At 38.1% G+C, this 223240-nt stretch overlaps 4 protein-coding genes across 6 annotated transcripts in view; 2 read left to right on the top strand and 2 right to left on the bottom strand.

Annotated features, from left to right (window-relative positions):
* Positions 1-17232: 17232 nt before the first annotated feature.
* Positions 17233-157942, top strand: LOC137242495 (neuronal acetylcholine receptor subunit alpha-10-like). Its single transcript, XM_067769782.1, has 5 exons — positions 17233-17431; positions 45369-45547; positions 73344-73442; positions 131459-132017; positions 157564-157942. Exons 1-5 carry the CDS (start codon positions 17344-17346, stop codon positions 157917-157919), a joined length of 1281 nt encoding a protein of 426 aa, XP_067625883.1. The 5' UTR covers positions 17233-17343; the 3' UTR covers positions 157920-157942.
* A 28281-nt stretch (positions 157943-186223) lies between these two features.
* On the bottom strand, positions 186224-187885 carry LOC137242494 (uncharacterized). 2 transcript variants are annotated; one of them, XM_067769781.1, is made up of 4 exons: positions 187746-187885; positions 187502-187688; positions 186954-187133; positions 186224-186776 (listed from the first exon to the last, which is right to left on the bottom strand). In XM_067769781.1, exons 2-4 carry the CDS (start codon positions 187571-187573, stop codon positions 186444-186446), a joined length of 585 nt encoding a protein of 194 aa, XP_067625882.1. In that variant the 5' UTR covers positions 187574-187688; positions 187746-187885; the 3' UTR covers positions 186224-186443. The 2 variants fall into 2 exon arrangements, with proteins under 2 accessions (XP_067625882.1, XP_067625881.1); XM_067769780.1 differs by lacking the exon at positions 187746-187885 and having other exon boundaries at positions 187502-187714.
* A 33879-nt stretch (positions 187886-221764) lies between these two features.
* Positions 221765-222676, top strand: Tsen2 (tRNA splicing endonuclease subunit 2). Its single transcript, XM_067766612.1, has 2 exons — positions 221765-222333; positions 222386-222676. The coding sequence occupies exons 1-2, from the start codon at positions 221886-221888 to the stop codon at positions 222658-222660; spliced, it is 723 nt and encodes a 240-aa protein (XP_067622713.1). The 5' UTR covers positions 221765-221885; the 3' UTR covers positions 222661-222676.
* Positions 222556-223240, bottom strand: part of LOC137240399 (COX assembly mitochondrial protein homolog) — a 1243-nt gene continuing 558 nt past the window's right edge. The window contains exon 2 of one of the 2 annotated variants that reach the window (XM_067766614.1): positions 222556-223240. This exon is cut by the window's right edge and continues 342 nt beyond it. The gene's annotated coding sequence lies outside the window, so the exon portion shown is untranslated. The other variant, XM_067766615.1, reaches the window with a different exon arrangement.

The following is a 223240-nucleotide window of genomic DNA, read 5'->3' as shown; positions in this document are numbered from 1 at the left end:
ATTTATGTATTATATTAGACATTTGCGGGATCCGGCAGGATCGGACCATTATAACGTCAGATAAGACGATTTTGGTCATTCCTGCCGCAATTTAGAAAGTATAAACGTGAAACTCGGTGATATATATTATAAAATATCACTGAAGATATCCTGAAAAAATCACTTTGATAGGAGCTATATCCCATACAACCGATCGTTCAGATAGAAAGATTTTTTGGCCATTTCTCCCTTAATTTAGAAAGTATAAACGTGAAACTCGGTGATATATATTTTAATATATCATAGAAGATTTTCTGAGAAAATCACTTTGATCGGATCTACATATAGTATATATCCCATACAACCGATCGTTCAGATAGAAAGATTTTTGGCAATTTCTCCCTTAATTTCCAATATAAAAACGTTAAACTTGGTGATATTTATTCCAATATATTATAGAAAATTTCCTGTAAAAATCATTTCGATCGTGTCTCTATATAGTATATATCCCATACAAGCAATAGTTCAGATAAGGGGGTTTTTTGCCATTTTTTATTTTATATTTATCTTAAAAATCCTTTAGGTATGTACATCTGTTCACTATATATTTCCTATCTTATATATCCGATTATTTGGAGATTACGAACGGGATAAGATTATTGTTCAGCCCCATTCATGAAAGGTATGAAGTCTTCGGCACAGCCGAAGACAGTCCTGTCCTTACTTGTTTTGTATTGAAATCAGTTTTTAAATAATGAAAACCTTGAGAACTGACTTTTACCCAAAAGCACACATTGAATTTTTGACCAATGAAAGTGGTAATTGGGAATATAAACAAAAAAAAAAACTTACAAATAAGAAAGTCTAAGTTCAGGTAGAACCGAACATTATACTCAGCTGTGGGCTTTTATCGACCAGTTCATTTAGTTTTATTTCTTTGACACTTAGTGTTATCAAATTGAGGCAAGTTTACTTACTGATTTTTCTCACATTCATTACAAATATTTATGTGGATACACTTCAAAAGTTCAGAAGTCCATCGATGAACTATAGATGGATTAAAATAAAAAGATTTACATAAATAATGTCAATAAGTTTTTTAAAAGGCGCACTTATTCTTCGCTATTTTACGGCAAAGATTATGAAAACCTTCTAACTTCATGTATTTCAATGCATTCAGAAATCTTAACGTGTCCATTCAACTGATTTTGTTCATCCTTTTACTGTGAAATTTTTGTGGGATTAGTTAGCAGTTCTTACGATATATTGGTATTGCAAATGGTCGAAACCAGATTAAAAGCACTGCCACTTTCAATTTCGTAAAATGCAAAAAATGGACAATGCAATAATAAATACTGATAGCGTGTTGAAACAGTTGGATTAACTTTATAACGCAAAATAGGAATTAACTACAATTTTGCAACTTGACGGAAGTATGTTCCTTAGTACGATATCTGATCTGAGCAATATCTTTTGATAACCACGCCCACTATTTACAAAAAGGGTGCTAAACAACACTGTCATTAAACTGCAAAGTTTAAAGGTTTAAAGAAATTTTAAATCGTCCTGTAGTGCGATTCACTAACTTTTTAACAACATTCGGCAGCGGTAACTTCGCTTAGCAATAATTTTCACAATTCTGCTATTCACTTACTTATGTCAACCTCAAAACTCGACAAAATAGCCTAGTTGACAATTGGCATTTATCGTGGTCCTTGTTGATGTATATAGTTAAGCTGTCGTGAAAGTTTCTAAAATTCATTAATAATGTACATACATACATACATACTTGAGAGCACACAGCTGGAAATATAACGTCCGGTTTCGCCCGACTTGAACTTCCTTATTTGTTTTCTACTAAAAAATACAAAGTCTTTTCATGATTAGTAAAAGTTCCGAGGACTCACTGGGATCGATTATACTCGATACATTCAGGGCCGGCTCTACCGTATACGCGAACTACGCGACCGCCCAGGGCACCAAGTTCTAGGGGGCACCAAATTCGATAAACACTTTTGTACTAAAAATCCTTTTTGCAAAAAAAAAAAAACAGAAATTTTGTATATTTAGTTTCATTAAAAAAATTAATTTTCACCTTAGTTATATTTTACAACACAACTTGTCTGGTCTCATGCCCAATTTAGTATTTTGTTGACGATACCAATGTCGGTTGCGAGTGGCGAGCGTAGCTTTTCGAAACTGAAATTAATCAAAAAAAACTTGCGTTCGGCCATGACTCAAGAAAGGCTTGTCGGTTTAAGCATTGCTATCAATAGAGCAGGAAATTGCGCAAAAATTAGATTTAAGTAAAATTATATCGACTTTCTCTGAGTTGAAGGCGCGGAAAATGAATTTTTAGTAAACTCTAAGATAATAAAAAATACTTTCGTGTGTTACATTTTCTTTTTTTGTTGAAAAAAAAATATATTTAATATGCAAAAGAAATATTTTTTTGTTTTATTGACACTAAGTTCGAATTTAATATTTCTGATCTCTAATTTTCTGATATCCAATTTCTTTCTATAAATACAGGAGAAAGGGGCCGCAAATAATAACTCGCCTAGGGCCCCAAATTCTCTTGAGACGGCCCTGGATACATTTTACTAAGTATGAGTACTAACATCGACAACTTGATGCATATTTTAAATGAGTAAAAGTATCTATACTTTTTGTAAAAGTCCTATCACTACCTGGTGTATATGTAGAAAGTACATTCAAGCGGATTGCACACTGCTACTGCAAATTTGTTGGAATTTCCAAATCGAAAGGTCAACTGGTGCAACTTCCAACAGAAAAAGGGGATGCGACTTCTGAAAGAAAAATCTGATATCTTTAAGCAAACCTGACTAAGGCCCGGTTTTTCAGTGCGACTTCGAACTCCCGTTAAAGTTGGCTACAGTTTGCCCGATAACATTCAGTATTGCTGCTGATCTCAGCCGAAGTGGCAGGGATAAACACTTGTCAACTTTAACCGGAGTTTAAACTTGCTCTGAAAATCCAGACCCTAGTCTAGGATGTCTAAGTCGAGCATAAAAACAGTTTTATTGCAAAAATGGTTTAATTTTTGAATATTTTTTCTTTTCAAAGTTGTATTTTGCGATCATCCTTACCCACAAAACAAATGTGCAGCAGTTTTGCCTGCAGCGCTGCTAGTTTTGCTGCTGCTTGATTATTTTGTAGACACATATGCAGCTATATTTACCTGGCAGCTCCATGCAGCTACAAATGACAGTTTCCACCAACTCAGACCCCTCTGAGCTAATAAGTAAATTGCATCCTTCACAATCCAAAAACAACCCCATTATAATTTAATAGTTATTTGAATTTGGATATTGTGTCGAAGTAATAAGATCGGTTTAAAGTTGATAACAAGATAATTTAAAAAACCTTTTAAATCGAAGTTGTAGCTGCAAAGAATTTTTATAAAGTTGTTCTATTTTCACGCTATACGCAGACATCAGCACAGTCTAGCGAATTATAACGCAGCGGCTGCGATGGCTAGGCCATGTTATGCGAATGAAAGATGATGCTCCGGCCAAGAAAGTGTTTCTATCGGAACCCGTCTATGGAAGTAGAGGTAGAGGGCAGCCCCCACTCCGCTGGAAGGACCAGGTGGAAAACGATTTAAACTCCCTTGGTGTGACCAATTGGCGCCTGTTGGCAGAGAGAAGGAGCGACTGATGCACCTTGTTGGACGACCTTAACCGTTTAAACGGATAAGCGCCAATTAAGTAAGTAAGTAAGTTCTATTTTCATACCCACAAAATTATTCTTTCTCTATGTACCGCTCACAGTAAATATTTAAACTTTAAAAGAAATTGTGTCGCGACCGTAACAGGAAAAGGGGAAAAGTTTAATAACATGAGAACTGTAATTTAATTATTTACATAATTATCAAACAACATCTAAATACAATATTACCATCACTAATTTTATAAACCGTGATTTTTTTTGAATCAAGCGGGAATGGTTTTGCAAAGGCATCGAAGATATATTAATATACATTGGTTATGATTAAGTTCGACGATTTTGATACGTATCGACTTATTTCTCGTTATAATGAAAATAAGTTAACGGATTTTTTTCACGATAGATAAACTCTTCGTCGAGTTTGACTCCCAAAACGCTGGAAATCGGTTTTTAAAGAGAAATTAACCACGCCCAATTTTAAATATAGTAACTTTTCCGCATTTACTGTTAGCGTAACATTTAAACATAGTACAGGTTTACAAGTATGATATGTATGAGAAGGAAATAATTCCTTTCTCTTTCTTACACACTGCAGTTTGACATTTCGGTCAGTGTCAAATTAGCGTGGAACCCAGTGGAACCTGCGTCGAACATGAGTTTGACACTGAACGAAGTGTCAAAATTACCGGGGTTGCTGCCGTAAAAGCGACGCAGGGAAACAAAAAAAGGAGTGGAATATCAGATATGGGTTGCTGTGATGGTAAATTTTTTTGAACGAATTTAGTATGAAAATGTAGTCCCTATATGGATCCTACAGAAAATTATTTAAAAGTCTTGAATTGGGGTATCTGAGGACGCGTAGTTATTCCAGCATTAAGAATACCAACACGGGTGCTAAATTTTTCTACCCGTTCTAAAGTTCTCCACGAAAAACCGTTTGAAACCGGGGTCGACTTCAACAACCCGTCCAAAAATGTGGAAAGAGATATGAAAAGACGCGTTTTGTCATGTTATCAATAGTCCAAAGGCGAAAAAGTATTCGAATTATTGGAAGCGAGGCAAAAATGTGTCTATTAATACATCCCCCGACGGTTTTGGTCTTGTTTTAGCAATTGTCCCCGGTAATAAGGTATCACAATTTATCAATTAAAATTGTCCAAAACGTATGGATTTTAAAGAGAGATGTAATTAAGTGCTCGTTTGAAAGTAAATAAGGATATTTCTTTGTAATTTTACAATAAAAAATTTACGCAGTTTTCGTTAGCAGCTACTACACTTTTCTTGGACCTAAGAAGTACAACAGTGCCAAACAGAATCCACAAAAGGAACGAACAAGAACAAGCATTTTATCAGGTGAGCGTGGCTGTGTATGTGCGCGCTGCTACATATCCTACTTGTAGACCTGTACTATGACATTTAAAGGCCAAAATACATGTGCAGCAGTTTTGCCTGCAAATTTTCAAAAATATTTTTCAAACTCACTAAATATTGAATTTGTTAACTTAAAATCAATTTTATAATCCAAAAAAATTGTTTTGAATATAAATTTTTGTTTTTAAATGAAGAGAAAACTGCAATTACGAATTTTTTTTATTTGGCATTTTGCTTTGTGCTTGTTCGTGATATTTTGGGTTTTTCATTACCCAACACTGATTTTATTCAGGTAATGCAGCGCGCTACTTAGCATGCAGCGACGCAATTGTTTTGCGTAGTGTAAACCAGTGTGTTTAAACTTTAAATTCTAGCGGCGCAGCAATTATGTACTTATGTTTTGGGCATAAAAGCCCGTCACATAAGCAGTTTTTCATATAGATGTGTTTAACTCAACCTTATGCATTAAGCGGGAGTCATTGGTGCCGTATGTCGTATCGCTGTAGTCGTATCCCTAACGTAATCAGCTGTTTATCGTTACGACGGTAAACCAAAAACCAATTGGTTGGCTACGATACGGTTACGACCTTAGCGGCACCAATAATCGATTGCATTGATTCCCATAAGGTTGGTCGAATCAGCTGTTATAAGGTTACCGATAAAGCACCAATGTCTGCAGGTTTATGAGCAGACTGCATGCATTTTTATGCAGAACGGCAAATTGAGCGACATTGGCGCCATCTGACATGAAAAAGTAGCCAACTCCCAACTTTTGTTGCAATCAAAGCCTAAGAAGAAGAATTTGACATTTGCTTTTGCTAATGGTGCTTTCAGACTTTTCAGGTGAAATTATTTTTCCCACTCGTTGATACTTTTCTAAGATTTTTCACAGTTAAAAACTGCAATTTAACAAATGAATACGACACAAAATATGTAAGCAAGTATTTTTCTTGTATAGTGAGAATGTTTATAACAGTGCGTCACGAAATTTTGTATGTGAATGGGCAATGCGAAAGAAACTTGAATTGCCAAGTCTGAAGTGCCCTTATATTTACAAACGCAACATCTTGGTTAACTGTGGCGATGTTACTGGAATGCATATGATTGCCTTGAACTCATCTATATGAAAATTTCGTTGTGGGGCTGAGCCACAGTCAAACATCATTGCTAGGAAGCGTAGGTACTTGCTGTTCTTTTTGGATGCTTTATTTTTTAATTTTATCTAAAAGTGGGCGACGTCGTCCATTTTCAACAGGGGGACCCATTAAACCTTATAAAGTGTGTAAACGTATACATTTTTATAGTGCGTAAATGAACTTTCAAATTTGGATAAAAAATCATTAACAGAATTTATATAAATTTGCGCGAACATTTCATAGTGTAAACGCTGGTAACTCAAAGGAATGCAACCTCGTATAACAGCCGTCAATATCAGTAAGTCATTTACAATAATATTTTTGTAAAGACGTTCTTGTTTTGATTTTTCACTGGGCAACGTTTCTGGATTACTTTCACATGTAATCTTCTACCGATACTCTCTAAAGTATTACTTTGAAAAAGTACTCTCACTTAAGGAGTTCCCTGGATTACTCAAAATATGGAATAGGTGATCCTGCCCTAGGACATCATAATCTAAATTGTTCCGCCTTTTTTATATGTATTAAAACTAGTTTTGGGACACAAACCCTCTGTCGAAATAGAGAGAGAGGGTGGTTCCCTTTTCAATAGAGGGGAAAAGTACACACGGATCTTCCATCCCTTGGAATCCCGAATTAGTGCCATGTGGAAAAAATAGAAATTACTGGGGCGATTTGTTTTAAGGGCAATATCGTATAAACAGTTAAGCGTAAAAAATGTAAGTAAGGAAGTGTTATCAGAAAGTGACAGCGGTAGACGGAAAAATTCAGAATATTCATTTCCAGAAAAGGACTAAGCCTGTACCTGGAACATGTAAATTTCGCGTAATACAAGAATTCGTTAGTAAATATCCATATAAAATTAAAGACTAATGTCCTCCATTTTTGAGTAATTTCCCTAAGAGCTAGAGACCTGACACTTGGAACACACATCGGAACCCGGTAATAGTTTATCGTGAGGGAAAAAATTTTGCTAGGTGTTCAGCGATCATGAAAGTTCTAAAAAAGTCCAAACTGGCTAATTTTGCTTTTGAGCTTTGAGGAATTTCCCAATAACTCAGAGATTTGAAACTTTGAACGAAGATTTGCTCCTTTTAAGGTTTTAATATTTAGGATAAAATAGTTTTCTAAATGGGTCAGGGGACGAGATATTTAGAAAGCCCACTTACAAAATGTGGAACATTGCTAGTTTCTTGAAACTAAAAACTTACTTCAGAGCTCGATGACAATGCCACATGAGGCATTAGGGCTTAGAAATTTCGTTTTCGAGTTCTAAATTCCCGATAACCAACTGACCTAAAACTTTGAACATAGCTTTGGACTTGACTACGTTGTAATGGTTGGGATAAACAAGTTTTCTCAATAGGGCAGGGATGGAGATATTTAGAGATATTAAAAGTCCATTTACTACATAAGGAATCTTGCAAATAAGTTTTCATAGAGCTAGATTCTCGAAAGTAAGAGCATATTTGATGTGTATTGGAACATATTTCATTACATTATGACCATGCAACATGAGGAAAAAAATTCACTAGGTGGTCCACGGATCGTGAAAATTCAAAATTGGAATTTTTTCTTTCGACCTCCAAGAAACTTCCCGATAACCCAGTGACCTGGAACTTTAAGCTTTGGGTTCTACCAGATTGTAATATTTAAGATAAAAAAAGTTTTCAATATGGGACAGGGATCCAGATATTCAGAGATATTTATAAAGTCTATTTACCACATGTGGAATATAAAGGCCGCTATTTGAGTAATATAGCGTTGAGCGAAAACTAAGAACATAATATAGAACCCTATGACCTTGGAACATGGGTGAAAAATTGTCGCCATGTAGACCCAGCATTATGGAAATTAAAGTAAAATCGTCCGAACTTTGAAATTTTTCTTTCGAGCTTTCAGGAACTTCCCGATAATCCACTGACCTGGAATTTTAAATATAGCTTTGGATTTGGAAAGTCCATTTACAACAAATGTAATCTTCCTACCGCTATTTCAGTAGCTTCCCGTAGAGCTAGATTCTTGAAACTAAGAACATATTTCTGGACCCTGTGACAGTGCAACATGAGGGGAAAACCCGTCCAAAATTTGAACTTTTCTTTCGAGCTCTCAGGAACTTCCCGTTAATCCAGTGACCTGGAACTTAGCTTTGGACTTTATATGGTTATAATGTTAAGGATAAAAGAGTTTTCTAGATGGGACAGGGATCGATATATTTATAAAGTCCATTTACAACATGTGGCATTTTGTTACCAATATTTGAGTAACTTCCCGTAGAGATATATTCTTGAAACTAAGAACTTAATTCAGAGCCCCATGACAAAGTTTGTGCTAGGTGATCCAGGAACCGTGAAAATTCACAAAAATCGTCCCAGCATGGAAATTTCGCTTTCGAGTTTTCCCAATAAGACAGAGACCTGAAACTTCGAGCAAAACTTCGGGCTTTATAAGGTTGTAGGATTTAGGATTAGAGTTTCCTAGATGGCTAAAGGATCAAAATATAAAAAAAGTCTATTTCGAATTCTGAATCTTGCGATCGATTTTTAAATTACTGAGCTACAAACATAAAACCTATTTGCTCAGGCCCTCTTGACAATGCAACAAAAGGAGAAAATAAAAAGAAGATAAAAAATGTTTAAGTACTTCCTTTATATAATTGGACTAGAAGAATCGAAAAATGTCTCTTTTAACAAAGACATAATCTTGTTGAGCTTTGTTATTCAAATTTTAACATAACCACTGTATAATTTTTTATGAGGAACAAAAATAGAAAGGTTGAGAGCTGTTGAAACTAATTAACATAATACAGATCTGGCATCACCATGTGATATAGACAAAATTGTCTCCACTCTATACTGTATCTATTTTCCCCTTCTTCTTCCGGTGAATTATAATAAAAGAGAACACATTGAATTTAGACTCTGCGTTTAATTGCGACTTATATGGAATCCATCACAGGTTATGGGCCCAGCACGCTTCCACTGCGCCTAGGAAGTGCACATAAAGTCGCAACCGCAAAATTGAGTCTCTAAGTGTAATTCATAAAGCAGAATCAAAAAGCTCACTCATTCGCAAGAACAAAATCAATCGCTAAAAACACAGAGCAAATTGAAAGCAAATAGAAGTATACAGAAAAGTAGCACAGTTGTACGACCGACAGCCAACGAAAAGTAAAACAGAAGAAACAAAGATAACTACAAAGACATCATAGCAATCACAAAGTGAAGGTAAAAATATAGAAATAAAATAGAAGAAAAATATGAAAAACTTGGTGAAAAACTAAGCAAATGAAGAGTGAAGAAAACGAGGAACCAAAACAAAACAGCCAAGCAGAAGAAGCAAATCGTGAACAAATCGAATCCCAGCAAATATCAGTGTCAAATTCAACGCCGGTGCTGAAATCCAAAATGATCTTTACGACAGTGAAAATTGAACCACTTTGCAAAGATAACTTTGACACCTGGAAAATACAGGTACAGGCTATTTTGACAAAAAAGGATGCGTGGAAGTACGTGAATGGTAGCTGTGTCAAACCAGCGTCACCACCCGCAGCAGTTAGTGAATGGGAAGACAACGATGCCAAAGCAAAGTCTGACTTGGTGCTATCAATGAGCCCACCCGAATTGCAGCAAATAAAGCACTGTCACACATCAAAAGACATTTGGGACAAACTGCATTCTGTTTATCAATCGCGCGGGCCAGCGCGAAAAGCTATGTTACTTAAGTCACTCATACTGCACAAAATGTGTCCTAATGATGACATTCGGGAACATCTACGAAAATTCTCCGATATAGTCGACAAGCTAGTAGAAATGGATCTAGTTGTCATAGAGGAGCTTCTGACTGTCCTGCTCCTGTACAGCATTCCAAACGAATTTGAAACCTTTAGAATCGCCATCGAGTCCCAGGAAAAGCTACCGAAATTAGAAATCCTGAAAGTGAAATTGCTTGAAGAGTTTGCGGCACGCAACAGAAATGGCACGGCAACGCATGATGATGTCTTATACGCGAATAGAAGCAGCGGAAGCAAGAAACCCAGCAACTATCAGCATTCAAACAATTCAGACCAAAAAAGGGTCACCTTTAAGTACGCATGCCATACTTGAGTAAAGATTGGGCACAAGGCTAGGGAGTGCAAATCTAAGGCATTTAAAAACAAAGGTCAGGACGAAACCAGAACGATTCAACGTGTAATGCAGAAGAGGTGGTTTTAGGCGCAAGCAACGTTCACGCAAGTGACAAATGGTGCCTCGATTCGGGTGCATCGTCCCACATGTGCTCGTCTAACGCGAAATTCCAATCCCTTGAAGAATCGACCGGAAAGACATTAGCTTTAGCCAAAAATAGTCTCACGAAAATAGCAGGTCACGGAATAGTAAAGGTCACGTCAAATACAGGCTGCAACGTTACACTTAAGGATACTCTATACGTACCGGACCTGCGTACAAATTTATTGTCAGTGTCAAAAATGACTCAGCACGGTCTCGACGTAAAATTTACGGGAACAAAAGCCATCGTACAAATAAATCGGCAGGCGCAAAAGTTTTCATAGCAGAGCGTGAAAACAACTTATACTACGTCGAAGAACAAGCTGAATCGGCAGCGATAGCCAGCACTAAAATAACGACGCTCCAGGATTGGCACGAAGCATTCGGCCACCTAAACGAAAAAGACCTCAAAGCAATCATCGAAATAGGAAAAGTTCTCGGTGTTAACGCAAATACGAAAACGAGTTTAACAACATGTACTACCTGCATTCAGGGAAAGCAAGCTCAGCAACCATTTCAAAAATCGAACCGCACTACCAAAGGCATTCTAGAGTTAGTGCACAGCGACGTATGCGGGCCCATGAAAACATAATCATTCGCAGGGTCGCGATACTTCGTCACGTTTACCGATGCCAAGAGCAAATGGTGTACAATATATTTTTTGAAACATAAAAGCGAAGTCATAGATAAATTCAAAGAGTACAAAAGTTTGGTCGAAACCCAGTCAGGCAAAAGAATAAAATGTTTGCGCAGCGACAATGGTACCGAGTACACATGTAACACTATGAGAGATTTCTTGAAAGCCGAAGGCATACGGCAAGAGTTTACTATTGAGTATACGCCACAGCAGAACGGAGTAGCCGAGCGCAAAAACAGAACCATTTTAGAAATGGCTAGTTGCATGTTAATCCAATCTGGCCTCCCGCCGGCTTATTGGGCAGAAGCTGTCAATACGGCGAATTATTTGCGCAATCGTTGCCCATCGCAAAGTTTAAATGGTGAAGTACCATACAAAATATGGACTGGGAAGGCCCCACATGGTGGTTACTTACAAAAATTTGGCTGCATTGCATACATGCTAGACAAAACGACGAACAAATGTAAATTTAAATCAAAGTCGATAAAATGCATATTCGTAAGCTATTCTGAAACGTCGAAAGGTTACCGCCTGTGGGATCCCAACTCTAGAAGGATACGTCGCAGCAGGGACGTCGTATTTACTTCGCAGAATAAGCCAGATACGTACGAGGAATTTTACACAAACGATATCGAAATGCAATTGCAACCGAAACCGAATAAAACAAATACACAGATCGACGTATGTCCAACAGAGCAGCCACAATCAAACAAAGAAATAAAGGGTTCTCCTGCAATAAACGATATCCGAGCAATGAAACGAGGGAGAGGTCGCCGAAAGAAAAGACGGACCAAGTCGCGTGGCAGACCACGGTTAGAGCACAACATGGTACCGGTCATCGAAATACCCTCGAGTGACGAAAGTTCGACAAATGATGAAAATGCACAAATCGAAGATAGTCCTTATAGCACAGCATTGATACAAAGTACAGATCCAGGAAACCACGCAGAGCACTCGCTAGTCCCGAAGCAAACGAATGGAAAAAGGCCATGCTAAAAGAATATCGCACACTTCTCGCAAACAACACATGGGAAATAGTAGATCGTCCTGTTGGGAAGAAGGTCGTAGAATCAAAATGGGCGCTACGCACCAAGCGAAAGGCTTCACCCAGAGAGCCGGTATTGACTGCAGCGAGACCTTCGCACCTGTAGCCAGGCCTAACACTATCCGCTCAGTTATGGCCACATCTGCAGAAATGGGTTTGGAAGTCCACCAACTCGATTTTGTAAGTGCGTACCTTAATGGAACCATTGAAACCGAAATTTATATGACCCTGCCCGACGAATTGCATAAGGTAGTAGGTCACACGGAAAGCGCCAGATATGCTGAAAATAAAGTTTGTTTACTGAGAAAGGCAATTTATGGCTTGAAACAGTCAGGCTGACTGTGGTACCAAAAGCTGGACAATAAATTACAGAGCATGCACAAGACGGCGTCAAAAAGCGATCCATGCCTGTACATACATCGCGAAAACGGCACCACTGCCCTAATCGCCACATACGTTGACGACCTGATCGTAGCCTCGAACAGTAGGCAAAAGTTAACACAAATAAAAGCTGAACTCGCCTCCACGTTTGAAATGAAAGATTTAGGTCCGATAAAGTTTTGCCTCGGAATCGAATTCAACCAATGCCTAAAATCGAACACTATTACAATGAGCCAATCGAAATATGTTGCACACTTACTAAAAAGGTTTGAGATGAACGACTGCAAACCAGTCAGTACGCCCGCTAACTCGAACATAAAACTGTCTAAAGAAATTTCGCCAAAGACAGAAGAAGATGTTCTTTCTGCAATTAAGTTGCCATATCAGAACCTAGTGGGATCACTTATGTATCTCGCCGTATCAACAAGACCAGACATCGCCCATGCAGTCAGCGTGTTAAGACAATTTAATACCAGCTACGGAACAGCACACTGGGTGGCAGAAAAACGCGTATTGCGCTATTTAAAGGGCACACAAAATCACGGGATCTGTTATACTCGAACCACTGGTCCTTCATTAACGGGATTTGCTGACGCTTATTGGGGATCCAACGTAGACGACAGACGGTCATACACCGGCTTTGCATTCACATTAGCCGGCGCAGCTATTAGCTGGGAATCCAGAAAGCAACGAACCGTGGCCGTCTCGAGCACCGAGGCTGAGTACATGGCCATCTCCGACTCAATAAAAGAAGCCATACACCTGAAACGTTTGCTGAATGAAATATTGGGCAAAGACCAACCAGTAGTTATCTTCAATGACAACCAGAGTGCCGGCAAGTTAAGGAAAAATCCGATATTCCACAATCGCACGAAACACGTCGACATCCGTCACCATTTCGTCCGAGAAGCTGTCGAAAGAAAATACATTACCATAAAATACATGAGCACAGAGGAAATGCCTGCAGATGTCCTGACAAAAACCTTGACTTCAAGCAAGCACCTCAATTGCGTTAAAAACCTAGGCATAAAACCAATCATTTAGAAACTTTGGAATTTGATGATTTATATACATATGTTTGTACAAACTGAATTAGTAAGCATAATGCAAGGTAAAAAGTAACTTGTATGCATATGTACGTTTATCTATTTTAAATCAACTCATTAATGACGTCAGATCTGAGGGAAAGTGTTGAAACTAATTAACATAATACAGATCTGGCATCACCATGTGATATAGAAAAAATTGTATCCACTCTATACTGTATCTATTTTCCCCTTCTTCTTCCGGTGAATTATAATAAAAGAGAACACATTGAATTTAGACTCTGCGTTTAATTGCGACTTATATGGAATCCATCACAAGAGCATTAAATAGACTTTCGATATAATCTTTATTTAGTCCGATAATGTGCGCTCCACCTATATATGTTTTTGTTCTTCATACAATTTTTTACAGTGGTTATCTTAAAATATGAACATCAAAGTTCAACAAGATTTAAAAAGACATTTTTTGTTCTTCTGGTAAATTTATATAAAGGAGTACTTAAAAAATGTGTATCTTCATTTTTCTAATACATATAAAAAATGAGAAAATCAAAATTGAAAAACTGAATTTCGTACGTGTCCCGTACAAAAAATTTGATTTTTACGCTATAGGTAGGGTTGCCAGATTTTTATTTCGGGTTCCCGGGACAAATCTCAAATTAGAGCCAAATCCCCGGGATTTTTAAAAATTTCCCGGGACATTTGAAAAATATGAAACACCTACATATATATTTGTATTAGAGATATACGTCGCCGATAAACGCCGCCGATTTTGGTCGTTTTTCGCACGCCGCCGCCGAATGTCAAAAATATCGGCGCGGCGGCGCGTCGTCCGGCACGTTACTATATTTTCTACTCGTTTAAGACTGTTTAGGCCATTTATTGTTCATGTCGAAAATTGGTCGAAAGTGGTATCAACGGATGCGTATCTTACTTAATTGGCGCTTAACCGTTTAAACGGTTATGGCCGTCCAACAAGGCGCGCCAGTCGCTCCTTCGCTCCGCCAACCGGCGCCGATTGGTCACACCAAGGGATGCGTATCACTGCCATTTATAAGAAACTACTTGCGGGCGGCCACCGTGGTGTGATGGTAGCGTGCTCCGCCAACCACACCGTATGCCCCGGGTTCAACCCCCGGGCAAAGCAACATCAAAATTTTAGAAATAAGGTTTTTCAATTAGAAGAAAATTTTTCTAAGCGGGGTCGCCCCTCGGCAGTGTCTGGCAAGCGCTCCGAGTGTATTTCTGCCATGGAAAACTCTCAGTGAAAACTCATCTGCCTTGCAGATGCCGTTCGGAGTCGGCATAAAACATGTAGGTCCCGTCCGGCCAATTTGTAGGGAAAATCAAGAGGAGCACGACGCAAATTGGAAGAGAAGCTCGGCCTTAGATCTCTTCGGAGGTTATCGCGCCTTACATTTATTTTTTTTTTTTACTTGCGAAATTTAACTCTTTCTAACTGTTTAAAAGTTATTTAAAATAACAGGCGCTTTCGATGTCAGCTTAACACGGACTTTGCATCACCCAATTCAGCAAGTTATTAAAACAAAACACTAAAAGAAAAGTTATATAATAAATTTATATGCTCACTTTGCATTTTTGAAAAAATAATAATGAACAATTAATTCAAATAAAATGACCCAAGGCGAACAGGTTTTTAAATTGTCCTCTAGAATAAGCGAAATCAGTGATGCAAAATCCTTTAGTAGGTTCTAGGGGCATAAACACTCCTTTGAAATTATTCTTACCTCATACTTAAGTTGAGGATATATGTGCTTGTGAGAACGGTTTGAAAAATCACTAAGTCTAGCATTCAAACATCTGTTGTTTATTTGCGAAACTATACAATAGCGTCTGAAATTTTAATTTTGATCTTCATGATCTTCATCTTAAACACCCAAGTCTCCCGATTTGACATTTCCTAAAGTTGGCGGTCCTATCCAAAACTAGTCCCTTGGAGTGAATTACATTGATTATAGCCTATCAACCAAGTTTAAATATCAACTACACGTTACGGATCCTTTTACAAATGTGGATACGTAGGCACATATATTTACCAGGTGAGGCTTTTTCCTTCGCAACAACACTCAAAGTGGTGAGGCAAAAGCTTTCCGAAGACAGTCGAACTAATGACCGTGTGTGCTACTACCCTAACGTAGTGGACATTCGAGCTTGTCTGAAAACTGAAGCTACGCGGTCATCCATAATGAGCTCCTATATCGTAAAGCCGGAAAACAGGAGTTAACAACTTTCAACTTAAAATCCGTCGACTTTCATTCTAAATTTGATTTAACGAAGACTATTGAAATCAATGTTGTGAATACAAATGTCTGCAATCTTTGGTCTACATTTTAAAAATTTTATCCAGGGTCCTTGTAAAATTTTAATTATGTAGATGCGCCGAGGATTATACGATTTTCACCCATGACGCAATGACATCCACTTAGACTGCTTGTGATTTCGAGGGCGCATCCTTGGCCGAATAGTCACTCCCTAACGTTTCAAGGTGTTTCTCTTGTGTAGCTCGGCAGCATAGCACGACAAAAGCATCCGTTGGAAAGTCTTCGGAGCTACACCTAGAGCCCTTGGTGAAACTACGCTTTGCACGAGATATACAAGCAAAAGTGTGACTATTTTATGTATATCTATTTCTTTTCAGCAGACGTAGCAGTACCAATTCCAAAGACCGGGGTTAGGTCCGAAGCCTCTCTGGAGCAAGCGAACGAGGGACAATCCCTTCGCAAGGAGCTACTCCTGAATATTTTTGAACGGTCTGCGAGATTTTGATGGAAACACTCCGGATCTTTCCGAAATTTCCAACACGTTGATTTCCTTAAATACATATAAACAAAACCTTTCCTAAATATTATTTTTTTAAATAGAAAAATCAAGCTTTTAAAGTATTAACACCGGCGTACGCCGGCGCGCCGCCTACGCCGCCGCCGCCTATAAAGTGATCGGCGTAAACCTCTAATTTGTATGGGTTGCTCATTCGACGAAATAATTTTTAGATAGAATTAAACTTTTTAAACTCATTTATTTATAACAAATATTTTTATGAAACATGCTAACAATTAATACGTTTACCTACTGCGTTTAATGCGAATTCAATATTCTATGGATTCATTTTCCAAAAGTTATTTTAAAACACAACAGAGTTGCATACAGAGTTGCATGCAATATGCTAATGAGCTGAATACAATCACAGCCGCTAATATGGACATGTTTCGTAGCAGATTGTAATTTATTAATTTTGATATTGTGAAAATGCCGGGACATACCATTTCCCGGCGGGACACTTTGTGAAAAATACGGGATGTCCCGGCCAATACGGGACATTTGGCAACGCTAGCTATAGGTCTTATTTCGAATAAAATTATTACAATTTTTATGTTTTTCTTTTTTTACAAACCTTGATACATATAAGTATTACCAAATGTACTCCTTGGTTTTTTCGTTATTAGTTTCCTCGATACAATGTAACCACGAAATTTGGAAAAATGACAGGAGACAGATTTTCCTCAAGCAACCTTTTATTCCGAAATTTACGCCCTCTTAATTTTCGTTCTGGCTACGCCTGTTGATGTAAGCAACGATTTATATTTAGCATCAATTTAGCATTACTTGAGCAAATTAAATCACAGACAAATTATCCAACGTGTCAAGTGTACGGCAAAAGATTGAGCACAGAAACGGATCGGTCTCTCAATGTGTTCATGATTAACTTCGTATCAGTCGAATACGGCGCACTGTGAAGAAATATCAAACATAACAGCGCCTAAGTAATAAAATGAAAAATTCAAAACTAATTCCGTGGTATTCGTTACAAATCGTTTTTCTAGTGATATTTTCAATGGAAATCGCTGTTGATTCAAAGTGTAAGTAAACTTTTTCTCATGTAAAAAACAAAAAAAAAAGGTGTATTATCCATAGCTTTTGGCATGTGCTTAAACTGTCTTTTGTCGAGTGATAGGCAAAATTAGTGAGTAAGTAACAACAACTTTATGACAAAAAGCAATAATAACCATAGTATATGTAGTTTTTCAGGAGAGCGTTTTAAAACTTAAAATTGTTTGGCAAAATCATTAGTTCAGTGCGTGGTTTTAGGGCTGCCTAAGATGTCTTCATTTTTTAAGCGGGTTTTATAAGCGTTTATTTACTTTCACCTGGCTGTTGTTTGTAGTCAAATCTTGCTAGTTAAATTTGATACACTTCCCGGTGTCCGATTGAGCTGAAATTTTGCACACATGTATAACTCCGATGACAATGCAAAATTACTTTGCGAGAATTCGTTAAATTAATGGATAACAGAGTTATCGGTAAAGATTTGTGTTCACAAGGGAATAAAAGCCTAAGTCCTTTGTTTAGAGGGATGTGGAATAACCTACAGCGGCTCAAGAACGAGATAACTTCGCTTTGTTTGTGTATACAACGAACGTAGAATTTAGGCTGTTATTCCTCAATGTTGCATACTTTTCTGCGCACTTGATTTTGTTTTACAGATTTAACCCACAGAGCAGAGATATGCAATAAGTAGTTGTAAACTGAACGCGATATAGGCAAAGTCACAATAAAATATCATTTTATGTTAGTTAGCACTGTTTGACACAATTTTATATGTGCTCTCTGTCAAAAATGCTTCAACTAACTTAGTCACATTTTATTTCGATTATGAATAGGTATGCCCCAATATATTCACATCTTGATATAAAAAATCGTGTACTCATACTCAGTCAGGGTTATTTAAACGTAGCGATTCGTATCAGTAATTTGGTTGAGAGTCTTTTTCATCCTGACACCGCGTTAGCGTTGAACGCGAAAGATCTGACAACCGAAGATGCTGATATCCGAAGTGAAGCCACTTTTGGCAAACACATACGATATATTTTTTCGAAAATCTGTATATTCATATGTATGTATGTATGTATGTATTTAACGTTTTGTTGTTGCAAGAAGACGTGAACATGTGTATGCACATACATATATACAAATTCATTTGAATGAGTTGAACAAAGCATGGGGCGCATTCCAAAAGCACAACTGCTGGCGAAGTTGATTAGTGATAACTTCTTGGAACGCACAGTTGCAACTTTACGACAAATTAGTGAGCATAAAAATTGTCCGCTCTATTCACTCAACGTTTTTATCGATTGGTTGTTGACAGTTGCTTCAAAGTATCGATTCAAAAGCACAATTTCTTTCACTCAGCCCCACTATTCGCTAACTGTGAGTTTTAAAATGTACACAAGAAATTGTGTAAACTTTGAAATTCTGATTCTGTAAAGCAAAACTGTGAACAAAAAAACTCACTGATAAAAACTTCGAGAGTTTTCTTGGCAGCCAGTGTACACTATTCTGACATTCAAAACTCATACGCACTTTTGCAAAATGACTTTTTTGTTTTCATGGCGTTTGATGAATATTTTCTCACTGACATAAGACTTTTACATTCAGCGCTCAGCAAAACAATGTACACAATAATTCACAGAATCGCATGAAAATTTAAAGTGTAAATTGTGTGTGCAAATGAGTTTTCAATGAATGTACATTTTTCAGTTTTTCACAGTTACGGCATTGACCCCCTGATAACTGATTATTAGCAAGATCAATTAATTGATGGAACAAACAACAATGATCAGCTTGGTGTTAATAATATAATACACTCAGACATTGACAAACCAGGTGGTCATCCAAAAGAACTAGAAATATTTCTTGGTGCTAGTTATGTTGAGATCTAACGTTGACGTTGCTAAGGGACTTGTAAATGGAGCAATAGGTCACATCACTGAAATTGTATGACCATATTACAGGCGTGCCCAACTACACCATTACGTTATACCATCGGTTCGCGTAGACTTTGGTAACGATGGCGTTCACATAATACAGCCTAAATCAGTTCAATTTCCTTCTAAATTTAATCACGGCACAGCTGAAAGAAGAATGCTCCCGATTATCTTGTCGTGGGCTTCAACTGTGCGCAAAATGCAGGGAACTACTGTAGATCATGCTGTTATTTATATAGGCTGAAAATTATTTGCTGCTGGTCAAGCTTAAAACGAACGTACGTAGAAAACCCGTGTCAGCTGACACGACCTAACGTATGAGTATGAAATGTAAACGAAAACTCACCGACGTTCAACGCACCAACGTACTTAGCCCTGAACGTAGAAATCAAACCAATTTTAATTTTTTCCGTAAGAACGTGTCAGCTAATTGCTCTCTCACTAGACAGAGATGCCTACTAAACTTTTTTGCGCTAATTTTTGACCGTTTGCAGTTATTATACAAAAAGGCCTAAATATTGTTTAAAGCTTTGTTGAAATATCCCAAAATTATTATATAAAATTGGAGGTCACAAATAAATGAACTAGAAAATCTTATTCAGTATTTGTTTCTACCATTTGCACCCTGAAAAATTGTACATAATTCCAAAAGTTGATGTTTGCATAAGCATGCATGCAAACAGGGCAATGGCAACAGTGCTTTACTGTAAACAAAACACACAAATATGTTATCTACATGTACACAGACGCACACATTGATTCCTACTGGCTTGAGGGTGTTTCGTATGACAAACGTCCGAACGTACGACACACGTCGCACAATGGCGCCTCTGCCGTTAAAGCATGGCAAAAATCAAAAAAGTCATGAAAGCGTTCGCTAAATGTAATACATGTTTCTAATAGAGAAAATTCCAGGGATCAAGAATATATAACTTTTTTTCACATAAAATTATAGTTTACCAGGTAGAGCCGCTCAAAGTTGACCAATTTTCAACATTGGGAAAAATTTTAAATTTTTCTTCTTTTTCGTTGTATTTAAAATGGTTTTGTGAGTAAATAAGGCGGCCGGTTGTCGTTTTCTTGTATAGCAATTAAAAATAATTTAATTTATGAATGAAACGAAAAAAAAATTGTTTTTTGTTTTTGTTAAAATTGGCGGATATACCTGTTTTTCGAAATGCCTATTTTTAGGCCCTTTTTAAAACTTTGATGGAAAAGAAAAAAATGTTAAAATATGTGCTCCGTCAAATAAACAGTAGTTATTTGTGAAATATTCACTTACCTAAATTCATAAAGTCTACCTGCGTCCAGCTGCAACTTCACTTTTTACATCAAATAAAGTTAAATAATCTTGGGCATAAATACGCACCTGAGCAGGTATATATAATTCAGTACGGCCGTAAGGTCGTTTTTGTTATTGGAACTTGTTAACAACATACATTTTTTTAGTTACGAATTTTATACCTGAAATTCATTTTAATAATTTGAGTAGGTATATAAAGCTATCCATCATACAATGCACATTATCATTCGTCTTTTGGAGATTAAGGAACTAAGAATTCTGTTTACTTAAATAAAGTGAATAGTATTTTTAAATATAGTTCACAGTTTAATATTTATTCAGATACACTCGAAGCCAATTCTAATATGTATCTAGAAAACTTGAAACTATTTGCGGTGTTTAAATCTACAAAGTCAAGACGGGACTTCGTTGAGGCTATTATGAGAGAATTAGCGGGTGAAACATTAAGAAAATTAAAGAAAAGGAAGGCCTGGAAGAAAAAATTGGTTTACAATACATTATGATAGAAAGAAAATGGAAGGACGTCTATCGTAACAATTCAAAATTTCTAAGTAAGCATGAAAAGTGGCTAGCTGACAAAACTTTTTTGCACGAAGAAACGCCTAGCACGTTAACCAATCCAACTAGAGGGAGACCAACAAAATCCATAGAAGAATGTTCTACCTACACAAGGAAAAGGAATCTGTCTGGTACCACAAAATCTATGGCCACGACTCATCTTTCAGAAGCACTGGCTATTAAATATAAAAAAGACGAAGAAAACGTGAAGTCTCATATAACAGAAGCTGTTGCGGTAGCAAGTCCAGTGCGACTGATGAGGATCAAAAACAGCATTCCCACGCTGTTTATAGATCTCGGTTTAACGAAGGAAAAATATATTATATTGCGTAAGGCATTATTGCAACGTAATGCCGATATTTTACCTGGATAAAAAAAAATTATTCAAGCCAAGAAAGAAGCAGTTCCGCTAAGTCCCAAAATAACCGAAGTATCAGCTGAAATTGAGCTACAAAACCTAATGGATCATACGTCTACACGAATGCTTCAAAGTTTTACAGAAGAAAAGTTGAAATCACTGCCAAAGGAGCTAGCATTGATAAGTGGGGCTGTGATGGATCTTTTAGTTATTAATAAAATACATATTTGCCTTGTAAATTAAAAAAAAAAATGTAAAATTTTACGATGAATTTTGAAGCACCTTGTTATTGTGGCACCAAAAACGGACATGTGAGTTTTATAACAGTATTGCCATTTAAAAGAAACAATACGTCTATCGATTTTGGTAGTTATTGATTACGGGACTACTTAGATACAACTTTTTATCATAAGTGGCCAGTGCCACGCTATCTTATCAAAATCATTAGTCTATCTTATTTAATGCTTAAATACGTCATTATAAGACAAATCTCATTTTATTTTTTTTTATTTTTTACTAAAAACATTTTGTTTTTGCATTTTTCTAAAAATTTTCGATTTTTTTGAAGCACCCCGTTTCTGTGACATTCTGAGCTTTCACACAATAAAACTTCAAATAACTAGCTTTCATTTGCATTTTAAATTTTTAAAATATCTTTATTGGTTCAAAAGTTATGATTTTTGCAAAGAAAAAACTCAAAAGGCGCCACTGTGCGTCGGTGCATACTTGGAGCTTTAGGTCTTTAGCAGGTCTTCGAATCTAAGAACTTGACTGTTCAAAGTTAACTTCAAAGAAACTTGTAATGTTGATGCATTAAAAGAAATGGATAGGATGAGAAACGTTACAAATAACTAAGTAAAGATTACATAAATAATTTAAGCAATATTTTACCCTACTAAAAATTAAAAATTGATATTTAAATTAAATTTAAGAAAAAAGCTTTTCTAAGGACAAGCTTTTATTACCTGTTACTAAACGAACTAAAAAGTAAAAAATAAAAATAAAGAAAAAAACTTTTTTAAAAATAAGCTTTTATTATTGGTTAATAAAACTAACTAAAAAGTAAAAAATAAAATTAAAGAAAAAAACTTTTTTAAAAATAAGCTTTTATTATTGGTTAATAAAATTAACTAAAAAGTAAAAAATAAATTGACTGTAAAGAAATATAACACTTTATAAGTTCATTGTAACCTTTAACGATAATTAGGCTTCTTCGTCTGCGACAAAAAAATTCCATATTGTACATAATTATATATTTTTAACATTAAACCTTTACACCTAAATTATTAAATCTTACAGTTTATATCACAGTCCCAATTGGTCTAATAAAAAGCGTGTTATATTTTGATGGTATAATTAAGAACATTTAGGACCTTCTTTTCTTGCTATCACAATGTAACACGCTTTTATTAGAACAATTAGGACTGTGATATAAACTTTAAGATTTGATAATTCTCTCAGGGAGAGAAATGAGAAGCTGACCAAACAGTTTCTGTTGAATACCCAGAAACCTGGGCATCCCAACAGACATCTGATTGACGAACTAGCACCGCCTAGGGGCCTAAGCATTTTGACGAAATACTGCACCTGAGAACCCAGCCGTATGAAGCGAAAAAACACAAGCAGGTCCTTGGTGAACTCCATAGACAGGCGTCGGACCTTTATGTCGGGAATTGCCCGGTGAATCCAGTACTTGAAGAAAAATATCCAGAACTCGCAGAAGAGGAACGCATACTCCCCAGGGAAACGCGTGTCACTCTTGCTCAACTTCGCTCTGGATACTGTAACAGGTTAAACCCTTACCTATCCAGAATCAACCCCGACATACAAAATGTATGCCCCGCTTGCAATGTGTCCCCACATGACACCAACCATCTTTTTAATTGTAATGTGGAACCAACGCCTCTAACACCCCTTTCCTTATGGTCCACCCCTGTTGAAACGGCAAGTTTCCTTGGACTCCCGTTAGAGGATATTGAGAACAATTTGTGATCGGTCGCGGCTATTAGGTGGGGCGAGCATTGCTACAACAACAACAACATAATTTAGGTGTAAAGTTTTAATATTAAAAATATATAATTATGGACAATATGGAATTTTTTTGTCGCAGACGAAGAAGCCTAAAGGTTACAATGAACTTATAAAGTGTTATTTATATTTCTTTACAGCCAATTTATTTTTTACTTTTTAGTTAATTTTACTAACCAATAAGAAAAGCTTATTTTTAAAAAAGTTTTTTTTCTTTAATTTTATATTCAGGTTGACTTGACAGTTTGGACAGCCCTTTTTTATACTCAGCGTGCTTTGTACACAGAGTATATTAACTATGATTGGATAACGGTTGGTTGTACAGGTATAAAGGAATCGAGATAGATATGGACTTCCATATATCAAAATCATCAGTATCGAAAAAAAATTTGATTGAGCCATGTCCGTCCATCCGTCCGTCCGTCTGCCCGTTAACACGATAAATTGAGTAAATTTTGAGGTATCTTGATGAAATTTGGTATATGGGTTCCTGGGCACTCATCTCAGATTGTTATTTAAAATGAACGAAATTGGACTACAACCACGCCCACTTTTTCGATATCGAAAATTTCGAAAAACCGGGAAGGTGTGATAATTCATTACCAAAGACGGATAAAGCGATGAAACTTGGTAGGTGAGTTCAGCTTATGACACAAAATAGAAAATTAGTAAAATTTTGGACAATGGTCGTGGCACCGCCCACTTTTATAAGAAGGTAATTTAAAAGGTCATATGTATTTAATTAGCGAGCTTTGCTCATATTGCTTTATACAATGGTTTTTGTAATTGATATTAGAGAAAAATTTAAAAGGGTTGCAAGTTGTAATTTGGCAATCGTTGAAGATATCATGATGGAATTTGGCAGGTTACTCCTATTACTATATGTGAGCCAAATAAAAATTTGCAAAATCGGTTGATGAACACGCACTTTTTAAAAAAAAAAATTTTTTAAAGTCAAAAAATTTAATATCTTTACATTATATAAGTAAATTATGTCAACATTCAACTCCAATAATGATATGGTGCAACAAAATACAAAAAAAGGAAATTTTCAAAATGGGCGTGGCTCCGCCCTTTTTCATTTAATTTGTCTAGAATACCTTTAATGCCATAAGTCGAACAAACATTTACCAATTCTTGTGAAATTTGGTAGGGGCATTGATCCTATGACGATAACTGTTTTCTGTGAAAATGGGTGAAATCGGTTGAAGCCACGTCCAGTTTTTATAAACAACCGTCTGTCCTTCCGTTCGGCCGTTAACACGATAAGTTGAGCAAAAATCGATATATCTTTACTAAAGTTAGTTCAGGTACTTATCTGAATTCACTTTATCTTGGTATAAAAAATGGCCGACTATGACCCCGCCCACTACCATATTAAGTAGAAGAAAATGAAAATTATGCAGGGCGGAATCAAAAGCCCTTGGAATCATGGGAGGAATACTGTTCGTGGTATTACATATATAAATAAATTAGCGGTACTCGACAGGTGTTGTTCTGGGTCACCTGGTCTACATTTTGGTTTGATATCTCGAAAACGCATGCACATATACAACTAAGGGTAACTCCCTTTTAAAACCCTCATTAATACCTTTAATTTGATACCCATATCGTACAAACACATTATTGAGTCACCCCTGGTCCACCTTTATGGCGATATCCCATAATGGCGTCCACCTATAGAACTAAGGCCCACTCCCTTTTAAAATACTCATTAACACCTTTCATTTGATACGCATGTCGTACAAACGCATTTCTTAATTGAGTCACCCCTGGTCTACCTTAATGGCGATATCCGGAAATGGCGTGCACCCATAGAACTATGCCCCACATCCTTTTAAAATACTCTTTAATACCTTCCATTTGATACCCATGTCATACAAACACATTCCAGGGTTACCCTAGGTTAATTTTCCTACAGGGTGATTTTCCCTTATTTTGCCTCCAAAGCACTCATCTGAGTATATAATGTTCGTTAGCACCCGATCTTAGCCTTCCTTACTTGTTGTAGTTGAAATTTAAGTAACTTCCCGAGAAGCTACAAGCTTGAAACTTGGAATATAGTTCAGAACCCGATGACAATGCAAGGATCGAGATATTCACAAAATCGTATTTGTGGTCCGATTTGGCTCATATTTGGAACACATAATACATACAAAAATAGAAAGCGACCTATGATGTCCGATTCGGCTCATATTTGGAACAAATATTACATACAGTCCGGTAGAAGTGACATCAAAATATTTTGGAGTTGGAGGAGGGACAAGCATGCGTGGCGCAGAGTCGAGTAAAGTCTTTGGAAGGATTATGTTTTGAAGACTTAGATTGTAACAAATTGTCAGGAACGAGTCCTTGTAATAATGAGTCACTAAATGAACTAAATAGAATGAGAAATAATAGGGAATTAAATAAAGCCAAAAAAATTGAAAATAATATAATTTAAAAAAAATGTTGAATTTAAACGGTTTTATTGAAAACAATACTTACATGAATTAATAATAATACTAAAAGCCCAAAATAATTAGGTAGGTCCTAGGTACTAGTCATCATAATTCTCATCAATCTAGGGCGTTGATCAGACAATTAAATAAAAGCGTTGGACGCGTCAAATTTCTGTTGATAGTCATATATTTGTAAGACCAACTGAACCTTAATCAGCTTATGCTATGCCTCACATTTTATAGCTTTTAGTATTATTATCAATTCATGTAAGTATTGTTTTCAATAAAACCGTTTAACAATTTTTGTTGTTATATCGGCCTACTGGTTTGTAATATCGCGGGTTTGAATCGAGCTCAAGGCCTAACAATAATTATTTTATCATTATTATTGTTATGATAAATGTTTTCTTAATTGAAAAAATTTCTTTCTTCTATTCTAATTTAAAATTTTTTTTAATTAAGAAATATAAATATTGTATAAATATTTTACTGCAAATCCTCTTATTTGCAATCCTCTGCAGAGTTCGTATCACTAAACTGTTGAATAAATAACTCCAATATTGAATAATGGAAAAATGGCCTTTATTAAAGTACTTCACAATAACACTCAAACTGTGCAACGAATAGCTTGTTTAATAACCACACTGATTGATAGCTCAATGAAACTCTACTATTCAAAATAATTCTGCTATAGCTCGCTAGATAGCGCTTAATCGAAATCTCAAATCAAACTGAATTCCAGCGCCTCTACATCTGTTGCCTTTTATACCCCCTTTGGTTTCCTCGTTCGCATTTTTCCAGAATCTACTAGTATTGTCCATGAGCTCTCAAACTTCTCAGCTATATGCATGTGTTTGCGCATTGACTCTCCGCTGCGCGTATTCGTACATGGTACATATGTGTAGACGCAATTATGTAGGTACATAAAGATTGAAATTTTGATGTGAATGTTTGTAGTTTACAGTCTCTCAAGTACACATAGGCGTATAAGTAAATGCATCTGTGTGTGACATCTCTCTGGGCTGCCTTATATATGTGTATACTTGATTTGATTATTGACGTAAATACTGCTTGGCATGGCCTTAGCATCGCCTTAGTGATGGTATAGCTTAGTGATGCTAATATCCGTGACACTGCCCTCCACCTAAGTCTGATCGTCCCGATCAGACAAATCTCTCGATCTAAACGCTGCTAGCATCGCCAAATGTACCACTCTTCTACTCCGTGGTTTCTCAATGCTTTGTATGCGGTAGATGGTATCACTGATCTTCTTTACAACCTTGTACGGGCCTTCCCAACTGCACCGAAATTTGGATGGAACACCTTTCCGCCGGTGAGGGTTGTATAACAGTACCAAATCTCCCGCCAAGAAACCTTTCGAATTATTGTTCTCATGGTACCTGTGTTTCATCGTACCACTCAATACCCTGGTTCGCTCCTTCACACTCTGTTGTTTGGCCAATGAACTACTTCGTAGAGCTTGCGCTTGACGGATTGGCTTCGCATAATCAGTATCGTTCCCACATTTCACAACAGTAGTGCGCTCTGGCTTGAAACTACCCTCGCATTCTTTCTCGGAAATTCGTTGCTTCGTTTTTCTGCGTCGTTTAGGTTTTTTCCAGGGATGCACCTTAACGTTAAGCTAATCGTTTATCAAAAAATTTCCACCGTTTCCGTTGAAACACTTCGAAATATTATCGATAAAGAAATTATCAAAATAAATTGTATCTCGTTTTTAACCGAAACGAAAAGCTTTCGTTAACGTTAAAAACGTTAACAAAAACGTGATACTTTATGTTTGAATTGTGCTGGCAATGCTACAGCCATGGTGAAGCCGTAAGGTGGCAACAACGAGCGCACATACACACACAAGCTCTATGTAATTTGTTTGTGTAATTCGTTGGTGGTAATGTCAAAAATACTCTGAGAAATGTTCGTACTGTCAAAATTCAAGAGAAAAGTTGCAATCAGCTTGGCTAATGCTTTCACCTTTAATGACTCCGCCATCAATCAGCTTTGCCAGCATAGTTTGAAATTAATAATCAACATAAACGATTTGATTTCGTTTTGATATGGCAGAAAACGAAACGAAATCATTTCGTTAATTTGACGATCTTAACGTTAATAAACGAAACGAAATGAGTTCGTTTCGCTTATTAACGTTGATTATCGTAACGAAATGATATCGTTTCGTTGGTTAAGCATGCCTGGTTTTTTCAATGCCAGTGTTTCTCTCGCAGGTACTTTTGATTTTGATTTATTTGGCCCATTCGATCTATCAACCTTTGCCTTTGACTTTCGTGGTCTTTTTCGAGTCTTTTCCACCAGTACCCGATTACTGCTGAACCCTTTTTCCAAACTAAAGTTAATTGGTATGTCCTGGTTCTTATAGCACATAATTTTTCTCCGCATATCGATCCTGATGTCATGGTCAACCAAGAAGTTCACTCCCAATATGACTTCATCAACGATTTCCGCCACAACGAATTTGTGTAGAACCATGACTTTCCCAATTAATACCTCACATACCACTTCGCCTTGGACTTGATTATACTCGCCTGTGACCGTACGCAACCTTGCTCCAGGTAATGACTTTACTCTCCTGTAGACCAAATCAGATCGAATCAAGGAATGAGATGCCCCCGTATCTACAGTCAGTACACGCTCTTTACCATTCACATTCCCTCTAATGGTAAGACTGCTTGATTTCCTTCCAATCTGCGACACAGATATCACAGGACATTCAATAGCCGGCGCAAGTTTTCGTTCTTTACATCCGACACGCTCTTGCTCATTTCCGCCAGCTTTGCGTTTACGGCCACCCACATTGTTGGAACTGTTAGGGTTGGTGTTGCAATAACGCGCAATATGCCCTGGCTTTCCACACTTAAAGCATTTTACTGCATCATTATTCTTCTGCTGCGTACCCTTCAATGCTTCCAAAATTGCGTCTACCCAGTCTGGCTTTTCCACTTCCACGCGATGAGCTTTGTACTCTGGCTTACTCAAAAGTGAGGCTGTTTCCTGAGACAGTGCATGCGATACCGTTTCAGCAAACGTTAGTTTTGGATTCGCATATGTAGCCCGCTTCCTTTCCACATCTCGTAGGCCATTTATGAAGCTCTGGATTTTCCCCCTTTCAGTGTATTCCACGCGTGCGTCTGCATTTGCAAGATGAGCCAATCTTTCAATATCTGAAGCAAACTCCTGCAATGTCTCATTTGCTTTTTGGTAGCGGTTTTGCAACTCAATTTGGAATATCTGTTTCCTATGCTCGCTTCCGTAACGTCTCTCTAAAGCGCTCATCAATGTTTCGTAGCGGTTCCGCTCGTACTCTGGGATGGTCTGTAAGATTTCCGCGGCAGGCCTTTTCAGTGCCACGAACAGATCTGCAACTTTATCTTCAGCATTCTATTGGTTCACTGCTGCGGTCTTCTCAAACTGTAGCTTAAAGACCTGAAAAGGAACAGAACCGTCAAAGGATGGTGTTTTTACCTTTTGATTACTCGTTGAAACTGCTGGGCGATTTAGTTGCAACTGCTCGATACGTCCTCTCAAAGCATCCACCTCGGCCTCGATTTTTTCTTCAAACTGTAAAATTTTTGTATCTTGCGCCTCCAACTTCGAGGAAATACGTTCTTCTTGCTCTCCCAGTTGCGCAGAGATCTGCGATGATATCTGCGCTGAAATTTGCGCCGACATTTCGGATATCCGTGCCTCTTGTGCTTCAATCTTTGCTGTTATACGGTTCTCCTGCGATTTCAGCTGAGATTACATTTGCGACGACATTTCGGATATACGTGTTTCTTGTGCTTCAATCTTTGATGACAGTTGAGATGTTATCTCTGCCTTTTGCGATTCCAGTTGGGATGCCATATTTGTGATGACATTTCTGTTATACGTGCCTCTTGCGCTTCCATCTTGGATGTTACTGTCGATGTTTGAGCAGTTATTGCAGCCAATATCATGTTCAAGTCTGTGCTGGTAATTGTCTGCGATGTTTCGTTTTGCTCTTCAATTTTTGTTGTCTCTTCGCCATCAAGATGAAAGACATACTCTTCCACATCAATTCCTTCTGCTTCCATTGCCTCTCGTAGCCGTGCCTGAAGTTCAAGTTTAACGCCGCTTGTATTCAATCCACGGCTATCCAACTCCTTCTTTAGTTGCTGGATCTTCAATTCACTGAACTTCGCCATTTCCTTGTTGTCCTCTAGAATTTATTCAACAATTCCTCTTCTGACACCAATTGTAACGATTTTACTGCAAATCCTCTTATTTGCAATCCTCTGCTGAGTTCGTATCACTAAACTGTTGAATAAATAACTCCAATATTGAATAATGGAAAAATGGCCTTTATTAAAGTACTTCACAATAACACTCAAACTTTGCAACGAATAGCTTGCTTAATAACCACACTGATTGATAGCTCAATGAAACTCTACTATTCAAAATAATTCTGCTATAGCTCGCTAGATAGCGCTTAATCGAAATCTCAAATCAAACTGAATTCCAGCGCCTCTACATCTGTTGCCTTTTATACCCTTTGGTTTCCTCGTTCGCATTTTTCCAGAATCTACTAGTATTGTCCATGAGCTCTCAAACTTCTCAGCTATATGCATGTGTTTGCGCATTGACTCTCCGCTGCTCGTATTCGTACATGGTACATATGTGTAGACGCAATTATTTATTCGTTTATGTAGATACATAAAGATTGAATTATTAATGTGAATGTTTGTAGTTTACAGTCTCTCAAGTACACATAGGCGTATAAGTAAATGCATCTGTGTGTGACATCTCTCTGGGCTGCCTTATATATGTGTATACTTGATTTGATTATTGACGTAAATACTGCTTGGCATGGCCTTAGCATCGCCTTAGCGATGGTATAGCTTAGTGATGCTAATATCCGTGACAATATCATAACAATAATAATGATAAAATAATTATTGTTAGGCCTTGAGCTCAATTCAAGCCCGCGATATTAAAACCGTTTAACTTGAAAATTTTTTTTAAATTATTTTATTTAGCAATAACCATCAAAATTTGTGTACAAGAAAAAAATGATGGTAATAACTTAATTTCGTGCCAACTAGGCTTTGGCTCACGGTTAAAAGTTCGAAACACAATATCTTTGAGGTTAAACATTTAGAAGCAGTAAAAATTAAAAAAACCAAAATTATTGAAATAATTTTTCATTGCTATAGTTAGATTATCTTACCATTGTATATGCCTGTAACGGGCAGAGCACAAAATTGCATACTTATCAATATATCGCTAAAAGTAATGCAAAAAATAATGCAATTAATACTCGAAATGTTTTTTGATTCTTTCGAAAAGGTTACAGTTTTTAGAAATTACCGGAAATTGTGGAAAATATTCGGACATTAAAATAAAGTATTAAATTTTAGTTGTTTTGTGATGCTAACAGTGCTTCGGTCCATTCAATGGGCGCGAACATTCACAAATTGTCATCAGAGTCCTCTAAAGGAAGTCCAAGGATACTGGCAGTTTCAACAGGGGCGGACCATGGGAAGATTGGTGTTAGGAGCGTAGGTTCCACATTACAATTGAAAAGATTGTTGGTGTTATATGGGGACACATCGCCGGCAGGACATACAGTACTTATGTCGGGGTTGATTCTTGACAAGAAAGAGTTTAACCTGATGCAGTATCCAGAATGAAGCTGGGCCAGAGTGAATCACGTTGTTTTTTTTTTTTTTTGTTGTTGTAGCGATAAGGTCACTCCCCGAAGGCCTTGTGGACTGTTAACGAATTTCATTGTCCTTTGCCGGAGGCAGATCCGGCACGTTCCGGTAACAAGCGCCTTTAAAGTACTAGCCCGATTGAGCACGACCACATAAAACCTTCTAGGCCATACCGCCCTCCCAACCCCTAGATCCATGAAAAAGCTTGGGTTGTCAGAGCCTCGGCTGTTAAAGAAACATGATTCGCCACGGGTAGATAAGGTTGACGAGTGTCTCCCTTTATTAGGTTAGGTTGAACTGGCCGCTCAATAAAGACCTCACATAGACTGAATGTGTCCATAGTGTTGCCAGAATGTGTTTGAAGACCAAACGGAAAACCCCAATCAGGTGCCAGGACATATGTTACAAAATAAGTTCATCCTCTTGGCAAATACTACAAGTTTTCTTAGACTCAGCTTAATTGCTGCCTCAAGATCTGGCAACTCTGCCTCCCCTAATAGTTAGAGCCTTGACCTGGAGAGCGCAGGACATGAACACAGAACTTTCCTAACCGTTTCTTCCTGCAGCTCATACTTCGCACACTTGCTCTTACTGAGGAGGCTTAACTTATAAGCATGTGACGCCAGAAGCCAGTGTCCAGTTAATATGCCCATCGTGAGCCTTAAGTATTCTCTCTTCAGAGATAAGAGCCACTTTGTGAGTCTAATATCGCAGGCTTTGCACATGATCTTAGAAATTTTGCAGAACCGCGCAGCTCCACGCCTTTCCTGCTTGATGGATCTTATGCAACTCATGTCGCCTTTTGATTTCTCTCAAACGGATTGGGGCGTCTATCGTCGACTCAGCGAGTGTTGCACCCTCCTTTGCCAACTCATCGGCCCTTTCGTTACCTTCTATCCCTTTATGACCGGGAACCCAGTAAAGATGTATGGTCCGGACTGAGCGAAGTTTTTCCAATGCTTTTTTGCATTCCAGAACACTTCTTGATGAAGTACTGTGTGAGATTATTGCCTTAAACGCAGCCTGACTATCAATATATAAATTGACGCGACTGCAGCTTAAGCACGCTTCCTTAAGAATTTCTGCTGCTTTCTTCACTGCTATAATTTCCGCTTGAAAATCGCTGCAGTAATCTGGCAGCCTGTAGGATCTACTTTTTTCTGGGTCTGTCTCTCTTGGTAGTGTGCTTGCTTCTTCTGCAAGAGTGGGATATTGTATATTGATAACAGGGTCCACCGGCCGCAAAGGCTTTTACCGATTCTGTGCGGATTTTGCCTAGGCCTCCTTATGCTTGTTTGGATCAAACGGCTGTGGAGATGTTCCCTTCACCATCTTGGAGGCGAGGCTAGTTCAAGCAGTTGTTTGCAAGGGTTTCCCGGTTTGTGATAATTTGGCAAAAACTGTCTGTTCAGCACTTCGTTGTGCTCTACAAATTTGAGCTCTTTGGCTTCACTATGTATGTAGATGATGTTCAGGGGTTATAAGGAGACAACCTCTCGCAGTTCTGATTGCATAGTTTTGACAGGCGTGCAGCCTTTTCCAGTATGTGTCGAACCCCCGGTTTTTACCCGTAACTCACCATTTTGGAGGGGTTCTACAAGAAAAATGGCATCACTTCCTAGGCATTTTCACTTTTGTCATTGTTGTTATAGTTGAATAAAAACACCCCAAAAAAATTAAAAATTTTTAAAACACAATTTTGTTTAGTTGGCACTTCTTTTTCAGCATTTGACAAATTGTATTTCTGACAATTAACATATAGTGTTTTCTTTTCTACACGAAAATGTCGCCTTCACGCCAACTCTTCAAAAAGTTGTGTTCTGTGGTAAAATCAGCGTAGCCTCAATAGAGGGCATCATTATCTTTTCTCAACAACCTACCCCTAAAAATGGCCAAAAATGAAACATTACTTGCCCTCGCTGCCATTGACGGTGCAGAGAACGGCCCTGTCAATCAGCTGAATCACATTGACAATAAACACAGTATACTATCTGTCACTTTCTAGCAAACATAAATCACCTACGATAAAGCAGCTCCAATCAAGCACGTAAAATTTTGACAATTCATTTTGACATTTTTTGTTCTTTTCAAGTCATGCAGGCTGGCACTGAACATTTTAAGTGAGCTACAATTTCACATGGCAAAGTGAGAATCTTAAAAATGTTTGCTCCTGAAAGTGGCGACATTTTCCTTTAAAAAAGAAAACACTAATATTTATGTCAAGTACATGAAAGTGGAACTACCTAGTTTTCTTTTATTATGGACTTGCCTCTAAATTTTTGCATAATTTTGTTGCTAATAGAAAATTTTCAATATCGTCAGGATTAAAAATAATACGTACATGCAAAAGTATATATATATTTTTTTTTGACATTTGTTTTGCTGCCAATTTGAAAATTTAGTTATCACATACCTACTCAGTTAATATTGAAATTTATAATTTCAAAATCAAACCGAACAGTTTAAACCATGGTATAAATATTACAAGGTAAAACCGGTGGGAGCCGAAATGACGTTTAAAAAAATTCTAAAATTCTCACTGCTCTCACATTTTTATACCTTTCATGAAAATGAAATGGTATATTAATTTCGTCACGAAACCGAAAATTGTAAGTCCTTAAAGGAAAATAGATAGACCCACCATTAAGTATACCGAAATAATCAGGTTGAAGAGCTGAGTTGATTTAGCCATGTCCGTCTGTCCGTCTGTCTGTTTGTATGCAAACTAGTCCCTCAATTTTTGAGATATCTTGATAAAATTTGGTGAGCGGGTGTATTTGGGTGTCCGATTAGACATTTGTCGGAACCGACCGGATCGGACCACTATAGCATATATCCTCCAAACAACCGATTTTTCAGAAAAAGAGGATTTTTGTAATATCTTACCCAATTTAACAGCTTGAAGCTTCAAACTTCACCATATACTTTCGTATATTGCACGTATTGTTGCTTGAAAAAATTGATGTGATCGGTTGTATATATAGTATATATCCCCCACAACCGATTGTTCAGATAAGGAACTTTTCGTAATTACTACCCTATTTTAAGAGCTAGAGGCTTAAAATTTCAACGAATGCTTACGTATATAGCATATATTGTTGTCTGAAAAAATCATAAAGATCGGTGGTATATATAGTATATATATGGTGGTATATATAGTATATATATATATATATATTTTCGCAAATTTTAGCCCCATTTTAACAGCTAGAAGCTTCAAATTTCCCAGAATACTTACGTATATAGCATATATTGTTGTCTGAAAAAATCATAGAGATCGGTTGTATATATAGTATATATCTCATACAACCGATTGTTCAGATAAGAAACTTTTCGCAATTTCTACCCCATTTTAACAGCTATAAGCTTCAAATTTCACCGATTGCTTACGTATATAGCATATATTGTTGTCTGAAAAAATCATAGAGATCGTTTGTATATATAGTATATATCTCATACAACCGATTGTTCAGATAAGAAACTTTTCGCAATTTCTACCCCATTTTAACAGCTATAAGCTTCAAATTTCACCGATTGCTTACGTATATAGTATGTATTGTTGTGTCAAAAAATCATAAAATCATAGAGATCGGTGATATATATAATATATATATGATGGTATATATAGTATATATATATTTTTTTTTGCGATTTCGGCCTCATTTTAACAGCTATAAGCTTCAAATTTCACCAAATGCTTACGTGTATAGCATATATTGATGTCTGAAAAAATCATTGAGATCGGTGGTATACATAGTATATATCTCATACAACCGATTGTTCAGATAAGAAACTTTGCGTAATTTCTGCCCCGTTTTAACAGCTAGAAGCTTCAAATTTCACAAAATGCTTACGTATATAGCATATATTGTTGTCTGAAAAAATCATAAAGATCGGTGGTATATATATTATATACTTCATATAAACTGTCATTTTTGCCCCTTTTTTACGGCTAGAAGCTTCAAAATTCATCAAATAGTTACGTTTACGTCATATATTTTTGAAAGACGTGATTCGTAGTCATAGTTTTTACATGCAGACCACAAAAAACGTGAAGCTTTGCATCCTCACACAGATTACCTACCTATTTTTTATTTTATATTTATCTTAAAAATCGTTTAGATATGTTCAAATTTCACCAAATGCTTACGTGTATAGCATATATTGTTGTCTGAGAAAATCATAGATACCGGTGGTATATATAGTATATATCTCATACAACCGATTGTTCAGATAAGAAACTTTTCGCAATTTCTACCCCATTTTAACAGCTATAAGCTTCAAATTTCACCGATTGCTTACGTATATAGTATGTATTGTTGTGTCAAAAAATCATAAAATCATAGAGATCGGTGATATATATAATATATATATGATGGTATATATAGTATATATATATTTTTTTTTGCGATTTCGGCCTCATTTTAACAGCTATAAGCTTCAAATTTCACCAAATGCTTACGTGTATAGCATATATTGATGTCTGAAAAAATCATTGAGATCGGTGGTATACATAGTATATATCTCATACAACCGATTGTTCAGATAAGAAACTTTGCGTAATTTCTGCCCCGTTTTAACAGCTAGAAGCTTCAAATTTCACAAAATGCTTACGTATATAGCATATGTTGTTGTCTGAAAAAATCATAGAGATCGGTGGTATATATATTATATACCCCATATAAACTCTAATTTTTGCCCCTTTTTACGGCTAGAAGCTTCAAAATTCATCAAATTTCATCAAATAATTACGTTTACGTCATATATTGTTGAAATACGTGATTCGTAGTCATAGTTTTTACACGCAGACCACAAAAAACCTGAAACTTTGCATCCTCACACAAAGTACCTAGCTGTTTTTTATTTTATATTTATCTTAAAAATCGTTAGGGTATGTAGATCTGTTCACTATATATTTCTTATCTTATACATCCGATTATTCGGAGATTACGAGCGGGATAAGATTATTGTTCAGCCCCATTCATGAAAGGTATGAAGTCTTCGGCACAGCCGAAGACAGTCCCGTTTTTACTTGTTATTTTTATACTCAGTTGAGCAGAGCTCACAGAGTATATTAAGTTTGATTGGATAACGGTTGGTTGTACATATATAAAGGAATCGAGATAGATATAGACTTCCATATATCAAAATAATCAGGATCGAAAAAAAATTTGATTGAGCCATGTCCGTCCGTCCGTCCGTCCGTTAACACGATAACTCGAGTAAATTTTAAGGTATCTTGATGAAATTTGGTATGTAGGTTCCTGAGTACTCATCTCAGATCGCTATTTAAAATGAACGATATCGGACCATAACCACGCCCACTTTTTCGATATCGAAAATTTCGAAAAACCGAAAAAGTGCGATAATTCATTACAAAAGACAGCTAAAGCGACGAAACTTGGTAGATGAGTTGAACTTATGACGCAGAATAGAAAATTAGTAAAATTTTGGACAATGGGCGTGGCACCGCCCACTTTTAAAAGAAGGTAATTTAACAATTTTGCAAGCTGTAATTTGGCAGTCGTTGAAGATATCATGATGAAATTTGGCAGGAACGTTACTCCTATTACTATATGTACGCTTAATAAAAATTAGCAAAATCGGAGAAGGACCACGCCCACTTTAAAAAAAAATTTTTTTTTAAAGTAAAATTTTAACAAAAAATTTTATATCTTTACAGTATATAAGTAAATTATGTCAACATTCAACTCCAGTAATGATATGGTGCAACAAAATACAAAAATAAAAGAAAATTTTAAAATGGGCGTGGCTCCGCCCTTTTTCATTTAATTTGTCTAGGATACTTTTAACGCCATAAGTCGAACAAAAATTAACCGATCCTTTTGAAATTTGGTAGGGGCATAGATTTTATGACGTTAACTGTTTTCTGTGAAAATGGGCGAAATCGGTTGATGCCACGCCCAGTTTTTATACACAGTCGTCCGCCTGTCCTTCCGCATGGCCGTTAACACGATAACTTGAGTAAAAATCGACATATCTTTAATGAACTTAGTTCACGTGCTTACTTGAACTCACTTTATCTTGGTATGAAAAATGAACGAAATCCGACTATGACCACGCCCACTTTTTCGATATCGAAAATTATGAAAAATGAAAAAATGCCATAATTCTATACCAAATACAAAAAAGGGATGAAACATGGTAAGGTAATTGGATTGTTTTATTGACGCGAAATATAACTTTAGAAAAAACTTTATAAAATGGTTGTGACGCCTACCATATTAAGTAGAAGAAAATGAAAAAGTTCTGCAGGGCGAAATAAAAAACCCTTAAAATCTTGGCAGGTATTACTTATATAAATAAATTAGCGGTATCCAACAGATGATGTTCTGGGTCACCCTGGTCCACATTTTGTTTGATATCTGGAAAACGCCTTCACACCACTCCCTTTTAAAACTCTCATTAGTACCTTTAATTTGATAGCCATATCGTACAAACTCATTCTAGAGTCACCCCTGGTCCACCTTTATGGCGATATCTCGAAAAGGTTTCCACCTATAGAACTAAGCCCCACGCCCTTTTAAAATGCTCCTTAACACCTTTCATTTGATACCCATATCGTACAAACATATTCTAAAGTCACCCCTGGTCCACCTTTATGGCGATATCTCGAAACGGCGTCCAGCTATGGAACTAAGGATTACTCCCTTTTAAAATACTCATTAACACCTTTCATTTGATACCCATATTGTACAAACAAATTATAGAGTCACCCCTGGCCCACCTTTATGGCGATATCTAGAAACAGCGTCCACCTATGGAACTAAGGATTACTCCCTTTTAAAAATACTCATTAACTCCTTTCATTTGATACCCATATCGTACAAACAAAGTCTAGAGTCACCCCTGGTCCACCTTTACTGCGATACCTCGAAAAGGCGTCCACCTATAGAACTAAGGCCCACTCCCTTTTAAAATACTCATTAACTCCTTTCGTTTGATACCCATATTGTACAAACAAATTCTAGGGTCACCCCTGCTCCACCTTTATGGCGATATATCGAAACGGCGTCCACCTATGGAACTAAGGATTACTCCCTTTTAAAATACTCATTGACACCTTTCTTTTGATACCCATATTGTACAAACAAATTCTAGGGTCACCCCTGGTCCACCTTTATGGCGATATCTAGAAACAGCGTCCACCTATGGAACTAAGGATTACTCCCTTTTAAAATACTCATTAACACCTTTCTTTTGATACCCATATTGTACAAACAAATTCTAGGGTCACCCCTGCTCCACCTTTATGGCTATATCTCGAAACGGCGTCCACCTATGGAACTAAGGATTACTCCCTTTTAAAATACTCATTAACACCTTTCTTTTGATACCCATATTGTACAAACAAATTCAAGGGTCACCCCTGGTCCACCTTTATGGCGATATCTTGAAACTGCGACCACCTATGGAACTAAGGATTACTCCCTTTTAAAATACTCATTAACACCTTTCATTTGATACCCATATTGTACAAACAAATTATAGAGTCACCCCTGGCCCACCTTTATGGCGATATCTAGAAACAGCGTCCACCTATGGAACTAAGGATTACTCCCTTTTAAAATACTCATTAACACCTTTCTTTTGATACCCATATTGTACAAACAAATTCTAGGGTCACCCCTGCTCCACCTTTATGGCTATATCTCGAAACGGCGTCCACCTATGGAACTAAGGATTACTCCCTTTTAAAATACTCATTAACACCTTTCTTTTGATACCCATATTGTACAAACAAATTCAAGGGTCACCCCTGGTCCACCTTTATGGCGATATCTTGAAACTGCGACCACCTATGGAACTAAGGATTACTCCCTTTTAAAATACTCATTAACACCTTTCTTTTGATACCCATATTGTATAAACAAATTCTAAGGTCACCCCTGCTCCACCTTTATGGCGATATCTCGAAACGGCGGCCACCTAAGGAACTAAGGATTACTTCCTTTTAAAATACTCATTAACACCTTTCATTTGATACCCATATTGTACAAACAAATTATAGAGTCACCCCTGAACCACCTTTATGGCGATATCTAGAAACGGCGTCCACCTATGGAACTAAGGATTACTCGCTTTTAAAATACTCATTAACACCTTTCTTTTGATACCCATATTGTACAAACACATTCTAGAGTCACCCCTGGTCCACCTTTATGGCGATATTTCGAAAAGGCGTCCACCTATGGAACTAAGGATTACTCCCTTTTAAAATACGCATTAACACCTTTCTTTTGATGCCCATATTGTACAAACAAATTCTAGGGTCACCTCTGGTCCACCTTAATGGCGATATCTCGAAACGGCGTCCACCTATGGAACTAGGGATAACTCCCTTTTAAAATACTCATTAACACCTTTCATTTGATACCCATATCGTACAAACGCATTCTAGAGTCACCCCTGGTCCACCTTTATGGCGATATCTCAAAAAGGCGACCACCTATACAACAACCACCACTCCCTTTTAAAACCCTCATTAATACCTTTAATTTGATACCCATATCGTACAAACACATAGAGTCTCTCCTGGTCCACCATTATGGCGATATTTCGAAACGGCATCCACCTATAGAACTAAGGCCCACTCCCTTTTAAAATGCTCATTAGCACCTTTCGTTTGATGCCCATATTGTACAAACAAATTCTAGGGTCACCCCTGGTCCACCTTAATGGCGATATCTCGAAACGGCGTCCACCTATGGAACTAAGGATTACTCCCTTTTAAAATACTCATTAACACCTTTCTTTTGATACCCATATTGTACAAACAAATTCTAGGGTCACCCCTGGTCCACCTTTATGGCGATATCTCGAAACGGCGTCCACCTATGGAACTAGGGATTACTCCTTTTTAAAATACTCATTAACACCTTTCATTTGATACCCATATCGTACAAACGTATTCTAGAGTCACCCCTGGTCCACCTTTATGGCGATATCTCAAAAAGGCGACCACCTATACAACAACCACCACTCCCTTTTAAAACCCTCATTAATACCTTTAATTTGATACCCATATAGTACAAACACATTCTAGAGTCACCCCTGGTCCACCATTATGGCGATATTTCGAAACGGCATCCACCTATAGAACTAAGGCCCACTCACTTTTAAAATACTCATTAACACCACTCGTTTGATGCCCATATTGTACAAACAAATTCTAGGGTCACCCCTGGTCCACCTTTGGGCGATATCTCGAAACGGCGTCCACCTATGGAACTAAGAATTACTCCCTTTTAAAATACTCATTAACACCTTTCATTTGATACCCATATCGTACAAAGGCGTTCTAGAGTCAACCCTGATCCACCTTTATGGCTATATCCCTAAATGACGTCCACCTATAGAACTATGGCCCACTCCCTCATAAAATACTCTTTAATGCCTTTCATTTGATACACATTTCAGGGTTTCCCTCGGTTCATTTTCCTACATGGTTATTTTCCCTTATGTTGTCATCATAGTTCTCAACTGAGTATGTAATGTTCGGTTACACTCGAACTTAACCTTCCTTACTTGTTTTATTTTGGTGTTGTTTCATAACAAAAATATAACGAACTGTAATATATTTAGTAGTTCTATACGACAGCATGACACTCTTAATACACGTCCAAAAATATCAAGAGGGGTATCAAAAGACGCGTTTTGGATCCAGGATCGCGAATACGAAAGCAGAGTCTGTCAAGAGATATTTGCAAAAGAATTTTGCAAATTTTCATGTGGTTATTGTAATTTTAATGATTTTGTGGTACCCACAAAAAAATTGTGAACATAAGTGTTTTCCGCGGATATAGTTTTGGTCTCCAAACCGGTGTTCGACCCACCCAAGGTAATTTTTTATAAGCGCGGCCAAAGGCCGCCAATGCAGAAAGGTATTCTGCGAAAAAATACTATGGATCCCACCCTCGGTTTCGGAGCACTCTGGGGTCATTTTTCGGTTTTTCGTTAATATCTTTTGAACGATCTAAAATTTTTATTTTCCGCCTTCGAATTATTGTTGTCGAGGTCAATTCGAGTCTTTTGGCACCTCTCTCGGTATTTATGGATGTCATGCTGTCGTATAGAATTACCATATATTTTTGCGTTTTAACATTAATATTATGATATTTTATCCAAAACTGAATTTTTTATTGGTGGAAATAACCAGAAAATAAGAAATCTCAACGGTCAACCGCATTCCAGAATTTTCAATTCAAGAATTGTATTGTGGTTTCCCGCAAAAGGAAGCATCAGGCCACGATCCTCTTCTGAGGAATGTTCTTCAACAAATTGTTTAGAAACCTATCAGCATCTGCGCGACGAGAAGAAAAACCCGACTTACCGCCAAGGTGTACGGAAGAGATACATATCTTCTTACAATAACAATTTGGTATGATATATATCTGAGGAGATTACGGTCTAGCTTTCCATCCAACTCGAAGGCTACTTATCGTGTATTCGTTTTTCTATGAACTGGCTCACATAAATACATGTTTTGTGCCGACCGACCCAAATCTTTATCTGCTAATTCGGACGAACTTTTGGTGCCAAGGTAATGCCGAGGGACAATCAATACCATTTATACAAATTTTCGTAAATAGTTTTGATGGATAGGCCAACACACTTGCTCTACACCACGGCGGCAGACTTTGACCGTTCAGCCGGTAAATTCAGCCTCCACGAACTATCATACTCCAACTGGACGATGATGTTTAGCTAAGCTGCGAAGAGCTACAGCGTTTTTGATAGTGTGGGCAAGTTACTGCGTTCGGAGAAGCAGGTTGGGGAAGACTTTGATCTCTCTTGGTGCCCCTGTTGGCGTCAGTTATCAAGAAACAGGGTTAGCTGGAGTGACTTGTTACACAACGACCAACATCTCTTAAACGGTTAAGCGCCAATTAAAAAATGTATCTTCCAACCGCGAGGAAAAGGACCAAAATAAACCAAAGAATTTCTCCAAGATCATTTTTGTCCACAGTAGCGAGGACACTTGAGACTGCTGATCTCTATGAAGTGAAGTTCCGGCATATTTACGGGTTAAAGACGTATCAACCAAGTGAAGAAAGATGAATAAAAAATCAATAGGGGTGGTCTCCAACACTCGCTTCTTAATTAGAAGAGGTTAAGAAGCAAGGCCTTTTCTTTCATCTCTTTGCAAAAATAGCACGTGTTGATGCATTCATTATATTGGTAACACATTTTTTGCCATATGTATACATAAAAACCGATTACAAAACTTTTCGAATTATTTTTCACTTATTTCATAAGCATTTTGTTTTTTGGCATTAAAAAAAAATGAAAATGTCAAACCAACAATTTTTTTGTGTTTACTTTGGTTTGACATTTCCACAAAGTTTAAGAGACTGATTTTAATTTTTTTTTAAAAATCAAAAAACCATTATGGCCGCCAAGACGAGTAAATGGCTTTACCTAGTAATATTTATACCATGGTTTAAACCATATGGCTTTGTTTTTAAATGATTTCTGGGCCTAAACCTTTTCTTTGCATTATTTTCTCCAATCGGGTTTAAATTAGAATTGAACTTCATAAAAAAAGTTTAAAAAAGGGGGTAGTCTGACGACAAGTTTAAAATTTAGGCTCAAATTTCTAGCCGTGCTGTTATTGTTAATTTTAAAAATTGCTGGATCCTACAGCATTAACATCGACTCCGAATTCCATCTTTCAAAGTAATTGAATATTTGCTAAGTAAGTATTTTAGATAGGGTTTTGAAAAACTTTCTCGGAGGTATTTTCTTGCTGGATGTTACTCGCGCCGTAATATTAAATTGTGACCTTTAAAGTAGACAAGCACAGTACCTCCTTACTAAGGCGTTAAGATTTAAGCTTTTTTAAATTTTTGTGTCGTGGTGAAGTAGTCTTCGTTGGTTTAGAAATTTTTCGAACATAATCTTATTTCGAAACTTTTTGGACTTGTATAAGTTCTAGTAACCACTGTTTGTAATTCGATAACTTGTGAAAAATATGATGTACCTGGTAAGAGTACAAACTATTTAGTCAACAGTTCCGCCTTTGTTTAAATGTTCGAGAAACAACAATGGCTATTGGATAAGTCGGACAACACTAAAGGGCCCATTACTGATACTTAGCATAGACTTGACTTGACTTGAGAACTGTCACTTACAGTTCTGTTAAATGAACTTTGCATGTTACTGATTACTCAAAACTTAAGCAACACTTAACTTGACTTAGAAGTCTGTTGAATTTTGATGTTCTATGTAAGTTCTAAGTGACGTTTGTATTTTGAAATACCATTTGTTTGTTTCCATTTCATTTTGACATTGTGTCATGCAAATTGACATTTATTGATTATGATACCAGATTGTGTGCGATAAGTGGAGTATAATCGTGGCTAAGTTGCCAAGTTTACGCCAAGTCAAGTCAAGTCTATGCTAAGTATCAGTAATGAGCCCTTTAGAAGTCTGTTGAATTTTGATTTTCTATGTAAGTTCTAAGTGACGTTTACATTTTAAGATGCCATTTGTTTGTTTCCATTTCATTTTTACATTTTGTCATACAAATTGACATTTATTGATTATGATACCAGATTGTATGCGCTAACTGGAGTATAACCGTGGCTAAGTTGCCAAGTTTACGCCAAGTCAAGTCAAGTATATGCTAAGTATCAGTAATGGGGCCTTAATGATCGGCAACAAATACAAAAGCTATCCAATTAACAAACCAGTGGATACCACCAATTACAGTACTGAAAACCAAACGGTAGTAGCCATCGACCGGAATAACTAGAAGTTACCCACTCTGGCATCATACTACATAGGTCATAATGAGAAGTTCCCTTTAGTGGAGTAGGGCAGAGAGGGACAAAGCCTTTAGAAGCCCTAGGTCAACAAACTGTACAAATTTCAAACATTTTCGGATGGGAAACTGGTTCAACCTAGAAGGCTACCTATTCAGAAGGCTTGGAGGAGTATAACAGTAGAATAAGTTTGCAAATGTGATCGATACCACACGGAAAAGAGAGTAGCGTGGAGATATAGAAATATCCCACGAGGCAGCAAAGTTTCCGGTGTGAAATAGTGTACGAATTGGTAAAAAATAAACTGGGCGTATGATGGCCTGGAAGGTTCAATGTGGTCTTATTAAATCGTTCCCGCGTTGCTCGGGTTTGTAACTTAATGGTGCTTGTTACCGTACTGGATCCGGAAAAGGATCATCAACATCGATAACACTTCCCAAAACCTTCGGGGAGTTTCTTTATCGCTATAACAACAACAACAAATACCTACTGATACCATTCCGACTGTCGCGGTAACGATTTTTTTTTTTATCTTACGAAGCTTAGGATCCGTGACTTTGGTCGCGTTTGGCCACAGGTATATTCTAAGCCACTTAACCAGCTTACTTATCTTTAGCTTTACCGGGGTTATCAGGAATTAAACTTTTATCTTCCCTGGGAGTGTGACACCACCCTCTTTGGTCAATAGTTCAAATTTAAACTGTTCTATCATTTCATTGTTTTAAACGATCACGCCTCTAGCCACCCTACAACCCGTATTCTCCGGTCGAAAACCGAAGGCATCCCTAATTGCACAACGACATTTTTATATGCATACATAAGATTTACTTTTTTAAATTACTTTATGCCAGTTTACTCTGCGTCGGTTGCACGTCGATCACTCATTACTGACTTGTTTGTAAACTACGATGCTGCCACAAAGCCTGCACCGAAGGGCGAACGTATTGATTTGCATGCGAACTTGGTACTGCAACATTTCGACTTTCAGGAATCGGATGGAAGTTTTCACTTCGTGGGACTTCTCGATGTGGTGAGATAACAATAAAAGTTACCTTAATATTTATATTTATTTATGCATATTTTATACTTTTTATAAGATGCCGTTCTAATTTAAAGCCTGAATGAAAGTTTTTCTTATTGAAATATCTTTAAAAAAAATGCTTGCGAAACGTGGGTAGGACATCTCGGTGCCACTCAAATACGCTTCAGCGAAGGTAGCTTTCTACGATGCTATTACTTTAAAATGATAATGGATAATTATTTATAAAACCTACATCTACGGACGCCTGCTCATGATGTTGACATCATTGGCATTAGCAAACGGACCGTGTATTCTTTCTTCCTGGACCTTGATAAAGTGTCGAAAAGGTGGATCTTGCAATAAATAAGAGCAGGACGAAGTACTTGTTGTCAACCAAGAGAGAATGCGCTTTGACACCCGCCTCACTGTTGACAGATGTAAATTAAAAAATGTGAAAGACTTCGAATATCTGGGAACGACCAATTACTGCGAAGCCTAGAAAACCAAAAAGTTTTACTTCACGCTGAGTAGGAAATTGAGAAGTAATGTCTACTTTCGACGAACAATAACCATGGCGGAACCATACAAGGTGTCAGCAAGATGGCATACATACAAACATAAATAAAAACACCGTATATTTTTTTTTTTTTTGTAAAAAGATGGACTAATGTCAAAATCGTACTGCACCGGAACGTAAACTGCCAAATTATATAAAAAAAGTACCAATCAGCTGATTTGCGGCGGTCCCCTGTTCCTTGTTCCGTCATGACAATAACCACGCAGTATACGTCTCTCATGATATCTGTCCCAACGAACGACTCAGAATCATGGATGGTTACGACAGAAGATATAATGACGCTTAAAATATTCCAGAGAAAAGTTCTTCGGACAATTTATGGTAATTTCGGTGGTGAGAAAAGTTCTCCAGAAAGTGTATGGTCTTTGACGTGTTGCCAAAGGCGGCTATCGAAGGAAGTTTAATTAAGAGCTGCTTGAGCCTTTCGCCCCTTAGAAATTCCTTAGTGTGAGATACCTTTTGCTAGTTAATGGAATTTACAAGGCGGAAAACTGTGAGGCCAAAGTTTATGCCATTTGGAGATCAGTAGTCTGTCATATATTTAATGGTGTAACGAATTCTGGGAAATTCTGCTTATTCCAAACCTTCTGCTAACGTTCGAATCGCTAAACTGTTGAATGAATCACTCCAGTATTCATTAATTCCATATGGTCTTTATTTAGTCTACTTAGCAGTAGTACAATTACACTTAAATAACACGTACTTCACAACAGCGTGTTTAAATCAAGCTGATTAGATATTCCTCAGCTTGCGCTGCTTTTATACTCTCTGTTGCTATGTCCGCATATTTCTCCAAAGGTCTAGACGTTTCACCTTCTCGAATATTCTGCTTGGTTACCAGCTATATACATGTATATTTGTAGTTTATGCGCTTCTCATAGTCATATGCGTGTGTATGTGTGAGCAACTACTTCGACTGATGACCACAATTGTGTGCGTGAAATATCTCTTCGTTGCCTTCTATATATGTGTGTAAATGATGATTGATGTGTTAATGTACACATGTGTGGCTCAATTTAATGTTTTTGTTGTTGCGTGATTATTTACTAACAGCCGAGTGATGCTAAAATTCGCCACATTGCCCTCCACCTAAGTCGGATCGTCCCGATCAGACAAATTTTCTGATCTAAACGCTGCCAGCCTTTCCAAATTAACCACTTTCATTTTGTTTCGTGGTTTGAAAGTGATTTGTATGCGGTAAACTACATCGTTGATTCGTTTTATAACTTTGTATGGGCCTTCCCAATTACACTGCAATTTCGGTGACAAACCTTTTCTTCGTTTTGGGTTGTATAGCAGCACCAAATCTCCTTCCCGAAAATCTTTCGAATTAATTGCTTTATCATATCTGGCTTTCATCTTGTCACTCATAATCTTGGTTCGTTTTCTTACAAGATCGTGTATTTCCCTCAACTCTTCCTCCAAGACACCAGTGAATTTCTTGGCATTTCTCTCCGCATTGGCATTTATCCCAAACTTCAAGTCAGCTGGCAGTCGAAGGTTATTGCTAAATTACCTTTGCTGGGGTTTGGCCTGTTGTCTCATGCACTGCTGATCGGTAAGCCATCAAGAATAATGATATGTGTGTATCCCACTCTTTATGGAACTTGTCCACTACTTTCCTTAAGTGCTCCTCCAAGGTTCTATTAAAACGTTCCACCATACCATCGGACTGAGGATGCAATGCAGTTGTCCGTGTTTTTCGAATACCCAATGATTTACACATTTCCTGGAACACAGCTGATTCGAAATTACTGTCTTGGTCAGAATGTAACTCCATTGGTAAACCATACCTTGCAACCCAATTGTTTGTAAACACTTCTGCTACTGTTTCCGCTTCTTGATTTGGGATTGAGTATACCTCTGGCCACTTGCTGAAATAATCCATAACCACCAGTACATATTTGTTTCCGCAGTTGCTCGGTGACCGACTGACGACAACCAACCCAATAGAATATTTGTTTAATTTTCTCGAGCGTCTTCGTAATTCTAAGATGACCTCCACTTGGACCGTTATGTAGCTCTCTGAGAACGTCAGGAATTCTTTTCCTGGGAACAACTATCAGTTTCTTCTTGCATTTACCATCCTCACTCTCCCATATTCGATGCAGGTAACCGGATATCAATTCTAAACTGTTCCACTGCGCCCAGTATGACTTCGCAATGTGACTCTATGCTGTCATCTCCTCTCTTTTTGGTCTTTCGTTTTGTTCGAGCCCTCGCATAACATGTGACAGATCTGTATCTTCTAGCTGACACTTCCTTAGTTGTTCCATGTCCCATTCATCCGAACACATTATAGTCAAAAGCCGGACATCTATGATGTCTTCCTTAACCTCAGCTTTCGAACAATGTTTGCATTCCAAATTACATGGTCATCGGCATTCCCATGGGCACTACCTTTCCGATGTTCAATGGAAAAGTCATAGCTTTGAAGTCGCTCGATCCACCGTGCCAATTGACCTTCTGGGTTACGAAACTGCAGGAGCCATTTCAACGCTGCGGATCTGTCCTGACGCGGAATCGCTGCCCGTAGAGATACTTGTGAAAATGTTTGATGCACTCTACCAATGCCAACAGCTCTCTCCGTATAACGCAATAATTCCTCTCCGGTTTTCCAATTGATCGGCTGTAATATGCAACTACCTTCTCCTGGTCATCGACCAGTTGTGATAAAATGCCTCCTATAGCATATCCGCTCTCATCTGTATCTAGAATAAACGTTGCTCCTGGAATCGGATATGCCAACATTGGGGCAGTTCACAAACGCTCTTTTAATGTTTGGAAAGCGAATTCTTGCTCTTCTTCCATTCAAAAGCTTTATTTTTCCATGTTAGGTCGTGGAGGCTATGGGCTACGCTGGCAAAGTTTGGTAAAAATCGGCAGTAATATGTGCACAGCCCAAGGAAACTTCTTAATTCATGCAGGTTCTGTGGTCTTGGCCAATCCTTTACAGTTTCTATCTTTTCATTCGCCGTACAGATACCCTCTGTCGTTGCCTTGTGACCCAAATAACTTACTTCCCTTTTAAACAGCGAACACTTTTTGGGACTTAGTTTCAGACAAGCGCCAGCTATTCTCTGGAAACTTCCTCCAAGTTATTAAGATGTTCATCAAAGTTCTTGCCCAATACGATGATGTCGTCTAGGTACACCAAGCATGTTTTCCAATGTAGTCCTTTCAGTACCTGATCCATGCTGGTGCATTACAAAGTCCAAAAGGCATCACTCTAAATTGCCAAAGATCATCTCCAACACTGAAGGCTGTTTTCTCTTTGTCTTCCTCCTTCACCTCCACTTGCCAGTAGCCGCCTTTCCAGTCCAGTGTGGAAAACCATCTCGTACCACATAGCGAGTCCAGAGTATCGTCAATTCTTGGCAATGGGTAGCTATCCTTTTTCGTGACGTCATTCAGCTTGCGGTAGTCCACGCAAAACCTCATATTTCCATCCTTCTTCTTCACAAGTACCACCGGTGAGCTCCATGGACTAGCTGATGGTTCGATAACAGCACTGTCGCTCATTTGACTAACAATTTCCCGCTTGGCCAATGGAACACTACGAGGAGCTTGACGGATCGGCCTTGCATCTCCAGTGCCAATTTGGTGTTTCACAACGTTGGTGCGGCCTGGTTTGGAACCATCCTGGTCAAATATGTTTGCGTACTTTAGGAGAAGTTGTTTTGCCTTACTCTGATAGTATTCTTCCTTTGCTGATTCTCCACCGCCAGCACTCGTTTACTGATGTAGTCTTTCTCGTAGCCCAAATTAAGTGGCACATCCATGTTCTTATATTGCATCGTCTTGCTTTGCATGTCGATTTTGGCGCCTTGGCCGATCAAGAAGTCCACTCCAATTATTATTTCATCAACAATCTCTGCCACTATAAAATTGTGTAATACCTTGACGTTCCCAATTGCGACTTCACATGCTACTTCCCCCATAACGTGGGTATCCTCCCCAGTGACTGTACGCAATCTTGCTCCATGAAATGGTCTTATATTTTTGTTGACTAAATCCGATCGAATTATGGAATGCGATGCGCCCGTATCTACAGTCAGTAAACGTTCCTTTCCATCCACATGTCCTCCGACAGTAAGATTGCTCTACTTCTTCCAATCTGCGAGATAGAGATTATGGGGCATTCAATTGCGGGAGTTAGCTGTCGCCCCTTACGACTGACCTGCTTTAGTTTAACGATTGAGTGGTCTTGGAGATTTGCTCATCTCCTTCAGCTTTGCGTTTACGACCACCCACATTGCTGGAACTATTAGGGTTGGTGTTGCAATAACGTGCAATGCGCCCTGGCTTTCCACACTTAAAGCATTTGACTGCATCATTATTCCTCTGCTGCGTACCCTTCAATGCTTCCAAAATTGTATCTACCCAGTCTGGCCTTTCTACGTCCACACGATGACCTTTGTATGCTGGTTTACTCAATAGTGAGGCAGTTTCCTGTGTCAATGCATGTGATACCGTTTCTGCGAATGTAGGTTTTGGGTTTGCGTATGTAGCTCGCTTCGTTTACACGTCCCGTATGCCATTTATAAAGCTCTGGATTTTTACCCTCTCGGTGTATTCAATGGATGCGTCCGCATTTGCCAGATGCGCTAGCCTTTCGACATCTGACGCAAACTCCTACAAAGTCTCATTCGTTTTTTGGTAGCGGTTTTGCAACTCAATTTGGTATATCTGTTTCAAATGCTCGCTTCCGTAACGTCTCTCGACAGCGGCCATCAATGCTTCATAACTGTTCCGCTCGTACACTGGAATAGTTGTAAGACTTCACCAGCAGATCCTTTCAATGCCACGAATAGTGTAGCAACTTTATCTTCAGTATTCCAGTTGTTCACTGTTGCGGTCTTCTCAAACTGAAGCTTAAACACCTGGAAAGGAACAGAACCGTCAAAGGATGGTCTTTTTACACTTGGATTACTCGCTGAAGCTGCTGGGCGATTTAGTTGCAACTCCTGTATACGACTTCTCAATGTTTCAATGTCGGCGTCCATTTAGTCCTCGAGTTGTAAATATTTGTATCCTGCGCCTCCTTGAGGAAATACGTCCTTCTTGCTCTTCCAGTTGTGCAGAGATCTGCGATGATATCTGTTTGATTTGCGCCGACATTTCGGATATTCGTGCCTCTTTTGCTTCAATCTTGGATGTAATCTGTGTCGACATTTCTGAAATACGCGTTTCCTGCGCTACAATCTTGGATGTTATATGGTTCCCCTACGATTCCAGTTGGGATACTATACTTGTCTTCTGATCTTCCAGTTGGGATGCCATATATGTCTTCTGGGATTCCAGTTGAGATGCCACTGTCGATGTTTGAGCAGATATCGCAGCCAATATCATGTTCAAGTCTGTGCTCGTAACTGTCTGCGATGTTTCGTTTTCCCTTCCATTTTTGTTGTTGTCTCGTCCCCATCAGGATGAAAGACATACTCGTCCACATTAAGTCCTTCCGACTCCATTACCTCTCGTAGTCGTGCTTGAAGTTCGATCTTATTTCCGGTTGTATTCAATCTACGGTTCTCCAACTCCTTTTTCAGTTGCCGGATCTTTAATTCACTTAACTTTGCCATGTCCAAGTTGTATTCGAAATCTTCGAAATTTTTTCAACAATTCGTCTTCTGGCACCAATTGTAACGAATTCTGGGGAAATTCCGCTTATTCCAAACCTTCTGCTAACGTTCGAATCGCTAAACTGTTGAATAAATCACTCCAATATTCAGTATTGCAATATGGTGTTTATTTAGTCTATTTGGGAGTACAATTACACTTCAATATCACGTACTTAACAACAGCGTGTTTAAATCAAACTGATTAGTCATTCCTCAGCTTGCGCTGCTTTTATACGCTCAGTTGCCATGTCCGCATATTTCTGCAAAGGTCTACCCGTTTCACCTTCTAGAATCTTCTGCTTGGTTACCACCTACATATTGTAACGAATTTACTTGCAAATACTCTTATTTGCCCTTTTGCTAAGTTCGTATCACTAAACTGTTGAATAAATAACTCCAATATTGAATAATGGAAAAATGGCCTTTATTAAAGTACTTCACAATAACACTTATACTTTGCAACTAGCTGGCTTAATAACCAAACTGATAGCTTAAATGAAACTGACATTCAAAATAATACTGCTATGGCTCGCTAGATAGCGTCTTAATCGAAACTGCTTGATAGCTCAAATCAAACTGAATTCCAGCGCCTCTACATTTGCTGCCTTTTATACTCTCTGATTTCAACGTTCGCATCTTCTAGGCACTTCCAGAATCTACTAGTTGCCATCAGCTCTCAAACTTCTCAGCTGTAACTACAATTGCACGATTTTATAGCTTCTCTCATTGCATACTTTCAGGAGTATCTCAGATATATGCATGTGTTTGTGCATTGATTCTCCGCTGCTCGTATATGTACATGGTACATATGTGTAGACGCAATTATTGTTTCGTTTATGTAGATACATAATGATTGATCTATGGATGTGCATGATATCACTGTTTAGCATCGGCTTAGAGATAGCAGCACCCCTTAGTTTTGCTAATATTCGTAACAATATAAAGCTCTTTTTTGCAAGGATATAGCTTATTTTATTCGTCCACGACCCTTTTAAAAATCTTTTATATAAAAGTGGGCGTGGTCCTTAACCGATTTCATAAATTTTTCTTCAAAGCAATCCTTATAGTAAAAGCAACCTCTCTGCTGAATTTTGTTACGATAGGTTAAACGTTTTTTGATTTATGATTAATAATATTTGTAAAATTGATTTTGTTACAAGTGGGCGGTGCCACTCCCATTTTAAAAGATTTTTTCAAATTTTTATCAAGAGTCTCAATATCAGTCCGCGCGTCAAATTTCAACATTCTAGATGTATTATTTACTGAATAATAAGGTTTTTTGTGTTTTCAAAAATGTTATATATATAAAGAGTAGGTGTGGTTTTCATCCGATTTCGTTAATTTTCAATACCAAAATTTTCTGGGCAAAGGTAAGCTCGTGTACCTAATTTGGTGAAGATATCTCAGTATTTACTCTAGTTATCGTGCTTACGGACAGACGGGCAGACGGACGGACGGACGGACATGGCTCAATCAAATTTTTTTTCGATACTGATGATTTTGATATATGGAACTCTGTATCTATCTCGATTCCATTATACCTGTACAACCAACCGTTATCCAATCAAGGTCAATATACTCTGTGCAAAGCACGCTCGTTTTCACTAAGAGACTTATTATTTGTGAAATATGTTGTATGAATCTTTTGCGTTTTCTTCATTTTAATGGAAATTTTAAGATTTTTAGGTTAAGGCACCAATAACTGATGCCAATTGATATGGATAAGTAAAAATATGATCATGACTATGGCGTTATGACTATGTTAACTTTGCCAGGCCTTTAATTACTTCATTATTGCTTGGACAAATACAACAGCTAAGTTGGTTATGTTTATTTGAATGGTTACTGCCAGAGTGGCAACGTATCATCTAGCAACTGAAAGGATTTAACGTTAAATCTTGCAAGTTTTTCATACAAAATTAAATCTCGAAACGAAGAACATTTCAGTTAAATCTTCAGTAAACCTTCAATCATAACAATATTTGTGGTATGGCAACCTAAAATTCATATGTCATGTAATGTTTTCATAGGAAAATATTTTAAGGCAGCAGCAGTTTTTGAATTCATTTGTCATTTGTAACGCCACCTTCCCTATGACCAACCCTTCATTCTTCTTCCACTAAGCTTGTGAACTCCACTAAAGGAAACTCCTCATTATGAGCTATATATTAGGATGCCAGAGTGAGTAGCTTCTAGTTGTTCTGATCGATGGCTACTAAGATTTGGTTTTCAGTACTGTAATTGGTGGTGTTCGCTGGTTCGTTAATTGGCCAGCTTTTGTATTTGTTGCCGATCATTAGTGTCGTCTGACTTATGCAACAACTATTGTTGTTTCTCGAACATTTAAACAAAAAAAATTAACTCATACAAACAGACAACATTTGGTTAATTCGTTGTAGTTCTATAAATAGAACAAAAACAGCAACAATACCAAGTTTCTCTGAAACCGCCTTACCAACATGCATAACTTCAACACATAATTACATACGAAGTATATGATGTGTAGAAGAATAATATATGCAAAAGAAGACAATTGGGAAAAACTTTACAACAACTAAAGCATGACGTAGGTGAATGCGTTTGTAACCATTTCAACTATCGTAGGAGTGCGGGTTCGAATCCCACTCCAGGGAGAAAAGGCTTTGAAGAGATTTACGTTGATGTCACGTTGTTTAAAATTTTCCCAAATTATTAAATAAAGAAGCGGAACTTTTGACTAAATAGTCTGCACTCTTATCAGGTACACCAGAATTTTTCACAAGTTATCAAATTACACACAGTGGTTACTAGAACATATACAAGTCCAAAAAGTTTCGATAGAAATTTTTTTAAGATTTCAAAGTTGACATTTGTATTGCCAGACTTGAGTAAAATAAAAATTGTATCAGAGTAGAATATTCAAATATGTTTTTGCATTGTAAAATATATGAAAATATATGTTTTTCATTCGAAAACGTTTATTCTTTTTTGGCTGAAAACCTTTACAAATATTGAAACTGTGGCCCCACTTTATAGTTTATTCAATATGAAAAACTTAAACGACAAATAGAACTACAGTGGAGACAGTACAGGTTACAATATGAGTTTTAATAAATCTTATCAGTTAAGCCTCTACGTGGAGATGCGCTATTATTACTACTTTTTGCCGTCTGTGAAAATATGGCGTTGAATGTTAAGCCATGTTATTAGTTGAAAAATCGTTATTATTTTAATAATAGAATCCACTTTTGAAATACGTCAGCTACGTGGCGTATGTATGTTGCACTTTATTTTTTGCCGTTAATAGTACTCGTTTGTGAAAAAGTGGTGTTTTAGATAGTGGCGTAGTGAGGTTTTCTTGCGCCCGGGCAAACTATTTTTTTCAATCATCAAAATATATCTAGCCCGATTCTAAACGAAAATTCCGTGCGAGTTTTTTCCCTTCTCCCATTCTTCGTATTCTAAATAAAAATTCCTTGTGAGTTTTTTCACTCCTCCCTCTCCTCCTATTCTGAACAATGTTCGAAAAAGCGGAAACCGGTTATGGGAGAAAAGTAGGTATTATGAATGTGAGGGAGAGGGAGATTTCTCTGCCATTTCGTAGGAGTTTTTTCACTTGATAAATCATAGGGAATGCATCAAAATAGTTAAAGGAAATTGGTTCTTTTAAGAAAGAACACTTATTTGTACAAATTTGTGCTAAAATATGAATGTACATTGTACCACAATATTCTCACTGTTAATACAACAACAACAACAACCACAATATTCTTTATTTTAAGTAGAAAAGTATATCATAAGCAACAGAAGAGCTCTTGGTATATTTGATGCAGCCATCCAGAAATTGCGCAAGGATTTTTAAGAAGGCTTAAACAGATTTTGGCATATGGCGAAAGGCGAACTCAAACCGACTTGGCCGCCAGAAAATTGCTTTGCTGAATGAAAGCAGGCAACTCGAGCGGATTTGTTATCCCGCCGTCTTCTTCTTCTTATGCTCCTCTGTTGATGTTGCAGTGGCATAAAATCATTACTCATTTCAGTGAATAACACATGAAATGCAATACTGTGCATTGTTTATATTTTATTTCTTAATTTCAAACAAATTTGCAACAATAATTAAACTTTTCAATTTTTTAAACGAAATAAGAAATGCGCAACGATATTTCAGTTCACAAAACAGCTGAGTTCGAAAATTCGAAATTCCTATTCCCCAATTATTCTTCTCCCTAGGAGAAAAGAATTGGAAGAATTTTTCCGCGGGAATAAAAAAATCCGCGAGAATATTTAGAATTGGTCTGATCATTTTAAATTTTTATTTTTCCACACTTAATAATGTTAGGCCACTTAGGCGACCTTGTTATTAGTGAAACGTTGGGTTAGAAAAGTGGAATAATGTAATTTTATTTTGCACTTTAAAAAAAACTTAGACCGGAAAAGCCTAATAGTATACCTTCAGACCTTGTCCCATCGTTGATCATAAATATGTCAAAATTAGTTTTACTGTGCTGAATGAACGTTCGCAGCTAGCAATTGATACTGAGATAGTCAAGAGTATTTGAAGTGCCACTCGCAAGTTTGGAAAAACATCTTCTCCATACGAGATTATAAAAATAAGTAATTCTAACAGAGTTTTATGTTCAATTTCTTTTCTACTACGAAGAAATATTTTGCAGTCACATATTTTGGTAAAAAGTTATATTCCATCGAAAGCTGTGTTATAAAATTTACCCAAGTTCTTACAATTTCTTGTAAGTTGTTATTATCCTTGTTTAACAAATTTCCAACACCTAAGTGAAATCAAAATTTATAATTAAAGTCATTTAGTCGTGCAAATCTTTTACGCACTTTTTGTTGGAGATGATCGAAAACATTTTCCGTAACGCCAGAAATTTCACAACATCTCTAGCCGATTCTCCGGGCATTTTGCGACGCTTTTACACATTTTACTATTCAATATACCATTTTTCACAAAGTGACTTCGCTTTTTCTATTGGTTCCTCACAGAGAGTGGCTCAAATTTCGGATAGTTTAGTCGTTAATGATTTAAGATCATGACACGCTTCTCTAAAATTCATCCCCGGAACTTGTAATGTGAACAGCACACTATCAATCCTCCTTAAAATTTCATACCAGAAATGAACTAATGTTATGAAACTAAATTTTAGTATATTTTGCAACAGAATTGTAGCCTCGCTTCTGGTGTCACTTGTGGTGTTAGTGTACTCTCCTATCTGTTCTAAGTGTTCTACTATATTCTCTAGCCCATCAACGATAACGCTAACCGCTTGTATTCTGGCCCTCCATTTTGTTTTTGATTTACGTTTGACAGTTTTTGTTAAAGCATTTTTTAACAATTCCCATGTTAACGTTTTTCGTGGGAAAAAGAGATATGTATATGCTTTCAATTATTCCACAACCTGTCGCAAGTGTTCCGGATATATGCATGCATTTTTTAGTATATAAAATTTTTTCCAGAAATCAGTTACAATAAAATACAAATTATCCAGGAAGTTCTGCTTTGCGGACCATTTGGCACCCCCTGTGTGTAGCTCGCAGGGCAAGATGCTCCCCCCACCCCCCTCACTACGCCACTGGTTTTGAATTAAGCAATGCTATTAGCTAACAAATTATTATTATTTTGACAATGTAATCTACATTTTAATACCAAAATAAATGTAACGTCAGTTGTCATGTGTCACAATTTACTTCAAGTATCTGCTGTCAGTGGAAATTTGCAGATGTAGTGACGGTAATGGAATGTATCCGCTGAGCCCATAAGCACAGCAGCAATGTTGAGATCGAGGGTGATCCTTGCAAAACTTCACAGTTCAATTGTGTAGTACACGACGATGCACACTACCAAACTACCAAACACAAAATAATAAAATACTTGGCGATGCTCAAATTCGTTTTGTGTATTGTTTTTGTGCGGCACAATAATACACAAAACTCTTAGTCCGCATTGAAATAAAAAATTAGTGTGCATGCATTTGTGCTCTCTAGGAACGAGTTTTGTGTTTACAAATCTCATTTCTTTTGCGATTTGGTTGAAATTTGGTATATAGGTAGCTTTAGGGGCCGACCTATTCCATACAAATGTATTTATTGGGCAAATTGCTTGCAGTCTGACACATAGGAAGATAATAAGGGCTAATGAGATATAAAAGGGAGGAAACGAAAAAGATACTGCTACTACAACAACAAGAACAGGAGAGAATGCGTTATGAAACATCTTGAAATTCTTTTTAAATTATGTAAGTAAACCAAAGTTCGGACCTGCTAGTGAATGTATGGAGATTCTGTATTACCATGCTTATAGATACAGCAAAGAGCAAAGTGTTTGTATCAACGTACCTGGTAAACCTTTTGCTTAGCTGATAAGAGAATAATTAAAAATCTCACATTCAGATATGTTTTTACATTACAGAGCTCTCAAAATATAAGAATGTTTTTAATAAGAAGATATCATTCATTTTCAATTTAAAATGGCATACGTATATGTCTAAGTTCGTTCCCTTCAATGCCGCTGTTACCAGAGAACCAGGGAGGTGACCTATAGAAGCCAGAGAGGCTCTACACCTCCGCACGATGTCTGATTTTATCATGTGTTTGGCTGTCAGCAAAGATTGTTACGTCGATGTTGGAGACCGCAATATCTTGGAGCAGCTTTGCCGCTCTGTCTGTGGCATAGACCTCGGCTTGGAATACACTGCATGAGCCAAGAAGTCGGAATGATTGGCTTAACTGTAGATGTATTGAGTACATCCCACCTCTAGTTCACCTGCCCATTTTCGAGCCGTTGGTGAATATTGTGATGCCCCTGCTGTTGTTTAGGTCTACTTCCCATTCCTCCCTTGAAGGAAGTCCAAACCCCCTGTGATGTGGTCTGTTTTGGATGTTAGGTCGGTTATTATTCCGTTTAATTGCCCCTTCGTCATATCGTCCAGAATAGTCGCGTGTCCGTGCTTAGGGGTTTTCCACATACTGGATTCTCTTAGTCGTAGAGCTCCTCTAGCGGCTAATCTCTGCAGGACACTTGTAAAGGCGTCTAGGGAAAGATTACATTTAGCGCTTCCTGGGTTGCGTGCTCACGGCGCCTGACATTCCCGGGCATGCCAGCCTTTGTACCTTCCCAATCCTTTGTTGATTTCTCTTTTTATCTAGTGCCTTCCACCAGACCAGAGCTCCATTTGTTAGTATCGGTGAAGCCCATTTGCAGACGTAGTATGCTGCTAGAGCTTTCTATGATCTCATATCAATGTTCCTTCTCGAGCTTAATTTGGAATCGAGTGTAATTCCAAGATATTTCGCTTCCGAAGATAGGTTTAACGTTGTGCCGTTTAGCCTCGGTAAGTTGAAGGAGGGTATCTTTGTCTTTGTCGTGAACAGGACAAGTTCGGTTTTTGTGGGGTTTACCCCCAGCCTATTTTGCCCTGCTCATCGCGAAATGTCGCAAAGTGCCGTTTCCATGAGCTCGCTGATAGTTGGCAAGAAGTTGCCTGTGATCAGAATCACTAAGCCATCGGCGTACGCAACTACCTTTCTTCCTTTTCTCCTACAGATTACAAGAATTTCGTTGACCACCAGTTCCCAGAGGAGAGGCGATAGCACCCCGCCTTGGGGTGCCTCTGGAGGTCATTTTGCCAATAGAACCAGTCCCTAAAGTCGCGTTGACAACTCTACACCTAAGCATAGAATCGATCCATGCAACTATAGAGCTTTGGATTACATATCGTGTAAGAGCCATTCCTCACCTTTACCTTAAACACGAGTGGAAAGAAAACTTTATAATTATAAATTGTACTATTGATAAAAGTTTGAAAAACTTTTAGTTTTAAACAACAACTTTTCTGAAAATGCGTGTTGCGAGTTTTATTACACGGGTCAACAAAAAATTTTACTTTGACTTCAAAGCATTAAATTTCAATTCTTTAGGTCGTAATTTGACGAAAAAAATATATGGCATGAAAAAGTTTGCTTTCCTATTTAGGAAACCGCTTGAACGAGTTTTAATATCGAAATAACTTACAAAAAAGTGGAAAATGATTTAAAAGTGTACACTTTAGTTTTTCTTTTATGTTCATAGGTACTATCCCCCAATAAACCCCAAATATAGTCTCCCATCATGTTTTCATTATATTGGCCTTGATAACGTTGTTCGAAGAAGAGCCTAAAAGCTCTGCTTTACTTTTTGGTAAATTAAAATCTCTAATAAAATCATTAAAATCTTCAGTAGTGACGAAATGATGTTTTGGTTGTTCTGCTGTCGGTAAAAACTCCTTATCGGCATTACATTTATAAGAAGTAAGAGATGATCCACTTCTCTGCGATAATTTTTTCGGTTGCTCTAGTACTGGTCGTGTCAGATCTTGTGCGACTGGAGCAGAAGAAGATTCAAGATCAGGATATTCTATAGGTTTTGCATTTTTACCTCTACGTCTTTTACTCGGATTCACAATGCAAAAGTAGCAGTCTTTAACGTGGTCTTCCCTCACTAGGGTAGGCACCTTGTCGTTGGTGTGAGGGCTTAGCCGAACTCCATGGCGCCCGACTATGAGGCGGAGCTGTTTAGGACTGACATCTACGCCGTTTCGCCTCATAGGAGGGCGGCGGGATGTCGGTGACCAAGAATTGCCAACCCCCTAATCTAGGGTGTTCTGCGGACCGTGCCTATTGGACGATAAATTCGGCTGTATTCGAACGGAGCCTTCCCGATACCGGGCCACCTCGGTAAGTATTTATGGCCTTACCACAGTAAGGGGCGCTGCTGTGGCGGACGGTTCTTCCCCGTATATAAAATTGGACCGCTGAGCCCGCCTTGTCGGGCAGGTGGTCGTACGACCAAGGTGAACGACTCATTACCTGATTGTAATAAGGACGATGTAAAGAGGAGGACTGAGTCGCAATCAAAGGGCGACAAATACGAATTAAGCGATGCGTCGGGCTCGGGGAGCGAGAGTAGTGCTGATTCAATGAACTCCATGTTGGAGAAGCACACGAATGAAAACGGAGTAGAATAGTGGAGAAGGGTACGGAGCAGAGGAAGTAAAAGAGCTCTCTCGCAGTACCGTGCAGCACTAAGAATTGTACAACGCTTGGGAGCAGTGGTCGACCCAACAGGAGTGGAGATGGAGCGCTTGGAATGGGCCCATGAAGCGGTAAAATTAGGTCGAAGACAGTTCAAAAGGTTTGCTGCGAGAAACCCTCGGTTCTGCCACCTGTACGAGGAGGAAGAAGCGTCGAATGGCAGAATGAAGAGGCAACGTTTGGCGGAAGGTGACAAGCCTGCTTTCAAGAGGCAGAAAGGACCCAGTCCTAGAGCAGCGAGGGAGGGCATTCGCATAGACAAGACAAGTATGCCCAAAGCTGTAAGGCAGATGGGCTCCAATAGCGAGGTAGCAACTACCTCGAAAGCTGCGAGTCAGAGGGAAGTTCCATCTACGGAAGTAGGAGATAAGCCAAAGGGAGATAACGCTAAGACTCCGGCTTTCTCGGAGGCGCTAAAGGGAGTTAACGCTAAGACTCCGGTTTTCTCGGAGGTGCCAAAGGGAGAAAACACTAAGACTCCTGCTTTTCCCGAGAAGATGATTGATGTGGCAAAGCAGTCACTGACTGTGGCGCTGGTCGGACAAATGACTACTGAAAGGTGGAGATCTGTGGAAAGGGAGCTTATTAGCTAATCCTAAGATGATGCGGGAACAACCAAGTAAGCCTCTTCCAACCTTTGATTCGGGGGGATGGTATAATGGTGTGAAGATGTTAGCGTGCGACAACATCGCGAGCTTGCGGTGGCTGGAGGAAGTGGTTCCAAAACTCCAAAGGCTAGGCACGAACGCGCGGTTTAAGGTGGTGGATAAAGCGCAAATCCCCATGGTACCAAAAGTTAAGGTATGGATACCATGCGTGATGAAGTCGGAGGATACACTGCGACTTCTGCAGAATCAGAATCCGAACATACCGACACAGGATTGGAAGGTACTTACTGTATCTCGGCCTACCGAGGATGGTCAGTTCTACATCTTCCAAATAAACAAGCTGGCGGAGGATATTTTGTACACGCAGCTTGGTAAAATTTCCTTTGGTACTGGCAAAATTTACATGCGACTCAGGAAAAGAAGTCCCGAGGATAAAAACCCTAACACGCTAGAGGTGGGCGAAGTCTAAAAGGACCTCAAAAGCCTAAGGGAAAAAAGACAGGTGGAGGTCCCCGACGTCACCTCGAACGTGCTAGAAGAGGACCAACCGCTAAATGGTGTTGTGACTCGCACAGAGGAATACCCGGCACAACAGTCATGAGAGGCTGAAGGGGGCCTCGAATACGCTAAACCAAAAGGGCAAGGGGAGGACGACGACGTCAAGACGAAGGTGTTGGAGGGGGACAAACAGCTCAATGGTGCTGCAAGTCCTACAGATAAACCTCCAACACAGTAAAGTGGCGTCGAGCGAACTCCTGCTAACCCTTGAGGACGGTTCGTTTGACGTGGCGCTGATCCAGGAGCCGGGACTCTCATCGGGAGGAAAGGTTTCTGGACTTAGCGCGCGCGAGTTTGGCGTTTACTACGCGCAAACGGAAGGACGTGTGCGAGCTGTAGTAATGGTAAGGAAACAGCTGCATTCATATATGCTGCCTAACTACACCACTGAGGATCTCGTAGCGGTGGCCGTTGAGCAAAAGCATAAGCAGGCATTTATTGTGGCGTCCTTCTACATGGCCCATGCTGCGGAGGTTCCACCGATGGAGTGCAAAAGGCTAGTACAGGAGGAAGGGCGCAAAGGGCGGTTGGTCATACGCGCAGATGCAAATGCGCACCACAATGCGTGGGGAGGAGCAGATACGAACGAGAGAGGAGAATCTATATTTTGTTACATCCTGCAAACCAATTTGCAGATAATCAACAGGGGAAATGTCCCTACATACATTGGTCCAACATCCAGGAATGTTTTGGATATTACATTGAGTTCCGAGCGTTATATATCTAGGTATGAGTGGATGGTTCTTGGTAGACCATCCTTCTCCGACCATGCGTATATCAGCTTCAGCATCCCCTTAAAGAGGGTAGAGAAGGGAGGAACCTTTAGAAACCCAAGGTCAACGAACTGGACTAAATTCCAGAAACATGTAGAAAAAAAAACTGGGACAACCCAAAGATGTTGCTAATGTAGAGGAACTGGATGAGTCTAATGAATTCCTAACTAGGACGCTTATGACTCTGTAAGAAGATTGAGAGGAAAATCAAAGCCGCCATGGTGGAGCAATGAGCTGAGTCTTCTAAGAAGACAGCTAAAAGAAATGTTTAAGCTCGCAAATACCGCGGAAAGCGAAGCATGTCAGGACGAGTACAGGGATCTACTGAGGATCCGCAAGCATGAAATTACCAGGGCGAAGAGAAACTCATGGAAAAGTTTCTGTATGGACATAGAGTGCTCCAGCGAAACAGCACGGATGAAAAAAGTCCTAGCAGAGGGAAACATAGTCCAGGGACTAATAAAGAAAAAGAACGGGGGATGGTCACGTAATAGTGAGGAATCCCTTGAGGTGCTTCTCGATACACATTTCCCATCGGGAGACGGTTTAGAAGAGCCAGCAGACATCACTCACACTTCGATAACGGAACTAGTAGTGCCGGGTTTGGTGACCGATATCAAGATCGAGTGGGCAGTGAAGACGTTTTCTAAGTTTAAATCGCCGGGGCCAGATGGTATATTCCCGGCCATGCTACAAGTCTCAAGTAGGGCGGTCGTGGAATGGCTTAAAATAATATTCGATGGGTACATAAGACTGAATCATGTACCGCACTCTTGGAGAACTGCTCCTGTAGCTTTTCTACCAAAGGCAGGGAAGATCGGTCACGTGTATCTCAAAGACTATAGACCCATTAGCTTAACAGAATTTCTGCTCAAAACCTTTGAGAGGCTGATAGATGTGTACATAAAGTCCAACGTGGATGAAAAGCTGCTCTCCACAACACAGCATGCGTACACCAAAGGCAAGTCGGTAGACACCGCATTGCATAGGGTGGTAATAAGCATAGAGAAATCCCTGGAATATAAGGACTATGCTCTAGGAGTCTTCTTGGACATTGCCGGGGCTTTCAATAATGTTGCAAATGGGCGATCGGCTGCATGTTAAATTGCAGAAAGATTGCATCACAATGGGAATTGTACGAGGCCACGAAATCAGTGGTCAGGGGCACGCCGCAGGGAGGGGTGCTATCGCCTCTGCTGTGCGGCAATTCGATGTGGGGCCCGTAAAACTTACGGCTTACGCAGATGACGTTGCAATTGTCATAAGTGGAAAGTACCTTCCAACGATTTTTCTTTGATGGATCGGGCGCTTCGGGATATTAATACCTGGGCATCTAATGTCGGGTTGAAAGTCAATGCGGAGAAGACGGATATGGTCTTGTTTACAAAGAGGTGCAAGGTCCCAAATTGGACCAGGCCTAAGTTAGGAGGGGTGACCTTACAGGAGAAACCTTGCACAAAATATCTAGGAATCATCCTAGACAGTAAGCTGTCATGGAAGCTCAACGTGGAGGAGAGGGTCAAGAAGGCCTCAACGCCACTCTATGCATGTAAAAGAATGCTGGGGTGTACGTGGGGCCTATCGCCCTCTCTTTCTCATTTGGTTTTTACAGCGATTGTAAGCCCTATTCTATACTATGGAGTTCTTGCTTGGTGGAAAGCCAAACTAAAAACAACATACCTCAACAAATTAGAGGGGGTATGCAGACTATCGATGCTTAGCATTACGGGAGCCCTGAAAACAACCCCGACGGCTGCACTGTATGCCATTCTGCACATTACACCTGTAGACCTGGTAGCAAAGAACGAGGCATTAACGACCGCAGCCAGGCTCGGTGCTTCGGGGCAGCTTGAGCGCCGACCATATGGCCACAGTAGTATAGCGTCATCAATCACAAGACGAACAGACTACCTGATTCCCTATCTGCACTTCGAGGGAGATCTTAAGGGCACAATAGAGGTGGACGGTTGGCTCAAGGGTGCGCAAATGGCGGACGAGGCGATACATGTGTACACCGATGGTTCCAAAGTAGTGGAAGGAGTAGGGTCTGCGGTATACTGCGCTGATCCGGAAATAAGCAGATCCTACAGGCTGCCGGATTACTGTAGCGTTTTCTAAGCGGAATTATTAGCCGTAACCAAAGCAGAAGAAACCCTGGAAGAGAATAGCTTAAGCTGCAACCGTGTTAACTTTTATATTGACAGCCAAGCAGTAATTAAGGCAATAATCTCGCATAGCACAGCATCTAAATGCGTGTTAGAGTGTAAGCAGTATCTGGAGAGAATCGGGACAGGGAGAAGCATACATCTATATTGGGTCCCAGTGCAAATGGGAATAGATGGGAATGAAAAAGCGGACGAACTAGCTAAAAAGGGCGCATCCCTTGAAGCTTGCTCCGTAGACGTCCCAATTAGATTGGGCGAGATTAAGCGAAGGCGAGTGGTGCACATGATCGACCAAGCGGGAAAGGCGTGGGTTCAAGCGCGGGGCTGTAAATTGTCGAAGATTATGTATAGGTCTTACAACCTTAGACTAACATAGTTGCTTCTATCATTAAAAAGAGAGGAATGTAGACTCATGACGGGTATTCTGACTGGACACTGCCTTCTGGCGTCACATGCCTTTAAATTAGGCTTGTTCAGTGATAGCAGATGTAGGAAGTGCGGGTTCCCACGTTCTGTGCTCGTGCCCTGCACTTGCCAGGCTAAGACTCCAGCTATTAGGAGTGATACAGCTGTCAGATATAGAAGCAGCAAGTGGCTTAAGTCCTAGGAATCTTCTAGTATTTTCCAAGAGGACGGAGTTATTTTATAACATAGGTCTTGGTTTTTGATAGGGTTTTTCAGTTTGGTCGTTAAAACAAACTTCTGGTAACACTACGGACTCAATCAGTCTATATGAGGTCCTCATGGACCGGCCAGTTCAACCTAACCTAACCCAACGTTAGATGCTTGGTGTTGCAAATTTCATAGATCTTTTCTCACCTCGATACCAACCTAAAATATAGAAAGAGAAATGAATATGTCTACTTTATTTAATTTACTATTTAAATAAAATTTGCCTACCTTCCAAACATCTTTTACAATAACTAAAAGCAATATGTGGAGCCCATGTCTTGTCTTGATTCCAAACAGGACATCCAAAATATGCTTCGTGTGCTTCACAGAGTATGAGAGATTTATTTAATTCATATTTTATATCTCGAACTTTAATAAATTGCCCACATATATATGTAACGAAAGCAAACTTTAAACCGAAAAAACCTATTTTCTTTTCGTTTTTGTTTATAATACACCAGAAAATCATGAAATAAACTTTAGGACAAAAGAACAACTTTTTTTTGCTGAGTCGTGTTATCTGTCGTTATTCGACAATTTTCTCATTATACTAAATCAATTCCTACTTTGTTCTATTCATTTAAATACCCCACTATCTAGTTCCAAGCTACAATGAGAATATAAATAAATAATGATAATAATAAGAACCCCCTATTTCTTTCGCCAATGTTAGCGATGTTACCTTCCTAATGTTGGCTGAGTTGTATTTAAGAAACACACTTGCAAAGTGTGCCAGCATCCTTAGCCAAAGCAAATGTCAAATTCTTCTTCTTATGATTTGTGTAGACAAAAATGCCCACAAAGAAAACTAACCAAATAAAAAGTTATTGATCAATTTATTCAATTTGATTTCCGTGTGCGTGTTAAAGAAATTTGATGTTCTCTTCTATGAAATTTTTCCGCGAATGGACATTTCGTTTCATAGAATGTTCGTTTCAGTTGATACATATGTATAATTTGAATTTCATTTATGTGTTGGTACATGTATTGTAAGTATATAAAGATTAATTGCAAGTATTGGAAGTTGACATATAAATTGAGAGGATTTGAACATACATTTTATTATTTGATCAAATAGAAAATTCGAATAAGAATACTCAAATTTGTGCAGGGTTGTATTTCATTTTTACATTTGGGGATTAATAGTATTGCGACAACATTCCACCTCCAGGTGAATCATTATGGAGATTCACAAACGTTTAAAGCGGCTAGCTTGCTGGCTGGTCTTCGTAACTCACCGTGACCAGTTTTGACTACTGCAGATCGCACTTGTCCATCTTTTGCTGTTATTACTTCTTTGATTCGCCCTTTTATCCATTGACTACGAGGTAGACTAGCGTCGCATATTATTACTAAATCGCCACACTTCAATGGCTCGACTGGTTCCCTCCATTTGGAACGACACAATAATGTTGGCAAATATTCGCAGGTCCATCTTTTCCAAAGGCGGTCTTTTAGTGCTTGCGCTATTCGATATTGTTTTCTCAAACAAACGTTTTCTTCGTCATTAGTCGGCGTTTGGGTTGAATTTAGGCAACCAAATAAAAAGTGGTTTGGTGTTATGGGCTCTTCATCCGTGGGTGAAATTGGGACGTCTGTGAGTGGTCGACTGTTAATTATGTTTTCGGCCTCAATCAATGTGCTTCTAAAGGTTTCGAGACGTGGAGCTTCCTCTTTTAAGACTCTCTGCAAAAGCCGTTTCACACACTGGACCAATCTTTCCCAGCACCCTCCAGTGGACGGATGTGCAGGACAATTAAAAATCCATTCGATGCCACGTTTTGCACATTCTTTCTCAAACTGGGTAAAGTCCCATAAACGTTCTTCATCTTTTAACATTTTCTGCGCACCAATAAAGTTTGTCCCATTGTCGCTACGTAGTCGAATTGGTATACCTCGGCGGTTGACGAAATTTCGTAGGCAAATTAAAAACGCATCTGTTGATAAGTCTTCTGCCACCTCCAGATGAACGGCTCTGACTGTTAAACACGTGAAAAGTGCGACCCAACGTTTTTCACGACGACGACCAATTGTTATTTGAAATGGACCACAATAGTCGACACCTACGTAGCTAAACGGACGGACGAAAGGCGTCAAACGATCAGCTGGCAGCTGACCCATCATTGGCGTGTTTGGCTTGGCGACATTGGCTTGGCATATAAGGCACGATCGCTTGACGGAACTCAATACTGAACGAACATGTGGTACCCAGAACTTTTGGCGAACTTCATTTATCGTAAGACTTTCATTTTGATGGTGAAATTTCTCATGCAAATATGTGACGACTAAACGTGTAAAATAGTGATGTTGTGGCAAAATGATGGGGCGACGTGCTGAAACAGGAAGGCAGTATGCTGCGTCGATTCTACCATTAACCTTTAGAAGACCATCATCATCGACGAAAGGCGTTAATGCATATATGTGACTGGACTTAGATACGTTTTGTTTTGAGCGTAGTTCGGCGAATTCGCTGGCGAAGCATTCCTCCTGTACGCGGCGACACAGTGTTTTTTCTGCTTCTGCTATTTCTGAGGCTTTGAGTTCTCCGATACGTCGGCACCGGTGTCTGCCGTTGGAAATGAAGCGTTGTACCCAGCTCATGACTCTGAGAACCTTCAAATAAGAAGAAAATTTTTTAAAATTAATTATATACTCATCCTTTGGCGATGTCAGGACTAGGCAGGTCCTCTTCTCCTCTGCGGCACAATCATTTGGTACGAAATCTGCTAGTTCTTGTGGCCATTCTTCTTCTTCCAATTGTAGAAACGCTGGACCCTTTAGCCATCTGTGATTTGGATCAACTGTGGTACTAGTTTACCTCGAGTAGCATCATCTGCTACATTAAGCGCTGTTGACAACCACCTCCATTGAGACGACATAGTGGTGGACAAAATCTCTGCTATTCTGCTGGCGACGAACTGTTTATACTCTCTAGTGGTGGACTTAATCCAGAGTAAAACAGTTTTGGAATCACTCCAGAAAACAACACGATCAATGTTTACGTCATGGCATTCAATTATGGATTTATGCAAACGGCCTCCAAGAACTGCCGCCTGTAATTCCAAACGAGGGACTGTCATACCCTTTACAGGAGCGCATCTTGACTTAGCTGCGACGAAGACGACATCCACATTGCTACCTGTTTTTATTCGCCAATATGCTACAGCTGCGTAGGCGCTGAAACTCGCGTCGACAAACACATGCAGTTGAATCTCATTGGCTGACATTAATCTTTCAGAATAGCAGCGTGGGACAGAGAAACTCGATACCTTTTGGAAAAACTCCCACCATGACGTCCATTTAATGTTAAGTTGTTGTGGCAGTGGCTCATCCCATTCGATTTGATATCTCCAGAGTGACTGTTGCAAAAGTTTGATGTATATTGTTATATTTGCGAGAAATCCAAACGGATCGTAAATGGCCATAACAATACCGAGAAGTTCTCTTTTCGTAGGCGGTCGTTTGCAATTTAGTACATCACGTGAAATTTTGTGAAATTTAACGTGGAATTCGAAGGTATCGTTAAGGGTATTCCAAAACATGCCCAAAACTTTATCGGCAGCTGATTTATGTTCCATATCAACATATGTTACGGATGTGTCACCTTCTCTCCCCAGTTTGATTTGTAAAGATTTGTCATTTGACACGAAGTTCCGCAATTTGAAACCTGCTGCTGAGTTGATGTATATAACTTCTCTTACGACTGCCTCAGCTTCGACTGAGTTCGCAAAACTGACTACCAAATCGTCGACATACATATTATTAACAACGACGGTGGCTCCTCGTGGCATAACAGACTCATATTTCTTGGCGTTTAAATTTTTAATATATTCTGCACAGCATGGCGAGCACACGGCTCCGAAAATCATGGATTGCATTACGTATACTCGAACGGGCTCTGACGAATCCCCATCACGCCACAAAAATCGCTGTGAGTTCTGATCGACATCCCTTATGGCTACTTGGGAAAACATCTCTTGTATATCGGCCGCTACTGCTACAGAGCCTTGACGGAATTTGTATATTACGGCGATAAGTGACTGTGCATGTTCCGGCCCTTTGAGCAAAGCCGAATTAAGTGAAACATTGGATGTGGCAGCGGCTGCGTCAAACACAATTCGAAGCTTGTTGGGCTTATGTGGATTTACTACCCCAAAATGTGGCAAATACCATGTGGTTGGACTTGTTTGTGCAACCTCATCTCGCGACAATAACCTAGCATACCCTTTTTGAACATACTTCTCAATTTCGCTTCTATATCTTGTGTTGAAATTACTATCTTTTGACATACGCGACTCTAGGTTTCTCAAGCGCTGATATGCCATGTCAAAACTAAATGGAAGTGTTGTGTGATCACTGCGCCACAACAATCCAACTTCGTATTTTTGATCCAACTCTTTCGTTGTTTCTTCTAAAATCACTCTGGCACGTCGATTGTCATCGGACTCCAATATAATGTTAGTGCTACGTACACCAAAACTATCAACTGAGTAGTACTCACTCACCAGTTTATGCAACTCTTGTAATGACTGTTTCTTGTGGACATGCAACACGCGTGGATGCATTTCTTGGCTTTGCTTGAGTGGTCCATATACTACCCACCCCAACTGAGTTGCTATTGCGATAGGCTTGTTTGGTCCTGCATCGACCGTTTTATTGGAAATACCCAAATAACTATTGTCGAGACCCAGTAAAACTACAGGTTTGGCATTATAATAGCTTGTTACGGGCAACGACTGAAGGTGAGCAAACTTTTCTTTTTCAAACGACTGGATTGGTAAATTAAGCGACCTTACCGTGTGAACATTTTTAATATTATATTTGGCATAACTACCCTTGATTGTGACTGAAACCTTTCTAGAATTTTCTTTAACCTGACTCTCACCATACCATTGCAAAGTCAGAGGTATGGTTTGACCACGTAGACCTAATGTGTTAGCGACGTTCTCTTCTAAAAGAGTGATAGATGAACCCTCATCAAACATTGCATATACAGATATACTTCCGTTTGGCCCAGACAATGTTATTGGCAATATCTTAAAAAGCGTTGATTGTTTATCATCATGACAATTTAATACACGTTGCACTTCTTCAGGGGTTGGAGCTAATTGAGATGCATCCAAATGCAACAACTTATGATGCATCCGTTTACAACCATTATATGAACATTCTTTACGTTGGCGACAATTACCCAGACTATGCCCTTTACGAAGACACCCAAAGCATAATCTGTTGTTTTTGACAAAACTCCATTTTGTTGGTATATCACCCGATAGAAACTGACGACAATCTTCTAGTTTGTGTGACTGTCCACACTTTATGCATGTACCCTTCGTTTCAGACTGTACCTCGTTATTATACAGGACTCTGCATGTAGAATTTGTAGCAGATCCATTGTGACGTGTTACTGTGCGTGACTGCGCAGTCGACGTTGACTGCGATACGTTAGCTTGAATAGTCCGAAGCGAGACATCTGACACTCCTGGCAATAAAGAAACGACTTTAGCTATTTCACTTAACCACTCACCAAAGTTTTCCACTGTTGGAAAAGGTACAATAGTTGCTGCTCTTTGGCTCCATTCATACTGCTTGGATGGCGGTAACTTCCCAACTAAACATTCGAGTAGCGTAGGGTTCATTAAATGATGTGAACACCTAGCTGATTTAAAAAACGCAATAATATTTCTGACGCGATTCGAGAAATCCAATATTTGATCTAAGTGATTCTCGTTTATAGGCTGAAATCGTTGTACTTTTTGCAGTTGTGCTTTAATTAGTAATTCCGGACGACCGAAGTTGAATTCCAACTCCTGAATGACCCGTGGAACATCTTCGGGGTAGATAAGCAACGACGTGACGGCTCTCTTAGCAGCACCTTGCAGCGCTTTGTGAAGGCGCATTAGGTTCTGCCTGTTGCTATAATGGAATTAATTTGTTGTATCATTATAATTGGCCAAAAACAAAGGCCAATCTTCTGGATTGCCATCGAAATTTGGCAATGGAAATAGCTTGACGGCAGAATTATCCATGAAAGTTAAGGCGGCGCTGTTCAAGGTAGGCGTTTGCGTTGGCGTTAGCGGCATATGTGTTGATGATGGTGTCGGCTGAATTCTTTCTTGTTGTTGTATTGACGGCTGATTTTGCGATAATAAATGCGCATGACTTGACGTTGACATTTGCGATTGATTTTGCGCTGACTGCGCTTGCATAGACGCTAGCATTTGTGACTGATTTTGCGCTGACTGCGCTTGCATATACGCTGGCATTTGTGACTGATTTTGCGCTGACTGCGCTTGTATATACGCTGGCATTTGTGACTGATTTTGCGCTGACTGCGCTTGCATATACGCTGGCATTTGTGACTGATTTTGCGCTGACTGCGCTTGCATATACGCTGGCATTTGTGACTGATTTTGCGCTGACTGCGCTTGCATATACGCTGGCATTTGTGACTGATTTTGCGCTGACTGCGCTTGCATATATGCTGGCATTTGTGATTGATTTTGCGCTGACTGCGCTTGCATATACGTTGACGTTTGCGTTGGCGACTTCATGGTTTCGGGAGTTGCAGCGTTGACAAAGCTGACTCCGATTTCTTGCCTGTTACCAATTGCATCACTTCGCAGCGCTTCTACACATGCTTGCAATGACGCAATGCTAGAAACCAACAATGCGATTTGGTCACTGGCAATGGCAACGACTGAAGCACCCGCTAAATTCTCCGCACCTCCTGACTGGTCAGCTTGCTGTTCTTCCATCTCGCTTGATGAATCGTACTGCGACTTGTCACTCAATGACTCCTGGCTTTTTGTAATTTTCCTTTTTTGTAATCTCGTAAACATTTAAACTTTAGTACGCGATATAGAGAACAAATTTCTTTAAACAAATGTAGACAAAAATGCCCACAAAGAAAACTAACCAAATAAAAAGTTATTGATCAATTTATTCAATTTGATTTCCGTGTGCGTGTTAAAGAAATTTGATGTTCTCTTCTATGAAATTTTTCCGCGAATGGACATTTCGTTTCATAGAATGTTCGTTTCAGTTGATACATATGTATAATTTGAATTTCATTTATGTGTTGGTACATGTATTGTAAGTATATAAAGATTAATTGCAAGTATTGGAAGTTGACATATAAATTGAGAGGATTTGAACATACATTTTATTATTTGATCAAATAGAAAATTCGAATAAGAATACTCAAATTTGTGCAGGGTTGTATTTCATTTTTACATTTGGGGATTAATAGTATTGCGACAACAATTTGCTTGCAACAAAATTTGGGAGTTGGCTACTTTTCCATATCAGATGGCGCCAGTGTCGCTCATTCTACCGTTCTCCATAAAAATACGTGCAATCTACATAATCCATAAGATTGAGTAAAACGCATCTATATGAAAAACTGCTTTTGTGACGGGGCTTTAAAACACAAAGCACCTTCGTAGCGTGCGAATACACACTAAGCTGCTGTGCCGCACAAATACAATACACAAAACCACTTCGTGCTTCGTATGTCTGCCATCCATATTGCGATATCTTTTACTCTTTATATCTTGTGATTCGCTATTTATAATAGGATAGCCTATCAAAATTTGAATCAGCTATCCAGACGGCACTTTAAATTTATATAAATTAAAACTGGTTTTATTAATTTTGTGTCATCTACTGTAGATTTATATTTTAGTCGCTTAAGTCCATTTATTCCAATCAAAATGTGTTCGAACATAAATTGCATAACATATGTTTTTTTTTATTATAATAGGCATGGCGAGATCCGAAACTGGCCTGGAACCCAATCGATTACAACAATTTAACTCGAATACCTGTGCGACAAAAATTAATTTGGGTGCCCGACTTAGAGGTGTGTATAAATTAATTTTGAAGTGTACATATGTAAAATAACAAAGTTGTCTTAAGCTTTATCAAGGCTCGCATCACGTTTCCACGATTTTCACTCAAACCATAAATATGAAACCGTCAACCTTTTATGAAAAAAACAATAAATTATAGATCGAATTAGTGCGCGTTGTCACTAGTTCCCACATTTTATTCCATCCGTTTCAGTTTTCCTGAGCTATTGTTATTTGAAATATCGTCTTCGATCACGGATCGTAATACGCGATTGCGGCCTTTATTACATTTTCGTATAAACATCCGCTCATAAGAGCCTATTATAGTGGATAAATAAATGGCTACGATAGGTTAGGTAAGGTTAGGTTCCGGGGGCTGCCGTCCACATTGAAGCGGCACACTTAGGCCTTTATAGGCCCATTGTGAAACCACGCGGGTTTGTTCCTCCTCTCCTAATCAAACCACTTCGTTGAGTTTGTGAAGCTAACTAAGCATCGTGTATTGACCTCAGCTATATCAGTCAGATCTACGAGAAACATCTTGCCCATAAAACGTTGCCTTCTTCTACCGAGCGCTGGACATTCACAGAGTAGATGCCTAACAGTTTCAGGTTCTTCTTCATTGCCGCAGCTTCTACAATAATCATTAAATGGAACGCCAATCCTTTCCGCATGCGGTCCAATACAAACATGACCCGTGCCGTGAGCCGTTGATTTCACTTTGCAATTTAGCAGAAATATGGATTATGGTATTATATATAGATCCGGTCAAAATCGGATAAGGACCACGCCTACTTTCAAAAAAAGAGGCTTACAATTTCAGTCTTAACAAAATTTACAATATACATATGTATATACATATGGTACGCCAGTAGAGATATGGTAGAGCAAAGTACAAAAGTTTGGAAAAAAGGAAAATCGTTCTGATCCCCTTCTATTTAGTTAATGTCTCCACAAAACGTTTAATGCCATACAAAATACTTGACGATTGTGCCATTTTTACATATTTTATGCCGATTCCGAGAGGTAGATGAACTTTCACTAGGAAACTTTTCATTGGATAAATACACCCGAAGTGCTTGCGAAAATACTGCCAATTTAGACAATCTATCAAAAATCTTTTATATAATTAAATGTTCGTAACGTTTCTCTTTAAACGTATATGTGCAAATTAGCAATTAATTCACTTCACAGTTTCCGTTTCGTAAAGCGCCTTTATTATAGATATTTTTCTTACCCTAACCCCTAACTATCGTATGCCACACATGCATGTACATTATCTATGTTACACACATATGCCTTTTTATACTCAGTTGAGCAGAGCTCACAGAGTATATTAACTTTGATTGGATAACGGTTGGTTTTACAGGTATAAAGGAATCGAGATAGATATAGACTTCCATATATCAAAATCATCAGTATCGAAATAAATTCGATTGAGCCATGTCCGTCCGTCCGTCTGTCCGTTAACACGATAACTTGAGTAAATTTTGAGGTATCTTGATGAAATTTGGTATGTAGGTTCCTGGGCACTCATCTCAGATCGTTATTTAAAATGAACGATATCGGACAATAACCACGCCCACTTTTTCGATATCGAAAATTTCGAAAAATCGAAAAAGTGCGATAATTCATTACGAAATACGGATTAAGCGATGAAACTTGGTAGGTGAGTTGAACTTATGACGCAGAACTGCCACCGCCCACTTTTAAAAGAAGGTAATTTAGAAGTTTTGCAAGCTGTAATTTGGCAGTCGTTGAAGATATCATGATGAAATTTGGCAGGAACGTTACTTGTATTACTATATGTCTGCTTATTAAAAATAAGCAAAATCGGAGAACGACCACGCCCACTTTTTAAAAAAAAAATTTTTAAATTCAAATTTTAAAAGAAAAGTTAATATCTTTACAGTATATAAGTAAATTATGTCAACATTCAACTCCAGTAATGATATGGTGCAACAAAATACAAAAATAAAAGAAAATTTCAAAATGGGCGTGGCTCCGCCCTTTTTCATTTAATTTGTCTAGGATACTTTTAATGCCATAAGTCGAACAAAAATTTACCAATCCTTGTGAAATTTGGTAGAGGCTTAGATTCTAGGACGATAACTGTTGAAAAAGGGCGAAATCGGTTGAAGCCACGCCCAGTTTTTATACACAGTCGACCGTCTGTCCTTCCGCTCGGCCGTTAACACGATAACTTGAGCAAAAATCGATATATCTTTACTAAACTCAGTTCACGTACTTATCTGAACTCACTTTGTATTGGTGTAAAAAATGGCCGGAATCCGACTAAGACCACGCCCACTTTTTCGATATCGAAAATTACGAAAAATGAAAAAAATTCCATAATTCTATACCAAATACGAAAAAAGGGATGAAACATGGTAATTGTATTGGTCTATTGACGCAAAATATAACTTTAGAAAAAAACTTGGTAAAATGGGTGTGACACCTACCATATTAAGTAGAAGAAAATGAAAAAGTTTTGCAGGGCGAAATCAAAAACCCTTGGAATCTTGGAAGGAAAACTGTTCGTTGTATTACATCTATAAATAAATTAGCGATACCCGACAGATGATGTTCTGAATCACCCTGGTCCCCATTTTGGTCGATATCTCGGAAACGCCTTCACATATACAACTATGGGCCACTCCCTTTTAAAACCCTCATTAATATCTTTAATTTGATACTCATATCGTACAAACACATTCTAGAGTCACCCCTGGTCCACGTTTATGGCGATATCTCGAAAAGGCGTCCACATATAGAACAAGGGCCCACTCCTTTTTAAAATACTCATTAACACCTTTCATTTGATACCCATATCGTACAAAAAATTCTAGAGTCACCCCTGGCCCACCTTTATGGCGATATCTCGAAAAGGCATCCACCTATAGAACTAAGACTCCCTTTTAAAATACTCATTATCACCTTTCATTTGATACCCATATCGTACAACCAAATTCTAGAGTCACCCCTGGTCCACTGTTACCGCCACATAATACATTTAGCTTCTAGTAGTTATTCAACACTGAAATTATCTATTGTTATTATTCTTTAGTACATACGATCTTCGTCGATTTCCGTACTCACACGGACTTATACACATTTTTCGAAACTAAACTATCACATGTGAAATTTGAATACCTCGCAGTAAGTACAAAATGAGCCATTCTAGTTTACAGGGTCAATCATCCAGCCACCCAAAACCACATCCTCCCGAAGACCAGCAAAAGCAGCAACTTAACACAATGGCGACGAACAAATGTCCATTAAGCTTCGCCTCGTGTGCCTCTGCAAATACTCAAGCGCGTCGAAGGTCACTGGAGTTACGAAGTCTCGCTGAGGAAGAACAAATAAAACTAGACTTCGTTGACAGGAAGTATAAGCTATTAGAAAATGACGTAGATGAATCGAGTAACGATTCGGGTTCAATGAAAGCAAGTGCAGTTCAAGAATGGATAAATTCGGTGAATGCTGCACCAAAGGAATCTACAACGCTTGGTGTTGCGAATGCTCCAGCAGCCGCTGAAGATGCACTAAATTCTGTAAATGCGCCAACAGCCAATGGAAATAACATCGCACGTAATCACATAAACTCACAAACTGCTAATTATAGAAGAGCAAACGTCACTAGCAATACTCGGAATTACAATACACAGGCTACGTACATTCCAAACGCGACCATGAATTACAACCGGCACGCGGAACCTATTATAGGCGATCAAACATGCCCTAACACTTACCCTATGCGGGCGGAATGCACAATGTTCCAACAAGGTAGAACACAAGAAAATGCAGCGACAACAAACGGCCGCGCAAATTTTGCCTTCAACACTTCTCGATATAACTCGACGACGTTACATATTCCCTCTTCGTTAATAGGGCCACAGAATTTTGCACCTCCACCACGTGTGTCAAACATGACGTTCCCACAACTTACAGAAACTGCACCGATTAATAATAATAACCGTAACAACTTGACTTTGCAACAAATAAACGCACGTCACTCAGTTCCACGCGAATTGCCCACATTCTCTGGACGACCGGAAGAGTGGCCAATTTTCAGTGCCACGTATGACTGGTCTACAACGGTCTGTGGGCTAAATGATGCTGAAAACTTAATCCGACTTCAAAAATCTCTAAAAGGAGACGCGTACAATGCTGTTCAACATATCTTAATACACCCGGCATGTGTGCCTGATGCTATATCAACACTAAAAATGCTATACGGTCAACCAGAGAAAATCATCAACTCTATTAAAAACAAAATAAAAGCAATGCCACCAATTAATCAAAATAAGTTGGAAACTTTCACTTCTTTTGCTGTGAATGTTAAAGGCTTAAGAGCTACTATAGAAGCATCCGGCTTATATAATGAATTAGAAAACTCGTCTCTATTGCAAGAGCTTATAGAGAAATTGCCCCCAACTCTCCAGCTGAAGTGGGGCACCTTTAAATTAGGTTTATTAAAAGAAAACAAATACGTAAATCTTGCTACATTTTCAGATTGGATATTTGACGTCGGAATTTCTGCTAGCAGTGTAAATGTAAATCAAGTTATGCAAACGTCAGACAGTAAAAACAACAAAGCTTTTGTTTACTCTCACGCTACTCAGCGAAGGAAATGTTGCGTTTGCAAACTGAATTGCAACAATGTTGCGAAGTGTCAAAAATTTCTTAGCATGGATCGAGCAATGCGTTGGAATATTGTGAGACAACATAACCTCTGTAAACAATGCCTCGGGCAACATGTTGATAGAGCAAAATGTCAAAAAGGTTGCGAAGTGAATGGGTGCGTTTATAAACATCACTCTCTTTTGCATCGTTTTTTCAGTACACGAAATGAGGGCCAACAACAAAAGCAACCACAACTGCAGCCAATTGAAGAGCAATTAGCAAATGTCAAAACAAATGCAAACAGCTGTAATGCGCATTGCAATAAAAATCAAAACGTTTTATTTAGAATTTTGCCTATCACAATATTTGGTAAAGACAATAAGTCTGTTAAAACTTTTGCATTTATTGACGAAGGATCGTCAATAACGTTAATGGACCAATCAATTGCTGAAGAATTAAATCTAAGTGGAAAAAGCGAGCCACTATGCCTGAAGTGGACAGGTGACGTGCGGAGAACCGAAAATGAATCGAAGGCAGTAAATATTCAAATTGCTGGACCAAATCAGCGAAAAATAAATATTAAAGCACACACGGTGAACAAATTATCTCTTCCAATGCAGAGTCTGGATTATGGAAAAATCAGTGAGGAATACAAGCACATAAGAAACCTACCCATATCGAGCTACACCAACGCTATTCCTACACTTTTAATTGGTATCGATCACTTTAAATTGGGACTAGCGCAAGACATAAGGGAGGGTCAGACAAACGAGCCAGTGGCAATAAAAACAGTGTTAGGGTGGCACATTTACGGAACAGCTGGAGATAAATCAGCGGCACATGAACAGTGGAATTGCTGCGTATGCGAATGTTCAAAAGAAAACGATGATGAACTGCATGCTGCGATTAAGAAGTTTTACGCATTTGAAAGTCTAGGCATTGTTGCTACGCAGAAGTCGTTACCTAGTAAAGAAGATGAGCGTGCTTTAAATCTGTTGCACGAATATACTCGCCAAGCTCCTAATGGCCACTACGAAAGTTGCCTTCTGTGGCGCTTCGGTGAATTTAAATTGCCGGAGAGCTACATTATGGCAAAAAATAGATTTATCTGTTTGGAGAAAAAGCTCCAACGTGAACCAAATCTTAAAGCCATACCACTATAGCTGATTATTTAAGAAAAGGATATATTCATAAACTAACGAGCAGCGAGATCAACGAAAACGAACAACGGCGTATATGGTATTTACCAATATTTGCGGTGTTCAACAAAAATAAGCCAGGCAAATCGCGTGTAGTATGGGACGCTGCCGCTTAATCACACGGCGTTTCCCTTAACACTTTTCTGTTGAAGGGACCCGATCTAATCGTATCCCTGCCCGCAGTTTTATACAGGTTTAGGCAAAAATCTATTGCTATATCAGCCGACATTCAAGAAATGTTTCATCAAGTATTGATTCGCCCCGAAGATCAACACGCTCAACGTTTTCTTTAGCGTGGGTGTGATGCTTCCGTAGAGCCGGATATTTTTGTTATGAAGGTGATGAACTTTGGAGCAGTTTGCTCTCCATCGACTTCTCAATTTGTTAAAAACTTGAATGCTGAACGATTTGCCAGTAGCCAAGCTAGAGAAGTCGATGCTATTCAAAACAACCACTATGTTGATGACTACTTAGATTCCGTCGACTCTAAAGAAGAAGCCATCACTCTTGCGCATAACGCGCAATACATTCAGAAGGCTTGTCCCGAAGTTTTAAAAACATTGGGCGAATCAGCCGCCAAACTTAAAATTAATACCAGCGGCGATAACACCACGGAAAAAGTATTAGGAGTTTTCTGGATTCCCAGTGACGACGTAATTACATTTAAACTTTCACCTTTAATGTGGCATGAAAACATTTTTAACGGGAGCAAAGTTTCAACGAAACGTGAGATGTTAAGCATGGTAATGACTATATATGACCCCCTTGGTCTAATCAATAATATATTAATATTTGGAAAAATATTATTACAAGCCGTCTGGCGCAGCTCAGTCAAATGGGATGAAGAAATTGGAGCCAGTCTAGCAGAAGAATGGTTTCAATGGCTAAAATGTTTGCCTATATTATAAGACATCAAAATTCCGCGATGCTATATAAAATACCATGCTAATTACGAAGGAGCTGATGTTCAGCTGCATACCTTTGTCGATGCCAGTGATTCTGCTTATGCCGCAGTATGCTACTTACGTGTATCAAAAAATAACGTCGCAGAATGCTCTCTTATAGGTTCAATGGCTAGAGTAGCGCCTCTAAAACAAATTTCTATACCCAGACTGGAATTTATGGCAGCACTGATAGATGTTCGGTTCTCAAGGTCCGTATCGGATTCATTATCGATTAAGATAAGCCGTAAAGTTTTTTGGTCTGATGCCAAAACAGTTTTAAGCTGGCTGCACTCAGATGCTAGACGCTATCATCAGTACGTGGGACTGCGCATAGGCGAAATGTTGGAATCAAGCGACCTTTCAGAATGGAGATGGATTCCGTCAAAAAGTAACGTTGCAGATGAAGCCACCAAACGTCATAAAATATTTGACGTCACTTCATGTGGGCGTTGGTTTAATGGTCCGGACTTTCTTTGTAGGCCTGAGGATGAGTGGCCACAAGAACAACATAATATTGAAGCGACTATTACTGAGCTGAAGAAACATGTCCTTCAAATATTAGAAGTTACACCACTAGTAGATGTAAATCGCTTCTCAAAATGGTGTCGGCTATCTAGGACTATGGCTTACGTTATGCGCTATATTCAAAACTGTAAGAGACGCAAGCTAAATCAGTAATTGCTTTTCGGAGAGTTACAACAAGAAGATCTTTATAAGAGTGAACTATTTCTTTACCGACAAGCACAGCTCGAAACATTTTCAGAAGATATTGCGCAGCTAAAAAGTAAAAATCGTCTAAGGAAAACCTCTTCACTATACAAAGTGACAGCATATCTTGATAAAGACGACATTTTAAGGGTGTACAGCAGAATAGCTAATGCGCCGGGGCCTCGAGAGAACCCAATAATCCTTCCAAAAAATGGTCGCATCACAGCCCTAGTTGTTCGGTACTTCCATTCGAGATTCCATCACTTAAATAATGAAACCGTGATAAATGAATTACGCCAATATTTCTATATTCCACGCTTACGATCAACAGTGAAATCAATTTTGAAAGAATGTCAAATATGCAAAATTATAAAGGCTAAACCCGCACCTCCACAAATGGCAATATTACCACGAGCACGTACCACTCCATACGTAGCCCCATTCACGTTTACATGTATAGATTATTTTGGACCGATCCTTGTTACGGTAGGACGTCATAAAGAAAAAAGATACGGTGTTTTGATTACATGTTTGACATTGAGAGCTATTCACGTGGTAATCGCTTTCTCTTTGACGACGAGCTCTTGTATCCTGGCATTAAGGAATTTCATATCTCGCCGAGGCACGCCCCGAGAAATTTACAGCGATAATGCTACTAAATTTGTTGGCGCAGAACGGGAATTACGAGAAGCTTTAGAAGCCGTTGACAAAGAGGTGCTCGTTCGCTCTTTCACAACCGCAACGACATCATGGAAATTCATCACACCGGCAGCTCCTCACATGGGGGGCGCATGGGAGCGCCTGGTTCGCTCATTTAAAAATATATTTTATAAAATTACTCCGACTCGGGCACCGACTGATGAGCTGCTTCATAGTATGACGACGGAAATAGAAAATATCATTAACTCCCGACCATTAACGTATATACCAATCGATAGTGATCAAGAGGAAGCCTTAACCCCCCATCATTTTTTGTTGGGTAGTTCGAATGGGATGAAACCCTTTGCCATCTTTGATAATCACCATACTGTTCTACGTCATACGTGGCTTACAGCTCAACAATATGCTCAGCATTTCTGGCAGCGTTGGGTCAAGGAATACTTGTCAAGCTTAACTTGATGCACAAAATGGCATGAGAAGAAGAAGCCGATTCGAGTAGGAGATTTGGTGGTGGTTGTTGACCCTGGAACTGTAAGAAATGTCTGGCAGAGAGGTAGAGTGCTAGATACAAAGACTGCTTCGGACGGACAGGTTCGGAGTGCCACTATACAAACCTCACAGGGAGTTTTCGAAAGACCGGCTGTCAAATTAGCAGTACTAGATGTGGCTCGGGAAAAGGAGTAAGCCCACGAATGCTTCTCGTCTTACTGGAAGGGAGAATGTTACCGCCACATAATACATTTAGCTTCTAGTATTTATTCAACACTGAAATTATCTATTGTTATTATTATTTAGTACATACGATCTTCGTCGATTTCCGTACTCACACGGACTTATACACATTTTTCGAAACTAAACTATCACATGTGAAATTTGAGGTTAATCATTGCAATTTGAACAGTGTCCGAGTTAAGATAACTTAGTATAAATCACAAGTAAAATTGTCTGTCTTTCTTCACTAAAAAAGTATGTATACTTATCCAAACTTTAATCATATTCTGTTAATAAGAGAAATTCCAATTTCCTCCAGGAATTTTAACTCTTTATGTCACTCCTGGTATATCCAGTCCTGATTTGAGTTCAAAATCGACGAAGATCGACAGACCATACGCAGAATAAATTTCTCCGCTTACATCCACCTTTAGGGCGATATCTCGAAAAGGCGTCCACCTATAGAACTAAGGCCCACGCCCTTTTAAAATACTCATTAGCACCTTTCATTTGATACCCATATTGTACAAACGTATTCTAGAGTCACCCCTGGTCCACGTTTATGGCGATATCCCGAAAAGGCGTCCACCCATAGAACTAAGGCCCACTCCTTTTTAAAATACTCATTAACACCTTTCTTTTGATACCCATATCGTACAAACGAATTCTAGAGTCACCCTTGGTCCTCCTTTATGGCGATACCTCGAAAAGGCGTCCACCTTTCGTTTGATACCCATATCGTACAAACAAATTCTAGAGTCACCCCTGGTCCACCTTTATGGCGATATCTCGAAAAGGCGTCCACCTATAGAACTAAGGCCCACGCCATTTTAAAATACTCATTAACACCTTTAATTTGATACCCATATTGTACAAACGTATTCTAGAGTCACCCCTGGTCCACGTTTATGACGATATCTCGAAAAGGCGTCCACATATAGAACTAAGGCCCACTCCTTTTTAAAATACTCATTAACACCTTTCATTTGATACCCATATCGTACAAACAAATTCTAGAGTCAGCCCTGGTCCACCTTTATGGCGATATCTCGAAAAGGCGTCCACCTATAGAACTAAGGCCCACGCCCTTTTAAAATACTTATTAACACCTTTCGTTTGATACCCATATTGTACAAACGCATTCTAGAGTCACCCCTGGTCCACGTTTATGGCGATATCCCGAAAAGGCGTCCACCCATAGAACTAAGGCCCACTCCCTTTTAAAATACTCATTAATACCTTTCATTTGATACCCATATCGTACAAACAAATTCTAGAGTCACCCCTGGTCCACCTTTATGGCGATATCTCGAAAAGGCGTCCACCTATAGAACTTAGGCCCACTCCCTTTTAAAATTATCATTAGCACATTTCATTTGATACCCATATCGTACAAACAAATTCTAGAGTCAGGCCTGGTCCACCTTTATGGCGATATCCCTAAATGGCGTCCATCTATAGAACTATGGCCCACTTCCTCTTAAAATACTCTTTAATACCTTCCATTTGAGACACATGTCATACAAACACATTCCAGGGTTACCCTAGGTTCTTTTTACAACATGGTGATTTTCCCTTACTTTGTCTCCACAGCTCTCAACTGATTATGTAATGTTCGGTTACACCCGAACTTAGCCTTCCTTACTTGTTTTATACTCAGTTGAGCAGAGCTCACAGGGTATATTAACTTTGATTGGATAACGGTTGGTTGTACAGGTATAAAGGAATAGAGATAGATATAGACTTCCATATATCAAAATCATCAGTATCGAAAAAAAATTTGATTGAGCCATGTCCGTCCGTCCGTCCGTCCGTCCGTCTGCCCGTTAACACGATAACTTGAGTAAATTTTGAGGTATCTTGATGAAATTTGGTATGTTGGCACACGTCTCAGATCGCTATTTAAAATGAACGATATCGGACAATAACCACGCCCACTTTTTCGATATCGAAAATTACGAAAAATGAAATGCCATAATTCTATACCAAATACGAAAAAAGGGATGAAACATGGTAATTGGATTGGTTTATTGACGCAAAATATAACTTAAGAAAAAAACTTTGTAAAATGGGTGTGGCACCTTCCATATTACGTAAAATAGAATGAAAAAGTTCTGCAGGGCGAGATCAAAAGCCCTTGGAATCTTGGCAGGTATACTGTTCGTGGTATTACATATGTAAATAAATTAGCGGTACCCGACAGATGATCTTCTGGGTCACCCTGTTCCACATTTTGGTTGATATCTCGAAAACGCCTTCACATATACAACTACCACCACTCCCTTTTAAAATCCTCATTAATACCTTTAATTTGATACCCATATCGTACAAAGACATTATAGAGTCACCCCTGGTTCACCTTTATGGCGATATCTCGAAAATAGAACTAACGCCCACTCCCTTTTAAGATACTCATTAACACCTTTCATTTGATACCCATATCATACAAACAAATTCTAGAGTCACCCCTGGTCCACCTTTATGGCGATATCTCAAAAAGGCGTCCACCCGTAGAACTAAGGCCCAGTCCCTTTTAAAATACTCATTAACACCTTTCGTTTGATACCCATATGTACAAACGCATTCTAGAGTCACCCCTGGTCCACCTTTATGACGATATCTCGAAAAGGCGTCCACCTATAGAACTAAGGCCCTCTCCTTTTTTAAAATACTCACTAACACCCTTCATTTGATACCCATATCGTACAAACAAATTCTAGAGTCACCCCTGGTCCACCTTTATGGCGATATCTCGAAAAGGCGTCCACCTATAGAACTAAGGTCCTCTCCTTTTTAAAATACTCATTAACACCTTTCATTTGATACCCATATTGTACAAACAAATTCTAGATTCACCCCTGGTCCACCTTTATGGCGATATCTCGAAAAGGCGTTCACCTATAGAACTAAGGCCCTCTCCCTTTTAAAATACTCATTATCACCTTTCGTTTGATACCCATATTGTACAAGCAAATTCTAGAGTCACCCCTGGTCCACCTTTATGGCGATATCTCGAAAATAGAACTAAGGCCCACTCCCTTTTAAGATACTCATTAACACCTTTCATTTGATACCCATATCATACAAACAAATTCTAGAGTCACCTCTGGTCCACCTTTATGGCGATATCTCAAAAAGGCGTCCACCTATAGAACTAAGGCCCTCTCCCTTTTAAAATAGTCATTATCACCTTTCGTTTGATACCCATATTGTACAAGCAAATTCTAGAGTCACCCCTGGTCCACCTTTATGGCGATATCCCTAAATGGCGTCCACCTATAGAACTATCGCCCACTCCCTCTTAAAATACTCTTTAATACCTTCCATTTGATACCCATGTCATAAAAACACATTCCATGGTTACCCTAGGTTCATTTTCCTACATGGTGATTTTCCCTTATTTTGTCTCCATAGCTCTCAACTGAGTATGTAATGTTCGGTTACACCCGAACTTAGCCTTCCTTACTTGTTTTTGTTTTCAATTTGTATGGCCCAGCAGTCCACTCATATGGCCAGGGTAATCAAAACAGTGTGCGTTGCCAAATGTTAAGTTTTGATATTCTTAGTTTCTGTATTTCTTTTTCACTTTACGTTATTCAGAGTAGCTCCGGTATTTCCAGTAGCTCCGTTATTTAATTATATATAAGTTAGTTATTTCTCATAATCTTAATTTTTTATTTATTTGGTTTATGTTGAAAAATAGATTTAAGTCACTTTAGGTTATTGGATTAGAACAATTAATGCCCCTTTTAGTTTAACACACAAAATCCTTTATATTAGCCGTGTTTTTTTTTACACGCGTATACGATTCGTTTGCGCGTGAAAAAAAAAAGCCTATCCTCGTTTAGATAATGCTAATAGACACATATTTCAGTCACATCTGAGTATAATACGTAATGAAATTTAGTAGGACTAATTTTATGCGTAGCAATTTCAGAGGTGTATTTAAAGTTTGTCGCTTAGCAGTCCATATAAAGTTTAAGCGTAAACGTATACAGGTGAGAAAAAACACGCTATTGTTAGTGTCTGTATAAGAGCACCTATATTCACAGTAGCTCCCAATTTTTGTTCAAATAAGTATTTTAGTGTTTGTTTTCCTTTCATATCGGTATATGTAGTCGGAAATATTTGGGTAATTTACTATATGTAATAACATTTAATTTTTAAATGGCACCACGCCAAGCAAAAAATTAGTTATATGTTCTTCAATTACACTGGATCACAAATTCCAATTTTTTTCTGCACCAGAGACGCCATTATGAAATTCCTATGTAAAATCACCGCCTGATTTCGAAAATCAAAGCATATTATACTACATTAACACGAAAATTTATAACACGAACATTTAACAAAAATGATGTTGCCGCTTCGGCGATAATTTTGAGAGTGATACACATATATCTTAATCCTAATCTTAGCAGCGCAGATGACACATGTATGTGAATTTTATTACTTTCAAATAATCAATGTATTTACTTTTGTCTAATCTTGTCTACACCATTTCCAGTTGTAAATGAGAAAACGTCATATGGAAATGAGAATAGTCAATTGTAAATAAGACTAGTGAATTATAAATGCGAAAGGAAAATCGATTAGCATTTGTAAATGAGAATAGTCAGTTTTAAATGAGAATAGTGAATTGTAAGTGCAAAAGCGTCATTTGGAAATGAGATTAGTCAATTGTAAAAGCGAAAGCGTCACGTTGATATGCCAATAGTCATTTGCAAATGATAAAGCGTCATTTTAAAATTAGAAAGCGTCAGATTTAATTTCGAGATCGTCTGTTGTAAATGCGAAAACGTCATATGAAAATGAGAATAGTCACTTATAAATGAGAAATCATCAAATGAAAATGCGAAATCGTCATTTGTAATTGAGAATACGTATTCAATTATAAATAAGAAAGAATCACGTGAAAATGCGAAAGCGTTATATGGACATGCCAATAGTCACTTGTAAATGAGAAGGTAGATCCAAACTATGTAATTGCTTAAATAACTTAAAACCGTTGTTATCTTTTAGGATGGTACTTAGCCACTACTTAGGTTTGGTGAGGTTGAACTGGCCTGCCCATGAGGACCTCACATAGACTGAATGAGTCCGTAGTGTTACCAGAAATTTGTTTTTAACGACCAAACTGAAAAACCCAATCAAAAACCAGGACCTATGTTATAAAAGAACACCGTCCTCTTGGCAAATACTAGAAGCTTCCTAGGACTTAGGCCACTTGCTGCTTCTAGATCTGACAGCTGTATCACTCCTAATAGCTGGAGTCTTAGACTGGCAAGCGCAGGGCACGAGCACAGAACGTGCACGATCGTTTCCTCCTCCACCCCGCACTTCCTACATCTGCTATCACTGACCAAGCCTAATTTAAAGGCATGTGACGGCAGAAGGCACCCACTACTTACTTCACTAAAATAATATTAGGTCTTAGTAAGGCCTTGTTGATTATTCCCATTGTGTCCCTCGGACTTCGGAATCCTTATGCAATTTTTTGAAGAGAAGCCCAAGTTCTTGTACAGTGCTGGGAATTGGGTAATAAGAGGGAACCATTATATTATTCTTGGACACTTTATGGTTAATTCATATTTGCATTTATTTATGAGTCTATCGGTTACTGATGAAAAAAAAAAAAACCAAATAAAAACTTATAACCGAACTTTTCCAGCGCTACCAAAAAGAGAGTTTAAAGACAATTGTGCTGTGTGCGTAAATAAAATGCGGAATAAGTCCGTTTTTCGCCTATTACCATGTGGGCATCTCTTTCATGGGCAGTGCATTGAACTCATCTGACAGACTGGTAATGGAACGTGTCCCATTTGTCGTGGAGCTATGGAAGGTATGTACACATATGCAAGAACATAATATATTCAATTAACAAATTCATCGTTTTATTCATCCACATAGATGCTGAAGATTGTGAAGGAAAAACTTACCGCGAAAACTCATCAGCAGACCGGAACAGATTCATTGCTGCAGTCACACGTGGAGAGGATTGGGTAACGCTGGCCGAAACTCTACGATCAGGGCGAGCTGAACATAAACCGAAAGGTGGCCAGACGCCAAAAATACTGCTTCAAGAACACGTAGATGCGATGGTGGCGTGGGTAGAGGAGAATTGCAGTATCACCATAATTGTAATACAAGGGCGCTTTCAAAATACATATAATATTGCCATATCAAGCACAGACATTGGAAATTACCTCGAGGACCAGATGCTTACTTCAAAAACGGTACATGCGGAGCCTGTTACAATGAACAACGAGGAAAATAAACAAAACGGCGCAGCTTTCGTCACATCTCTGAATTAACACATTCAAACTGGAAAGCAGGTGGTGTTTATCGATGAGACGAACTTTAATTCGTTTTGCCGCCACAACCGTGGACAGTTTAAAGTGGGCCAGAGACCCATTCAGTTACTTCTCCCTGCCAGAGGTCCCAACATCCATTTAGTTAGGGCAATATCAGCATCTGGAGTGGTGTCGATCGACCGACAGAGTGGCTCATCGAGGAGGGACACATGTGCTGCAAGGGTCAGGACAATTTTAAATTTTTTTTACTTTTTTTAGTTCTAGTGTGCGACAACGCTCCATGCCAGTCCAGAATCGAGGCAGCGGCAGTTTGTATTTCAAATGGTCAGGTGGAAGTTCTGCGTTTAGCACCCTACTCTCCAGTGCTCAACCCCATCGAAACTATTTGGGAAAAAATAAAAACGTACGTGAAAGGACACATTACCATACCACATACAAATGGGCGGAATGATGAGGAGCAACGGCTGCAATATTTGGAGCAACTGGTAGATGAAGCGAAACTAACTGTAACTTGAGGAGGCTGTGCTAGGGCGGTCCAGCATGCAGTATCATTCCATGAACATGCTCTCTCGCTTCAAGATATGCCCGTCGGAACATAGTTAATTTATATATATATATATTTTGTAACATTTTATACTCAGTGTGCTTTGCACACAGAGTATATTAACTTTGATTGGGTAACGGTTGGTTGTACATGTATAAAGGAATCGAGATAGATATATTATTTTATCAAATTCGTCAGTATCGAAAAAAAATTTGATTGAGCCGTGTCCGTCCGTCCGTCCGTTAACACGATAACTTGAGTAAATATTGATATATCTTGGTACACAAGCTAATCTGGACCTAGAATAGATTGGTATTGGAAATGAGCGCAATCGGATGATAACCACGCCCACTTTTTATATATATAACATTTTGGAAAACACAAAAAACCTGATTATTTAGTAAATAATACACCTAGAATGTTGAAATTTGACATGTGGACTGATATTCAGACTCTTGATAAAAATTTTAAAATGGGCGTGGCACCGCCCACTTGTAATAAAATCAATTTTACAAAGATTATTAATCAAAAATCTTTGAACCTATCGTAACAAAATTCGGCAGAGAGGATGCCTTTACTATAAGGAATACTTTGAAGAAACACTAACGAAATCGGTTAAGGGCCACGCCCCCCTTTTATATAAAAGATGTTTAAAAGGGTCGTGAACGAATAAAATAAGCTATATCTTTGCAAAAATGAGCTTTGTATCAATGGTATTTCATTTCCCAAGTGGATTTATAACAATAAATAGGAAAAACTTCAAAATTAAAAAAATGGGCGTGGCACCGCTCCCTTTTATGACTAAGCAATTTTCTATGTTTCGGGAGCCATCAATCGAAGAAAAATTAAGGGATCGTAATAAAATTGGGTACACAAATTTTCCCTATAGCAGGAACTATTTCTAGAAAAAATGGACGAGATTGGTTAAAGACCACGCCCACTTTTATATAAAAGATTTTTAAAAGGGTCGTAGACGAAAATAATAATATCTTAGTGAAAAAGAGCTTTGTATCAATAGAATTTACTTTCTAAATTGAATGATAACATTAAATTGGAAAACACCACAATTTTTGAAAATGGGTGTGGCACCGCCCCTTTTATGACTAAGCAATTTTCTATGTTTCGGGAGCCATAACTTGAGAAAAATTAACATACCGTAATGAAATTGTGTACACCTATTTTCCTTATAGCATAAAATATTTCTAGTAAAAATGGACGGGATCGGTTAAAGACCACGGCAACTTAGATATAAATCAAGTTTAAAAGGGTCGTAGACTAGAATATTAAGCTATAACTTAGCAAAAAATAGTTTTGAATCAATGATATTTCACTTATCAAGTTTTACTCTAAGAGGAAATGGGGAGACATTTTTTTTAACGGGTGGTGCCACGTGTTATGTAGAAAATTAATATATCTGAAATGAAATGTACAATTGAAGCTCACCCTGAGTATATAATGTTCGGTTACACCCGAACTTAGACAACTTTACTTGTTCACTTTGTCATCAATTGTTATTGTTCTTACAATATAAGCCCGTTAGCATATACAGTATCTACTTATGTAGCTCTATATACAACTTACAACGTTTTAATGTTATGTTTATAAAAATGTGCTGTGAAAATAATTACTCCCAATTAATAATTCATAACTTATGTCATACCAATATATAGTTATTGTCATTACTCGATATACTATTTATTACACATTTATTTAAATTTAATGTTAAAACAATTACTGAATAAAAGAAGTTTCGTATTTTCAATTGACAATTTTTATTCTTAATGACAAATTAGTCTTTCGGATTTTCATTTAACGTTTTCGCAATTTACAATTAGCTGTTATCATTTCCGTATGACGCTTTCGCATTTTTAAGTGATACTTTTTTATTTATAATTGACTACGTATTCTCAATTACAAATGACGCTTTCGTATTTTCATTTGATGCTTTCTCATTTACTAGTGACTACTCTCATTTACATATGATGCTTTCGCATTTATAATTCATTATTCTTATTTACAAGTGCTATTCTCAATTACAATTGACTCTTTCGAATTTTCAAACGATTGCTTCTCATTAAAAGTGACTGTTCTCATTTCCATGTGACGCTTTCATATTTACAATAGACTAAACTCATTTCCAAATGACGCTTTCATATTTATAATTCACTATTCTAATTTACAACTCATTATTCTCAATTACAAATGACGCTTTCGCATTTACAAATGACTATTCTCATTTACAAGAGACTATTTTCAAGTGAGGATCTCTCTTTTACAATTGACTATTCTCAATTCCATATAACGCTTTCGCATTTACACTTGACGCTTTCTTATTTACAACTGACTAATCTCATTTCCAATTTACAAATTTTATTTTCAAATTACAATTTCTCATTTTCAAGTAACTATTCTCATTTTCAAATGACGCTTTCCCATTTACAACTGGAAATGATGTAAACATACGTAAATAAATTATGTACTCAAGTGTTTCTTATGTAACGGATAAATACACTTGATTCCTATCTTTTTTGGTCCTATTAAACAATGCGGTATCTGATAGCGTTGTTGTGAAAATTTACATGTACAAAATATACATACCTTTAGTGTATTTGATTGTACTATACAACTGTAGTCACGTTAGATTAAACGTTTATTGATCCAACGTAAATTTATTACATTACTCTTACACTAATAAATGAAATTTAGTTAAAAATTGAGATGTTCTTGCTGAAACATGTTGCGCGTCGTTCGTTGCGTTCAAGAATCTGTCTTTAGCCCAAAACGGGTTGCGTGAAGCTGGCACCCCAAAGCGCGAACATTTAAAAAAAATATACTGGGTTTATTTGCCCAAGGTTGGCCCAGGATAGCCCAACTTTTTTTTCGTTAGCCCACCTGGAAAAAAAATTATCGTGAAAACAAAATTTTCAAGTTGAAAACTCTCCAAAATAAAAAAGTTTGATAATGAGACAATCAAGAGTATTTGAAGTGCCACTCGCAAGTTTGGAAAAACATCTTCTCCATACGAGATTATTAAAATAAGTAATTCTAACAGAGTTTTATGTTCAATTTCTTTTCTACTACGAAGAAATATTTTGCAGTCACATATTTTGATAAAAAGTTATATTCCATCGAAATCTGTGTTATAAAATTCACCCAAGTTCTTACAATTTCTTGTAAGTCTTTATTATCCTTGTTTAACAAATTTACAACGCCTAAGTGATCTATGGATGTGCATGATATCACTGTTTAGCATCGGCTTATAGATGGAAGCAACCCTTAGTTTTGCTAATACTCGTAACACTGCCCTCCACCTATCTCCCGATCTAAACGCTGCTAACGTCTCCAAATGAACCACTTTCATTTTGGTTCGTGGTTTGCCAATGGTTTGTATGCGGTACACTACATCGTTGATCCGTTTTTAACTTTTTATGGGCCTTCCCAGTTACACTGCAATTTCGGGGACATACCTTTTTTTTGTTGTGGGTTGTATAGCAGCACCAAATCTCCTTCCTGGAACCCTTCCGAATTAATTGCTTTATCGTACCTCGCTTTCATCTTGTCACTCATAATCTTTGCTCGTTGCCTTACCAGATCGTGTATCTCTCTCAGCTCTTCTTCCAAGACACCAGTGGATTTCTTGACATCCCCCTCCGCATCGGCATCTATCCCATAGTTCAAATCTGCTGGCAGACGAAGGTCATTGCCAAAAATTACCTTTGCGGGAGTTTGGCCCGTTATCTCATGTACTGCCGATCGGTAGGCCATCAAGAATAACGATATGTGTGTATCCCAGCCCTTATGGTACTTGTCTACTACTTTCGTGCTCCTCCAATGTTCTATTAAAACGTTCCACCATACCATCGGACTGAGGATGCAATGCAGTTGTCCGTGTTTTTCGAATGCCCAACTTCTTGCACATTTCTTGGAACACAGCTGATTCAAAATTCCTGCCTTGGTCAGAATGTAACTCCATTGTAACGATTTTACTGAAATTCCCCTTATTTACAATATTCTGCCAACGTTCGTATCGCTAAACTGTTGAATAAATATCTCCAATATTGAATAATGGAAAAATGGCCTTTATTAAAGTACTTCACAATAACACTTATACTTTGCAACGAATAGCTTGCTTACTAACCAAACTGATTGATAGCTCAAATGAAACTCACTCTTCGCCTGTACTGTCGCGCCGTTTATACTTTTTGATTTCTCATTGCATACTTCCAGGCTTTTCCATTCCAGAACTTACTAGTTAGTTTCAGCTACAAAATCGCCAGCCACAACTACGTTTATAACTTCTCATATGAGTAATACTTGCACAAATTATTGCCCTCTCTTGTGAGCAATTCAGATAAGATATATGCATGTGTTTGTGCATTGCTTCTCCGCTGCTCGTATACTTACATATGTGTAGACGCAATTATTGATTCGTTTATGTAGATACATAATGATTGATCTATGGATGTGCATGATATCACTGTTTAGCATCGGCTTATAGATGGAAGCACCCCTTAGTTTTGCTAATATTCGTAACATTATGTTTTTCTGACTTCAATTTTACATTGTGGAAACAAATAGAATATAATAGAATAAGCGAATTATGTATTTACATAAACGGATATATGAATGTATTGGTAAACTTCAAATGAATTATAAATATATACGTGCCATGATAATATGTGTATAGGTACGTTTGATACCACATAAAGCGAATGATCGAATGTAAGAATGCAAAATGATAGGTCGCAATAGATTATAGAGCATGTGAGCGTATTGTGTTATAGGGTAGATGAGACGTTCTGCGACAAATCAGTTCAATCGGTGGCTGCAAATTTCCAAAACTATTAAAATATTCTTTATAATTTTTGTTTTTATTCTTTGAAATGTTTAAGATGTTTGCAATATTCCATTAAATCTATGTCTGTTAACGGTCTTTTGGGTAGGCTTTTTATTCGTTTTTTGGATAGGGTCGTAATTTTAGCTCAATCCGAATATCGATGGGACCGCTTTTTATGGATTCATTCTGATGTGTAACATCTAAAACAATTACTGGAGCATGTTGAACAAATTGATCAGGCGATACAAGTGGTTAGGGAGTGCATCCATAGTAACTTTGTTGAAATTTCAAATACATGTCATATGATAGAGCATACCGATTTCGATCAAATTTAATATTAAGATCATCATATGGATATGTAGTGGAGTTGAGGTGAACTTTATCACAAAGTTTTGCAGTTTTTTGCTTTGTATTTAAATAAAACGTGCTCTCACACTGTTTACAACCATCTGGGCTCGTTAAATATGAATTATAAATTTTTTTAATGTTTTATATCGGTAATAATACGAAATATCTTCTGTTTCCTTATATGAATTATCAGCAAAATTACAATCTTTCTTATTTAATACATTGAAGGAATATATATGTAAATGGTTCTGATAGACATGATCTCAATTCATTTAACATAGAATAAAACAAGTAAGGAAGGTTAAGTTCGGGTGTAACCGAACATTACATACTCAGTTGAGAACTATGATGACAACATAAGGGAAAATAACCATGTAGGAAAATGAACCGAGGGAAACCCTGGAATGTGTATCAAATGAAAGGCATTAAAGAGTATTTTATGAGGGAGTGGGCCATAGTTCTATAGGTGGACGCCATTTAGGGATATAGCCATAAAGGTGGATCAGGGTTGACTCTAGAATGCCTTTGTACGATATGGGTATCAAATGAAAGCTGTTAATGAGTATTTCAAAAGGGAGTAATTCTTAGTTCCATAGGTGGACGCCGTTTCGAGATATCGCCATAAAGGTGGACCAGGGGTGACCCTAGAATTTTTTTGTACAATATGGGCATCAAACGAAAGGTGCTAATGAGCATTTTAAAAGGGAGTGGGCCTTAGTTTCGAGATATCGCCACAAAGGTGGACCAGGGGTGACCCTAGAATTTGTTTGTACAATATGGGCATCAAACGAATGGTGTTAATGAGTATTTTAAAAGGGAGTGGGCCTTAGTTCTATAGGTGGATGCCGTTTCGAAATATCGCCATAATGGTGGACCAGGGGTGACTCTAGAATGTGTTTGTGATTATGGGTATCAAATTAAAGGTATTAATGAGGGTTTTAAAAGGGAGTGGTGGTTGTTGTATAGGTGGTCGCCTTTTTGAGATATCGCCATAAAGGTGGACCAGGGGTGACTCTAGAATGCGTTTGTACGATATGGGTATCAAATGAAAGGTGTTAATGAGTATTTTAAAAGGGAGTAATCCCTAGTTCCATAGGTGGACGCCGTTTCGAGATATCGCCATAAAGGTGGACCAGGGGTGACCCTAGAATTTGTTTGTACAATATGGGCATCAAACGAATGGTGTTAATGAGTATTTTAAAAGGGAGTGGGCCTTAGTTCCATAGGTGGACGCCGTTTCGAGATATCGCCATAAAGGTGGACCAGGGGTGACCCTAGAATTTGTTTGTACAATATGGGTATCAAAAGAAAGGTGTTAATGAGTATTTTAAAAGGGAGTAATCCTTAGTTCCATAGGTGGACGCCGTTTCGAGATATCCCCATAAAGGTGGACCAGGGGTGACCCTAGAATTTGTTTGTACAATATGGGCATCAAACGAAAGGTGCTAATGAGAATTTTAAAAGGGAGTGGGCCTTAGTTCTATAGGTGGATGCCGTTTCGAAATATCGCCATAATGATGGACCAGGGGTGACTCTAGAATGTGTTTGTACGATATGGGTACCAAATTAAAGGTATTAATGAGGGTTTTAAAAGGGAGTGGTGGTTGTTGTATAGGTGGTCGCCTTTTTGAGATATCGCCATAAAGGTGGACCAGGGGTGACTCTAGAATGCGTTTGTACGATATGGGTATCAAATGAAAGGTGCTAATGAGTATTTTAAAAGGGAGTAATCCCTAGTTCCATAGGTGGACGCCGTTTCGAGATATCGCCATAAAGGTGGACCAGGGGTGACCCTAGAATTTGTTTGTACAATATGGGTATCAAAAGAAAGGTGTTAATGAGTATTTTAAAAGGGAGTAATCCTTAGTTCCATAGGTGGACGCCTTTTCGAAATATCGCCATAAAGGTGGACCAGGGGTGACTCTAGAATGTGTTTGTACAATATGGGTATCAAAAGAAAGGTGTTAATGAGTATTTTAAAAGGGAGTAATCCTTAGTTCCATAGGTGGACGCCGTTTCTAGATATCGCCATAAAGGTGGTTCAGGGGTGACTCTATAATTTGTTTGTACAATATGGGTACCAAATGAAAGGTGTTAATGAGTATTTTAGAAGGGAGTAATCCTTAGTTCCAAAGGTGGCCGCCGTTTCGAGATATCGCCATAAAGGTGGAGCAGGGGTGACCCTAGAATTTGTTTATACAATATGGGTATCAAAAGAAAGGTGTTAATGAGTATTTTAAAAGGGAGTAATCCTTAGTTCCATAGGTGGTCGCAGTTTCAAGATATCGCCATAAAGGTGGACCAGGGGTGACCCTTGAATTTGTTTGTACAATATGGGTATCAAATGAAAGGTGTTAATGAGTATTTTAAAAGGGAGTAATCCTTAGTTCCATAGGTGGTCGCAGTTTCAAGATATCGCCATAAAGGTGGACCAGGGGTGACCCTCCCAAGGCAGTCGGTTCTATGTACCGGAGCGACTCGGGATTTTTCCCGACCAAGGACTGTCATTTCAGTGTGACCCCATTTAATTTGTTTCGTCCCTCCCACAAATTGTCATCCTCCCAGCAGCTCCTTGCAGCAGGACTGCTACATATTCTCTTACTCCGGGAAGGTATCGAACCCAATCCGGGTCCGTCTCCTGACCCCGGTCGTGAGAAATGGTTTTGCTGCATTTGCCAGAAAAGAATCTTTTTAGGACGGTCATACTCTGTTCAGTGTGTCTCGTGCAAGGGATGGTTGCATCGGACAGGTTGTTCTGGGCTTGATCCCAAAACCCGACGTCCACGCAACTTTTATAAATCTTTTGTGGCTCCTTGCTGCTCACGCCCAAGGGCGTCCCGTAGTCTACGCCTAAGCGTATCCCCACTACCTTCCAGCAGCTTCGCTGCTCAGCAAGCCACAACAAGTACCCGCTGCTGCTCGCGCCCCACGGCGCCAACAACTCAAACAGCTGATACCACTCATAACTACTACCTTCGTAGTAGAGCTGGTTGCAATGCTGAGCATCAGCCCCTGCCCCCGTCTTCTTCTCCCCCCCCTCTTTTCTGGCAGCAATCGTGCAGGTCAGGGAAACTGACTCTTAGTCCCTGCCTCCGTTTGCACCGTCTGCCAGCACAGAATATATAGGTTTGCGACATCCGCTCAATGCAGCTCCTGCCTTGGGTGGTGCCACTTTCCTAGATGTTCTGGTCTCCGCGACGGCAACCCCCCGACGGGTTTCATCGCGCCATGTTGCCAGGTCGCAAACCCAAATCATCCGGGTACCCCAATGCTTGCCCAAGGGCGCCCAGTCCCAAGGCCACAACAGCAATTGCGTCCTGGCCTTCCACAACCTAGGCGTAGTCACCCTCACTTACCCCTAGAGTGGCGGCGTCTCCCCTCATGCACTTCAGAATTCTGCAGTTCAACTGTAATGGACTAACTGGGAAGATTACGGAGATAGTCGATTTCATGAAGCGGCACAACATCCGCATTGCTGTGATTCAAGAGACTAAACTCACAGCAAGATCTGCATTGCAGACCTGCTCTGGTTATAATGTCCACAGGAAAGACCGCGAGAGCGGAAATGGAGGCGGCCTCGCGTTTATTATACACCACTCTGTGCAATATCATATATTTGATCCTGGCATCGACCGCAGTGACAATGTCTTAGAACGTCAAGGCCTATATGTCCGGTCAGGCGATGCAAATCTAGAAATCATCAACATCTACATCCCTCCTGTCACCTGTTGCCCCAGTGGATACCGCCCTAATATCGAGGCCTTACTCACTGGCAACAATCGCATTATCTTAGGCGATTTTAATGCCCATCACGACCTATGGGCGGACAGTAGGGGTGAGATGTTGGCGGATCAAATAGACGAAACGACGTTTTGCACAATAAACGGAGACGCCCCCACACGTATGGTAGGAAGCTGTCATAGCTCGCCAGATATCTCAATCGTGAGCGCAGAACTCGTAAACTGCGTCAACTGGCAGCCGATGGTAACATTGGCATCCGACCACCTGCCCATACTTATTTCGTTCGAGCGTACCGCCGACTTCATCGTCACTGAAAAACGCACTTTCATAAACTTCAAAAAAGGAAAGTGGGAAGAATATAAATCCTTTACAGACAACCGCTTTGCTGCCCTCCCTATCCCGACTGATGCTCGCCAAGGGGAGTGTGCCTTCCGTAAGGTCATTGAATCCGCCTCGGCACATTTCATTCCCGCCGGGAGAATTCCCGAAATCCGGCCCCACTTCCCGGCGGAGGCCCCAAACTTAGCGAGAGAACGTGACCTTATAAGACAGCTTGATCCAGGCGACCCCCAAATAAGGGATATAAACCAACGCATCAGATTGCTTGTGGACGAACACAAGCGGGCGAAATGGGAAGAGCACCTAAGAGGTTGTAACCTCTCTACCGGTGTAGGTAAACTTTGGTCCACCGTAAAGTCCGTATCGAATCCGACTAAGCACAAAGACAAAGTTTCCATCGCCTTTGGCGATAAGGTGCTGTCGGATGCGAAAAAATGCGCGAGCGCTTTCTGCCGACAATATATAATGCATCCTACGGTCGACAAAGATAGACGGAGAGCCAATAGACACGCACATAAACACAAACTCAGCGCGTCACCAATTACCATCACCGCTAGAGAGGTTGAGGACGCCATTGGTCGCGCTAAACCATCCAAAGCAGTGGGCCCAGACGGCATAGCCATGCCGATGCTTAAAAACCTAGGGAAAGAGGGTTTCAAATATTTAGCGCATGTCTTCAACCTGTCTCTTTCCACCTTTGTCATACCCGAGAAATGGAAAATGGCCAAGGTGGTCCCGCTACTAAAGCCTGGGAAACCAGCTAACGTAGGTGAGTCATATCGTCCGATATCTCTCCTATCGCCAGTGGCAAAGACGCTTGAAGCCATTTTGCTCCCTTATTTCCAAGCACATTTGCAGCTAGCCCCTCATCAGCATGGCTTCAGAAAACTCCATAGCACTACCTCCGCGCTAAATGTCATTAGCACCCAGATAAATTGCGGTTTGAATCAATATCCCCACCATAGAACAGTACTCGTAGCGTTAGACCTATCAAAAGCTTTTGATACGGTCAACCATGGCTCGTTACTGCAAGACCTGGAAGGGTCCACCCTTCCCCCATATCTTAAAAGGTGGACCGCAAATTATCTGGGTGGTCGGCAGGCATCGGTGCAATTCAGAAACGAAACATCAAAACAAAGGAGAATTAAACAAGGGGTGCCACAGGGTGGTGTCCTATCCCCGCTTTTGTTTAATTTCTACATATCTAAGCTACCTTCACCACCGGAAGGAGTCACAATCGTTTCCTACGCCGATGACTGCACAATAATGGCCACAGGCCCAGGCCCAAAGATCGATGAGCTATGCAATAAAATAAACGGCTATCTCCCTGATCTCTCCAGTTTTTTCGCCTCGCGAAACCTGGCATTGTCACCGACTAAATCTTCCGCGACCTTATTTACAACATGGACGCCCCAAATGTCGACCATATTGAACATCCACGTCGATGGCACTACGCTACCGACTGTCCTACACCCCGAAATCTTGGGTGTGACGTTTGATCAGGATCTACATTTTGGTGCGCACGCAACCGCAATTGTTCCAAGAATTCAGAGCCGTAATAAAATCCTCAAATCCCTTGCTGGCAGTACCTGGGGAAAAGATAAAGAAACGCTCTTGACCACATACAAAGCAATTAGCCAGCCGATTACGTGCTACGCGTCACCCATATGGTCGCCAAGCCTAAAAACCACCCACTGGAAGAAACTACAGGCCTGCCAAAATACTGCTCTCAGAATCGCCACGGGCTGTCTTCTTATGTCCCCAGAACACCATCTGCATAATGAGGCGAGAATACTCCCCATCAGGGAGAGAAATGAGATGCTGACCAAACAGTTTCTGTTGAATACCCAGAAACCTGGGCATCCCAACAGACATCTGATTGACGAACCAGCACCGCCTAGGGGCCTAAGGAGTCATCTCCGTAAGCATTTTGAGGAAATACGGCACCTGAGAACCCAGCCGTATGAAGCGGAAAAACACAAGCAGGTCCTTGGTGAACTCCATAGACAGGCGTCGGACCTTTATGTCGGGAATTGCCCGGTGAATCCAGTACTTGAAGAAAAATATCCAGAACTCGCAGAAGAGGAACGCATACTCCCCAGGGAAACGCGTGTCACTCTTGCTCAACTTCGTTCTGGATACTGTAACAGGTTAAACTCTTACCTATCCAGATTCAACCCCGACATACAAAATGTATGCCCTGCTTGCAATGTGTCCCCACATGACACCAACCATCTCTTTAATTGTAATGTGGAACCAACGCCTCTAACACCCCTTTCCTTATGGTCCACCCCTGTTGAAACGGCAAGTTTCCTTGGACTCCCGTTAGAGGATATTGATGACAATTTGTGATCGGTCGCGGCTATTAGGTGGGGCGAGCATTGCTACAACAACAACAGGGGTGACCCTTGAATTTGTTTGTACAATATGGGTATCAAAAGAAAGGTGTTAATGAGTATTTTAAAAGGGAATAATCCTTAGTTCCATAGGTGGACGCCGTTTCGATATATCGCCATAAAGGTGGAGCAGGGGTGACCCTAGAATTTGTTTGTACAATATGGGTATCAAACGAAAGGAGTTAATGAGTATTTTAAAAGGGAGTGGGCCTTAGTTCTATAGGTGGAAGCCTTTTCGAGGTATCGCAGTAAAGGTGGACCAGGGGTGACTCTAGACTTTGTTTTAAATAATTTAGAATTTAATAACTTAGATATTTCATTTTAAAAGTGAAAGTGCGGAAATAAAATAAAAAAAAAGAAAAAAATTTAGGAAAATCCTTTTCAAGACAATCTTAATTTTTTTTGTGATTTAAGAAGTCCAGAAAATCAAATCCCTTACCGAAATAAAAAAAAAAAAAATCTAAAATTCCTTATAATGTCAAACCCAAACAATTTGATTAGACCCTCAATGCTTGGAGCTAACCCTCCCGCTGCACCACCAGCACCGCCAAGCCCTAATAACCAAATTCCACCAGACTTGGCCAATATGATAAAAAGCATGATATCCCTAGCCATAGAGGCAAGCGTGCCTAATATAGTACAGAGTGTCCTTAACAACACAACAAATCCTATCATAACTGATCAAACTATAGACGCCCGATTCCAAAATAATATGAGTGAAATGGATAAGATTCCAGATGTTGTACGTTCATTAAGAGAATTCTCAGGAAATGCCTCAGAGTTTAGCTCCTGGAAAAAGAGTGTTGAAAGAATTTTGAGAATTTATGAACCCTCAAAGGGCACACCTAGATATTTCGGCATTTTGAATGCCATTAGGAATAAGATAATTGGAAAGGCAGACATAGCTTTAGAATCGTACAACACCCCTGTAGATTGGACAGCAATTTCCCGCTGTCTAACTACCCACTACGCCGACAAACGAGACATAGGAATTTTAGAGTACCAAATGACATGTCTCATACAAGGACGAATGTCCATTAATGAGTTCTACCAGAAAGTATACGGACACCTATCACTACTTTAAAATAAAATAGGCTGTATGGAGATAGGTGAAGAAGCAGTTCACTTGTTAACTGAGAATTACCGAGCTAAGGCCCTCGACACCTTCGTCAGAGGACTTTCGGGTGATCTCCCCAGGTTACTTGGCATAAAGGAACCAAAGAGTTTGCCAGAAGCCTTACACCTTTGCCTGAAGCTCGAAAACCAAAACTTCAGGGCATACCACGCGAACAACCAGATGTCTAACTCCCGTCAACAAAGCTTTAATTCTCCGAATCCACGACAGCAGCCCTTCACGGTAAAATACCCCCAGCCGCAATCTTACCAACAACTCCAACCACAATCAAGGTTTTATCCCGAACTAGCACACCTACCTCGACCCATATCAAATCCCATTCCACAAAACTATCATCAAAAAAATTTGAATCCTCCCAACTATCAGCTATACGCCAACCAAAACCCAAACCAGGTAAATAGACACAACCACAAACCCCTTTTAACCAACAACACCACGCTCCTCCAAGACCACCTAAACCACCTCAACCCATGGACGTAGACGAAAGCGTCAGGACAAGAGCGGTAAATTATATGAACCGCCCTAAAGCTCAAGAAATGGGCAAACGGCCACCTAATACATCAATGATAAACCATCCCCCTATCAAAGTTCAAAGGAACTTTCACATAAACACCGACGGAGCGACGGATAGCCAACACTACCATAACCAACACTACCATGACCAATACTACCAAGACCAATACTACGAAGATCCAATTGACCACAATCAGAACACAACCTTTAACAACGAAATGGAAGAACCGCAGGATCTGTGTGATGAACATTTTTTAGATTGAACAGCTCTTCGTTACCCTACTTTAGATGCAGGACGAAGAGCGGCGAAATTTTAAACATTTTAGTGGACACTGGATCTAACAAAAATTATATCCAGTCCAGCTTAGTAACAAAATCAATAGAAAACGACAACCCCTTTTTTGCAAATTCTGTCGGGGGAAAAATCAAAATTACCCACCACACATATCTCAACCTCTTCAACTTAGAAAACTACAAGCTTAAATTCTTCTTGCTACCCACTCTCAAAACCTTTCATGCAATACTAGGCAATGACAGCCTAAAGGAACTCTCAGCGGTCATACATACAAAAGAAAATTTTATGGTTATAGCAAACATAAAAAAAATCTTTTTAAGACAATACAGTGTACAAAATGTTAACACAATACAAATTCGGGACCAACACATGACCACGGAAGAAAAAAACGAAATTAGACAATTAGCACAGAAACACCGTAATTTATTTTCAGAGCCAAACGAAAAATTAACTTATACAACAAATGTAGTTGCCGAAATTCGCACAAATTCTGACACACCAATATACTCAAAATCATACCCATATCCCATGAGCCTTAAGCAGGAAGTTGAAACTCAGGTAAACAAACTGCTAGAGGATGGAATAATACGCAAATCAAGATCCCCATACAACTCACCCGTCTGGGTCGTGCCTAAAAAGGACGATGCCTCAGGGGAAAAAAAATTTCGAATGGTCATTGATTACAGGAAACTTAATCAAGTAACAATCGCAGAAAGGTATCCAATACCTCAGATAAACGAGGTACTTTCCCAATTAGGAAAGAATCAAATTTTCTCAGTGATTGACTTAAAAAGCGGTTTCCATCAAATACCTCTTAAGGAATCTGACGTGGAAAAAACAGCTTTTTTAGTGAACAACGGAAAATACGAGTTCACGAGACTTCCTTTTGGCTTAAAGAACGCCCCTGCCATCTTTCAACGGACACTGGACGACATACTTAGGGAACACATAGGTAGAATTTGCTATGTATACATAGACGATATAATTATATTTAGCGAGGGCGAAAAAACGCACGCTGAATATATCGACACAATTTTCGAAACTCTGAACAAGGCAAACATGAAAGTCCAGATTGACAAATGCGACTTTTTCAAAAAGAAAGTCGAATTCCTGGGTTTTGTCGTCTCTTCTGACGGAATATCTACAAACCCAGCCAAAGTACAATCAATAACAGACTTCCCCTACCCCAAAACAATTAAAGACTTACGCTCATTCTTAGGTTTATCCGGATATTATAGAAGATTCATCCAAGAGTATGCTAAACTAGCAAAACCACTGACATCCCTACTTAGAGGAGAGGAAGGAAGAATGTCTAAAAGCAGTTCAAGGAAAATTCTAATAAATTTGAATGAAAAAGCAAAAGAAGCATTCAATACAATTAAAGCCACCCTCACATCCAAAGATGTTATCCTACAATACCCCGATTACAGTAAAGGTTTCGACTTAACTACAGATGCCTCACAATATGCCATAGGCGCAGTTTTGGAACAAAATGGCAAACCGATCACATTTATTTCAAGAACGTTAAACAAAGCTGAAGAAAATTATGCAGTAAATGAAAAGGAAATGCTTACAATAATTTGGGCTTTAAATTCCTTCAGAAATTACCTATACGGCACAGCAAAAGTTATTATACACACTGACCATCAGCCACTCACCTATGCCTAAAGCAATAAGAACACTAACTCTAAATTGAAACTATGGAAAGCAATACTAGAGGAATATAACTATGAAATACAATATAAACCAGAAGAGGCCAATGTAGTTGCAGATACATTATCAAGGCCATTTGAGTTAAATTCTTTATCAGTTGCGACGCACTCAGATGAGAGTTCATCGCACAACCTAATCCCAGCAGTAGAAGGACCCATAAATGCCTTCAAAAACCAAATTTCGATCTCGCTAGGAGATGAAGACATATCAGTTTAAAATACCATTCCCGACCTATCATAGACACTTAATTTGTAAACCCCACTTTTCAACCGACGATTTAACAGCACTACTAAAACGTTACCTAAATCCTTCAGTGATAAACGGCTTATTTACCTCTGAAGAAATAATTGGAAAAATTCAGGAAATCTATCTATTTTTCCAATTACAAAATTCGCTATACCCAAACAAAAGTACAAGATTTAGTAAACGAGGATGTTCAAAATGAGGAAATATTAAAAAAACACACACGAGCACATAGAAATAGGGATGAAAACAAGAAACAACTAATACAAAAATATTACTTCCCAAAAATGACAGCAAGAATAGAAAATATAATTAAACAGTGCAAAGTTTGTAAAGAAAATAAATATGACCGTCACCCTAATAAACCACATCTACTTAAAACCCCAATTCCCCAGTACCCTGGTGAAATAGTTCACATAGATACCTATAATACGGAGAAACGCCTGGTACTAACAGCAGTAGATAAATTTTCTAAATATGCCCAGGTAAGAATAATACAGTCAAAGGCAATAGAAGATATCAGAAAACCTTTGCGACAAATACTCTTCGCATTTGGTGTACCTAAGACAATAGTTATCGACAATGAAAAGTCCCTAAACTCACTATCCATACAATTCTTGGTAGAAGATCAAATTGGAATTAAAAGCTTTAAAACACCTCCATACGCAAGCACAGTTAATGGTCAAGTGGAAAGGTTTCATTCCACCTTATCGGAAATTATGCGCTGCCTCCAAACAGAACGCACCCATCGTTCATTTCAAGAACTATTAGATAGATGCACATATGAATATAATTACTCCATACACTCAGCAACAGGAAAACGACCTATAGAAACATTTTTCGGTAGACGAGTCTCGATAGACCCAGAACAATACGAGAATTCACGGCGAAGGATTTAGAAAGAATTTAGAAATCCATAATAAAACACGGAGACCCATTAAGACATACACCCCTGGTGACATAATTTATGTTAGGATTAATAAAAGAATAGGATCAAAACTCACTGCTAGATATAGGAAGGAAATCGTGAAAGAAGATAAATCTAGTGTAGTAATTACAGAAAAAGGAAGAATAGTACATAAGAGTAACATTAAGACTTAATATGATTTTAGTAAAATAAGAAACTCCCCCTTCAAAATTCTCTCTTACAGTCTTCTCGTGCACCTAGTGTACGCGGACTTTAAAATAATAGATTACTCCAACTCTCAACTTGCAACATACGGGACAAACCAAAATTCAAACAGGAACTTACAAAATTATACATAAAATAGATCTGGACGTATGCCAAAAGACACTAAATGAACTTAGCCATACCATTAGGATACAAATCAACGAAGAAAACCCCTCTTGCCCATTCTCAATAATGAATTAAGATCAATACAAGATTATTTGAATAGAATTAAAACAAGGAAATTTAAAAGAGCAATTAATGAACTAGGAACCATCTGGAAGTGGGTCGTAGGAAATCCCGACCACGACGACCAAGTCATCTTAGAAAATGAAATAAATAATATAGTTGAAAATAATAACCAGCAAGTGGTAATTAATAAAGTAATTTTTGATAAAATAAATGAAATTACAGCAATTTCTAATAAAATCGCGAAATCCATACAAACGGATGAACACACTCAACATAATTTTGCTATTGAAATGAAATATAAGTTAAAAATTATCAAAGAAGAAATAATTAATATAGACTATGCGATACATTGGGCTAAGGCCGGCATAGTCAACTCCTATATATTTTCAAATGAAGAAATTATGTTAATTAAATCAATCACTAGAAATCGCAAGCGTAAAAATTGCAACAAACGATAAAATGTTATTTTACATAATAGGATTACCAATAACAAATGAAGACATTTGTGAGTCAATTTTGATAAAACCTATAAAGATAGGAAAATTTATTAATAAAGTCCCTTACGAGGACATTGTAACATGTAATAATAACTTAGTATATGGAATTGAATCTAAATGTAAAGAAAATAATAATGTAAGAATATGTAACCGTAAGGATATAGTAGACATTAGCAACACTACCTGTGTCCCACCTCTACTGAGAAGCAAGCCAGCTGAATGCGTTTTTGTTAATAATCAGCACATCCCAACCGTAGAAAGCATCACTCCTGGCATCCTACTACTAAATCAATACAACGGCACCATAGATATCGACAACCAAAAAGTAAACCTGACAGGGTCATACGCAATACAGTACCATAATTCCACAGTTCGTATCAATAAACAGATATATTCTTTTAACGAACTACTAACCAGCAAACCACTACCTGCAATTCTCCAGTCAAGTGTCCCATCAAAGCAAGAAGAAGAAATCCTAAGTTTGGAAATGATGAAGGAGCTCCATATAAATAACACAAATCGTATAAATTCATTGCGCACAAAACACAAAGCAGCCATAATCACAAATTTTTCTCTAACAATCATGAGAATAATCTGCCTAGGAGGACTGATATTCGCACCAGTAATAAGAAGACATTTTACAAAGGAACCAGAAGAGCTATCAAGCTACAAAGTAAGCATCCAGGTAAACGATAACAAGGAACCTGTAGCATCCGAAATCCCTACCTTAACAAACGAGGACGTTCGTTTTTGGGGTGGAGGAGTTAGCACCAACTAAGTCAACATTCGAGCTGACGCTAATGTAAAGAGCTTAGTCAGCAATACGCAAGTTGATGGCTCAAAATACTTAATAATAATTTTGAAGCAAACAGGAAAAGGCCCAGACGCCTGATCAGCAAAAACACAAATATTGTGAACGACATCCGGAATTGAATTGGGAACAACATCCGCCACGCGCCGAACGAAATAATGCTGGCACAGGAAGAATTAAGTTATATTTAGAACTAATTTACCATTTTTAAGTCATTCAGTTGTAAGCAGTTAGTTGTAAATGTTTAGTTTTAATTAGTGAGTAAGAAAGTAAGGTCTTACGACCAATAATTAAATTAACGAATAAATAATATAAAGGTCTTGAGACCCAAAAAAATTATTTTTTTAGTAACCTTAACAAAGGATACAATAATTTATATCAACAAACCACAAAATACATACCGATGGATACATCTATCCATGGGAAACTTGTTCCAAGGTATATATATATATATATATATATATATATATATATATATATATATATATATATACCGACACAGAAACATCCATCCATATACATACATTTAGTAAGATTACAGCTGCTTGTCTCAATGTATATAAATTGGGTATCTTTTCGGTACAAAATGTAGTAAATTGTTTAAAGCTGCTCAATACTCATCTATATTTCAAGGATAATCATTTTATAAGGATTTTCAACTGTGCTAAACCAGACTCACTTCTAATAAACAGTAACAAACTATAATACTTATACATCGACACATCTCTAACACCGCTGCTGATTATAGACATATTCCACATTATGAATCAAGCTCTTAAGGATTTAAAATCAAATTCAAACAAAAAATTTCAAAAACCAATACTGAAGGCGATTGATGTACCAATTAATAAAAAATTAAAAATAGTAAAAGCCATAAGAGTGATGACAAAGTTTGGGGAGAAGCTAAGATTCAACTATTGAAACAATAAATAAGAATACATTTTATATAGAACTGATTAAACCTAGTGAAAAATTTAATTCACCATTATTTGAATTTTATACAGAATAAAAAAATTTTGAATTATTATATTTAAGAATAAAATAAACAATTTGTATTTTATATTTCATATAACTTATTTTTATTAAATACAATTTTTAAACATAATTGCCCACATATTACTGTGTTGTATCTTTGTTTCTGATCATAATTGTAATGTATTGGTGGCTTCATATAATTAATCAGTCCAATCGGTGGCTGCGTTGTGATAGACGGACGGCATGCCTCCAGTGTTTTAGATGTGCGAACGATCCGAGGACCTAACATCGATTCGGACCATTATCTCGTTGCAGCCAAAATACGCACCCGCCTCAACGCGGCTAAAAACAAGGAACAAAAAACACAAGGAAAGCTAGACGTCGAAAAGCTTCAATCACAACAGACTGCCAATGATTTCGCAACTCGACTCTCACACCTGCTCTCTGAGGGCACAACTCATCCTGAAGGAATACAGGAGCAGTGGGAGCATATCTCCAAAGCACTTCATACTGCCGCCGAGGAAAAAATTGGTTACCGGCGGCCACGAAAAAACAGCTGGTATGATGAAGAATGCCGCGTTGCAACCGAAAGAAAAGACGCTGCCTACAGGGCTACGTTAAAAGCGAGCGCGACAAGAGGAGTGTGTGAACGCTATCGTGAGTTGAAAAGGGAAGCGAGACGCCTTTTCAGGAAGAAAAAAGCAGAAGCAGAAAGGCGTGAGTGCGAGGAGCTTGAGCTGCTAGCCACCAGGAATAACGCCCGAAAATTCTACCAAAAAATACGGCGACAGACGGAAGGTTTTAAGACCGGGGCAAACTCCTGTAGGAATGAAAACGGCGACCTCGTAACTGATGTCCAGAGAGTGCTTAGATTATGGAGGGAACACTTCTCTGCTCTCCTAAATGGAGGCAGCAATTCACCGCGCAGAGATGAAGAACCCGATCCCGCAATCGATGATGATGGAATATATGTCCCCCCGCCCGATTATGACGAAGTTAGAATAGCAATAACCAGATTGAAAAACAACAAGGCCGTGGGCGCTGATGGATTGCCTGCGGAGCTATTCAAGTTCGGCGGCGAGGAGTGGGTAAGGCGCATGCAGCAGCTTCTTAGCAAAATATGGGCGGACGAAAGCATGCCCGACGGTTGGAATCTAAGTGTTCTTTGCCCAGTCCACAAGAAGGGGGATACTGCAAAATGCACCAACTATCGTGGAATCAGCCTTCTTAATATCGCATATAAGGTCCTTTCAAGTGTATTGTGCGAAAGATTGAAGCCCACCGTGAACCGGCTGATTGGACCTTATCAGTGCGGCTTCAGACCTGGTAAATCTACCATCGACCAGATTTTCACAATGCGCCAAGTCTTGGAAAAAACCCGTGAAAAGAGAATCGACACACATTACCTCTTCGTCGACTTTAAAGCCGCCTTCGACAGCACGAAAAGGAGCTGCCTATATGCCACTATGTCTGAATTTGGTTTCCCCGCAAAACTTATACGGCTGTGCAAAATGACGTTGAGCAACACCATCAGCTCAGTCAGAATTGGGAAGGACCTCTCCGAGCCGTTCGAAATTAAACGAGGTTTCAGACAGGGTGACCCCCTATCGTGCGATTTCTTTAATTTGATGCTGGAGAAAATTATACTAGCTGCAGAACTTAACCGCACTGGAACAATATACTATAAAAGCGTGCAATTACTGGCATATGCTGATGACATTGATATCATCGGCCTAAACACCCGCGCTGTTAGTTCTGCTTACTCCAAGCTGGAAAAAGAAGCGGTAAAGATGGGTTTGATGGTGAATGAGGACAAAACGAAGTACCTGCTGTCATCGAGCAAAGAGTCAGCGCATATGCGCCTTGGCAACCACGCTACTGTTGGCAGCCATAATTTCGAAATAGTAAAAGACTTCGTTTATTTGGGAACCAGCATCAACATTAGCAACAACATCAGCACTGAAATCCAGCGAAGAATCAATCTTGCCAATAAATGCTACTTTGGACTAGGTAGGCAATTGAAAAGTAAAGTCCTCTCTCGGCGAACGAAAATCATACTCTACAAGTCACTTATCGTACCCGTCCTCCTATATGGGGCAGAAGCATGGACCATGACAACAGCAGATGAAGCGGCTTTGGGAGTGTTCGAGAGAAAAGTTCTTCGAAAGATTTATGGACCTCTACGCGTTGGCGATGGCGAGTACCGAAGAAGATTTAATGATGAGCTGTACGAGCTATACGCAGACATCAACATAGTCCAGCGAATTAAAACGCAGCGGCTGCGCTGGCTAGGCCATGTTATGCGAATGAAAGATGATGCTCCGGCCAAGAAAGTGTTTCTATCGGAACCCGCCTATGGAAGCAGAGGTAGAGGGCGGCCCCCACTCCGTTGGAAGGACCAGGTGGAAAACGATTTAAACTCCCTTGGTGTGACCAATTGGCGCCGGTTGGCGGAGCGAAGGAGCGACTGGCGCGCCTTGTTGGACGGCCATAACCGTTTAGACGGTTAAGCGCCAATTAAGTAAGTAAGTACGTAATCGGTGGCTGCAAATTTCCAAAACTATCCAAATATTCTTTATAATTTTTGTTTTTATAGTATGCTACCCAATGAGTGCCAGGACCATCAGCATCGTCTAAGTTAAGAATTCCACATTCTTGAGCATTCGGTTTATTCGGTAGGGAATTTCGCATAAAAATTCCTCAGAAATGTTTACAATGTTTGCAACATTTCATTAAATCTACTTATGTCTGTCAACGGTCTTTTGGGTAGGCTTTTTAATCGTTTTTTGGATAGGGTCGTAAAAATAAACTATATCCCCTTCTATACGGTTTGAGGAATAGTCCCTTCGCCATAGCGATTGATTCCATATATCTAACTTACAGTTCCTCTTTTCGGAACGGTCAAAAAATTAAAGTTGCGGTGAACCAACTCGTTCACCGGTAAAAATAAAACACTAATATCAATTTAATTCACGAGTATAAAATTTATTGTGCGCTCATCGCACTTCCAACACTAACTGATTTTAATAATCATTTCTTCTTACCACCTAACTTTTTAACCTAAGATAAAATTGCTAACGTTGCAATTCCCACCACTTGCCGGTATTTCGCAATCGTTGGGTTGCGCGTGTTGATCAATATGCTTGCATTGCAATTCCCAAGCATTGGATATTGTTATTGATCTCTTGCGCGTGTGTCGTGTCAGTGAAAGTTCTTCTGTGAACTTTATTTGGAGCAATGGAGTCACGTGTACTGCAATGTGATCACAGGGTGCGTCATTGGGAAGTATAGTGGTATAAGGCAACGTAACTCCTCCCCCTTTAAAGATATGCGTCCCGCAGATCAAAAGTCGAAAATTGCGAGGGGGTAAAATTTTGTAGAGAGTAATTACAGTTTCCTGGCGACATATTGGTGTTGACTGGTGTGACTTGTGTGTCTGGTAGCCTATTGTCCAGGCTAAATTTCAGGAGCTGACTTTCCTCTAATGATTTTGCTGTTGTGAGTGTTATCTGCCCAATAGGTCGGGATTTCAACTGGCGGAAGATCTAGCTTTCTATTGTAGCATCTCCACAGCATAGCGGCAATGAGAACAATCGCGCATATCGAGAGGATTTCTGAAGCGAGAGAGAAATTTACTTTTTCATTAACGTACCCAAGATACCCTATGTTTTCCATAGTCAGGTCGTGGACGTATTCTAGGTTGACCTTCGTGGTGTTGCTCTTCACCTTTGATAGTACTGCTGGAAGGGCCTGTGCGGTAATGGTTTCATAACTGGAAAAGACTTGGTCACCAATGGTGACTGTTTCGTTATTTAATTGGATTACATAAGTGCCATTTACCATACTCGAGGCATTGCTACTTTTGATTACTCCTTGGAAGTTTGATATGAACACAGTGTTCTCGTTTATCAGCTCTATTTGGGACCCATTCTGTCTGATGAATTCGCAGTTGGCTTCTTCACCCTTTAAGAGTCGCGGTAGGCAACTGCTTTCTTCCAGTTTAGTTACGGATTCTGCTTTACATACCGTGGATGAGCTGATTACCAAGCAATCTTTTGTTAGGCCGTACGTCTCTTTCTGGTTGACGAGCATCCTGTCAAAAGGAAGATTTAGTTGCTTACCTCCATAGATTCCAGCGCGAGTGACCAGGAGATTATGTTTCTTAGTTGTTACTTTTGGCATTGAAAGGACGTAGAGGAGAAGTGTCCCGTTCGGTCAGTCAGTACCGACGGTTGGCCATATTCGATTGCTTCTATTATATTCTGATATGTGAGTGTTTCTATTTCGGATAGGATCTGGTTAACTTCGTCCATATCCAGTATGTTGGTGTTGACAATTCCGTTCTTTGCCAACTGACATCCCCGCACCATTTCGTTTACATCCTCGCGAAGGAGAAAAATGTTGTGGAGCGCGTTTTGTCTGAATTCCATGATTTCTGTTTCTTTTGCCACGTTATTCGTGCGGTCCACGACCTCGTCGATTTTTTCCAATACCTCCTGTGTAGCCGTGAATAGTTTCCTGTTGACCCTGTATTGATGGTTGCTATTCTGAATTGATTCTGACTGTGCAGGATATTGCTCCAATCTGTTGCGTCTGGTGATCCTGTTATCCATTTCCACGCTGAGCCTAGCCAGTCAATAGATCGGGTACTCCTTCTTCTACTTGTGTTGTCCATTAGTTCATGAAGTCGTTCCAGCGTTTGATTAATGCAGTCCTGTGCTAATATCTGATCCTCAATTCGGTTTGTTAAGTTCTCCATTTGCCTCATAGTTGTAGCATATTGTTGTAGGTTGATGACGTGTACCAGTTTGAATGACCCGCCAAAGATCCACCCGTTTCCATCTTGGATTGTTACGATCGGAGCCTTGTAATTGAAAATGTTCAAACCGCTGATGGCATTTGCCAGCAGTGGGAATCTGCAACGCAAGATGTTAATTCTAATTTAATGTTATTAGTAAGTTAGTATTTGTTAGGTTCTAAGAGGGTGAGTTACGATTATATATTTAGTGGAAAGAAAAAATGTTGTTGATAGTAGGAAGGTATTATTAGTAAGCGGAATTCTTAGGATTAGATTGATTATCATTAACCTGGTGTTACAATCTTGGTATAGGATTTTCGATTTTCCTGCGATATTATCTTGCTAGTATGTCAGTGGTATACAAGTTATGTTTTTCTTGTTTTTTTTTTTTCTTTATTTTTCATTTAACGATTTTTTCGTTTTTCTTCTTTTTATAATATTTGCTTAGCGGATTAGGCGCATAAGTTCAAAAAATTCTTTCTTTTTCTTTTTGTTTTTCTTTTTTTTTTTTGTTTCTGTCTTCTCCAACGAATTTTAAGCGAGGGAGGCATCTCCAACTGATTAGGCGAAGGAGGCATTTTCAATTTTGTTTTTATATATTTTTTTTCCTCTCTTTCATTTTCATAGGACAGAGGGTCATACTGTTCTCGAACCAGCTACGGGTAGATCGCCAGAATCCCGTTTGGAAGTAGTGTAGCCATTTGTCAAATTCGATGGCACTACGAGCCTACTAGGGCACGATTCATCCCGCTAACAAGCCCTCTCGTGTAGTAATGACCATTTCCTTTTGTTCTGGACTAGAGGTGTTATCACTTCTCGAACCAGCTATGGAGAATCGCGTTATCCGATTAAGGCACGATTTGTCCCACTTAAAAGCCCGCTCTTGTTAGACAAACTACCCCTTAGTACCAAGTTCTCTTTCTTGTTATAGTTTATTTCGGTAGTCTTTTCATTTCTTATTCAGTATTATTCTTTATTATTATTTTTTCTTTTATATCGGGCAACTCACAAAGGTCTCGCATTCGTCGTATCGCTGTATATTGTATTTTGTTTCCATGATTTCCTAATAAATTTTTCAAAAAAGGATAGCACATAAGGCAATAGGAGACCCCGTGAATTGCCTATATGTTTTTTGTTTTATGTGCTAGGATGCGTATTCCTGTGTTTCACATTTTTGATGTGAGTTTTGTGTATTTTCTTGCCACTTAGCGTGGTGACTGATACTGTGTTGTCCTTTGCAACAATCTCCCTCTTATACGCGGGTTATTGCTTTCCTTTAATCTGCTTGTCCTTCACGTATATGACATCGTTTTCGTCATAACACTCCGGTAGATATATTTTCTTATTGTGACGTTTGATTTGTTCTAGCTGCTTTTTCGTCAGCAAGGCTTTCAAATATTTATTAGTCTTTCTACTTTTTTCTAACAGCTCTTGATAGTTAGAGGACTTTGCTCGGTTAAAAAATATTTCACTTGGTTTTTGGTTTATAACCGAGTGAATTGAATTATTATATCGGTCTACTGCTATGTTAATTAATTCTTTTGTCCTTAAGTTTGGGCTGTCTATCTTCAGGCATCTAATTATTTCTATTAAGGTGGAGTGAAGTCTTTCTACCTGACCATTCACTTCGCTTCTTTGGGATGGTGTGCGATACAATTTTATTCCCAAAGAATCTAACAGGTTCTGGATTATTGGACTAATTAAACAGCGCTCATTGTTGGTCACGAGAATATCAGGTGTTGTGAAATAGTGTAGGAGTTTTATTATATTTTCCTTAAGGTGCAAAGTGGACTTGTTACGTAAATGGAAAAGTTTCGCGAATTTTGAGAATTTGTCGATAACACTAAGGAATTTCTCCCCTTGAATTTCGAAAATGTCCAAATGGATTATCTCACAAGGACGTGATGGAATTGGTGTTTTTTGCAGCTCTGGTGCATTCGGATGTCTATCGTATTTACTGACCTTACATGTTTCGCAGGACGAGACATACCCTTTGATTATACTATTCATTCTGGGAAAGTAGTATTTCTCTAGGATTTGTTTCTTATTTTCTCCGCGTATGTTTACAGGGTAGGGGTAACTTTTTGTGTAGATAGGGTTTCCGGTATTAGTTCTTATTTCGGCTTGGACATTGGTTTGAATTTTCATACTGCGGTCAACCGGGCCAAACAAAGTTTCGTATTTATCTAGTATTTGGTAGAGCCTATTTTTAGTAAGGTTAGTAATATTGGGATCCAGCGGTATGTTTGTTTCTATTTTATTAACTCATTGTGCTGTTTTTCGCTTAAGGGGAAGTACTACATTTGGTTTTAGCATAAGCACGTTGAGTTACCTATCTATTACCGCTTTAACTCCAGTCAACGTGTCGTCGCCTATGATCCCGTCGAACGATTTGAGTCCTGGGAGGACGAAAAATGTGGTGGGAGTATCCTTGCCCACAAGCTTAAAAAAATATGCACATATTTTCCTGTCTACTTTTATGGTGCCACCCGCAGAGGTTACTTTGAATGGGTTTTCCACTGGCATGGTGTTGCGTGCTACGCGTTCACTTATGTAATTTTTGTTTGCCCCCGTGTCTACTAGAAACTCTAACGTACCCTGATCATGCGTAATATATTCTAAATATGGTACGCCAGACTTGAGGCTCCCATGGTAAAATTTACTTGATCGCCCGTGAGTTGTTCTTTGTTTGCTGTATCCTGGGTTTCTTCTTTATCTACAAGTACCGGGTGGAATAATTTGTTGTTTACTACGGGATTGGTTCATATGTCCCGTGAAACCTGCACCCGTCATATGCGGAAAATCTAGTGTTTCGCGACTGGAAAGATGGCTTTGTTTTTACCAACGCCGACGGAGTGCTCCGCCAATTTTGCGTTCTTGTTTGCCCCGAACCTGAGTAAGACGGTCTTGGTACTTCTCGGTTGCGGTCTTGCCACGATCGTTTTTTGTTCGGCTGGCATGGACGATACTGGTATGAATAGCCTTGGCCTGAGCCAGTGTAGTCCCTTCTGTTACGGGAGAAGGATGGGGTATCAATAGTATTCCCGTCTTCTCTATCTGCTAGGGATGACGGTGGAACACATTTCTGCGGTCCGCATTCAGCATCTTCAGGCAAGCAGAGTATGCCTCTGGCAAGGTTTTAATATTTTGAACGAGGAGCAGGGCCGGTAAGTCTCCGTTAAGCCCCCTAATAAACACGTCTAATGATCTTCGCCGATGCGCTTCTGTCAGCGCTTCTATTGTTTCCTTATGTGCGTATTTTTCTCGTTTGATTGTGTTTATCATCAGGGATAACTGCTTCTGAAATTTGTGAATAGGAGTCGGATAATCTCTGTAGCCCTTGCGACATTAACGTCAGTTGCTGTTCCAACGTTTGGATGTCTCTAATGTCTGCGTAGTGCAGCGAAAGGGTTTCTTTAATCTTCGCCCAGTCCGAATCGTGGATGTTGTGCGCAAGTAGCGCAGAATCCGCAGCTCCCCTAATTTTTCCCCTAATATGTCTTAGGATGGCGGTATATATCGGCTTGTGCCGCACTATTTCGTAGTCCTTTATCACCAACTCTACACTATGCACCCAGGAACCGTAGTGTTCCCGTGAACCGTCGAACACCTGCAGCTCCTTGACACAGTCCGGAAGCTCCGCCACTTGAGCTAGTTCGTTTTCCGTTCGAGGCGTAACTAGCGGCTCGACTGGTTCTGGCTTGGTGTCCGTGGACTGTCTCCGTACCTCCTGTATTTCTCTCTCTATTCGTTCCAGGTCCTGTATAAGGCCTTGCCTGTTCGTCGCTTCAACCCTATTGAGACGATCCTCAAACTTCTTTACCTTAGAAAGAATGGCATTCAAAGCGCCATTCATCTCCGCGAGGGACCTCGAAATCTCGTCGGAGTTCATTTTTCTGAAAATAGAAGAGTTTGATTAAGGAATTGGCAGACTTACACAATCCAATATTTCATTGACTTCTTGAAAAAACGACGTGACCAAAACCAAATGTTTTCAAATTTTTTTTCTCACGTATTCAAATTTGACTGAAATTTTCTTTTTCTTTTCACAAGTCACTTCGCACCGACTGCTCGGGCGCCACTTACAGTTTCTCTTTTGGGAACGGTCAAAAAATTAAAGTTGCGGTGAACCAACTCGTTCACCGGTAAAAATAAAACACTGATATCAATTTAATTCACGAGTATAAAATTTATTGTGCGCTCATCGCACTTCCAACACTAACTGATTTTAATAATCATTTCTTCTTACCACCTAATTTTTTAACCTAAGCTAATTTGCTAACTATTGGATTTTTTGCGACCTGTGTTCTTGCAACTATTTGGCGATTCTGCTGGCTCAAGGTCTCTTTAAATAAAACACATAGGTTTTTCTCTTTCCGATATATTTCGATTACCGTAGTGTAACCGAAATATATCGGAGAGGCTAATTTGCTAACGTTGCAATTCCCACCACTTGCCGGTATTTCGCAATCGTTGGGTTGCGCATGTTGATCAATATGCTTGCATTGCAATTCCCAAGCATTGGATATTGTTATTGATCGCTTGCGCGTGTGTCGTGTCAGTGAAAGTTCTTCTGTGAACTTTAATTGGAGCAATGGAGTCACGTGTACTGCAATGTGATCACAGGGTGCGTCATTGGGAAGTATAGTGGTATAAGGCAACGTAACTTCTATTATGACGGCTAGCCTCAGCCAATTGCTCCTTTCCATTCCTGATATCATTCAAAACTTTTGCTATAGCTGATCCACCAGATGCTATACCACCAAGTGCACCCAACGCTGTTAAAATAGGAAGTAGTGGTAAAATTCCACCAATTTTTGGGACTGGAATTATTCTCGTTATATTAATTTCTTTATTTTTAAAGCTAGACTCTATAACATTCTTAGAAATGTTATAGGCCTCATTAAATAACTGCGGCTTCTTTTTGTTAAGTATGTTGATACCTTTTTTAACTGTCATCAAAAATTTTTTATTAGATGATACTTTACGAGTTTTCATCTTTTTAAGTTTTTTACATTTAGATGTATTTCTTTTCTTATTTTTTAAACCCATTCCCAATTTGAGTTTTGCTTTCATTGCATTTGTAACGAACCAAGCGTTTGCTCGTTCTTTGAAATCACTATCCTTAGATGTTACACGTTGTCAGGCTTTCTCAGATAAAACTTTATCAGCTTGGTGTCTGTTATTTATATCTTTCGATTGGGATTATGGAATATGTTCTCTACAGGCTTCATCTAAAGGATTTATACCCTTATCTCCTCTTTCTATCCGTTGTCGGAGTTTCGTTCCAGGACCACAAAATTGATATCCAGGTAAATGAAGCTCAACAGGTAAAGAATTAATCAAACTATTTACAAAACCCTGGCCAGCCTTTTTACGTATTCTTCCCATTAAGTGTTTGTTTCTTCTTCTTCTTCTTAATAATAATGAGAGTGAGTGTGGGTGAGTTATAATTAAATGGTGATTTTATTATAAAAGCGATTGTTTATATTGCTATAAATCTCGTTAACAAAATTAAAGTTTTTAAACAACGTCTCCAACTTAAGGTTAATAATGCCGACAATTGTATAAATGTTAAAAATGTTACCAGACATAGTCCCGTTTTACCAAATTCCATACGAGCGCTGATTGTGGGACCGTCAAATTGTGGAAAAACTAATGTTATGCTCAGTTTAATTGAAAGCCCAAACGGGATTAATTTCCGAAATATATACATTAATTCAAAATCATTATATCAACCAAAATATATCTATCTAAAAAGGCTTATTGAGCCAATAAAAGGAATAAATCTTTATACATTTAGGGAAAATGTTGATGTCATCAAACCCGCTGAAGCTAAATCAGACTAAATTTTTTTATTCGATGAAGTAATATGTGGACACAAAGTACAATACGAGATTATTTTTGTATGGGTCGTCATAAGAACATTGATTCTTTCTATTTATGTCAAACTTATACAAAAATTCCTAAACACTTAATTCGTGATAATGCAAACATGATTATTGTGTTCAAACAAGATGAAATGAATCTTAAGCATATCTATAATGATCTTGTTATCGGAGATATGTCATACAAAACATTTTTAAAAATTTGTATAGAGTCTTGGAGAAATGAATACGGTTTTGATGTTAAAAGTTAAGATGATCCTATAAATAAAGGTCGATATCGAAAGGGTTTCGATAATTTTATAAAACTATAAAAGATCTATAAAAGACATATACCACATCAGATTCTTATCAGATACACAGCTGATAGGTAACTGATTTACCAGATTCTTATCAGATACACAGCTGATAGGTAACAGATTTACCAAAATCATGTCAAATAATCATATGACAGTATTAGCAAATCTTTTTAAGATCAGGAAAGTATTAAAAGAAAAACTTAAAAGAATAAAATTGGAAGGATTGGATAGAATCAACTTGTTGGAGGATACATTTAAACCCATTTCGAAACCATTAAATGAATTAGTTGATAATTTCAAAAAATCTAGTAATAAAAACAATGTTACTAATTATAATGGTGATGATGATGATGATGATGATGATGATGATGAAATTTTGCAGGCGGACAGTGCAAAAGAAAGTAAAGACATGGAAGTTGATACATTGCCAACCGTTGAAAATTATGTGAATGATAATGATCTTGATAGTAAAACAAACATTTATTCGAACGATGCAGATTTAGAATATTCTACAGATAGTTCTCGGAAAGAAAATGTTGAGAGGCAAGCGATGAAGAAACCTACAAAAAAGAAGCGAAAGCCTATTGATATTATTAATGAGCAATGCTTTAATAAAAAACAAAAACCAGATAATTTTTTAGCGTTAGACGAAAAATAAATTTTATGAATGACTGTGAAAGACCAGATTCGTATATTCCAAGTAAACCTCATGATGACGAATTAATAAAAAGAGCTGTACAAAGCAATGTAATGAAAACTGAATCAGATATCGATAAAAAACCTGTAAAGCGAAAATCTGGTGATATCATTAATGAGCAATGTTTTAATAAAACCCAAAAATTAGTGTTATCGGCGTTAAAGAAAAAATAAATTATATGAATAATTGTGAACGACCATTCGCGCATATTCCCAGCAAACTAAATGATGAACATTTACTAAACAAAGCTGTAGAAAGTCAAAATCAAGCTGAAACTTTAAATGATAATACTACTCTAACTGAACATGATATTTTGAGAAGAATCGAAGAAGAACCTAATATGCGGGAAAGACATAAACAAGCTTACTCAACCCCCCAATTTACTATTACACAATATAAAAAGTAAACCAAATGATGAACAATTACTAAAGAAGGCTGTAGAAAGTCAAAATCAAGCTGAAACTTTAAATGATAATACTACTCTAACTGAACATGACATTTTGAGAAGAATCGAAGAAGATCCTGATATGCGGGAAAGACATAAACCTGTAAAACGTCAGAGCAAAAATCAACTAAATGAAGATTATAAACGGGTTAAGCTTACTAACCCCCCCCCCCCCCCCCCCGAATTTATTATTACACAATACAAAATTGCCTAAAGATATTAAAGTGCTTGATACATTGTTTGGTCTGAATAGAGATTCAAATGGACAATGGGGTTTTGGACTCAAACCATTAAAATTTAGTTCTAAAAATTTAGTTCTACAAATTGGTAGAGATAAATGGAAAATGACACCAGGTCTGTTCGAGTTAAATTTCATAGAAAACCACAACATTATAAAAAGGGTGATTTGCACACCTATCGACAGATTTTATTAGATACAAATGCTCACAAGCGTAGCTATAACCCAGATAGTCAAATTAAGGGGACAAAATCGTATAAATATCTACATATTATCAGGAAATTGTTCAATTAAGATCCACACTCATTCATAAGGGGTAGAGGTTTATTGAAATCAATCGATCGCCGTGAAAATATTTATCAATATTGGGATAATCCTAATGAATTGGTGGACAGATTGAGGTTGCTTATATCTTCAACAAGTGCTGGTCATAACAACCATCAAAACGAGATTATATCAATTATTGAAGAGTTGCGAGAAGCAAAGATTATTAAGTAATATGAGTATAAATAAATTTGGGCGTTCCTCATTTGGTAATAGTCGGTCGAAAACGAAAACAATGCTAGACCGAAATAAAAACCTTAATTTAAACAAGAAAAGAATAATTAACCTAGCTGGTCCTATAGAAGACGATGACGCCATTTCGAAAGTATTCTTTTTCGAAGAGTTAAATAAGATAAAAAAGCTAAATTAGAACATCAAATCAGAGAAATAAATACAATCCTGAATAATAGTATTGAAAATTATGTACCGATTCTTGAGGAATTAATAGATCGGCGAATAAAAAGTGAATGTGGGGAGGAATTAAGTAATACAAACAACTATTTATCTATTATTGAGGATAATTTGATGCGTTTCGTTGTGTTGAAACAACATCCTACGGAAAAAGTTGTTGAAGTGCTAAAAATAAAGTTCCCTACTATAAAAGCATTAACAAAATGAATAACAAAAGAGCTATTGAGAAGAATTACATAAACAAGCTAGAAAAAATTTTAAACGAAGACGTGTTATTATTAAAGGAATCGATGATTTATGGCAAGCTGACTTGGTGGTAATGACTCAGTATTCAAATAGTAATAATCATTATCAGTATATATTAACTGTAATCGATGCATTTTCTAAAAAAGCATGGGCTGAAGCAGTTAAAGATAAAACTAAAGAAAATATCACAAATGCAATGGCTAAGATTTTAAATTCAAATAACGGAATACCGAAAAACCTGCAAACAGATGATGGAAAGGAATTTAATAATACTAACTTTAAGAGATTATTACAAACAAAAAATATAAATCATTATTCAACATTTTCATCATAAAAAGCATCTAAAATAGGGCGATTCAATAGAACATTAAAAGGAATGATGTGGAAAGAATTAAATTTTCGGGGAACTTATAAATGGATTGATATCTATAAAAATTTAGTCAATGATTATAATAATACTATTCACAGGACCATCAAAATGACTCCAAACGAGGTAAATTCCTCGAATTAACAACATTTATTGGACACTGCATACAACAATTTAAAAGTTTTTCATAGACCAAAATTTAAAATTAATGATGAGGTTAGAATAAGTAAATATAAACATGTATTTGAAAAAGGGTATACACCAAATTGGACACAGAAGTTTTTAATATAAAGTCAATTAAAAACACAAACCCTACAACATATATACTTGAAGACTATCAAGGTAATGCTATTAAGGGAGGATTTTATGAATATGAACTTTTGAAAACTAAACTCGCTAATGTATATTTAATTGAAAAAGTTTTGAGATGTCGAAACAATAGAGTTTATGTTAAATGATTAGGATTCTCTTCTGAACACAATTCCTGGGTGGATGTCAATGATTTAAATTAATAAAGTAAATAAATAAACAAATAAATTGAAAAGTGTTTTAACAATTATTTCAGTTAAGTATTACTGATAGCCTATCAACATGTCGATTACATTAACAATAAGTGGTAATTCATCTACACTGATTGCAAATTATTTCCCTCCCATAGAACTCAAACAAGATTATGTCTGTGGGTTAATCAGTTTTGACTCATATCATACAATTCCAAATGTGGACAAAGAAAGCAATTTGTTTTACATTGGATCGAATGTTATTGAGATACCTGTTGGAACATATGAAATGGATGATATAGTTGAGACAATTACTAAAATATATGAACCTTCAAATCAAGGGTATATTGATATAAGCGCTAACCCTAATACATTTCGAACTGAAATTAAGAGCTTTAAGGAAGAAGTAAATTTTGATAAAGAATGCTCAATTGGTCCATTACTAGGTTTCAGTAGAAGAGTACTGTTCATTACTCCGACAATCCAGTGGATATAACAAAAATAAACACGATATCTGTTGAATGTAATATCATCAACGGATCATATATAAATGAACTATCTGTGCATACAATTCATCATTTTTTTGATGCTGTTATGACGTCAACTACACCATCAGAAAAGCTTTTATTAAAACTTTTAAATATGACATGGAAAGTGCCACATGTTGAACTTTCAGACTCGTATCAGTTAACTATGTTGAGAACAATTAATAGCAAACACCCACTAAACAATTCGTTTAGAAGTTGGGATGTTTATCATAACCCGTCTCTACAGGAAAGCACTAATATCTTATGGAATGTCAAATTGGTTGGTGAAAATGAAAGACCTCGCTATATTATTTTAGGATTTCAAAATGAAAATAAATTTACACATTGTGACTTATTGGATGTTAAAGTTCACCTCAACTCCACTATATATCCATATGATGATCTTAATATTAAATTTGATCGAAATCGGAATGCTTTATTATATGACATGTATTTGAAATTTCAGCAAAGTTACTATGGACGAACTCCCCAACCACTTTTATCGCCTGATCAATTTGTTCAACATGCTCCAATAATTGTTTTAGATGCTGCACATCAGAATGCATCTATAAAAAGCGGTCCCATCGATATTCGGATTGAGCTAAAATTTCACAAGGCCGTATCTGCCAACACCGCTGCTTATTGTATTCTCATCCACGATAAAATGTATGAATATATTCCATTTCCAAATGTTGTCAAAAAGATTAGTTAGAAAAATAGTAGTAATTTTATGAAACTACACATACACACACACACAAGTATATTACGCATTGCTAACCACGCCAAAGTATGGAGAAAAATATAAATACAAATTTTTTAATTTTAAATAAAAATTGTTTTTATTTATTTTAAAAAGGTTTATTTGACAAAAAAAAGTAAGTATTTACATTGGAACAAGTTTCCCATGGATGGATGTGGTCATCGGCATGTATTTTGTAGTTTGTTGATATTCCCATGTACAAACATATGTGTAAGTATGTACATACAAACTTATACCCTAATAAAAAGGCAAATAAAATGTTTAATAATGGAAAATCATGAGTTCAATATTAAGATAACCTTCAGTTAACAATCTGCCCATGATCGGGTGGCCGAAAGGCCCGTTTTGCAGACAAGAAAAAAAAGGGGATGGGGCGGTACTACAAGTGCCCATCGACTCCTTTTTGTAGACGAGAAAAATGAGGGTTGGGGTTGGGGTTGGGCGGTACTACAGGTGTCCAACTGCTACTTTTCGTAGACGAGAAAAAAGAGGGGATGGGGGGATTGGGGAACAGTCGCTCGATTAGAAATCTATGGGACTCTTTTAAACGGCTCGGGTGAAGTCTAGGACTCATTAGAAATATGAGGAGACATTTAAAAATTTGCGGCACTTTAAAAATGTAGGGCCCCCCATTTAACGATCCTCTCCTGAAGGGCAAAGCTCTGCTAAAGCTAAAAGCTCTAAGCTTTCTCTTATACATCGGCCAGAACAGAAACAAAAAGCTCTAAGCTTAAGAGCGTGCGCTCCTAAAAGTAGGCAACGAAATTGTTTTGCTGTATATATATGTGTGTCGGTGTATATACTTTCCCTTGCACCATTTGAGCTGAAACCGGCATTTACATACTACTTTGCACAAATGATTGCCTACTTTTGGGAGTATCTCATTTATATGCATGTGTTTGTGCGTTCCTCTCCGCTGCTTGTATAGACATATGGGTAGACATAATGATTGATTTGTTGATGTGCATACAAGTCACTGCTTAGTATCGGCTTAGAGATGATAGTATCCCTTAGTGTTGCTAATATTCGTCACAATATCGATGAGGCGAATGCGTAACTATTAACTAAGAGAAAGAGGCTCACATATGTACATAGTATGTGCTCAGTGCACGGACTTTTATAAGAAAGAAGAAAAATGGCAGAAGTTAGTAGATTCCTTTTACAAGAAATAAATTTTAATTAAATGACTTGCCGTAAATGAAAATATTTATTAAACTGAAGAGTGGCCGAGATTGCTAAGGGATCTGTTTAAACGCCCTTAGATAATGTTAGTATTCATCTACTTCAGCGATGGACAAAACGGCTCGTACTTATGAACATGCTCCAACAATTTTTGCAGTGTGGATTTAACGATATACATATGCATGTGAGCTGAAGAAATATGAAAATTCCTCCATAATTTGAAATTTATAAATGAAAGCAGTTATGTTTATAATTAAACTGGTAAAATTAGTCGTTGTTTACGCGATTGGTACCTTTTTTTATTTGTAAACTGATACATTTCTTTCTAGGCTCACGGCAACACTGCCAAAAAATCTGAAAAGGGTTTCGTTTTCCCACGATTGTATACGAAACGCGCATTAGTACGTTTTTCTTCTACTACTTCCTCTAATGCTACTACTTTAAAAATACTTTTTTAAATACTTTTATGTATATATTGCAAAATGAATCGGCTTGCATATATGTAATTAAATATATGTGAAGGCGAAATGAATGTCAATAATGCGCTGCTTAACATAGAGTCGACTTCAATCTATGGTTATTACGTTTTTCGTATTTCTTGCCGAAAAATGTATGTTTTTGTTTTCGTACTATTGCAACTCAGTTTGGGAATTGGTTTTCGAGGTTGAGAGATAATATTTTCATTTCAGTTTTTTAGTGTTTCCGCAACTTCCTGCGATAAATATCGTTTGAGGCGGGGTGCACGATATTTCCAATGTATTTTTTTACTCCCCTAACACCCCAAAACATACAAACGTCTCACCTAGCACTCGCTGGCACTGAAACTGATTTAGGAGCCAAAAATAGGCCCATCCCTCATCTACCTCTTCAGCTTTTTGCTTTTGTAAAAATCAATATTCATTATCAATTGTTGAAACTAAAAAAAGAGGCTTTCGCAGCTGTTTTGCAATACAATTTATAAACAACGTTTCCTTTCAAAAACTTGTACGTAATTTGCCCGAAGTTTTTAATCTCGATAAATGAATAATATGAAATTTCTGTGGTGATAATATTGGTAGATTTTTGACATTTGGTGGTAGAAAATAAAAAACTACTAAACAGTTAATAAGTCCGTGCACTGTTGTACTGCTCGCAATTTTTGATCCCGTTATGGATCTAATTTGGATATGTAAAAAGAGTGGGCGCTTTAAGCAAACACTACTTTTGTTCTGAAAGCACCGTTGAGTACGAATTATCCAAAAGTTTGAATTTTACGTTAATTTGCTGATCTTGTTTATACAAACAAAATAGGCGTGAGGTGTAAAGCCGATTTGGTTCACCACATGTTTGCTTGAAGAGTTTATAGGCACATTTCTATATCGGTATTAAATCAACCGCCTTGAAATGTACCTTTCACTGACCAGCTTAAATTCAGAAATATCTGCAAAAAAATGTATTCCACCTTTTGTTTTCCAAAACCTAACTAAAGCTGGAGACATTGGTGCTTTATCGGTAACCGTATCGGTAACCTTTTAACAGCTGATTCGACCAACCTTATGAGCATCAATGCAATCGATTATTGGTGCCGCTAAGGTCGTAACCGTATCGTAGCCAACCAATTGGATTTTGGTTTACCGTCGTAACGATAAACAGCTGATTACGTTAGGGATACGGATACAGCGATACGACATACGGCACCAATGACTCCGGCTTAAAGTTTAAAACTTAAAACATATTTAGTGATATTCCAGTGAAGAAATTGTGGTAAATAGCTAATTCTCAATACGCTTTGTCTCCGAAACGGTCATTCTAACCGTTTGGAGATATGAACTACCGATTTGAAAACGAAGCAGAGTCGATCCGCTTCGTGTTTTCAAAGCGATTTGAAAAACTGCTGCATGAGTTTTGAGTGTAATCGCATTGTACCAAAGCGACGTAAGCGCGCGTATAAACATATGTAGTAAGCAATTGTTCGTTTTAATATTATATCGAAGCGTATTAATTAATTAAAAAATACTTTTCCTTAAAATTTTAGGTAGCCCAGTGAATTTTAGGTGAAAAAGCCCCGACATCGGAAAATTTTGCTTTTACGATATTTTTTTTCCAAGAATTGGCTAACGAAAAATAGGTGGGCTATTCTGGGCTAACCTTGGGCAAACGAACCACATTGAAAAAATAATCATTTTTTAACCTTTTTGATTTTAGGAGTTTTCAACTTGAAAACTTTATTTTCACGATAACACGAACCACATTGAAAAAACTATCATTTTTCAACTTTTTTTATTTTGGAGAGTTTTCATCTTGAAAATTTTGTTTTCACGATAATTTTTTTAAGGTGGGCTAACGAAAAAAAGGTTTGGCTATCCTGGGCTAACATTGGGCACACGAACCACATAGTTTTTATTTAAAAATTCGTATTTCGGGGTGCCAGCTTCACCCAACTTGGAATTTTGTTTTTCGGATACTTTTTTTCCCAGGGGTGGGCTAACAAAAAAAAGGTTGGACTATCCTGGGCTAACCTTGGACAAACGAACCACATTGAAAAAACAATCATATTTGAACTTTTTTATTTTGGAGAGTTTTCAACTTGAAAATTTTGTTTTCACGATAATTTTTTTTTCAAGGGTGGGCTAACGAAAAAAATGGTTGGGCTATCCTGGGCTAACCTTGGGCAAATAAACCCTGTATTTTTTTTAATATTCGCACTTTGGGGTGCCAGCTTCACGCAGCCCCCAAAACGTGTTGCCGTCATGCAGAAAAGTGAGCATGTTGCCACAGTAGCCCCTTGCATTTCTTGTTACATTGTTATATACACTCATACATGAATTGTACCCACATACATATGTGCATCTACAACAGCGGTCCTCATCAAAGTATGATATGTATGAGAAGGAAACAATTCCTTTCTCTTTCTAACACACTGCCCTTTGACACTTCGGTCAGTGTCAAACTATTGTGGAACTCAGTGGAACCTTGGTGGAACATGCGTTTGACACTGAACGAAGTGTCAAAATTACCGGTGTTGATGTCGTGGAAAGCGACGCAGGGAAACAAAAAAAGGATCGGAATATCAGATATGGGTTGCTGTGATGGTACATTTTTTTGAACGAATTTAGTATGAAAATGTAGTGCACCTATATGGGTCCTACAGAAAATTATACAAAAGTCTTGAATTGGGGTATCTGAGGACGCGTAGTTATTCCGGTATTAAGAATACAAACACGGGTGCTAAGTTTTTCTACCCGTTCAAAAGTTCTCCGCGAAAAACAGTTTGAAACCGAGGTCGACTGCAATAACCCGTCCAAAAATGTGGAAAGAGAAATGAAAAGACGCGTTTTGTTCTGTTATCAATAGTCCAAAGGCGAAAAATTATTCGAATTATTGGAAGCGAGGAAAAAACGCGTCTACTAATACTCTCCCGACGGTTTTGGTCGTGGTTTAGCAATCGCCGCGGTAATAGAGTATCACATTTTGTTAATTAAAATTTTCCAAAACGTATAGATTTTAAAGAGAGATGTAATTAAGTGCTCGTTTGAAAGTAAATAAGGATATTTCTTTGTAATTTTACAATAAAAATTTTACGCAGTTTTCTTGGACCTAAGAAGTACAACAGTGCCAAATAGCATCCACAAAAAAAAAACCAATAAGAACAAGCATTATATCAGGTGAGCGTGGTTGTGTATGTGTGTGCTGCTACATATCCTACTTGTAGACCTGTACTATGGTCAAAGAGGATAAATATAATAAGAGCCGTCACTCGTTATTTTTTAGGCATTTACTCGATGTAAACTGTGAGGTAGTCGCTACTTTTGTTTTATGAGGGACATTATTGAATTGCCTCCCATTTATCCATGCGGTGTTGTCACTTTATGCAGACGTGTTTTTTGGAAAGAGAATTAAATAATTAATTAAATACAGTCGGAAAAATAAACACAAATACCTCATGAAAATGTATAGAAGACATTTATAAACATCTCGCCCAAAAAAAAAGTAGCGACTACCTCACAGTTTACATCGAGTAAATGCCTAAAAAATAACGAGTGACGGCTCTTATTATATTTATCCTCTTTGCTATGGTCCTCATTTAGTGAAATAATTATTGGAGTCACTTCACACGTATTATTATAGGTCCGACACATAAGCCATTTTTCATATAGATGAGTTTTACACATGCTTATGCATTATGAGTAGATTGCATGTATTTTTTATGGAGAATAGTAGAATGAGCGACACTAGCGCCATCTGATATTGGAAAGTAGCCAACTCTCCAATTTTGTTCCAAGCAAACCATAAGAAGAAGAATTTGACATTTTCTTTGGCTAAGGGTGTTGGCACACTTTGCAAGTGAAATTGTTTTTCCACTGGTTGGTAAATTTTCTAACATTTTTCACAATTAAAAACTGCAATATAACAATCGAATACGACAAAAAATATGTTAGCAAGTATTTTTGTTGTATAGGGAGAATTTTTACAACAGTGCTTCGCGAAATTCTGTATGTGAATGGGTTCTGAAAAAATTTGAAGAATCGGCAGCTCTTATATTGAATACGTTTTCTTTAGGGTGGAATGGAGCTTGAATACAAATCCACTATAGGAGCTTATTTAAATATCTTAATTTTTGATTTTATGGTTCCTTAAGGCCCTGGCATACTTGCCATACCATACAAAACAGCTGATCCAACTGACCATAGCCAAATTTGTTTTTGGCTTTTCGCTATATCCATAACCCACAAATATATAACTTGAATTCATTCACTTTTTTATTTATTGTTTTATCTTTTATTTTTGTTCTGGATAAGTTTTAACTACGTGCCTTTGTTTAAGTTAAATATTCTAAAGACATAGTTTGAATTTTTTATCCTAAAGGGGGGTTTTTCAAAGCAAAATAAGGTGGCTCAACCCGCAGCCAATACCTTAGAGCCCCCAGTGCTCGCCCCAATGAATACATACAAGGTGTAACAGGCGCATAGCGATCTCTCTCTAAATAAAATAATATACAGCCCACTTAAATAACAAATAATATAACAACAAAAAAACTATTCGCCCGTCAAATCACCAAAAGCTAAGACAGACTTTTCATTTTTGCAAATTTGTTAGTAATTTTTTGCGTTTTTGTTTTTTTTTTTTACTGTCACATTTTTTAATTTAAGATACCCAAAATCGATGCCAATAAAGTTAATTAAAAATATATTTATGACTGGGCGCATAGTCATATGAGAAATGCGCTGGCCTTTAACTCCATGCAGGCCGATCTGTATAACAGATTCAACAGTTCTCAACAACTTACTTTAAGGCCGCGGCACATTTTTCATAAAGATGCGTTTAACACAAGCTTATACATTCCAGTACCATCACAACAATCAACTAAGATGCTGACTTTATAAATATGAAGGAACTTCAGACTTAGCACTTGAAGTTTATTTCGCTTTGCTCATTCACATACAAAATATTGCGAAACACTTTTATAAACATTTTCCCTATACAACAAAAAATACTTGCTAACATATTTGTGTCGTATTCATTTGTTCTATTGCATTTTTCAATAGCGAAAAATGTTAGAAAAGTTACAAGCGAGTGGGAAAAATAATTTCACTTGAAAAGTGTGCCAGCACCCTTAGCCAAAGCAAATATCAAATTCTTCTTCTTATGCTTTGCTTGAAACAAAATTTGAGAGTTGGTTACTTTTTCATATCAGATGGCGCCGTGTCGCCCAATCTGCCGTTCTCCATAAAAATACGTGCAATCTACTCATAATGCATAAGTTTGAGTTAAACGCATCTATATGAAAAACTGCTTATGTGACGGCGCTTTTAAAGCGAGAAAAGGAGTGAGTATCTCTTTTTGATTAGTCGAGTTGCAAAGCTATCCATGAGAATATGAATTACTCTTTACCTCTGTAAAATTTTAAATATTGTAACGAATTTAGGGAAATTCCGCTTATTCCAAACCTTCTTCTAACGTTCGAATCGCTAAACTGTTGAATAAATAACTCCAATATTCTCTATTGCAAAATGGGCTTTATTAGACTACTTTGATAGTACTTCACAATAACACTTATACTTCACAACTAATAGCGTGCTTAAATCAAACTGATTACTGACTACTCAGCTTTCGCTGCCGTTATACTCTCTGTTGTCTCGTCCACCCATTTCTTCTAAGGCCTAGTAACTTCTCGAAATTCATGCTTGGTCACCATCCATATATGTACATGTATTTGTAGTTTATAGTCTCTCGCATAGGCATATGCGTGTGTATATGTGAGTACTACTTTGGCTGATGATGACATGCGTTTGTGAGTATCTCTCCGTTGCCTTGTATGTATGTGTGTAGATGATGATGTTTACGTACATACTGCTTAGTATCGGCTTAGTGATGGTAGTATCGCTTAGTGATACTAATATTCGTCACAATATGTTTATTAGTTGTGAATTATAGTAACGATATGTATTTATATGTGTAGGTTTACAATAATGCACCTGATAAATTTCTTCGAATGCATCATAATGGAATCGTGATATTGGAACACACTGGTATGGTTCTCTGGAGTGATAACGTCGAAATAAATATGTTTTGTACAACCCTAATGAATGATTGGCCACATGACAAACACGAATGTAAATTGAGTTTAGGTTCTTGGACATATGATGGTTTTGAATTGGACTTTATGAATAATACAAATCCGAATGGAACAATTTACTTTGATGAAATCGATATGACAAGTATGGAATATAATATAATTGAATTTGGGGTAGAACGTGTTGCAACTGTGTATTCTTGTTGTGCCGAACCATATATAACAATGGACTATCATTTGACGTTTGAGCGACGTTGTGCATATGTTATCGTCTTTCGGATGCTCACACTAACCGTCGTAATTCTCTCATTGCTAGCATTACGCATCGAAACAAGTTATCGGAACAGAATTTGCATCAACGGCCTAAATCTTATAGTCATAGCAATGATATTGATATATTTTGCAAATAATATTGGAAAATTTTCGCGGAATACACCTTTAATAGGTAAGTTAATTAATTGATCTTTAAATTTAAAAATATTTACATCAGTATATACATTGGCGGCCGCCGTTGTGTGGTGGTATCGTGCTCTGCCTCCCACACCTGGGTTCAACTCCCGGGAAAATTAGCACCATAAAGTTGGAAACAAGTTTTTTCAATTAGAAAAAAAGTTCTAATCGGGGTCGCCCCTCGGAAGTGATTTGGCAAACACTCCGAGTGCATTTCCGCCATGAAAGGCTTCTCAGTGAAAAATCATTAGCCTTGCAAATGCCGGTTGGAGACGACATAAAACATGTAGGGACGTACAATTTGCAGGGAAAATTAAAAGGAACACGACACAAATTGGGAGAGAAGCTCGGCATTTTCGGAGATTATCGCGCCTTAGATTTTTTATATGCATTAGGGTTGTCTCTATTAATCAAGTAACCGATTTTTCCAGTTTATTTTCATATGGTAATACCAAATCTCAAATATATCCCTGTTAAATAAGTTGGTGAAGAAAAGGGGAGTGCCACGAAATCCCCAAAAAAAAATACCGAAACACAAATTCCCCAAAGAAAAAAAAAATACCCGAACACATAATCCCCAAATTCAAAATCCCCAAAATCAAAATCCCCAAACACAAAATCCCAGTGCTATGATAAACATCATGACCGTGTAAAAAATAGCAATATTTCTTTCCTCTTTCATTCATATTTATGTATCTATAACTATATATTCACGTTTTGGCAATACATATTTTTACTTATCCATATATAAGACTGCTAGTTGCTCTAATTCGAACAAGCTAACAGAAGCGTGTGCTACGCAGAAGGACATCACCGTGTCGGTAGACACGGTTATACCACACACCCGGACTTGGCATTGCGTAGCCCAGGGTTATTTTTTATAAGCGCGGCCGAAGGCCGCCTATGCAGAAAGTTGGTATGGATTATTAGCCTTTTTTGGTCGCGGCGATTTTAAACCTAATTTGAATTTATTTCACACATAAAATGGGGATTTTGTGTTGGGGATTATCAGTTTGGGGATTTTGATTTTGAGGATTTTGATTTTGTGGATTTTGATTTAGGGATTTTTTTTTTGGGGATTTTGATTTTGAGGATAACGTGGTAGACCCGGTGAAAAGTTCATATAAAAAACGCTCAAGAAAATTTTTGTTTGTCAAGTAGTAGATATCCACCACTCAAGGAAACTCATGTTTTCTGCTACCAATTTCTAACATTTTTTTAAGAATAAGTTCCTGTAAGAACACAGCGCCCGTAATTGTGAGTTTCTTGACTGGAAGCACAAGTGTTATTTTGCTTTTGTTGAGTTTACTCTCTTCTACTTATGCACATTTTAAATAAATTTTGACAAATTGTCTTTCTGCATTGCTTTCTTGCATAGAAAATACATATTTTCAAAAAAAGGCAAAATAAAAAATACATCAGGGTTTTTTTGTATCTGGATACCGCACTTAAGATATAGACATATTAGTCAACTGTGATGCACAATCAAACATGATGGATGGTAACAGTTGCATAAACATCATATTTGATGTATCAACATGTCACCGTTGAATAAACATACTAGTTGATTTATAATAAACATAGTTTACCCGAAGTACATTAATTTTAGTTCTTACACTTAATAATAATAAAAAACAAGTAAAGAAGGCTAAGTTCGGGTGTAACCGAACATTACATACTCAGTTGAGAGCTGTGGAGACAAAATAAGGGAAAATCACCATGTAGGAAAATGAACCTAGGGTAACCATGGAATGTGTTTGTATGACATGTGTATCAAATGGAAGGTATTAAAGAGTATTTTAAGAGGTAGTGGGCCATAGTTCTATAGATGGACGCCATTTAGGGATATCGCCATAAAGGTGGACCCGGGCTGACTCTAGAATTTGTTTGTACGATATGGGTATCAAATGAAAGGTGTTAACGAGTATTTTAAAAGGGCGTGGGCCTCAGTTCTATAGGTGGGCGCCTTTTCGAGATATCGCCATAAAGATGGACCAGGGCTGACTCTAGAATTTGTTTGTACGATATGGGTATCAAATGAAAGATGCTAATGAGTATTTTAAAAGGGAGTGGGCCTTAGTTCTATAGGTGGCCCCTTTTCGAGATATCGCCATAAACGTGGACCAGGGGTGACTCTAGAATGCGTTTGTACAATATAGTATCAAACGAAAGGTTTTAATGAGTATTTTAAAGGGGAGTGGGCCTTAGTTCTATGGGTGGAAGCCTTTTCGAGATATCGTCATAAAGGTGGACCAGGGGTGACCTTAGAATTTGTTTGTACGATATGGGTATCAAATGAAAGGCGCTAATGAGTATTTTAAAAGGGAGTGGGCCTTAGTTCTATAGGTGGACGCCTTTCCGCGATATCGCCATAAACGTGGATCAGGGGTGACTCTAGAATGCGTTTGTACAATATGGGTATCAAATGAAAGGTGTTAATGAGTGGGCCTTAGTTCTATAGGTGGAAGCCTTTTCGAGATATCGTCATAAAGGTGGACCAGGGGTGACCTTAGAATTTGTTTGTACGATATGGGTATCAAATGAAAGGCGCTAATGAGTATTTTAAAAGGGAGTGGGCCTCAGTTCTATAGGTGGGCGCCTTTTCGAGATATCGCCATAAAGGTGGACCAGGGGTGACTCTAGAATGTTTTTGTACGATATGGGTATCAAATGAAAAGTGTTAATGAGTATTTTAAAAGGGAGTGGGCCTTTTCGAGATATCGCCATAAAGGTGGGCCAGGGGTGACTCTAGAATTTGTTTGTACGATATGGGTATCAAATGAAAGGTGTTAATGAGTATTTTAAAAGGGAGTGGGTCTTAGTTCTACAGGTGGACGCCTTTTCGCGATATCGCCATAAAGGTGGGCCAGGGGTGACTCTAGAATTTTTTTGTACGATATGGGTATCAAATGAAAGGTTTTAATAATTATTTTAAAAGGAGGTGGGCCTTAGTTCTATAAGTGGACGCCTTTTCGAGATATCGCCATAAACGTGGACCAGGGGTGACTCTAGAATGCGTTTGTACAATATGTGTATCAAACGAAAGGTGATAATGAGTATTTTAAAACGGAGTGGGCCTTAGTTCTATGGGTGGACGCCTTTTCGAGATATCGCCATAAAGGTGGACCAGGGGTGATTCTAGAATTTGTTTGTACGATATGGGTATCAAATGAAAGGTGTTAATAAGTATTTTAAAAGGGAGTGGGTCTTAGTTCTATAAGTGGACGCCTTTTCGAGATATCGCCATAAACCTGGACCAGGGGTGACTCTAGAATGCGTGTGTACAATATGGGTATCAAACGAAAGGTGTTAATTAGTATTTTAAAACGGAGTGGGCCTTAGTTCTATGGGTGGACGCCTTTTCGAGATATCGCCATAAAGGTGGACCAGGGGTGACTCTAGAATTTGTTTGTATGATATGTGTATCAAATGAAAGGTGTTAGTGAGTATTTTAATAGGGAGTGGGCCTTAGTTCTTCCGAGATATTGCCATAAAGGTGGACCAGGGGTGATTCTAGAATTTGTTTGTACGATATGGGTATCAAATGAAAGGTGTTAGTGAGTATTTTAAAAGGAAGTGTGCCTTAGTTCTTTCGAGATATCGCCATAAACGTGGACCAGGGGTGACTCTAGAATGTGTTTGTACAATATGGGTATCAAATGAAAGATGATAATGAGTATTTTAAAAGGGAATGCGCCTTAGTTCGAAAAGTGGACGCCTTTTCGAGATATCGCCATAAACGTGGACCAGGGGTGACTCTAGAATGCGTTTGTACAATATGGGTATGAAACGAAAGATGTTAATGAGTATTTTAAAAGGGAATGCGCCTTAGTTCGATAAGTGGACGCCTTTTCGAGATATCACCATAAAGGTGGACCAGGGGTGACTCTAGAATTTGTTTGTACGATATGGATATCAAATTAAAGGTATTAATGAGGGTTTTGAAAGGGAGTGGTGGTAGTTGTATATGTGAAGGCGTTTTCGAGATATCGACCAAAATGTGGACCAGGGTAATCCAGAACATCATCTGTCGGGTATCGCTAATTTATTTATATATGTAATACCATGAACCGTATTCCTTCCAAGATTCCAAGGGCTTTTGATTTCGGCTTGCAGAACTTTTTCATTTTGTTCTACTTAATATGGTAGGTGTCACACCCATTTTACAAATTTTTTTCTAAAGTTATATTTTGCGTCAATAGGCCAATCCAATTACCATGTTTCATCCCTTTTTTGGTTTTTGTGATATATACATATGGCATTTTTTTATTTTTCGTAATTTTCGTTATCGAAAAAGTGGGCGTGGTCATAGTCGGATTTCGGCCATTTTTTACACCAATACAAAGTGAGTTCAGATAAGTACGTGAACTGAGTTTAGTAAAGATATATCGATTTTTGCTCAAGTTATCGTGTTAACGGCCGAGCGAAAGGACAGACGGTCGACTGTGTATAAAAACTGGGCGTGGCTTTAACCGATTTCACCATTTTTCACAGAAAACAGTTATCGTCCTAGAATCTAAGCCTCTACCAAATTTCACAAGGATTGGTAAATTTTTTGTTCGACTTATGGCATTAAAAGTATCCTAGACAAATTAAACGAAAAAGGGCAGAGCCACGCCCATTTTGAAATTTTATTTTATTTTTGTATTTTGATGCACCTTATCATTACTGGAGTTGAATGTTGACATAATTTACTTATATACTGTAAAGATATTAACTTTTCTTTTAAAATTTGACTTAAACAAAATTTTTTTTAAAAAGTGGGCGTGGTCGTTCTCCGATTTTGCTAATTTTTATTAAACATACGTATAGTAATAAGTGTAATATTCATGCCAAATTTCATCATGATATCTTCAACGACTGCCAAATTACAGCTTGCAAAACTTCTAAATTACCTTCTTTTAAAAGTGGGCGGTGCCGCGCTCATTGTCCAAAGTTTTACTAGTTTTTTATTCTGCGTCATAAGTTCAACTCACCTACCAAGTTTCATCGCTTTATCCGTATTTGGTAATGAATTATCGCACTTTTTCGATTTTTCGAAATATTCGATATCAGTGGGCGTGGTTATAGTCCGATATCGTTCATTTTAAATAGCGATCTGAGATGAGTGCCCAGGAACCTACATACCAAATTTCATCAAGATAACTCAAACTTTACTCAAGTTATTGTGTTAACGGACGGACGGACGGACGGACATGGCTCAATCGAATTTTTTTCGACAGTCTATATCTATCTCGATTCCTTTATACCTGTACAACCATTTGTTATCCAATCAAAGTTAATATACTCTGTGAGCTCTGCTCAACTGAGTATAAAAATCTCAAGATACAACGCATTAACACCGACTTCTTTAAATAGAAAAATAAAAACAAGTTATGGGCACTTCTTCCCAACATTTTTCTTAGCAAGTTCCTTTTTTCAATGTAATCCGTGATGAACACGGCCTTCTCGAACCTTCTGGAGCGAATTTTCGGGAAAACAGCTGTCGACAGACAAAAAATATATATTAGGGACCAGGTTTTGGATTCAACTATCTAACCTTTTAAACTTGTTATTTTTTAACATTGGATTCGAAAATCCGTTCTCCTTTAATGAGCCATCTTTGAAGATTGAAGATTGAATATTAGCAACGCAAGGGGTACTATCATCTCAAAGCCAATACTAAGCAGTGACATGTATGCACATCAACAAATAAATCATCATGTCTATACATATGTCCATACAAGCAGGGGAGAGCACAAACACATGCATATATCTGAGATACTCCAAAAAGTAGGCAATCATCGGTGCAAGTATCACTCACATATACACGCGCATATGAAAAGCTATAACGTGCATTTGTAGTTATGTTATAGCTGGTAAACAAGTAGCAAATGCTAGAAATAAAAGCGCCTAGAAATATGTCAACGAGGAAACCCAAAAGTATAAAAGCATCACCAGCTGAGGCACGACGAATCAGTTTGTTTTAAGCACACTATCTGTCGAGAAGTAGAAGTATTATTGTGAAGTACTTTAATAAAAGCCATTTTGCAGTATTGAATAGTGGAGTTATTTATTCAACAGTTTAGTAATTCGAACGTTAGTAGAAGGTTGCAAATAAGCAGAATTACACTAAATTCGTAACAGTATCATACAAATACTTAGCTAGACTCTGGGGACCCCAAGTTCTTACGGAACCAAGGTGTGATGGGCGGGATGGCCTATATGGTTCAATGTAGTCATATTACATCGTTCCCTAGATAGCCGAGCTTGTACCTAAATGGTGCTTGTTACCGAAACCTACCGGAGCTATATCCGGCAAAAGACCTTCAATATAAATAACACTCCTCAAAACCTTTTTTATCGCTACAACAAAATCAACATCGACTTGTAAGTTGCGAAATTATTTATCTGGCTCAGGATATTTGCGACGGGATGATGGCTAATATAAGTGTACATGTACTTACTGTTCTTGACGTCATTGACACATACAGCTACAGTTACTAACATATTGTCACGGATATTACCATCACTAAGTTATACCATCACTAAGGCGATGCCAAGGCCACGATAAGCAGTATTTACGTCAATAATCAAATCATGTATACACGTATATAAGGCAGCCGAAAGATGTCACACACAGATGCATTTACTTATACGCCTATGTATGTGCGAGAGACTGTAAACTACAAACATTCACATCAATAATCCAATCATTATATATCTACATAAACGAATAAATAATTGCGTCTACACATATGTACGTATACGAGCAGCGGAGCGGCAATGCACAAACACATGCATATATCTTATCTGAGTTGTCACAAGAGAGAGCAATAATTTGTGCACGTAGTTGTGGCTGGCGATTTTGTAGCCGAAACAACTAGTAAGTTCTGGAAATCGAAGAGCCTAGAAGTATGCAGCGTAAACTATAAAAGCGGGGCAAGCGAGTAAGAAGTAATTCAGTTTGATTTGAGATTTGGATTAAGCGCTATCTAGCGAGCTATAGCAGTATTATTTTGAATAGTAGAGTTTCATTTGAGCTGTCAATCAGTTTGGTTATTAAGTAAGCTATTCGTTGCAAAGTACAAGTGTTATTGTGAAGTACTTGAATAAAGGCCATTTTGCATTATTACATATTGGAGTTATTTATTCAACAGTTTAGCGATACGAGCTTAGCAGAGGGTTGCAAATAAGAGGATTTGCAAGCAAATTCGTTACAATTGGTGTCAGAAGAGGAATTGTTGAATAAATTCCGAAGACTTCGAATAAACTTGGACATGGCAAAGTTCAGTGAATTGAAGATCCAGCAACTGAAAAAGGAGTTGGAGAACCGTGGATTAAATACAACTGGCAATAAGATCGAACTTCAAGCACGACTACGAGAGGCAATGGAATTAGAAGGAATTGACGTGGAAGAGTATGTCTTTCATCTTGATGGCGATGAGACAACAAAATTGGAGGAGAAAAATGAAACACCGCAGACAATGGCGAACACAGACTTGAACCTGATATTGGCTGCAATATCGGCACAAATGTCCGAAATGTCATCACAAATATCCACCAACATGTCATCTCAACTGGAATCGCAGAAGACATATATGGCATCCAAGATGGAATCACAGGAGACACGTATTGCAGAAATGTCATCTGAAATAACAGCGAAGATTGAAGCACAAGAGGCACGAATATCCGAAATGTCGGCGCAAATTTCAGCACAGATATCATCGCAGATCTCTGCTCAACTGGAAGAGCAAGAAGAGCGTATCTCAACAAAGCTGGAGGCACAGGAAACAAAATTCTCATCGCAGCTGGAGGCTGTTAGTGAACGACAAAATAAAGTGGAGGCCGAGATGGATGCTTTGAAAGATCGGATTCAGGAGTTACAATTGAACCGTCCAATCACTTCAACGTCTACTCTGAAGGTAAAATCCCCAACGTTTGATGGTACTGTTCCATTCCAGGTATTTAAGCTCCAATTTGAGAAGACGTCGACAGCGAATAACTGGAATGCTGAAGATAAAGTTGCAGCTCTGTTCGTGGCACTGAAAGGGCCAGCAGCCGAAATCCTACAGACGATTCCCGAAGGAGAGCGGAACAACTATGAGGCATTGATGGCCGCTGTCGAGAGACGTTATGGAAGCGAGCATAGAAAACAGATATTCCAAATTGAGTTGCAAAACCGCTACCAAAAAGCAAATGAGACATTGCAAGAGTTTGCTTCAGATGTTGAAAGGTTGGCTCATCTCGCAAATGCGGACGCACCCGTGGAATACACCGAGAGGGTAAAAATCCAGAGTTTTATAAATGGCATACGAGACGTGGAAACGAAGCGAGCTACATACGCAAACCCAAAACTGACATTTGCTGAAACGGTATCACATGCATTGACTCAGGAAACGGCCTCACTATTGAGTAAACCAGCATACAAAGCTCATCGTGTGGAAGTGGAAAGAACAGATTGGGTAGACACAATTTTGGAAGCACTGAAGGGATCACAACAGAAAAATGCCGGAGTGATTAAATGTTTCAAGTGCGGCAACCCAGGTCATATTGCACGAAATTGCAGCACCGGTTCCAATAGCTCCAACAATGTGGGTGGCCGTGAACGCAGAGCTGAAGGAGATGAGCAAATCTCCAAGTCCACTCAATCGTTAAACTAAAGCGAGTCAGCCGCAAGGGGCGACAGCTGGCTCCCTCAATTGAATGCCCCATAATCTCTATCTCACAAATTGGAAGAAGGTCAAACAATCTTACTGTCGGAGGACATGTGGATGGAAAGGAACGTTTACTGACTGTAGATACGGGTGCATCTCATTCCATCATTCGAGCGGATTTATTCAACAAGAAGATAAGACCATTGCATGGAGCAAGATTGCGTACAGCCACTGGAGAAGACAGCACGGTTCTAGGAGAAGTATCATGTGAAGTCGCAATTGGGAACGTCACGGTAGTACACAATTTTATAGTGGCAGAGATTGTTGATGAAATCATAATTGGAGTGGACTTCTTAATCGACCAGGGCATCAAGATCGACATGCAAAGCAAGACGATGCGATATAAGAACATGGATGTACCACTTAATTTCGGCTACGAGAGAGGCTACAGCAGTAAACGAGTGCTGGTGGAAGAGAGTCAGCGAATACCACCAAAATCCGAAGCAGTCATCTGGGCAAAGGTTGATGGAGATCGTGGGACAAACAAATTGTGGGTTGTCGAAGCAGCAAACAAATCAGCACTGAACATACTTGTAGGAAAAACCCTGGCTATGACAAAACAAGATGGACGTATTCCGGTAAGAGTACTCAATGAGTTCAATTCACCACTCAAACTGACTAAAGGAGCTATTTTGGGAAGATGCCAAGAGGCTGAAGTAGTTATTAACTGTGAACAGCTCCAGGAACACGTTTCAGCTAGTAATACTAATCTTTCAAATGACATCACGGCATGGACGCAGGGGCTAGAGGAAGCATATCAGAGTAAGGCAAAACAACTGCTCCTAAAGTACGCGAACATATTTGACCAGGATGGTTCTAAACCAGGCCGCACCAACGTTGTGAAACATCAAATTGACACTGGAGATGCGAGGCCGATCCGTCAAGCTCCACGTAGTGTTCCACTGGCGAAGCGGGAAGTTGTGAGTCAAATTATACAAGAAATGAGCGACAGCGGCGTCATCGAACCATCAGCTAGTCCCTGGAGCTCACCGGTAGTACTTGTAAAGAAGAAGGATGGAAAAATCAGGTTTTGCGTGGACTACCGGAAGTTGAATGACGTTACGAAAAATGATAGCTACCCATTGCCAAGAATTGACGACACTCTGGACTCGAAATGGACGAAATGGTTTTCCACACTGGACTTGAAAAGCGGCTACTGGCAAGTAGGAGCAAGACAAAGAGAAAACAGCCTTCAGCGTCGGGGATGGTCTTTGGCAATTTACAGTAATGCCCTTTGGACTATGTAATGCACCAGCTACTTTCGAGAGACTCATGGACCAGGTATTGAAAGGTCTACATTGGAAAACATGCTTGGTGTACCTGGACGACATCATCGTATTGGGCAAGAATTTCGATGAACATCTTAAGAACTTGGAGGAAGTTTTCCAAAGAATAGCTGGCGCTGGTCTGAAGTTAAGTCCCAAAAAGTGTTCGCTGTTTAAAAAGGAAGTAAATTATTTGGGTCACAAGGTAACGACAGAGGGCATCTGCACTGCGAACGAAAAGATAGAGGCTGTAAAGGATTGGCCAAGACCACAGAACCTACATGAATTAAGAAGTTTCCTTGGGCTGTGCACATATTACCGCCGATTTGTACAAAATTTTTCCAGCGTAGCCCATAGCCTCCATGAGCTTACAAGAAAAAATAAAGCTTTTGAATGGAAGAAGGAGCAAGAAGTGGCTTTCCAAACATTGTAGGAGCGTTTATGCACTGCCCCAATGTTAGCATATCCGATTCCAGGAGCAACATTTATTCTAGATACAGATGCGAGTGGATATGCTATAGGAGGCGCTTTATCACAACTGGTCGATGGACAGGAGAAGGTAGTTGCATATTACAGCCGGTCGATTGGAAAACCAGAGAGGAACTACTGCGTTACGCGGAGAGAGCTGTTGGCATTGGTAGAGTGCGTTAAACATTTTCACAAATACCTCTACGGCCAGCGATTCCGTGTCAGGACAGATCACGCAGCTTTAAAATGGCTACTGCAGTTCCGTAATCCGGAAGGACAATTGGCACGGTGGATCGAGCGACTACAAATCTATGACTTTTCCATTGAGCATCGAAAAGGTAGTACCCATGGAAATGCCGATGCAATGTCACGAACACCATGTAGTTTGGAATGCAAGCACTGTTCAAAAGCCGAGGCTAAAGAAGACATTATAGATGTCCGGCTAATGACTATAACATGTACAGATGAATGGGACAAGGAACAGCTAAGAAAGTGCCAGCTAGAAGATGCAGATCTGTCACGTGTTATGCAAGGGCTCGAACGAAATGAAAGACCAAACAGAGAAGAGATGTCAGCAGAGAGTCCCATTGCGAAGTCATATTGGGCACAGTGGAACAGTTTAGAATTGATATCCGGTTGCCTTCATCGAGTATGGGAGAGTGAGGATGGTAAATACAAGAATAAACTGATAGTTGTTCCCAGAAAGAGGATTCCTGATGTGCTCAGCGAGCTGCATAATGGTCCAAGCGGATGTCATCTTGGAATCACGAAGACGCTCGAGAAGATTAAACAGAGATTCTATTGGGTTGGTTGCCGTCAGTCGGTCACTGAGTGGATTGCGAACTGCGAGGTTTGCAGCAGAGCGAAAGGGCCCAGAACACGAAGTCATGGCCAGATGAAGCAATATAACTCAGGTGCGCCATTTGAAAGGATCGCTATGGATGTCGCCGCTCCATTTCCTACTAGCAACGGCGGAAACAAATATGTACTGGTAGTTATGGATTATTTCAGCAAATGGCCAGGGGTATACCCAATCCCAAATCAAGAAGCGGAAACGGTAGCAGAAGTGTTTATAAACAATTGGGTTGCAAGGTATGGTGTACTAATGGAGTTACATTCTGACCAAGGCAGGAATTTCGAATCAGCTGTGTTCCAGGAAATGTGTAAGTCATTGGGCATTCGAAAAACACGGACAACTGCATTGCATCCTCAATCCGATGGTATGGTAGAACGATTCAATAGAACATTGGAGGAGCACTTAAGGAAAGTAGTGGACAAGTACCATAAAGAATGGGATACCCGCATACCATTATTCTTGATGGCTTACCGATCAGCAGTGCATGAGACAACGGGCCAAACCCCTGCAAAAGTAATTTTTGGCAATGACCTTAGACTGCCAGCTGATTTGAAGTTTGGGAGAGAAATGTCAGGAAATCCACTAGTGATTTGGAAGAAGAGCTAAGAGAAATACATGATCTGATAAGGCAACGAACAAAGATTATGAGTGACAAGATGAAAGCCAGATATGATAAAGCAATTAATTCAGAAGGTTTTCAGGAAGGAGATTTGGTGCTGTTATACAACCCGCAACGAAAAAAAGGTTTGTCCCCGAAATTGCACTGTAATTGGGAAGGCCCATACAAAGTTGTAAAACGGATCAACGATGTAGTGTACCGCATACAAACCATCGGTAAACCACGAACCAAAATGAAGGTGGTTCATTTGGAGAGATTAGCAGCGTTTAGATCGAGAGATTTGTCTGACCGGGACGATCAGACTTAGGTGGAGGGCAGTGTCACGGATATTACCATCACTAAGTTATACCATCACTAAGGCGATGCCAAGGCCACGATAAGCAGTATTTACGTCAATAATCAAATCATGTATACACGTATATAAAGCAGCCGAAAGATGTCACACACAGATGCATTTACTTATACGCCTATGTATGTGCGAGAGACTGTAAACTACAAACATTCACATCAATAATCCAATCATTATGTATCTACATAAACGAATAAATAATTGCGTCTACACATATGTATACGAGCAGCGGAGCGGCAATGCACAAACACATGCATATATCTTATCTGAGTTGTCACAAGAGAGAGCAATAATTTGTGCACGTAGTTGTGGCTGGCGATTTTGTAGCCGAAACAACTAGTAAGTTCTGGAAATCGAAGAGCCTAGAAGTATGCAGCGTAAACTATAAAAGCGGGGCAAGCGAGTAAGAAGTAATTCAGTTTGATTTGAGATTTGGATTAAGCGCTATCTAGCGAGCTATAGCAGTATTATTTTGAATAGTAGAGTTTCATTTGAGCTGTCAATCAGTTTGGTTATTAAGTAAGCTATTCGTTGCAAAGTACAAGTGTTATTGTGAAGTACTTGAATAAAGGCCATTTTGCATTATTACATATTGGAGTTATTTATTCAACAGTTTAGCGATACGAGCTTAGCAGATGGTTGCAAATAAGAGGATTTGCAAGCAAATTCGTTACAATATGTACAGCTACTTTGTTTAGAGAAATAAGCATTTTAACATGATTTTAGTGGTTTTCGAAAGTAAAACTTGCATTCGATTAAGTAATTTTTAAATAAAATTAAATTTTTTAAATAAAGCGCCGCTAAAACTTCAATGTAACTAGGCTCTGTTGATGCGCACCTGTAAATATACCACACAATTTGGATCAAAAAACATGCTTTGTGGACTGCATTCCAAAAGCAATAGATATTTAGCATTGCATTCTCCAAAAAATTATATACGGATTTGCATTTGCTACGTAAACTACGGTTTTTGTTGATGCGTTGCAAACATGTGATATAAGTTATATACCTATATGACCGAGCTCTATGATTTTTAGACAACATTTTTTGTAATATATCTAAGCATTGTTTGAAATTCGAAGCTAAATATTCGTTTTATTGTTTACTGGTCATCGGTGACGATTTCTTCTGGGAAATAAATTCAATTTAAAGTCAGCATTAGCAGTATATACAAAGAATGAATAACAGAGGGCGTTTGTTGAAAATTTTTAAAATTATAAAAATCATTTTTGTAATGGTGAAAATATATCGCGAATTGTGCCAGCAGTTGAAGCGGCGATGGTGGGAGCGGCCAGTTAATCGTACAAGGAAGACTCTGAGCTTCCACGAAACTTCTTCGTACGATTGAAACTATCAGATGAAAAGCATTTCTTCAAGGCAACACGTATGAATGTTGCAAAGTTTAATGTGCTACTAGGTGCTACTGAATTTGTTACGAGAGCGACTTCAACGTTTTTCCATAAGAGAACCAATAAGTGAAGAAATCCGTTTGGGTATCACTTTGATGTAAGTAATTTTATATACTACATATCTGTGTAAAAATGGGTTTCAACAGGTTCTTGGCACAAGGCTGTAACCCACAGTATTTAGCTTGGTCAATCAAAAGAAAATTTCCCGTGGTGATACTTATGTTTGTTGTTGGCTCTGTGATAATATGGCTCATGTTATCTGTGCCGGTTTCTCTCACATAGGTGGTCGGGTGGTTGACCTAATATCCAGCAAAATTGGACTGAACTGGACATGTCATGATTGTCGTTCCGTAGAAAATGACATGCGAGCTTTTATGAGGCAAACTCAGAAGGAGTTCAACAACATTTTTATTGGGTTTCGTGACCTTAACGAAAGATTCAAAACGATGGAGGCTCGCTTTAAAAAATTGAAAGTGATATCTGAATCCCCAAAACGTAAGAAATGTATGCCCAACAATGACTCCAACTTGTCTTCGAGTAAGGGGAAAATCTGTCCTCCTACGAATGTCCCTTTAACCGCGTTGACTGATACGAACAGGCTTACCAAAGACGTTATGAACAATGCAGCTCAGGAATCTGCACAAGAATCTCCACAAGGCTGTGTCGAGACTTCCAGTGAGACGATCTCTGGCAAATTAAACGATGCACGAACTAATAGTGGTACCTTTGCGGCTGTTTGTTCTAAGTCACCAATGTTGATTTCGTTGGATTCCCCAATTCATCCTACACTTCCACCGGTATCTTTAGCTCCACCAATAACAGTTACCGATACTGGGGTTGTTGCTAGCGATACAAGTGTACCTGAAAAAAATAGTACTTCTTTGACGGGCTCGATAACCAACGCTAGGTCAAGCAATGCGTTTTCTGTCAACTGTTCTATAACGGCCGCACCTTCCCAGCTCTCTGGTGCGCTATCCGCTACTCCTTTGCAGGTGACTGCCGTGCCACCTCGTAGGGCTGAATTTGTGTCCCGATTACACGCCTCGCTTACCGAAAATGACATTGCTCATTACGTTTGCTCCAAACTCAGTGTTGCACCCACTAGTAACATCAATGTGTATAAATGTAACTTTAAATATGAGAGAGACATCTCCTCATTTAAAATATCCCTTTCAGATGAATATTTCGATAAGGTACTTGATTCCTCTTTTTGGCCTAAGCATACTGTGGTTCACTTGTTCACAAAAAAGGCGAGGGCCGAACCTGTTTTATTACAGCCAAAAAACGGTATGACGAACACAGTAATAACAACACAAAGGTAATTGCTGATCTGTCCCGTCTTCTCATTAATTACCAAAATGTTCGTGGTTTACGATCAAAACTTGTTCCATTCTTCCTTAATTCTTTCAACTTTTCTGCACAAGTTGTAGCTTTTACGGAGACCTGGCCAAAGCCTGATAATTACAATTCTGAAGTTTTTTCAAATAAATATGCTGTTTATCGGCGTGATCGCATCTCTAGAGCGGGAGGTGTCCTTATTGCTGTTGAATCTAACCTATCATCTGAGTTGATTTCGCTGGACAATATCTCTCATATCGAATTCATAGCAGTTAGGTATCATTCAGTAGCTATAGCGTAATTGTTTGTTGTTCGTATATACCACTTCGTTCGGATATGGATGTTTATGCTAGTCATAGCTCGGCCATCTGCGATTTGCATTCGCAGTTGGGAGATAACGATCGACTTGTTGCTGTTGGTGACTATAACTTGCCAAACTCTCAGAAGACCTCCAGTAAATATAGCCAGACAAGCATTGCGATGGAATCCACAAGGAAGCCGAGGACCTGGTGCACCTGCGAAAACTTGGCGCAGAACTGTGGATAAAGAACTCGAAGACGCAGGATATACGTGGAATGACATCACAAGAACTGCACCTAACAGAATAAGATTTAAGTCGGTGGTCGAGGCCCTATGCTCCAATAGGAGTTGAGGAGGATGATGATGATGATGATGATGATGATAACTTGCCAACAGTTAGTTGGGTTAATATAAGTGATTCAAAATTTTTAACTCCCACTGCTCAACATGAGTTTCTCAATTGCTTGTTAGACTCATCTCTTTTACAGATTAACAATGTTCCAAATAGTGGAAATAAAATGCCGGATTTAGTATTTGTGGATGGCTCGGTGGGTACTGCCCTTACGCAAATACCACCTTTATCCCTTCCAGAAGACCCTCTTCACCCTGCGCTAGAGATATCACTTGATATCAGCCTACCCCGTAGGATTCAAATACAGTCTCGCCCCCAATCTAGATGCTTCTACAAAGCGAATTTCATTATGCTCAATGATCTGTTGGCTTCCCATGATTGGTCGGATCTCTATGCTTGCACTGATGTCGATTCGGCTATCTCTATATTTTACAGTACGCTTGATGGCTTCTTTGATACCTGCATTCCTACTCGCTATACCCTATGTTCGAATAAGCCCCCTTGGTTTTCAATGCAACTTGTCAGATTTAATAACATTAAATCTAGACTTTATAAGAGATTCAAGAAATCTGGAGCATCTGCAGACCTCTCTAAATATCTAATAGCTCGTTCTAAATTTCACCGTCTTAATCAGCTTTATTATAAAAATTACTTGAGTTGTTGTAAAGCCCAATTTTTTAGAAATCCAAAAAAGTTTTACAGTTTCGTAAATTCAAAGCGGAAAACTTCTGGGTATCCTTCCTCATTAACCTTTGGAGGTAAAAAAGCTTGCACTGATGACGACGTTGCTGAACTATTTTCTGAGTTCTTTAAGTCCACGTATTCATGGTGGTGGTTTTCATTCCGGTCAATATCCCTATCGCTTAGATAGCTCGAATTACATTAGGAATCCTGCTATTGATGGTAATATTGTTCTTCAGAGTCTTCAATCTTTGAAGCCCACCTTTTCTCTGGGACCGGACGGTGTTCCTAGTTGCGTGCTTATGTACTGCGCCGAAAACATGTATGAGCATATTTTAAAATTATTTGAGCTATCTCTGGGATCTGCGTCTTTCCCGGCACTTTGGAAACAGTCTTTTATTATACCCCTGCATAAAAAAGGTAGTAGGTCAAAAGTTGAAAACTACAGAGGTATTGCTAAACTTTCAGTCATTCCTAAAGTCTTTGAACAGATTGTTACCAGTCAACTCCAATATCAGTGTTCTAGTCTTTTATCTCCATGCCAACACGGTTTTATTCGTCAAAGGTCAACCACTACAAATTTGCTTGTATTCACCTCTATAGTTATTGAAGGATTTTTAGCGAACAAGCAAACGGACTTCAGCAAAGCATTTGATACCGTCAACCATGAGTTGCTTTTTAATAAGCTTGATTTACCGGGCTTTCCGTTTCACCTAGTAATGTGGCTGAAAAGCTATCTTTCTAACCGGACCAAAAAAGTCCTGTTCAAGTGCAGTCTGTCGGAATCGTTCGGAGTTTCCTCCGGCGTACTCCAGGGAAGTCATCTAGGCCCTTTGCTCTTTGCCCTTTTCATTAATGACTTGCCACAGACAATATTATATTCCTCTACTATAATGTATGCGGATGATGTAAAACTTTGCTACACTTACTGTCCTACCGATTTGAGTTCCTTGGATCTTCTTCAAGCCGACTTGGACTCGTTCCAATGTTGGTGCACAACAAATTTACTAGCTTTAAATTGCTCTAAATGTAAGCATATGACATTTCACAGAGTGAAGCCAGCATTTAAATCTTATGTAATAGATGGTACGCCTTTGGAGCGTATATCTATTGCAAATGATCTAGGTGTCCTTTTTGATCCGAAATTGAATTTTAACATGCATATTTCATCTATAGCCAACAAAGCGTTGGGTTTACTTGGATTTGTTTAAAGATGGGCTAAAGAGTTCGATGATCCGTACCTCACTAAGGTTCTTTACACATCGCTGGTTCGTCCAATACTCGAATATTGCTCATGCGTTTGGTCCCCTGTTTCTCAAAAGCATATAAAGCGTCTTGAGTCAGTTCAAAAGCAATTTTTGATATTTGCATTGCGCGGCCTTAATTGGGACTCAAGTCTCCACCTTCCTCCATACAGAAGTAGACTTCTTCTTATTAACTTACCCACTCTGGAAAATCGGAGAATATTACTGGGGGTATTGTTCATCCATAAGCTCATTATTGGAGAAATTGATTCTGCGGACCTCCTCAGCCGCTTGTTTTTCGCGGTTCCCCCTAGAGTATCCAGACATTACGTTCCTTTCTATTTACCCCTTTGTCGACGAAACTTTGCTAAAAATAATCCTCTTCTTATCTGGTGCGCGCACTACAATGACTTGTATAGCTGTATCAGTCTTGAATGTACTTTTGCCACTATACGTAATGCAATACTTGCCTATCTAATTTAAGAGATACAAGCTAATTTAATTTGCCGGCATTTTATTCCTTCCATAAAAAACAGGAACTATCTCGCTTAAGGATGGAGGAACATTTATCAACATGTATCATTAAGAAGGAACAAGACAGTATTGTGTTGATTGGAATCTGGTGCATTCCAACAACGTAAAAAACATGCTTTTTCATGAGTCACTGGCCGGAATCGTATGCATTCCGGCAGTATAATCTTGAGATCAGGCATCGAGCTGATTGGAATCCGGTGCATTCCAACAACACAGGTGATGTTACTTTTTTATGCCTTGTGATGGCGGATCCTCATTACACTACTCTTAGCACTGCCTGATTCCCATGACATGCTGATTGGAATCTTGTTCCATTCCAACAGGAAGATTGGAATCCACTGCATTCCGAAATCATGCTGAGCGGAATCTGATGCATTCCGCCAGTATAAGATTTCGGCATAAGATCTTATTTCTGCTCATATTTCTTATTATTATTATATTCTGAAATTAAAGAGTAATGTTCATTAATATTTCTTTGTTTGTAATATAACATTGTTGAAATCTCGATATACCTTTAATTTTATCTTTTGAGTTGTATATTTATTTATCTTTTATATTATGGAGTCGACCATAGTTTATCGTCGACTTTAAATAATAAATAAATAAATAAATATAAATTGGGTGTTTCTACAGTTAGGAAAATAATATACGAGACATGCGATGCAATTTGGCACGGACTACGCAAAATTTACCTTGCCCAACCAAATCAAATCGAATTGAGAAACGTTGCAGACAGGTTTGTTCCAATTGAAGTATGATATTTAATAACTATGTATATATTGTAACGAATTTACTGCAATTCCTGTTATCTGCAACCTTCTACTAACGTTCGAATCACTAAAGTGTTGAATAAATAACTCCACTATTCAATAATGCAAAATGGCCTTTATTAGACTACTTGAAAGTACACTTATACTTCGCAACTGATAGCTTGCTTAAATCAAACTGATTGCTGATTCTCAGCTTTACCTCCTTTTATACTCTGTAATGTCTCGTTCGTATACTTCTAGACGCTTCTTTTTCTAGAATTTACTCGTTCTCCAGCTATAAATTTCCAGCTATAACTACAGATGCGCGTGTATATGTGAGTGATACTTGCACAAATTATTGCATACTTTTGTGAGCATCTCAGATAAGATATATGCATGTGTTTTCTCTCCGCTGCGTGTACGTACATATGTGTAGACATAATGATTGATTCGTTTATGTAAATACAAGTGACTGCTTGCTTTATTGTTGTTGTGGCCTTATTTACTTAGTATCATACTAGTGATGTGAGTATCACTTAGTGTCACTAATATTCGTCACACTGCCCTCCGCCTAAGTCTGATCGTCGCCATCAGACAAATTTCCCGATCTAAACTCCGCCAGCCTTTCCAAATTCACCTCTTTCATTTTGATTCGTGGTTTACCAATGGTTTGTATGCGGTAAACTACATCGCTTATCCGTTTTACAACTTTGTATGGTCCTTCCCAGTTACACTGCAACTTCGGGGACAAACCTTTTTTTCGTTGTGGGTTGTATAACAGCACCAAATCTCCTTTCTGAAACCCTTCCCGTTGTCTCATGCACTGCTGATCGGTAAGCCATCAAGAATAATGATATGTATCCCACTCCTTATGGTACTTGTCTACTTTCCTTAAATGCTCCTCCAATGTTCTATTGAAACGTTCCACCATACCATCGGACTGAGGATGCAATGCAGTTGTCCGTATTTTTCGAATGCCCAACTTCTTACACTTTCTTCGAACACAGCTGATTCAAAATTCCTGCCTTGGTCAGAATGTAAGTATCGAACCGATTTTCAAAATTTTGTTTCATTGTATAGGTTGTAAAATTACCTTTCATTTGATATGCTGTTTTTATTCTATCCCGTAAAATACTTAAAAAATTCGATGTTTAAAAGTGCTACATTTACTAAGTAAATTACGCATATTTATTTGTACATATGTATGTATGTGTATGTATATTTCGTTAATACGTTGGTATTTAAAGCTTAAATTAATTTTCTATAGCGTTAACCAACAATTTTATTGAAATAAATGTATTCGATATGGCGTTATGGTAAGGCGCCATTAATCGATTTTATTGATTTCTATAAGGTTGGTTGGAAGATTAGCTGGACCTTAACAGATGTTTGGAAAATAACCGTTATTCCAATTTATTGAAAAGTGTTAATTTAAACTGTTAAATACAAGTGCAAATTATTATGGCAAATACAAAGTTGTTGCAAATTTATCAAATATTTCAATTACACCGCAAAAAGCAATTCTTTTGCGGCTATTTGGCAGCATTTATTTATTTTTTTGCGGCATTGCAAGGCTACTAATATTGACCCTTTAACAACATTTTTTAAAATGGCTGGGAACCTTTACAACCCATGCAACCCACGACTTGTAGAGGAGGAAGATTAAGATGATTATGAGGTCGATATGTCCGCGTGAGTTAAACGTAAGTTACAAAATAAATACTTATTTTTTAAGGGGCTATGTATGTATGAAAGTATTCTGCGCAGAAATACTGTGGATGACGGTGGGGTGCAATAAAGCCATACGCAATAACGCCATACGGCTTTATTTCCAATCAGTTTGAGAAATAAAGCCATATGGCCTTATTTCCAATTTCTAATGGAAATAAAGCCAGTATGGCCTTATTGCCATTTTCGCAAAAGAGTGCGTACCGTGGCATGTTGCCACGGTTCAGGCAACCACCCGGACTTGGCATGGCGTAGCCCAGGGTTATCTAAATAAGGGCGGCCAAAGGCCGCCAACTCGGAAAGGTGTTCTGCACATAAAGGAAACAAATAACAGGTGTTCTGCGCAGAATTACTGTTAATTTGCCCAAAATTAAGTTTTGGTATACCAGGAACAGGACAGTTGGTATTGCATTGATGGGACTAAGGATATTATATATAATTTTAAATGAAAGCTTAAATTATTTCCCATCTACCAAACTATATTTTCATATATTTAATACAGCAATTAAATTTAAAAAAATTAAGTTTTTAAAAATTTTGATGTTTTTTAAAAAATGATATTATTTCAGGAAATTCTTTGCAGTTATATACTTAAGATATACATCAAATGAAAGGTATTGGAAATACCTATCCAACGACGTTGATAATCGGTTCAATACTTTAGAAGTAATTTAGATTAAAAAAAAAAGCTTATTATGAACATTGACCTTTAATAACTTTTGTTGTTGTTGTTTGCCCAACAAAAAAAAATATATCGTTATGTTTCTTTTATTAATAACTATCGATCTCAATTTTTCGTTTTTTTATATCAGCATTGTCCGTATACTGCACTTGTTCCGAAGCATGCAAGGTAAAACAAAATTTTTTCATATTACGCAGATATCGAAGTTATGTCACTTGAGGCTTTTTTAATGTTATGTAGTTCGTATCACACGGCTATCTTCAGCGGGTGATAGAGACGCAGGATGAGACCGTTATAGTACCTTTAAAATCAGGTGATCGATTCTATTTGTTATTTAATATTTAGATAGATAAACATTTTGTGGACTTTAAACATTTAAAATACATATACGACCATATACATATAATGCGGTTTGTCGCGACAAGAAATAGAAGTAATTTTAAGTAATTTTTTAATGCTTGTGAAAGTATGCAAACAGTTATACAACATAAAAAAAAAATTCAGTTTTGTTCGTAGAGTTAACCGATATAAACTTATAGGCCATTATTTGAATCAACCTATGAAAGCGGGGTTACCGGCGTGGTAAATTTTAGATGCCAATAAAATATCCCACTTGAATTTTCCAGAAAAAAATTATTTCATTTTTTTTAAGTGCACATAACTATTTAACATCTGAATGCTGTTTGAATTCCACGTGCAGGTTTGCTTATAGGAAAAAGTTTTGTTGTTTTTTTCTAGGGGACGCGACACTAAGGTAAAGGTAGAATCAATTTATATAGAAAATAACAAACTTACCTTAAGCTTACAAAATTTGATGCCGATTTTATTCTACCTCTGATGTATTTTCCCTGAGGGCACAGTTGGCACTTAGCAATAATTGATAGTGTACAACTGCTAGCTCCAGAAAACTCTGGCACAAAAAATGTTCCATCTAAATACGCGGTAGAGGAACATGCATCCTTTAATACTTCAATATTTCCCTGGAGGTTAGTTTCAGCAATATTCAAGTTCGACACAATATTGCTGATACTCGATCGCGAATCCTCATCGATTTGTATTGGCGTTGATATTGTAAATATTTTATATTATTATTTAATATATCCACTTGAACACTTTCACTGAAAATCAATATTACAATTAAAATGCCATTTACCCAGTATGCCCTGTCTTCAAAAAGTATTATACTTTTGCTCGGAATAACAGTATTCTAATAAGAATATGTTCTATACAGCAAATTAGATACTCGTGTAAACAAGTCGCTCATTTACTTCAATAGTGTCATAACTCAAAAACCATGACTTTTGAGTAAATAACGTAAAAACGTAATCAATATCATGATGTATGTTGTATAAAAAAAATCTTTGTGGTCCGTTAAAAATTGATCACGTGCTATACAAATGAAAAGATGTTTTTATATGCACAACAAATGGTAGTTAAAATCTTTGAGTGCTCTCCTGAAAAATTTTGTTTTTTGAGTTATGACACTATTGAAGTAAATGACCGAAGTGTTATCTTCGATTTAACCCAATTATGCCAAATTCTCTACATATAGGACACCTATATTTTTACATACAAAGCGAGACATGTTTTATTATGTAGCGTTTACTTTATTTACGGATTTTATGTTTGTCAATATATAGCGGTCCACAGTACGGTAAGTTAGTTTTTTGCGGCAATTTGTGTGATGTCAAATCATAAACTATCAACATTTTCACTGCAAGTTGAATTTTTTGCAATTGTTAACTAAAAATATTATATTGTTTTCAACTTTAAATTAATAAGCATGGTTTGCCAATTGATTGTTTTCGGTATTGTTTTTTTTGTACCGTTCCATAGGGGTACTTCTTACAAGTATAAACCCCACTGTCAATGGGAAGGCCTGTATGAAATCAATTTTTTCCAAAACATTTTTATAAATCTATAACAACAATGTCTTTCGACTGTTGTTTTTACTAAACATCAATGCAAAGCACTTTTAAAATATTTACGTACTTTTGATGGGCGTATCTGGGTTAATGGCAATATTGGCTGCCAAATCACGGCTGCCATACAATGTTTTCATTTCGGTTCGAAATTCATCAAAAAAAATTACTAAATTTGATAAAGGACCATATTTTCTTTATTTTTGGTATAGATAAAATGTCATTAACATAAAGTTTTCAATTAGTTTTTTCGCCGGCCATCGTATTGCCTCAATCCATGGTAATTAACAGGATGCTCAATCAAGCAAAGTCCTTTCAACGTTCCCATAGTTTGTTTTTCTCCCAGAGAAAAATAGAGAAATATACCAAAGTCGTGCCTACTTGCTAAAAAATACCAAAAAGGACCATCGGGCCAAACGGGGTTGGGAAGGACCATTTTTGGTCCAAATGGACCAAAGTGGCAACCTTTATGCATAGGTTTGCCCAACCGTTCAATAACTCCTGAGAGAGCGCTAAATACCCAGAAGCAAACTTGGAAAACGGTGTCTCCAAGTCATAAATTTGCGGATTACTTTTGGCGACATTTTTAACTGAGCACAAATCCAAATTACTCCATAAAACAATTTCAGGTCAAAAGAAACCTTTTTCAAATCAAATTAAACTTTTTTCAAATTAAATAAAATTTTTTTTGACCTATGAGATTTACAGGTTTTGAGCCTTGATTATACGCTCAAAAACTACTTTGTATTTCAATGTTAAAAGTGTGCTACTAAAGTGTATTAAACTACATACATATATCGAAGCCCGAATGAAATATCACCCAATCTCGGCTGCCGATTTGGATGCGACACATCCCAGAAAACTTTTAAAACAAGGGACTTTTTTCGAAGAATGTCGTACCTCATCACGAAATTAATCCCAAATGACCCCTTGGGAGTCCCCAAAAAGATCCCGGAATGACCCACGAATGACCCCCAAATGACCCTAGGGAGTCCTCAAAAAGATCCCGGAATGACCCCAAATGACCCCGGGAGGACCCCGAGGGAGTCCCCAAAACCATCCCGAAATGACCCCGAGAGAGTCCCCAAAACGATCCCGGAATGACCCCCAAATGACCCCGAGGGAGTCCCCAAAAAGATCCCGGAATGACCCCCAAATTACCCCGAGGGAGTCCCCAAAACCATCCCGAAATGACCCAGAGGGATTCCCCAAAACCATTCCGAAATGACCCCGAGAGTCCCCAAAAAGATCCCGGAATGACCCCCAAATGACGCCGAGGGAGTCCCCAAAAAGATCCCGGAATGACCCGCGAATGACCCCAAATGACCCCGAGGGAGTCCCCAAAACCATCCCGAAATGACTCCCAAATGACCCAAGGCAGTCCCCAAAACCATCCCGAAATGACCCCCAAATGACCCCGAGGGATTCCCCAAAATCATCCCGAAATGACCCCGAGAGAGTCCTCAAAAAGATCCCGGAATGACCCACGAATGACCCCTAAATGACCCCGAGGGAGTCCCCAAAAAGATCGCGGAATGACCCCCAAATGACCCGGGAGGACCCCGAGGGAGTCCCCAAAACCATCCCGAAATGACCCCGGAGGAGTCCGCAAAAAGATCCCGGAAAAACCCCCGGGAGGACCCCGAGAGAGTCCCTAAAATCATCTCGGAATGACCCCGAAATGACCCCGAAGAAGTCCCCAAAATCATCCCGGAATGACCCCAAATGACCCGAGGGAGTCCCAAAAAGGTCACGGAATGACCCCGGGAGGACCCCGAGGTACTCCCCTAGACCATGCCAAAATGACCTCCAAAGGACCCCGAGGTACTCCCCTAAACCATGCCAAAATGTCTTCCAAAAGACCCCGAGGGAGCCGCAGAAGCCATCCCGAAATTACTCCAAAACCCTATAAGGATCGCAAGGGAGCCCCTGGAATGGACCCCAATAGACCCCGGGAGGATCCCCAGGGTGTCCCAGAAATTACCCCCAAACGGCCCCCAAAAAACCCCGCGAATACTCCCCAAAATCATCTCAATATTACCCTAAGAAGCTTCAGAACTACACGCGAACTGGTTACGCATATGGGTATATTTTCAGGGCATCTCGATGGTTTATTTTTTTATTTTTGAATAACTGAATAAAAACTAAATTTTTATTGTTATTCCATATTTTGTAAATAATGAATAATAACTCAACTCTTTCAAGAAATGCTTGAATAAAAAATAACTTTTTATTCATCAATCAAAAAATTTAAAATGATGAATAATTTTTTATTTTTTATTTTGATTTGTTTCATTTCAAAATGACTTAACTGACGCGCACTAACATAATCATTCTTCCTTTTTTCAGTGCAATTCTTCAGTTATAGTTTTATATTGATTGCGCTTCAGCAAACAATTACGGTATTTTCAATTTTCGCAACTCATGCGCCCCACCGAGGTAATCTTCATCCAAAAATATCAAATTTTCTTCGAAATTCGTTCGTTTCTTATATCACACCGCAAAAAAATTTCAAGATTTTACAAATTGAAACTGGTGACTGGAATGATCAGATTGGAGATATGACTTATCAGGATATAAGCACTCTAATTTCAGCGGACGATGCGCCTTATGAATGGATGAAGTTGGCTAGTTTTATTGAAAGTAACACGCTAATATTATTCATTGTAATTTATATAATTTTAGCCTCTGTATGCTTTGTTTAATCAATATTTTTGATTTGTAGTTAGCAGCTTAATTTAATATTTTTGTTCAGCTAAATTGTTTATAAAAGTATTTTTGGTGCTTCGTTCATGCACAAAATCACGGAGGTTATACTAGCTGCAGAACTTAACCGCTCTGGAAAAATATGCTTTAAAAGCGTGAAATTACTGGCGTATGCTGATGACACTGATATCATGGGCCTGAATATACGCGCCGTAAGTTCTGCTTACTCCAAACTGGAAAAAGAAACGAAAAAAGATGGGTTTGATAAAATGGTGAATGAGGACAAAACGAAGTACCGGCTGTCATCGAGCAAAGAGCAAAAGTCTTCTTTTATTTGGGAACCAGCATTAACATAAACAACAACAACAGCTCTGAAATCCAGCGAAGAATCACTCTTGTCAATAAATGCTACTTCCGCATAGGTAGGCAATTGAAAAGTAAAGTCCTCTGTCGACAAACGAAAATCATGATCTACAAGTCAGTTATCGTACCCTCCCTGCTATATGGTGCAGAAGCATGGACCATGACAACAGCAGATGAAGGGGCTTTGGGAGTGTTCGAGAGAAAAGTTCTTCTAAATATTTACGGATCTCTGCGCGTTGGCGACGGCGAGTACCGGAGAAGATTTAATAATGAGCTTTACGCAGACATCAAAATAGTCCAGCAAATTAAACGCAGCGGCTGCGTGGCTGGGCCATGTTATACGAATGAAAGATGACGGTGCGGCTAAGACAAGCAGAGGAAGAGTGAGGCCCCCAGGAAGGGCCCCTTAAATCAGGGATCGCCAAAAGCTTCTTATGGAAGCGTGACCACACCTACTTTGAAATCCAAAAATAAAAAAATGGCGACGGAGCTAATAAAAATTACACTGTAAAAACTTCGAAAATTCGTAAAATACCACCTAGGCGGCGATTTTTTTCATAGGTCGCTTTCTATTTATGTATGTATTATATGTTCCAAATATGAACCAAATCGGACTACAAATACGATTTTTTTTAAATATTTCTATCCATGCGCCACCTATTGGAGTTTTTTTTCTTATTATTGCATTGTCATCGAGTTCTGAACTATATTCCAAGTTTAAAGCGTGTAGCTTATCGGGAAGATACTTAAATCGATTACAAAATTCTGTTCGCTACACAGAGTCAAGCTAAATAAAACCGTTTTAAAAAACACGGCTATTATTTATTATATTCTATTAGATAAATGAGTGATAATCTCAAATTATCTTCTTACTTCAAACTTTTCACTAATATGTATATTCCATATTCAATTTTTAAGTTCAAATGAGACGAAATAAATTTTTGTCAGTGCTAAAATGGAAACTATTAAAAAAATATTTTAAAATTAAAGTATAAATTACAAAGTATATTTTGTTATAATAGTTAACACTATATTTACTCCCCCTTCAAGAAAATTTAAAACAAATAAATAATTAATTAATGTTAAATGTAACCTTTTTTTATTTTGAAATTGAGTTATCTTTTAAATATCAAAATTTTTTAAAAACTTTAAAAAGAAAATTTTGGAATATAAAATAAAAAAACTTCAAATGAATAAATTTACTTAAAACCAAAATAAAAGATTTTTTATATATCAACCTGAATGTTAATATATTTGGTTCGATTGTAGGATCGCCAAAATATATACATCCATAAAATGTATGCAATAATAAAAAATTCAATCTATTTTTAAAAAATTAGTTTATTTATTTTTAAGTTGAAAAAATATTAAGAATAATTAATTTTCATTTTTGAAGTAATCAAAAATTTTGATTTTTAAACTTGTTAAAAAATTATTTAAAAATTAAAGTATAAATTACAAGGTATGTTGTTGTTGTTGTTGTAGCGATTAGGTTACTCCCCGAAGGCTTTGGGGAGTGTTATCGATGTGATGGTCCTTTGTCGGATACAGATCCGATACGCTCCGGTACCACAGCACCATTAAGGTGCTGGTCCGACCATTTCGGGAACGATTTATATGGCCACATTAAACCTTCAGGCCATCCCTCCCTCCCCACCCCCAAGTTCCATGAGGAGCTTGGGGTCGCCAGAGCTTCGTCTGTTAGTGAAACAGGATTCGCCGCTCGATGGTGAGGTTGACAATTGGGCTGGAGAAGCTATATATTGCGCTACACAACCCCTTGAATCCCAATTAAAAAGTATATTACGTACCAGCGCCATTTCTGCTCGCTGATTGGTTGTCGCTATTTTTTTTAGAAAACAAAATGAAGAATAGACATGCACTTATAGTGTTAATTATTATAACAAAGTATATTTTGTTATAATAATTAACACTATAAGTGCATGTCTATTCATTTTGTTTTCTAAAAAAATAGCGACAACCAATCAGCGAGCAGAAATGGCGCTGGTACGTACATAAACCCAGTCGGACTTAGTAGCTTTCAAAATTAACGTATCGTATTCTTTTATTGAATGCATTTAAAAATACTTCTACATGCGTTCAATAAAAATTTAATTTAATTTAAAATTTAGTTATTAAATAAATCAAACAAAGCTTCATTGTTTTCGTTCAGGTGAACCAAAAATATACCCAAAAATATTACTTCAAAAGTCATTTTACACGAAATTATAGCAGTTTAGTTCCTAATGGGCACAGCAGAATACATTCGGTTGTAGGCGAGAGGATAGAATGCGTGCGCGCGGAGATATGTGGTACGCTTGCCTATGCGGTGCGCTTGCCTGAGCGTTTTACAAAAACAATTGCGTGAAAGTGCTTATGGGGTAACGATCACTGACTTAAATATTTAATAAAATGTTTATTGCCTTTTGTAAAGGTTTCCCTTGAAATCTGTGGTTTCAGTGGAAAACGATTTGAAATATCCTTGCCGCGTTCCCAGAAATACGAATTAATGCAAAAGACAACTTTTTAAGTTACTTCCCATCGAGCTAGATTCTTCAGACTCAGAACATATTCAGAACCCTATGACTATGCCACCTTAGGGAAACAAAGTTTAGCTTTGTGGTCCAGGGGTCGTAAAAATTCAAAAAATCATACGATTTTCTTTCGAATTTAAGGAACTTCCCGATAACATTGATATCAGAAACTTTAAACAAACCTTTGGGCTTTATTAGGTTGTAATATTTAGGATAAAAGAGTTTTCCAGATGCCCTGACCCAAAATCATAATAAATCAACACACGCATAGTTTAAGGACACATTTTCCGCTGCGTTTTTGAATCATTTATTTATATGAAGTGTTATATTTTTTTTATAGGGCTCTGAAGTTTGTTTCAAGAATTTTGCTTCATGGGAAATTACACATTTTCTAAATATCTCGATCACTGCCTCATCTAGAAAATTGTTCATGATTAAGTATTACAACAGACTGACTACTGAATGGTGGAGACCTGTGGAAAGAGAGCGTAATGCGGAAGATGATGCGAGGACAACCAAGTAAACCCTTTCCAACCTTTGATTCTTGGGGTCACACTATGGAAAATAAAGGCCAGATTCTGATGATTCAATAGCTTTTTTATTTCTGAATATTATGTTCTAAAATTTTGCACATATATAGAATAGAGTATATGGCTTCAAATGGAATGTAATTTATTATGCCTTAATTTAAAAACATACCTTAAAAGATAAAAGAAATTCAAAATTATTAAAAACAATGAATACTATAATTTTATGCCTACAAAAACCAAATATCAAATAGTACATCAAAATACAAGTCAATTTAAATAATAAAACCATAAAAAATGGTGATTGAAATTGAACACAGATTAATTAATTAATTGTAATGCTTACTATTGTTATGGTACATATGTTTATTATGCTATTTATACCTGATGAACTTCGGGATCTAAAATTAATTCGTACACTTTCAAAAGATCTAAGGTGTCTTCATCAAGTTCCTTCACGTTTTTAGTATACAGTTTTCTAATGCTGGTTATGTAAGGATCTGAAATATGAAGAAGAGTATGAAATACGTCCTCGTTTGTAGCGGATTTTGATCATTTTCTAGCATGATGTAAAGGAAATTTTTTATAATCCTTATAACGGGATTCTTGTGCATTTTACGAAAGTTGACCAATAGGAAGTACTGCAAAATACTTTATGACACTTTCTCTATGAATCAAAATTTTGTGATCTGAAGATGGCATGTAGTGTTATTCATAATTGCTCACATAAATCCTGGCAGTCTCCAGAGCATAACTGCCAAATTTTTCAGCATTTATCATTGAAAGAGCTTGCAGAATTATGTAAAGTCATTTAGTCAAATTTATATCCACTCCTGTAATTTCAGCAGAGCAGCATATATTGTGAAAAATTTTTCTGGAAGTATTACCGTCATTAGTATTACCACTTACTTGCCTTGGTTTGTCGATGATCAATCCTAACTCTTCACGGAAACGCCTTTGTACCAGGGTTTTCTTCTCTTCCTTTAGTCGTCTCTTTTCTTCGCTTGTGGCTCACCATGTTTTCAAAGACAGATTATTGGAAATATGTAAAATCATTTCCATACAACGAATCCAGGCGTGTAAAGTAGACAGTCCATATTAATAAGAATCTTTATTTTCAGGCCTAGCAGTCACTTTAGTCAAATCGTTCATTTGTCCCGTAGTACAAATATTGTGCTTTCGTTAAATCCAAGTTAATAAATACGCTCAATGCTTCTTCATCCGTAAACATTTTTATCTGCCTTGCGTCTTCTATGAGACTCGAGAATAAGGTCTTATTTTCACTGTCAGCAAACCTTATCGAACGTAACAGTTGAAGATATGCATTATAGACGTGTTGAAACCCATATTAATTAAGTAGCATTGTATTTTTTCTTCTTTTACTGGATTCTGACAAATCTGCATAAGATACGCACGGTCTCCCACGTTTTCCAGAAGAAGTAGATGGTGTGGAGTCGGTTGTAACGTCTTCAGATTTCGGTAGTTACTGAATATTCTGATTCTAATCAATTACTGTTTTTCATTAAACATTTATACCTTTTTCCGTGAAGCTTCTGCCCATCGTTTATTAAAAGTATGAATAATATGTCTTTGAAAATCACTGAGGATGAAACATAAGTTGTCTTCAGATACATGATAATTATACTCAGCTGAGCAGAGCTCACAGAGTATATTAACTTTGTTCGCATAACGGTAATCCGTAACGGCATAAACTAATCGATAGATATAGACTTCTATATATCAAAATTATCTGGGTGAAAAAAGAAATTCATTTAGCCATGACCGTCCGTCCGTCTGTAAACACTATAACTTGAGTAAATTTTGAGGTATCTTGATGAAATTGTGTATGTAGGTTCCCGGGCGCTCATCTCAGATCGCTATTTAAAATGAACGAAATCGGACTACAACCACGCCCACTTTTTCGATATCGAAAATTTCGAAAAACCGAAAAAGTGCGATATTTCATTACCAAAGATGGATAAAGCGATGAAACTTAGTAGGTGCGATGACCTTATGACGCAAAATAGAAAATTAGAAAAATTTTGGACAATGGGCGTGGCACCGCCCACTTTTAAAAGAAGGTAATTTAAAAGTTTTGCAAGCTGTAATTTGGCAGTCGTTGAAGATATCATGATGAAATTTGGTAGAGACGTAACTCCTATTACTATATGTGTGCTAAATAAAAATTTGCGAAATCGGATGACGAACACGCACGCCCACTTTTAAAAAAAAATTTTTTTAAGTCAAATTTTAACAAAAAATTTTATATCTTTACAGTATAAAAGTAAATTACTTATATCAACATTCGACTCCAGTAATGATATGGTGCAACAAAATACAAAGATAAAAGAAAATTTCAAAATGGGCGTAACTCCGCCCCTTTTCTTTAATTCGTCTAGAATACTTTTAATGCCATAAGTCGAACAAAAATTTATCAATCCTTGCGGTAAGGACATAGATTCTATGACGATAACTGTTTTCTGTGAAAATGGGCGAAATCGGTTGAAGCCACGCCCAGTTTTTATACACAGTCGACCGTCTGTCCTTCCGCTCGGCCGTTAACACGATAACTTGCGCAAAAAACGATATATCTTAACTAAACTTAGTTCACGTACTTATCTGAAGTCACTTTATCTTGGTATAAAATATGGCCGAAATCCGACTAGACCACGCCCACTTTTCCGATATCGAAAATTACGAAAAATGAAAAAAATGACATAATTCTGTACCAAATATGAAAAAAGAGATGAAACATGGTAATTGGATTAGTTTTTTGACGCAAAATATAACTTTAGAAAAAACTGTGACACCTACCATATTAAGTAGAAGAAAATGTAAAAGTTCTGCAGGGCGAAATCAAAAGCCCTTGGAATTTTGGCAGGAATACTGTTCGTGGTATGACATATATAAATAAATTAAATTACCTTTCATTTGATTAAATAAACACCTTTTATTTGATACACATGTCATACAAATACATTCCAGGGTTACCCTAGGTTCATTTTGCTAAATGGTGATTTTCCCTTATTTTGTCTCCAAAGCTCTCAGCTGAGTATGTAATGTTCGGTTACACCCAAACTTAGCTTTCCTTACTTGTTTTCTTTTAAAACTGTTGATAATGCCTCCAATGATTTTCCTCCTTCGATATACGGAAGTATTATTTCACGTTTAAAACACTTGAAAGTAGACATTTTGAAGGGACAACAAAACTCGTAGTTATATATATTCGTAACAATTACACTTCTGCTAATTCACTAATATTTTTTTCTGTTTATATACTAATATGAAATATGAGGGTAGTGCGTTGAAACAAATGGTATTTTGGAAATTCCGTTATAATCGCTTTTAACCTCGTTAGTTTCCTACCTAAGGTGTACATTCATAAGTACTCCGTCAACAAAGTTTCGAATTGTAGGTATATTATGCAAAACTGCACTTAATTCTTTACTTTTTTATTGTTTAAAATAGGATTCAACGCTCAATGTCACACGGGAGAACTGGAATTTTTATTGATAATACGTAGTTCGGATGCAGCCAAAATAGGTGAAATTATGCGAACGTGAGTCCCATCGATACTACCCACTACTCCTGGGAATTTTAGAGTAAAATGCGATTTTTGAAGCGCTTTGCTCCTCTGCAGTCATTTGGGTTTTAATCCACTTCGCACAAATATACTCGTCAATAATATCTAAAACCTCTATAAAAACTGTAGATGTTTTCCAGTCCAACACTTAAATCATTTCCACAGCATTTTTGATAGCTGCCGTCAGCAATGGTGCAGCGCATAATTTTAAAATAGGAGGACAGCCGTCCCTGTTGTTATTGTTGTTGTTGTAGCGATAAGGGCACTCCCCGAAGGCCTTGGGGAGTGTTATCGATGTTGATGGTCCTTTGCCGGATGCAGACCCGGTACGTTCCGGTACCAAGCCCGACCATCTCGGGAATGATTTGTTATGACCACATGCGACTTTCTAGACCATCCCTCCCTGCCATCCTCTAGATCCATGAGGAGTCCGGCGTCGCCAGAGCCTCGGCTGTTAATGAAACAGGATTCGCCACGGATATGTGAGGTTGACAATTACGTTTGGAGAAGCTATATATTGCGCTGGCATCCTGAAAGGGTTGCGCTACACAACCCCTTCAATCTATTTGGTATTTAGTCGCCTCTTACGACAGGCATACGTGCCGTGGGTATATTCTACGCCCCTAACCCGCTGGGGGTGTAGCCGTCCCTAGAATGCGTTTGCGGTAATGGTCCTTCTGTTTGTTTAATAAGATACAAAACGCTTCCTTACTTAACCGAAAATAACCTAGAAATCTGCGAAATAACTTCATTAGAAGCTCATAATATGTCACTAAAACGATTTCTTACTTGGTGCTTGGTAGTTCCAAGGGATTGGAGTGATCACCCGAATTTTTTCCTTATTAGCGACAAGTCAATTTTGTCACCAACATTTTCGTCGTTATAAAATAAATCGATGATAACATCCATTTTGCTATTAATAAAAAAATCACTTGCAAATGCTTAAATTTTAGCCACAAATTGACCAGCTGTTCATTTATCTGTCAAATAATCACTCTTTTAGGTTGGCAACATCAATTCAACTTTAACTCAAATAAGTTGTAATTCGTAATATCCAATAAGAGTTGTCTGAAGGTTGAGTTGTCTGAAAGTTGAGTTGTTTTGATTACAACACAACTAAGTTGTGTTGTAAACCGTAATAGGGGCAATAATCTGCTGTCAAACTGTGAGTTGTTGATACACGCTAAGTAGGGCAATTTACCGAAGTGAAATAATACGTAGTTTAAAATTAAATAAAACTTTGTGGTGAAACGAAAGCTAAAATATTTTTTGGTTATTTAAAATCAACATCTAATTATCTTATTTTGCAAGTGTTCAAAAGTTTTTTGGTTGAGTATTTTTTACGAAATTATCAGTTTTTTACGGCCCTATCCTACAGTGGTAACAACTTTATTTTTACCGGTTATGAAATCATATGCAACTTTTATACCTTTTTGGTATTCTGAAGGCAAAAGTTGCCGGATAACCCCGTAACCTCTAAAATAGGTGGTAACATCGACGTAACCACATAAAACAGCTGACGTTTACTCTGAAAAATAAAGCGAACGTTTCATTGATTTGAAAAAAGTTTCGAATCACGAATCAAAAGTATATTTGTTTTGTATGGAGATTCAGATAATAAAAAGTATCTTTGATTTGTTGAAATAAACAATTATCTTTTTAAAAAATATCTTTTATTACACAAGAAAAAATTATGAAGTGAAACATTTTTGTTTTCAAAAGTGAACACATTTAAATATTTCACAAAGAGTTCTTGAAATAAAAATATTAAAACAAGTGAAATATTGCATAACAAGTTGCCCTGCTGGACAGAGCTGACAGAAACTCCAAAACAGAATTTTTGACATCACTAACACACTTGCATGAATATTTCTTTTGTTCCTCTTTCTTTTGACATTTCTTACCAAAAGAAGAAGAAGTCAAAAAAAACGCTACATTTAACGAATACAGGCGTGGAATTTGTATTATTGCATAAAAATTATTAAAAATTAATTAAATTCTCTATTCTTGCGATTTTTGTGCAGTACAAAGTGTGAATAAGGGGCATTTGAAAAACTGCCTTAGCAGTGAAAAAAAGCTCTTTAAAGCCAGTGCTAAAAATTTCCAAAGAATGCTCGACGCGGAAAATGTGGAATGTGCGGTTTCTGAGGGTGATAGTGGGAATTCAGTTTTTATAGGTCCAAGTGGAAGTACGAATGGTCCTTTAATTCAAAATATCGTTGATAGTGAAAATAGTGCGGGGTTCAACGATGGTGCGTGCAGTTATGGTGGGGAAAATGATACTGTTCTAGAGGAAAGTACTAATGCGGAGTGCATTGACTCTAGTAGGGACATTAATTTACGGGAGTTAATTAGATTATGGGCGATTGGGTACAAAGTTCCCCGTAATTTAGTTGGCGGTCTGCTAAAGACATTAAATAAAGGTGATGTAAAGAATTTGCTTCTTTGTTCTAAAACTCTCCTTAAAATTAGAAGAGATAAATTGAATGTTCACGATGAATTCTACTACTTAGTTATTCAAATACATTTTGTTTCAGACACTTTCCAATTTCTGGAGCAATAGGCCAAGGTTTTAATTGCCAATTATGGCCAATTCTAGGAGCGCTGGTTGATTATCCGAACGTCAGTCCGTTTGTAATAGGGTGTTTCACTGGTATCACGAAACCTGAGGACATCAATGTTTCAAAGATTTTGCATCAGAAGCTAAAATGCTAAAGGAAACCAACGAGATCTTGGCGAATTTTAATGTTCGCGCCTTTATTTGGGACTCTCCAGCTCGGGCATTTGTTACTGGAGTAATGTCGTTTAATGCTACTCACGGGTGCCCTAAATGCATGCAAATGCAATAGCGCATAGAATGAAGTTTTCCACATAAATAGGTATCTTTAGATCGGATACATCATTTGAAATGAGGCTTAACCCTTTGCATCATAGTCCTCAATTTAGGAATCAAAAAACAGTATTAGAATTTGCGGGATTTGGAATGGTTTTCCAGTTCCCTCTTGACTGCATGCACCTTGTTGACTTAGGTGTTTTAAAAAAAATTTTAAAATTCGTAATAAAAAAGGGAAATGTCGCTATGATGGATGAGAAAATAAACTTTGTCAAAAATTGTTTTCCGTCCGAGTTCTGCCGCATTTCCCGAAATCTGAGTGAAGTAGCTCAATGGAAAGCAACTGAATTCAGACAGTTTTTATTATATACAGGCATTTATATTTTAAAAGGATGCGTTGACGATAATTTGTACTTCCTCTTTTTGCTTCTACATAGTTGCATTCGATTACTTTCCAGTCAGAAATCGTGTTATACAGAAGCAGATGTGGCCCAACAAATCTTAAACCACTTTGTTATTCATCCTTCTAGTATATTAGGAGAAGAGTTTCTTACATTTAATACTCATGGTTTACTTCATTTGTCAGAATGTGTTAAAAGTTTTGGTACGTTGGACTCATTTTCTGCATATAGGTTTGAAAACTATATTCAATTTAAAAAAAATATAAATAAACCAAGTGATATTCTTCAGCAACTGTTTCTAAGGCTTGATGAAAGGCAGAATGTACATTTAGTTCAGAGTTCTAAGATGGGATCGTTTGACATTGACCTTAGAAAGGAAAGGGATTGTTATTGCTTCTGCAAAAATGTAAGCCCCGTAAATGGTATATGGTCAAGTTTTCCACGAAACTGAAAACTTCTTTGAACAGCCAGTTCAATCGTCTGTCAGTTGAGGTATCACAAGAGTAAGCGAACTTAGCTCTGATATAGGGGTTCTGTATCATTCGCCAAGCACAAGTGATGCAGCGTTTATCGAGTACCTAAATGAAATATTAATCGATAAATTTGAAAGAAGTAAATGTAATATACTAATCGGGGATTTTAATATAAACATGACTACTACATAACTACATATCAACATATAGTACAAAATTGAATGAGATATTTTCTGTGATGATGTATGACCCAAAAAGTAGAATTTAATACTCGAATTACAGATGCAAGTGCATCTAAAATTGATTTATTATATTCAAATTCAGATGAAATACAGTGCAATAATTTGCCTGCATACAAAATTTCAGATCACGAAACAATAATGTTCAATATTAAAACGTCTAAATCATACCAGATGAGAATGACCAAGAAAATCACAGCTTGGGATAAATATAATAGTGAAATCTTAATAAGCATCCTGAGATCATGTAACTTCAACATAAATGAAAACCTACTAATTGATGAGAAAGTCGAATTAGTGAACAACATAATAATGCAAGCTATGGAAAGTTTAACGTATGGAAAAGAAGTTCATATCAAGCTTATGAATAAATGGTACGACAGAGAACTGGCGCAAATGAATAAATGCAAATATAATAATTATAAGCTTGCGATACAAACAGGTGATTGGAACGAATATAAAAATATAAATCGTATCTACAAAAAGCTAGTAAAAATAAAGTTAAATATATGGAAAATAAAGTCGAAATAAATGAAAATAACGCCAGAGAAATGTGGAAACATCTTAAGCAAGCGGTTTGCTTAACGAGAGATAACGAAGGGATTAAAAAGGCGATAATAGATGGTATGATGGTAGAAAATGAAACTGAGCTGGCAAATGGTCTAAATAGGTTCTTTATAAATGGCGTAATAGAAATTAATAACTTCATAGAACCTTGCCGTGTAGCACTAAGTGATGTACAAGTCAATTCTAGATTAAAGTTTGCCAAAATAACAACAGATGAAGTTATTAATATTCTGAAAGAGTTCAAATATAAAATAGGCGGCAGAAAACTTTTATCTGATGGAGTACTTAAAGACTGTATATCGTATACAGGATATTTCTACGCACAAATAATCAATAACAGCCTAGAAGAGGGTCTTGTACCAGAAAAGTGGAAAACGTCAACGGTGATACCAGTGGAAAAAGTTAAAAAGACAGTAAAACCTGAAGAACTTAGACCCATAAACACCCTGCCTAGTGATTGTAAAATACTTGAAGCTTATATTAAGAACCAGTTAACGAAATACCTTGAAGATAATAATATACTAGCCCACCAACAGTCAGGCTTTAGAAAGAAACATTCATGTGAGACAGCTCTTAATTTGGTGATACATGACTGGAAAGAAGAGTTAAATAAAAAAAAAGTGGTTGTTTCAGTCTTCCTAGACCTCAAACGAGCTTTTGAAACAGTGGATAGGAGATCTTAATCAAAAAAATGGAACGTATTGGTATAACTTGACTGGTTTCGCAGCTATTTGAAGCAGAGGAGACAGAAAACGGTTATAAATACCGTGATGTCTGATGAATTGGAAGTACCCATAGGGTTGCCACAAGGCTCAGTTTTGGCACCGATACTGTTCTTAATTTATATTAATGATATAGTTAACGCTATTGAAGGTTGTGAAATTAAACTATTCGCTGATGATGCATTAATAATGATTAGTGAGAATAATATTAATTCTGCACTTTCTAAAATACAACATGAACTGAATAACCTGTATAAATGGTTGTGCGGAAATAGACTGAAACTTAATATAAATAAAAGGAAATTTCTGATAATAACAAGGAGGAACGTTAATGAGGATATAATTGGTTTAAAAATAAATGATGAAAACATACAAAAAGTTGACAGTATAAAATATTTGGGAATTATAATTGATAACAAACTCAAGTTTGAAGAACATATAAACTACACAGTCCAGAAAGTTGCGAAAAAAATTGGGGTTATGCAGAGAACATCCAAATATATTCAAAAAAAGTACAAAATAATTATATATAAGTCCATTATAGAACCGCACTTTGTAAACTGCCCATCTATTCTATTCATTGTGTCAGACAAAGAAATAGATAAACTTCAAAAGATGCAAAACAGATGTATGAGATTTATTCTTAAAAAACCTAGAGATACTCGTACGGCTGATATGCTGAGAAGTTTGAACTGGTTAAGTGTAAAGCAAAAGATTTTGTTTCACGCTATGAAGTTTATATTTAATATTAAAAGTGAAAATGTACCTGAATATCTAAGTAAAAACGTAGTATTAGTTAAGCAAACACATAACATTAATACAAGGAATAAACACAATTTCAAACTGCCTTTATTCAGAACTGAAATAGATCAGCAAAATATTTTTTATAAAGGTCTAAAAAGTTTCAATGAACTGCCTATAGATATAAAAAGTTGTAATGAAATCGGAGCTTTCAAAGCAAAACTTTATGAATATTGTAAAACCTTAGCAATAAGATAGTAAATTGTAATATAATTTAATTTATGAATTAGGCTTTTTTGCCGTAATAAATAAATGAAATGAAATGAAATGAAATCAAATATAAGGGAAATTGGAAAAGATGATATCGATTATAAATACTTCTGTATTCCTTACTAAAATGGATTTTTACTAATACCCCTACTTCACCACCTATTTCATGACTTCTCCAACTAAACCGCACATTCCGCCAAGTAAATTTATTTTATCGTATTAAAGTTAATTTATTTCCATTTTATTTTATTCATATACTTCTAAAATGTCAAAAATGCCTCTTTTCATAATACCACTTTTAATAGCAACATGTCATCCAAAACAACGGTAACTATAAATCATTTTTGAAGCAAGATCAAACACAATATGATATGTATGATTTTTCAGAAAATCCCCTGATGAAGAATTTTGCTACCAACAGCAGTTTCAACGAGACTGCATGTGCTAAAGACGCCGAATCGCCAGATAGCCGAAGTCAACAGCACCAGGAAATTCCACCAACTGCTCGAAATGATGCATGTTATTGTACCGAATGTATGTATTCATGTTGAGTTTATCATGGCATTTTCTAATTCATTTTTATTCCCATCAAGCAAAAACAAGCCACCATAGAATGATCAAAAAAATATGATAAACGACCAAAACCAGAAACCGGCGAAAATAGTTAAGATATTTAAAACCTAGTGTATAATTTATTCAATTAGTTTATATCAATAGCCATGATGCAATTACAAGGTGACTGACGTTGGCAGCTTCTCTTTCTAATCCGCCATCTTGAACTCCCACTCTGAAACTCAATTTTCCTCTTTGCTAAACTACTTTTTCATTCAGAAGATAAATTCTATTAAAAACCATTCAAATAAATTTTTCTAGAGAAGTATGCAACGGCATCACTTTTTTTCTCCAATTCTCTTTTGTGTTGACTTTTCTATCATTCAAACTTGTGACAATTCTCAAAAAAATAATTGTTTATTCAACAAAATTATTGAAATTTTACCTAATTTTCGATGTTAAATGATGGTAAGATGTGTTATAATTCTAATAATAGCGATATATATTGTTTTAAATATGTTTTCACAGCTTTATTTACAGGCCTTGGTGTGGATAGTGCTTGAGACCAGACGTCGTGCAAACAGACGGGCACATAAACACAAACACGACGTGCTACCCATTGCCATCACCTCCACAGAGATTGAAGAAGCCATCAAAAAGGCCAAGCCCGTTATATCAATAGGCCATATCGTTATAGCCATATCAATACTAAAACACCTTTGCGATGAGAGTGTAGGCTACCAACCTTTCGTTGAATTCCTTTGCCATTCCCACAGTGGAAAATGGCAAGAGTAATGCTATACGACAGCATGGCTCTCTTAATACACGTCCAATGAGAATGGTGTCAAAACTAAATCTTTGCAAATCCCTTTGTACACAAAATAATTTCCTGTGTACAATATTACAACAGCCACATGAAAAGTTTCAATTTGTTTTGCAAATATATCCTCACAGAAGCTAAATTTTAATATTTATGATCCTATGTCCAAAACGCAATAATAATTCCCCTACTAAAGCCTGGGAAGCCAGCTAATAAAGGTGAGTCATATCGACCGATATCACTCCTTTCGCCAGTTGCGAAGACAGGGGAACCCGTCCTCCCTCATTTCACTGCGAATTTTCGCTTAGCCTCCCATCAGCATGGCTTCCGCAAAATGCATAGCACTACCGCCGCGCTCAACGCCATAAACACTCAGATAAATAACGCACTGAACTAGAAATAACCCCATAAACCACGGTACGTCACTCCATGACATAGAATGTCCACTCCTTCCCCTTTGTCTTAAAAGATGGACCGCAAATTATCTGAACGATTAGCAAGCGGCGGTTCAATTACGGGATACACAACCGCAGCAAAATCCTCAAGTTGCTTGCCGGCGGCACTCGGCAAAGAGAGAAAGAAACGTTGCTAACCAGTAAAAAGCACACTGTCCTAAAAACACACACTGGAAAGGGATGCAGACCTGTCAAAATGCTGTACTCATAACTGCCACAGCATAACGAAATGCGGACCGTTTTTGCTTAGTTGTCACAAACCTGGACACCCTAGCAAACAACTGCTTGATCTAGCCCCGCCTGAAAGAGGCTTAAGGGAACATCTCCATAGCACTATGATGAGATCTGGCACCTGCCAACACAGTGGTTTGATCCAGACGAGCATAAGCAGGCAAAATCCACAGAATTGGTATCAATATACACTATCCTACCCTTTCAGAAGAAGAGAACAGCAGAGAGAGGTGCCGCATCAGGCACCACCAGCACGAAGGCTTTGAAAAATTAATTATGAATCAGCTTATTAAAATCGGGACGAGACTTTTGCCCCCAAATACAGACCAAGCGTGACGGCGAAGATCTTACCACAAATATAACATACAATCTGCGTTTTTCAATTGAATGGCGATAGTGTTAAACATTTACCAACCATTTTGTGGCACCATTCGCGATAGTGGTCCGGATATTTTAGGTGTATGACCTTAAATCGTATGCCTTAAAATGATATCTGCGGTCAGTACCAAAAAGAGTGGCATTATCCCAGGCTTTGTTTCATTTCAATGTCGTTTATGAGACCCGTCATAAGCCCAGTACGGGGAATTCTAAGTTGAAAGTATTAAGCGGAAAGTAAAAATAGACGCACGGTCCCGACCTCGTGTTGTCTGTTGGCCTATAGAATATACCCGACCACGGAAGCGCTACTTAGGAGTGACTACCGGATTGTAATTTAATACATGCGCTATATAAAGTAGCACACGCATTATTATGCTCGCCAAATGATATTCACCCGCAGGACGATGTCCCGGTCAATCTAATAAGAAATTGAAGCAGCTAGTTTCATATCCTCACAATAAGCGAAAGCTTCGTTAGATGTGTAGTATGATGTCCGATGCTGTCTAAGCTTTGGGCAATTGAGGGCGAGCAGTTTAATAAGAATTATAAATGAGTAATTTTATGTGCTTGTAAGCGTATGAGTCGTGGCACAGTGGCTGACGTACCCGACCAAACGCCCGGGGTTGCGGGTTCAACTCCCACCAAGCATTCCTTTTTTTTAAATTTATAAATTATTATTATTAATGGACTGTATTGAGTTTATGGGGTTTTTGATTTAATGTATTCCATTTATTGAGTTGGGTAGTTTTAGTGTTATTGGTGTATTTAAGTCATGGGAGGATGCATATCATCAGTACACCTTTATTTATTTATTTGTGTTTATTTTAAGGGATTCAGTTTATTAAGTTGGGTAGTTTTAATGTTATTGGTGTGTTTAAGTCATGGGAGGATGCATAGCATCAGTACACCTTTTATTTATTTAATTTGGGGGCGAGCACTGGGGGCTCTGAGGTTTCGCTCTACTGAGCCACCTCATCCTCTATTTGAAGAACCCTTTAAAATGTGATATGGAGGCGAGCACGGGACGGCTCTGAGGTATTGGCACCCCATTTTCTACAAGAAAAACCTCTATTTATTTAATTTGGGGCGAGCGTTGGGCACTCTGAGGTTTCGCTCTAATGAGCCACCTCATCTTCTATTTGAAGAACCCCTTCAAAGTGTGATATGGAGGCGAGCACTGGGCTCTGATGTATTAGCACACCATCCGAAGAACCTCGCTTTTAATTAAAAAACTCAAACTATGTCTTTAGAATATTTCACTAACCAGTTGAGAATTACAAGCACACTCAATGGCTACTGAAACAAACGAACGAAAAATGTTCATAGTTTAAGTCGCTTAAACATACTCCCCCCTTAGACGGCTTAGTCGTCTAATGAAACTTCCATACGAGCCAGTGATCCGGCTCGAAGGACCATGTCTAAGCTTTGGGCAATTGAGGGCGAGCAGTTTAATAAGAATTATAAATGAGTAATTTTATGTGCTTGTAAGCGTATGAGTCGTGGCACAGTGGCTGACGTACCCGACCAAACGCCCGGGGTTGCGGGTTCAACTCCCACCAAGCATTCCTTTTTTTTTTAATTTATAAATTATTATTATTAATGGACTGTATTGAGTTTATGGGGTTTTTGATTTAATGTATTCCATTTATTGAGTTGGGTAGTTTTAGTGTTATTGGTGTATTTAAGTCATGGGAGGATGCATATCATCAGTACACCTTTATTTATTTATTTGTGTTTATTTTAAGGGATTCAGTTTATTAAGTTGGGTAGTTTTAATGTTATTGGTGTGTTTAAGTCATGGGAGGATGCATAGCATCAGTACACCTTTTATTTATTTAATTTGGGGGCGAGCACTGGGGGCTCTGAGGCTTCGCTCTACTGAGCCACCTCATCCTCTATTTGAAGAACCCTTTAAAATGTGATATGGAGGCGAGCACGGGACGGCTCTGAGGTATTGGCACCCCATTTTCTACAAGAAAAACCTCTATTTATTTAATTTGGGGCGAGCGTTGGGCACTCTGAGGTTTCGCTCTAATGAGCCACCTCATCTTCTATTTGAAGAACCCCTTCAAAGTGTGATATGGAGGCGAGCACTGGGCTCTGATGTATTAGCACACCATCCGAAGAACCTCGCTTTTAATTAAAAAACTCAAACTATGTCTTTAGAATATTTCACTAACCAGTTGAGAATTACAAGCACACTCAATGGCTACTGAAACAAACGAACGAAAAATGTTCATAGTTTAAGTCGCTTAAACAGATGCTATTTTTGACTTTGCACCCTGCCCACAGTTGGCCTATAAGCATATTGATTGGAGGATAAACATATTAATAACCCTTTTCAACACAGAATTTCGGAAGGGTGGAGCAGTGTGTAGAAGTCCACGAAAGTGGGGAAAGCTTCTGACCGCCATTCACCTGGGAATGGCCAGAGCGATTCTTTTGCATGCCGTTCCAGCAGCTCCCTACTGCCGGTCGCTTGCGGCCAAGTATCCTCTGGGTAGCCGCTAAACGGATGAGCTAATGTGAGAAGGCGACAACCTGGCTAGGCCACTCTGACATAATCGGTTTAAGGGCTAGCCGGGGGAGATCTCATCGGCAGCGTCTGTACACCTCTAGGTGCGGCTGCAAGCTGGCGTCTGTCTTGGAGCAAGCGGCTCGCTATATAAACGTGCAAGTAATATTTTCACCCACGCTGGGCGGGTTGTGCGCTGGGCTTGGGACCCGCCACGTAAAACCATACTCCAATGAAATATAACAACAAGCCTCGGATAAATACACTCTCTATTGATGACGACCATGGCAAACATTTGAAGGGACAATGAATTGAGGGCATGCACCTGGAATGTCCGCTCCCTGAATGGGATTGGTGCAGATGCCCGGCTGGTTGATGTCCTCGTCAAAGCAAAATCTGACATCACCGCCATCCAAGAAATGCGTTGGACGAAGCAAGGAAGAAAGAAGATCAAAAATTGTGACATCTATTGGAGTGGCCATACGAATAAGCGCAGTTTCTGCGCCGGATTCGTGGTGGGAGAGAGACTTTGTCGCCAAGTGCTGGCGTTCACGCCTGTGGACGAGCGTCTCGCCGCTATCCGAATAAAAGCAAAATTTTTTAATATATCGTTCATCTGCGCCCATGCGCCGACAGAGGAGAAAGACGATGAGGTGAAAGACACTTTTTATGAACAATTAGAACGCACATACGATCGCTGCCCCCGTCATGATATAAAAGTCGTGCTTGGCGACTTTAACGCCAGGGTGGGCAAAGAAGGTGTTTTTGGTCCTACAGTCGGAAAGTTCAGCCTACACAATGAAACTTCTCCTAACGGACTGAGGCTGATTGACTTTGCCGGTGCTCGAAACATGGTCATATCCAGCACGAGGTTCATGCATAAAAAGACACATCACGCTACATGGCTGTCTCCTGATCGAAATACACGCAATCAGATCGATCACGTTGTGATAGACGGACGGCATGCCTCCAGTGTTTTAGATGTGCGCACGATCCGAGGACCTAACATCGACTCGGACCATTATCTCGTTGCAGCCAAAATACGCACCCGCCTCAATGCGGTTAAAACCAAGGAACAAAAAACACAAGGAAAGCTAGACGCCGAAAAGCTTCAATCAAAACAGACTGCCAATGATTTCGCAACTCGACTCTCACACCTGCTCGCACAACTCATCATGAAGGAATACAGGAGCAGTGGGAGCATATCTCCAAAGCACTACGTACTGCCGCCGAAGAAAAAATTGGTTACAGGCGGCCACGAAAAAACAACTGGTACGATGAAGAATGCCGCGTTGCAACCGAAAGAAAAGACGCTGCCTACAAGGCTACGTTAAAAGCGAGCGCAACAAGAGGAGTGTATGAACGCTATCGTGAGTTGAAAAGGGAAGCGAGACGCCTTTTCAGGAAGAAAAAAGCAGAAGCAGAAAGGCGTGAGTGCAAGGACCTGCTAGCTACCAGGAATAACGCCCGAAAATTCTACCAAAAAATACGGCGACAGATGGAAGGTTTTAAGACCGGGGCAAACTCCTGTAGGAATGAAAACGACGACCTTGTAACTGATGTCCAGAGAGTGCTTAGATTATGCAGGGAATACTTCTCTGCTCTCCTAAATGGAAACAGCAATTCACCGCGCAGAGATGAAGAACCCGATCCCGCAATCGATGATGATGGAATATATGTCCCCCCGCCCGATTATGACGAAGTTAGAATAGCAATAACCAGATTGAAAAACAACAAGGCCGTGGGCGCTGATGGATTGCCAGCGGAGCTACTCAAGTACGGCGGCGAGGAGTTGGTAAGGCGCATGCAGCAGCTTCTTAGCAAAATATGGGCGGACGAGTGCATGCCCGACGGTTGGAATCTAAGTGTTCTTTGCCCAGTCCACAAGAAGGGGGATACTGCAAAATGCACCAACTATCGTGGAATCAGCCTTCTTAATATCGCATATAAGGTCCTTTCAAGTATATTGTGCGAAAGATTGAAGCCGACCGTGAACCGTCTGATTGGACCTTATCAGTGCGGCTTCAGACCTGGTAAATCTACCATCGACCAGATTTTTACAATGCGCGAAATCTTGGAAAAAACCCGTGAAAAGAGAATCGACACACATCACCTCTTCGTCGACTTTAAAGCCGCCTTCGACAGCACGAAAAGGAGCTGCCTATATGCCGCTATGCCTGAATTTGGTTTCCCCGCAAAACTTATACGGCTGTGCAAAATGCCGTTGAGCAACACCATCAGCTAAGTCAGAATTGGGAAGGACCTCTCCGAGCCGTTCGAAACTAAACGAGGTTTCAGACAGGGTGACCCCCTATCGTGCGATTTCTTTAATTTGATGCTGGAGAAAATTATACTAGCTGCAGAACTTAACCGCACTAGAAGAATATACTATAAAAGCGTGCAATTACTGGCATATGCTCATGACATTGATATCATCGGCCTAAACACCCGCGCTGTTAGTTCTGCTTACTCCAAACTGGAAAAAGAAGCGGTAAAGATGGGTTTGATGGTGAATGAGGACAAAACGAAGTACCTGCTGTCATCCAGCAAAGAGTCAGCGCATATGCGCCTTGGCAACCACGCTACTTTTGGCAGCCATAATTTCGAAATAGTAAAAGACTTCGTTTATTTGGGAACCAGCATCAACACTAGCAACACCATCAGCACAGAAATCCAGCGAAGAATCAATCTTGCCAATAAATGCTACTTTGGACTAGGTAGGCAATTGAAAAGTAAAGTCCTCTCTCGGCGAACGAAAATCATACTCCACAAGTCACTTATCGTATCCGTCCTGCTATATGGGCAGAAGCATGGACCTTCACAAAAGCAGATGAAGCGGCTTTGGGAGTGTTCGAGAGAAAAGTTCTTCGAAAGATTTATGGACCTCTACGCGTTAGGATGGCGAGTAAAGAAGAAGATTTAATGATGAGCTGTACGAGCTATACGCAGACATCAACATAGTACAGCGAATTAAAACGCAGCGGCTGCGCTGGCTAGGCCATGTTATGCGAATGAATGATGATGCTCCGGCCAAGAAAGTGTTTCTATCGGAACCCGCCTATGGAAGCAGGCCCACACTCCGTTGGAAGGACCAGGTGGAAAACGATTTAAACTCCCTTGGTGTGACCAATTGGCGCCGGTTGGCGGAGCGAAGGAGCGACTGGCGCGCCTTGTTGGACGGCCATAACCGTTTAGACGGTTAAGCGACAATTAAGTAAGTAAGTAAATCAGCGGGACCTGCATACTGTATGCCAACTCCCAAATACCCTCAAAGCATTTATCAAACCATTGCGTCATTATGTAAAAATTTGTTTCTAAAGTATTTTGAACTGGCTGTAAAATAATTTCCTTTTGGTTAACAAGTACATTACCTATATACAGCGGCGGTCACTTTAACCTTTATCCACTTATTTTTGCAAAAAATTTACAAAATATGATTTTCGCTACTATTTTCAATTAAGTGCTTTGTTAAAAAAAGTGCTAGATTTAATACTATTTCGGAAAACGGCCTCTTCTGTTCTTCCCCTTTCTCTCATCATTCGCTTTGTATGGGAGCCTTTTATTCACTCCTCCCTCCGTCTTTTCGCTTCATCTATCTCTATCTTCATCTCAGTCTCCTTCTCCTTCCCTCTTTTCTCTTCTCTCAAGTGTTTCCCATTCTTCTTCATCCCTTATTGCCAGGCAAATCGAATAGGACGTATGTATGTAAATAGGTATGTGGGTATTATTAATTCATGTCTTTATTTCGGCTTCGCATGCATATTTATCAGATCTGCCAGGTTGATGCGACTAAATCGAATATCACAATGAAAATTACTTTAAAGCTCTCAGCCATAGCTTTTATTTGATATCCAGGTCCAGGTTTTGGCCTATATCTTGGGACCTTCCCAGCGGTATAAAAACTACTCTGTACTAAAGCACTCATTAACTGCTTCAATTTGATACCCATAATTTAAAAATACATCCTAGTGTTACCCTGATCCACGTTTTGGCCTATATCTCGAGACCCTTCACAAACAGGTATGAAAACTACCCTATACTAAAGCACTCATCACAGCTTTCATTTGTTATCCATATTCTATAAACACATTCTAGGATTACCCAGGTGCACGTTTTGATCTCAAGGCCCTAGCCAGAACGGGATAAAAAATTATCCTATGTCTGTCTCCTGGTTTTAAGCTACCCCTCCACCAATTTTCAGCCAAATACATATGTTCATCCGTTCATTCCTCTTCAATCACTCTTTATCCATTAAAAAAGCCCATCAAAATCCGTTGCATATTTTTAAAGGTTTAAGGCTTAAACTTTAAGCATTCAAATGGACATAGGGACAGAAAAAGCGACTTTGTTTTATACTATGTAGTGATGTACATCCATACATACCTATAAACGTACGCTTAAATAACGCAGCGAATGCTATATTTGTACGTATGTATGTGTCGCATCATGCCTCACTCAAAATCAATTAGCGCGGACAGTTCACAGCGAACAAACACACATACGCATTTTTTGATAAAAATTTTACTTTTGTTTATACAATTTGGCTGATATAAGAAAGGAATCAAGTTTTTTTTTTTTTTTTGATGCAGATCGAAAGCAAATATTTCAAAGTTTTACTGAAAAGTAGAATTTTTTAAATCCATCCATCCGTTTATGAGTTATAGCTGTGTAAACAACAATTTTATGATTTTTTATTACATTTTGGCAATTTGCCACGCCCCTATAATATATATCTTCAAATTATATTAACTGTACCATCTCACGTAGCTAAGCTTTCAAATGCAAAAAACCGTTTTAAAATCGGAGCATTCTGTGTGAAGTTATGTGCATACATGGCATTTAGCGACTTTATTTTATAAGATTTATAGAAGATATATGTAGATAGATGATCAATAGCTCTATTGTATTACCTTTACAGCAGCGAACACGACAATAGCAGTTACAATTTTTATTAAATTTTGTAAATTAAATTCTTTTTATTTTTGATAATTTAAGAAAAAAATGTTAGCAATTTTCTAACTGAAACTATGCAAACCAACCACAAGAACTAACAAATTGAAATTTGGAGACAACTTCTCTTAAATTTTGAACTTTTTATTCATAGTTTTCGGAATTTTTTGATTATTAAAGTTCAATCAATTTTAGTCTAACGAAGTATAAGTATTGATTCTTGATAATTTTCTTTCTTCCATACGAAGGGCTTATAGTTTTATTTATTTTATTTTTTATAATTTTTTGGGATCGGTTTGCATAGTTTCAGTTACAAAATTCATCGAAGGGTTTGCTTAAATTATCTAAACCAAAATTTATGTATAAACTTCTACGAACTTCGTAACTGAAGCTATGATAAAAGTTTTCTGTTGTGTTAATTTCAATGCTTGACCGATTATCACATTTTCCTGAAGATTGCTTCAGATTGAAGCTGAAATATCGACAAATTAAAACCACTTTAATTTTAAACATTGTGTTTTATTTTACCAAAGGCCTTTAAGCTCATAAAATTAACAAAACATAAATGTATAAGGCTATAAAAATTACCAAAAATAAAAGTTTTCGGTTGAAATTACGGAAGTAAAAAAAAAGTATTTGATTGACGAAAACTTATAAAAATTGCCTCTGCTACTTTACTGTTTGCAAGTGTGTATACCTCAGATAGTTATTACACAATTGAAAAACTTTTTCATTTTGATTTTTTATATAACTTCATTAAATTTTAAATCACTTCAAATGAATGAATTCAAGTAAATTAAAATATTCTGTATTTATTCTTATTATTATATAATTTCCTTAAATTTAAAATCATTTCAATTAAGTGAACCGACCTCTATCAGAAATAATAATATTTGGACATCCAAACCGGCATACCCAAAAATCGTAAAACGTTCTCCAAACTGTTTCAGCTTTAATATTTACAATAGGAAAGCTTCCGACCATCGACTAAATCGATCAACACAAGTGAGTAAATAACTGCATCCTTCAGATATTGGTAATGGACCAACCAAATCTATATGGACTTATTTAAAACGACCACTGCTTACTGGAAATTTGCCAAGTGGACTCGAAATGTGCCTTGAAATTTTTGATTTTTGATATGAGATACAAGATCTGGTCCACTCTACCACATCCTTATTCATTGAAGGCCAGAAAAATTTCTTTTGTGATTAACTTTTTAGTCGCTCGAATGCCAGGATGCAATAAATGGTGAATATTTTTAAAAACTATTTTACGAAACTTAAGTGGCACATATGGTCGTGCTACACCTGATGATACTTCACAGTAAATTTGAATATCACTATCTAAACTAAAAAAATGTAAGGCGCGATAACCTCCGAAGAGATCTAAGGCCGAGCTTCTCTTCCAATTTGCGTCGTGCTCCTCTTGATTTTCCCCTACAAATTGGCCGGATGGGACCTACATGTTTTATGCCGACTCCGAACGGCATCTGCAAGGCAGATGAGTTTTCACTGAGAGCTTTTCATGGCAGAAATACAATCGGAGCGCTTGCCAGACACTGCTATCTAGTAGATTGATTATTTTTAAAGAGCAGCTTCCCTCATAACCGGAGCAAACTGCGCAACTCCAATTCTTCTTTTTGGGTTCGTGCCAACTCCTCATAATTAATACTTTTAAATTCAATTCGATAGATTCAACTCTTGACAGAGCATCGGCGACAACATTGTCTAGTCCAGATATATCAAAAATTTTAGTTGAAAATTGCGATATAAAATCTAGTTGTCTACATTGACGTGGAGATGCTTTATTTATATTTTGTTGAAATGCGTATATCAAAGGCTTGTGATCAGTAAAAATTTTAAACTGTCTGCCCTCCAAGAAATAGCGAAATTATTTTACTGCTGAGTAGATTGCAAGCAATCCGCAATCCCGATCATAAGTGCTATAGTTAACTTGAGCATTAACGAGTTGCTCTAACGACGCTCCCATGCCAAAGATACTAGCATCAACTTTTAATGCAAGAACAGCATCTGGTATAGGAAGAGCAAGAATTCTAGCTTGTGATATTTCTTCCTTTACTTTCCTTGTTCCATGAAACAGGTCGTCTATCATTCTTTTTTGCACCAATCAGCAAATTATTTAAAGGTGCTTGAGTTTTTGCTCCATTTGGTAGAAATTTTCGATAAAAATTAACCAAAGCTAAAAATTGCCTCAAATCCTTGATTGTTGAAGGTTTTGTATAATCCAAAATAGCACTTACTTTGTTTTGCATTGGACCAATACCAAAACTAGTAATTTTGTGTCCCAAAAAGTTGAGTTCTGAAACTCCTAATTCACAATTTCCAGCGTTGACAATGATACCATAAGTTTTGAATCATTCGAATAGTTGCTTGAGATGTTCCATGTGCTGATCAGGATCAGACGAAAAAACTAAGACATCGTCAAGATAAACAACAACAAAGTTAGGACCTCGGACTACTTCATCCATGAAAAGCTGGAAGATCTGTGCTGCATTACATAACCCAAATGGCATTGTCAAAAATTCGAACAAACCAAATGGTGTTATAACTGCAGTTTTAGGAATATCTTCCGGATTTACTGGAATTTGGTAATACGCTTTCATAAGGTCAAATTTTGAAAATATATTTGCAGCCGCCATTTCCATAGTAAAGTCACTAAGATACGGTATTGGATACTTATCCGATACAGTAATTTTATTGACTGCTCGGTAATCACCACATGGTCTCCAAGTACCATCAGGTTTTGGTACCATATGTAGTGGGTTAGCCCAACTACTGTTGCTTGAACGAATAATTCCGTTATCCAAAAGATACAGAAATTCAGCTTTAGCTATGGCAAGTTTTCGTGGATCGAATCTTCTTGGGCGGGCCTTTACAGGGCTACCAGACACTGTGATATGATGGACAACTAGATGCTTGCATTCGGAAGTAAATGTTTGGGCAGAATACAATTCAGAATATTCCTTAAAAAGTTCATGAAATTTGCTTTCTCCTGAAATGGCTTTGATACCTACCAAGATTCATTCCTTTTAAATAATTAACAGGTGTGTTCAAAAATTCTACACAATCAACAAGTACTTTTTTTTTTAAGTCTGGTAATAGGTGAAAATGTCTCAAAAAATCAGCCCTTAGGTCAATCTTATCTTTGACTTTCATGTTTAATGTTATTCATGGTACGATAGATTGTCCTTATCTTCTGGAAAGGATTACTTTTAACATTCCAAGGCGAAATCTTCGCATCACCTATCCTTTTTACTGGAAAAAAGTCAAAACTAAATTTGCCAGTAATGCTCCTCTTGCAAGATCTATGCGCGAATTTAATATTCTATCTCAGAGTATTTCCCTTGATTTTTCCTTGAGAAAACAAGCTTTTTTGAATATTTTACTCTCTTATTTTAAGTAGGTATGTTTCATTTTGTAACCTACACCAATGTTATTAGTCTGTAAGAAATGTTCTTTCATAGACAGTATTGAATAAATATAAATATAATAAATAAATGTAAGGCGCGATAACCTCCGAAGAGATCTAAGGCCGAGCTTCTGTTCCAATTTGCGTCGTGCTCCTATTGATTTTCCCTACAAATCGGCCGGACGGGACCTACATGTTTTATGCCGACTCCGAACGGCATCTGCAAGGCAGATGAGTTTTCACTGAGAGCTTTTCATGGCAGAAATACACCCGGAGCACTTGCCAAACACTGCCGAGGGGCGACCCCGCTTAGAAAAATTTTCTTCTAATTGAAAAACCTTATTTCTAAAATGTTGATGTTGCTTTGTTCGGGGTGTGAACCCAGGGCATACGGTGTGGTAGGCGGAGCACGCTACCATCACACCACGGTGGCCGCCATTGGCTTTAATACATCTGCCAAAATGAACATCCATCTGAAACTTCGACGAAGACCTAGATCGAGCGCAAATAATTTTCCACCATAGGTAGGGATACGAGTATTGTTAGCAGCATAAAAGACAAGTTTACTGGATTGTTTTGATGACTTGCATGGGAAAACAGAAAGTTCAGCCCCTGAGTCTATTAAAAACTTTACTTTTGTCTGACGCTCAGTGATGAATAGTCGACCAGATATATTACCATCATCATGGTAGAAACTTCTGACGACGGCGGAATTAGTTTTTGGATTTTTAATACACATGGCTGTATACACTTGATTGCTCTCTCAGCAAAACGCCAACGATACCAGCATAACCCTGAGTCTTTGCGGTTTCGTGACTGTTCACGATATTGAGATAAACTACCACGATTTGAATTGCGAGATCGGTTCTCCATAGCTTCTATTCTGGATATGATCGAATCCAATTTTAAATGAAAAAGTATAAAATTCGGAATGTGACGATATGTCATTACGAGGCATAGCAGTTCGAACATTTTTTTTATCCAATTCAGCAATGGATAATGAAGAAGTAGGAGAAAATTGCTCAAAAATAGTATCAGCTAATATTGCCAGCTTCTGTTACCACAAGGATGCGCTTGACTTTTTCTGGAAGTCTTTCCAAAAATAACATTTTTAACACATTATCACTGACCTTAGATCCAGCTAAAGCTTTCATGCGGTGCATGAGATGTGAAGGCTTTTCATCACCTAACTTTAAAATGTTTCAGCAGCTGCTTCAGTTGAATGTTGAATAATTCGGGTCTTCATAGCTTCATAACGTCCTTGTGCTGGCGATTCTTTATGATGTCTTTCACCACGTAAATAATCGATGGGTCCAGATGGCTTAGAAGATATTCAAATTTTGTTGAGTCTTGACTTACGCCAGCAATGTTGAAACTTGATTCAATTTGCAGAAACCAGATTTCAGGTTCTTCACGCCAAAAAGTTGGTAGTTTAGGGATATGTGCCGTAAAAATCTCACCAGCCGATACGGTACCCGACACTGAAGTTGCAGAAAATGAAGACGGTCCCACGGCGGATGTTGTTGATGCTGATGCTGACGGATTGTTGCCAGAATTATCCTCTCTCGTAGCCAACGGCATGTTCAAAAAATTGGGGTCACCAAATGTTCAAATAAACATTTTAAAAAATATCTTTTATTACACAAGAAAAAATTATGAAGTGAAAAAGTTTTGTTTTTTGTTTGTTTTTGTTTGGAATATTACATAACAAGTTGGTTACCACAAACGTATCTTTGATTTGGATAAACAATCTCAATCATTTGAACAAAATTTCAAATCACAAATCAAAAGAATCTTTCATTTGGTCGAGGTATGAAATCATAAATCAATGTTATCTGTTATTTGAAAGTGAATTTTAAATCAAAAAGGATTTAGAATCACGCAACCCTGTCTTTATTTTATACGAATTAGGGGTTTACTGCTGACATCATACGAGCTTAGTCCCGGTGTTGTCTTTGCAATGCCACCATCTCCTGAATTGCCGCAGCCAACGACGTCAACCCATTTCCCAAATTGTCTAGGGATTGAGCCAGTCTTGACTGCTCATGACGTCTGTCCCTCATGTCCTGTTGCACCAATTCCAAAATTTCATCCCTGTTACGCGACGTTGGCAACAAAACAACAGGACGTGAGGAAGTTCGACTGGGCGATTCACTTACCACTAAGCAAAACGAGGTAAACTCGTTGGGATCTTCCGGAACAGCAGGTGGTAGATTTTCCACTGGTAATTCCTCTGGCGTTGGAGGAACATTTTTGGCATTGTTGGCGTCCTATTAATAAAAAAAATTTTATCGTCAAACATTTTTTTATAATATAAAAATGTAATACTACAATATCGGTAGTATATGAAAACATAAATGCATACGTGTACATGGGCATAACAATTTCACACATACACTACCAGCGGGTATTATTGTATTACACAAGTTTATTACAAATATATTTACCTGGGAGCCGAGCCTTAAGGTTGAGTGGCCCTCCACATCAGCAATCCGAAACACCTCTAACGCTTGCTGCTCGAAGTCAGTAAGCTCTGCCACAGGATTTTGTCCACCACCTGTTTTTCTCCTCTTGGCAGAAAATTTTCGGGCCCGGGAACGCAACTGTTTTCGCCAGTTACGCAAACTCTGAAATTATAAATAAAGGTAAACAATCAGTTCTTACCCTCGTTCCAACAATAATACAATAATATGTATTTATGTATGGTATTATTCTGGTGTTTGTGGCGTTCATGGATGCTTTGTTATGCCATGTACAAATTTCAACAACTAATAACTTATAAATAAAAATTGTTTATTTAATTACACAGTTGAGCTATTCTATGTTATTGCACATTAAAATGTGTACTTAACACAGAAATCCTGCAGATTCCATTACTCCGGCTACGTATTTGAACGCACAATCACGCTGTAGCCGGAGTTGGTTCGGCCGGAGTAAATTTTTGTCACTCAAAACAACACAAAACTCTTAATTATATAAAAATCAATTTGCTTACCTCTCGCCAAGTATCAGGTGTTCCTGATGGCCCCACCATCGCATTCAATTTGGATGTTACCTGCTCCCACATTTTTTGTATTTAATTTGGCGATGTGGGGCGGTTATTATCCTGCAGGAGCTCGGGATGATCCCTACAGTACGCCACATAAAACCTCAACTGGGACGGCGTGGTGCGTGCATATTTTCTATAATTAAAATAAACAATAATGAATTTAACAAAATAGTTACCAAAATTTACTTACTTGTTGATTTCCATTTTGCTGTTTTCTTCTTTTGATTGCAAAAACATATGTTTTTCAATTCCACCATACACATTGGTGAGTTTCTTCGTCATCACAGCGTTACCATTTTCTCAGAATCGCAGTTACATTGGGGGTTTTACGATTTTAGGTAATTTTGTTTGCCGATAACAATTTCACCGGTTACGCGCGGCATAGGGCCGTTAACATGTATTATTTTTGTGCTGAAAATATATAAAGCCGTGAAAAGAAAAGCTTGCTATTATTACATATAACTCAAATGTATCTTCATCCCCGTAGATCCCCGTTTTGATATTGTTATGGAATCGCATTTACAGTGGAAGCAGTAAGGAAGGCGGTCGGCATGATGTGTTGGTGCACAGTGGCTAGTCATTGTCGGCTGAGGCGGGTCCTTGCCAACCTTACTGTTCCTGCGCCATAAACAGAAAAAAAGTTCCTATCATGCCTATCAAAACTGAAAGCTGTCAAAATCAAAAACCCTGACAGAAGCGCAGAGACCGACTCAAAACGCTTATCAATACAAAATAAAACAACATCCGGCCGAACCGAATGTCACGGACAGACCGTTAACATTCAAAAATTTAAATTCAAACTCAAAAAAAAACTGACGCAAAAAAAAACGGTACATGGCCGGTTACTAACGCTGAAAATCAAATTAAAAAAAAAACTTGAAAAATAAAATTGCAAAAAAAAAGCTGAAAATTAAAATGAAAAGGAAATGGGCCGAATATACAGAGGGGCGCCGCGGGTGTTGTTGCGACGCCCGGTGCTTAGCCCACCCTCAAAAACCATGGCCACCGACGCACCTAATTTTCGGTGGCCCCTTACCTGTTCACCCTACGTGCCTTCTAAATCAATAATGATGCCAGCATTCCCATATTGTTAACAAATTTATTCAATATTCATCGTTACCAACATAGCTTTCTTTTTCTGTTCTTACTGCAAGGTTTTTGAATATGTTTAAGCTTATAAATAATTTTATAAAAAAAAAATATAGCAATCGAAAATGCAAGCCTAATTAAAGAGGAACTCTATTCCTGTTTGTAAGTTTTTAGAAAAATTTATTGTGAGCCGCGTTTTGCGACGGTCCATTGAAAGTAATAATAATTGGTTTGTTTTATAATCTACTATACTATATGTGTAATAAAAAAAATCTTTTTTTTTTGTAGAAATTTGGTTAAATGCCCTTTTCTCCTTTTTTTCACAAATCTATCTTAGGGCTGTACAGTTTGGATACAATTTCTGATAATTGGGGCCCCCTTACAAAATTAATAGGTTGTTGTATTAGATTTACTTTGAGTTTAACAGAACATAAATTTGGTATTACACATAGTATAATGACACTAATATGTACTATGCACTAGGAAATTTATTATAAACGCAACTAGGGCTAAACTTGGGGTAAATCCTACCCCTCAAAAAAATATTGTTTCACCAGTTCAAGTAAAACGTATGCTTTTAAATTCATGGAAAAATTACGGGAGTCATACACCTGTTCAGGTAGAACGTGAACTTTTAAATTTATTGTGAACTCAGCGAAATTGTTTTACAGGTTCAGGTAAAGCATGAACCTTTTAAACTTATAGTACAATTAATGAGATCGTTTTACTTGTTCAAGTGAAACGTAAACTGTTTTACATGTAACAGTGAGGGTTGGTATTGTTTCGGGCTTAGTTCAACTCAGTCAACAAAAAAAATGTATACAAAAGAAGTTTTTGTTTTGATAATGCAAGCTAATCCGCATTACTTGTTATTTGCGTCTCTGAATCAGGGATGGGCGTTCTCAACAAATTTGAATAACCATTGACGAAAAAATAAAAAATAAATTTTTATTCATTATTCAAGAAAACTTGAGTGATGAATAACATGTTATTTTTTATTCAAGCATTTCTTGAATAATGAATAACATTTTCTCGTTATTCAAAATATTCTAATTGATGATAAACGCCCATTCTTATTTTTGCAAATTTTGAATAAAGAGTTGAGTTATTATTCATTATTTACAAAATATGGAATAACAATAAAATTTTAGTTTTTATTCAGTTATTCAAAAATAAAAAAATAAACCATCGAGATGCCCTCAAAATATACCCATATGCGCAACCAGTTCGCGTGTAGTTCTGAAGCTTCTTAGGGTAATATTGAGATGTTTTTGGGGAGTATTCGCCGGGTTTTTTGGGGGCCGTTTGGGTGTAATTTCTGGGACACTTTGGCATGGTTTAGGGGAGTACCTCGGGGTCCTCCCGGGGTCATTCCGTGACCTTTTTGGGACTCCCTCGGGGTCATTTCGGGATGGTTTTGGGGAGTCCCTAGGGGTCATTTCGGGATGGTTTTGGGGACTCACTCGGGGTCATTCGTGGGTCATTCCGGGATCTTTTTGGGGACTCCCTCGGGGTCATTTGGGGGTCATTCCGGGATGATTTTGGGGACTCCCTCGGGGTCATTTGGGGGTAATTTCGGGATGGTTTTGGGGAATCCCTAGGGGTCATTTGGGGGTCATTTCGGGATGGTTTTGGGGACTCACTCGGGGTCATTTGGGGGTCATTCCGTGACCTTTTTGGGACTCCCTCGGGGTCATTTCGGGATGGTTTTGGGGACTCCCTCGGCGTCATTTCGGGGTCATTAGGGGGTCATTTCGGGATGGTTTTGGGGACTCCCTCGGGGTCATTTGGTGGTCATTCCGGGATCTTTTTGGGGACTCCCTCGGCGTCATTTGGGGGTCATTCCGGGATGATTTTGGGGACTCCCTCGGGGTCATTTCGGGGTCATTTGGGGGTCATTTCGGGATGGTTTTGGGGAGTCCCTAGGGGTCATTTCTGGGTAATTTGGGGGTCATTTCGGGATGGTTTTGGGGACTCACTCGGGGTCATATGGGGGTCATTCCGTGACCTTTTTGGGACTCCCTCGGGGTCACTTGGGGGTCATTCCGGGATCTTTTTGGGGACTTCCTCGGGGTCATTCGTGGGTCATTCCGGGATCTTTTTGGGGACTCCCTCGGGTCATTTCGGGATCTTTTTGGGGACTCTCTCGGGGTCATTTGGGGGTCATTCGTGGGTCATTCCGGGATCTTTTTGGGGACTCCCTCGGGGTAATTTGGGGGTCATTCAGGGGTGATTTTGGGGACTCCCTCGGGGTCATTTTGGGGTCATTTCGGGATGGGTTTGGGGAGTCCCTAGGGGTCATTAGGGGGTCATTTCGGGATGGTTTTGGGGAGTCCCTAGGGGTCATTTCGGGGTAATTTGGGGGTCATTTCGGGATGGTTTTGGGGACTCCCTCGGCGTCATTTGGGGTCATTCGTGGGTAATTCCGGGATCTTTTTGGGGACTCCCTCGGGGTCATTTGGGGGTCATTCCGGGATGATTTTGGGGACTCCCTCGGGGTCATTTCGGTGTCATTTGGGGGTCATTTCGGGATGGTTTTGGGGACTCCCTCGGGGTCATTTGGGGGTCATTCCGTGACCGTTTTGAGACTCGCTCGGGGTCATTTCGGGATGGTTTTAGGGAGTCCCTAGGGGTCATTTGGGGGTCATTCCGGTATCTTTTTGGGGACTCCCTCGGGGTAATTTGGGGGTCATTCCGGGATGATTTTGGGGAGTCCCTAGAGGTCATTTCGGGGTCATTTGGGGGTCATTTCGGGATGGTTTTGGGGACTCCCTCGGGGTCATTTGGGGGTCATTCCGTGACCTTTTTGGGACTCGCTCGGGGTCATTTCGGGATGGTTTTGGGGAGTCCCTAGGGGTCATTTGGGGGCCATTTCGGGATGGTTTTGGGGACTCCCTCGGGGTCGTTTGGGGTTATTCCGGGATCTTTTTGGGGACCCCCTCGGGGTCATTTGGGGGTCCTCCCGGGGTTATTTCGGGGTCATTTCGGGGTGGTTTTGGTGACTCCCAAGGGGTTATTTGGGATTAACTTCGTGATGAGGTATGACATTCTTGGAAAAAAGTTCCTTGTTTTAAAAGTTTTCTGGGATGTGGCGCATTCAAATCGGCAACCGAGATTGGGTGATATTCCATTCGGGCTTCGATATATGTATATATGTAGTTCAATACACTTTAGTAGCATACTTTTAACATTGAAATATGTAGTTTTTGAGTGTATAATCAAGGTTAAAAACCTGTATATCTCATAGGTCAAAAAAAATTGTATTTGATTTGAAAAAAGTATATATGTATGTACATATGTTTGTATGTATATATAAAATTACTGCAAATAAAAAGGGTCCATATTAATTTCGTGTGGATTCCAGGATCCCGGAAGGGTTCCGAACTGATCCCGAAATTATCAAAAATGACCCCGAGGGTGTCCCCAAAACCATCCCCAAATGACCTGGAGGGATTCCCCAAAACCATCCCAAAATGACACCGAGAGAGTCCCCAAAAAGATCCCGGAAGGACCCCGGGAGGACCCCCAAATGACCCCGAGGGAGTCCCCAAAAAGATCCCGGAATGACCCCCAAATGACCCCGAGTGAGTCCCCTAAACCATCCCGAAATGACCCCCAAATGACCCCGAAATGGCCCCTAGGGACTCCCCAAAACCATCCCGAAATGACCCCCAAATGACACCGAAATGACCCCGAGGGAGTCCCCAAAACCATCCCGAAATGACCCCGAGGGAGTCCCCAAAAAGATCCCGGAATGACCCCGCAAGAGTCCTCAAAAAGATCCCGAAATGACCCCGAGGGAGTCCCCGAAAAGATCCCGGAATGACCCACGAATGACCCCGAGGGAGTCCCCAAAAAGATCCCGGAATGACCCCCCAATGACCCCGAGGGAGTCCCCAAAACCATCCCGAAATGACCCCCAAATGACCCCTAGGGACTCCCCAAAACCATCCCGAAATGACCCCCAAATTACCCCGAAATGACCCCTAGGGACTCCCCAAAACCATCCCGAAATGACCCCCTAATGACCCCTAGGGACTCCCCAAAACCATCCCGAAATGACCCCCAAATGACCCCGAGGGAGTCCCCAAAATCATCCCGGAATGACCCCGAGGGAGTCCCCAAAAAGATCCCGGAATACCCCCAAATGACCCCGAGGGAGTCCCCAAAACCATCCCCAAATGACCCGGAGGGATTCCCCAAAACCATCCCAAAATGACACCGAGAGAGTCCCCAAAAAGATCCCGGAATGACCCCGGGAGGACCCCCAAATGACCCCGAGGGAGTCCCCAAAAAGATCCCGGAATAACCCCAAATGACCCCGAGGGAGTCCCCAAAACCATCCCGAAATGGCCCCCAAATGACCCCTAGGGACTCCCCAAAACCATCCCGAAATGACCCCGAGCGAGTCCCAAAAAGGTCACGGAATGACCCCCAAATGACTCCGAGGGAGTCCCCAAAACCATCCCGAAATGACCCCCAAATGACCCCGAAATGACCCCTAGGGACTCCCCAAAACCATTCCGAAATTACCCCGAGGGAGTCCCCAAAAAGATCCCGGAATGACCCACGAATGACCCCAAATGACCCCGAGGGAGTCCCCAAAACCATCCCGAAATGACCCCCTAATGACCCCGAGGGAGTCCCCAAAACCATCCCCAAATGACCCCGAGGGAGTCCCAAAAAGGTCACGGAATGACCCCGGGAGGACCCCGAGGTACTCCCCTAAACCATGCCAAAGTGTCCCAGAAATTACACCCAAACGGTCCCCAAAAAACCCCGCGAATACTCCCCAAAATCATCTCAATATTACCCTAAGAAGCTTCAGAACTACACGCGAACTGGTTGCGCATATGGGTATATTTTGAGGGCATCTCGATGGTTTATTTTTTTATTTTTGAATAACTGAATAAAAACTAAAATTTTATTGTTATTTCATATTTTGTAAATAATGAATAATAACTCAACTCTTTATTCAAAATTTGCAAAAATAAGAATGGGCGTTTATCATCAATTAGAATATTTTGAATAACGAGAAAATGTTATTCATTATTCAAGAAATGCTTGAATAAAAAATAACTTTTTATTCGTCAATCAAAAAATTTAAAATGATGAATAATTTTTTATTTTTTATTTTGATTTGTTTCATTTCAAAATGACTCAACCCTGCTCTGAATATAGATTTAATGTATTTAAGCTGATAATGCAACTGAACTTGAGTTACCAATAAAACTATATTCCTTACCGAAACAATATCAACACTTTTGCTCATTCCAAAGTCATATTCGCAACGATTGCATCAATTTAAAAAAAATGTAGTGGTAAAATTCTACCGTAACGCAAAGCAAATTTTAATACCTGAAACACTTTTTTTTGTTTCACAGGCAGTATAAATTGCACGCCTATGACCATTAAAATATGCTTTGTTTTTTTGTTGGGTAATTTTTTTTTGTATGCAACAATTTTGAACGTACAACAAGAATTGCTTTTTTTTTCTAAACTTTTCATTTCCTTTGGTCATTGTGCATATTGCATTCGTATTCACATTCGCTTTAATTCTACACTAGGGTGATAGCCTTAAACTTGAGTATGTTGGTATATTGACATTATATAATGTTGCGGAGTCAAAAATATAATTTTAAAAGACAAGGTTAAGGCTACAAATACATAATTTTAGTTCAGTATTGGAACGAACTCACCGCTTAACCGCTGATGTTCGTTATCGCAATTGGAATGGCCGCAGGCCTATATTCGCTGCCCTGTGATGGTCATTGTAGCTGGTTTATTGTATCCCATCTGGTCGTAGCTGATAAGGGTTGCGCTAGTATTGTTATAGCCGGTATGAACGCAGCTAATAAGGATGCGCTAGTAGTATTGGGGTCGGTGGTACCGCCTGGTGGTTGTTGCGCCCGTGGTTCGAGGTGATCGAGTGAACCTGGTGACAATAAAAACTTCGTGTTGACTTTTACGACCTGGATGACTTGGTGCTAATTGGGTGTTCGTTGTATAACGCTGCAGCGTACAGCTGGCCCTGGAGGCGGAGGTGTTGGTTTAAGAGTCTTCTAGTAATTCGCTTGACCCTGTACTACTAAAAGGTTGTTATTTGGATTCGGACTTGTCGATGCTGTCGTATCAGCAAGATTCGTTAAATGTTTCTTAAATGTCCTTTTTGGTCCGCAGGAAATTGAAAAAAACGGAAGATTCCAAACTGTTCGATACTGGTTAAAAGCTTCGCCACAATTAAAGGGCGTAAAATTATTCACAACACTTATTTTAGCAATGTGCTGACCGGGTAGTTGGTCGATAAGAATGTGGGATTCAGTTAAACGGCAAGCAGTGTGCAATTAATAGGAGCACTTTTACCAGCCAGTATTGGTGGTTTTTCACTGCTGTCGGCTTCAAATATCGCTTCTTTTCTTTCTTTGTTTCGGTGAATGTAGCTTTTCTAATATTTCTTCGTTTGCGTTGTCGTGAAGCAAAAAGGAAATATGGATGTCTTCTATATTTCTAGCTTCACAAAAATTTTTCCACCTTTTCGTTTTCAAGCCCCGGAATTGCATGCATTTTTTCTCTAGCGATGGCCGGTCTGTCTTTTTCTTGTTTTTCGATATCTTTTTATCGCAACTTTCGCCACATCGCTAGGTGTGTTCGCGTGAACACGCTCCCAAGTGGATCGTAGCCGTAGACCGTAGCAGCAGACCGTAACAATATAATGGCGATAACAAAGAGGGAGTTGTATGAGATGTGGGTTGCAGAACGTGACCAAAAGAAAAAAGGATAAAGCCGTTTTAGACCACGTGTGTACTGTTTTAGGGAGGGAGTAAATAGAGACGAGGGATTGTATGATGAATGCTGCAATAAAGTTCGAATTTTTTTATCAAAGCTTCGTATGAGATGGATTCAAGTGAATTCCACCAAATTTAATTTTTTTGGAAAGTTTGCTTCATGGCTTGAAGAAGATAAGACATTTAAATGTCCTGGGGTACAGAAAAAATTTATATGCGGCTCAAGAAAAGAAGACCCAAAGATAACAATCCTAACACACTTGAATTGGGCAAAGTCGAAAAGGACCTCGAAAGCCTTAGAGCAAAAGGGCAGGTGGAGGACGTGGACGTCACCACGAATGTGTTAGAAGAGGTTAGGGTGGGTGGTAGCTGCCCCGGTAGGGCATTTTGACAACATGAAGGTCCGTTGGGATTTCACATAAACTAAAATTGGAAGAGAAGCTCGGCCTAAAATCTCTTCTGAGGTTATGGCGCCCTACATTCACAAATCAGGCTTACATAAGCTGTTATAATAACGAGGTTGAATAAGGATTGGTATTACCTTATTATAAGTTTTATTACACAATTAAAATTGCTTCGACATATAATAAGACACCATCTGAGTTCAATTTCCTTTATTCATATCCATAATCACCTATTTATTTTTGATCTTAGTTTCCGATTTTAATTTACATAATTAGTTCTAGATTTTTACCGGGTTTCCTTATAATAAATTTTTCTTTTCTTCAACTATTAACTTCTTCTTATTGCGTTCCTTTTCTCTACATCTTTTTTTCTATTTCATTCATATTTTCTTTGTTACATAAATTTATTATTTTTTTCACCATCACTTCCTTTTTCACATACAAATAGCTAACTTTTTTCTTGAATTCCGTTTTTATTTGCTTCTTTTTGTTTCTTTTCACCACTACCTATTTTCCATGGTTCAACTATATAGTTGGCTCATCTGTGCAGCAAAAAATTATGTCTGTTCAAATTGTAAAAATCTGTGTATTGGTATTAGGCGAATGGAATTAAATGAAAACATAAAACATAGCGCAGTTTTTGTGTGTGGTAAGAAAATATTGTCAATGTGTTGGTTTCATTTTGAGTTTGCCATCTCCTTTTGACAATCCCATCGACCATGCAATGATAAAAATAAAATCAGCTGATGAGATGAGCCAACCATATAATTGAGCCATGCTATTTTCCAGGGATGCACCTTAACGTTAAGCTAATCGTTTATCAAAAAATTTCCACCGTTTCCGTTGAAACACTTCGAAATATTATCGATAAAGAAATTACCAAGATAAATTGTATCTCGTTTTTAACCGAAACGAAAAGCTTTCGTTAACGTGAAAAACGTTAACAAAGACGTGATACTTTATGTTTGAATTGTGCTGGCAATGCTATAGCCATGGTGAAGCCGTAAGGTGGTAACAACGAGCGCACATACACACACAAACTCCATGTAATTTGTTTGTGTAATTCGTTGGTGGTAATGTCAAAAATACTCTGAGAAATGTTCGTACTGTCAAAATTCATGAGAAAAGTTGCAATCAGCTTGGCTAATGCTTTCACCTTTAATGACTCCGCCATCAATCAGCTTTGCCAGCATAGTTTGAAATTAATAATCAACATAAACGATTTGATTTCGTTTTGATATGGCAGAAAACGAAACGAAATCATTTCGTTAATTTGACGTTTTTAACGTTAATAAAAGAAACGAAATGACTTTGTTTCGTTTAATAACGTTAATTATCGTAACGAAATGATATCGGTTCGTTGGTTAAGCATGCCTGCTATTTTCTCAGCACCTTTTTCTTTTCATTTTCTTTTGCATTGCAGGCTTACTAATTTTTATCGTTTTCACTTTTTTGCCTTGCGTTCTTGCTATATTGTAGCCCAACCCTGATAGTTTTTCAGTAAATATTTTGGATTTTTTTGGTGTTTCGCACTATAAATTTCAATCAGGTAATTTAATTTTTTTATTTGTTTCATAATTATTAATCATCTTCCAACTAAATAAAGAGTCTCTCAATCGGACCGCAACCGCGCATCCGAATAACGTGGGAGCTTGAGACTATTCCTCTCATATCTCCCATTATAGACTGGAGTATTTTCCAACATTGGTTTTTTGTAGATATATGTATGTGTTCTTTTGCAGCCACTCTCGCTCTTCGACACAGGCGCCTCCGTCGAGGGACTGTTCGGTAAGTGCTAGATTTAAGTTATTGAAACAAAAATTCCTTGCGAGTTTTTTCCCTTCTCCAAATTCCTCGTATTCTAAATAAATATTCCTTGTGAGTTTTTCACGTATCTCTTTCCTCTTATTCTGAACAATGTTCAAAAAAGCGGAAACCGGTTATGGGAGAAAAGTAGGTATTGTGAATGTGTGAGAGTGTGAGTGAGAGGGAGATTTCCTGCCATTTCTTAAGAGTTTTTTCACTTGTTAAATTAAAAGGAATGCTTCAAAATAGTTGAAATAAATTTGTTCTTTTAAGAAAGAACACTTATTTCTACAAATTTGTGCTAAAATATGTACATTCTACCACAATATTCTTTATTTTAAGTCGAAAAGTATATCATAAGCATCGGAAGAGTTCTTGGTATATTTGATAAAACCATCCAGAAATTGCGCAAAGATTTTTCAAGAAGGCTTAAATAGATTTTGGCATATGACGAAAGACGAATTTAACTCTACTTGGCCGCGAGAAAATTGCTTTGATGAATGGAAGCAGGCAACTCCAGCGGATTTGTGTTATCCCGCCATCTTATAATGCTCCTCTGTTGATGTTGCTGTGGCACCAAGGTAATTAATTACTCATTTCAGTGAATACCATATGAAATGCAATACTGTGCATTGTTTATACTTTATTTCTTAATTTCAAACAAATTCGCAACAATAATTAAACTTTTCAATTTTTAAATTAAATAAGAAATGAGCAACGAAATATCAACTGACAAAACAGCTGACTTCGAAAATTCGAAATTCCTATTCACCAGTTATTGTTCTCCCAAGGAGAAAAGAATTGGAGGAATTTTTCCACGAGAACAAATTTCCGAGGAAATATTTTTAATTGGGCTGATAACCTCAACACACGTACATACATACCAACCAGTGCACGGACTATATCACACTATTGGTAGATCTACCAGCTTTTTAGCCTGTTTTCATTTTCTACCACTTCTACCACCAAAGCCTGAAATTCTACCAACATTTCAATATATTCGCACTGAAACCAAATACTGCGATCATACGTAGCGTTACAATAACGTAACCCCCTGTATTTCCTTATTCACTTAAACCTGAACCTCCCTGTACTTAATTTTCTATAGCATAGCCAACAACCACTTGTACTTATTCTTTTATAGCATAGCCAACAACCACTGACAGCAAACCAATGAAACAATAATGGTGTGTTGACTTCTCAACCAGTTTGAGGCACCACCCATATAAACATCGAATTTGCAGTTTTGAAATTCAGTCCTCGTAGGTGAGCCAGCGGGAGTGGATGTCTTTTTTGAGACATACTTTTCCCTCCTGCTAGCTAGCTGAGTGGAAGGGGCGCCGTCATGGCACGGGTCACCCTTCACTTAGGTAAAGACGACGGGGAGGATGCCTTGTGCTACTTTGCCCCCCGCGCCCTCCTAGGTGTTGAGTGGCCCGACGCCTTCATGGCCATTTAACTCCTTCCCCTCAGTTCTAGCTTAGGCTGGCTGAGTGGAAGGGGCGCTGTAATGGCGCGGGTTACCCTTCACTTGGGTAAGGACGACGGGGAGGATGCCTTGTGCTACTTTGCCCCCCGCGCCCTCCTAGGTGTTGTGCGGCCCGATGCCTTAATGGCCATACAACCCCTCCCCTCAGTCCTAGCTTCGCTGGCTGCGTGGCAGGGGCGCCGTCATGGCTCGGGTCACCCTTCTGTGCTCTCTACTTTGTACTGACTGTATGACGATGATGCCACTTGTTTAAAAAAAACACCCAAATAAGAAAACCATCAAATCGAAAAACCACACAAAAGGGGAAAACAACAAAAAACTAGTTTTTCAGTTATCAATACAAAACAAAAAAACCCTTTTTTGAATTTACTGTGCAAAAATTATGAGATACGGGGACACCTATCTATCGGGTACAATTTTGCAACTTCTCGTCCAAGCGAAATGCAAAATTCCGCCCTCTTGTTGCAAAAGTTTTGCTTGAACGAACAGGATTTTTCCAAAGTTAATAACATTTTGTTCAAGTTTTTACGAATTTTCACTCACGCTAACGAATTTAATAAGATAATAAAATCATTCTTTTTTAATGTTGATGTTTCCGACAACATACAATTTGTATTGTTTTGGAATCGTTTCAACTTAAAGTGTTACGAAAATTAAACTTGCCCGAATTACATGTAAAGTTACTCCAGTGGTAAATTACCTTCCTGCGATTTGATTCTTTACTTTTCTATAACTTACAAGTTCTCTTTTTAAAATGTTGCGTCAAACATTTATACTACAAGTTTTGTTCGAAACAATCAAGTGTGGCAACTACATGCGAGAGAAGAAATTGAGAATCAGTTTTGTGACTACTCTCGTATTTCGGTTGATTTGACCAGTTTTTTTTCTTTCAGTGTACTGTACTGCGCATGCCACTTCCCACGGCAGCCGGTTCTATGTACCGGAGCGACTGGGATTCTTTCTCCGAACAAGGGCGATCATTTCAGTGTATCCACATTTAATTTGTTGCGTCTCTCCCACAAATTAACATCTTCGGAGCAGCTCCTTCCATCTGAACTGCTCCATACCCCCTGCTCCGGGAAGGTATTGAACCTCACCACGGTCTCAGGCTGTGGTTCTGCTGCATATGTCGGAAAATGGTTTATCTCAGACGGTAATACTCTTGCCAGTGTGTCACGCGTAAAAATGGTTGCATTGTTCAGGCTGTTCTGGATTAGAACCCAACGTTCGTCGCCCCCGAAATTGCTACAAAACCTTGGTGGCTCCTTGATGTTCGCGTCTAAGGATGGTTCTCTCTCAAGCTTACCTTTGCCACCTTCTAACCACAACGCTGCCTAGCAGGCCCCATCAACTGTCCCTGTTGCTGGCGCCAAACGGCGCCTCCAGCTAACGCGTCCGCTGTAGCCCATCACTACAATCTACGTAGCATGAACAGTAGCAATGCCGAGCCCCTCCTTTTCCTACACACGTACCTACTCGCATAAGGAGTCATCAACTCCTAGTCCCCCACACCATGTGCTCATTATGCCAGCTAAGAGTATTTATGATCGCGACATCGGTTCAATGCAGTTCATGCCTTGGCCGATGCCACCTTCAGAGATGCTCTTGGCTCAGAAATGGCAACCGTAAGGCCGGTGCATTCGTTGCACCGTGCTGCCAAAACACAAGTACCAACGCATCGAGACCAGGAACTCCAGTAGCAATGGGACAACACACTCGCCAAAGCCTAAATCTTTCAAGGCGCATCCACCCATCTCCGACTCCCACAGTGACGACTGTTCCCCGCCCCCCCTTCCTCCCCGTTGCACTTAAGAATTCTGCAACTTAATAGTAACGAATTGACCGGAAAGATCGCAGAGATAGTTGACTACATGAATAAAAATAATATCCGTACAGCCGCAATTCAAGAAACAAAGGTAACTGCCAGACCGTACCTCCGAACTTGCGATGGCAACAACATTCATAGGAAAGATCGGGGCAGTGGTGGTGGCCTTGCCTTTATCACCTATCACAACGTGCCATATAGTCTATTTCGACCCAACATTAACCGCAGGGATAAAACATCAGAGAGTCAAGGCATGACCACCGATGCTTACTTTAGCATCTGACCACCTGCCCATACTCCTTTCAATACAGCGACCATTACCATCACCCCCACAGAGGTTGAAGAAGCCATCTACAAAGCCAAGCCCTTTAACTCAACAGGCCCAGACGGAATAGCCATGCCAATGCTAAAACTCTTTTGGCGTTGAAGGAATAAACTACCTAACGCATGTTTTCAACCTATCGCTGAAGTCCTTTGTCATTTCCGAACAATTGAAAATGGCAATGATAATTCTACTACTAAAGCTTGGTAAATCAGATAACGAAGGCGGGTCATATCGTCCGATATGACTCCTTTCGCCAGTAGCGGAGACATTGGAAACCGTCTTGCTTCCTCATTTCAAATCTTGGCCAAGCCCCCCACCAACATGGCTTCCGCAAAATGCACAGCACCACCACCGCGCTACACGCCATAAAAACACAGGTAAACTACGGACCAAATCAGGAAAAACACCATCAGATGACGATGCCCGTAGCACTTAACCTGTCAAAAGCTTTTGCTGCACGCAACTCCAAGACATAGAAGGCTCACGCCGTCCCCCTTGTCTAAAAAGATGGACCGCAAATTATCTGAATGGTCGGCAAGCGTCGATACAATTTAGGAACGAAATCTCAAAGCCTAGGAAAATTAAACAGAGGTAACCACAGGGTGGTGGCTTATCCCCACTTGTTTAATTTCTACATATTGTTACGAATATTAGCAAAACTGAGGAGTGCTGCCATCTCCAGGCCGATGCTAAGCAGTGACGTGAATTCACATCAATAATTCAATCATTATGTATCTAGATAAACGAATCAATAATTGCGTCTACACATATGTACACATTCCGACGAGCAACATTTACATACAAGGCAGCGAGAGATGAGATGTCACACACCGATGAATTTACTTATACGCTTATGTGTGTGCGGGAGACTGTAAACTACAAACACATGCATATATCTTATCTGAGTTGTCACAAGAGAGAGCAATAATTTGTGCACGTAGTTGTGGCTGGCGATTTTGTAGCCGAAACAACTAGTAAGTTCTGGAAATCGAAGAGCCTAGAAGTATGCAGCGTAAACTATAAAAGCGGGGCAAGCGAGTAAGAAGTAATTCAGTTTGATTTGAGTTGTCAAGCAGTTTGATTAACACGATATCCAGCGAGCAATAGCAGTATTATTTTGAATAGTGGAGTTTCATTTGAGCTATCAGTTTGGTTATTAAGCTATTCGTTGCACAGTTTGAGTGTTATTGTGAAGCATTTTAATAAAGGCCATTTTTCCATTATTCAATATTGGAATTATTTATTCAACAGTTTAGCGATACGAACCTAGCAAAAGGGGCAAATAAGAGGATTTGCAGCAAATTCGTTACAATATCAATACTTCCTTCCGCACCAGAAGGAGTTACAATGATTTCCTATGTCGATAACTACACGATTATGGTAACGGGACCTGGCTCTTCAATAGATGAATTAGTTTCTAAAAATAAATAGCTATGTCCCCGATCTCTCTAGTTTCTTCACCTCGCGAAAACTGGCATTATCACGGACAAAATCCACGGCCACTCTGTTTACGACGTCGAAGGAACAGATGACGAAATTATTGGACGTTCACGTCGATTGTGTCACGGTACCGACTGTCAATCACTCAAAGATATTAAGGGCGAATTAATGGTGACTTATAACCATAAAGCCATAACCAGATAAAACAGCTGATCGAACCTACCTTATGGAAATCTATGTAATCGAGTTAGCGTTATGGTATGGCACCATTAATCTATTACATTGATTTCCATAAGGTTGGTTCGATCAGCTGTTTTATCTGGTTATGGCTTTATGGTTTTAAGTCACCATTAATTCGCCCTTTAAGCTGGATACATTAGTGCTTTATCGGTAACCGTATCTGTAACCTTTTAACAGCTGATTCGAGCATCCTTATGAGAATCAATGCAATCGATTATTGGTGCCGCTAAGGTCGTAACGTTTCGTAGCCAACCAATTTGTTTTTGGTTTACCGTCGTAACGATAAACAGCTGATTTCGTTAGGGATACGACTACAGCGGTACGACATACGGCACCAATGACTCCCGCTTTAGATGTAACGTTCGATCATACTCTGATCTTCAACATGATGAAATTAAAGTTAAAGTTAAAATTAAAGTTAAAGTTAAAGTTAAAGCTAAAGTTAAAGTTAAACTTAAAGCTAAAGTTAAAGTTAAAGTTAAAGTAAAAGTTAAAGTTAAAGTTAAAGTTAAAGTGAAAGTTAAAGTTAAAGTAAAAGTTAAAGTTAAAGTTAAAATTAAAGTTAAAGTTAAAGTTAAAGTCAAAGTTAAAGTTAAAATTAAAGTTAAAGTTAATGTTAAAGTTAAAGTTAAAGTTAAAATTAAAATTAAAGTTAAAGTTAAATTTAAATTTAAAGTTAAAGTTAAAGCTAAAGTTAATGTTAAAGTTAAAATTAAAGTTAAATTTAAAGTTAAAGTTAAAGTTAAAGTAAAAGTTAAGGTTAAAGTTAAAGTTAAAGTTAAGGTTAAGGTTAAAGTTAAAGTTAAAGCTAAAGTTAAAATTAAAGTCAAAGTTAAAGTTAAACTTAAGGTTAAAGTTAAAGTTAAAATTAAAGTTAAAGTTAAAGCTAAAGTTAAAGTTAAAGTTAAAGTAAATGTTAAAGTTAAAGCGAAAGTTAAAGTTAAAAATAAAGTTAAAGTTAAAGTTAAAGTGAAAGTTAAGGTTAAAGTTAAAGTTAAAAATAAAGTCAAAGTTAAAGCTAAAGTTAAAGTTAAAGTTAAGGTTAAAGTTAAAGTTTAAGTTTAAGTGAATGTTAAAGTTAAAGCGAAAGTTAAAGTTAAAGTTAAAGTTAAAGCTAAAGTTAAAGTTAAGGTTAAAGTTGAAGTTAAAGTTAAAGTTAAAGCTAAAGTTAAAGTTTAAGTTAAAGTTAAAGTCAAAGTTAAAATTAAAGTTAAGGTTAAAGTTAAAGTTAAAGTTAAAATTAAAATTAAAGTTAAAGCTAAAGTTAAAGTTAAAGTAAATGTTAAAGTTAAAGCGAAAGTTAAAGTTAAAGTTAAAAATAAAGTTAAAGTTAAAGTTAAAGTGAAAGTTAAGGTTAAGGTTAAAGTTAAAGTTAAAGTTAAAGCTAAAGTTAATGTTAAAGTTAAAGTTAAAGTTAAAGTTGAAGTTAAAGTTAAAGTTAAGGTTAAAGTTAAAGTTAAAGTTAAAGTGAATGTTAAAGTTAAAGCGAAAGTTAAAGTTAAAGCTTAAAATAAAGTTAAACTTAAAGTTAAAATTAAAGTTAAAGTTAAAGTTAAGGTGAATGTTAAAGTTAAAGCGAAAGTTAAAGTTAAGGTTAAACTTAAAGTTAAAGTTAAACTTAAAGTTAAAATTAAAGTTAAAGTTAAAGTGAATGTTAAAGTTAAAGCGAAAGTCAAAGTTAAAGTTAAAAATAAAGTTAAAGTTAAAATGGGAGTTAAAGTCAAAGTTAAAGTTAAATTTAAAGTTGAAGTTAAAGTTAAAGTTAAGGCTAAAGTTAAAGTTAAGGTTAAAGTTAAAGTTAAGGTGAATGTTAAAGTTAAAGCGAAAGTTAAAGTTAAAGTTAAACTTAAAGTTAAAGTTAAAATTAAAGTTAAAGTTATAGTGAATGTTAAAGAGTAAGCGAAAGTCAAAGTTAAAGTTAAAAATAAAGTTAAATTTAAAGCTAAAATGAAAGTAAAAGTTAAAGTCAAAGTTAAAGTTAAATTTAAAGTTGAAGTTAAATTTAAAGTTAAGGTTAAAGTTAAAGTTAAATTTAAAGTTGAGGTTAAAGTTAAAGTTAAAGTTAAGGTTAAAGTCAAAGTTAAAGTTAAAGTTAAAGTCAAAGTCAAAATTAAAGTTAAAGTTAAAGTTACAGTTAAAGTTAAAGTTAAAGTGAAAGTTAAAGTTAAAAATAAAGTTAAAGTTAAAGTGAATGTTAAAGTGAAAGTTAAAGTTAAAGTTAAAAATAAAGTTAAAGTTAAAAATAAAGTTAAAGTTAAAGTGAAAGTTAAATATTAACTTCTCATTTATTCAATAAAAGTAAAAAATTTGTTATAATTTTTGGCGACCTTTTTCTTCAACTAATTGTCCTGTTTTGCTTGCTCGAGGTCCGTGTTTTATAAATTAAACACAATTGTTTCTTTTTTCAAAAAAACCGATATATTTCGATTGCTCTACGGCAATCGTCTTCAAGGTCCGTTGCAATTCGGAATTCTGCAACTTAATAGTAACGAATTGACCGGAAAGATCGCAGAGATAGTTGACTACATGAATAAAAATAATATCCGTACAGCCGCAATTCAAGAAACAAAGGTAACTGCCAGACCGTACCTCCGAACTTGCGATGGCAACAACATTCATAGGAAAGATCGGGGCAGTGGTGGTGGCCTTGCCTTTATCACCTATCACAACGTGTCATATAGCCTATTTCGACCCAACATTAACCGCAGGGATAAAACATCAGAGAGTCAAGGCATGACCACCGATGCTTACTTTAGCATCTGACCACCTGCCCATACTCCTTTCAATACAGCGACCATTACCATCACCCCCACAGAGGTTGAAGAAGCCATCTACAAAGCCAAGCCCTTTAACTCAACAGGCCCAGACGGAATAGCCATGCCAATGCTAAAACTCTTTTGGCGTTGAAGGAATAAACTACCTAACGCATGTTTTCAACCTATCGCTGAAGTCCTTTGTCATTTCCGAACAATTGAAAATGGCAATGATAATTCTACTACTAAAGCTTGGTAAATCAGATAACGAAGGCGGGTCATATCGTCCGATATGACTCCTTTCGCCAGTAGCGGAGACATTGGAAACCGTCTTGCTTCCTCATTTCAAATCTTGGCCAAGCCCCCCACCAACATGGCTTCCGCAAAATGCACAGCACCACCACCGCGCTTCACGCCATAAAAACACAGGTAAACTACGGACCAAATCAGGAAAAACACCATCAGATGACGATGCCCGTAGCACTTAACCTGTCAAAAGCTTTTGCTGCACGCAACTCCAAGACATAGAAGGCTCACGCCGTCCCCCTTGTCTAAAAAGATGGACCGCAAATTATCTGAATGGTCGGCAAGCGTCGATACAATTTAGGAACGAAATCTCAAAGCCTAGGAAAATTAAACAGAGGTAACCACAGGGTGGTGGCTTATCCCCACTTGTTTAATTTCTACATATCAATACTTCCTTCCGCACCAGAAGGAGTTACAATGATTTCCTATGTCGATGACTACACGATTATGGGAACGGGACCTGGCTCTTCAATAGATGAATTAGTTTCTAAAAATAAATAGCTATGTCCCCGATCTCTCTAGTTTCTTCACCTCGCGAAAACTGGCATTATCACGGACAAAATCCACGGCCACTCTGTTTACGACGTCGAAGGAACAGATGACGAAATTATTGGACGTTCACGTCGATTGTGTCACGGTACCGACTGTCAATCACTCAAAGATCTTTAGCTGGATACATTGGTGCTTTATCGGTAACCGTATCTGTAACCTTTTAACAGCTGATTCGAGCATCCTTATGAGAATCAATGCAATCGATTATTGGTGCCGCTAAGGTCGTAACGTTTCGTAGCCAACCAATTTGTTTTTGGTTTACCGTCGTAACGATAAACAGCTGATTTCGTTAGGGATACGACTACAGCGGTACGACATACGGCATTAATTACTCCCGCTTTAGATGTAACGTTCGATCATACTCTGATCTTCAACATGATGAAATTAAAGTTAAAGTTAAAATTAAAGTTAAAGTTAAAGCTAAAGTTAAAGTTAAACTTAAAGCTAAAGTTAAAGTTAAAGTTAAAGTAAAAGTTAAAGTTAAAATTAAAGTTAAAGTTAAATTTAAAGTTAAAGTTAAAGTTAAAGCTAAAGTTAAAGTTAAAGTTAAAATTAAAGTTAAAGTTAAAGTTAAATTTAAAGTTAAAGTTAAAGTAAAAGTTAAGGTTAAAGTTAAAGTTAAAGTTAAAGTTAAGGTTAAGGTTAAAGTTAAAGCTAAAGTTAAAGTTAAAATTAAAGTCAAAGTTAAAGTTAAAGTTAAGGTTAAAGTTAAAGTTAAAATTAAAGTTAAAGCTAAAGTTAAAGTTGAAGTTAAAGTTAAAGTTAAAGTAAATGTTAAAGTTAAAGCGAAAGTTAAAGCTAAAAATAAAGTTAAAGTTAAAGTGAAAGTTAAGGTTAAAGTTAAAGTTAAAAATGAAGTCAAAGTTAAAGCTAAAGTTAAAGTTAAAGTTAAAGTTAAAGTTGAAGTTGAAGTTAAAGTTAAAGTTAAGGTTAAAGTTAAAGTTAAAGTTAAAGTGAATGTTAAAGTTAAAGCGAAAGTTAAAGTTAAAGCTAAAGTTAAAGTTAAAGTTAAAGTTAAAGTTTAAGTTTAAGTTAAAGTTAAAGTCAAAGTTAAAATTAAAGTTAAGGTTAAAGTTAAAGTTAAAGTTAAAGTTAAAGTTAAAGTTAAAGTTAAAATTAAAGTTAAAGCTAAAGTTAAAGTAAATGTTAAAGTTAAAGCGAAAGTTAAAGTTAAAAATAAAGTTAAAGTTAAAGTTAAAGTGAAAGTTAAGGTTAAAGTTAAAGTTAAAGTTAAAGTTAAAGTTAAAGTTAAAGTTAAAGTTAAAGTTAAAGCTAAAGTTAATGTTAAAGTTAAAGTTAAAGTTGAAGTTAAAGTTAAAGTTAAAGTTAAAGTTAAAGTTAAGGTTAAAGTTAAAGTTAAAGTGAATGTTAAAGTTAAAGCGAAAGTGAAAGTTAAAGCTTAAAATAAAGTTAAAGTTAAACTTAAAGTTAAAATTAAAGTTAAAGTTAAAGTTAAGGTGAATGTTAAAGTTAAAGCGAAAGTTAAAGTTAAAGTTAAACTTAAAGTTAAAGTTAAACTTAAAGTTAAAATTAAAGTTAAAGTTAAAGTGAATGTTAAAGTTAAAGCGAAAGTCAAAGTTAAAGTTAAAAATAAAGTTAAAGTTAAAATGGGAGTTAAAGTCAAAGTTAAAGTTAAATTTAAAGTTGAAGTTAAAGTTAAAGTTAAGGCTAAAGTTAAAGTTAAGGTTAAAGTTAAAGTTAAAGTTAAGGTGAATGTTAAAGTTAAAGTAAAAGTTAAAGTTAAAATTAAAGTTAAAGTTAATGTTAAAGTTAAAGCTAAAGTTAAAGTTAAAGTAAAAGTTAAAGTTAAAGCTAAAGTTAAAGTTAAACTTAAAGCTAAGTTAAAGTTAAAGTTAAAGTAAAAGTTAAAGTTAAAGTTAAAGTGAAAGTTAAAGTTAAAGTAAAAGTTAAAGTTAAAGTTAAAATTAAAGTTAAAGTTAAAGTTAATGTTAAAGTTAAAGCTAAAGTTAAAGTTAAAGTTAAAGTTAAAGTTAAAGTTGAAGTTGAAGTTGAAGTTAAAGTTAAAGTTAAAGTTAAGGTTAAAGTTAAAGTTAAAGTTAAAGTGAATGTTAAAGTTAAAGCGAAAGTTAAAGTTAAAGCTAAAGTTAAAGTTAAAGTTAAAGTTTAAGTTTAAGTTAAAGTTAAAGTCAAAGTTAAAATTAAAGTTAAGGTTTTTTTTTTTTTTTTTTTTTTTTTTTTGTGTTTCGTGGAAGGAGGAAATGCTTTATGCACTGACCGGGATATTTAAGCCTCACTGCGAGACTCTCCGAGTGTAGGACTCCCTTCTGCCATGAAGGCCTACCCACTAAAACCTAACCTCCCACGGCCCGCGCAAATCCCCGTACCTGGGACCGCATTTAGCATTACTTCGGGTACGGGTGCGCGCTACGTGAGCTCTATGGCTACTCTCACGCTAATGGGCTAGGCATCCGTCTTCTCGTTTACTGGTAAGTATATGCCTCACATATGTGCTGACCGTATCCCATCTGTCTCTTCGACAGGTCATGTTATTAATGACACTGCCCGGGGATAGGTCGCCAAGTACCTCTTCTACCCTCCTTCGCTGATGGGAGAAGTGCCTGCATTCGAAGAAGGTGTGGCGTACATCGTCTATTTCCCCACAGTACAGACAGCTCGGGCTATCAACCTTACCCATTCTGTGTAGGTATTTGCGGAAGTAACCATGTCCCGTTAGAAACTGGGACAGGTAAAAGTCTACCTCTCCGTGCGGTCGCTTCAACCATGGATCAAGTTCAGGGATTAGTTCCCTAGTCCACTTTCCTACGATGCTGTTGCTCCACTGATCTTGCCAACGTCGGATCGATTCTTCTCGCGCCTGCATGGCAACAGCAGCTCTACTTGCTTGCGATCCGTTGTCATATATTGTTTTTCTTTCCTCAACGAGAAGATATATCGGTATGGTTCCCGCAACGACCAGGACAGCTTCAGCTGAGACCGTGCGGTAAGCCGAAGATATTCGCAGCGCCCCTCTGCGTTGGACCGAGGTGAGGGCGACTCGGTTCTTCCGGTATTTCATTGTGTCCGCCCAGATTTCTGCACCATATAAGAGTATAGAATCCGAGGCTGATGCAAGCAACTTCCTTGTGCATGGTTTTGGGCCACCTGTGTTTGCCATTAATCTACTCAACTGCGCTATTATGCGCGCAGCTCTTTCGCAGGTCCCTCGTATGTGATCCGAGAAGTTGAGTTTGCTGTCTAACCTCACTCCCAGATATTTCGCTGAAGCGAGTGTTTCTATTGGCTGGTCCCCAACCATCATGTTCCTGGTAGTGGGAATACGTCTCTTTGTGAGGATGACGATCTCCGTTTTGGCTGTTGCTAACTGGAGACCGTGCTCAGCCATCCACCTATTTACATTACGCATGACCTGGTTTAATTTTAGCTGTGCCAGCTCGCAGCTTGGTGCTGTTATCACAGCTGCCACGTCGTCTGCAAATGCAACGAGGAAGGTGCTTTCTGGCATGTCTAACCGAAGAAGACTGTCGTAAGTTATATTCCAGAGATCGGGACCTAGTACCGAACCCTGGGCTGCTCCACCTGTTATTTTTACCTTTTTTTGACCGTGAGTACTTTCATATATTAGATACCTCTCTCTTAGGTAGTCCCTTAAAATTTCTAACAAATATTGCGGTACTTTGAAAGTGCTTTCTAGTGCCTCAAGCATGTCCTCCCACCTAGCTGAGTTAAAAGCGTTTTTGACGTCCAGCGTGACCAGCAACACTATAGGTCTTGCTCTGTGGCACGCTGTCTCGGCTTTCTTGACTGCGTCTATAACTTCTGCTATGGCATCCATTGTAGAGTGCCCCCTCCGAAAACCATGCTGTCTGGGCGACAGTCCTCCGGCGTCCTGTAACGCTCTGGTGAGGCGTTGCTTCAGGAGACTCTCCATCAATTTCCCTGCTGTGTCCAACATACATAGGGGACGGTAGGATGATGGAGAGTTGGGATCTCCTTTCCCTTTTGGAATGAGAACCAGTCGTGCTGTCTTCCATATGGTGGGGAAAATTCTTTCTTCGAGACATTTGTTGTACATGTGCAACATAAGTTCTGGGCAGTCGTTTGCAGCTAGTCTAATTGCCTCCGCGGGTATTCCGTCGGGCCCAGATGCTTTCCTAGGTTTCATAGTTCGCACGGCAGTTTTAAGCTCTTCTTCTTGGAATGGTTCCACGTTGCGATCTTCATGGGTAACGTACCCGCCCTCCCTAGGCAGTTGGGTGGGAAACAGGCCATCCACAATGTTCCTTATTTGGTTCTCGTCCATCAGCTGGTTTGGCGGACGGAACTTCTTCATTACTATCTTATATCCCTGCCCCCATGGGTCTCGATCCACTTCCTCGCAAAGCGCTTTCCAGCACTTAAGCTTGCTTTGCTTAATGGCAGCACTAAGAGCTTTCTTCGCTCCTTTGTACGCTTCCGACTTTTCTAGAGCCTCAGGCCTGCCGCGCGCGCGAGTTGCTAGCCTTCGCATCCTGTGGCATATTTTCCGCAGCTCCGCGATTTCGCTATTCCACCAGTATACCTGCTTTTTACCACTCCACACTCCCCTCCGTGGCATAGAGAGGTTGCAAGCGTGGCGAAGACAGCTCATTGTCTTTTCAACCGTCTCTTCCGTCGGACTGGAGTTGTTGATTATCCGTCGGGCATCCCCCAGTACTGATGCGGAGAACGTGGCAGAGTCGACCTTGGATGCGTCCCATGCTTTTGTTCTGCGTGGCCCGTTCGGAATCTGCCTCTGACCGGGATCGTTTAGGTGGAAAGTGATGTAGTTGTGATCGCTGCCAGTCAGATCCTCTATGACTCTCCATCCAGCAGCGGTCAGCAGCAGGCTTTCTGACACTAGTGTTACATCGGGGATCGAGTATCCAAAGCCTGGCCGTCGGTATGTAGGGGTCGTACCAGTGTTAAGCACGTTCAAACCGAGCCTGGCTGCCATCTCAAGGACTAACCTTCCACGGGTGTTAGTCTGCGGCATTCCCCATTCGACGGCTCTTGCGTTAAAGTCTCCCGCCACAACCAGGTTACTAGTTAAGTCCCTCAGGTCGTCTTCAATAAGTTCAAGCTTCTCCCTGAACATTTGAATGGGATCATTCGGGGACAAGTAGCAGCTTACTATTGTGGTATTATTCGTAGTTAGGCGGACGTAGCCTTGTCCGGCAACACGGTTCACAATATTGGCGTTAAAGTTAAAGTTAAAGTTAAAGTTAAAGTTAAAGTTAAAGTTAAAGTTAAAGTTAAAGTTAAAGTTAAAATTAAAGTTAAAGCTAAAGTTAAAGTAAATGTTAAAGTTAAAGCGAAAGTTAAAGTTAAAAATAAAGTTAAAGTTAAAGTTAAAGTGAAAGTTAAGGTTAAAGTTAAAGTTAAAGTTAAAGTTAAAGTTAAAGTTAAAGTTAAAGTTAAAGCTAAAGTTAATGTTAAAGTTAAAGTTGAAGTTAAAGTTAAAGTTAAAGTTAAGGTTAAAGTTAAAGTTAAAGTGAATGTTAAAGTTAAAGCGAAAGTGAAAGTTAAAGCTTAAAATAAAGTTAAAGTTAAACTTAAAGTTAAAATTAAAGTTAAAGTTAAAGTTAAGGTGAATGTTAAAGTTAAAGCGAAAGTTAAAGTTAAAGTTAAACTTAAAGTTAAAGTTAAACTTAAAGTTAAAATTAAAGTTAAAGTTAAAGTGAATGTTAAAGTTAAAGCGAAAGTCAAAGTTAAAGTTAAAAATAAAGTTAAAGTTAAAATGGGAGTTAAAGTCAAAGTTAAAGTTAAATTTAAAGTTGTAGTTAAAGTTAAAGTTAAGGCTAAAGTTAAAGTTAAGGTTAAAGTTAAAGTTAAAGTTAAAGTTAAGGTGAATGTTAAAGTTAAAGCGAATGTGAATGTTAAAGAGTAAGCGAAAGTCAAAGTTAAAGTTAAAAATAAAGTTAAATTTAAAGCTAAAATGAAAGTAAAAGTTAAAGTCAAAGTTAAAGTTAAATTTAAAGTTGAAGTTAAATTTAAAGTTAAGGTTAAAGTTAAAGTTAAATTTAAAGTTGAGGTTAAAGTTAAAGTTAAAGTTAAGGTTAAAGTCAAAGTTAAAGTTAAAGTTAAAGTCAAAGTCAAAATTAAAGTTAAAGTTAAAATTAAAGTTACAGTTAAAGTTAAAGTTAAAGTGAAAGTTAAAGTTAAAAATAAAGTTAAAGTTAAAGTTAAAGTGAATGTTAAAGTGAAAGTTAAAGTTAAAAATAAAGTTAAAGTTAAAAATAAAGTTAAAGTTAAAAATAAAGTTAAAGTGAAAGTTAAATATTAACTTCTCATTTATTCAATAAAAGTAAAAAATTTGTTATAATTTTTGGCGACCTTTTTCTTCAACTAATTGTCCTATTTTGCTTGCTCGAGGTCCGTGTTTTATAAATTAAACACAATTGTTTCTTTTTTCAAAAAAACCGATATATTTCGATTGCTCTACGGCAATCGTCTTCAAGGTTACAGAGCTAATAAAAACATAATGACAACAATTAACAAATATACATATCAAGCATTTAACATATTTACATACTTTTCTTAACACGTTTGCTCTGTGCGACGTGGAGTATGGTACTGCCTTTTACTTAGCAGGTGTTTGTAAATATGAGCGGAATGGTTCACATCACTCTTATAGTTGAGTCGTATGTTTGTCGGTACGTTGATAATATGTAACATTTCAAGAGTAAATCGTTTATTATAGTGTAGTTCTTGTTGTAGTATTTTGGTCTCGTCAAAGTTAGGTATGTAGCCGCTAGTTGCACAGTGGGCCATGAGTGCAGTTTTGTGATTATTTAGTTGATGGCATTGTTTTAAATCCGATTTGTGTTGTGATAATCTTGTTTTTAATTTTGACTTGGTTGTACCGACATAAATGTTATTGCAAGTTTCCCCAACATTGCCTTTACAGGGAATTTTGTATACAACGTTGCTTTTGTCCATATTTGATATATTCGATTTGGTTTTATTGAAAATACTTTTTAATGTGTTAGAGGGCTTATGTGCTATTTTTACGTTTTCTTTGTTATAACAGTCAGACTTGGCCAGACGCTCTGACAGCTGTGGTACATAAGCCAGCGACTTAAAAATAAATGGTTTCTCGGGGTTTTGAATGTTTTTTGGAAGTTTAGCTTTTTTATTAATTTTTTAATTGTGTATTTCGGAAAATCGTTATTTCTATTGTTGTCATTATGTTTTTATTAGCTCTGTAACCTTGAAGACGATTGCCGTAGAGCAATCGAAATATATCGGTCTTTTTGAAAAAAGAAACAATTGTGTTTAATTTATAAAACACGGACCTCGAGCCAGCAAAACAGGACAATTAGTAAAAAATTTGTTTTCTTATCGGTCACCACGCTTAAAAAGGTTAACTTGAATTAATATCAAAGACAAAACTTGAATTAATATCAAAGAAAACAAAATGTTGCATAAATATTATAATTGCATAAGTTGATAATATGCAATAGCTTTACCGCGGCAGTCCCCGAGTGCCACACGTCCTTTTTTTCACGCGCAAACGAAACGTATACGCGTGTAAAAAAAAACACGGCTAATATTGAAACGCGGTACCATAGTACAGGTCTACAAGTAGGATATGTAGCAGCAGGCACATACACAGGCACCGCTCACCTGATAAAATGCTTGTTTTTGTGGGTTTTTCTTTGTGGATGCTATTTGGCACTATTGTACTTCTTAGGACCAAAAAAAAGTGTAGTAGCTGCTATCGAAAACTGCAAAAATTTTTATTGTAAAATTACAAAGAAATATCCTTTACTTTCAAATGAGCACTTAATTACATCTCTCTTTAAAATCCATATATTTTGGACAATTTTGATTAACAAATTGTGATACTTTATAACAGGGGAGATTTGCTAAAACACGACCAAAACCGTCGGGGGAGGTATTAATAGACGCGTTTTTGCATCGCTGCCAATAGTTCGAATACTTTTTCTCTTTGGACTATTGATAAATGGACAAAACGCGTCTTTTCATTTCTCTTTCCACAGTTTTGGACGGGTTATTGCAGTCGACCTCGGTTTCAAATTGTTTTTTGTGGAGAACTTTTGAACGAGTAGAAAAACTTAGCACCCGTGTTTGTATTCTTAATGCTGGAATAACTACGCGTCCTCAGATACCCCAATTCAAGACTAAATTCGTTCAAAAAAATTTACCATCACAGCAACCCATATCTGATATTCCGGTCCGTTTTTTGTTTCCCTGCGTCGCTTTCCACGACAGCAACCCCTGTAATTTTGACACTTCGTTCAGTGGCAAACGCATGTTCCATGCAGGTTCCACTGAGTTCCATAATAGTTTGACACTGACCGAAGTGAAAGAAAAAAAGCTGGTTTGCTGATGAAGCTGGAGGAAAAAGGCATTTTTAATGGAAAATAAAGGTAATTAGCTGATTTTTAAATGATATATATTTAATTTATTGTTATTATTTATTTACATATAGCAGCTGAATCACTTCTTCAACATTTCCAGCGCATCAACTCCTGGTAATTCTATACGACAGCATGACACTGATAATATGCGTCCATAAATATTGAGAGAGGTGTTAAAAGACGCGCATTGACCTCGACAACAATAATCAGAAGGCGGAGGTAAAATATTTTGTGTTGGACAAGGGATATTTACAAAAGAAGTTGAAAATTTTCAATTGAAAATTTTCATGTGCGCGTTGTAATGTTGATGATATTTGTACCCACAAAAAAAATTGTGGACATAAGTGTTTTGCGCAGGTATAGTTTTGGTCTCCAAACCGGTGTTGGACCCACCCACATTAATTTTTTATAAGCGCTGCCGAAGGCCGCCAGCGCAAAAATACTATGGATCCCACCCCGGTCTCGAAGCACTCCGGGGTCATTGGATTTGGTGCTGCATGTTATCTTGCACTCAAAGAAATGTAATATGATAAGAAATTTATAGATTTTCTGTCGAAACGTTTATGTGATCGCATCACTTTAAGATTATCACATGGTATATGTAATGAGGATCCAGATCAAAGGTATAGTGGTTTATTAAATTTATCATTACTTATGGCCTTAAAAGATGTGGCGTTGTCTAGTGCCTCAGCATGTACCTCTGCATCACTGGAACCTACGTGCGATTGGAACTGATGAGGATTTGGCATAAATAATAAATAAATTTTCACATCAAAAGTAAGTAAACAAAAAATGTAGACATAAACAAAGTTTGACATTTTATGACCACCTTCGAATGAAAAAACATGTAAAATGCAACTCTGATGCTTTTACCTGGTTATTGTACCATGCTCTGGCCATAGTGTACAAGTACAAGTGTAGTGACTTCTTTCAGACAGGCACTCGCTTAAGTGAGCATAATGGGAAAATCTGGGTTGCCATTGTTGTTTCGGTTGAATACGGTCTATTACGGTTCTGTGCAGAGACGTTAAGCTGGAGTCATTGGTGCCGTATGTCGTATCGCTGTATCCGTATCCCTAACGTAATCAGCTGTTTATCGTTACGACGGTAAACCAAAACCCAATTGGTTGGCTACGATACGGTTACGACCTTAGTGGCACCAATAATCGATTGCATTGATTCTCATAAGATTGGTCGAATCAGCTGTTATAAGGTTACAGATACGGTTACCGATAAAGCACCAATGTCTCCAGCTTAAAAGATTGAAACAGAGTTTATATAGTCACAAAAGTTTTGCTCCTGCTCCACAGCATTTTAATTTTATATCATGGTGTTCAGTTCAGAGTTATTGATTTTCATTAAAGTTTAATTTATTACGGAGGGTTACTCCTTTAAGTGTAAAAAGCACAGAAAACGTAGAGTTTTGCAAATTATTGTGAAAAACTTTTTAATTTGAATTTCTATACCCAAGTTCACTATATTTGTGTAACACAAGAAAAACTGAAAGATGTACACTTATTGAAAACTCATTTGCACACACAATTTACACTTTGAATTTAGTTGTTTTTATGCATAAAATTTTTAAACTAAAAACAAAATTTTCATTTGTCGGAAAAAATAAAGAAAAAACGGCCTAATGTCAAAAAACCCTATCGAAATACAAACTGGCTTGTTTGTTTTTAATGAACTACGTTGTATTTTTCTTGTATTGCGTTAGTTTTTTTTTAAATATAGTTCATATACTTACACCAGTACTGAAACCTTATTGGCTCCCTCGAAAAAAAATATAAGAGAAAATACATAGAAAATACAGTAGTGTCATATAGAAATTTGATTTGCTTGCACTTAAAGCACCATTTTATTTGCAGGTGACTTTCACAGCTACAAAAATTAACGCGGACTTACACAGACGCTTTGGTTGTGTTGCATTCATTAATTCATCTGTCGGGCGAAGTATCGAATAATTTACATAAATGCTTTGGTTGCGTGCCTACGCTTTGACAACGCCATAAGAAAAACAATGAAACGCCGTACGTTATCTTTGCTTTAAAGCGACCAAAGTGTTTATATAATTTTGCCTTATGCATTTGTGTAAACAGCCTTAGAATTGAAAATTTTCCATGTTACACGCGTGGCGCTTTATATTTTGGATTTAATTTAAATAAATATTGTTTTCCGTATGTTTCCGTATTGTTGCAGGTTACAAATCTTCTAGTATTCTTATTTTCGCGGAAATATACGCAATTATTTCATCTGTAAATACCACAAAGTTTTATTAAACTATCAAATGCAACTCAGCTTGAAGTACTCTTAAGTACCAAAAATGCAACTCTAGACCTGAGATTTGCATCAGGTGAGTCATGGCGGAACGTTAAAAGGTGACAGCATGGCACAGCTGATTATAATCTTTTTTTATTTTATTTGATACATCAACCATAGTGTACAAGTACAAGTGTGTTGACTTCTTTCTGACAGGCACTCGCTTAAGCTCCCATTACTGATACTTAGCATAGACTTGACTTGACTTGGCGTAAACTTGGCAACTTAGCCACGATTATACTCCACTTGGCGCATACAACCTAGCATCATAATCAGCGTTGAAATTTATTTTTAAATAAATGTCAATTTGTATGACAAAATGTCAAAATTCAATGGAAACAAACAAATGGCATCGCAAAATGTAAACGTCACTTAGAACTTACATAGAAAATCAAAATTCAACAGACTTCTAAGTCAAGTTAAGTGTTGCTAAGTTTTGAGTAATCAGTAACATGCAATGTTCATTTAACAGAACTGTAAGTGACAGTTCTCAAGCCAAGTCAAGTCTATGCTAAGTATCAGTAATGGGCCCTTTAAGTGGGCATAACGGGAAAATCTGGGTTGCCATTGTTGTTTCGGTTAAATACGGTCTATTACGGTTCTGTGCAGAGACGTAAGAGATTGAAACATGGTTTATGTAGTCACAAAAGTATTGCTCCTGTTCCACAGCATTTTAATTTTATATCAGGGCGAAAAGTGTTCAGTTCAGAGTTATTGATTTTCATTAAAAGTTTAATTTATTACGGAGGGTTACTCCTTTAAGTTTAAAAAGCAGAGAAAACGTAGAGTTTTCCAAATTATTGTGAAAAACTTTTTAATTTGAATTTCTGTACACAAGTTCACTATATTTGTGTAACACAAGAATCTGCAGGACAATTCCTTAACTATGAAAAACTGAAAAATGTACATTTATTGAAAACTCACACATTTGCACACACAATTTACACTTTGAATTTAGTTGTGCTTTTATGTACAAAATTTTGACTCTAAAAACAAAATTTTCATTTGTCAGAAAAAATAAAGAAAAAGCGGCCTAATGTCAAAAAACCCTATCGAAATACAAACTGGTTGTTTGTTTTTAATGAACTACGTTGTATTTTTCTTGTATTGCGTTAGTTTTTTTAAATATAGTTCACACACTTACACCAGTACTGAAACCTTATTGGCTCCCTCGACAAAAAATATAAGAGAAAATACAAGAAAAATACATAGAAAATAAAGCATTGTCATATAGGAGTTTGATTTGTTTGATTTGTTTGCACTTACAGCACCATTTTAATTGCAGGGGACATTCACAGCTACAAAAATTAAGGCGGATTTACGCAGACGCTTTGGTTGTGTTGCATTCATTAATTCATCTGTCGGGCGAAGTATCGAAAAATTTACATAAATGCTTTGGTTGCGTGCCTACGCTTTGACAACGCCATACGAAAAACAATGAAACGCCGTACATTATCTTTGCTTTGAAGCGACTAAAGCGTTTATATAATTTTGCCCTTATGCATTTGTGTAAAGTTCCTTGGAAGTGAAATTTTTCCATGTTACACGTGTGGCGCTTTATATTTTGACTAATTTAAATAAATTTTGCTTTCCGTATGTTTCCGCATTGTTGCAGGCTACAAATCTAGTATTCTCATTTCCGCGGAAATATATGCAACTATTTCATCTGTAAATACTACAAAGTTTTATTAAACTATCAAATGCAACTCAGCTTGAAGTACTTTTACGTACCAAAAATGCAACTCTAGACCTGAGATTTGTATCAGGTGAGCGAGACTGTTTGTAGTTTTGACGTTTATCGCTTAGTTGACACACTTGTATAGGTACACTATGACATCAACTTCCAGGGCAGTACGATTTTGACATTTGTCATCGAATTTATAAAAACAAAGTACATGGAATTTTTATTTATGTTTGCAGGCATGTCACCATGCTGCCACCTTGTATCGTTCCCCCATGAGGTGAGTAAGGCTATTTGTAGTTTTGACGTTTATCGCTTAGTTGACACACTTGTATAGGGAGTAGTGCAGTTTAGGGACCCAGCCTAAAGATGGGCCAAGATTTTCGAGTGAGGTATCAAAAGACGCGTATTAATCTCGAGAACAATAATCCGAAGGCGGAAAAGAAAAATTGGTAATTGTGCAGTTTAGGGGCCCCACCCTAAAATTGGGTCTTTTTTTTTTTTGAGTGAGGTATCAAAAGACGCGTATTCACGTCTAGATCAAGAATTAACTTTTTTACCCGTTCAAAAGATATTAACGAAAAACCGAAAAAAGACCCGCGTGTACTTCCGAAACCGGTGGTGGGATCCATAGTATTTTTGAGCAGAACACCTTTCTGCGTTGGCGGCCTTCGGCCGCGCTTATAATAAATAACCCTGGGCTACGCCATGCCAAGTCCGGGTGTGTGGTATAACCGTGGCTACCGCCACGGTGATGCACAATTTTATTTGTGGGTACAAACACAACAACAACCACATGAAAATCGCCAACTTCAACTGCAAATATCTCTGGACAGAGATAAAATTTTACTTTTCCGCCTTCGGATCATTGTTGTCGAGATTAATACGCGTCTTTTGATACCTCACTCGAAAATCTTGGCCAAACTTTAGGGTGGGCCCTAAACTGCACTACTACGGAAAAATTTTATCTCTGTCCGGAGATATTTGCAGTTGAATTTGGCGATTTTCATGTGGTTGTTGTTGTTTGTACCCACAAAAAACACACACCCGGACTTGGCATGTCGTAGCACAGGGTTATTTTTATAAGCGGGGCCGAAGGCCGCCAACGCAGAAAGGTGTTCTGCGCAAAAATACCATGGATCCCACCCCCGGTTTTCGGTTTTTCGTTAATATCTTTTGAACGGGTGGAAAAAGTTAACTTCCGCTTTCGGATCCTTGATCTAGACGTGAATACGCGTCTTTTGACACCTCACTCAAAAAAAAAAGGCCCAATTTTAGGGTGAGGCCCCTAAACTGAACAATTACCCTTGTATAGGTACACTATGCTGGCCATAATGTTCAAGTACAACTGTGTTGACTTCACTCTGACAGGCACTCGCTTAAGTGAGCATAACGGGAAAATCTGGGTTGCCTTTGTTGTTTCGGTTGAAAACGGTCTATTAGGGTTCTGTGCAGAGACGTAAGCGATTGAAACAGGGTTTATGTAGTCACAAAAGTGTTGCTCCTGTTCCACAGCATTTTAATTTTATATCATGGCGAAAAGTGTTCAGTTCAGAGTTATTGATTTTCATTAAAAGTTTAATTTATTACGGAGGGTTACTCCTTTAAGTGTAAAAAGCAGAGAAAACGTAGAGTTCTACAAATTAATGGGAAAAACTTTTTAATTTGAATTCCTGTACCCAAGTTGACCATATTTGTGTAACACAAGAATCTGGAGGTCAATTCCTTAACTATGAAGAACTGAAAAATTTACACCTATTGAAAACTCATTTGCACACGCAATTTACACTTTGAATTTAGTTGTTTTTATGCACAAAATTTTTAAACTAAAAACTAAATTTTCATTTGTCAGAAAAAATAAGGAAAAAACGGCCCAATGTCAAAAAACTCCATCGAAATACAAACTGGCTGGTTTGTTTTTAATGAACTACGTTGTATTTCGTTAGTTTTTTTAAATATAGTTCACACACTTACACCAGTACTGAAACCTTATTGGCTCCCTCGACAAAAAATATAAGAGAAAATACAAGAAAAATACATAGAAAATAAAGTAGTGTCATTTGATTTGTTTGCACTTACAGCACCATTTTATTGGCAGGAGACCTTCACAGCTACAAAAATTAAGGCGGATTTACACAGACGCTTTGGTTGTCTTGCATTCATTAATTAATCTGTCGGGCGAAGTATGGAAAAATTTACATAAATGCTTTGGTTGCGTGCCTACGCTTTGATAACGCCAGACGAAAAACAATGAAACGCCGTACGTTATCTTTGCTTTGAGGCGACCAAAGCGTTTATATAATTTTGCCCTTATGCATTTGTGTAAACAGCCTTAGAAGTGAATTTTTTCCATGTTACACGTGTGGCGCTTTATATTTTGACTCTAATTTAAATAAATTTTGCTTTCCGTGTGTTTCCGCATAGTTGCAGGCTACAAATCTTCTAGTATTCTTATTTCCGCGGAAATATATGCAACTATTTCATCTGTCAATACTACAAAGTTTTATTAAACTATAAAATGCAACTCAGCTTGAAGTACTCTTATGTACCAAAATGCAACTCTAGGCCATTGTGAATGATGACAGTGTGATCTATCTGTCAACTGCCTGACAGGCTGTTCAATATGGCTACTTTTCAGCGTTTTGACAGGCTGTTCAATATTGCGGCGCCTATCTTCAGCGGGTGATAGAAAGAGATACACAATGAGACAGCGATAGTCAAATACGAATCAGGTGATCCAATCACTTTGGAATTTTGACGTTTATGCAGAAGAGATCACACTTTGTCATCATTCACAATGGTTGACACACTTGTATAGGTACACTATGACCATAAATCACAATTTGTGATTGCTTACTATACTTACTATACTATCGACTTTTCATAGATTATAAAAAAGTGTGTACCAATATAAATAAGTTAGCATTTCCCTATGATATTTACACCAAATATAAAATGCAAAAATGGAGTAAACAAAAATATACTTCAACAACCATTTCCTCTCGGCACCAAAGTAAAAGGTGTCTTCACTGGGTTATCCGTTGAAATTTACTGCCCGACCAGTATTAAAACCATATACGATAATGGATTTTACGGAAAGGGTAGCAAGTCAAGAGGTGCCCCAAGAATTGTCACCAAGGAAAAAATGACTGTAAATAACGAATGCCTTACATTAGAACTGGAAGAGTCTGGTTTTCTAGCTTATTTTCTTGGGGTTTTGAGCATATGTGACTTCGAAGATCAAGAAATTCAATGGACAGAATTTGCTCATGCTGCGAAATCATTATATCCGAATTATTTGGAAAACCTTGCTGCCTACATGTACCTTAAATCGAAGGGATGGATAATAAAAAGTGGCATAAAGTTTGGAGGTAATTTTTGTAAGTATTTGATATATATTCGTATCTCACCTATTTAAGTGTTCCTCTTTAGTGATATATAAAAATGGTCCACGGTTTAACCATGCCAGCTTCATTATAATTGTATTCCCCACATCTAAAGGCCAATGTAATATTACAACACGAGATCTAAAAGGGATGCAGCGCATCGCTGAGACCTCAGATAAGGATATATTGTTGTTGGAAATAACAAAATCAAATGCCTTCGCTTTTAACACGTTATTTGATTTAAACCAGTTTAGAGTATCAGAAACAGTAATTAGACGATTCAACAGCACCTCATTTGTACAAACTAATAAACTAAAATAAAGCAACGGTAATTATATACGACGGCATGACATTGCTAATAAGCGTCCAAAAATATCGAAAGAAGTGTCAAACGACGCGTCTTGACATCAATATTAATAATCCGAAACCGGGAAAAAAATTGTAAGTCGTTCAAAAGATATTAACGAAAAACCGAAAAATTACCCACGGGTCCCTCCGAAACCGGGGAACACCTTTCTGCGCAGAGCAATTTTCTGCATTGGCGGCTTTCGGCCGCGCTTATAAAAAATTACCCTGGGTGGGTCGAACACCGGTTTGGAGACCAAAACTATGTCCGCGCAAAACACTTATGGGTAATAGTCTAGTTGAGGGGTAGACTGCTAATGCGCTACCAAAAATATCGAGAGAGGTGTCAAACGAAGCGTCTTGACATTAGTATTAATAATCCGAAGGCAGAAAATAAAAATTTTAACGCGTTCAAAAGTTATTAACGCAAAACCGAAAAAGACCCGCGGGTACCTCCGAAACCGGGGGTCGGATCCATAGTATTTTTGCGCAGAACACCTTTCTGCGTTATATAAAAAACCTCGCTCGATATTTTTGGGCGCGTATTAGCAGTGTC

The sequence above is a fragment of the Eurosta solidaginis genome, chromosome 2 (assembly GCF_040869045.1).
Source record: "Eurosta solidaginis isolate ZX-2024a chromosome 2, ASM4086904v1, whole genome shotgun sequence".
NCBI lineage: Eukaryota > Metazoa > Arthropoda > Insecta > Diptera > Tephritidae > Eurosta > Eurosta solidaginis.
Note: the sequence above shows the minus strand (reverse complement) of the source record. Positions and strands in the feature narration are given on the sequence as shown.

Excerpts from the sequence above, each read along its gene's own strand:
- Tsen2 (XM_067766612.1), top strand. The coding sequence starts at position 221,886 with ATGATATTTACACCAAATATAAAATGCAAAAATGGAGTAAACAAAAAT. Across the intron at positions 222,334-222,385 it reads AAAGTTTGGAGGTAATTTTT|TGATATATAAAAATGGTCCA; the intron begins GTAAGTATTTGA and ends GTTCCTCTTTAG.
- LOC137242495 (XM_067769782.1), top strand. The coding sequence starts at position 17,344 with ATGAAAAATTCAAAACTAATTCCGTGGTATTCGTTACAAATCGTTTTT. Across the intron at positions 17,432-45,368 it reads AATCGCTGTTGATTCAAAGT|TTTACTCTGCGTCGGTTGCA; the intron begins GTAAGTAAACTT and ends ACTTTATGCCAG. Across the intron at positions 132,018-157,563 it reads GCGGAATACACCTTTAATAG|TGCAATTCTTCAGTTATAGT; the intron begins GTAAGTTAATTA and ends TCCTTTTTTCAG.
- LOC137242494 (XM_067769781.1), bottom strand. The coding sequence starts at position 187,573 with ATGTGGGAGCAGGTAACATCCAAATTGAATGCGATGGTGGGGCCATCA. Across the intron at positions 187,134-187,501 it reads CACCTGATACTTGGCGAGAG|AGTTTGCGTAACTGGCGAAA; the intron begins GTAAGCAAATTG and ends TTATAATTTCAG. Across the intron at positions 186,777-186,953 it reads CCTTAAGGCTCGGCTCCCAG|GACGCCAACAATGCCAAAAA; the intron begins GTAAATATATTT and ends TTTTATTAATAG.